Genomic DNA, 288,358 nt, shown 5'->3' with positions numbered 1-288,358 from the left:
AATGTGGCCTGACTCTGTAGGCATTGTTATCCGACTCGAAATGAACGCCGTTACTGAGAGTTTCTGATATTATCATCATTCCGTGAGATGAAATTGTCCTGAGAGACTGAGCGCAAGCTCATGAAGCTCCGCCCCCTGGGTCGTCCAGCAGCAGCTCATTTGCATTTAAAGGGCACACACTAAAACAGCTAGTTTTTCTGAGCCCCAAAAAATTTCAATTTAAACATGCTGTAAAAAATGATCTGTTGGGTATTTTGAGCTGAAACTTCACATACACACTCTGGGGACATCAGAGACTTATTTTACATCTTGTGAAAAGGGGCATATTACGGGACCTTTAAACATTGTGGTTATCGCCAATACCGGTATATTGTCACACTCTAAATTAACACGATGTCGATATTTCATGCTTTGAATATCACGATTATTGTCAATACCGGTATATTGCGACACCCCTACGGGGAATGTAACTTTGCTTTTCATTTATTATTTAAAGCTCACTTGAAGTTCTTCGACACCACATGAAAACATTATTTGCCTAACTGAAAAAGTTCAAACATTATTAAAACCAAGTGAACAGTCCATAATAAAATAAGAATATACACAAAAATACACAAATTACAAGCAAAGATAATAAACAAAGCTACAAAGTCTAACGGTAGTATTCAGGTACAGAAATTAAGTATAGTTTTATCTTTGTTAAAGCTGTATTTTGTTGTTTTATTAATATTAATAACACAGACAACAGTAGGAATAGGTGTCTGCTGTCACTTTAAGACAGAATGCACGGACCAAAAAAAAAACCGACAAACATCCGTTTTCTTTCTCACCTGTCCACTTATGACATAAGAGAGAGAATATTTGCTGAGACGGGCATTTAGATGAGTTTTTTAACATAATTTTGTGTGCATATGTCCGTTCAAGGGCAAGGAAATGCAAAAGAGGAATCAATTCGGTGTACAAGTGCTGTCTGAAACGCACCTCTCTATCTCTCTCCGTCTCTCTCTCTCTCTGCGTGCGCTTCGGGTGAAGATAACACACGAGTCCCAATTTTCGCCACTTCGTCTGCATTTAAAATTGTTTGCAAGTGTAAATTGGCAAGAAAAAACACATCCGAATTATAAACTTTCACTCAATGATGATTAAATTTAGCAGTTGATCCGCGAATGACATGCGTGCCGAACCGTGGGCCAGCTGGTCCGTACGGATCATGGATCAACTGCGATCCGTTGCACCCCTAATGTATAGGCATTTCATCACCCCAAATTACATAGTACAAATCTGACCCTGTCAAAAAAGACGTAGTGCTTTCTGCAATTTGGTCGGGTCATGTTCACACCTTAAACAACCGTACCTGAGTTTGTTTGGATCCGGACCGAGACTACCTCTTCAGCCGTGTCTCGGTACGGTTGTTCGGTCCGCACCCGAGTGCGATTGCTGTATTCACACCTCCCCAAAAGATCCGCACCAATGGGCAAAACGAACTTGAGTTCAATTCAATTGAACCAAACAAGACAGGTGTGAATACACCCTTATAAAAAGGCATAAATTATTGTAATATTTATAGCAGTTGTCTACTTTGTTACATCATGGTTGACATGTATGTCCTTTCACTTCATGGGCCCTATCTTGCACCCAGCGCAAGTGACTTTGAACACCGACGCATGTATCATTCCTATTTTGCACCCGCGCAAAGCGCGCTTTTCCCTCCACAGAAGCACGTCGGTAAGTTAGGAAATACACTTGCGCTCCCGGGGGCGGTTCAGCGCAAAGAGGAGGCGTGTTCCGGCGCAAACGTTCCTTCATGCTATTTTGCAGGTTTAGAAAACAATTGCGCCACTAACCAGGAAAAAATTGTTTAAAGTCAGTGGCGCGTTGCGCATGTTATTCAAATGCTATTTTAAGGGCGCATGCTTGGCCATAATCAATGTAGCGTGTGACCAACGCGCATACACTTTGATTCTCTCATCTACACAGAAGCAACAGTTTTCATTTTTGCAAATCATACATTATTACGATAGATAGATAGATAGATAGATCTGGACAAGCGGGCAGCATACTAGAGGCACGCAGCTCGCAAGTGGTTTTCTCTAGAATACACTGTTCTCCCGTTATTGCAGCGTTGTATTTTAGTCCAGGTAAGGCCATCTTCGATTCTCTTTTTATTTTTCTCATCTTAACTTAACATAATTCTGTATTTCAGTTAGACGCATTGGCACTTTAGAGAAATAGCCGCGAGTGAAACAAATTTAAATTTTTATAGCAATCTAATTTGCACGTAACTTAAGCCCTTGCTCCTAAGCACTTTCGATTTGACACATTCACGCGTTATTGACTTAATTGGCAGAACGAAACAGCATCTGTAAGAATTGTAAGAATTGATAGATATAAATAGAAGAGCTTCAGATCACTTCATTAGGACAAGCGGGCAGCATACTAGAGGCACGCAGCTCGCAAGTGGTTTTCTCTAGAATACACTGTTCTCCCGTTATTGCAGCGTTGTATTTTAGTCCAGGTAAGGCCATCTTCGATTCTCTTTTTATTTTTCTCATCTTAACTTAACATAATTCTGTATTTCAGTTAGACGCATTGGCACTTTAGAGAAATAGCCGCGAGTGAAACAAATTTAAATTTTTATAGCAATCTAATTTGCACGTAACTTAAGCCCTTGCTCCTAAGCACTTTCGATTTGACACATTCACGCGTTATTGACTTAATTGGCAGAACGAAACAGCTGTACTCACTCAAGCGGTGAGAGCATTATCTGTATATCTGTGTAATTTGCGCGCTGTCGCGGAAGCGTCAGCGGAAGCGTTCAGCCTCCTCGTGTGAAGACCGACTCGGGTAAAGACCAGCGACTCTACCTGCGCGACTCCACCGAGCAAGGACACCCGAAAGGCACTTGCGTATCTCCTCTTCCCCTTTTTCTTCCCTCTACTTATCTTATTGTTCACCTTCATCAACATGTGCTTTCAATACATTCCTGTTATCTCTCGGCAACGTCCTTTCATCACGCGCAATAGGCAGCGCAATACTGCCAATCTGCGTCCCATCCTTACATCCTCACTTACTCCTCTCTCTCTTTCCGTGGGTCTATGGAATTGTCAGTCAGCAGTCAATAAAGCTGACTTCATTCCAGCCTTTGCATCTCACTCTACTCTTAGCATCTTGGGCCTGACTGAGACCTGGATTCGTCCAGAAGACTCAGCAACCCCTGCTGCTCTCTCTAGCAATTTTTCCTTCTCCCACTCCCCTCGCCAGTCTGGGAGAGGTGGGGGTACAGGGCTTCTCGTTTCTAACAATTGCAAATACTCCGCGCTCTCTTCTCTATGCAACAACAACTCATTTGAATATCATGCTATTACACTTACAACTCCCATTAAGATCCATTTTGTAGTCATTTATCGCCCCCCAGGTCAGCTGGGTAACTTTGTAGATGAGCTGGATGTGCTGCTGTCCACTTTCCCTGAGGACGGCACCCCACTTCTAGTCTTCGGTGACTTCAACATTCATCTCGAAAAGCCACATGCAACAGACTTCACCTCTCTCCTAGCCTCTTTCGATCTCAAACGACTCATCACCGCAGGTACTCACAAATCAGGCAACCAACTGGACCTGGTTTACACACGCAGCTGCACCACAGACAACATCTTGGTGAGACCTCTCCACGTTTCAGATCATTTCCTCATTACTTTCAGTCTACAACTCTCTACCCCTGCACCACCACCCCCACCACCAGTCATTTTCAGACGAAACCTGCGCTCACTTTCCCCCTCCCATCTTTCCTCTGCCGTGTCATCCTCTCTTCCCCCACCCTCACAATTCTCATCTCTGGATGTGAATACCGCAACGGACACCTTATGCTCCACTCTAATCTCTTCTCTAGACATTATCTGCCCTCTCTCCTCCAGGCCAGCACGCGCTACTCCCTCTAACCCCTGGTTATCTGAGGTTCTTCGGGAACACCGGACCGAACTCAGGGCAGCGGAGAGGAAATGGCACAAATCAAAAGACGCATCTGACCTGAGTATGTTTCAATCTCTCCTCTCTTCCTTTTCTGTTGATGTTCATGCTGCAAAATCTTCATACTTCCACAACAAGATCAACAGCTCCTCCAACACACGATTACTCTTCAAGACATTCAACTCTCTCCTCTGTCCACCTCCACCACCACCCGCCTCCTCCTTAACTGCTGACGATTTTGCGAACTTCTTCACCACCAAAACGACAGCTATCAGCAGTCAGTTCTCAGCTCCACACACACAGGAACCCAGACCGACCCCTTCCATAGCCAATATCCCTCTGTCCTCCTTTTCTTCACTAACCGAGGAAGAAGTATCTACACTTCTCCTCTCCAGTCACCCTACCACCTGCCCTCTTGACCCCATCCCCTCACACCTTCTACAAGCCATCTCTCCCACACTTCTACCATCACTCACACACATCATCAACTCATCCCTCCATACTGGCACCTTCCCTACAGCATTCAAGCAGGCTCGGGTTACTCCACTGCTCAAAAAACCAACGCTAAACACATCATTTGTAGAGAATTACAGACCTATCTCTCTCCTACCATTCATTGCGAAGACACTTGAAAGAGCTGTCTTCAACCAACTAACATCCTTCTTGTCTCTAAACAACCAGCTGGATGTCAACCAATCTGGCTTCAAGAAAGGGCATTCAACTGAGACTGCATTACTGTCAGTCACAGAAGCCCTACGGATCGCAAAAGCTGCTTCCAAATCTTCAGTCCTCATTCTCCTGGATCTGTCTGCTGCCTTCGACACTGTGAATCATCAGATCCTTCTGTCCACCCTCTCATCACTGGGCATCACAGGAACTTCACTCCACTGGTTTGAGTCCTATCTCACAGGTAGGTCCTTCAAGGTCGCATGGAGAGGCGAGGTATCCAGAGCACATCAGCTGACCACAGGTGTTCCCCAGGGTTCAGTTCTTGGTCCCCTCCTCTTCTCCATCTACACCACATCACTGGGACACATCATACAGGCACACGGTTTTTCCTACCACTGCTATGCTGATGACACGCAGCTCTTCCTCTCATTTCAACCAGATGATCCCACAGTAGCTGCACGGGTCTCAAGCTGTCTGGCGGACATCTCCACATGGATGAAGGAACATCACCTGCAGCTCAACCTGGCAAAGACTGAGCTTCTCGTCCTCCCTGCCAATCCGTCTCTACAGCACGACTTCACCATCCAGCTAGAGTCATCATTAATCACCCCATCAAGATCGGTCAGAAATCTTGGAGTAACGTTTGATGACCAGCTGACCTTCACTGATCACATTTCAAAGACAGCTCGATCATGCAGGTTTGCACTGCACAACATCAGGAAGATCAGGCCTTTCCTAACTGAGCATGCAACGCAACTTATCGTCCAGGCCCTGGTCATCTCTAGGCTCGACTACTGCAATGCTCTTCTGGCTGGACTTCCAGCATGTGCGACCAAACCCCTACAGATGATCCAGAATGCTGCAGCTCGTCTTGTCTTCAACGAGCCCAAGAGGGCCCACGTCACTCCTCTGTTCACCTCTCTGCACTGGCTACCTCTCGCTGCTCGCATCAAGTTCAAGGCACTGACGCTTGCTTACAGATCCATCACAGGCTCAGCTCCCTCCTACTTTCACTCACTCCTACGAGTCTACATCCCTACCAGACACCTACGATCGGTCAACGAGCGACGTCTCGTGGTTCCATCACAGAAAGCCACAAAATCACTTTCCAGAACATTCTCATTCACAGTTCCATGCTGGTGGAACGCTCTCCCCACCCTCATCCGGAATGCAGAATCCCTGACAACATTCAAAAGACAGCTGAAAACCCATCTCTTCCGTGAGCACTTAACCTTATAAAAAAAAAAAAATAAAAAAAATAAAAAAAAAAATCCTTTCCCTTTGAAACATCACTTATCAGGCTTATGCTACTCTGAATAATACCTGAACTTCGTATTTTGAGCACTTCTTGCGTTGTTGTTGTTTTTGCCTCTTTATGATGACTCGCTGAATTTTTGTCCTAATTTGTAAGTCGCTTTGGAAAAAGGCGTCTGCTAAATGACTAAATGTAATGTAAATGTAAATGTAGATAGATAGATAGATAGATAGATAGACAATTTATTATAAAAGCATACATCTAGCTTACACATTTACCCAAATTATCATACGCCTGTTTAACCGAAGTCAATTTGGGTGGGTTTCAATGTAACTTCTCTCTTTTACGGCCGTGACGAGAGCGTTGCTCTCCTTGGCTGTGAACCGCTCCTGGCGCGCGCCTGGCAAATCCCCGCTATGGAAAAAGCGCCTCTGCTCTTAAAGGGAATGTGATATGACGCTCTGATTGGTTTATTTCACGTTACGCCCAAACCACACCTATGAAGAATGAAGCTACTTCAGACCAACCCATTTTAGATTTGCGCCTGGCGCAAGAGTCATTTATCCCGCCGGGAAAATAGCAACAGCGTCGAGACCCGCCCACAAAGTTACTTGCGCTTTGCGCTTGACAATTGCGTTTCAGATCGTTAAAATAGGGCCCCATATCTTTCTTGGATTTGTTTTGATGCACTGAAAATGAAATGTCTTTTTCTCTTTCATGTCAGACCTGATGGAAGAGAGCGAGGAGAGTGAAGAACTGAGTGAAGTGAAGGAGGAACATCATGTCAAACCTGGAGAAAAACATTTGAGTCGTTCAAAGACAAAAAACAGACAAGAAATCTTTCACCTGCACTCAGTGTGGAAAGAGTTTATCAAGCAAACAAAGTCTTGAGTGTCACATGAGGATCCACACTGGAGAGAAGCTGTTCACATGCGATCAGTGTGGGAAGAGTTTCACACGTGAAGACAGTTGTGCGATTCACATGAGAATTCAGACTGGAGAGTAGCCGTTCACATGTGATCAATGTGGTAAAGGATTCACACAATCAGGACACCTTAAAGAACACATGAGGATTCACACCGGAGTGAAGGCGTTCTCATGTGATCAATGCGGCAAAACATTTTCTAGTTCATCAGCCCTGAAGACACACCTGACAGTTCATATGAAGAAGAAGCCGCATTCATGTTCTGTGTGTGGAAAGAGTTTTTCACAGCTGCAATCTTTACATACACATGAGAAAACTCACACTGGTGTGAGAGAGTACATGTGCTTTGAGTGTGAGAAGACTTTTACTAGAGCTCAACATTTAAAACTGCACCAGATTATTCACACTGGAGAAAAACCTTACAAGTGTTCACACTGTGACAAGAGATTCAGTCAGTCAGCAAATCTGAAAACACATGAGAGGATCCACACTGGAGAGAAACTGGCCTAGACGCAAATGAGTTGTTTAGCCACTCACGGCTAGCTGGGTGACGTCAGGGGGCTACCGTAGCGGCAGAGGGACAAACTTCAACAGGACAGCGAATTCTCTGCCGGTTACACTGAGAAACAAAATTTTGAAATCTTGAAGTTAGTTTGGCTTGTGTGCTTTTCCTGCTGTAGCTCACCATTGTGAACTTTATTTTTCTTATGCATTTAGTCCATAGAAATTGGCACGATTGGTATATGTTTTCACACAGTGGCTCTCATTTACAAAACGAGCGTACAACCAAAAATTGGACGCACAGTTGTTTCCATGCAAAAAATTGGCATTTATCAATATGGATGTGAGCAGTGGCTATGTTTAAATCTCACATCAGGTCTCAGTTCCTTTTCAAGGTAACTCGTGATGCATCAATGCCGCTTTGGGAAGTCCCTGCGTGATTGTGTCTGAAGCACATGTGTCAATTAGTCCAGTGGCGAGGAGTGAACATCACGGGCAGGTGACGTCATGACCAGGGTCCTCATTTATAAAACTTTGCGTAAGATTTGCTTCAGAAGTGGCGTTACGGATAAAACATAGGATGTGCGTACGCACAGAAATATTCTGATTTATAAAACCGTGCGCACGCACATCCTACGCAGCTTTCCCTTAATAAATCACAATCAATTCTAAATGTAGCGCAGCTTTTGCGGCTTCATGGCACGCCCATAGTTGCCCATAAATAGTCTGTGAAACGCCCACAAGTTAATATTCATCGATTGCGAAATCATGGCAAACACAGAGAGGAAAACCAAGAAATGTAACTTCACTCAATGTGAAGTAGAAGTTATCGTTGGCAAGGTGGAAAAGAGGAGTAAAATGTTGTTTGGAGGGCACAGTGTGGGCATTACTAATGCCAAAAAGGCACTTGAATGGCAAAAGGTTGCAGATGCCGTTAATGCTGTAGCCTCACAACCTCGGGCCATGGCCGAAATAAAAAAGAAATGGTTGGACATCAAAGTTGAGGCAAAAAAGCGTCTAGCGCTCCATCGCCAGAGTGTGTCTGCCACGGGTGGGGGAAAGGGGACACCGGAGCTGACCCCTCTTGATGAGAGACTGGTGGCAATTATTGGAGAATCCCTATTAAGTGGAGTGGTGACTGAGGCGGAGGGGGACGGCACACGGCTCTCAACCCTCCAGCAGCGGACGTGTCCTCACCGATGCAGTCCTCGAAGTGCAGACAGAAGTCATTAATTCAATCAACGAGGTGGCCAAGGAGTTGGGCGAAATCAAGACTGTCCTAACTGAAATAAACTGCACAATGAGGGAATTCTTGAATAAATAATATGTTTTTTCCACACCTTTTGTTGTTCTTTAGAAGCGATGCATCACTTCCAAATGCTGGCGCACAGCAGCAGCATTTGGCTCAAATGCCTGGGGCTGGGGTTCAGGGTCGGGGCCAACACAGCAATCGGCGTCAGGGGGTAGAGGCACGTTTTTAAGCTGTGCCACATTATGTAGCACAGCACATGCCAGCACGATTTGGCACACCTTTTCAGGAGTGTACAATAACCTCCCTCCAGTGCAGTCGAGGCAGCGCCATCTTCCCTTAAACAGGCCGAAGGTGCGCTCCACTATAGTGCGAGCTTGGCTGTGGCCAACGCATTCTCATCCTTGGGCGTCATAATACTGACGCTTTTGACATTTCGTCTACATCGAACGCACATGGCACCCTTTAGCGTCAATATGAGACGCACAGAGCTTTGTTCGGTTATGGGTAGGTTTAGGTGTAGTGTAGGGATAGGGTTAGACCGCTAGGAGGCGCCTTCTGGCCCATTTCTATCTGCGTCTCATATTGACGCTAAAGGGTGCCATGTGCGTTCGATGTAGACGAAATGTCAAAAGCGTCAATATATGACGCCTTGGGATGAGAACGGGCTGCTGTGGCACATGTTGTAGTGCCTTTCCTCTGCACTATGTGGGTTGAGGAAAGGCGTAAGCAGCCCCTGTTTGAGGGGATATCCACTGTCCCCTGCAAGGATAGTGAAAGAGTTAAGACATTGAAGTACAGTAAAATGTGAAATGTCTATTAATCAAACATACCTAGAAGCCAGCCATCACGCACAGCACCAGCCTCGAGTCTGCATCCAACACTGCTGTGTCTTAAAATGAATGAGTCATGGGTTGACCCAGGCCACCGAGCTACTACATTAGTGAGCAACATGTCTGCATCACAAATAATTTGGACATTGATTGAATGGAAATGCTTTCGATTAATGAAAGCATTTTCATTTACATTCGGTGCCCTTATGGCAACATGAGTGCAGTCAATAGCACCGATTACATTTGGTAAACCGTACAGCTGCAAATTGAGCTTTCTTGTTTGCCTGTTCACCCGCCGTGTATGGAAACTTTATGGAATCATGGGACAAAGCTATTATGCCTTTTAACACGTCTGGCATTACCTGGCTAAGGGTCGGCAGAGATATGCCTGACCTGTCAGCCAATTCCCTCTGAAAAGTGCCAGTTGCCAGGAATCCTAGTGTTGCTAGGACTTGAAGTGGGAATGGCATGGCGTGATTCCTCCGATGCTCCTCTGTAACGCTGGGCCCAAAAGACCGCAGAGGTCCAACAGGACAGCTTGAGGAAGTCGGAACCGGCTCATAAGCCACTCGTCCTCGTTTGCCAGCAAGTCTTCTTGCTGTCTGAAGATGCGTTCACTCCGTATCCTTCCATTTGCCACATCTTCTAAGAGCGCAAGATCAGCCATTATGCGTCATTAAGCATTGTGATGGGCCATTTTATTTCCATCCATTTAATTGCATCTGACAAGCTACAGATGTCGATTATAATCTACGCGGAAATGGGAAATAGTTCAGCGCAAATGTAATTTCTTGCAGCTTTCTGAATGGTTGAGACATACATCATACGTTATTTTATCAAAAATAAAACAAACTAAAGGCATATGCATGAATACCATGATTCTGTAGCTGATGAAGACATTTTTACTATGAAAAAAACTTTCCCCAGTGGACAATTAATACATCTATCTATCTATATATCTCCCTAATTATCTATCTATCTGTCTATCTAATTGCTTCTATATCTGCTCCGCCAGACGGACACATTGACGAGAATATCAGTTTTGAACATTATTTCGTTCTGTTTACCATATTATTTATGAGGATTAATTGCATAACATGCCAATATTATTGCAGAACATATTTCACTTTTCATTTTTGCAAATATGTGTTAATTTGCATTTCTGTTGTAATTTTCGTTTGATTTTGTATGTTTTATACTGCAGATCGATCAAACGGGTGTTCATGTAGGCTGTTAATTGTAAGACTTGCTTTGTGAAGTCTTCATGTTATTAATGAGAGGCAGTATTGCCATTTCTTTTACACAACGGTCTACAGTTTCACACACCTTCACGTGTTTCTTCCATCTGCCAATGGTGTCAACATTTTTCATTTCTTTTGCATAGCTTAGAGGCCAATCAGCTTGTGTCGTGTAGGAAACGATGTGATTGCTTACGGATCACGTCAAGCATGCGTCATCTAGAGTTTCATGACCAAACTATAGTGACTTAAAACACAAATCATCTTTATGACATTAAAATAGATCATAATTGTGCACAGCAGTTGTTGACCAGATTTTATGGGATAAAAATGACTATTGAACTCATCAGTGATCTTGACTTTGAGCTTCACTTATCATTTCATGTTTGTTTCTCATTTGAAATCTCACTTGATTTAATGTTTCTTTTAGGCCTGATGGACGTGAACAAGAAAGGAAAAACAGAAGGCAATAAATCTGTCTACTCATTCTGAAGAAAGACCATTTAACTGTGATCAGTGCGCTAAACAGTTTCTTTGGGCATCAGTCCTGAAGAAACACTTGAAGATTCACACAAAGGAGAAGATTAATTCGTAATATTACACCAGAAAAGACACAACAGTGTGTGTTTCAGTGCTGACGTCCTTTACTACAGATGAACTTAAAGAGCACCAGAAAATACACACTGGAAAATAACCTTTGAAGTTCAGAAGCTGAAGAAGAGGCCATAACACTTTTAAGAGAGACATGAATACGATATTAACTTGAAGATTTAAATTTCACCATTTAATGTTGTTTTTAGTATTATTATAACTTTTTTTTATTAATATTCATAATCAGTAGTACTATGTATCTCTTTTATACTTTTTATATACATTCATAATCATTTGTACTCATTGTATTTTGTGAAGATGTGGGGGAGACTTTGGGGGACTTTGAGTGTGTGCTGTAGAGACTGTAATGCATATTCAGTGTTTATACAAGCATAGCATAAGGGGATATACATTCCTATGTTAATGGTAACCATATGTTCCTCTGCTGAATGCTCTTGCAAGTAAACCTTCACCCACACGGACCTTCAAGCAGCTCAACCGCTTCTGTTGAGGACTTCAGCATTCAACACCTGAGCTGCACGACTCTTGCCTTTGTAACCTCTAGCCTGCAAAGGATCCTGCGGATCGACCACCGCCTGACCTACAGTTCTCCGGATAACACAAGGACCAGTAGCGAACATCCAGCACTCAGTGCGGTTCTGCAACTGTTGGAAAGTGATCCAGTTTACTCCCACTGCAAACGGAAAGATACCAGTGGAAGACGTAGCCCATCACAGGGACTGATCAGCCGACCACGTGGAACGTAAATATAAGCTAACCGAACCTCTTCCCAAAGGCCTGGGCATTAGGTTGTTGCTATATGAGATTGCTATTTGAGTAGAGACTGTATCTAGGGTCATCATATGCAGATAGATACATTAGACACATTATCTGTATTCATAGTAAATGCTTCTCATACCAGCATCTAGAAAGACCACAACTGACTCCTCCATAGACTTCTAATCGCCCATTCATTGCTTCGTCCAATCCGTTGCTCATCTACTTGGCATTCATTGTTAACGTCCATTTGTGTAGTTGTTTGTAGTTTCTGTTTGATTATTGATTTAATTTTCTTAGTAGGTTAGTCATTTTCTGTTAGTAGTTTAGTCAATTTCCTTAGTAGTATTTAGTGAGTGTGATATTTTACTCTTGTGTATCTCTTTGTCAATAAATTAATCTTTATTTTTATTTATTTTTATCAAATAAATAAATTCGAGGTTTCTCTCGTCATTAAACCGCGGAGACGTTGCCTAATGCCTCAGAAAATCCGTTTACATGACAGTCGCATTGGCACATATCTGATTTATTTCCACATATGAATGAGGCCTGAAAATACGAATGCATTCGTTTTTTCCTGTTTACACGGTCATAGAACACATCCGATCTCTGTCACAAATGAGCAAAAAATCGGAATTGGGTCACATTTCACTGACAGTGTAAACGAGTTTGAGACTGCTATTAAATAGCTTAACCTTGTTAAGCGTTTATTTATCAGTATTAGTCATATTCTTTAGGCTATTCAAAACGTCATTCAATAATTTGTAATTAATAATCACCCATTAAGGGAATAATCGACAATTATGATTTTTGACATAATCGTGCAGCCCTAAAACATCTTACTTCCCAAATACAATTATGAGGAAAAAAAATATTACAACTTTATTTCTACTTCTGGTGATGCATTTAATGTTACACTAATGATGTTGCTGTCAATATAAAATTGAGCAGTGCTGTAAATATAGCTTTTATTGTGTGAAAATGTTTTATATAATAACGTAATCCTGAAATTCATGATTCTTTAGGGCTTCACAGGTAACACCATTGACATAAAAGTTTAATCATGTGATTATGAACTACAGAAAGTTGACATTATACTAATACAAAATCATGCCAAGTTACCTATATAGGCCTACAGAAAACTCACTGTTTGCACATGCTCAAAAACATTATGGTATGTCATTTGAAAAAATATCAACTGGGCATTTAACATAAGTAAATCAAGCATTTTTATTCGTAATGGCAAACACAAATATGGACTGGCGGCGGTGCTTCAGATATTAACGTTACTGGTCATTCTGTGTTTCTAACGATAATGAGATCCGATCAAGAACACACTAAAAAGTAACTTATATGTACACTTTTCTATCTATTTACCAACATTAACCTTTACTAGTCAAAGACGACTTCTTTCAAATCAGGGTATACTTACTATAAAAATCCATCTGTAGTCGTTCAAATAAGAGCTCATTCGTCTTCTTTTTTCTCGCATCAGCAACTCGTGTCGATCTGGTCTTCTCGTGCAGAAAATGGCGATGGCGCGTCTGGCTCAAATTTGTTAAAATAGTACGTCATCATGACGTAGAGTTTCTGGCACATGCGCATGAGGCAGAAAATTGAAATAACCTATGTTTTGTTGTTATATAAACACTTTATTTTAAGTTTTCCATTTCCCTTCAAGTTGAGGTTGTTATAACTCATCCTATTGTGTAGTGAGACACTGCAAGTTGACAGGACATGATTTTACTTGTCCACCTGACTAAAACTCAGAATCACTTTTTACAGTGTTGGCTGTTGGGTGCAATGCAGTACTAACTAATTAATGCATTATTGTAATTTAATTACTTTTTATTCTAAAAGTAAAATAAGGAATTACTCTTTTAAAATAGTACAGTAATCTTATTACACTGTTGAAGATGTAATTAGTAGCTTTTAGTAGAATAAAGTAAAAGTTACGAGAATACAGTCTGTAGAAGAATACAGTCTGTTACAGTACAGTTCTGTAGAAGTGTTTTTATTTCAGTGTTTTTTCTTTAGTAAGGAAATGTCGAACTGCCTCATGGATCTAAACATAATAGTAGTTTTCTACTTTTATCTGGGGTTTCAACAAAAGTAAATTCTACAGGTGCTAATTTACCAACATGCCTTTACTATTTGTCTTAGGACGCTACAGAATATACTGAGCCGGACTTTACAGGCCAAAACACTTTTCAGACTGGATGGAGGTGATCCTCCTCTGCTTATTCTGACTATTTTGTGCTTCACTTGAAAAAGTTCCCTTCACCTTTAGTAACTGGAGTCACTAAAGTACTAATATAATAATAATGTAAGGCTACTAGTAAAGCTGAATCTGCGTGGCCCTGATTGGCTGCGGGGGTGTCCCGTACGCGCGTGCGTTGGCGGCCGATGACGTCACCGCTCGCTCGCGCCGTCTCTCTTCCCTCATAGAGAGTTTTAGCGTCGTCGAGTCTTCTGAGGAGAGGTGAGCAGTTCACGGTATTTCTCCATCACACACACTTTATAGAGTTTGATTAAGCGACAGACTCATTTCTGTATTGTTTTCATCGATCACAGCGATACTTGCGCGTCTTTTCTGGCGTCTTCCTTCTGAAATAAACATTTAGTGCAGCAGCAGCGAGCATGAGGTAGGTATGTGGACAAAAAATTCAAACTCAACAAATAGACAAATGGATAGCATATGTGGAAAGACCTGGGAACCCCCTTCAAAAAAAAAAGAAAAAAAAAGTAAATATGTCAAGTATTAAGAAAGTTACAACATTTTATAGTTCAGTAATCAGCGCCTATTATTGTCTCATTTCTAAGGTTAAAACAAATTAGTGTGACCGAAAACGAGTCATTTTTTACAAAAATGCTCATAACTTTTTCAATATTCAAGATATCTTAATGAAATTTTCTGTGGAGATGGGTTTCATAGAGTGCTTTGGATCCAATGTGTTAAAACTTAATTTTAACACGCATAATGACTGATTTGGCCTATCTTATGGTATTTTTCTGATGAGCAGTTGTTGAAAATACAAATAATTGAATGGAAAACAATGATCCAAGGAAAATTATATCTTTTTTTTTTTTCAAAACTAAAATCATGAACATTATTGCTGACTGTAGAAACACATTTTTTTTTTTTTTATATATACATAACTTTTTTATTTTATATATTGCACACAAATAACCTACGATACATCAATTTTTTTTAAGAAACATGCGATTTTTTTTACTTTTTTTAAAACATACTACATGTTATTCATCATTTACATTTGTTTTCATGTGCTATGTGCCCCCGTTTTCTTAAATAAATAAGTGAAATAAATGATCCCTGTGTCACACTAACATTGTTTGGAGACGACGCTGGACCGTGGATAGCAGGTGAGTTGGAGATGAGGTTGGACCGTGGATTGCAGGTGAGTTGGAGATCGCGCTGGACTGTGGATTGCAGGTGAGTTGGAGATCGCGCTGGACTGTGGATTGCAGGTGAGTTGGAGATGAGGTTGGACCGTGGATTGCAGGTGAGTTGGAGATCGCGCTGGACTGTGGATTGCAGGTGAGTTGGAGATGACGCTGGACCTTGGATAGCAGGTGAGTTGGAGATCGCGCTGAAATGTGAATTGCAGGTGAGTTGGAGACGAGGTTGGACCGTGGATTGCAGGTGAGTTGGAGATCGCGCTGGACTGTGGATTGCAGGTGAGTTGGAGATCGCGCTGGACTGTGGATTGCAGGTGAGTTGGAGATGAGGTTGGACCGTGGATTGCAGGTGAGTTGGAGATCGCGCTGGACTGTGGATTGCAGGTGAGTTGGAGATGACGCTGGACCTTGGATAGCAGGTGAGTTGGAGATCGCGCTGAAATGTGAATTGCAGGTGAGTTGGAGACGAGGTTGGACCGTGGATTGCAGGTGAGTTGAGATGACGCTGGACCGTGGATAGCAGGTGATTTCCGAGCAGAGAAAGGCTGAGGCAAGAGGACACTGTAGCTGATTGGTGATCTGGCAGAGAAGTGGTGATCGATATATTGTCACACCCTTAACAGAGACTATATATATTCTGTTAGATGGTAAGATCATCGGCAATTAGATCGGCTGCCAGCGCAAACACAGACATGTCAAAATCAGTTGCATCTTCATAGGATTCGTCCTCCCCCCAGTACGCAACAACACACCTTTTTCCTTTCGCTTTCATTTTTACAATTCTTCCATTGTACACAATGCGTTTCCCTTCTTCACACCAAACATGGCACATGTTCCTTCCAACTGCTTTGCCAGACAACAGCTCTGTGATCTTTTCGAGTTTTGACTTTTCAAGCTCTGGAAATTTCTCTTCGAGATCTTTAATCTGGATATTCTTTAGTTTTCTTTCCAGCTTGTTTCTTGCGGTTGTCTCCTTTGCTTGTTCTTTCATAGCTTGCCTTTTACTCAGCTCCTCCCTCAGATCATTCTGCTTTACTCTCCTCCTCTGCCTCTGGACCTGTCCCAGCTTCACAGCTTTTTTCAAAATTGCATCTCTCTTTTCTGTATCCATGTCTTCAAGGAATCCAACAGTTTTGTTCTTTTGAGCCCTCATCTTACATGAGAGAAAACAAAGGGTGGCATTTGGGGATCTTTTTTTAGATGCACTAAACATTCCCATGATTTCCTCTGCATCAATGTTGTGTGTTCTGGCGGACTTGGTTTCCTCTTTAAGTTTTTCGGTCAGGTCTATCTCAAAATATTTTTTATATTGTCTTTCTAAGACCTCGACAATGACACCAAGACAAGCTTCCATCATGACCTTGAACAGGTCCTCATCTTTTGGAGGATCTCTCAACTTCTGTAGAGTTGCATCTGAGTCTTTAAGAGCATCTCCAAAAAAATCGTTGCTCTGTGTCAAGAGATCCAAGGGGCTCCTTTGCTCCTTCAGTCGGGTGACCACCTCCTTAACCACAGATATTGCTTCCACATGGTCAGTTTGGTTCACTGCTGCCCTGTAGAATTTCTTCATCCATGGACCGGTCAGCAGTTTTCCCAAAAGGCCCAAAACCTGCATCTGAACGTGGCCTGTGGTTGATCTGAAGTCGGAGAGCAAGCTTGCTCGCAAACCGCCACATGATGTTCCTTTCTCCAAAAACTTCATGAAAACAGTGTAATACTGAATGAAGACTCCACAGATGTGGAAAAGAATGTGAAGCCGATTTCCCCTATAACGAGGAAGTATGCCTCTGGGCAATTTCTGGTTGTCCAGGAATGTTACAAAGCCACGTGGATCTCCTTTTCCATCTTTGTATCTTAATTTATTCATTGCCATCACAATGTTTCCAGCAGAACAGTCGTTTCCCCATAGTTTTTTCAATGCCAGTGTATCCTCACATTCTTTTAAAGCGCAGCGGGTTTTGATTGCTATCGAATCTAAGGGATGCAAATGGCAGTTGAGCTCATTTAAAGTTTTATCCCATGATTCATTGACAAGCAGTATTGCAGCGTGGTTGGCCGCGCACCTGTCAGTTAGTGTGTTTGATATGTTGTCAATAATTTTACTTCGTGTGTCCTGATAATCTCCGTTGTAGAAATAGGAATGTACACTGGCCAGATGATCAATTGTTTCTATTATATGGGTACTGTAATCCTCAGCAGTCCCCCCAGGAAGTTCGTCAACAGCTGCAGCATAACACTTTGTTTCTGTTGTTATGTGCACACTATTTACATGGACCCCTTCTTGTGTGGTTGCGTCAAATTCAAGGGTGGTGTTTTTATTTTCGAGTATTTCCTCGGCTGTTTGAAGGTCAGCAATTGCACCAAGTTCACGGGTCATCGCTTCCACAGTGGACCTATGAGGCACATCAGTCAAGGCCACTCCAAAACGTGCAGAGAACTTTTTAATAAGCCTAGGGACATTGCTTGTTGGAACCTGGTCTGCTACAGCATCATACACCATCATACGCATATCTGCAGAATACGTTTTTTTGTCCAATTTGGTTTCTTTCTGTTCTGCTTCCAATTCCTTAATTTTCTCTTCAAGCATTAGCTTTTTGTTTTGAAGGTGTATGATTTCCTCTTCTTTCAGCTCCAACTTTGTCTCCAGCTCTTGGATTCTCACTTCACTAGATGACTCTCCCTGTGCATGTGTTTTCTTCTTATATTGTCTTTTCAGTCTTTTGTATTTATTTCTCAAACCTGAAAGGGCTTTAATGGTGTCACTTAAGTTTTGTGCATTGGCTGAAGTGTCTAGCTTTTCTTTTAGTGCAGTAATTTTAGTGTCCTTCCGTTTAATTTTTTGGTTAAGATTTTTCACAGCCTCCCTTTTTTTTGAAAATGAAAAACGTCTAATTGTTTGTAGCTTTTCCCTCTGCATGGCAAGCTGGCGCTGTCGCATAATTTGCAGACTTTTCTTGTATACTTTACAGGACTCGCATTTTGATGTCCTCCTTGTGTTTTTTACAGGAGAAATTACAGAAACCTTTGCAGGAGTAGGTGATGGCTCAGGCTCCATCTCACTTGCATGACTGAGTTGCTTGGTTTCAGATTGCTCCAGTAGGAAGGAAAACTTCTCACGACACATTGAGTCAAATTTTTCAAACACAATCGGCCTCGAAAGCCTTTGAAACCTTTCAATATTTCGCACTACCTTTATAACCGCAGCTTCCAGGAGTCTTACTGGTCCCTGCTCCTCAAATGAAGACAGGAACTTAACAGTCTTTGCCCGGTTACTCTCATATGAGCAAAGATAAAGGTAGACCACATGTCCATTCAAAAGGTCATTTAATGCACCAGGCAGGGAGGAAAAATTGTCCATAACATGTTGCTTGGCTTTTCCTGGTCTGGCGTTGCGATTTGCATTTTGGCCTTTTCTCTTCTGAGGCATCTTGACATCTAAAAGGTAATAGAAAATCATTAACATTTTGTATTAAATACAGGCAATGGATAAGCACGGAAGCACAAGCCAATTAGTTTAAATAAGATGCAAATAAATGGCCCAGAACCTCATTATCTACAGGAAAAGGCCAAATTTTTAATAATTCAAATGATAAATAATTATGTCTTGTATTTTGGGCATTTTAGACAGAACATTTTCAGCTGGTCCTTTAGCTGTTCTAAAAAAATTTATTTGTGCTTTTGGAGTATTTTTTAAGTGATAATTGGCTTATGCGTGTGATGTCATCACAAAATTGAGTGGCTACCCTGCAATGTTATTCTTTGATTTATCCCTCAATTAGACTTTCTAACTTATGTTTGATTTTGATTTGTCCATTCATTTGAGGATTCATTTCTATTCAGATTTGAATAGAAATAAAAATAGAATCTGCAAGTCTGCATAACCTCTATGCATATTTGATATTCTAATTTATTATTTTAGCACATTGTAATTTTGTATTTACACTTACCCAGATTTTTAAAACATTAGGCAATGGCCCATTGACTTTTTTTTTTAGCTGAGTCACAAATCAAATCCAAGTCTCTCCTGTTTCTCTGCTGCCTCATTCTCCTCCCGCTCTGCTTTCATTCATTCATATTTCATCAAAAAGGAGGTGGCTAAATCTTTTGTAAATTAGACACTCAGTTAATTAACCCCTATATTTCACATCAATACATTTCTGGCCCGATTAATACATCTTAAAAACTGACAGTGAACAAACGATTCCGGCCACCGGCACACATTCTCCGCTCCTGCCTGCAGTGCGACTCATCTTTTTTTTTTCTTGTGCGCACAGAGCACAGAGGACCGGCTGCTAAGCTCCCATCCTTAATTTAAAAGATGGATTTTGGTTGATTCATGCCATTTCCAGTTGTGTAAGTATATACAGAGTTATATATATATACAGAGTTAACTATTCTAACGCCAGTGGAGGAAAGAAAGTGGAGGAGACCACACAAAAAGTTAAGCGGACACGACGCGCAGCATTTTGACAGCTCTTCTACAGGTAACGTTCAGTGTCGGTAGTCATAAAAAAAGTGGGGGAGTTTAAATGGCTATGAAACTTTGTACAGCACACCACAAACATATGTTCTTTATGTCCACCTACCTCTGAGAAGTGTCCAAAATGGGTGAAAATAATTTCTTGACAGTTGAATTCTTCCGTCTTGTTTAAAATCGCCGTTCAGGAGGAAAATGCAGCCTGACTAGCAAAAATGTAAAACAAATGTTCAGCCGAAAACCCTAATGACATGATTGGCTAAAAATAATCAAGGATTCCCACAGTGAGCCAATGAAAACAACGCATTTGAGGAGACCCGCTCAGAGTGATGAGGGAAAATCCAGCACAGAGATTTGGGACAAAATGGCGGGCGCTATTTATTGATATGTCCACATACCTACATGAGGAGAATATGTTGAGTTCATTCAGACCTGAGCGAGTTTGTGTTCGTTTGTGTGATTGTCTCGATGTTTGTGTGAGAACTGTTACTGAGTGTCAAGTCAAAGTTTGAGATCTGTGAGGGGAATTTATGGGAATCGACCCCAAGTGTTGCTGTTGCCGTTTTCATGTTTACCTTTATATCTTTGTCGACATTTATCTTTGGCAGATTAGCCTACTGTATGAGTAACGGACGAGGGAAATCTCAAATCTATACATCCATGGGAATATAGATAAATATTAATAAAGTTTGACACCGGAAGCGTTATGTTTTATTTTATTTTTAAGAGTATTATGATCATTGTCAGTTTCTGTACACAAATCTGTTACATTATTCATGTGGGTAGTTGACGTGACGTGGCTTTTTCACCGTCACAGAAGATAAAAAATAATTTATTTCACATTTTCATCATTTAGAATACTATAAATGGTTAAACATTTTCTTGTTTTACATGAATTTGTTGTTTAAATACCCGAGTTATTATTTTTTATTTTTTACAACTTTGAGCCAAATCTCAAAATCGTCCTATGGTGTGATGGTAGACAACATTATTTCATAAATATGAACTTTTATAAATAAAGAAAATAATGTTTAAACATCTTAATGAACACTCCTGGCATAATTGTGCAAGTGTCTATTTCACTAAGTGGCCATCACGTTTCCTATACATACATTTCTAAAAGTGTAGGAATTTAATAAAGTTTGTCACAGAAAAAAATGTCCTTTGGTGTTATGCAATAACCTGATATTAAGTTGGGCAATATCATGGACAACTAAATTTAGTTGAAAGACCCCATTCAAGGTCATGTGACTGAAGACCCCTATGAAGCCCATGAGCAGTGCACATGGCAAGTATTTCTCTCAGAATTGTTCAAATATTTAACTATGTTTTCAGACCACTGAAGTTGTTAAGTTTTTTTGTCCTTTAGTGTGACACTCCTAAATTAAATTTTTTTATTAAAATTTGTATTTTTGACAGCAGGACTATGTAATATTATTCAAATGTATCATGCCAATTGCTAATAACAGTTCAGCTAGTATTAGCATGGTTATTAACTGCCACAAAAGCTCAAATGTCCTTTGGTGTGACAGAAAATGTCATAGGAAATGTCCTTTGGTGTGACGAGTTGGCCTGTCACACCATAGGACACAGATGTCACACCATAGGACAAGACCTCCTTAACAAGCTTTTAAAACGAATATATAAAGTTTCAACAAAAAAACAAATGTTCTCCTTTACATTTACATTTACATTTAGCAGACGCCCTTATCCAAAGCGACTTACAAATTAGGACTAAATTCAGCGAGTCATCATAAAGAGGCAAAAGCAACAACAACGCAGGAAGTGCTCAAAATACGAAGTTCAGGTATTATTCAGAGTAGCATAAGCCTGATAAGTGATGTTTCAAAGGGAAAGGAAAATTTTTTTTTTTTTCTTTTTTTTTTTTTTTTTTTTTCTATAAGGTTAAGTGCTCACGGAAGAGATTGGTTTTCAGCTGTTTTTTGAATGTTGTCAGGGATTCTGCATTCCGGATGAGGGTGGGGAGAGCGTTCCACCAGCATGGAACTGTAAATGAGAATGTTCTGGAAAGTGATTTTGTGGCTTTCTGTGATGGAACCACGAGACGTCGCTCGTTGACCGATCTTAGGTGTCTGGTAGGGATGTAGACTCGTAGGAGTGAGTGAAAGTAGGAGGGAGCTGAGCCTGTGATAGTTCTGTAAGCAAGCGTCAGTGCCTTGAACTTGATGCGAGCAGCTAGAGGTAGCCAGTGCAGAGAGATGAACAGAGGAGTGACGTGGGCCCTCTTGGGCTCGTTGAAGACAAGACGAGCTGCAGCATTCTGGATCATCTGTAGGGGTTTGGTCGCACATGCTGGGAGTCCAGACAGAAGGGCATTGCAGTAGTCAAGCCTAGAGATGACCAGGGCCTGGACGATAAGTTGTGTTGCATGCTCAGTTAGGAAAGGCCTGATCTTCCTGATGTTGTGCAGTGCAAACCTGCATGATCGAGCTGTCTTTGAAATGTGATCTGTGAAGGTCAGCTGGTCATCAAACGTTACTCCAAGATTTCTGACCGATCTTGATGGGGTGATTAATGATGACTCTAGCTGGATGGTGAAGTCGTGCTGTAGAGATGGATTGGCAGGGAGGACGAGAAGCTCAGTCTTTGCCAGGTTGAGCTGCAGGTGATGTTCCTTCATCCATGTGGAGATGTCCGCCAGACAGCTTGAGACCCGTGCAGCTACTGTGGGATCATCTGCTTGAAAGGAGAGGAAGAGCTGTGTGTCATCAGCATAGCAGTGGTAGGAAAAACCGTGTGCCTGTATGATGTGTCCCAGTGATGTGGTGTAGATGGAGAAGAGGAGGGGACCAAGAACTGAACCCTGGGGAACCCCTGTGGTCAGCTGATGTGCTCTGGATACCTCGCCTCTCCATGCGACCTTGAAGGACCTACCTGTGAGATAGGACTCAAACCAGTGGAGTGAAGTTCCTGTGATGCCCAGTGATGAGAGGGTGGACAGAAGGATCTGATGATTCACCGTGTCGAAGGCAGCAGACAGATCCAGGAGAATGAGGACTGAAGATTTGGAAGCAGCTTTTGCGATCCGTAGGGCTTCTGTGACTGACAGTAATGCAGTCTCAGTTGAATGTCCTTTCTTGAAGCCAGATTGGTTGACATCCAGCTGGTTGTTTAGAGACAAGAAGGATGTTAGTTGGTTGAAGACAGCTCTTTCAAGTGTCTTCGCAATGAATGGTAGGAGAGAGATAGGTCTGTAATTCTCTACCAATGATGTGTTTAGCGTTGTTTTTTTGAGCAGTGGAGTAACCCGAGCCTGCTTGAATGCTGTAGGGAAGGTGCCAGTGTGGAGGGATGAGTTGATGATGTGTGTGAGTGATGGTAGAAGTGTGGGAGAGATGGCTTGTAGAAGGTGTGAGGGGATGGGGTCAAGCGTGCAGGTGGTAGGGTGACTGGAGAGGAGAAGTGTAGATACTTCTTCCTCGGTTAGCGGAGAAAAGGAGGACAGAGGGGTATTGGCTGTGGAAGGGGTCGGTCTGGGTTCCTGTGTGTGTGGAGCTGAGAACTGACTGCTGATAGCTGTTGTTTTGTTGGTGAAGAAGGTCGCTAAATCGTCAGCAGTGTATCGTCATTGTTACAATAAACACTATATATTCTGACTCTTTTTATGCAATGACTATCTTTGTCCTTTAGTGTGACGCTTTTTCCTATGGTGTGACAAACATAAAACAACAGAAAAATATACTTATTTTAAAATATCTTTAAAAAAAAGAGTCAAGTTTGGCATTAGGGGAGTTACAATAATATCTCCTCTTAAATAGGTACAATTTCAAACAGTTTTGTAAGGTTGGCGAAAAAGTTTTATTGACATTTGTAGGGAAAAGTTTATCAGGTTCATCTATCCATGGTGAAAATGATTCTAATTAGTACTTTCATGTAAAATAAATATCACTTTAAGAAAATAATGTTTTAATAATGTGAACAATTCTATCTCAAGTATTTTTTATGTTATTTAATATAATTTCTTAGTACTTTTTAAATGTCACACCATAGGACACATTTACAGTACTGTTCAGTGAAAACGTGAAAAAAATATGTGAAGTCATTGACAAAATGAGTGACCACTACTATTTTCTGAAACTACAGTTTTCATACTTCATAAATATATGTATTTTTTCTTAAAAAGTTATGTTTTCCAAAAAAAGTACTTTTTCTTGGCCATTTGTCAACTACCCATATATCCTGACTCAAATAATGTTTTTCTAACAGCAAACACTCAGAATAAAGTGAGATGATCTGCTGATGATCCTGAATGGCTTGTTGAATGAGTGTTGATAGTCTGAGGCTCATCAATATTAACAGATCGGCTGAAAACACTCTTTATTTCATGACAATCCTGTTTTCACCTAATTTATTATGCTGATGTCTTCAGATCTCCTGTAAATTGACACTTAAAGCTCATTTCATTGGTGTCAACAGACTGATGTTGATGACTGATGTATATGCATTTTCTTATAGAAACTTAGAAAACATGATGGTAATAAAATGCACATGGATTGCATGTGAAGACTGAAAATTATTATATTCTGTAGTCCATAAGCATAAAACAAACTCGGTAACTTATATATTTTTGATTTTGGCAGATCAACTCCCCACACTACAATTCCTTATCAGTGAAGCCCCTCCCACAGCAGTTACATCATCAGTAAAGCTCCTCCCACAGCAGTTACATCATCAGTGGAGCTCCTCCCACAGCAGTCACATCATCAGTGAAGCTCCTCCCACAGCGGTCACATCATCAGTGAAGCTCCTCCCACATCAGTCACATCATCAGTTAAGCTCCTCCCACAGTAATTCTCAAATAAATGCTGTACATTCCCATCAGCTACAAGTGAAGACGAGCATCAGGAAGAGCTGAAATCTGCAAAGACTGAGTTTATTAAAGAGGACAGTGAGCACATGAGTGATCCAGAACCCTGCAAAATGAAACACACTGAAGATCCTGAAGAACAAAGAGGTTGGTGTTTATTCTTCATTCATTCATGATGCTGAAGAACATTCATGTTAGAAACATTCAAGCACTTCATCACATTTAGATATAAACAGTTCAACTGTGAAATAGCTGCAAAAGTTTCTGTTTTTTTAACAAATGGTCATTAAAAGGATGTTTCATATTGATTGTCAACATCAGGTCAAACTAAGTTTAAAGGGACTATGTGTAGCTTTTTAGGTATTTTATTATCTAAAATCAATATTTTTATTCATAAATATGCCCTCAATGGTGTACAAATACCTAATACCTAATGATCAGACTAATCCTCGTACACGAAGAATTTATTATCTTTATATACATGGGACGGGTAGGTCCACGGAGGCTTCCATGTAGTTCCGCCATCTTGAAAAACTATAATAGCAGAGAGGGACAAAAAGTACTAGGCCAACGCGTTTCCACAACGCGTTTTCGTTCAGAACCAGCGTCACGTGACTGAAGCCAGCAGAAGCGGAGGAGCAGAGCAGTGAGAGGCGCTTGTCACTGCCGCGGCAAGTTTAAAAGGATGCACACTGCACGATTATTTATACACCGTTCATTCATACATATGCTGAGTCACAGGATAAGGAGTCCTTGTCGTCGAAAAAGTCCAAAATAGACCGTAAAAGGAAACGTGACCGGAAATTACAAAAACAAGGGTTAATGTCGGGATAGCTATGCAGGAGAAAGCTTTCAAAAGAGACGCTGAAGTTGCCTGCTTTCTTCTCGACAGGTAAGTCAATGTTACGGTCTTAATTACAAGCTTTTTTTCATTGCTTGGTTGTGTACTTTATTATATAGACAGTCGAACATTTATAGTTAAAAGTTAAACAGGCTCTTTGATGAATAGCAGCTATTGAGTAAAGGAACGTTAGAGAAGGCTCTGATGATGATGATATCTAACAATACACGTACTTCAAAAAATATAACGACTAAAGGCGGCATTACTACTAATAACCATAGTTAATGTTTTTCACAGTCAGTAATTGATAACTGTAACATTCTTTTTTTCGTTGTTTCAAGTTTCAGTTTGTTTTAAATAACAAACCTGTTCACCCGATGAAAAACTCGAAGTGCTATTATAAGACATCCTGTCATAGCTTTTTGGTACATAACGGCAACCGTAGATGCAACGCGCATTTGAAAAAGTGAGGCGCTGGAGAGCATTATTCGTTTGAATGCAAAATACAATTTCACCACTAGATGGGAGAAATTCCTACACACAGTCCCTTTAAATATTTAAACAGTTTTATTTTACATTTATTTTATATATCAGGGTTTCCGCGGGGCATTAAAAAGCATTAAAAGTCCTTAAATGGATTTTACGAAAATGAAGGCCTTAAAAGGCAAAAAGCATTAAATTTGAGTCTGTAAATGTAAAAATTACTTTTTTTTATTGTTTTGAAGAGAATTTTATATCAATTTCTTTGAATATAGCCTTCATAATTAGTCATTTTATTTGGCTGTCGCAAAATGTACGTTAGTGTGATAAACACACAGAACCAGTTTGTAATTGGTTTCGGCCGGAGCAAAATTGCAGTGATACGGAGGTGACGCGGGCATTTTGTATAGCGGTGGACGACAGGTCTGAGGAAAAATGGGAAAGTGCAAATTCCAACTGAAGTGGCTGGAAAACGAAAATTTCAAGACATGGTTGCAGCCCGTTAGTGGTAAAAATGATGAAGGATTTTGCGGTGTTTGCAGAAAAGCATTTAAGTTGGGGACAATGGGAATTAGCACTGTAAAATCCCATATGCAGTGTGACGGCCACAAATCTGCGGTAAGAGTAAGACAGCAAACAACTGTGTCTAGTTACTTTGGCGTGACCGACAAATCTACAAGTAGTAACGTTACGACGACAACTGATGCTGTCACCAACGTTTGTGGAGCAGCTAACGTTACCGCTGCAAAATCGAGCGACATTCGATCAACGTTTTGCTCGAATGCGACTTTGCAGGCGGAGGTGCTCTGGGGCCTCATTTATAACCGCTGCGTACGCACAAAACAGGCCCTGAAAGAGGCGTACGTTACTTCCGACGCATGAGTTGTGATTTATAAAAATTTGACGGGAAAATTTTGCACCTGCACGGTTTGGCGACACCGATGGTGAGCTGGAATTAAATGTCTTTTTGGTCACTTTTAGACAGAAAATCTAAAGAAAATTAAACATATACAGAAAGATAATACAGATATAATTTCACTCACCAATCCTGTCACTTGAAGCAAATATCCATCTTAAATATCCGCGCCAGCGAGCGCATTGGGCCGTTTAGTGAAACTGACGCAAATGGTTTAAATAAAATAATGATTTAAACTATGTTTTACTTCTGGTATAAAAAATTTGATTAAATATTGTTTGGGGTGTTGAGGGAGGCCCACCTGAGAGTGGCACTTCCTTCACTTCATCTTCTCCTCCAACTCGACGTCAACGCAGAAAGGGTCATAATAAGAAATCTGTAACTAAGGATGCAGCCAACTAACTATCTTGGTTAATAAAGAATATAACCATCTAAAAGTGTTCTGCTGAATAAAGAGGTTGTTGTTCATCTCTCAAACCACATGAGAGAGCAGTGACAAGAGTCATTATCCACAAATACAAAGGAACTGTTGTATCTTCAGTTGCTGCTGGAGAACAAGCTGCTGGCTAGACATAGTCATGCTTGCACAGAAATAGCAGTCATACGCGTAATATTGAAACAGCAGTCATGCGCTTGATATTAACTATGATGAAGACGGCTGAATTCAGATATAAAAGAAGAGATCAGGACAGGACACTTCGCTCTTCCTTGCAATCTCCAGTCTGATACGCCAGCAGTTATCAGATGCAAGAAGCTTTAAGCCTAGCTAGTATCTCTCTGTTAGTTAGTACTCATCTTATAATCTGTAACAAGTATTCTTTTTTTATTTGATTATTTTAATAAATATTGTTAAACATTTATTATAATCATCTGACTAGACCATCTGACTAGAATCTGGATTTTTGGGAAAGTAGGGCTGGGTATCATTCAATTTCGATACCAATACTGATACCGGTACCTTGATTCCGATACCGGTTCCTGAACGATATTATCTTCATAATAGAATACGAATTTGTATAGACTGATCGCCTAACTCTTGAGGACACAATGTTTGATTTTAAAACTCATGATATCATGTTTTTATGTGTATAAATTATGTGTGAATATTCCCAAACTCTCTGACAGTGCGATCTCTATATGGGTTATGTGATGTAATTTTTATGAAAAAAATTATATATAAAAAATGTCTGTATTAAAGGTGCTCTAAGTGATGTCACGCGTTTTTTAGGCCAAAATATTTTTTGTCACATACAGCAAACATCTCCTCACCATCCGCTAGCTGCCTGTCCCCTGAACACACTGTAAAAAACGCGGTCTCTCTAGACACCACAGGCTCCACAAACAGCAACAAAAACAAACTGGGCTCACCCGCACCACGAAAACATAAAAAACTGTTCCAGCCAATAACTGACAAGAAGGATTTGAGGGTGGGTTTTGGGGGGTTAGTGCGCGGATGAGGAGGAGGGAGGGTCTAGCTAGCCTCCGTTTTGTTTGATAGTACTTCGAACGTCAACAAGAAGTGACATCACCCAACATCACTTAGAGCACCTTTAAAGAAAAAATTATTGATAAACACGTATTTGGATTGGTATTAAATAACAAGTAGGCTACTTTGGGTGTCTTGTTCATTATATTTATTTTCATATAAAAGCATCTATTAGCAACACCGTGCACAAGCGTCTATCAGTCTTTGATCTCACAGGTGTCAGATCCACTGCGAGAAGAGAGATCTGCCAGTCTTGCCTGCACGAGCACTTGCACTAACGTCTGACGAAGTTTGATAAATCCCCAAATTACATGGTAAAAATCTGATCCTGTCAAAAAAGACATAGTGCTTTCTGCAATTGGGTCAGGTCATGTTCACACCTTAAACAACCATACCAGAGTTCGTTTGAATCCGGTTGTTCGTTTTATAGTTGTTCGGTCCGCACCCGAGTGCGATTGCTGTATTCGCACCTGCCCAAAAGATCTGCACCAAGGGGTGAAACGAACTTGAGTTCAATTCAATTGAACCAAACAAGACAGGTGTGAAAACACCCTTATAAAAAGCATAGAAATGATTGTAATATTTATAACCATTTATCATGGTTGACATGTATGTCCTTTCTCTTCATATCTTTCTTGGAATTGTTTTGATGCACTGAAAATGAAATGCCTTTTTCTTTTTCATGTCAGACCTGATGGAAGAGAGCGAGGAGAGTGAAGAACTGAGTGAAGTGAAGGAGGAACATCATGTCAAACCTGGAGAAAAGCCTTTGAGTTTTTCAAAAAATAAAATTTTAAAGAAAAGAAAAGACAAGAAATCTTTCACCTGCACTCAGTGTGGAAAGAGTTACACAGCCAAAAAAAATCTTGAGATTCACATGAGATTTCATACTGGAGAAAAGACATCCTTCTGCACTCAGTGTGGAAAGAGTTTATTAAGCAAACAAAGACTTGAGTGTCACATGAGGATCCACACTGGAGAGAAGCCGTTCTCATGTGATCAATGCGGAACGAGTTTCACAAAAAAACATACTCTTAATGTTCACATGAGGATCCACACCGGAGTGAAGCCGTTCTCATGTGATCAATGCGGAAAAACATTTATGTGGGCATCAGCCCTGAAGACACACCTGGCAGTTCATATGAAGGAGAAGCCGCATTCATGTTCTGTGTGTGGAAAGAGTTTTTCACTGCTGCCATATTTACAAAAACATAAAAAAATCCATACTGGTGTGAGAGAGTACATGTGCTTTAAGTGTGAGAAGACTTTTACATCAGCGAACAGTTTAAAATTGCACGACAGAATTCACACTGGAGAAAAACCTTACAAGTGTTCACACTGTGACGAGAGATTCCATCAGTCTTCATCTCTAAAAACACATGAGAGGATCCACACTGGAGAGAAGCCTTACAAGTGTTCACACTGTGACAAGAGATTCAGTCGGTCAGCTAATCTAAAAACACATGAGAGGATCCACACTGGAGAAAAACCGCACATGTGTGATCAGTGTGGAAAGAGTTTCTCTGATAAAAGTCACCTGAAGCGACACATGAAGATCCATGCAGTGGAGAAACCACATCACCGCAGTCTGAGATCACGGTGAGTAGTTCATCTTTATGTGCTGAGAAACAAAAGCTGCTTTTCCACTTGAGCTTGGTACGGCACGGCACAATTACAAACCGTTCTCGGCCCTGAACTCTCAGCACAGTTGGCTGACCATGCCTAACCGTGATGGTTGAATGTGTGTAGTGACATCGGATTGGTCACTTGTCTGTTGCCTGGTTACCAGTGTCTCTGTAGCTGGCTAAGCGACGTAAAAGCAATTTGAGTGACGTAAACACAAACTTTGTGACTGACTCCATAATCTGTCCATAAACAATCAGTGTGCAGTTCTGAGAACATATTTCAACTTTCTAAGCATTTATTTTCTGTATAAAAAAAATAAAAATAGTTCATAGAATTTTATGCATGGCATCATGCGAAAAGATAGACGCAAGACTCGTTTAGGTAACTCGCATCACGCCCCTGTATCACCCACAGTGGCAGCTGGCACACCTAAAAATGGATGCTGAATTAAACTTGGGCTATTGTTGTTTACTTAGAATATATATATATATATATATATATATATATATATATATATATATATATAAAATCAACCCTTTTCACGCGTAAATTAAAGGGGGGGTGAAATACTAATTTTCACTCAATCTCCTGTTAATCCTTAGTACCTATAGAGTAGTATTGCATCCTTCATACCTCCAAAAAGTATTTAGTTTTATTATATTTATAAAAGAAAGATAGGCTGTACCGAGTTTTTCCGGAAAAATTCGAGTGGCTGGAGGCGGGCCGTGTGCTATACTGTCTATGGCCGTGTGTGGGCGAAGCTAAAGCTATGTGCTAACGTGCCACACTAACAACACAGAGACATTTGAAGCAGTTTTATCAGTTTTACTCACCTTTATTATTGCGACTGCTCGATCCTTAAGCATTAGACGATCTGCAAATCCGTCGATCTGGGCTTTGTTTATAAAACAATCAGCTCGAAATGCAGGGAACAAAGTCTTACACAGCTCCGTTGATGCTCTGAAAAAACAAACTCCATCCACTGGTCCGTTAACGCTGGGTTATTTGGGAATATGTGCAGGGTTTTCTTGCCCTGGCAACCAAAAACACACTTCTTTGGTGACATTGACTTCCAAAGCCGAGCAGAGTGTTTTGATGAGGTACTGCTTTCGCTCTCTTCTCTCTCTCTCTCTGGTCTACGAGTGTGCGCGCGCCCGCGGAGAAGTGCCCTTAGGACCCATACTGTATAAGGAAATTCCGCCCCATCTTACGTGAGACAGATCCATACTCGAAAAAAACTTTCCGAAACTTGTGTCAAACCGGAAGGACAATTTTTGGCACAGAAATACTCCTTCAAACGTACAATTTAATTTTTGAAACTTTGTCCATGTTTAGCATGGGAATCCAACTCTTTAACAGTGTAAAAAACTCAGTATGCATGAAATAGCTTTTCACCCCCCCTTTAAAAATATTTTAACTGACCCCTTGTTTCCATGGCGTCATGATTGTCACGTGACACAACGCAGCCACAATAACTAACAGATGTATCGCTATTCATTTTATTTCTTTTTTCCTTTTTTATTAAAAATATTCACAAACTTACAAAAAAACCCCCAAGATTTTTTAGAGTCTAGTGATGGGAAAAACTAAGCTTTTCAAAGGTTCAAATCAGTTGAATCAATTGCTTCATAAATAATTATTCACTATTTCGAAGTGTTCGAAACGCCACACGCTGGTCAGTACAGTGTAAATGCAACAGAAACTCAGACTAAACATGCATCATAACACCTTTTGCAAACGTGTTATTGAAGGAAATATGTTTTTTTTAGAGATTATTAGGGGCCAAGCACAGAATGTGCGTAGGCACCTATTGTATCTGTTGGCGTACCAAAAATAATTCTTCTTTTTCTTCCGCTCTGGGAGTCTATGGCAGCCCATAGAACCGATCGCGGGAAAGTTGTAATGGTTTGACATTCTGATAGAGGACAGTCCCAACATTAAATACACCAATTTTGGCCCTACTTTGACCTCTAGCGCCACCAACTGTCCAAAGTTTCACTCATGTTTATTCTAATAACTTTTGAACCACAAGGGCTAGAAACAAAATTCGTTTTTCCTCTGATTCCTGACATCATTTTCCGTCATGAAAAGTTTTCTGCCATTTTGAATTTTCCGAAAAAGCTACTTTTTCGAACTCCTCCTAGGCCGTTGCTCCAATTTCCATGAAAATTTAACCAGATCATCTACAGACCATGCCGACAAAAAGTTATGGAATTCAAGTTGATTCGCTTCGCAATTTTCGAAAAAACCCACAAACAAATTTTACGTAGCGCTTGCGAAAACAGACGTAAGGCTGTATCTCCGCAACGCTTTATTGGATTCAGACCAAAGTTGGCACATGTCATCACAAGCATGACCTGAGGCTACATGCTGCGTTTCGGTGCAGCACCACCTACTGGTCCGGAGATATGAAAAATGGCTATTTTTGCTTATAACTTCTGAACAGTTTGCCCAAAAATCATCAAATTGGTCTCGTTAGATTCAGGCCAACATGCTGAGTCGACTGATATCCAATTTTACCATATCGGCCATTTTGGCTGTCGGCCATTTTGAATTTTGTGCTAAAATGCTGTATTTTAAGAACGCATGAATGGATTGTTACGAAACATGGTATGGGTCATCAGCACGATGCCCTGAAGGAGCGTGAGAAGTTTCAAAACAGCGCCACATTGTGGTCAAAAGTTATAACAACATTTCCAAAAAGGCTAATAACCTTTGAATCAATCTGCCTATTAAAATGCCACTGGTCTTAATAGATTCCCTGGGTCACGCTGAGAACATGGATACCAAGTTTACCATATTTGGCCGAACTTCCTGTCCGCCATCTTGATTTTCAGTCAAAACCTACTTTTTCGAACTCCTCCTAGACCGTTTGTCCGATTTTCACCAAAATCGAATCGTATCATCTCCTGACCGTGCTGACTAAAAGTTATGGATTTCGTGTCGATAGACGAAACCGTTTTCGTATAGCGCAGCAGCAAAGTTGAGGCATGATGCCAAAAGCACTATTCAGGCATTATTTCTACAATGCCTTGACATATTGACACCAAACTTTGTATGTGTCATTGTCACTTCACTCTGACCACATCACATCAGTTTTGTAACTGCGCCACCTATTGGTCGAAAGTGATAATCCATTAAATCATATTTTGAATTACTTTTTATATGATTTTTCAGCCATTTCGCCTAAAATCCTCTTTATATGTCTTTAATTGCTAATTGTTGCAGTTGGTCTGACACCTTCAGCCATGTTGGCATATCCTGTCATCTGCTTGCGCTTAGCCCCGATAATTGCTGCTTGCAGCTATATTTAACTATTATTATTCTTTTTAATTATACATGTCTCATTAAAATGTCTGCAAATGTTTAAAACTGATAAATCTGGTAAAATCCATAGACACTTGTTCAATGGTTCACCGCATGATGGGTTCACAGAGATCATTGACATTTTGAAACGGTTATGAGGCAACGAAGCCTCATTTACTGAAATCACGTGAATTTCACAGTTTGATACACGCTCTGAACCACTGATTAAAGGCACACTATGCAAGAATTGTACCTTAATATAACAGCTTCAAAGTCATTTCGGTGGTAAACAAACTCCTAGTAGGGCGAATAATCCTGGTAGTAAAGCTTGTTGGGGGGGACGCCTCTGGAAAAACCAGCAATGCAAGTTTGAGAGAGGCGCCCCCGACAAATCTCGCGAGAACACGACTTGCTTTACGTCAACAATGTCACACACATCAACAACAACATGAAGCACGAAGACACTTGCGCGCATTTCAGACGTAATTCTTGGAAGACTCGACGATGGAAAAAAACAAAGAAAGCGCAGTCAAAGTGTGTAGGAAAAGAGAATCTGACCGTGTGAGGAACCGGACAAGAGTCCCATAGTCCCACTCGGTCAGGCTTTCACTCGTTGGCGCGAGCTAAAAAACAGCACTGGATGCAACAGCGATGCTGACCTGGCGATCTTGTTGATGGACTAGTAAGTAAATCTCTTTTTTGTAAACGACGCTGTTGACTTAGATTCCTGCGATTATCATGAGAACAGTTGTCAATATCTCACACAATTATCAGGACATAAATAAGCCTAGAGGTTGTAAATAGTGTAAACGAGCACAATTTACAAACTATTACAAACAGGACAAGCGGTCAGTTAGTGGACGCGGCGAGAGCGCGCGAGTGTTTTTTCTAAATACACCAGTTCTGCTGTTATTCAGTGTTCTATTTGACTCAAGGTAAGCCTATCTTCGATTCTCTGCTTATTTTAAATTTTTACCTTCTCACAAATCTGTATTTTATCTAGACGCGTTATAAATAACAGCCGCGAGTGAAAATTATTATTGTAGTTTAATTGCACTGAAATATTGCCTGCTAGCAGCTAGTTTTGATTTGGGCCATTTTCGCTGTATTTGCTTGCTCGTCGAGACAGCAACTGTTGAAAGATATAAATACCGAGGAGATTCAGATCACAACCAGGAAAAGCGGTCAGTTAGTGGACGCGGCGAGAGCACGCAAGTGGTTTTTCTAAATACACCAGTTCTGCTGTTATTCAGTGTTCTTTTTGACTCAAGGTAATTTTAGCCTCGTGGATTTTATGCTTATTTTTCATTCCTATGTAGCCTAATAAATGTGCCTTTCACCAGTGCGTTCACTAGCCTACTGCGAAGATCGCGAGTCAATAGCCTATCGTCAACTTCATCTTTGCAGCCGACACAGAAATTAATAAACAACTAAAATGACTTATTGCAATATTTTACATATTCATAATTATTACTTTTGCTGGTTCTCTGAGGCAGCTTTTTATGTTTATTGCGTTTTGGAAAAGAGCTCTTCACATACAAACACCGTTTCACCAAGGCACAGCGGCCCTTCAGCACATAAGAAAAAAAGCACGGACTTACTAATTACGAAACTTTGATGTGGTTGAACAGGTGAAACAGTCACAAATTCATCTGCAACTCAAACCTTCTCAGTACGAGTTATGAAGGAAGAGAACAGCATTACAGTTTTCAGCGCGTCCTCCTCTGATTGCTGTGTTGTGACCATCTATGGTTGTGACTGAATTTACGACAGTGCAAGTATTAGGCCTGTCACGATAACAAATTTTGCTGGACGATAAATTGTCCAAGAAATTATCGCGATAAACGATAATATTGTCGTTCTGAGACCATTTTCATCTAATATAATTATAATGGCATAATAATGCAGACCTGGGTTAGGGTTAGCTAACCTTTTCAACGATCTATAAACTTTTATTTCTAAAGAATATTAAACATTGAAAACGGAAAGCATTTTAAATATCCCCCAAAAAATGAACAAAACAACCAAAAACAATAAAAGCAATGGACTCTTAGTGTCTGTTAACAAAATAAATGTCTGTTAATAAATAGAATGGATTTAAACAAAATTGCACTTCAAAAGATATTAAACATTAGGCTTTAGACATTAGGCATAAATAGTGATCCATTCCATAACAGGCAAAACTGACAGTTAGGACCTTTGTAAACAAATAAAAAAAAAAGCCTCAACAGGCCATATCGCACCATTTTGCACTGTAACTCCTGTTACTTTGTCGAGCGATTGTGTACTCTCGGGAAGACGGAGACGCACTTTATTGCGTGTATGCTACGCACTGAAAATACTTGGTTAGGATCAGGGGTGAGGAGTGCGTGCGTATTACACGCCATAAAGAGTGTATCATATGCACGCAAAAACTATTTTTGGCGTATAAATGGCACGAGAAATAACATTCGTGGTATAGATACGCATTTTCATGTGATCGGGCTCGCTGTCGCAACTCACAACTAGCGTCTTCTCTCTCTCCCGGCAGTAGCCGCAAGCAGTCCCGCCGGCGCTTTCCCATACAAAGACCATGTGACTGACAAGCGCCGCGTGCCGCCTCCCCACACAAAGACCATGCAACTGACAAGAACCGAGAGTGGTTATCCAGTCTCTTTGGTCGAGAGAGAGAGACGAGGAAAACAAACAAGAATTATCGCGGCCGGAAAAATTGTCGAGCTCATTTTTTTTTATCGTGCGATTAATTGACTTATCGACTATCGCGACAGGCCTAGCAAGTATTCCACAGCGACTCTAGTGGTCGCTGTTTGACAAAAACAAATTTTTTTGCATAGTTTGCCTTTAAGTAGCCTGATATGATTGCTTTTAGAGCTTTTCATTTTCTCAAATAGAGCTTTTAAATGCCTAATAAATTATATTTCACTGCATTTTTTCAATGTTTCCACAGCGCCCCAAAATCATGTACTCCAAACTAATAACGAGAGTCTACGAAGCCCCTAAAGGGCTGTGTTGGTGGAAAAAAAATGGGATGGGAGAAATTTGTACAAAATATATTTTGCGTTCCCCCGAGAAATTTTGCATTCCCTTGCAAAACTTTTGCGTTCCCACCATAGACTGTAAAAAAATATGGACGTAGTGTCCGTGACGTCACCCGTAGGTTTCTGAAGAGCATTTTTGAAGCCTAAAGTAGGCGGAGGCGGCCGTCGCCATCTTGGCCTTGCGTCACTCCCGGATAACAGAAAATGGGCAAAGAGGCGGGGGTGTGACGGGCTTTGGTGGAGCTGAGGAACCTGGCCATAGATATGAGCCTGGCTATCTGAAATCACCTAGCTCGACGTGATCGAGTTAGCTGATGATGTAAAGCCAATTAAAAGTTCCTATTTTTGCCCTTCGAAATATTATAATAGTTAAAAGACATGGCTCTGCTAGTTGAAAATGTATTATGCACTAATATTACTTCGAGTGTGTGTGTGTGTGTGACAGTGATTTATGTGCATACATGTCAGTCACTCTTTCTTATAGTCCGTCAGCACGGCATCGCTCAAGTTCATAGAGAGCTTTTCAGTCCATTTTAAATTCAGATTTTGTCCGCTTCTCAAATGGGTTAAACCATAGATATACTGCATTTGAAGTGCAAGTAAATGCGCTAGAAAATCCGCGCTCATTCAAGTACATTTATAGCACAGACGGAGAAAGCGCCGACGCCTGCATGATTTCATCTGATATATATATATAAATATATTATAATTGATCTGTTCCGTGAGAGCAGAACGAACGAGCCTTTATTGGCGTTTTTAAATCTGAAAACTCCAAAAAGCAACGAAATTGTCAGACATCCATTAGTGCATGTTCACAGAGGAAAACAACTGAAATACAGCACTGGTTGTTCTCTCGAACGATACTCGACGACAACGACGGAATCCAAAGCCGTGGGCTTTGTACCCAAGTAATGGGTGTATTCAATTGTATGAAATAATCCGGAAATAAACCACAAACACTGCAGAGAAGGCAATTTCAGCAGCAACATTTACTGAGGTGAAGTGACGGCTAGTAACAGCAGACAAACGGCTAGCATTGACATCAGCGACAACCCACCTGTCACTCAAGTGGCCACAGCCACACCCTTAAATTTAAATATCAATCAACTAAACGGATGAGTTATAAAAAACTGCACTCCTCTCACAGTTGTTATGAAGGGCAAAATAAGCTGTATAGACCAAAGCCACATAGAGATCCAGGCTGTAAACATGTTTTTTTTCTGCTGTAAAGTTGGTAATTTTAACATGGGGGAGATACAGATTTGACTCACTTCTGCAGCCAGGCCAAGCGGCCAGTCAATGAATTGCAGTTTAACTCACTTCCGTGTTGGTTTCAAGAGAGAGACCAGGGGAGGTTGCCGCTTGGTTCCCACACTAAACCTGTTGTGAGCTCGGACACACACTTCATGTTTTAATGTCCCGCTGGCAGTGTTTCAGAGAGCCGTACGTTAAAGTCCCACTCCGATCATATTTTGAGCTATTTTTAAACATTCTCAGTGGTCTTTAAATGATGATTATGCAGTTTTTAGCCAAAATCACAAAACCTGTGCCGTTTTCTGGGACTTCGCTTCAGCAGAGCGGCAGTAGCTCATTAGCAATTCGCCTCTGCGTTGTGGGCGGAGCCGTTGGCTGACGCGAGATACATAGACAGCAACAGCCTCTTTCTGTCTTTCTTTCTTTCTGTCAACACAGAAAACATTTCATCACTGGATTGTTTTTTTTCGTTTAATTAAAGTGTTGTTTTATGTCAGCTGAATGTCCGGAACGCTTTTCAGAGAAGATAAGGCAACTTATTTAGCACAATTCACACCCAGCGGCAATTCAGGAAAAGAAAGAAAAAATCTCAGAATGCTCCACATGAAACTTTGGTCTTCCGACCTTTTACCGCCGTGTCGATTTATTTTGATTAATATGTGCGAGGGAGAGAGAGCAAGACAGCGCTTAGTTTGGAGACGGTGAGGTCTTGTTTACATTTTCGCCTGGCTCCGAAGACAGAGAGTGCGCGCGCGTTCATCTACATTACTCACCGATCAAATAAGACTTTGGCGGGACAAAAATTCACTTTGGCGGGCGCTAAAACAAGTTCAATGCAGGAAAATTCATGCGTGAATTTAACTGAGTAGTACATGACCATGCACTCGCACAAATGCGACCACATAAAATTTTAACTCGCACATTCGCAAAAAATGGTCGCAGTCTGGAACCCTGGAACGTAATCCATTCATCTCTCACAGCAACATGTTTTTGTAAAGCATGAAAGCTAATACCAATATCTCTCCTCTTAGCATTGCAACCCGCTACCGCACATAGGTATTGATCCGCCATCGTCTTCTCTACTCCTCAGAACCTGAGCGGGTGGGGCGGAGGGGAGTATGAGCTTGTGGCCCCGCCCAGTGGAGTTACTACGTCACAACTCCAGTCTATTTTAGCCGGCATTTTAGCGTCTGCTACTGATTCACAGCCATTTGAATGCAGAAATACTCAGAAATACAACTTTGAATTTATTTTTCTCTAGATATGTCCTCTAACATCAGAAAAATACCACAAGAACATGTTAACACCTAGAAAAACATGATTTTCATCGGAGTGGGTCTTTAACAATGCATGGTTCATAGTGTTTGAACTTGGACTCAAAAATAAAGAAATACGGTCAGTGCTTAACTCAAGGAGTTCAGTGAAGTTGGCAATTCACATGTTCGAACTTCCCGGATCAAGAACTCATGAGTTAAACGTTGTTAAAACACAAATTACAATTATTTACAATCACAGTAATGTAGACAACGAGCTACAACCTAAATTTCCTAAAAACAAGCTTTATAATATAAATTGATCTCTATGAGCAGGCGGTTAAGAGGGTCTGAAGGGATCGTCTGCAAAGTGCAATATAACCCCCCAAAAAACTTTTAATAGTCATTAGCCGCGTTTCCACTGTCGGGCCAGGGCCGGGCCATGCTAGTGCGAGCCAGGGCCAGTCCACTGTCACTCCACTGTCACTTCCGGGGCTTGATCGGGGCTTCCTCGGGGCCAACGGCCAGGATTTCTGTCCCGTCGAATACCTTGGGCCAAAGCGGGCCAGCTTGGGCTAGAGGAGTGGTTACCAACAGAGGAGGAGTTTACCGTTGGGAGATGGCAGCGCCGGATGATTCTGTCAGCATTAAAGACTTAAAAATAAAATAATTTAAATCGCGTTCATGTTTGAATGCCTTCTGTTTGTGATGCAAAAGACTATGCGCGCTAACCGTTACCATAGTAAACATAGTAAACGCTTGAAGATACGCATAGTAAAAAAAAAACATAACGTTAGCGAACGCTTGAAGAAATCAGACCAATCTTAAAGGCTATCACAGTCATGTTTTTATTTTATCTGTCATAGCCTACGTCTCGTCTCTTTAAACCGGACTATCATAAAATAAAGTAACTTTTTTTTTCGGGAGCTTCCTCTGTTTCTCTGACTGAAAATAACTCCATGGGAGTTGAGTGATTGCTAAAGCTCCTCAGGTCGTATGGCATATATTTGTAGAAATTATCATTTTTTCTAAATGTGATGTAAATATGTCCTGTAACTACCAGATAAAGAAACAGACGCGACTGAAAAAGTAAGTGTGTCTGTCCTCTTTCTTTTGTGAAATAGACCTAACGGTAATTTATTTCTGAGTGACTAATGTGCAATTTTCATCATTCATTCATTCAAATCATTCATTATGATCAATGTATCACTTTTTATTGTAAACCTGTGGTAAAACATGCTTGGGTTTTAAATATTCAAGTAAACAAACAAAAAAAAAGCTAGCAAACGGCCGCTTTTATCATGTTTGTTTTCAACGCTGTTTCCAGTGATTTCTGGTTAGTTTTCTGATAAAACTTCCATTTGTTGGTGAAATGATGGGTTATTGTGACGTTGTTCCAGAGAGGCGTGTTACGGGGCGTGTTTTAGTTAGGGCTGCAACGATTCATCGAGTTACTCGATTTACTCGATTACAAAAATTCCTCGAGGCAAAAACTCTGTCTCAAAGCCTCGTTAAATTCCTATGACGCGCACTATACGCGAAGGGATCTGATTGTTTCACACGGACCGTTGTTCAGTGTTCAGGAAGCACACCATAGCGCGTGATACATTTTGAATTTAGTTGGCGCAATGGCGGAGAGCAAAGATGTCCATAAAAGGCAGAGAATGTCTAAAGTTTGGGATCGCTTAGATCGCTTTAAAAAAAGAACCACTTCACACACACACACACACACACACACACGCACGCACCCTCGTCTCTCTCACGCGCCAGTCAGACCAATTGCGGCAATGCATCACATATGCTTAAACTTTTATGTAGCCACGCAACAATAATTTCAGCATGCATTCACTGTATACACCGGGACGTGATGGAGGAACAAATATTGTATTGCAGTCTTTGCGAGACCTTGTTTGTAGGCTGTGTCACGTCTGCCAAATAGTTACAGACAACAACAAAAAATGACTCCCCAGCCTGCTTTTCCAAATCCACTCGTACTTTTGGGGAAGACATAATCGGCTACCGCTCTTAGACGGGTCAGACTAAGAGCGGTTCAAAACCCCTTATGATGCCAAAGAAAAAGAGGACCGTGACGTCGCCCAGTATGGCGCAGCCGGGGCCCCACCCTGGAGCCAGGCCCGGGGTTGGGGCTCGTATGCGAGCGCCTGGTGGTCGGGCCTCCCCCCATGGGGTCCGGCCGGGCTCAGCCCGAAGGAGCGACGTGGGGCCACCCTCCCGTGGACCCACCACCTGCAGGAGGGACCGTAAGGGGCCGGTGCTAAGTGGATCGGGCGGCAGTCGAAGGCGGGGGCCTAGACAACCCGATCCCTGGACGCGGAATCTAGCTCTAGGGACATGGAATGTCACCTCTCTGGCGGGGAAGGAGCCTGAAGTTGTGCGTGAGGTTCAGAGATTCCGACTAGAGATAGTTGGGATCACCTCTACGCACGGCTTGGGCTCTGGAACCACACTCCTCGAGAGAGGATGGACTCTTCACCACTCTGGAGTTGCCCATGGTGAGAGGCGGCGGGCTGGTGTGGGTTTGCTTATAGCCCCCCAGCTCAGCCGCCATGTGTTGGAGTTCACCCCGGTGAACGAGAGGGTCGCTTCCTTGCGCCTTCGGGTCGGGGATAGGTCTCTCACTGTCGTTTGTGCTTACGGGCCGAACGGCAGTGCAGAGTACCCGGCCTTCTTGGAGTCTCTGCGAGGGGTGCTGGAAAGTGCTCCGACTGGGGACTCCATCGTTCTACTGGGGGACTTCAACGCCCACGTGGGCAGCGACAGTGACACCTGGAGGGGCGTGATTGGGAGGAACGGCCCCCCTGATCTGAACCCGAGTGGTGTTCTGTTATTGGACTTCTGTGCTAGTTACAGCTTGTCCATAACAAACACCATGTTCAAGCATAAGGGTGTCCATCAGTGCACATGGCACCAGGACACCCTAGGCCGGAGGTCGATGATCGACTTTGTAGTCGTTTCATCCGACCTCCGGCCCGTATGTCTTGGACACTAGGGTGAAGAGAGGGGCGGAGCTGTCAACTGATCACCACCTGGTGGTGAGTTGGATCCGATGGCGGGGGAGGAAGCTGGACAGACTCGGCAGACCCAAACGTACTGTGAGTGTCTGTTGGGAACGCTTGGCCGAATCCCCTGTCAGAGAGATCTTCAACTCCCACCTCCGACAGAGCTTCGACCAGATCCCGAGGGAGGCTGGAGATATATAGTCCGAGTGGACCATGTTCTCCACCTCCATTGTCAACGCGGCCACTCGGAGCTGTGGCCGTGAGGTCTCCGGTGTCTGTCGAGGCGGCAATCCCCGAACCCAGTGGTGGACACCGGAAATAAGGGATGCCGTCAAGCTGAAGAAGGAGTCCTATCGGGCCTGGCTGGCTTGTGGGACTCCTGAGGCAGCTGATGGGTACCGACGGGCCAAGCGGACTGCAGCCCGGGTGGTTGTGGAGGCAAAAACTCCGGCCTGGGAGGAGTTCGGTGAGGCCATGGAGAAGGACTATCGGTCGGCCTCGAAGAGATTCTGGCAAACCGTCCGGCGCCTCAGGAGGGGGAAGCAGTGCCCTACCAATGCTGTTTACAGTGGAGGTGGGCAGCTGTTGACCTCGACTGGGGATATCACCGGACGGTGGAAGGAATACTTCGAGGATCTCCTCAATCCCGCTGTCACGTCTTCCATTGAGGAAGCAGAGGCTGAGGGCTCGGAGGCGGACTCGTCCATCACCCAAGCTGAAGTCACCGAGGTAGTCAAGAAACTCTTCGGTGGCAAGGCACCGGGGGTGGATGAGATCCGCCCTGAGTACCTCAAGTCTCTGGATGTTGTGGGGCTGTCTTGGCTAACATCGCGTGGCGGTCGGGGACAGTACCTGTGGACTGGCAGACCGGGGTGGTGGTCCCTCTTTTCAAGAAGGGGGATCGGAGGGTGTGCTCCTCTACATACGTCATCTGTCGTGGTGAAGAAGGAGCTGAGCCGCAAGGCGAAACTCTCGATTTACCGGTCAATCTACGTTCCTACTCTCACCTATGGTCATGAGCTTTGGGTCATGACCGAAAGGACAAGATCCCGGATACAAGCGGCCGAAATGAGCTTTCTCCGCAGGGTGGCTGGGCGCTCCCTTAGAGATAGGGTGAGAAGCTCGGTTACTCGGGAGGAGCTCAGAGTAGAGCCGCTGCTCCTCCACATCGAGAGAGGTCAGTTGAGGTGGCTCGGGCATCTTTTCCGGATGCCTCCTGGACGCCTTCCTGGGAAGGCGTTCCGGGCATGTCCCACCGGGAGGAGACCCCGGGAAAGACCTAGGACACGCTGGAGAGACTATGTCTCCCGGCTGGCCTGGGAACGCCTCGGTGTCCCCCCGGAAGAGCTGGAGGAAGTGTCGAGGGAGAGGGAAGTCTGGGCATCCCTGCTTAGACTGCTGCCCCCGCGACCCGGCCCCGGATAAGCGGTAGAAGATGGATGGATGGATGGATAATCGGCTACCAAAGTAATTGAGAATAGAACATTTTCAATTAACAAAAAAAATATAATACTACAAAACGTGCTAATATACTTCAACTAGCCTAAGTGAGAAACAAAATGCTGTTCTTTTTCTATTTAACAAAATGCATAATTGCAATAAAACATTCCCCTTTTAAAAGCTACACTTTTTTTTTTTATATATAAATTGTATACATTGTGTGCCTGTTTGGCTTGATATTTTATATTCATTTAATTTATTTTTGTTCTCCGGTGGGTAATTTGCAGAAGGTACAATCCTTTTTTTGTAATGTTGTATTAAGAAGACAAAACTAAGGCCAAATGGCCTTTACTATTTAAGTTTGTATTCATAGTTTTACATGTTATACATGTTTTACAGTATAAAGTTGACTTAACTGTATTGTTATATTGTTGGCACTGGCACTTATAAACACTAAATGGGTTAAAGGGGACATATCATGCTAAATGCACTTTTTTAGCCCTTAAATGCATTTTGTTGTATATTTGGAGTGTTTAGAAGTACAGAAAAGATTAAATTATTCTCTTCAGGTGCTTCGTTGATATCTTTATATTCTGTTTTGGTCATATTTTTCAACCTGTTTCGATTCTTCTGTTATCTATGACGTTTTTTGAACTATTACGTCACAGTATTTGCAGCGGAACTGCCAAATAAGGACATTGACTTCGGCTCAACACTTCGAGCAATCCGCCATTATTATTTCTCGTTGCAATTTTGTAGTCCAAGCTAAAGGATGCAGAAGTTATGAGAGGGTAAGTTAAAATGTTTGGTTGTTGGATATAGTAACCCACATGCTTCATTACACCGTCTAATGTAGATGAACTGCCACGCTTGTGGCGCATGTTTAACTGAAAGAACGAGCAGAGAGAGAGACCCGGTCGCGCGCGCGCTCACTCTCTCTCTCGGAGCCCGGCGAAAGTGTAAACGACTTCACCGTCTCTAAACTAGACGCTGTCTTGCTCTCTCTCCCTCGCACATATTAATCAAAATAAATCGACACGGTGGTAAAAGGTCGGAAGACCAAAGTTTCATGTGTAAATACAGTAACACACCATTGCGATACATCCATATGAAGACGTTGTTCTGCAGGTTCGTCGTCTTCATTTTCATCTCGCTCCGGCTCCGACTCTGGCTCGAACATGTAAGGCTGGCTGGACAAGTCTTCCGTTGTTGACATTTTGTTAATAACATGTGAATAAAAAGTTTCTGTGCCGCTAGATAATCCTATCTCTGCTATCAGACTACAAAAATGGCCGAACGGGGTGGAGTTGAACTGAGTGTCACCGCTACAACCTGGAGAGGGGGCGGGGTATGAAGTGTCTCAATATTATTTAAAGAGACCGCACCAAAACGAGTTGCTCTCAGACGCACATCAGAAAAGGGGTAAAAAAAAGGGGCCTGTGGAGCTATAATAATGAGGAATTCAGACCCAAGCATTGCAGTTCCGCTTTATATAGACTACAAATGTATGATTTATATGTAAAAAGGAACAATTTAAAAGCATGATATGTCTCCTTTAAGTGTAAGTTTAACTTCACTGTAACACACCTAATTCAGTTCGCACATCACTGCTCTAATGCTGGTTATACAACACTTAGTTTGGCAAATAATGCCAAAATTCTTTACACAAATGATATTGGTACGCAGCTTACATTATAGTTACAACCATAGCTTTTGCATTATATTTAACGAATGTCTAAAAACTCGTCGCGACGACAAGGCGGTTGTGTCGGATTCTGCAGTTTCTCTCCACCGACTGCGCTGAGCAAAAGCATGATGGGAAACGACTTGCTGACGACACAGCTTAATCAATCAATCAATCAATCAACATTTATTTGTATAGCGCTTTACAACAACCGTCAGGTATCCAAAGTGCTTCACAACATAGAATAAAATAAACATATCACACAATAAAAACATATAAAAAAAAATTTTTTTACCGGAATTGTGTCACCACAAAGGTCCCAGCAAAGGTAAGCGGCGAGCCACACACACAGCGGCGCCATCATCCCATCATCATCCTTGATCCTTAATGCTCATTGGCTTAAACAACCGTGATGTATTGTTCTCTTTTAAAATGTCTGATTTTAAAACTCTGATATCATGTTTTTATGTGTGAATATTCCCAAACTCTCTGACAGTGCGATCTCTATATGGGTTATGTAATTTTTATGAAAACACACCTGTATTAAAGAAAAAATTATTGATAAACACGTATTTGGAATGGTATTAAATTAGCCTGGCTAACGTCAGACCAAGTCTCATTTGAGACTTGGTCTGGGAACTACATGTGCATTTTCTCGTATTTGAGGCGTGGTTTACGAATGCCCAGAGCCGTTTATTGGGTTGATAGAATGTCTATCAAAATGTCTATCAAATACGCCTGTACGTAGCTCATAGCCAATCGCTTCAATTGTACCAGATGACGTATGTAGAGTAACAGTAATTCGACGAGGAAAAAGACGATGGGTCAAAGATTTATTTGTACACGATGGCGTTTAGCGAATATTTACCGTTTGTGCAAGATAAACATGAGGGTAGAAGGTAACGTCGAGTCTGATGCCATGTTGGATCCAAAGATATAAACAAACTGCTTTGGTGTCGTCATCGTCTTGCTGCGCCCTCCCCGTTCTGTGATTGGTTCCCTTTTTCAGGGGAAAATCTTGTCCATGGTGTCCAGACTGCCTAGCAGCGTGAATAAAATCGCGCTGCGAGCAAGGCAGTATGGGGAAACCCAGGCTAGTATTAAATAACGAGTAGGCTACTTTTGGTGTCTTGTTCATTATATTTATTTTCATATAAAAGCAACAGAACTTAAATTACATCTATTAGCAACACCGTGCACGAGCGTCTATCAGTCTTTGATCTCACAGGTGTCAGATCCACTGCGAGGAGAGAGATCTGGTAGTCTTGTCTGCACTTGCACTAACGGCCGTGAGGAAGTGGTATCACTTCCTCTTTAAGCACTCGCGCTTAGTCTCACTGTGAAAGCAGACGGGAAGCACAGTATCTTCCACTCTCTCATACAAATGTCCTATTTACAGTCACTTTGTAACTTTATAACAGTGTACATTTTGTTAAAACTTTGTTGATCAGCATAATTAGCAAACTCCCTTTGAAAGTGGAGCTTTTAATCGTGATCTGTCTATCGCTTCATTCATACATGTGTTTTTCCATGCTGGAGTGAGAGAGTTGGACTTACGGTGTGTTTTTGCTCAATTTGCCTCTTTCTACTCTTCTTTAAAGGTATGTTTGCACACTTAATGGTTATTTAATTAGTTTTATGTTTCAATGTGATTGAATAGCAGTCTAAGATATAATATTTGTTTGACTAACATCGTCAGTTACCACATGGTTCAATGTTATTCAATGATACGGCATGATTGTACCAAAAAGACTTTATATCACACAATATTTACACACATTTTCTTGATGTGTTTACATGATGGAGCGTTGCAAGTATGCTTAGTATTTTTTTTTTTTTTTTTTTTGCATTAACTGTTATATTAGCCTACATAGTTGCATTTTGTGAAACACTATAATATTTTGTTGCCTACATGTATACGTGCAATTACCTACATTAATGCCTTTGAGCATTCACGCTTCCGGTGTGTTTTTGCTAATTTTGCCTCATACTACTACTATTAAGGGATAATGTACATTTAGCTGGTTGTTCTCTCAAAATAACCCCCGACACGGTGATGAGGACCCGACGCGAAGCGGAGATGTACATTATCCCGCTTATAACACGGCTACTTGCCACACGAAATATTGATCTGAGTTTAAATATTTTATATGGTCTTTAAACGCAAAGCTTCCGTGGAGAGAGCAGTTTCAGTGGCAAGTTCAAACTAGAAGGACATTTAAGAGATACAGTATACAGTCATACCACTTATTACACAGCATTTCGCTAGATAAATAACTATGGGGATAAGATACATTGATTTTTAGATTAAATAGTTTTAAAATCGTACCTGTTTGTATCTCATAATCCAACAGTGTACAAAACAATAGCCACAAAATGGCAGCATCAGCGTTTGTATGAAACAAGAGAGAGTGAGTCCGCGATACTGGATGGCTTAATTGCATAACTGTATACAAAATATTGATTCGACTGAGTTTTAATACTTAATTACACCACAGTGTTGAAAAATGCTAACTAAGTGAGTTGAGTTGGAGGAAGAGGAGAGACTGACAACAGCGACGGCTTCTGATTCAGACCGTTTGATCTCGCTCTCATTAAAAGTGTAAAAGCTTCACACAAATGCACGCTGCAGATTACTATTATAGACTTATTTTGCTGCGGTATACAGTGTTTCCCACAGGATTTTGTGAGACTGTGGTGGGTGCAGACATCCCAACCTGCAAAAAGTCATTTCAGGGAGGTATCCCTATTCACCACAGAACATGACTTTACTTGTATACCGAAATACAGCTGAATATAATAGAACAATTAATGAATAAAATAACTATTTACATACACGCCAAATGTAGCCTACATGTAGGCCTAGGCCTATTTCCTATGCCTTTTGCTTTTTCTGCGCTTTGTTGCTGCTTGCTTCGCAGATTTGAGCAACTTTCCAGAAACCTCAACCTCATAGCACTCTGTGTCAATGAATTTGTTTATCTTGCAAGACATCAGATTCACAAGTGTTTGGTGAGACATCTGACTCCTAAATTCTGTCTTGATGTGACGCACAATGCTGAATGCCCTTTCCACATCACAGTTAGAATTTGGCAGCACCAGTAGCACCTTCATCAGCTGACAGATCTCCCTGAATCTCAACTGCCCTGCGCTCACAGATCTTACTTTGGACAGCTTCCCCCAGAACTCATCGACTGGTAAATTCTTGTAATTTGGCACCAGTGCTTCCAGGTTAGTTGAGACATAATCCAGGATTTCTAAATGGAGTTGTTCTCTGGCATCTGCCTTCATCACATTTGGAAATCTCTCTGCCAAAGTCAAAATTTGCTCTGGTTCCACATCATCTTGGTTCTCTGGATTGACCACTGACAGATTTGTCAAGATTTGGTCTCTCATTGGGAACTTTTCTTTTACTTTTTGAAAGCTTCTGACATAGAATGCTCTGGCATCTTTGAAGAATTGCTTTGTCTTGTGAGTGGAGAGTGCTTCTTCACTTAGCAAATGCCTCCTCGCCAAGAACCCGACAAAAAGTTCCCTCTGTCCCTCTGTCTCCCTGTGTCATAGCGCTCCTGTGTCTAGATAGACTTAACTGATTAATTTGGTTCGAGAGAAGGGATAAACAGCCCGGCCACACTGACAATTGATTGGTTGATTTGCCGAAACAGGCCAATCAGGATGCTCTCTGTCTTACAAGCGCTTGATGAGGCGTACACACACACACACACACACACACACACACACACACACTCTCTGCCGTGCGCGCTACACGGTTTGGAGTCTCTGTCTCGCATGCACGCTCTTGCTTGCTAACTCTAGATTCCGGGAGATTTTAACTCATTTGCGGGAATCAGGGAGCCGCTATCAATATGTGGGAGACTCCCGGAACTTCCGGGAGACTTGGGATGTCTGTGGGTGGACATTGGTTCCTCTAAGACCATTTTGTACATTTGTACATTACATCATTGTACCATTGTACATTGTACATGATGTACATTACATCAATCTGGTGTTTTTTTGAGAGTTCAAAATGAAGAGCTCCAACCCATGTTCAGTGTGCAAAAGTCTGTATATTGACTTGTACCTGAACTTTAACGGGGGCTCTAAAGCTCATGCGCTAGACATGTGCAGATCAGCTCTAAGGCTGGTGACACACTGGCTGCGTGGCGTGAGCGTGGCGTTTCTGTTGCGTGTCAGCTGCGTGGCGTGTGCGTGGCGTTTTCCATGTCTTTGCACACCAGAAGCGTGTCTGACGCGGCGCTGCTGCTGCTAGATGACATATGATAAGCCTTGGTGATATATTCGACATATGGGGAGAGAGTTGTGGAAGGATACTTCATGTTAAACATAAATATATAGCAGCAAAGACAACGTCGGCAGTGTTGACGACAAAATAGGCTATAGAATATTTCGTTCTGTATTGACAGGTGCTGTATTTGAAAATCAATAATATTTTTTTTTCAATTGCATTTGTAGCAGGTTGATTGATTGCAGCTGTGTCAATCACACTCTCTGGACCAATCAGGACGTAACTGCATGCTATATGGGCAGAGGGTGAGCCCTCGTGTCACTCTATGTTGTTGTTGTCAGAGGCGCACTTTCGCTGTGGGTCCTCTCGCGTTCGTGGTGCAGTCGCGGTTATTGGACAGGTAATACAGCGTGGCTAACTTTCTCATTGCCTAGAGACCGTGTTAGTGTTGCAATTGGCATTGCAGTGTGTGATTGTCTTTTTGCAGTGTTTCTCCTGTCTCAAACCCGATCTTTCCTGTAACGGAACCGGGTTGCGTTGTGCTGCTGGTAGGTTGAATCTGCTTCCTTTTTTTTTTATATTTGCGTGACTGAGTGTAATGGGCCGTTTTATTGTAGGCTTCGTGTAGCTGTACTAACGACACGGTCGGTCTATAGATGTGAAGCTCCCTGACAGGTATGTTTGTATGCCTGTCGGTATTGCATGTATATGTTTGTTCATGTATCGTCATTGAATGTGATTTGTTTATATACGTCAGGACCGTGAAGCGCTTGCTGGCGCCGGTGTCTATATGAGTTTCTCCCTTCCTGCCATGCTGCTGTTTTGTCTCTACGGATTGCTGTTTCAACTGATTTCTGCTTAACTATGGACCATTGAAAGCTATACGAGCTCACTCTGGGTTCTGAACGCACCTATGCACTTTACAGCGAGGGATTCGTCGCGCACAACATTTTACTAGTATCTCAGTGACTGACACAGACGATAACTGTGCCATTCTGTGGCTCGCCTGTGTTTATTAGTGTGTGTGTGTGTGTGTGGCTTTTGTTGTTTGATAAATACTTTTGATTAGTTTATATATATTTCTTTGGTTTAAGTGTCTATAAAGATTTTCCTTTTTTTTGTGTGTTTTCATCGATTGATGGTTTGTTTTTTTCTGTCTTGACAAATACTTTCGATTAGTTTATATATTCTTTGGATTAAGTATTTATAAAGAAGATTTTCTTTTTGTTTTTTCATTGATTTACGGTTTATTGGTTATTTTTCTGTCTTTAACTGAATGTTCTTCTTTTAGTGCTGAGTGCCGGAAGTGGTGGTATCGGTGTCCTCGGTGGTGGTGTCTCCTCCTGTGTGCTGTGTTTTCCCTTTTTTGGTGTGTTTTGGAGTTTGGTTATTTTATTGTGTGTATATGTGTGATCAGGGAATCCTTAACCCCTGAGATCCCACAACTTTGACCCGGTTTCCTCCACTGGTAAGGCCTCAGCACTCCCATTTTCTTTATTTTTTTCTTTATTTCTTGTGAATGATACTTTATATTTGATTTTAATGGTACAAATAAAATTGTTTTACTGGAACTACGTCTCTGGCTTCGTGCATGAATCGAACCTGTGTGCTTTCTGGAAATATTATGTTTACTTGAGTCATCAAACTAGTCTAATTCTATTTCCCGGGGCGAAACTCCCCGGGTGGCGTAGTCGGTGTCTTCATTAAAATTTAAGACCTTGAATAGGTAGAAAAGTCGCACTCGCCACAATCTGGCGCAGTCGGCAGGATTTTCATGCATTTTTGGAAAGCCATTGACGTTTGTTCTTGTATTCCTGTTTGTGTAATTATTTGTACAGTGGATTATTGTGTTTAATCTTGTTTTCTTTTGGTGTTTAGAGACAAAACAGCAGCTGGCTTCACTCGTTTTGCGGCGTGTGACGAACTGTGGTTATCCTTTGCGGCTCCATTGTACCAGTGGGGTTTAAGTTATGGGTGAGGAGCTACAGGAGTTGAGGGAGCTAGTCATCCAGTTAAGATCGGATAATGAGAGGATGCGTCTGGAGCAGAATGTTAATGCTGCTGGCCCTAGCGCTGCGGCCCCTCCTATACCTACGGTTAATGTCCCTGTTACTGAGCGACTGATTGTTGTACCTCGAGATCGAAAGTGTCCCACGTTTCGGGGTAGGTCAGGTATAGGGCTTACAGAGTGGCTTGACGAGGTTCAGGCATGTATGAGGGCACGTTACCTGTCTGTTTCCGATCAGGCCTTTTTTTTGTTCGACCATTTGGAGGGCGAAGCGCGTGAAGAGATAAAGCATCGACCCAGTATAGAGCGAGGTGACCCGGCTAAAATTATAGCGGCATTGCAAGAATTGTATGGTTGTTATGAGTCCTATGTGGCCCTTCAGGAGGCATTCTTTTCTAGACGGCAGCAGGAAGGAGAAACACTGCAAGAGTTTTCGCTTGCCCTGATGAGTCTTATGGCATCCGTAAAGCAGAACGCCCCGAGTGGCGTGCCAAATTCCGAAGTACTTCTGCGCGATCAGTTTGTGGAACACGTACTTGAGGGTGCTCTTCGCCGTGAGTTAAAACAGTTGGTGCGGCGGAAGCCCACTGCGGCTCTGCTCGAGGTTAGGAGCGAGGCTATTCGTTGGGAGCGTGAGGGGTCGCCTGGACTTGCTCGCGGCCGAAGTAATTCTGTCCCCTCTGCCTTGGGCATGCAGTTCGGAGTCCAGGGTGGTCCTCAGGGCTTGGGTACCACCATTCAGGCGTCTGAGTTGAGTGAGATGAGAGAAATGTTGAAGTTACAGCAAGAGCAGTTAAACCAGCTTACTCAAAGTATTTCTCTCTTACAGAATTCCCAGCCACACAACCGGCCATTTTATAAAGGCCCTGTAATATGTCGGCGCTGTCAGCAACCGGGTCACTTTGCCAGGGAGTGCGAGGGGATACGTGCTCCACCTAACACTTCGTCTGTTTTGCCCGCCTCCCAACCGCCTGGTAGGCAGTTGCGTTATTTTCCGTCTTCGGAAAACTAGCGCCCGCTGAATTGCAGAGTCACAATTCGGGGGGGGCAGTCATTGGCTCGGAAGTTATTCCAAGTGTTTTGGAAAGAGGGCCTATGTTGATTTCCTCTTGTCCACATTTGAACGTGATGATGGGAGGGGTTGACGTCCCTTGCTTGGTGGACACTGGATCCATGGTGTCTACTGTTACAGAGAGCTTTTTCCTTCAGCATTTTGAGCCGTGGGGTGGAGAGAGACTTCAGTCGTGTCACTGGCTGCAGCTCCGAGCAGCCAATGGGTTGGCCATCCCTTATATCGGCTACCTGGAGTTGGATGTTAAACTTTGTAGTAAGTTAATGACAAGGTGCGGGGTGCTGGTGGTTAAAGACCCCGCCGGTGATATGCCACTCCATGTCCCTGGTGTGATGGGAATGAATATCATCCGCAGGTGCTACAGAGAGCTGTTCGGCCAGTATGGGTTGGCCTTGTTCAACTTACCCTCGGTATCTGGGGCTCCGGAGCCTGTGGTGAAGGCATTGCAGCGATGTCACCAGGCCAGTGAGCAGGCCCCTCGGGATGTTCCAGGTAGGGTGAAGGTTCGAGGTAGTAAGTCCTGCCGCATCCCTGGTGGCACAATGAAGATCATCGCTGCAACCTGTTCAGAGGAGTACTCTGGTCGTCCGGTACTGTTCGAACCCCTGGACTTCGGTTTACCGGCTGGACTGTTGGCCTCCCCAGCCCTGGTTCAGGTGGCTGGAGGTACTGCCTACATCCCTATTGTGAATGTTGGGGCCATCGATGTGATGCTGTACCCGCGCACTGTGGTGGGTACCCTGGATAAGGTTCGTGTGGTCAGCTTGCCTACTGGGGTCACCGAGGTGCCATCTGTGGTTGCCACAGTGAGGTCTCAAGCTGTTTCTTCCGGGGTACAAGACCAGATCGAGATCATGGACTTGTCCTCATTACCCGCGGAAGAGCAGGGCCGGGTGCGGTCCTTTTTACAGGAATATATCCCTGTCTTTGCTACTCATGATGGTGACTTGGGCTGTACAGATCTGATTGCTCATGACATCCCGCTTTTGGACGAAACTCCTGTTCGGCAACGCCATAGGCGTATCCCTCCTTCGGAGTATGAGTTGGTTAAAGATCACATCAACCAACTTTTGGAGACACAGGTAATTCGGGAGAGCAGTAGTCCCTATGCTAGTCCCATTGTGTTAGTGAAGAAAAAGGATGGAAGCATGCGTATGTGCGTTGATTACAGACAACTCAATAACAAAACGAGAAAGGATGCTTTTCCTCTTCCGCGCATCGATGAGTCCCTGGATGCTTTGACGGGTGCCCGCTGGTTTTCGACTTTGGATTTGGCCAGCGGCTATAATCAGGTCCCTGTGTCTGAGGCTGATCGACCCAAGACGGCATTCTGTACTCCATTTGGTCTTTTCGAATGGAATCGAATGCCGTTTGGGCTGTGCAATGCTCCAAGTACTTTCCAGAGGCTGATGCAACGTATATTTGGTGACCAACAGTGCCAATCGTTGCTCTTGTATCTTGACGACATTGTGGTTTTCTCGTCCACGGTTGAACAGCATCTGGAGAGGTTGGAGGTAGTGCTGGGAAGGCTTCAGCAACAGGGCCTGAAGGCCAAGCTCAGCAAATGTGCATTCTTCCAACAGAAAGTGCGCTACTTGGGCCATGTCATTTCGGACAAAGGCGTCTCCACAGACCCCAGTAAGGTGCAGGTGGTGGCAAATTGGCCACCCCCTACCACTATCCCAGAGTTGCGGTCGTTCCTCGGTTTTGCTAGTTATTACCGCCGTTTTGTAGAGGGATTCGCCAAGCTGGCGGCCCCTCTGCATAGGCTGGTAGCTCAACTAGGGGGCACCAAGTTGAAGAGAAGAGCAGAACTGTCTGTGGGAGGACATTGGACGGAGCAATGCCAGTGCAATTTTGAGGCCCTTAAGATCAAACTTGTAACGGCACCAGTGCTTGCTTACGCCGATTTCTCATTGCCATTTATTCTTGAGGTTGATGCAAGTTATGGGGGACTTGGGGCAGTGCTCTCCCAGGAGCAGTTGGGCAAGGTTAGACCGGTGGCTTATGCCAGCCGAGGTCTGAGGCCCACTGAGCGCAACATGCAAAACTACAGCTCCATGAAGCTGGAGTTTTTGGCGCTCAAGTGGGCCATGACCGATAAATTCAGGGAGTATCTGCTGGGTCATAAATGCGTTGTCTTTACGGACAACAATCCCCTTAGCCATTTGTCCTCTGCGAAGCTTGGGGCTACCGAGCAACGCTGGGCAGCGCAGCTGGCCTCCTTCGATTTTGAAATCAAATATCGATCGGGGAGGAGTAATAGAAATGCAGATGCCCTGTCCCGTCAACATCCTTTTGGTAGACAGGACCTAGAGACTATGGTTCCTGGTATGTTACTCCCAGACCCTTTACAGCATGTCCCAGTTGAAGCAGTTCAAGCTGCTGTTGTTTCCTTGCCAGAATACACTCTGTTAGATCTTAGTGGCCTACAACAGGCAGACCCAGTCATTAAAGAGGCCCTGGTCTTCTGGCAGAAAGGATGTCGTCCCAATGGTGAGGAGCGGAAGGCGGTTTCACAACCTGCCTTGGTATTGCTCCGCCAGTGGGACCGCTTGATGGAAAAGGACGGGGTCTTATATCGTCAGACCTTCCGCCCTGATGGCCTTGAGGTAGTGTTCCAGTTAATTCTGCCAGCTTCCTTAAGGGAAGAGGTTTTGACTAAAGTCCACCAAGACCATGGTCACCAGGGCGTGGAAAGAACACTGGAGCTTTTACGACGGCGGTGTTACTGGCCAGGTATGTCCTCTGCGGTCGCACAATGGTGCCGGGCCTGTGAGAGGTGCCAAGTGGCTAAGGACACCCAACCAGCCGCTCGTAGCTTTATGGGGCATCTATTGGCTTCAAGGCCAAATGAGATTGTGGCTATGGATTTCACAGTGTTGGAACCGACATATAACGGGTTGGAGAATGTCCTTGTCATGACTGATGTTTTTAGCAAGTACACGCTTGCGGTACCCACCCGTGACCAGAGAGCCTCTACCGTGGCTCAGGTTCTGGTGACGGAATGGTTCTCTAAGTTTGGTGTTCCTGCTCGTTTACATTCAGACCAGGGTCGCAACTTTGAGAGCGCTCTGATCCAGCAGCTCTGTGGGCTCTATGGTATTGAGAAGTCTCGGACCACTCCGTACCATCCATCTGGTAATGGTCAGTGCGAGCGCTTCAATCGCACTCTGCACAACTTATTGCGCACCTTTCCGGTGTCTCGTAAGCGGGATTGGAGTTCCTGTCTGCCACAGGTGCTGTACTCATATAACACCACCCCTCACCAGGCCACTGGGGAGTCTCCTTTTCTGTTGATGTTTGGGCAAGAGCCCAGGCTCCCGGTCGATTTCTTGTTAGGTCAAGTACAGGATCCTTGTAGTGGCAGTACCCATGAATGGATCCAGGAACATCAGACCCGCTTACGGATAGCCTTTGAAGGGGCTGGGGAAAGGTTAAGGTGTGCGGCTGAGCGTCGCAAGAGGAATTATGATCAGCATGTTCGAGATCATCCCTTGGAAGTAGGGCAGCTGGTGTGGTTGCGGAACCTCAGTACCCGGGGTCGTCATAAGATCCAAGATCTGTATGATCCTATGTCATACAGGGTCCTGAGGGCACCGGCCGAAGGTGGAGCTGTGTACACCATAGCGCCGGTGGATAATCCGACTAAGTTTAGGCATGTTAATCGTGCCCTGCTGAAGGCTGTGGTTAGGTCAGACCCTTCTGGTGGCCCCGTTGTCCCTCTGTCATCCCCCTTAGATCACTATGAGTCGGAAGAGGAGTGCTTTGGTGACAATGATGTACTAGTTCTCGGACCGGAGCCTCCTGTGGTAGAACCAACTCGAACCAACCCAGCATCCCCGGTTTTGGAGACCGTCAGGGCTCCTGGTACCGCGGACGCAGTTCCATTGGCCACCCTTCCTGATTCCGGCGAAGTGGCAGTTCGGCGGACAGCCCGATCAACAGCAGGCCACCATTCTAATATCAATCGCCTCCCGAGGGCCGTGGGGGGGGCCACAGATGGTGCAGTGGACCTTCCGGACTCCCTGGCTAATTCTGTATTGGCCTTCTCGAGACCATGGACGTAGCTGGGGTTAAAACCTGTGGTGTGCTTAATCGTCGGGGCGACGATTCAAAGGTTGGGGTAGATTGTAGCAGGTTGATTGATTGCAGCTGTGTCAATCACACTCTCTGGACCAATCAGGACGTAACTGCATGCTATATGGGCAGAGGGTGAGCCCTCGTGTCACTCTATGTTGTTGTTGTCAGAGGCGCACTTTCGCTGTGGGTCCTCTCGCGTTCGTGGTGCAGTCGCGGTTATTGGACAGGTAATACAGCGTGGCTAACTTTCTCATTGCCTAGAGACCGTGTTAGTGTTGCAATTGGCATTGCAGTGTGTGATTGTCTTTTTGCAGTGTTTCTCCTGTCTCAAACCCGATCTTTCCTGTAACGGAACCGGGTTGCGTTGTGCTGCTGGTAGGTTGAATCTGCTTCCTTTTTTTTTTATATTTGCGTGACTGAGTGTAATGGGCCGTTTTATTGTAGGCTTCGTGTAGCTGTACTAACGACACGGTCGGTCTATAGATGTGAAGCTCCCTGACAGGTATGTTTGTATGCCTGTCGGTATTGCATGTATATGTTTGTTCATGTATCGTCATTGAATGTGATTTGTTTATATACGTCAGGACCGTGAAGCGCTTGCTGGCGCCGGTGTCTATATGAGTTTCTCCCTTCCTGCCACGCTGCTGTTTTGTCTCTACGGATTGCTGTTTCAACTGATTTCTGCTTAACTATGGACCATTGAAAGCTATACGAGCTCACTCTGGGTTCTGAACGCACCTATGCACTTTACAGCGAGGGATTCGTCGCGCACAACATTTTACTAGTATCTCAGTGACTGACACAGACGATAACTGTGCCATTCTGTGGCTCGCCTGTGTTTATTAGTGTGTGTGTGTGTGTGTGGCTTTTGTTGTTTGATAAATACTTTTGATTAGTTTATATATATTTCTTTGGTTTAAGTGTCTATAAAGATTTTCCTTTTTTTTGTGTGTTTTCATCGATTGATGGTTTGTTTTTTTCTGTCTTGACAAATACTTTCGATTAGTTTATATATTCTTTGGATTAAGTATTTATAAAGAAGATTTTCTTTTTGTTTTTTCATTGATTTACGGTTTATTGGTTATTTTTCTGTCTTTAACTGAATGTTCTTCTTTTAGTGCTGAGTGCCGGAAGTGGTGGTATCGGTGTCCTCGGTGGTGGTGTCTCCTCCTGTGTGCTGTGTTTTCCCTTTTTTGGTGTGTTTTGGAGTTTGGTTATTTTATTGTGTGTATATGTGTGATCAGGGAATCCTTAACCCCTGAGATCCCACAACTTTGACCCGGTTTCCTCCACTGGTAAGGCCTCAGCACTCCCATTTTCTTTATTTTTTTCTTTATTTCTTGTGAATGATACTTTATATTTGATTTTAATGGTACAAATAAAATTGTTTTACTGGAACTACGTCTCTGGCTTCGTGCATGAATCGAACCTGTGTGCTTTCTGGAAATATTATGTTTACTTGAGTCATCAAACTAGTCTAATTCTATTTCCCGGGGCGAAACTCCCCGGGTGGCGTAGTCGGTGTCTTCATTAAAATTTAAGACCTTGAATAGGTAGAAAAGTCGCACTCGCCACACATTCATATTTGCATTTATGTCAAACCCTAGACTCTTTCAAACATCAAAATGACATTTATTAATATGTATTCGTGTCAAAATGTCATATAAACATCTTTTCCTATTCAATTTTGCTTGGAAACGCTTCTATACGTTACTGTATATGAAGCATGCAGGTTTTTATCATATGGGCAATGATAATATTATTAATCTTCCTCCTTTCATAATTTATACATATTTAAGTAGACTAAACATTTTAACTCAAACATTTGCGATTTGCATGTCGATTGCAATGCTCAAATCTGAACGAGAATGATAGCGATAGCATCCTAACCATCTAAAACTAGCATGTTAGTGTTTACTAGCTACCAGATTGATAATTCGCTCATCTACTAGCTGATTCATGAAGATAAATGGAGGACCAGATAGTTTCCGTAACGTAGCCAGGCAGACAACAGATTAGAAAAACTAAAGATAGTATGCAAGCAATTTACTTACTAGTTAAACAGCATGACGGCCAAGTCAGCATCGGTCTGGTGGTAACACTCCATAAGCTCACGTCAGCGAGCAAACGCTCGACCAATATTGATCCTCGTCCTGCCTTTCAGTTTATCACTCTCCCTTTTCCTCTTCCGACTCTACTCCGACAAAACCTTGGACTTCTTATATTTCGCTGCTGCTTCAGCCATGACAAAAACAGACGCACGAAAACAAACGCGCTGATTGGCCTGTCACGGCCGAATTTGAGGAAGTGGTGGGCGAAGTGACGTATGCCGTAAAGCAGTCGAATTTTGTAGTTCTTCTTGTGCTTTGGTTACTACCCGCACCGCGAAGTTACATAGTGCCAGTAAAAGCTATACAGACCCCGTCAGGCTCTGGCAGACATCTCATTCAACCTATTGTAAGTCGATGTACCATCACAAGGGTCTTGGAAATATATTATTTTCAATAAGGTTGAAAAACTACATGTTGTTACTTTAAGTGGCGTTAAAGGGGGGGTGAAATTCTCATTTTCACTCAAATCTCCTGTTAATCTTGAGTACCTATAGAGTAGTATTGCATCCTTAATATCTCCAAAAAGTATTTAGTTTAATTATATTTATAAAAGACAGATAGGCTGTACCGAATATTTCCGGAAAAAATCGAGCAGCTGGAGGCGGGCCGTGTGCTATACTGTCTATGGCCGTGTGGGCGAAGCTAACGCTGTGAGCTAACGCACCACACTAACAACACAGAGACTTTTGAAGCAGATACCAGTTTTACTCACCGGTTCCAATCACGACCGCGAACCTTTATCATTGCGACTGCTCGATCCATTAGATGCATTAGACAATCTGCAAATCCGTCGATCTGGGCTTTGTTTATAAAACAATCATCTCGACTCGAAATGCAGGGAACAAAGTCTTACACAGCTCCGTTGATGCTCTGAAAAAACAAACTCCATCCACTGGTCCGTTAACACTGGGTTCTTTGGGAATATGTGCATGGTTGTCTTGCCCTGGCATCCAAAAACACACTTCTTTGGTGACATTGCATGACTTCCAAAAGCCTCAGCCGAGCAGAGCGCTCTGATGGCGAACTGCTTTCACTGTCTGTCTGGTCTACGAGTGCGCGCGCGCCTGCGCAGAAGTGCCCTTAGGACCCATATAAGGAAATTCCGCCCTATCTTACGTGAGATAGAGCCATACTCGAAAAAAACTTTCCGAAACTTGTGACAAACCGGAAGGACAATTTTTGGCACAGAAATACTCCTTCAAACATACAATTTAATTTTTGAAACTTTGTCCATGTTTAGCATGGGAATCCAACTCTTTAACAGTGTAAAAAACTCAGTATGCATGAAATAGAATTTCACCCCCCCCCCCCTTTAAGTACTATGTACTTACATAAAAAAATAAGTACAATGTACTTATTGTGTTCATGTTGTATTGTAAAACACTTTTGCTGCTATTGAGGTGTGATACAGGTAAGGTTAAGACAGGTGTGGTAGATTGGGTAGGTTTAAGGGTGAGTTAAGGTGTAAGGGAAGGGTAAACTGTGTAATTAAAAATGTAATTACATAAATTAATTACAGCTGTAATACATGCAGGAATTTTTAAAATGTAATTACAATGTAAAAACATAGTTACACAATAAGTACATTGTATCAAATTATTAATTTCAAAGTAAGTACATAGTACTTAAAGTCACTTAATATAAAGTGGGACCAATTTAGCAGTTTATCCGCGAATCACATGCGTGCCGATCCGTGGGCCAGCTGGTCTGTATGGATCAACTGCGATACGTTGCACCCCTAATGTATAGGCAATTCATCTCCCCAAATTACACAGTAAAAATCTGACCCTGTCAAAAAAGGTGTAGTGCTTTCTGCATTTGGGTCGGGTCATGTTCACACCTTATGCCTAGTTCACACTACAGGATTTTAAGCCTGATTTAAAGGGATAGTTCACTTTGAAATTAATTTTTGATATGTTTTAGCTTACCTCAAGGGCATCCAAGATGTAGGTGTCTTTGTTTCCGCAGTAGTTTCAATTTTGATATTTTTAGGTCAAACCGTTCTTGTCTGTCAGTCATATAATGCAGGTCGATGGTCACTGTCTCAAAACACAAGCACAGAGTCCAAATTAAAACAATTCCCCATCATCCAAATGAAACAATTCCCCATCATAAGTACACATTGATGGCCTAAGACACGAAACGAGCGGTTTGTGTGAGAAAACGAACAGTATTTATATTGTTTTTACCTCTTGTAACCACAGCCACGTCCAAGTGATCTGAGGGCGCGGGCGCTTCGGTCTGCGCAAGCGCCGGAAGTGATCTCTCGCGCCTGTACGTCACTCATTGTTTACACAGAGATTTCGGAAGTGTTACCTTTCACTGTGAAGATCTAAACCTATTTAGATATAACGTTACAGGAAATCGCAATGGAAGACGATTTCGATATATCAACAGACAACGTTGAATTTTTTTGAACCAGAATACATAGAGCAAGAACTCAGAGCGATGGAGGAAGCATCCGCTGCAGCAGCACGTCTTCAAGCCTCAGAGAGACAGAGATCTCTTCAAAATTGGTGGTGTTCTTGTAGCAAGTGTTGTGAGATGCCAACAGAAGTGGAGAGCATATGTTGTCAGCTTTACAAATAGAAAGCACACATACAAAGACGTTGTTCACATACCTCCGTTGGATGCGAAAACATCATAGGCACAGCTGATGATGTCAGTACTAAGCGATCCACTCCTTGGTTTATAAAATCATCAGGGGAAAAATGATCGCTGCAGACCCTCCTCAACTTTAGTAAGTTTATGGGTGTGTTGATATCCAGCCGAAGAGCGATCAACCATAACTTCAAGAGAAAAGGCTCATAAATTGGGAATTCGTGAAAACACCACTCCCGGATGAGTTCGCGCGAGCATACGTAATTGTTTTCTTTTACGACGGTTGAAACATCCCGGATAAGCGCAAATTAGTACCATTTCTATTAGCCGTCTTACCTACAATCTCTGTTCTGTGTAAACAGTGAGTGACGTACAGGCGCGAGAGATCACTTCTGGCGCTTGCGCAGACCGAAGCGCCCGCGCCCTCAGATCACTTGGACGTGGCTGTGGTTACAAGAGGTAAAAACGATATAAATACTGTTCGTTTTCTCACACAAACCGCTCGTTTCGTGTCTTAGGCCATCAATGTGTACTTATGATGGGGAATTGTTTAATTTGGACGATGGGGAATTGTTTTAATTTGGACTCTGTGCTTGTGTTTTGAGACAGTGACCATCGACCTGCATTATATGACTGACAGACAAGAACGGTTTGACCTAAAAATATCAAAATTGAAACTACTGCGGAAACAAAGACACCTACATCTTGGATGCCCTTGAGGTAAGCTAAAACATATCAAAAATTAATTTCAAAGTGAACTATCCCTTTAAGCCCGATTTGCAAGTTAACGAGCTCACCGACAGGTCGGGCTGTAATTGCGCGCAAATATGCGGGTGATCCGCGCTCGCCAATCTTTATGTGTGAAATACTTAACGACGCATCAAAAACCCTCACTGACACATCGCCGACGCCAGAAAAATATCTAGCATGCCAAATATCTGGAATTGTCGGCCGACTCGATAGCCTGTGGTGTCACGTGTCGCGACGAGCAACAGCCAATGATCATCTTGTTATGACATTACAAAAGCCCTTTGTATTTGTAACCATCGTTGCCAAACCACAACAGGCAGCTGCTTTTTCATTATAATGTTTTACTCACTTCCAACTCTCTCTGACAGACAATCCCTGCTGCCCGCGCATGCTTATCAATCCTTTCACCCATTTTTTTTTTTCAGGGTTCTAAACAGATCATTGCACAAACAATATATATATATATATATATATATATATATATATATATATATGGGGTGTGCCGGTTTCAGAATTGGTGACGGTTATGACGTGAGTCAAATGACATAACTGATCGGTTATTATATTGCCTATTTGCTTTTTATTTTTTAAATACATGCAATTGGTTGATGAAACATTTATTAAAATTAAGATACAATTTGTACAAAACGAAATTCGCTTTAAATAAATGCTTTCTACAAAGCAAAGTGGTAAAAATCATGTCTCACGATTTACAAAACAAAACTTTATTAAGTGGTAAAAACCCAATATATTGCGCATCTTATGATCCTATCTTTTATTACAATTGTTTTTGAGCTAAAATGTAATACACATCATATATACACACTGTATATGTTTCTTTTATCAAACATGTTTGGGGCCAGTAATCAAGGGGTAATTAAACTGAACGATCAGTTATCAGTAATGATATTGTTTATTATTGCAAATGTGTATTGATAATGTTTATTATTGGAAATGTTTTTCATTTGTTTAATAAATCTCATAATGATGGCACATCACTATATCATAGTCATAGCTTTTATTTCTATCTCAAATGATTGGTGGTCAGTCAGGGGGTACTTTGCAAAGAATCAAATACAGTTGGAAACGTAGACCAATAATAACACAGACTGTCAACAATTGTTTTTAATTAGTATTTAAACATTCTCTATAATAGAAAAGATAGAAATTTGTAAAAAATATTTTAAGAACACATTTTTTTGCAGTTAATGACGGTGTCTATAAAACTATAAATATATAGGCCTATATATATACCGCCAATTTTATCCCGCCGTCCATTCGCCATTGGAATGCGCCAAGACTTGTTGTCAGCTCCTGTAGTGTGTAACCCCCTGTTGCAGAAGATTTACGTAGTGTCACATAGTGTGAACACCACAACGATTTCAACACTCCAGAGCAAGTCATGTAGTCTGAACAGCACAGCGCTCTGCCGACGTTTAAAGTTGTGTAGTGTGAACTAGGCATTAAACAACCATACCAGAGTTCGTTTGGATCCGGACCGAGACCACCTCTTCAGCCGGTACGGTTGTTTGGTCCGCAGTGAGATTGCTGTATTCACACCTGCCCAAAAGATCCGCACCAATGGGCGAAACAAACTTGAGTTCAATTCAATCGAACCAAACAAGACAGGTGTGAATACACCCTTATAAAAAGGCATAAAAATGATTGTAATATTTATAGCAGTTGTCTACTTTGTTACATCATGGTTGACATTTAAGTCCTTTCACTTCATATCTTTCTTGGAATTGTTTTGATGCATTGAAAATGAAATGTCTTTTTCTCTTTCATTTCAGACCTGATGGAAGAGAGCGAGGAGAGGAGGAACATCATGTCAAACCTGGAGAAAAACATTTGAGTCGCTCAAAGACAAGAAATACAATTTTAAAGAAAAGAAGAGACAATAAATCTTTCACCTGCACTCAGTGTGGAAAGAGTTTATCAAGCAAACAAAATCTTGAGTGTCACATGAGGATCCACACTGGAGAGAAGCCGTTCACATGCGATCAGTGTGGGAAGAGTTTCACATGTGAAAACAGTTGTGCGATTCACATGAGAATTCACACTGGAGAGAAGCCGTTCACATGCGATCAGTGTGGGAAGAGTTTCACACGTGAAGACAGTTGTGCGATTCACATGAGAATTCACACTGGAGAGAAGCCGTTCACATGTGATCAATGTGGGAAAGGTTTCACACAATCAGGCCAGCTTAAAGAACACATGAAAATCCACACTGGAGAAAAGCCGTTCACATGTGATCAATGCGGAACGAGTTTCATACTTAAACATACTCTTAATGTTCACATGAGGATCCACACCGGAGAGAAGCCGTTCTCATGTGATCAATGCGGAAAAACATTTTCTATTTCATCAGCCCTGAAGACACACCTGGCAGTTCATATGAAGAAGAAGCCGCATTCATGTTCTGTGTGTGGAAAGAGTTTTTCACTCCTGCTATATTTACAAAGACATCAGAAAAGACATACTGGTGTGAGAGAGTACATGTGCTTTGAGTGTGAGAAGACTTTTACTACAGCAAACTGTTTAAAACTGCACCAGAGAATTCACACTGGAGAAAATCCTTACAAGTGTTCACACTGTGACAAGAGATTCAGTCGATCAAGAAGTCTGAAAACACATGAGATGATCCACACTGGAGAGAAACCTTACAAGTGTTCACACTGTGACAAGAGATTCAGTGACTCATCACATCTGAAAATACATGAGAGGATCCACACTGGAGAGAAACCTTACAAGTGTTCACACTGTGACAAGAGATTCAGTGTGTCATCTTCTCTGAAAACACATGAGATGATCCATTTGAAATCTTGAAGTTAGTTTGGCTTATGTGCTTTTCCTGCTGTAGCTCACCATTGTGAACTTTATTTTTCTTATGCATTTAGTCCATAGAAATTGGCACGATTGGTATATGTTTTCACACAGTGGCCCTCATTTACAAAACGAGCGTACAACCGAAAATTGGCATTTATCAATATGGATGTGAGCATTGGCTATGTTAAAATCTCACATCAGGTCTCAGTTCCCTTTCAAGGGAACTCGCGATGCATCGATGCCGCTTTGGGAAGTCCCTGCGTGATTGTGTATGAAGCACATGTGTCAATTAGTCCAGTGGCGAGAGTGAACGTCACAGGCGGGTGACGTCATGACCAGGAAAGGATAAAAGCACATCCGGTTGGAACCGCGTTAGCTTCTGTGCCTCAGCAAGCGCTCTGTGTCAAACTGGTTCTGTGTGAAAAGATGGTCTGTCAACAGATTCATACATTTTTGCATAGCTTAGAGGCCAATCAGCTTGTGTCGTGTAGGAAACTGTGATTGTTTACGGATCACGTCAAGCCTGCGTCATCTAGAGTTTCATGACCAAACCAGTGACTTATAACACAAATCATCTTCATGACATTAAAATAGATCATAATCGTGCTCAGCAGTTGTTGACCGGATTTTATGAGATAAAAATGATTATTGAACTCATCAGTGATCTTGACTTGGAGCTTCACTTATCATTTCATGTTTGTTTCTCATTTGAAATCTCACATGATTTAATGTTTCTTTTAGACCTGATGGACGTGAACAAGAAAGGAAAAACAGAAGCCAATAAATCTGTCTCCTGCCTTCAGTGTAAAAAACACTTCACATGTAAATAAAGTCTGAAGATTCACATGAGAGTTCACACTGGGAAGAAGCGGCTCAGGCTTTCGCTCTGAAATCACAGAACATCTAGTTTATCTTCCACTTCTACTCTTCCATGCAAATACAACATAAACGTTTATGGATCTTTGAAACTGGACGCTTTTCTTCTCTTCTTCTCTTGAGATGATTTGGCTCTTATTAGTCAGTAAAGAAAGAGATCGGTCTCATTCGCTTTCACTGTTACTGATTTGTTTTGTATTTGCTTCAAGTAATAATCGATTAAACTCATTACTCATTTTATCAGAAACTCATTGTTACCGTCCGTTTTTATTTTATGCTCATTCTGCTTGAATCAGGAATAAGTTTAGTTCTGACCTCTTCTCTTTGTCTCACTGTGATTAAGAAGATTATGTGATAGGATGTGAAAGACACTAAAGGACTATGGTAATCAGGACGGCCAGAGGTGACGACATCAACGACCCGTTGATCACAGGCTAATCTAATCAACGGTTGCCCATTGTTCACCTCAACCCTCCATTCATGAGACCAAGCTGTGAACGACCATGGACTGCCCAAGGCCACCAAACCAGAGAAAATGTGGCTAGAACACAGTAGGAACAAAGAACCCTAAGAAAAAGAAATGAAGTAATACATTGAAGAATATTAATTGCAATGTATAATATACAATGCCTCCAAACACCAACTTTTTCTTTATACACTTTGGCTTAGAACCACAAAAATGGACAGAAAACTGTAAGGAACATGTCCTACATATCTCCTTATTCACCCAGGGAACCGTTCACACACAGTGGAAACCGCACAGGGAATAACAGACAATGTAATCTCACACACTAACACAGAAATGGACATCTGGGTGATACCTCAACCAATTTACATCAAGTTTGGACTCTACGAGTTCAGAACACTGCCACAAGTACTTTGATAAAGGTTTGCAAAGGAAATAAAGCATAAAAAAGCACCCGCACAAGTAAACCTTCAAGCAGCCCAACCGCTTCAGTTGAGGACTTCAGCATTCAACACTGAGCTGATAAGCTAACCCTTGTCAAGGTGAAATTCCTTGGCTGGTGCCCCATAATATAGGAAGGAATCATCTGACACTCGCCTTAGGTGATACGTGACCAAAAACTCTCAATATTAATATTTAAGACCATAAACCACTACACTTATACATTATATTTCACTGCACACATGACTGACATTGAATGGGATTACAAAACAAACTGAAATGGTTTCTGTCTCTATCTCAGCACAGTTTTACACAACCAGTAGAAAGAGATTTTTTTATGAGATTATGTTGATGTTTATAGATGTTTTGTTGTTGTGAACAGTATTTTGCCAATTTTTTCATCTTCCATTGATGCACATCTATGAGCCACATGTCGTATGAAAATATGTTGTGCACCTGCTGCAGCAAAATACAGATTATTCCATTTACATACAATAATTGATAATAACAGTAAAATAAAATAATTTTAACAGTAAAAATATCAGATTTTTAATGCAGTTAATTATCTTTGTATTTATGTATTTAATGTTATTATTAATACTATCATAGACTATGTGTAGTGTTTTAAGGCTATGTAGCCTAAACTAGTTATTTTTAGTTGGAAAAAAAAAAACCTGTAGGAATAAATATCATAAGCGTGCAGACAAACATGCTGTTGCTCCGATTTAATAGCAATAGCAGGAGGTTCCTTCAACAAATAAACCAGAAGCATCGGTTATACCCAGGTCTACATTTAATTTAAACCGTAACTTACTGTCACTAATGGCAATAAAGTGAATGTAATGGCCAGAATAATCAACTCAACATCTTAGTTTGTCATTGACCTACATAATCATTGCTAAACTGAAAAGAAATGAAATGCTTAGCCAGTAATGTATTTACATTTATTAAGTAATTATTTGTCCCATTTTAACATTAGCATTTATGCATTTGACAGACATTAACATTCTTATCAGTTCTTCCTTTCCCTGGAAATCGAATCCATGACTGTAACGACAAACTGATAGGAAACAAGTGCGAGTGCACAATGTATTTATTGGGTAACAAATACTCAAGGTTAATGACAGACAACGTATTCTTCTTGATGCGATCGCCAGGAACACAGCAAACAGGAGAGCGTGACACAGGGGCTGAGACAGGCGATCCACCATGAGAATGCAGGTGAAGAATCCGTGGTGAGATCGGTGGTGAAGAATCCGTGGTGAGATCGGCGGTGAAGAATCCAGTCCAGTGCAGTGCAGTGCAGTGCAGTGCAGTGCAGTGCAGTGCAGTGCAGTGCAGTGCAGGCGAAACACGAGGGAATAAACAGGAGCAGGCACGCAGACAGGGATTCATCAAACAACGATCTGACAAACATAAGACGAAAGACAGGGCATTAAATAGGCTGTGATAATTACAATCAGCTGCCGCTGATCAGGATGATCAGTGACAACGCCCACATGAAACAATGAATGAACTGAGACACACCCACACACACACATGAACACACAGACTAGAATGAGACAGCGGATCTACCAACCGTGACAGTACCCTCCCCCCTAGGAACGCCTCCTGGCGTTCCCAGACGACCCTACCTGTCGATTGAAATCATCGATGAGGGAGTGATCCAGGATGTCTCGAGCAGGTACCCAACTCCTCTCCTCCGGACCGTAACCCTCCCAGTCCACCAAGTACTGGAACCCGCGTCCCCTCCGTCTCGAGTCCAGGATACGATGTACCGAATACGTAGGTTCCCCATCTACGAGTCGCGGCGGGGGAGGAACCGGGGCAGGCGGATTAAGATGAGAATGAAACACGGGTTTTATTTTGGACACATGAAAGGCGGGATGAATTCTCCTGTACGCTGGAGGAAGGTTGAGGCGGACTGTCACCGGACTAATAATCTTGGTGATAGTGAACGGGCCGATGAATTTAGGGGCAAGCTTATTAGACACGGAGCGGAGAGGAATGTTCTTAGTAGAAAGCCACACTTTTTGACCAGCGACGTATACGGGTGGCCTAGACCGGTGGCGATCGGCTTTAGCCTTGGTGCGCGCCCCCACTTGGAGCAGAGTCTCACGGGCTCTAGTCCATGTGCGGTGACACCTCTGGACGAAGGCGTGAGCGGAGGGGACCGCGACTTCGGGTTCCAGACTCGGAAAGATAGGTGGCTGGTATCCTAAGCTACACTTAAACGGAGAGAGGCCCGTGGATGACACTGGCAACGAGTTATGTGCGTACTCAACCATAGAGAGTTGATGACTCCAGGACGAAGGATTCTTATAGACCAAACATCGCAACATTCTCTCCAGGTCTTGGTTGGCTCGCTCAGATTGACCATTGCTCTGGGGATGATAACCCGAAGACAGACTGACTGTGGCCCCTAATAATCTACAAAACTCTTTCCAGAATTTGGACACAAACTGGGAACCTCTGTCAGAAACCACGTCCATCGGGAGGCCATGTAACCGAAAGACGTGATCAATGACAGTGACCGCTGTCTCCTTGGCTGAGGGTAGTTTGGGCAAGGGGATGAAATGTGCCGCCTTCGAGAACCGGTCCACTACGGTTAAAACAACCGTCATGCCATTAGAGGGCGGGAGGGCGGTGACAAAATCTAGCGCTATATGGGACCAGGGTCTTGAAGGGACAGACAGCGGTCGAAGTAACCCATCAGGAGGTCGGTTAGACGTCTTAGCGGTGGCACAAACTGAGCAAGCCAAAACAAAATCGTGAATGTCGCGAGCCATTAATGGCCACCAGAATCGTTGCTTAATTAAGTAGCTAGTGCGACTTACTCCTGGATGACAAGCCACGTTGGAGCAATGACCCCATCGAATAACGTCGGACCGTGACCCCTCCGGCACAAACAAACGATTCGGTGGGCAACCGGGCGGAGGCGTTACCCCTTCTAAGGCCGTCTTGACCTTCGACTCGACCTCCCATACGAGTGTGGAGATAACTACTTTCTCGGGTAAAATACACTCGGGAGTAACCGGGCGTTCGGATGGATCAAAAATACGAGATAATGAATCGGGTTTGATGTTCTTGGAACCCGGGCGGTACGAGAGAGTAAAGTCAAAACGTCCGAAAAAAAGTGCCCACCGAGCCTGTCTGGAGTTGAGTCTTTTGGCAGATCTAATATATTCAAGGTTCTTGTGATCGGTCCAAACGATAAAAGGTACCCCCGACCCTTCTAACCAATGACGCCACTCCTCCAACGCTAACTTGACGGCCAACAACTCTCTGTTACCAATGTCATAGTTTCGTTCGGCAGGTGATAAACGATGGGAGAAAAACGCGCAAGGATGCATCTTGTCATCTGAGGACGCGCGCTGAGATAGAACTGCTCCTACCCCCACCTCTGACGCGTCGACCTCCACCACGAACTGACGTGTGGAATCAGGGGCGACAAGGATGGGAGCCGAAACGAAGCGACTCTTGAGGTTGGAGAACACAGCCTCAGCTGTGTCCGACCACCTGAACGTCGTTCTGGGGGAGGTCAAGGCAGTCAGAGGTGCGGCTAGCTGGCTGAAATTGCGAATGAACCGCCGATAGAAATTGGCGAACCCCAGAAACCGCTGTAGGGCCTTACGGGAATCTGGACTTGGCCAATCCATCACAGCCTTAACCTTGTCAGGATCCATGCGCATTCCCTCAGAAGAGACGATGTATCCTAAAAAAGAGACAGACTGTGCGTGAAATTCGCATTTCTCCGCCTTGACAAAAAGCCCATTCTCTAGCAGCCTCTGAAGCACTCGTCTGACGTGCTGAACGTGTTCCTGGAGAGACGAAGAAAAAATCAATATGTCATCCAGGTAGACATATATGAACTGATCAACCATGTCTCTCAACACGTCATTGACGAGTGCCTGAAAAACCGCTGGGGAGTTGGAAAGCCCAAAAGGCATAACCAAATATTCAAAGTGCCCCCTGGGGGTATTGAAAGCGGTTTTCCATTCATCCCCCTTCCTGATGCGAACCAAATGATAGGCATTACGTAAATCCAGTTTTGTGAAAATGGATGCTCCCTGCAACCTCTCGAAAGCTGAAGACATCAACGGCAAAGGGTAGGTGTTCTTTACCGTGATGTTGTTCAGCTCCCGGTAATCAATACAAGGTCGCAGAGAACCATCCTTCTTACCCACAAAAAAGAATCCCGCCCCCGCGGGAGAAGAGGAAGGTCGGATGAATCCGGCTGCTAAAGAATCAGAAATATATTTCTCCATGGCCTCCCTCTCTGGTACAGAAAGAGAGTAAAGTTTGCCTTTAGACGGAGACTTACCTGGCACTAGATCTATTGCACAGTCATAGGGACGATGCGGAGGGAGAGAAGCAGCCCGAGACTTACTGAACACTTCCTTCAGGTCCAGATACTCCGCAGGCACGTTTGATACATCCGCCGCCTTCTCCTGTAACACAGAAACAGACACAGACGGACAGGCAGAAACAAGACAGGACTCGTGACAGGACATGGAAATAGTGTTGGAGCCCCAGTCCACACGAGGATTGTGTTTGACGAGCCAAGGGTGACCCAACACCACTGGGGCGACAGGGGAGTCCATAAGGAGGAAGGGGATAGTCTCAACGTGGTTGCCAGAGGTGATGAGGGTTATGGGACCAGTGGAGAGGGAGATGTTGGGGAGCTGTTGACCATTGAGAGCACTGACCGAGATCTGATGAGGAAGAGACGAGATGGGAAGGTGAAGCTTGTGTGCTAAGTGAATGTCCATGAAGTTTCCCTCGGCCCCGGAGTCCACAAGTGCCTGGCAGGTGTGCGTGCTGTTGGCCCATCTCAGCCTTACCGGAAGGAGAGTGGATGATGAGGACTTCCCGGCGGAGATCCCACCCGATAGTAGCCTCAACCTTACTATCGGGCTTGCTCTTTTACCGGGCACGAGTGTAGGAAGTGTCCACGGCCGCCGCAGTAAAGGCAGAGTCCTTGGGACCTCCGCCTTTCTCTCTCCTCCCGGGAAAGCCGGGCTCTCCCTACCTGCATGGGCTCGGGATCGTTGGTGGGTCCGACCGTGCTCTGCTCCAGGCTGTCCCTCGGCCCAACGCCGCCGTGGATGCGGATGGGATGAAGGTGTTGGTCCCGCTGGTTGATGCGAGCATCCACCCGCAGAGCCAGGTCGATGAGCCCGTTGAGCTGAGGAGGCAGGTCCAGCAGGTAGATCTCGCGTTGCACACGGTCGGACAGCCCATGCAGGAACATATCCCACTGTGCCTCCTCGTTCCACTTGCACTCCGCCGCCAGGGTCCGAAACTCAATCGAGTAATCCGCCACCGAGGAGCTTCCCTGCTTCAGGTCGGCTAGTTTTCTGGCCGCCTCCCGGCCGGCCACCGCACGGTCAAAGACCCTCTTCATCTCCGCGGAGAGTGCGTGGAACGAGGCGCAGCATTGGTCTTGGTTCTCCCACACCGCTGTTCCCCACAACGCCGCTCTCCCCTTCAGCAATGTGAGGACGAAGGCCACCTTGGACTTCTCGGTCTCGAACGTCTTTGGCTGTAGAGCAAAATGCATAGAACACTTTGTGAGAAATGCTCTGCAAAAGTTCGGCTCACCAGCATAGCTCTCAGGAACAGGTAGGCGTGGTTCTGGACGATCTCTGACGTCTGGCACGACGGGGGGAACAGGCGGTGTGGGCGGCACAGTGGGAGGGCTCAGCAGTTGGATTTGCTGAGTGAGCCCGGACACCTGTGTCACGAGCGCTTGAACCGCGCGTCCGGTGTTAGAGATACTCTCCTGCTGCTGATCCATCCTGGCGATACTGTGGTCCACAAAATCCTTGAAGGACTCCGCGCTCGCTGCTTCCATGTTGGGTCAGATCGTTCTGTAACGACAAACTGATAGGAAACAAGTGCGAGTGCACAATGTATTTATTGGGTAACAAATACTCAAGGTTAATGACAGACAACGTATTCTTCTTGATGCGATCGCCAGGAACACAGCAAACAGGAGAGCGTGACACAGGGGCTGAGACAGGCGATCCACCATGAGAATGCAGGTGAAGAATCCGTGGTGAGATCGGTGGTGAAGAATCCGTGGTGAGATCGGCGGTGAAGAATCCAGTCCAGTGCAGTGCAGTGCAGTGCAGTGCAGTGCAGTGCAGTGCAGTGCAGGCGAAACACGAGGGAATAAACAGGAGCAGGCACGCAGACAGGGATTCATCAAACAACGATCTGACAAACATAAGACGAAAGACAGGGCATTAAATAGGCTGTGATAATTACAATCAGCTGCCGCTGATCAGGATGATCAGTGACAACGCCCACATGAAACAATGAATGAACTGAGACACACCCACACACACACATGAACACACAGACTAGAATGAGACAGCGGATCTACCAACCGTGACAATGACCTGGCGTTGCAAGCGCCAATGCTCCAGTGTTTGAGCTACAGGAAAGGTGATTCTTTCAGCTAATATTATTATTATGAGTTCAGGGATTCAGGTCAAATGATGATTATGTCAAAACATAACCAACACCATCAGATCACCTTTTCTCTTTGTTCATCTGGCTGTTATAACTTAGTTACAACAGCCAAACAAAATCTAAAGTTAAAAATGTAAGGGTCAAGAGCCCAAATAAAGCATAAAACGATTTACATAATAGTGACTTAAAAATAGTGATTCTGCTTGTTAACATCAGGTGTCTTCAAAAATGGTCAATCATCACTCAAATAATCACTTAATTATCTCATTAACTTTAACACTGCTTCAGTGCTAATTTAAAAGTCTTGAGTGTGGAGCCAAATAAACTCCCAGGAGAGTTAATTTAACACATGAGTTTTTTGTTGTGTAGAAGTGCATTTGCGAGGTCAGGCACTGATGTTGGACGAGAAGGCCTGGCTCGCAATCTCTGCTCTAATTCATCCCAAAGGTTTTCTATCGGGTTGAAGTTAGAGACGTATGAGACATAAAACTGAGGTCCTGACTCTCTGTGGTAATTAAAAATCTATGGCACTTCTCGTAAAGAGTAGGGTTGTAACCCCGGTGCCCTGGCCACATTCCACCCATCGGCCCTTTCCAATCATGGCCTCCTTATAATCCCCATCCACTGAATTGGCTCTATCAGTTGCTCTCCTCTCCAGCTGTAGCTGGTGTGTGGTGAGCGCATTGGCGCTGTTGTACTGTGGCTGCCGTCGCATCTTCCAAGTGGATGCTGCACAGTGGTGAGAAATTCCTACCCCTCTCTTTCAAGTGTGGTCCTCCGCAAACTTCGTTTCAAGGGCTATGTAGCCCCTACGCCTTGGCCCTAGCCCTTAATGAAAATGAGAATTGGGACACCACTTCCCCTCACATGAATGCGCAAAACCGAGGGGAAGGGGTAAGAGTAAGGGGTAAGACAGAGAAATGAGACGCAGCCTTAGAGTGCCTCCAATCAAGTTCCCATTCCTCCCATCCCACCCTCTGTCTTTCATGGTTATGGTTCCCCTAAGCCGGCTCCTCCTTGGTCAGCCTTGAACTTTTTGCCCGGTTCAAGGAGTTCAGTGAAGTTGGCAATTCACATATTCAAACTTCCCGGATCAATGACTAATAAAACACAAATTACAATTATTTAAATGAGCTACAACCTAAATTTCCTAAAAATGGGCTTTATAATATAAATTGATCTCTATGAGCAGGTGGTTGAGAGACTCTGAAGGCACCGTCTGCAAAGTGCGATATATCCCCCAAAAAGTTAAATAGTCATTAATTTCAATATTACACACTAGAGTGTCTACATCACCTGGCTTCTTCAGTTGGCTGCTGTCGTGGTTTCAATGTTTTTGGGAAATCACTTTTCAGAAATCTTTGATATTTTGAGAAATATTGTGTACTATGTGAAATTACTGAAATAGAATTCTCTGTTGCATCAACATTCTGGCCGTTCAGGCTTCCAAAGTAAAACCCAAAGACAAACACAGAAAGGAAATAATAGTGTACAAATATATAGCTAAATTACTTATTTTCTACATAATAAAATCTTCAACAGTGCGCGCCCGTGATGCTTTGGAGTCCGATCGCGCCGTTTCTTCCCTCATTGAGTTTCAGCTTCAAGTCTTCTGAGGTGAGAAGAGCAGTTCACGGTATTTCTCTTTGTTTTCATCGATCACAGCGATACTTGTGCGTCTTTTCTGGCGTCTTCCTTCTGAAGCGATTTTGTGTTCGTTTGTGTGATTGTCTCGACGTTTGTGTGAGAACTGTTAGTGAATGTCAAGTCAAAGTTTGAGATCCCAAGTGTTGCTGTTACCGTTTTCATGTTTACCTTTATTTCTTTGTCGACATTTATCTTAGCAGATTACTGTATGAGTAACGAACGAGGGAAATCTCAAATCTATACTTCCATGGGAAGATAAATATTAATGAAGTTTGACACCGGAAATGTTACATTTTCTTTTATTTTTAAGAGTATTATGATCATTGTCAGTTTCTGTACATAAAAATCTGTAACATGTTAATGATTGAATTACTTATTGCAATTTATAGTTATTATAAAGTCAAACTAGTTTTAAATTCACATACTATTGTCTTGTAGTTATTTGCCTGTAGAGGTTCACAGATAAGTTATTTATTTAATTATTTTGTTCTATTATTGATGATTTATCCATGTTAGACTATATTGTGAGGAATAACAGTATTGTCTTTCACTAGGGCAGTTTAACAGGCTTTTATCAGATAATGTGTTTCTAACAGCAAACACTCAGAATAAAGTGAGAAGATCTGCTGATGATCCTGAATGGCTTGTTGAATGAGTGCTGATAGTCTGAGGCTCATCAATATTAACAGATCTGCTGAAAACACTCTTTATCATGACAATAGTTCCTGTTTTCACCTCATTTATTATGCTGATGTCTTCAGATCTCCTGTAAATTGACACCTAAAGCTCATTTCATTGGTGTCGGCAGACTGAGGGTATTTGATGATTACTATATACCTTTATTTCTGAGTTTTAACAGTTTTTCTTATCATTATTTTCTATTTGGAGGAATTTACATTAAGATATGAATGTTTTTCTTTATTTCTGCATATTGTAGAATATTTTTATTGATTATTAACTGGATTAAGTGAAATCAATGATAATATTATCAAAGACATTATACTATTATCTGGCTCAGGGCAGAAGCATAAGAAAAACACATGTATTGATCACCTTTGAGGTGTGTATATGTTTGATACTGGACTCTGGAGTTGCTTTTGCAAAAGCACTCGACTTTATTAGATAAAATAATTTCTTGGATAGTAAAGTTTATTTTCTGGCATCAAGACTTCAAGGTTGATTTTTAATGAAGTGACAGACTCCACAACAATATGCCTATATTCGAATGAAGAAGGAGAATCATTTCAGGGTTATGAATTGAATGAGCATCAGTTACTTTATGATAAGAAAGAAAGACATGATGTACAGATTGATGATGTACAGATTTTTTACAGATGTGTATTTAGTTTAAAAACACTCACTAACTGATATATTTTTGTATAATATTATTTTTATTTAATTATCATTTTATTTTTTATATTTTGACAGATAAGCTCCTCCCACAGCAATCACATCATCAGTGAAGCTCCTCCCACAAGAATTGCATCATCAGTGAAGACCCTCCCATAGCAATTCTCCAATAAATGCTGTAAATTCCCATCAGCTACAAGTGAAGACGAGCATCAGAGCATCAGGAAGAGCTGAAATCTGCAAAGACTGAGTTTATTAAAGAGGACAGTGAGAACATGAGTGATCCAGAACCCTGCAGAATGAAACACACTGAAGATCCTGAAGAACAAAGAGGTTGGTGTTTATTCTTCATTCATTCATGATGCTGAAGAACATTCATGTTAGAAACATTCAAGCACTTCATCACATTTAGATAAACAGTTCAACTATGAAATGGTACAGATTTTCAACAAATGGTCAGTAGAGGGAGGTTGGAGAAACTTTCATATAGATTGTCAACATCAGGTCAAATTATCTCCCTTATTACACTTATTTTATATCTGGTTTCTTTTTTTTTTTTGCTACTATTTTAGCAAAATGTCCTCTAATATAGTTTACAACATTGTGTTTAAATACAGTGTACATATTTTAGATTATTATTTAAATTATTTTTTAAGCAGCAAACAGCAAACTATCAAGTAAATGAACTTTCCAGAATGGATGACAGAATTGTAATTAAATTACTTTGTGCACCGATAAGACAGAGCATGCAGAAAACCTTCTACCACACCATTGGATTCAGACGTTGGGACAATTGTTTTACCTTGTTTAAAAATCCTAACAAATACTGAGAGATAATTGTATTTGCACATCACTAGGCACTATTGTATAAATGTTAATATTACATTAAATAGTACACAAAGTAATTGTGTCATTCATCAAATATATTTAATATTTCTCACTTTTGTGCCTATAATGTCTTGAAAATAATACGGTAATTGAAATATCAATGTTTTATATTTAACAACCATATAATTTATCATAATATTTTATAGCAATTGTCTACTAGTACTTTCTGCCATTACATCAAGGCTCACTTTCATATTTCTCTCTTTGAATTATTGATGTGCTGAAAATTAGATTAAACCCTTTTTCTTTCATGTCAGACCTGAGTGAAGTGAAGGAGGAGAGTGAAGAACTGAGTGAAGTGGAGGAGGAACATCATGTCAAACCTGGAGAAAAACCTTTGAGTCGCTCAAAGACTAAAAAGACCCTTTTAAACAAAAGAGGAGCCAAGAAATATTTCACCTGCACTCAGTGTGGAAAGAGTTTCACAACGAAACAAGGTCTTGAGATTCACTTGAGAGTTCACACTGGAGAGAAGCCGTTCACATGTGATCAGTGCGGGACGAGTTTCGCACAAAGATCACATCTGACCAAACACAAGAGGATCCACACTGGAGAAAAGCCACATATGTGTGTTCAGTGTGGAAACAGTTTCAGAACCAAACAACATCTTGTGATTCACATGAGGATCCACACCGGAGAGAAGCCGTTCACATGTGATCAATGCGGCAAAACTTTTCCTAGGGCATCACACCTGAAGTCACACCTGACAGTTCACACGAAGGAGAAGCCGCATTCATGTTCTGTGTGTGGAAAGAGTTTTTCACAGCGGGGTAATTTACATACACATGAGAAAATTCACACTGGTGTGAGAGAGTACATGTGCTTTGAGTGTGAGAAGACTTTTATTACAGCGGACTGTTTAAAACTGCACCAGAGAATTCACACTGGAGAAAAACCTTACATGTGTTCACACTGCGACAAGAGATTCAGTGATTTAAAAAGTCTGAAAACACATGAGAGGATCCACACTGGAGAAAAACCTTGCAAGTGTTCACACTGTGACACAAGATTTATTGATTTAAAAAGTCTGAAATCACATGAGAGGATCCACACCGGAGAAAAACCTTACAAGTGTTCACACTGTGACAAGAGATTCATTAACTTATCACATCTGAAAATACATGAGATGATCCACACTGGAGAAAAGCCGCACATGTGTGTTCACTGCAGAACTAGTTTCAGACACAAATCAACTCTTAAGCGTCACATGAGAGTTCACACTGGGTAGAAGCGGCTCAGGCTTTCGTTCTGAAATCACTTCTGCTTCTCATTATGAAGAAAGACCATTTAACTGTGATCAGTAAACACAGTATAGACCATATAACTGTGATCAGTGCGGTAAACAGTTTCATTGGGCGTCAGTCCTGAAGAAACACCTGAAGATTCACACAAAGGAGAAGATTCATTAGTAATATTACAGCAGAAAAGACACGGCGGTGTGTGTTTCAGTGCAGAAGTCCTTTACTACAGAAGATGAACTGAAAGAGTGCCAGAAAATTCACACTGGAGAAGAAGGCCATAACACTTTCAAGAGACATGAATCTGATGTAAATGTTTAACTCATTCTTCATTGTTTTTCATCAGAACATCTAGTTTCTCTTCCACTTCTAATCTTCAATACAAATACAAGAAAAATGTCCATGTATCTTTGAAATTGGACACTTTTCTTCGTCTTCTCCTTCACTTGACGTGCTTTGGCTCAGTCAGTAAAGAGAGAGATGTGTTTCATTCACTTTCACTTTTACTTAATGTTTATATTTGCTTCATGTAATTATTGATTAAACTCTTTACTCATTTTATCAAAATTGTATTGTCCATTTTTATTTTCTGCTGATTCTGTTTGAATCAAGAATTATTTTATTTCTGAAAGCCATGAAGCATTGTTTGCTTATTGCTCTTTCCATGTTTTAATTTTCTCCATAAAGCTTTGAAATGCCTAATAAATTATATTTCACTGCACATTTGACTGACACTGAGGGCCAGATGTACGTACATTTGCGAACGTAGCGTTATTAACGCCATGGACAAACTGCAGATAGCGAACGCTGTTTTGCCCAAGTGTACGTCGTATTTATCAATCTTTCACTTCCTCGAGTAATCTGCGCCTTTCTACGCCTTTCTCCGCCCCCTACCACAATTTATGAATGTCCACAACTGAACGGCCTACATACAAGCGCAGTTGAATGCATACTTGCCAACCTTGAGACCTCAGAATTAGGGAGATATAGAATTAGGGTGCATCCCTGATGATATTCATCAGGGATGCACGACTACTGATTTCTGCTAGTCGATTTCTTATCAAAACAATACTCGAGTTACTCGACTACTCGTGGTTCATGCTACTGTAAATGAAAAGACATGAAATAGCTAGATCTTATCAATAAACATTTATTAATTCATAGCCTAATGTAACAATTACATATGTAAACTCTCAAAACATTATAATTATGACATTTCATTTTTAAATTTTCATGTAACAGTCTAAAGCTAAATAAATAGCTGTTCTTGCCTTTCATTTCAGACGTCTGCTTCTAGGGGCCGTTCACATATCGCATCTTTTTCGCGCTCAAGGTCGTTATTTCAACCGTAGGCGCGCAGCCGCGGCTTTTTCCTTCTCATCTCCAGAAATATATCTAGTAGTAAAGCTAATGCGAGGGCTAGAAATCAATTAATCCTTTGCTGATACTTCTTCGTCATCATCATGGAGAGCGCAGTTTGGTTGCATAGCAACGACAGACGCCATGGGAGCGCAAGCGTTTGGTCTGAAACGGCCATAGAAACGGCGCCAGCGGCGCCCAGTGACGGATGGTGTAGCAATATTGTTGTCCGGGTGGAAATCGGGAGAAATTCGGGAGAAATTCGGGAGAAAGGTCGGTCCGGGAGATTTTCGGGAGGGGCTTTGAAATTCGGGAGTCTCCCGGAAAAATCGGAAGGGTTGGCATGTGTGGTTGAATGAAGTTAACTGATGACAACATTAAAAAGAATTAAACATTTAGCGATCATGAAATAATACAATAAATACATGATAAGATGTAAACAAGCAGGGAGATAATGAAGATCAGTAGTTCTACTCAAACTACTTGTGCACGTAGGCTTTGGAAGATTGGTAAAATCTAGCAAGTAGGAAAGTTTAAGTGGGTGACGTGAAAGTGAAAGTAAGACATTCGAAAGGCCAACGAAAGTTAAGGTTACTTTTGATATAGTACAGAGACGCAAAACTGGTGCTCTAAATTGCGATTATGTTGTCTTTGAAAGGTTTTCTTATTGACGCATTTAACACATGCTTTTAGAAGGCAGAAATATTTAGGCGCAAAATAGACATGCGCTTTCACTGGCAGTTTTTGTACATACCACGGAATACATAATTAGGCGCTCTTTACGCTTCCCCTCCCATCTCTTTACGCTAAACTCCCACTTTCCCCTTGACCCTCCCATGAATGCATATGCATGAAACGGAAAAGCGCAATTTGCTACTTTCAGCTCCCGCGACAGACAATCTGCGCTTTTAGCTCATTGCGGCCTGTTTGTACATACCTCGCCATGTTTTTACGTGCACGTTGCGACACAAATACGCCTAAAGTGGGCGCAAAAGCGTTAGTACATCTGGCCCTGAATGAGATTGCTGTCTGTCTACATTATTACCAGGTTCACCTAGGGGACATCTCACGGTTCGATTCTGGGTTAAAGAATAGAACAAAATAAACATCAACATCAAAGCACAATACACATACCAAGGGCAGAAAGTAGGCCAAATATTCAGAGGTCACTTACAAAGTTAGGTTAAAGACACAAGCAAAGAGGGATTCAAACAAATAGCATATCAATAACAATGTAGAATTTACAGACTGTGAGCTGAAGAGTAATATTCAGATAAAAAATGTGTTTTTGAAGGAGAGAAGGGTGGATGTTTGACGGATGTCTTGAGGAAGAGCATTCCACAACCTCTGAGCCATTATGCTAAAAACTCCCATGGTTACCAGACTATTGAAACCGACTGAATATGACACAGCCCCACCTAAGAGATTTTTCACCAGCCGCCACTGGAGATCTGTGAGGGGAATTGATGGGAATCGATCCCAAGTGTTGCTGTTGCCATTTTCATGTTTACCTTTATTTCTTTGTCGACATTTATCTTTGGCAGATTACTGCAACACAACTTCTCGTCCAGGCCCTGGTCATTACTAGGCTTGACTACTGCAATGCTCTTCTGGCTGGACTTCCATCATGTGCAACTAAACCTCTACAAATGATTCAGAATGCTGCAGCTCGTCTTGTCTTCAACGAGCCCAAGAGGGCCCACGTCACTCCTTTGTTCATCTCACTGCACTGGCTACCTCTCGCTGCTCGCATCAAGTTCAAGGCACTGACACTTGCTTACAGATCTGTCACAAGCTCAGCTCCGTCCTACTTTCACTCACTCCTACAAGTCTACATCCCTACCAGAAGCCTTCGATCGGTCACATTGAAAATCACTTTCCAGAACATTCTCATTCACAGTTCCATGCTGGTGGAATGATCTCCCCACCGGCATCCGGAATGCAGAATCCATAACAACATTCAAAAAAGAGCTGAAAACTCTTCTCTTCCGTGAGCACTTAACCTAAAAAATAAAAAAAAATAAAAAATTGTATACAGTATATATATATTCCTGTAAATTCTCGCTTATCGGGCTTATGCTACTCTGAATAATGCCTGAACTTCGTATTTTGAGCACTTCTTGCGTTGTTTTTTGCCTCTTCACGATGACTTGCTTAATTTAGTCCCAATTTGTAAGTCGCTTTGGACAAAAGCGTCTGGTAAATGACTAAATGTAAATGTAAATGTACTGTATGAGTAACGAACTTTTAACTTGAAGGTTATTTATTTAATTATTTTGTTCTATAATTGATGATTTATCCATGTTAGGCTATATTGTGAGGAATAACAGTATTGTCTTTCAGTAGAGCAGTTTATAGGCTTTTATCATGTATCCTGACTCAGATAATGTGTTTCTAACAGCAAACACTCAGAATAAAGTGAGATGATCTGCTGATGATCCTGAATGGCTTGTTGAATGAGTGTTGATAGTCTGAGGCTCATCAATATTAACAGATCTGCTGAAAACACTCTTTATTTCATGACAATAGTTCCTGTTTTCACCTCATTTATTATGCTGATGTCTCCAGATCTCCTGCAAATTGACACTTAAAGCTCATTTCATTGGTGTGAACAGACTGAGGGTATTTGATGATTACGATATGTTGCCTATGTTTATTTCTGTTGTGGTAGAAATTGTATATGTTCTATGTGTTTGCATTCTTTTATAGTCATAGAAACTTAGAAAACATGATGGTAATAAAATGCACAGGGATTGCATGTGAAGTCCCATGATTCTCTGCTACATGAATATAACAGTGAACTGTTATGAACCCTTATGATTGTATGTATGTGTATGACTTTTGTATACGTGCAAATAAATGTGTAAGTATGACAGAGACAGAGGGTCTCCACTCAAAGGTAGCATGTGATAAATTATGTTACAATGTGTAAGTTATAACTGAGACATATCTTCATTTAGCCTAGAGAAATAACCTTGGGGGAGTCAGGACAATAATGAAGGAAGGATGCCCTCCTCTCGCGGTCATTTGATACATGTTTGTCTCTCATTCAGTAATAGAAAATTGTTTGCCACCAAACTGTTTATGCTTTCAACTGTTTTTCTTACCATTATTTACATTTGGGAAAATTGACATTATTATATTCTGTAGGCCACGAACATAAAACAAACTCAGTAACTTAAATATTTTTGATTTTGGCAGATCAACTCCTCACACTACAATTCATCATCAGTGAAGCTCCTCCTACAGCAGTCACATCATCAGTGAAGCTCCTCCCACAGCAGTCACATCATCAGTGAAGCTCCTCCCACAGCAATTCTCCAATAAATGCTGTAAATTCCCATCAGCTACAAGTGAAGACGAGCATCAGAGCATCAGGAAGAGCTGAAATCTGCAAAGACTGAGTTTATTAAAGAGGACAGTGAGAACATGAGTGATCCAGAACCCTGCAGAATGAAACACACTGAAGATCCTGAAGAACAAAGAGGTTGGTGTTTATTCTTCATTCATTCATGATGCTGAAGAACATTCATGTTAGAAACATTCAAGCACTTCATCACATTTAGATAAACAGTTAAACTATGAAATGGCTGCAAAAGTTTCTGTTTTTTTAACAAATGGTCAGTAAAAGGAGGTTTCATATTGATTGTCAACGTCAGGTCAAACTAAATTTAAATATTTTAACAGTTGCATTTTACATTTATTTTATATATGGTTTACAATTTGTAACAATGTTACTAGAATTTTTACCTGAATTTTGTGCGTATTTTTACAAAACTTGTATACTGTGGTAGATGTTTTCCTATTTCGCACCTGACCTAAGTCTACCTGGGTCTCGTCTACAATCGACATCCCCAAACGTCTTCAGTCGACGTTAGTTTCTATGGGTCTCGACTACAGTCGACGTCCCCTATCTCTAACTTGTTCCCCTAACTAACTTTCTGCGCAGCAATAATAACCGACACACTGTCAGACAATGTCTTTTAAATGCTTTAGTCTCGGCCGGGAGCGTACTCGACTAGTTCTCAGAGAATCTCCCCCAAGAAGAAGCTTTAATCACGGCCGGAGAATCTCAGACAAATTTCAGAGAGAATCCCACCAGTAAACTTTAGAAAATTTGAAAATTAGAGTTTTTCTTTCATTTCAGACCTGATGGAAGAGAGCGAGGAGAATGAAGAACTGAGTGAAGTGGAGGAGGAACATCATGTCCAACCTGGAGATAAACCTTTGAGTCGCTCAAAGTTTAAAAAGACATTTTTAAAGAAAAGAAGAGCCAATAAATCTTTCACCTGCACTCAGTGTGGAAAGAGTTTTACAACCAATTTTTGTCTTCAGATTCACGTGAGAGTTCATACTGGAGAGAAGCCGTTCTCCTGCACTCAGTGTGGAAAGAGTTTCACTTCCAAACAATCTCTTAAGATTCACATGAGAGTTCATACAGGAGAGAAGCCACATGAATGCCATCAATGTGGGAATAGTTTCGGTCGATCATCATCCCTTAAGATTCACATGAGGATCCACACTGGAGAGAAGCCGTTCTCATGTGATCAGTGTGGAAAACCATTTCCTAAGGCATCAGACCTGAAGACACACCTGGCAGTTCATATGAAGGAGAAGCCACATTCATGTTCTGAGTGTGGAAAGAGTTTTTCACTGCTGCTATATTTACATTTACATCAGAAAATTCACACTGGTGTGAGAGAGTACATGTGCTTTGAGTGTGAGAAGACTTTTTTTACAGCGTACTGCTTAAAGCTGCACCAGAGAATTCACACTGGAGAAAAACCTTACATGTGTTCACACTGCGACAAGAGATTCAGTCAGTCATCAACTCTGAAAACACATGAGAGAATTCACACTCGAGAAAAACCTTACAAGTGTTCACACTGTGACAAGAGATTCAGTCGATCAGAACATCTGAAAACACATGAGATGATTCACACTGGAGAAAAACCGTACAAGTGTTCACACTGTGACAAGAGATTCAATCAGCCAGCAAATCTGAAAAGACATGAGAGGACCCACACTGGAGAAAAACCTTACAAGTGTTCACACTGTGACAAGAGATTCAGTCAGTCAAGAAGTCTGAAAATACATGAGATGAACCACACTGGAGAGAATCTGCACACGTGTGATCAGTGTGGAAAGAGTTTCTCTGTTAAAACTCACCTGAGGCGACACATGAATATCCATGCAGTGGAGAAACCACATCATCACAGTCTGAGATCATGGTAAGTAGTTCATCTTTATGTGCTTGGAAACAAGAGCTGCTTTTCCACCTTCAGAAAAGGTTCCAGTTGTGTTTCCACTTGAGCCTGGTACGGCACGGGACAATTACAAACCGTTCTCTGCCCTGAACTCTCAGCACACTTGGCTGACCATGCCGAACCGTGATGCACGGTTGATACACGCTCTGAACCACTGATTTGAAACAAAATATTCATAAAGGTGTCTGAGCTTCGTGAAGCAGTGCTTCGAAATTGCCCATCACTACTTTAACTACATGAGTAAGACATGATTAGCAATTTGTTTGCATAAAATAGTCCATTAAAACTCACTTGATTTAATGTTTCTTTTAGACGTGAACAAGAAAAGAAAAACAGAAGTAAAAAAATCTGTCTCCTGCCCTCTGTGTAAGAAACGCTTCACATCACATCTGCTTCTCATTCTGGAGAAAGTGTGGTAAACAGTTTCATTGAGCGTCAGTCCTGAAGAAACACCTGAAGATTCACACAAAGGAGAAGATTCATTATTATTTTACAGCAGAAAAGACACGGCGGTGTGTGTTTCAGTGCTGGAAGTCCTTTACTACAGAAGATGAACTGAAAGAGCACCAGAAAATTCACACTGGAAAAAAAAAAATTTGACGGCAAAGTTCAGGAGCTGAAGAAGAGGCCATATTACTTTTAAGAGAGACATGAATCTGATTTAAATGTTTAACTCGTTCTTCATAGTTTTTCATCAGAACATCTAGTTTATCTTCCACTTCTACTCTTCCATGTAAACACAAGATATACTTTCATGTATCTTTGAAACTGGACACTTTTCTTCTCTACTTCTCTTGAGATGCTTTGGCTCTTATAAGTCAGTAAAGAGAGAGATCTGTCTCATTCACTTTCAACTCTAATGTTTGTATTTGCTTAATTCGCTTGTATATGTAATTATTGATTAAACTCTTAACTCGTTCTATCAACATCTCTTTGTTATTGTCCTTTTTTAATTTTCTGCTGATTCTGCTTGAATCAGGAATAATTTCAGTTCTGAAAGTCATGAAGTAGCCTGATATGATTGCTTTTAGAGCTTTTCATTTTCTCAATAGAGTTTTTAAATGCCTAATAAATTATATTTCACTGCACACATGACTGACATTGAATGAGATTGCTTTCTGTCTACATTATTAACCGTTTCACCCTTGATATTCATTATATGAAGTTTTATGTAACAAAGTTCGGGAGGAGCATGTTCAGGTAATCATCTAATCAGCACAAGAAGAAGCTAGTATAAATAAAGCCTTCCCTTACCGCCAATCTCATGACTAATTTCTCAGAATCCCGCCACCACCCCCATCACCTCACATTCGGCTGGGTCTACTCATAGATACCTATGATCTATATTCATGTAGAGGGATGTTACGTCTCTGTTCCCTCCTCAGGCATAAGAGGTTTACATACGCAACCAAGATGTTCCCTTTCGTTCAGTCACTTCGAGTTACGTCAGTGGTCCCAATTCAATCACGCAACAACGGCTGTCTTCCAGTGCCCTGCGCAAGTCAGAGCTCCCTGTCATGAGACTAGCACGGATGAAGGAGGTGCTATGCTTAATGCTGGAATATCAAGGTACACTGGGTGGCATATCCAAGGTGGAATAGGGAGGACTTAGAAAACACATGTGACCCGAGAGCGGGATGCATATGGAAAACTTAGAGGTATCCAGCCCACAGGGTGGAATGTTTCAACCTCGAGATGGCAAGAAGGGTCTTGTCGAGGGAAAACATTCTCGGAGGAGACTTACCGTGGCAATACACATGTGAGGGTTGCCCAACAGGGGTAACCATGCACATGGAGCACCTAGCCAATCACGAGGGCTGACCGAGCAGGCATGCGCTCTGGTGATGGCATCAACAGTGCAGGAGGAACTCAGTCTTCTAATGAGGACTCATTTGAGTGAAATAATGCACGTATCCAGTCCATGGAGTAGAATGGCGCAGCAAGCAATGACACAGAGCAGGTTCTATTTACTGGCTAGTGGAAGTGAGTAGATGAGAGGACACTGGCTCTACCCAGAGATTATAGAATCTCGTGAAAAGTGATGTGTGTCGCCCAGCCTGCAGCTCTACAGATGTCTGTTAGCGAGGCACCATGCGCTAAAGCCCAGGAGGAAGCTACACTCCGGGTGGAGTCTGCCTTCACCCCTAGGGGGCATGGTCGACTTTGCGTCTGGTAAGCCAAGACAATGGCGTCCACTATCCAGTAGGCAAACCTTTGCTTGCAGAGAGTCTCTCCCTTCAGCTTCCCACTCTAACAGACAAAGAGCTGGTCTGAGGTCCTGAAACACTGTGTTCTGTCTACGTAAGCACAACATACTGGACAGAGCAGTGCCAAGGCTGGGTCTACCTTCTCCAAGGGCAGCACTTGCAGGTTCACCACCTGATCCCTGAAAGGAGTGATGGGAACCTTGGGCACGTATCCAGGGCGGGGGTCTCAAGATCACGTGAGAGTTCGCAACCCGAATTCCAGTCACGCTTCGTCATGAAGGTCATGCTGTCCCACCGTTTTTGACTGCAAAAGGTCGTGGTGCGCAGGGATGGCAGCCACGTAAACCTTCAGGGTGGAAGGAGACAGCCTTCGTTCCAACCCTCCTTGGAGGACGGAGAGCACGGACCCGATCAGGCATTTTCTGGGGTCTTCTCGGCGAGAAGAACATCAGGTGACGAAGAGGTTCCACTTCAACGCATAGTCGTGTCTTGTAGACAGGGCCCTCCCGGCTCCCGGCTCCGTAGACTCTAGCCCCTATAGGGACGTGGTGGTGAAAAAAAAAAAAAATGGGCTGGGAGAAATTTGTAAAAAATATATATTTTGCCTTCCCCCAAGAAATTTTGCATTCCTTCGCAAAACTTTTGTGTTCCCTCGCAAAGAAATGTTGCATTCCTTCGCAAAACTTTTGTGTTCCCTCGCAAAGATATTTGCGTTCCCACGCAAAACCTGTTGTGAGCTCGGACACACACTTCCTGTTTTATGTCCCGCTGACAGTGTTTCAGAGAGCCGTACGTTAACATGGTTCATATTGTTTGAATTTGGACTCAAATATAAAGAAATACGGTCAGTGCTTAACTCAAGGAGTTTAGTGAAGTTGGCAATTCACATATTCAAACTTCCCGGATCAATAACTCATGAGTTAAACGTTGTTAAAACACAAATTACAATTATTTACAATCACAGTAACGTAGACAACGAGCTACAACCTAAATTTCCTAAAAACGAGCTTTATAATATAAATTTATCTCTATGAGCAGATGGTTGAGAGAGTCTGAAGGGATCGTCTGCAAAGTGCAATATAACCCCCCAAAAACGTTAAATAGTCATTAACTTCAATGTTACACACTAGAGTGTCACCAAATTCAGCTTACACATCAATGGTCTCCCACTGGTCATACTACAACACTTAGTTTAAGTGTGCTTTTGCACATGTTATATTGTGAAAAATATTCAATAACTTCACTGTAACACACCTAATTCAGTTCACACATCACTGCTCTAATGCTGGTTATACAACACTTAGTTTGGCAAATAATGCCAAACTTCTTTACACAAATGATATTGGTACACAGCTTACATTATAGTTACAACCATAGCTTTTGCATTATATTTAACGAATGTCTAAAAACTCGTCGCGACGACAAGGCGGTTGTGTCGGATTCTGCAGTTTCTCTCCACCGACTGCGCTGAGCAAAAGCATGATGGGAAACGACTTGCTGACGACACAGCTTAATGCTCATTGGTTTAAACCAGTGGTTCTCAAACCTGTCCTGGAGGACCACTGACACTGCAGGTTTTCGTTGTCTCCCTAATCAAACACACCTGATTCAACTCATCAGCTCATTAACCCATGTGATAATGAGCTGATGAGTTGAATCAGGTGTGTTTGATTAGGGAGACAACGAAAACCTGCAGTGTCAGTGGTCCTCCAGGACAGGTTTGAGAACCACTGGTTTAAACAACCGTGATGTATTTTTCTCTTTTAAAATGTCTGATTTTAAAACTCTGATATCATGTTTTTACGTGTATAAATTATGTGTGAATATTCCCAAACTCTCTGACAGTGCGATCTCTATATGATATATATAAAAACACACCTGTATTAAAGAAAAAATGATTGATAAACACGTATTTGGATTGGTATTAAATAACAAGTAGGCTACTTTGGGTGTCTTGTTCATTATATTTATTTTCATATAAAAACAACAGAACTTAAATTACATCTATTAGCAACACCGTGCACGAGCGTCTATCAGTCTTTGATCTCACAGGTGTCAGATCCACTGCGAGGAGAGAGATCTGGTAGTCTTGTCTGCACTTGCACTAACGGCCGTGAGGAAGTGGTATCGCTTCCTCTTTAAGCACTCGCGCTTAGTCTCACTGTGAAAGCAGACGGGAAGCACAGTATCTTTCACTCTCTCATACCAATGTCCTATTTACGGTCACTTTGTAACTTTATAACAGTGTACATTTTGTTAAAACTTTGTTGATCAGCATAATTAGCAAACTCCCTTTGAAAGTGGAGCTTTTAATCGTGATCTGTCTATCGCTTCATTCATACATGTGTTTTTCCATGCTGGAGTGAGAGAGTTGGACTTATGGTGTGTTTTTGCTCAATTTGCCTCTTTCTACTCTTCTTTAAAGGTATGTTTGCATACTTAATGGTTATTTAATTAGTTTTATGTTTCAATGTGATTGAATAGCAGTCTAAGATATAATATTTGTTTGACTAACACCGTCAGATACCACATGGTTCAATGTTATTCAATGATACGGCATGATTGTACCAAAAAGACTTTATATCACACAATATTTACACACATTTTCTTGATGTGTTTACATAATGGAGCGTTGCAAGTATGCTTAGTATTTTATTTTGTTTTTTTGCATTAACTGTTATATTAGCCTACATAGTTGCATTTTGTGAAACACTATAATATTTTGTTGCCTACATGTATACGTGCAATTACCTAGTACATTAATGCCTTAATTAATGTGTTTTTGCTAATTTTGCCTCATACTACTACTATTAAGGGATAATGTACATTTAGCTTGTTGTTCTCTCAAAATAACCCCCGACAGGGTGATGAGGACCCGAAGCGGAGATGTACATTATCCCGCTTATAACACGGCTACTTGCCACATGAAATATTGATCTGAGTTTAAATATTTTATTTGGTCTTTAAACGCAAAGCTTCCGTGGAGAGAGCAGTTTCAGCGGCAAGTTCAAACTAGAAGGACATTTAAGAGATACAGTATACAGTCATACCACTTATTACACAGCATTTCGCTAGATAAATAACTATGGGGATAAGATACATTGATTTTTAGATTAAACAGTTTTAAAATCGTACCTGTTTGTATCTCATAATCCAACAGTTTACAAAACAATAGCCACAAAATGGCAGCATCAGCGTTTGAATGAAACAAGAGAGAGTGAGTCCATGATACTGGATGGCTTAATTGCATAACTGTACACAAAATATTGATTCGACTGAGTTTTAATACTTAATTACACCACAGTTTTGAAAAATGCTAACTAAGTGAGTTGACGTGGTTAAGCTGGAGGAAGAGGAGAGACTGACAACAGCGACGGCTTCTGATTCAGACCGTTTGATCTCGCTCTCATTAAAAGTGTAAAAGCTTCACACAAATGCACGCTGCAGATTACTATTATAGACTTATTTTGCTGCGGTATACAGTGTTTCCCACAGGATTTTGTGAGACTGTGGTGGGTGCAGACATCCCAACCTGCAAAAAGTCATTTCAGGGAGGTATCCCTATTCACCACAGAACATGACTTTACTTGTATACCGAAATACAGCTGAATATAATAGAACAATTAATGAATAAAATAACTATTTACATACACGCCAAATGTAGCCTACATGTAGGCCTAGGCCTATTTCCTATGCCTTTTGCTTTTTCTGCGCTTTGTTGCTGCTTGCTTCGCAGATTTGAGCAACTTTCCAGAAACCTCAACCTCATAGCACTCTGTGTCAATGAATTTGTTTATCTTGCAAGACATCAGATTCACAAGTGTTTGGTGAGACATCTGACTCCTAAATTCTGTCTTGATGTGACGCACAATGCTGAATGCCCTTTCCACATCACAGTTAGAATTTGGCAGCACCAGTAGCACCTTCATCAGCTGACAGATCTCCCTGAATCTCAACTGCCCTGAGCTCACAGATATTACTTTGGACAGCTTCCCCCAGAACTCATCGACTGGTAAATTCTTGTAATTTGGCACCAGTGCTTCCAGGTTAGTTGAGACATAATCCAGGATTTCTAAATGGAGTTGTTCTCTATGGAATGCCAACACTGCCAATATTAAAAATAAATAAATACATAAATAAATATACAAATAAATGTAAAAAAGAAAAAATAAATAAATATATATATAAATAAATATACATAGAAAAGCAAAAAAACGAAAATAAATAATTATTTATACATTTATTTCCTTATTTATGTATATATTTATTTTTTTCCATATTTATTTATTTATTCTTTTATTTATTTATACATTTATTCATTTATACATTTATTTATTTATACATTTATTTATTTTTACATTTATTTATTTATACATTTATGTATTTCTACATTTATTTATTTCTTCATTTATTTCTTCCTACATTTCTTCCACCGTAGGGTAATGAGGAGGGTGTGGTTTACCTCAGACATAGCAATCGAGCTCAGAGTAAGCGAAGGCGAAGGGTTGAGGCCACAGTGACACCCTGTGGCGAAATACAATAAGTATAGCTCACTGATATTGATGCGGTCTGTGACTGCGAGGTATATAAATCCTAAATCTTACTGTGTGACATGGATAGGCTACTCTTTATTCCGGACATGGCCGTAGAACATCGTTTGTCTGGATTTGTAAAATGTCCTGGCCTGGGCTAACAAACATGAAACAGGGACTCTGAAACGGAAGCGCTTGATATTTTCCATTTTTCGGTCAGAACTCACGGAAAGGAAGCAGGGCACAATAGGCTACAGCAGAGGTGGGCAAACTACGGCCCGCGGGCCACATACTGTTGGGCTGTTTAATCCGGCCCGTCGAGTGTTTAAAAAATTGTCTGAAGATCGCATTCATTTTGCCTCTTTCTTGCAATACTTTGCGTTTTATATATATTGCGTTGCAAATATTTGACAATCGGAATATCAGATATTTCATGCCATAGCTAACAAATGTAAAAAAGGAAAAATGACATAAAAGCAGATCATCATTCATTCAGCGCTGTTGTGGCTGCGGTGTGTCACGTAACAAGCTAGACGCGTCACCATGGAAACCAAACAGACAGCAACTTAAGCGCATAGATTTGGTGCACATTAATGTTTTTTTCTTTTTTTTGAAAACTCACAGAGAAAAAAATGTTTGGTAACCGCTTGCACACATGTTTAGTTTTTCCTTTGATTTGTCTGCTATTTATTTTTGCTACTCTGGATTTGTGGATGTATCCTCCTTTATCGCCCGGCTTTCTAACGTTACGCTCATCCCCTGTCTGCCATGTAAGTTACAGAACCCGGTTTTCTTCATTAAATGTTCTGATCTGCCTTTGCTTTTTATGTTTTATTCTACGGCCATGTCCGGAATAAAGAGTAGCCTATCCATGTCACACAGTAAGATTTAGAATTTATATACCTCGCAGTCACAGACCGCATCAATATCAGTGAGCTATACTTATTGTATTTCGCCACAGGGTGTCACTGTGGCCTCAACCCTTCGCCTTCGCTTACTCTGAGCTCGATTGCTATGTCTGAGGTAAACCACACCCTCCTCATTACCCTACGGTGGAAGAAATGTAGGAAGAAATAAATGAAGAAATAAATAAATGTAGAAATACATAAATGTATAAATAAATAAATGTAAAAATAAATAAATGTATAAATAAATAAATGTATAAATGAATAAATGTATAAATAAATAAAATAATAAATAAATAAATATGGAAAAAAATAAATATATACATAAATAAGGAAATAAATGTATAAATAATTATTTATTTTCGTTTTTTTGCTTTTCTATGTATATTTATTTATATATATATATTTATTTATTTTTTCTTTTTTACATTTATTTGTATATTTATTTATGTATTTATTTATTTTTAATATTGGCAGCTTTGGCATTCCATAGTTCTCTGGCATCTGCCTTCATCACATTTGGAAATCTCTCTGCCAAAGTCAAAATTTGCTCTGGTTCCACATCATCTTGGTTCTCTGGATTGACCACTGACAGATTTGTCAAGATTTGGTCTCTCATTGGGAACTTTTCTTTTACTTTTTGAAAGCTTCTGACATAGAATGCTCTGGCATCTTTGAAGAATTGCTTCGTCTTGTGAGTGGAGAGTGCTTCTTCACTTAGCAAATGCCTCCTCGCCAAGAACCCGACAAAAAGTTCCCTCTGTCCCTCTGTCTCCCTCTGTCATAGCGCTCCTGTGTCTAGATAGACTTAACTGATTAATTTGGTTCGGGAGAAGGGATAAAAAGGCCGGCCACACTGACAATTGATTGGTTGATTTGCCGAAACAGGCCAATCAGGATGCTCTCTGTCTTACAAGCGCTTGATGAGGCACACACGCACAAACACACACACACACACACACACACACACACACACACACACACACACACACACACACACACACACACACACACACACACACACACACACTCTCTGCCGTGCGCGCTACACGGTTTGGAACACAGTCTCTGTCTCGCATTCACGCTCTTGCTCGCTCACTCTAGATTCCGGATTTTAACTCATTTGCAGGCATCAATATGTGGGAGACTACCGGAACTTCCGGGAGACTTGGGATGTCTGTGGGTGGACATTGGTTCCTCTAAGACCATTTTGTACATTTGTACATTACATCATTGTACATTACATCAATCTGGTGTTTTTTGAGAGTTCAAAATGAAGAGCTCCAACCCATGTTCAGTGTGCAAAAGTCTGTATATTGACTTGTACCTGAACTTTAACGGGGGCTCTAAAGCTCATGCGCTAGACATGTGCAGATCAGCTCTAACTTCACCTGAATCTGTTGTTAAAAATAAATCCTAACAATAAAGCTCTAACCTATGATATTCTCTGATTTAGATATCTGATCATCACATTACAGTTATTACAATTCTCAGTGTTAAGCATTATGATATGGTAACAAATAAATAAATAAATATTTAAAATAAAAGCAAAATGACATTTCCTTAGCCTATAAACACAGGCTTTACTCCCTTCAAATTGCCTGCTGATTGCTGATTGACTGTGCTCATCAGCGACGTCAATGACAAAGCCTGCTGACTGTGTGTCACGATGACTGATTTTATGGAATACAAGCACACTTGATGTTTTGTTTAAGATTATAAAATGTAGATGTTTGAAAACCGCCGAACTGACCCCAAACCAGCCCAAACCCATTTTTACCTGCACAATCAAATTCAAAACCGCCTAATCTGGCAACACTGGCCCAGATGATGTCACTTCCTGGGTGTCGAGGATTAAGAAATTGTATTGAGGAAAATCATGTCAGATGTTTACAGTGAAATATGTAGGACACAGATAATGCTATTACAAATTGTTAATTTAAAACCAGTTAAAGCCGCGGTCAGTCTACACTTTGAGCATGTGAAATGTCTACACACACTGCAACGGTCGTGAAATGATGTCACACTCTGCAGTGTGTCTTTTATTACAAACACATATAACAAATAATTATCATTCCAAAAATATACAATCTACTATACTGCAAATATTTGTGTTTTTTCTCACAGCGAAATTCATTTGATCTTATGCTAGTTCACTTGTTCACTTGCTTTGGTCCGGACCAAATACTATGTTTATTTTTTTATTTTTTTGTGTGTGGTTCGCTGTGTTGCCAGTTGGATTTTAATGATGTGGCCCTCAAGGACATATTTAGGGTGCGTCTAAATGAGCGAGTGATGATGAGCTAAAAAATTCAAATGGTCCCTGGCCCAATACATTGACCAGGTCTTGTTGTTAAGTGGCTCATCGTTTACGGTGGGTTTTGCGGATGAGGAACCCCGCAACCCAACAGTGCCGTCTAAGCCTGAGTCTCTTCACGTCAAGCCTGAGTCACTTCACGTCACGCCTGCCGAGCCAGAGACTGTTCGGGTCACGTCTGCTGCCGCTGAGCCAGGGTCTGTCACGTTTTGGGTTTGTTCATGTCATGTTTCCATGTCTGTCATGTGATTCCCTGTTTGTCATGTGATCCTGCCATGTGTCTTGTCATTGGTTAATTGTCTGTTCATTGTTCACAGGTGTCTTGTCATTAGTCTGTGTATTTAAGCCCTCATGTTTGCCATGTGTCTTGGTCAAGTATTGTTTCCTGTATTCACTGTTTGTGAATCATTTTCATGTTCATGTTTTTGAGTTCATGCCACATGATGCTTTTGTTTTATGTTTTGATTTTCTTATTGAAATAAAGCTGCACTTGGGTTATCTTTACAACTTGCCTCCAGTGGATCACTTTACATATGGAGAAACTTTTGAGCACAATATGACCATATGGGGGAATGTAACTTTGTAGGCTAAAGTAACTTTGCTTTTCATTTGTTATTTAAAGCTCACTTGAAGTTCTTCAACACCACATGAAAACACTACTAGCCTAACTCGAAAAGTTTAAACATTATTAAAAACAAGTGAACAGTCTGTAATAAAATAAGAACAAATACACAAATTACAAGCAAATATAATAAAAAACCTACAAAGTCTAACAGTAATATTCAGGTATAGAAATTAAGTATAGTTTCATCTTTGTAAAAGCTGTATTTTGTTGTTTTATTAATATTAATAACACAGATAACAGTAGGAATATTAGGTGTCTGCTGTCACTTTAAGTCAGAATGCACGGACCGGAAAAAAATATGACATAACCGAGAGAATATTTGCCGAGACGGGCATTTACGTTTTTTAACATAATTTTGTATGCATGTGTCCGTTCAAGGGCAAGGAAACGCAAAAAAGGAATCAATTCTGTGTCCAAGTGCTGTCTGAAACACATCTCTCTCCGTCTCTCTCTCTCTCTCTCTGTGTGCGCTTCGGGGAGGGAAAGATAACATGTGAGTCCCAATTTTCGTCTTTACGTCTGCTTTTCAAATTGGGTGCCACTTTATATTAAAGCAACAACATGGAACTTTTCCTCTGCGGTCGCCCTACAGGTTGGAAGCGGAATTGTCCATTACCGCTGTCGTAAAATGATTTACGGTTACTGTATATGAAGCATGCAGGTTTTTTTTCATATGGGCAATGATAATATTATTAATCTTCCTCCTTTCATAATTTATACATATTTAGTAGACTAAACATTTTAACTCAAACATTTGCGATTTGCATGTCGATTGCAATGCTCAAATCTGAACGAGAATGATAGCGATAGCATCCTAACCATCTAAAACTAGCATGTTAGTGTCAGGCTCTGGCAGACGTCTCATTCAACCTATTGTAAGTCGATGTACCATCACAAGGGTCTTGGAAATATATTATGAAGGTTGAAAAACTACATGTTGTTACTTTAAGTGGCGTTAAGTACTATGTACTTACATCAAAAAATAAGTACAATGTACTTATTGTGTTCATGTTGTATTGTAAAACACTTTTGCTGCTATTGAGGTGTGATACAGGTAAGGTTAAGACAGGTGTGGTAGATTGGGTAGGTTTAAGGGTGAGTTAAGGTGTAAGGGAAGGGTAAACTGTGTAATTAGAAATGTAATTACATAAATTAATTACAACTGTAATTACATGCAGGAATTTTTTAAATGTAAGTACAATGTAAAAACATGTAGTTACACAATTAGTACATTGTATCAAATTATTAATTTCAAAGTAAGTACATAGTACTTAAAGTCACTTAATATAAAGTTGGACCAATTTAGCAGTTTATCCGCGAATCACATGCGTGCCGATCCGTGGGCCAGCTGGTCTGTATGGATCAACTGTGATCCGTTGCACCCCTAATGTATAGGCAATTCATCTCCCCAAATTACACAGTAAAAATCTGACCCTGTCAAAAAAGGTGTAGTACTTTCTGCAGTTGGGTCGGGTCATGTTCACACCTTAAACAACCATACCAGAGTTCGTTTGGATCCGGACCGAGACTACCTCTTCAGCCAGTACGGTTGTGCGGTCCGCACCCGAGTGAGATTGCTGTATTCACACCCGCCCAAAAGATCCGCACCAATGGGCGAAACAAAATTGAGTTCAATTCAATCGAACCAAACAAGACAGGTGTGAATACACCCTTATAAAAAGGCATAAAAATTATTGTAATATTTATAGCAGTTGTCTACTTTGTTACATCATAGTTGACATTTAAGTCCTTTCACTTCATATCTTACTTGGAATTGTTTTGATGCATTGAAAATTAAATGTCTTTTTCTCTTTCATTTCAGACCTGATGGAAGAGAGTGAGGAAAGTGAAGAACTGAGTGAAATAGAGGAGGAAAATCATGTCAAACCTGGAGAAAAACATTTGAGTCGCTCAAAGACAAGAAATACAATTGTAAAGTGTAGGGGTGGTGGTGGCGCAATGGATAAGACACATGCCTTTGGTGTGAGAGACCCGGGTTCGAATCCACTGTGAGACACCAATGTGTCCCTGAGCAAGACACTTAACCCCTAGTTGCTCCAGAGGCGTGCGACCTCTGACATATATAGCAATTGTAAGTCGCTTCGGATAAAAGCGTCAGCTAAATGAATAAATGTAAAAATGTAAATGTAAATGTAAAGAAAAGAAGAGACAATAAATCTTTCACCTGCACTCAGTGTGGAAAGAGTTTATCAAGCAAACAAAATCTTGTGTGTCACATGAGGATCCACACTGGAGAGAAGCCGTTCACATGCGTTCAGTGTGGGAAGAGTTTCACATGTGAAGACAGTTGTGCGATTCACATGAGAATTCACACTGGAGAGAAGCCGTTCACATGTGATCAATGTGGGAAGAGTTTCACACAATCAGGACACCTTAAAGAACACATGAAAATCCACACTGGAGAAAAGCCGTTCACATGTGATCAATGCGGAACGAGTTTCACACATAAACATACTCTTAATGTTCACATGAGGATCCACACCGGAGAGAAGCCGTTCTCATGTGATCAATGCGGCAAAACATTTTCTATTTCATCAGCCCTGAAGACACACCTGACAGTTCATATGAAGGAGAAGCCGCATTCATGTTCTGTGTGTGGAAAGAGTTTTTCACTCCTGCTATATTTACAAAGACATCAGAAAAGACATACTGGAGTGAGAGAGTACATGTGCTTTGAGTGTGAGAAGACTTTTACTACAGCGAACAGTTTGAAACTGCACCAGAGAATTCACACTGGAGAAAAACCTTACAAGTGTTCACACTGTGACGAGAGATTCAGTCGATCAAGAAGTCTGAAAACACATGAGATGATCCACACTGGAGAGAAACCTTACAAGTGTTCACACTGTGACAAGAGATTCAGTCAGTCAGAAAGTCAGAAAACACATGAGAGGATCCACACTGGAGAAAAACCTTACAAGTGTTCACACTGTGACAAGAGATTCAGTCGGTCAGGACATTTGAAAAGACATGAGATGATCCACACTGGAGAGAAACCTTACAAGTGTTCACACTGTGACAAGAGATTCAGTCGGTCAGGACATTTGAAAACACATGAGAGGATCCACACTGGAGAGAAGCCGCACACGTGTGATCAGTGCGGAAAGAGTTTCTCTTTTAAAAGTAACCTGAAGCGACACATGAAGATCCATGCAGTGGAGAAACCACATCAACACAGTCTGAGATCACGGTGAGTAGTTTATCTTTATGTGCTGAGAAACAAAATTTGAAATCTTGAAGTTAGTTTGGCTTGTGTGCTTTTCCTGTTGTAGCTCACCATTGTGAACTATATTTTTCTTATGCATTTAGTCCATAGATATTGGCACGATTGGTATATGTTTTCACACAGTGGCCCTTATTTACAATACGAGCGTACAACCGAAAATTTGGCACACTGTTGTTTCCATGCAAAAAATTGCCATTTATCAATATGGATGTGAGCAGTGGCTATGTTTAAATCTCACATCATGTCTCAGTTCCCTTTCAAGGGAACTCGCGATGCATCGATGCCGCTTTGGGAAGTCCCTGCGTGATTGTGTATGAAGCACATGTGTCAATTAGTCCAGTGGCGAGAGTGAACGTCACGGGCGGGTGACGTCATGACCAGGAAAGGATAAAAGCACATCCGGTTGGAACCGCGTTAGCTTCTGTGCCTCAGCAAGCGCTCTGTGTCAAACTGGTTCTGTGTGAAAAGATGGTCTGTCAACAGATTCATACATTTTTGCATAGCTTAGAGGCCAATCAGCTTGTGTCGTGTAGGAAACGATGTGATTGCTTACGGATCACATGTCAAGCCTGCGTCATCTAGAGTTTCATGACGAAACTAGTGACTTATAACACAAATCATCTTCATGACATTAAAATAGATCATAATCGTGCTCAGCAGTTGTTGACCGGATTTTATGAGATAAAAAATGACTGTTGAACTCATCAGTGATCTTGACTTTGAGCTTCACTTATCATTTCATGTTTGTTTCTCATTTGAAATCTCACTTGATTTAATGTTTCTTTTAGATGTGATGGACATGAACAAGAAAGGAAAAACAGAAGCCAAAAAATCTGTCTCCTGCCTTCAGTGTTAAAAAACACTTAATTCAAGTCTGAAGATTCACATGAGAGTTCACACTGGGAAGTCTAGTTTATCTTCCACTTCTACTCTTTCATGCAAATACAACATAAACTTTCATGGATCTTTTAAACTGGACGCTTCTCTTGAGATGATTTGGCTCTTATAAGTCAGTAAAGAGAGAGATTGGTCTCATTCGCTTTCACTTTTACTTATTTTTTTTTGTATTTGCTTCAAGTAATAATCGATTAAACTCATTACTCATTTTATCAGCAACTCATTGCTATCGTCCGTTTTTATTTTATGCTCATTCTGCTTGAATCAGGAATAATTTTAGTTCTGACCTCTTCTCTTTGTCTCACTGTGATTAAGAAGAGGATGTGATATGATGTGAAAGACACTAAAGGACTATGGTAATCAGGACGGCCAGAGGTGACGACATCAACGACCCGTTGATCACAGGCTAATCTAATCAACGTTTGCCCATTGTTCACCTCAACCCTCCATTCATGACACCAACTGCTAAACGACCATGGACTGGCCAAGGCCACCAAACCAGTTCTGGCTAGAACACAGTAGGAACAAAGAACCCTAAGAAACAGAAATGAAGTAATACATTGAAGAATATTAATTGCAATGTATAATATACAATGCCTCCAAACACCAACTTTTTCTTTATACACTTTGGCTTAGAACCACAAAAATGGACAGAAAACTGTAAGGAACATGTCCTACATATCTCCTTATTCACCCAGGGAACCGTTCACACACCGTGGAAACCACACAGGGAATAACAGCCAATGTAATTTCACCACTAACACAGAAATGGACATCTGGGTGATACCTCAACCAATTTACATCAAGTTTGGACTCTACGAGTTCAGAACACTGCCACAAGTACTTTGAGAAAGGTTTGGAAAGGAAATAAAGCATTTCCAAGGTTCTAAAGACACTGTTACATTTAGCTGTGTATTTTGGGACAATGTAACAAGCTCCACAGGGTGGAAAGGTGGGAAGTGATGGGAGGAATCATAATCGCCTCCCTAGTATTCGCCTCCTTAACTGGATGGAATAAAAGCGTTCCCAAGTGAAAACACCCTTGCTCCCAGTTTCTGACCTGACGAGGGAAGGAATAACTGTGCAACCAAGGTTTTACTCTTGCAAGTAAACCTTCACCGGACCTTCAAGCAGCTCAACCGCTTCTGCTGAGGACTTCAGCATTCAACGCTTGACCTGCACGACTCTTGGCTTTGTAACCTCTAGCCTGCAAAGGATCCTGCGGATCGACCACCACCTGACCTACAGTTCTCTGGATTACACAAGGACCAGTAGCGAACCTCCAGCACTCAGTGCGGTTCTGCAACTGTTGGAAAGCGATCCAGTTTACTCCCACTGTGAATGGAAAGATACCAGTGGAAGACGTAGCCCATCACAGGGACTGATCACCCGACCACGTGGAACGTAAATATAAGCTAACCAAACCTCTTCCCAAAGGCCTTGGCATTAGGTTGTTGCTATATGAGATTGCTATTTAAGTAGAGACTGTATCTAGGGTCATCATATGCAGATAGATACATTAGACACATTATCTGTATTCATAGTAAATGCTTCTCATTCCAGCATCTAGAAAGACCAAAACTGACTCCTCCATAGACTTCTAATTACCCATTCATTGATTCGCCCAATCTGTTGCTCATCTACTTAGCATTCATTGTCAAAGTCCATTTGTGTAGTTGTTTGTAGTTTCTGTTTGATTCCATTTTCTCAGTAGTTTAGTAATTTTTCATTAGTAGTTTAGTAATTTTGTATATCTTGTATCTCTTTGTCAATAAATTAATCTTTATTGCAAACTGTGTCATTCTTGTGTTGATAATCAGAGGCTCTACAAGCTTGCCAGAATCTCACTATATCCTTCAGATTGATCAGATGATGAACTTCCTATAATTTATATAATTCTATTCCTTTTAACAATCTTCCATGATTGTTTTTTATTGTCAAGGTGAAATTACTTTGCTGGTGCCCCGTAATATAGGAAGGAATCATCTGACACTCTCACATTCGCCTTAGGTGATACGTGACCAAAAACTCTCAATATTAATATTTAAGACCATAAACCACTACACTAATACATTATAGTTCTCTGCACACATGACTGACATTGAATGAGATTGCGGTCTGTCTACATTATTAACAGTTTCACCATTGATATCCAGTATCATATATGCATTTTAAAGAGTTTCTAGTCAGTTTGATGTTTCATTCACACCATGAGGCTTCATGAAGTTAGAACAATTACTATGAACTTTAAACAACATACAGTTTTTACAAAACAAACTGAAATGATTTCTGTCTCTATCTCAGCACAGTTTTACACATCCAGCAGAAAGAGAGCAGCTGGAATAAAGAGAAGTGGTGTGTAATCCTTGTTGGTTTTTGTGTGTGATTATGTTGATGTTTATAGATGTTTTTTCGTTGTGAACAGTATTTGGCCAATTTTTTTTCATCTACCGTTGATGCATATCTATCGGTTTTAGGCCTAATTCATATGTGGAAATAAATCAGATATAAATCAGATATGTGCCAATGCGACTGTCATGTTAACAGGCAGATCGGATTTTCTGAGGCATTAGGCAACATCTCCGCGGTTTAATGATGAGAGAAACCCTGAAGCGCGTCTGCAAAGGGACGGATAGCCCGACACATATCAAAGGTTGGCTTGCTCATCCTAAAATTTTGGACCCACTGCTTCTCGTTAAAGCCCGCCACAATACGCTCCTACCAGTCCTGAGATCTCTCTCCACACAATAACTGAAACATATGCACAGGCTGCAATGATGGCACTTTTCGTCCTCCTCCGCCTCATAATCATGGTGATGTTTGGCGAACTTCACATATATTGCAGAGCTGCTTCTCGTTAAAGCATCAATCAATTATGCGTTCATCCATCTGTGCAAGATAATGCCAGATGGCCTCGTTTACACTGCAGGTCTGGATGCTCAATTCTTATGTGTTGCATATATCTGATTTTTTTGACCATACTATCTGAAACATTACGCATCCTTAAAGCATACCTGTCAACACTCCCGTTTTTCCCGGGTTTCTCACGTTTTTTAGCCCTCTCTCCCGGACCCGTAATTTGCATGGCCCAAACTCCTCTATGAATAATCGTACCAATATGTTTCTCTAATGTTGACCAGTTGCCAGATTGTATTAAAGATGAACTAAGTAACTTTTTTACCTTAACCGAATAGCTTCGGAGTCATTGGAATGGTTATATTACTTATTTCGGGTTGAATGGTGGTCGTTTCGCACCCCCCTGGTGCCCGTGAGCGGAGAATCCGCACTTGCAACTTTGAGCCGGCGGGCCGGTGGCCGCCGCGTCAGGAAGTCTCGCGTGATATCAGGTCTCGCGATGTAAACAATTGCTTTACGGCCAAAAGAAATCTGCTAAAATGCTGTCATTATTGCGCTCCCTCATGCTGTTCGAACCCAAATGAAGAAGACGTTTTAAAGAATGTCCCATCTGCTTTGATGTCGTTGATCTACTAGCCTCTGGTGTCTGAGAATCGGCAACAATATTTTACAACAGTGTTGTCAAATATCTATTCCGAAGCTGTGGGGGGAGCTCTAGAGAAAAACCTGCGAGCAAAAATTGAGAATACAGCGAAGAAATCGCGAAACTACTGATCCCTGCTTTAAATGCATTATATTCACACAATCCACACATCATATACAATTTCACCCTGTTTTTCACCTCAACCTGGCAACCTATAACCCAGTTGCGCAGTCACGGAAAGTTTAAAGCCTTGTTTATACTTTCGCCTGGCTCCGCAGCGCGAGTCTCCGCACCTTCGCACTTGAGCTTCACCCGAAAGCGAGCCGATATAGACATGATGGCAGGTGAAGGCAGTTCCCCGCAAATAAACTGAAGTACAGTTGCAAATTTCAACAGTGTTGGATGCAACAATTTACGTGCATCTTACCCAGTCATATCGACAACCTCCACACTTTTTGTAAGGTGTGTCGCATTGATTTTAATGTAGGCCACGGTGGGAAAAATTATATTAGCCAGCACATTAAAACACAGCGGCACGATCGCGCAGAAGAGGCAAGTAAGGGCACACAGGTGATCTCATTCTTCATCACGAAAGGACAGGCAGAGTCAGAAAACGTGATGCAAGCCGAACTGAAGATGGCAATGTTGGTAGCGCAGAAAAATTTTCCATTTGCTTTTTGTGATGACTTCACTGCGAGTGTGGCAGGCATGTTCCCTGATTCTGCCATCGCCAGGAAATATTCCTCTGGAAAGACCAAAACAACTCAACTCATCAAGGGTAAGTTTATCTGATGATTAGTAGGTGAATGCTAGATTTACAGTGTGGCTGTGGTAATTGAGATTGGGCAACATAGTTTATATCCCTTATTACAAGTTATTACGTCCCAAACTGGACATTTGACCTCATCACATGCTTAAAGTCCCTGTAAAGGCAATTCTAAAAAAAAATTCTAAACACATTAGAAATGTTAGAAATGTTTTGCTAAAACATATTACAAAGACTGAATTGTGGAGTTAGACCGTTAAACAGTTTTTCACCATTGCTGTGTTCCGGATTTTTTGGGCGGGGCTAAAACGGGGGCTCGATGACGCACTGAAGCCCCTGAGCTCCTGGACACGCCCCTACTTGATGACGCACTGGAGCCCCTGACGCTGTCCCCTCCCCTAACAATATAAATAGAGCACATTCACATCGGTTTGCCGATCGCGAGTTTATATGATATCTATGGTTACTACAGCCTACAGTTTGCTAGCTAGCTATGCCTCATCACGGAAATGCATATAACCTGGATGCGATCACGTACAAAACAGATCAGTGTCCTTATTTAAATTTCCGAAAAACTAACGTATCACATCAACAAGAGGTGGATTAATTTTGTGAAGAGCCACCTTGATGGAGAGCTGAGGATCACCGCCAAAACCTGCCTCTGTAGTGATCATTTTACACGGGATAGTTTTATAAACTTTCGTCGGAGACAACTGGGATTCACTGATAGTCCGCTGTTACTGGTGAATGGGGCCGAGCCGACTATCTCCCGCCTCACCCTTTATCATCCCGTCGCGCCGACAACTGGTGCCATCGTTGGCAGTGCGTGCCCACCAATGAGTGTAAGTTGTTGCCTTGTGTGCTTATGTTATAATTATAGTAGGTAGTCCAGGCTCGAACATGTATGGCTTTGTAAAAACAATTAAGCTGCTAGGAGCATCCATTCCGGCTGTAGCGAGTGGGCGTGGTTTCAGCGCAGCCAGCGGACACGCCCCCAGCGTTTGAGAGCAGAGACTCCTGCTCATTTTTTCAAGATTTTGATAGCTTATTTTATGTACTTGCCGGCTTTTTTTTTCATTCAAATTTGGCTGGGTGGCTAATAACGCATTTTTCTGTGGTGTGACAAACTCAGAACACATTCTTAATTTTGACTTTACAGGGACTTTAAAAAAAACTAACTATCTATTTTTATGAACTATTATTATTTGGGTGCCATTGCTCCAGAGCTTGATGATGAGGTCACAAACATCTGCCGGTCTCAGCCATTTGAACTGTGATGAGTCAAACAACATGAAAAAAGAAAAAGAACTTGTCATACTTGCAAGAGTTTATGATGAGAATAATCTTGAGGTTGTCACCAAATTTATTGACATGCCAGTCTGCAATGTGGGCACAGCAGATAGTCTCTATGAGAAGCTGGCAACCTCATTGAGGTGAGTGTATTTACATAATGAGTACTGAGGACTTAAGGCTCAGTTGAATGTGTCAGTATGTATGTTTACAACAAATGATTTTGGCTGATTATCACAGTAATAGAGGAATCCCATGGGATAACCTGTTGGCCTTCAACTCTGACAACTGCAGTGTAATGAAAGGAAAGCACCATTCAGTCATCACAAAACTAAAAGCTAGTCAACCTTATGTCCAGGATGTGGGTTGCATATGCCACCTTGCCCAAGTTGCCACAGGCTGTGGCATCAAGGCCCCAGTCGAGGCCCCAGTCGAGGATTTACTTGTTGGTGTATATGGCCACTTTGACAAAAGGTGAGTATAAAAGAGGAAAGGTTTGACTGCCCTGTCTTGGTCATTTTAGTTAGAGTATGATGGATAAGTTTATCTTTTATTACAATGTTCTGAATAAATTCTACATTTCCCTTAATTCTGTTATCCCTATTTATTGTCATTGTTTGTGTTTCCTTGTACAGTGCAAAAAGATGTGAGCTGTATAAAGAGTTTGCTGAGTTTACAAACACACCCATACACAAAAGAAATGTATTTTAAGTATATTTTCAGAATACATTTTTGGTATATATGCAAATATTTGATATTGGCCCAATAAATATATTTTAGTTAAATATATGTAAATATATGTTTTTTTTTCACAAACAAACAGCTCATTTTCAATTTCTTTTTTAGATAGACCACTTCAGCCGTGGATGTACAGGTAGGAGAGCAGTGCTCTACTTCAACCACCCACATTATTCCTACCGGTCGGGGATCGAACCAGCAACCTTTCGGTTACAAGCCCAAAGCCCTAACCAGTAGGCCAATAAAAATAGGGAAAAACTCTGCATTCTGTATTGTTTCCTATAGGAAACAATACAGAATGCAGAGTTTTTCCCTATTTTTACAGAATTGAATACAGATATTTAATAGTGTGTGTATGCAGTGTTAGACACTGAGTTCTATCTATTGTTTAAGTGCACTTCACTGTTGGAGTGTCACTGCTATACTTGCATCATCAATATTGTGCATATTTTCAATATTTAAATGACTTCAGGAAAGATGTCAATAAAACAACAATAAATCTAATAATTGCACTTAGTGTTAGGTACATGCCACCTAATATGGCCTAATAGTCCTAGGAAAGCAACTATCTATTATTTTACATTGCAGTCATTTAAATGTAAGTACAGTATTTATAATAGCTGTGTGTCATAAAACAGTAGTGAAATATGGTAGCCTACTGTTGTGTACAGGGGAAAAGGTAGAGGAATTACTATGATCAAAATACATTTTCGACCCTTCTTTAGCAAGCTAAACATTTTCTGACCATATATGTTGTCATATATTTTACATTACATGTTATAAATGTAAATATATTTCACACTTATGTATATTTCACACATATATTTTTGTTATATTTCAGAATATATTTCAAAATGATAAATATAAGTGGACAACGTCTATGTATTTGGAATATGTGCCACATATATTTTGGACACTATAAAATATATTTATATATATTTCTTTTGTGTATGGGCAGACACACTGTAGCTGCTCAGATACTGCAGTACACGATGGCTCAGCCTCCACACCTGCATTGAAAGAGTGCTGAATCAATGGGCTGCTCTGCAGGCTTACTTCAACAGTCATGAGGATGAGAGGAGTGTTAAAATCAGGAACATGGCGGGCTACCTTGATGATCCGGAGATAAAATTCTATTTTCTCTTTCTGAGTGCCGCTCTTAAGCCATTGGTTGCATTCAACACTGCCTTCCCGGTAGGTAGGATGAAAGGTGGAGCCATTACAAAAAGTGTACATGTCTTTTTTATTTACATTTAATTTTTACCCATGTTTTAGGCAGAGGGAGTGATGATCCATAAGCTACACAGTGAGATGACAAGACTGGTCAAGAGATACTTGGGCTACATTGTTCCAGCTAGATTGATTGTGGATACTCCTGTCAGTGAGGTATTCTACAGACAAGAGCACCAGCTGACAAACGAGGATCTCTTCATTGGAGCTGAGGCCAGAGCATTCCTTGAAAATGAAGAATTCTCCTCCATGTCAGTGACAAGGATATATCAGTAAGTTGTAGCTTGTATAATAATCATACCTACATGCTTCATTTGTCTACCTTCATAGTTCCTGGTTAATATATTATGTGATTATGTGGCAATTATGTGGAAGTCATTGGGAAGATGCTGAAGGCCTTTCCCTTACAATCTCAGCTGCTTAAAGACCTGGAGCTACTGGACCCAGCATCTCGCCTGGATATCTCTCCTGAAACAGGTAAAAAGTATTGTAAGAATACTCATTCAGTACTTTCACGCGACCAAATTGAATATTTGTTGGAAATTTGTTCATACTACATAGTGGCAAGGCTAGGTCGCATGTTTCCCCAACTGAAGTTTGAGGATCCAGATAAATTGAGAGGGGAGTTCACAGACTACCAGGTCACAGACAGCAAAAAGTTGCCCCAGGAGCAGAGAGTTGACAGATTCTGGGGCCTTATAGGGAGTTAGGAAACGGCAAGGAATGAGACCAGGTTCAGTGAGCTGGCTAGACTGATGAAAGCATTGCTCTGCATTCCCCATAGCAATGCCTCCTCAGATAGGAGTTTCAGCATGGTGAAAAAGATAGTTACAGAAAATCGCATGAGCATGAATAACAGCACTCTTTGCTCTCTCCTATCCTGAAAAATAAACCACACCGGTTTGGTTTCAAAATACACTCCGTCCAAGAGGGCACTGAGAGCAGCTAAATCTGCCAATTACAATTACAACACTTAAAAAAAAAAAGTGAGCACATATACTCATGTTTACAAAACATACTGTACTTATGTTTACAAAAGATAGATACAGTTATTGATGCTCAAGGAATGAACTGTAAATAAATGTGTTAAATGAGTCTGTACCACAGTGTTATATGTGTTTGTACCAGTGTTAAAAACTGTGTTTTGTTGTAATAAAATTACAAATAAAAAATTGAAATAAATATGAATAAATTAAGTTATGTATTCATTTATGGGTATTGCAATGTAAATAATACACTTAACACGTGCAGTTGCTATTCTCCTAACATTTCTGCTTTTCCATGAGCGCCACCTACTGTCAGCGACTGAATTAGCATTTTCATTCAGCCTGTCTGCCATTGTTTTTTTGTTTTTTTTGTTTTTTCATTGTTCTGAATCATAGACTGTAAAACAAAGATGGATGATGAATGTCCATCCAATTCCTGTAGAAAACTGTATGCAAACTATACCAAAAACGGCCGCTGACATCTCTCTCTCTGAAGAAACATGATTCTGTGCAGTTATGATGCAGTAATGAGATTGATCCACAGCATAATCGTCCGCCCAAACTCTCAATCACATAAAGCACATAAAGATGAACTACTTAATGTGTTTTATAATCAACAACATTAACAATTAACATCAAAACCATGTTGAATTTCAGTCCATAAAAATGCAAGCTCTAAAAATACAATGCATATTTTTTTAAAGTTGTGCAATTCAACAAGCTTTTTTGTTTAAAAAACTTTTGGCATTACTTTACTTCCATAGAAAATGTACAAACCTATTGAGAACAACTGTTCTAAGGACCTGTGAAAGTTGTTTTCAGTGAAGGCAAGGTTCACACCAACAAATCTGTTTCAATCTATGTTTCAAATTATTGTATTATTATTAGGCTATATTATAATATATTATACTATTACTTCATTTAAGCACACAGAGATTTGCAGACTGGTGAAATCTGCACATCTCTGTGTGTGACAAAGATATTTGATATGTAAAATGCCTAGCATAACTGTTCTGTTCAAAAAGGAAATGTGGTATCACAGAAAACACTTTGTCCGATGTCATGTGACTTCCTGAAACAGTTGTTTGTGCATATAAAAGGGTCTACAGCGAACTTTCAGGCATTTGTGGACCTTGAAGTTGGACAGATGACACACACACACAAAGCCATCAAAACTCAGGTTTGAATTTTTTAATTTTGATTAATTTAGTTATTATCAGTTTGTTTTCAATTATCTTCTTAAAAACAACATTTATGTACATAAAACAGTATATTTGAGTAAGGCAGCAGAAATAAAGACTATAAAAACACTATTGTAGTACTGCTGAAGAAATTGGGCATTTTGAGGATTAGTCAATATTTAGATAGCAAGTTAATTATATAGTGGCTTAATATTATCATTAAACCATTTTCTAGACCAGTGGTTCCCAACCCTGGTCCTCTAGCCCCCCAAAACTGCATGTTTTAGAGTAGGTGTCTCCCTACTCAAACATACCTGATTCAACTCATCAGCTTTTTAAAAGAAACTCGAAGACCTGAAATGGGTGTGTCCGATAATAGAGACACCTAAAATGTGCAGTTCTGGGGGCTCCAGGACCAGGGTTGAGGAACACTGTTCTAGCCTAAACTTTCATTTCGTCTCACATGTTGAAAACAAAAGGATCAATAGCACAGCGGCTTTGTCATTAATTATTAATGATTTGGAGAGATTGCTTGGAAATATTAAATATAACCCTCCTTCTTGATCAAATAGGCCTGCCTCATATCAGAATTTAGTTTTCTCGATACTGCGCATGGCTCGTCCATCCCTTCTCATTTTACAATGGAATTCACTGCAAAATAAAGCAACATGACTTGTGTATACGTACTGAAAAATGTATTTGGACTTATTGCATTGTTGTTACCAAACTTGATGGTAACAAAGATGTCAAATTAAGCTGCACACTGAATTGCATAACATACTTGTAAAAAGTAAACTCTCTGCTTCAACCAAACTTATGTTATGTTATGGATGTAGACTGCATGAAGAATCAGTTTGCACTGTGGTTTCCTGGGTATCATGTGATTTACTTGAATAAGAGAGCAAACTTCCGTTCTCTCTGCAAACTCAAACTCTGTTGAACTGATTGTCTGTCAACACCAGTGGTCTCCCATCCCCCAACACTCATTAGTAGAGACTCAGAGACCTGAAATGTGTGTGTCAGATGAGGGAAACATAAAAAAATGTACGATGTTGGAGGGCTCCGGGACCAGGACTGGGAACCACTAGTCTACACTATGAGCTAAAAATGAATTCACCCCTTTCAACACTTCAAGTTTTGTTTGGTTCTGTTTTTTTTTCTGGTGTTTTACTCTGCAAAATTTAGAGTAGGATGTCATTATCTCTCATCAAATAATGTTTATAGAAGTCCATCTTTTTGTGAATATTATATTAATATACAGTATATTAATATTTATTCCATCGACACCAGATTTCTAAATACTATCAATGTTAAGTGGTGCAAGACCTGGGGCCTCATTTATAAACATTGCATATGCACAAAAGAAGGCGTACGCCACTCTCTACTCCATAATTGGTATTTATAAAAAGCAAACTTGACGGGAAAATGTGCGGTCCTTCACGCAAGCTCTGACCCAGGCGTACGCACAAAAACGGGTGAAATGAGAAATGGCGACACCGTCGGCAGAGGGAAGAAACACGTGAAAGTGTGTGAAACTGTAGACCATTGTGTAAAAGAAATGGCAATACTGCCTCTCATAAATAACATGAAGACTTCACAAAGCAAGTCTTACAATTAACAGCCTACACGAACACCCGTTTGATCGATCTGCAGTGTAAAACAAACAAAATCAAACGAAGATTACAACAGAAATGCAAATTAACACATATTTGCAAAAAGAAAAGTGAAATATGTTCTGCAATAATATTGGCATGTTATGCAATTCATCCTCATAACACATATGTAGCTTGGCTGCAGATGCACAATGGCTGATCTTGCGTTTTTTTGCATCGACTTTGATGTCCGACCATTTCTTTTTTATTTCGGCCACGGTCCGAGGTTGTGAGGCTACAGCATTAACGGCATCTGCAACCTTTTGCCACTCAAGTGCCTTTTTGGTATTAGTAATGCCCACACTGTGCCCTCCAAACAACATTTTACTCCTCTTTTCCACCTTACCAACGATCATTTCTACTTCACATTGAGTGAAGTTACGTTTCTTGATTTTCCTCTCTGTGTTTGCCATGATTTCGCAATCGATGAATATTAACTTGTGGGCGTTTCACAGACTATTTATGGGCAACTATGGGGCCGTGACATGAAGCCGCAAAAGCTGCACTACATTTAGAATTGATTGTGATTTATTAAGGGAAATCTGCGTAGGATGTGCGTGCGCACGGTTTTATAAATCCGAATATTTCTGTGCGTACGCACATCCTATGTTTTATCCGTACGCCACTTCTGACGCTAATCCTAGATAACAATCGTTGACAGTAAAGTTTTATAAATGATGCCACTGACCTGTATATAATTTCCTTTTCTCTCCAGTGAAATAATGACAGATAAAAATCCAGGTGATGCCCTGATCAGGCTCCCTGGTGAAGACAAAGAGACCAGCACCAAGGTAAGCACAGACCGCAGTTCTAGTAACTCAGTGCATAATAAGATGCATATATGGTCAGACGGTTCAGCTGTTGTTCAAAACAAGCGTCAGAATGAGGAAGAAATGTGACCTTAGTCTCCTCGCTCTGCACATTTTTATGTCTCTTATTGGAGATAAGTTGATCAAATCAGTGTGAATGGTTCATTCGCGAATAGAACTGATTTGGTTCTCAAATTCAATCCAACGTTGTCATGGTGGGGATGAGTGCAAAAAGGTGCGAGGACTCAAGTGCAGGAATAATTCATATTTATTACAAAAGAAACACTAAACACAAAACAAAACCCACAAGGGGGAAAACATAACTTAATAAATATAAAGCCAAAACAGAACATAAACTTTCAAGAGGATCACGGGGAACAGGAACATAAGACAACGTACCGACACAGACTGCAAACAAGAGGGGACTTATAAAGGGAAGCTAATCAGGAGGGAACAGGTGGAAGAACTCAAACAATAATCAGATAACAAGTGGGAGGGATCAGACAATGACATGAGCACATGGCCCAAAATAACAAAACACCCATGTGCAGCACAAGACAGGACAGGCATGTGACAAACGTCCTGAATCAATCGTGTCACTGTTGTTGCTCATTTAAATTTTTCCTTCTGGTGCTGCTGATGTGTAAAACTTATTCACTCATAGTAAAAAAAAAAAACTTCTATTATCATTGTTATTACTATGTAACCTTGCCCACTTAATGAGCTCACAGGTATATATTGTAAAATGAACCAGCAGTCAAGATGAGTTTGATACTAAATCAGTTTTTATTTAGAAAATCAAAATACATTTCAGTACGATGGACACATAAAAACACCTAATAAACAAAATAACAAAATAATAATTAATAAATAGGAGAATTCACCAACTATGTGAAAACCTTCACACTAAACCACTGCATTGGCCAGAAAAAGTGAAAAAAATAATAATATAATGCCGGTAAATACATAAATAACAGTTACAGTTTACACATTTTTCCTGTCTTATGATACATCATATTAATACAATTAACACATTAATTACAGTACTTTATATCATTTATTACATCATTGCCAATATACACTAATTCAAATATTTATATAATATATTATTACATACCATAATAAACAGGGGTGCACATACTGTAACTGGTTTTGGCCTGAGTCTCAAAGGAGCACCTGGAGATGCTTGGTACTCACACTGTACACGACACACTTCTCCTATAAGCTGTCGTCATCACTTTCCTCCTGACTGTTCTCCTCACTATCTTCCTTTCTCTCGAACATGGTAGATGATGATGTAGGCCTGCTTCTTTCTCCCTGGTTAAGCCTGTGATTTGCTGTTTGGCTTAATTTTTCTGCATGTTATCAAGTGTTGTGTTGCCAGATCTGCGCAAGTATTGCATTTTCTGTGGCCAAGTTGAAGGATCAAAAACTAAAAAGGTATCACATGACTTGAGATTCATAACTGCTTTCGAACTCCTAAATAAGACCTCTCGAAACATCAGTCTTATCCTTGTCTCTGTTCTGCACTTGCCTTCATTGTCAAGCAGAATTGTCAGCTGTCCAATAGCATCCATGAGCTCCTCTTTGCATTCACCAATAGTCAAATTATTTAGCTTGAACCTGAGGGAGGTGAATTGCAAAATGTTTCCAGTGTCCAGCATGTTGGCCAAGAAACACTGGAAACGCTCTGCACAGATGTGTTTCAGGTCACTGTCAGCACTTGCAGCCACTTGAATCTGAATAAAAGCCTTTATTTTTACCACGCATGCGCATCTGCGAACCAGTTATGTGCACTCCTGATAATAAAGCATAAATAAACTAAATATAAACCATTCACATATACAGTATAGTTCCATATTTCCATGCATAACATACCCAAATGAAATTAAACAATGAATGCACTTAGCACCATGTTGTGTAGGCCGCACCACACAGCACAAAGCATTAAAACTAAATATTTCTCTCTATGATATTCTACCTACAATACACATTCTATTAACAATCAACTAGATCTATTTTGTGCTTAACAAAACTAATTTAACAACATACCTGTAAACAAGGAGAAATCATCAGTGCATCAATGGGGTGACAGCAAAAGTTAAAAAAAGTCCAAAACAAATCAATGAACTCACAATAGTTAAAATAGCATTTAAATGAATAGTTAACTGCAAAATATGTCGTCATTTACTCACCCTCATGTCGTTGCAAACCAGTATGACTTATTTTCTTCTGTGGAACACAAAAGGAGATACAATGAAAGTCTATGGGGTCCAATGTTGTTTGGACATGTTTCCAACCTTTTTTTAAACAATTATTTTTTTTTTTTTAATTCCACAGAAGTAAGTAAGTCATTCAGTATTCGGGGAGAGTGAATGATGAACATGTCCATCCCTTTATGGCCACAGTCCACACCCATCTTTGCTGTCTCCAGATCCCCAGAAACTTTTTTGTATCTACACCACAAAGAATCTGTGCCGTTCTGAGGGCTTAAAGGGTTTGCCTAATGAAGTAGCCACTGAGTGTATAGCCACTTAGATCATGATACAATCATTAATCAAGTAGATATCAATATTTTTTTTAATCTTTCTGAACAGCCAATAGAAGAGAAGAACAACTCCAAACCTGTTGGCCATGCAGACATGATCAAGACTCATGTACCATCTCACTCATCACACAGTGACATAGGTAGGAAAACACAATATTCACTGCACCCAAACATTAATGAGAAGAATCATTAAATGATCAGTTTTGTTCTTATATTCTATGAATTCAGTTTGAATTCTGGTGATTTTGAGAAAAAGTTCTTTGGTGTTTATTCTAGATCCCAATTTGTCTATTGTGTTATTTGGAAACTCTTCATCAGTCCAGTTTGGACATGGAAACATTGTACTAGGAGAACAAAAAACAAATATTGAAAATGCTGAAATATCCAAGATTGTTGCTGTACAGCAGAAGATATCAGAACGTCACGTCTCTGTGATCAACATGATTGACTTACATGAGGCTGAAATTTACCTGGATTCTGTGGATCATCACATTGATCAACTAGTGCATGAAAATGAAATCAGCGCCTTCATCTTTGTTGTGCGACTGGGCCAGTTAACAGATGCTGATAAGATGGGTCTGGAATGGCTTCAGAGAGTGTTTGGTGACAGAGTTCTTCAGTTTGTGATGATTCTCTTCACCTATGAGAGAGAAGAAGAGTGTGACTCTATAATTGATGATCTGAAGAAAAACCCTGTTCTGGAGCAGCTGCTGGAGAAATGTGGAGGAAGATATCACATCTGCAACAAGATGATGAACAACCAATCAGAGATGAGAGACCTGATGAAGAAGATTGAGCATCTGTTTAATGAGAACAACCAGCAGCGCTACACTGGAGAAAGACGAGAGACAGAAGAGCCACAAAAGAGTGAATGTGAAGGTGGTAAGAAAAACAGATTCCTCATTCTTATTTCCCATGATTAGTCCAAACTGTAATCAAACATTCTGGTCTAAGATTGACTAATTATGATATTATAGACACATGTGGGTAAAAAGGCTTTTATAATATATCAGTGAGAAATGTTATATGGTTAAATACCCTGTTTAGAAACTACTAACTACGATTCTGATGTAAGTGACTAAATCGGTTGGTAAAGCTTGTTGATAGAGACCATGATGATAAATTGATTCAATAAATCTTAATTGCGTGAATATCCTCAGTTTAGATTAGAATTAACAAAAGATCATAATTATTATAGGTAAACAAAACCAAGAGTAAGTAACAGATACTTGCCTCTAGTGGTGAAAATGACAAAAAAAAATAAAAATAAAATAATAATAATTCAAAAAGCCCTCCAGACTCCAAAGAGCAGTAATCACATTCTTTGAGATTAAGACAAACACCCATTGTACATACAATTACAACAACTTCAATTATTTTATTATTATAATATACTGAAGCAGTTATAAATGAGCAATATTACACAAGCTGTGTGATATTGCTGTAAATAACAAAAACAAACAAACAGCTACAACCAACAGGTCAAATTTTCAAATAAAAATATATCTTTAAAATTATTATTATTATTATTATTATTATTTAAATATGCCTATTTGAAGTTTAACTACATTCTTGCCTAAAAAAACCTCTTAAAACTACATTGCGTCACATAACACCAGTAGTATTGTAATATAATAGTGGGTTTCATCAAGCAAAATCCCCAGTGTTAAATGAACACTGCTCAGTGTTTATATAATCTCAGAGTGTTATAAGTAACACTGAAACAGTGTTAAAGTTAATGAGATAATTAAGTGATTAATTGAGTGATAATTGAGCATTATTGATGACAACTGATGTTAACAAGCAGAATAACTGAAGAACAAAAAACTAAAAAACTAAAAAACTAAAAAACATTCAGTGATCAGTGTTTGGTTTAGTTGGGCTCTTGACACTTACATTTTTAACTTTAGATTTTGTCCAGCTGCTGTAACTGAGTTTTAATTGGTTAATTTAACACTGGGGATTTTACTGTGTACAATGATGCTAACTGTGAGAAGTGCTGCAAAGTGGTGTGATACAAATGATGAAACCGTTCCTGTGGCGATACTGGGAGAATATCACATGGCTGGAAAGAATTCTCAGATTCGAGAACCAGAATGAACTGTTGTGTAAATAAACATATTATTGTGAGCGATGTCAAAATAAACTCCACTCACTTTATAACACAAACTCTTAATAAAAGCTTAAGAATAAATATAGTAAACCTAGGTAAGTAGAACTAGATGTTGTACTGCACCTAGCTACATCTAATGAATGTAATAACTGCTATAAAATAGAATAAATATAATCTAAATGGCTAGAAAAATATTCTTGTCAATTATGTATTTCTCATGTTTCAAAAGATGAAGCTCCAATCATCAGAGGAAGCAGTGAGTCCACCACACCAACAGAGACAGAAGAACAACACATGGTAAGTGTCGCTTAATGTGGTATAATAGTAAATCACACGACAAGGAATAATACTAGGAGATAGGTTTTAATAGCGAATACTCAGAAACAGGATAATCTCAGGAGACATACACAGTTACATTACCGAGAATGTACGAAGACTGAGGGAGAACATGGGGATTAAATAATCAGGAGAATTAACAAAGTGTTTGACAGAACAGTTGAACATGATGACTAATTAGTCACAGTAGGACAATTAGGTCACGGGGAGAACCAAAAACAAAGAAACACAGGATACACGTTACAGTAAGAGGTGTGCACATTTTTTATTAGGATTTGTTTCTTGATATCACATTAAGTTGATTCATTTGTTTTCAAGGTGTAACCAAGTGATACCCAAAGGTCACACTTGATATCAGATATGCCACCAGGGTTTTATACCCACGGAAATAACTTAACCCAGGCTGGGTTACCCAGCGAAATACTGTACAGTAAGTTCAATATCCCGTGCATGAACAAAGAACAGAGACGTGACCTTCATGTTCAACACTTTGTTAATGACGAGTAATGAAACCTCTGAATAGACAATACACTTTAATTTGTGAATTTAATTGACCATAAACTTAAGGCTAATATAGCAAAAATAAATCATAAGCAAAACAGCAGGGCCTAGACTCCAGAGGTCATAGAACTCCACAACAAAAACCCTGCCAAGTAAAAAAAAACAAAAAAAAAACACAAAGATAAAGACCCAGGCCAGAACCAGACATGATGAATGAAGACCCGGAGTCAGAATTATAATAAATTGAAGAAACGTTTTACTGAAGGTAGTTTACAGTTTCATCAGCAGAAGTCAGCTTCAAGACTCACACAGGAGTTCGTAGGCCGTCCCTTCAGAATCAGAATCAAAATCAGAAATACTTTATTGATCCCCGAGGGGAAATTCTTTGTCACAATTGCCCACCTGTCAAGGCATAGGGAAAATAAATAGTAATAAAAATAGATAAATAAAGAGTATAAAATATATAAAAGTATAAATATAAAAATATATAAAGAAAAATATGAGGAATATGGGTATGTTCAATATTTACATTATTAGAGAATTGTTATGGTGAACATTTACATTATTTAGAATTATAATGGTGAACCAAAAAGGACTAGAGGAGTAAATAGCAGCAAAGAATATTGCACATTAATTATTAAAAAGATAATGTTGTACAGAAACAGAGATATTGTCAGTTTAAAAACTAACTAAGTGTCCGTGTATCAGGCACTTAGAGGGAGGAGTTTTAAAGCTTGATGGCCACAGGCAGAAATGACTTCCTGTGACGCTCTGTGGTGCATTTTGGAAGAATAAGTCTTGTACTGAAAGTGCCCCTGTGTTTGAGCAGTACATCATGGAGTGGGTGGGAGATATTGTCCAAGATGACATGTAGTTTGGACAGCATCCTCCTCTCTGACACCACAGACAAGAGTCGAGCTCAACCCCCACAACATTACTAGCCTTTTGGGTCAGTTTGTTGATTCTGTTAGCATCTGCTACCCTCAGCCAGCTGCCCCAGTATGCAATAGCAAACAGGATAGCACTGACCACCACAGACTCATAAAACATCCTCAGCATCGTCCTTCCAATGTTGAAGGATCTCAGCCTCCTCAGAAAATAGAGAGGGCTTCCAGTAGAGGGCTTGAGTGTTCTTGGCCCAGTCCAGTTTATTGTCCATGTGCACTCCCAGGTATTTGTAATCCTCCACAATGTCCACAGGAAACAGGGGTCACTGGTGTCTTTGCTCTTCTTAGATCCACAACCAGCTCCTTAGTCTTTGTCACGTTGAGCTGCAGATGGTTCTGCTCGCACCATGTGACAAAGTCCCTCATCACAGCTCTGTACTCAGTCTCGTCAATCTTGCTGATACATCCAACCACAAGAGTCATCAGAAAACTTCTGAAGATGTTAGGACTGTGTTACTGGTATTTGAAGTCTGTGGTGTAGATAGTGAAGAGGAAGGGAGAGAGGACAGTCCCCTCTGGGGCCCCGGTGTTGCTGACCATTCTGTCTGATACACAGTGTTGCAGGCACACATACTGTGGTCTGCCAGTCAGGTAGTCAATAATCCAGGCCGGATGGTGTTGAAAGCAATGGAGAAGTAAAAAAAAATGACCCTCACCGTGCTTACCAGCTTGTCCAGGTGGGGGTAGAAGAGGTTGAGCAGGAAGATGATGGCATCCTCAATTCCCAGTCGGGGCTGGTAGGCGAACTGGAGTGGGTCCAGGATAGGTCTGACCATGGGCCGCAGCTGATCCAGGACCAGTCTCTCCAGGGTATTCATAATGTGGGAGGTCCGTGCCATGGGTCTGTAGTCCTTGGAGTTACTGGGACGTGGTGTCTTTGGCACAGGAACGAGGCAAGACGTCTTCCACAGCACAGGGACCCTTTGGAGACTCAGAATCAGGTTGAAGACATGATGAAGGACTCCACACAGCTGGGAGGCACAGGCTTTGGGCACTCCAGGACGGACACCATCAGGACCTGCAGCCTTATTAGAGTGGAGTCTCCTCAGCTGTCTTCTCACCTGGTCAGCAGTGAGGTACACAGAGATCAGAGGTGGAGGAAGGGGAGAGAAGGAGTCATCAGGCTGGAGAGAGCTATTAACCTGAGGGCCGGAGAATGGGGGAGTAAGGATCTCCCAGGAGGAGGGAGGAGGAGGAGGGGGGAGTAGTTGGATTGGAGGTAAAACAGCAGCTGAGTTAGTTGGGGGATGGGCAGGAGACATAGTATAAAATCTGTTAAAGAACAGATTAAGTTCATTGGTTCATCTCCTGTCCAAGCTGCCTTCAACTCCTCTGCTGCCAGTCGGTCTGAAGCCAGTGATGCTCCTCATGCCGCTCCAGACCTCCCTCATGTTGTTCTGCTGGAGTTTATGCTCCAGCTTCCTCCTGTACTTCTCCTTAGCCTCCCTGATCTTCACCTTCAGGTCCCCCTGAATGGCCTTCATCTCCTCCATATTCCCATCTCTAAAAGCCCTCCTTCTTGGCATTCAGAATGTCCTTGATGTCCCTTGTTACCCACGGTTTGTTGTTTGGGTAACACAGAAATTTATATAGTCTGAGATACACTCAGTAAGCCCATCTATATCCTCTCTATGTGGCTCACAGAGTACACCCCAGTCTGTCACCTTGAAATATCCCTTAAGTGTCTCATAGGCCTCCTCTGACCATCTACTCACTGTCCTTGTGGACACAGGCTGCCTTTTCACCAGAGGCAAATAGCAGGGATTGATATAAACCAGGCTGTGGTTTGACCTGCCCAGTGGGGGAGGGAGGAAGAGCTGCATCCTTAACGTTAGTATACAGCAGGTCAAGGGTTCTCTCCTCTCTAGAATGACATCTCACATACTGGGTAAAGTTGGTTAGTGTGTTGTTCATAGTGACGTGGTTGAAGTCACCCGAGATCACTATGAGGGCACTCGGGTGTTGAGTCTGAAGTTCAACAATGGCGGAGTGAATAACGTTACACGGCGACGTTGGGTTACCAGAGGGCGGAATGTAAACAGCAACGGCGATGGCATGTGAAATTTCCTGTGGCAGATAATATGGCCGGAGTCCCACAGCAAAGCAGTTCAGTTCAAGCCCCCCGCCTTTACGCTTACCGCTCTTGGTCAATCCCTGTCAGCCCCAACAATCTGAAAGCCGTCGATGGAAACGTTGTGGTCAGGGATATCCGAGTATAGCCAAGTCTCCGTGAAGCACATTAAACTACACTCCCGGAATTCCCTCTGACTCCGGGCTAACGCTGTTAGCTCGTTCATCTTATTAGCCAGTGACCTCATGTTGCCCATGATGAGAGAGGGGAGACACGGCTTAAATCTCCTTCTCCTAAGTCTCTGTTGTCTGGCCCCTCTCTCTTCCCTCGCCGTTTCGTTCCTCCTCTGCAACCTCTATGTGTCCTCCTCCAGATCTCAGTGGGGATGTCTGTGGGCCTGTGCGCCCCGGTCGGCTTTAGCGCGATCAGCTGGTCCCGGGTGTAAACAAAGTGGCCATGAAGTTGCTGCGCAACAGTTCCGTGGCTTACCAGAACTCTCTCAAATTGCATGATTAGAGAGAGTCTAGTTTAAATTATGTATAGACCAAAATCACACATGTGAAATATAAACGAAAGTTTAAAAGTTCAAAATAAGGTGACGAATGTCGGGGCAACTGCAACAGGCTGCATGCACGCTGGCGCATGCGCACTCAAACGAAGGCCTAAGGCCTTCACAACATAAACATAAATATTCAAAATACACAATCCTTTAGATAACCCAATGATTAAACAATGATGTTATCACTGTGACAAACCTAACATTTTAACACACACACCTCTGCTGTAATCCAGGAGTGGGATAGAAACGCTGTGTGATACAGCTTGTTGCTATAGGCTAAACACAACGTCGACAATAACCACAGTAACAGCCCATGCACTCACATTCTTGGATTGGAGGTTACATCCCTGTGATCAACACAGAATTAACAATGTAAAGAAACAAAGCATCCTTGTCCAAACTCTTACGGCATCTAAACAAATGACACGTACATGGCGCTTCAGGGTCACAACACCAGAAGGAGTTGGAAAAGGTCAAAATGCAGGAAGTTATGCAATCCACCAACCTTTGAGCTATTTATAGGGCAAAATAAATGCATATGCATGGTATAATTGCCTGGAGTCAATAGTTCTGCTAATGCCATCTCAGATGTTTCAGTTTTGGGGTGTACTAACCATTTTGTTATTGTACAACATCTAGAGTCTTCAGAAAAGAAAAGTCCCAAAACATTTGCACATAAATATTATGGTATAGATATATTTTACCAAAAATGTGAAACACTGAAAAATTTAATTGTGGTGGAAATACTGATTGTTACTAAACCATACATCCCATAAAACTCTATCATTCAAAAAATAATGCAAAATGCTTTTAGCCTAAAAATCTATAATGCATTAACAATTTGGTGAGTGTTCACCATAGGGATCAAAAGTTACAGCTGTTTAAATTGAGGAACAATAGTGATGAACTCACACAAAAATGATGTCTATTTTTTTCCACAGGGAACTACAGAAAAGCTTAGAACAGACAGAGCAAAACCAGATCAACATAAAGAAAAAGAAATGCTTACAGGCTTAAAAACACTCTTTGACAGACTTCATCTTGAAGGCAGGCATGATCATAATCTGAGAGCTGCAGATGTTCTTCGGATAACTGCACATTCATTACTGTCACATGAGTCTTGTGCTGAAGAGGAGCTGATTCAAACTTTCATTCAAAAACTACTGATGTTGAACTACAGAGCAAGATATATTAAAACTAAACAGACTAATGAACAGGATGACACACAACAAAAAGACAAAGACTCATCTGAAGATGAGTTTGATATTTTTGATGAAATGTCTATGTCAAACAAAGGAAACAGTCAATCTGAGCGAATTCACCCGATGGATGTTCAGATGGCCGTATTTCACTGTGCTGACGGTTTCCTGAAGCAGCTGATTGTCACTAAACTGTCCCAGTGTCAGTACGCTCTGCCTCTGCTTGTTCCTGATCCATTCACACAACAGATTGAGTTTCATCTCTGGACATTCAGACAAATCAACAAGAGCTGGAAGAAGAGAGACACCAACCATAAAATCACCAGTCAAACCAAGCCGATCTACAAGGCAGAAACTCCAATGGTGTTTTTCTTCAGGTTTGGCTCTGTGTCTTCATCCAAGTCTCAGCTGATGAACAGTCTGACCAATGAGAGACACAACACGTTCTTCCACAGGAACTGCCCAGGCAGCAGCAGATCCAGAGTCCTGATGGATGGAGTGGTGGAGATCGCCTGGTTCTGCCCCTCTGGGAAAGACACAGATACATTCACTGAATGTGTTGCGTTCTGTAATCTACACGGTGATGCAGGAGACCATGAGAAACAGCTGCAGATCCTCTTTGAAATGGCTTCAGTCAATGTTGTTGTTCTTCCACAACTGGACAGGAATGACAAACATGCTGCAAAGATACAAATCTTGTCCAGGAACAGAAAGCCACTCATTTGTCTTCTTACTGAGGATGTGTCAATCATCACTGAGATGCGGAGAGGAAAATACAAGATTGGTTTGAAAGACAGAAATCAGTCAGATGTATCTGAAGAACTCAGAAGAGCGATAAATGATTGTCTCTCAGAATCATCTTCCACTTTCAGACTTGAAGATGTGTCGAAACACTCAGACATCAGAGTAGATGAGGAAGATGATGATGACTGCAGGAGAGGAAGAGAAGCAGCACAGCAGATGTTGAATTTACTGAAGGAGAAAGATCTGACAGAAATCAAAGAATCATTTCTGCCTCATCAGGGGAAACTGTGGCATCAGTGGAGTAAGAAGAACAAAGAACTACATCGACCTCAAGGAGAAAATATAGAAATGGACATCAGAAGGAAACAAACAGAGATGAAGGAAATCCGTGAACAGCAGCATAAATCTGGCATCAGTGAGTTTATGAAGCTCTTCATAAGACAAATGAACTCACATGATAAACATAAGATGTTTTTCATTAAATGGCTCGGAATCCTTCTGGGTGAATATACATCAGTTGACCTTTCTCTTCTACATCACAAATATGATGAAAAGTGGTCAACAGTCTTACAAATGAAAAAGAAACATGAAAAATCTGAACAACTCAAAGCTAAACAAACAGAACTTGAGAGAATATCTGAGGATCTTCAGGCTGCAGCCTTTGGTTTGGAGCACATCATGAGGGAGATCGGTCAGATATATGAATCATGTTCATCTGTGAAGAAGCAAAAGAAAGGCCTGCAGGTTCACTTCTCTTCTCTCCCGAGTCTTGCAGCAGAGATGATGATCTCTGGATTTCCACTGGAACTGATGGATGGAGATGCTGGTCATGTTCCTGTGATCTGGATCTCTGCTGTTCTAGATAAACTCATCCAGAAACTGGGAGACCAGAGAGTCTTTGTGCTGTCAGTTTTAGGGGTTCAGAGCTCTGGGAAATCCACCATGCTGAACGCCATGTTTGGGCTCCAGTTTGCCGTCAGTGCTGGAAGATGCACCAGAGGAGCTTTCATGCAGCTGGTCAGAGTCTCAGATGAGATGAAACCACAGATGAACTTTGACTATATTCTGGTCGTTGATACTGAGGGTCTATGTGCTCTAGAACTGGCTGGAAGATCAACAAGAGATCATGATAATGAATTGGCCACATTTGTTGTTGGTCTTGGAAATCTGACACTGATCAACGTCTTTGGAGAAAACCCATCTGAGATGCAGGACGTTCTTCAGATTGTTGTTCAGGCCTTCATGAGGATGAAGAAGGTAAATCTGTCTCCCAGCTGTGTGTTTGTGCATCAAAACGTTTCAGACGTCACAGCTGGAGAGAAAAACATGGAGGGAAGGAGACGACTGCAGGAGAAACTGGATGAGATGACAAAACTCGCTGCTAAAGAGGAAGTCTGTGATGAAGAATGTTTCAGTGATGTCATTGGATTTGATGTTCAGTATGATGTGAAGTATTTTGCTCAGTTCTGGGAGGGAAGCCCACCAATGGCACCACCAAACCCAAACTACTGTGACAACATTCAAGAACTAAAGAAGACTATTATGTCTCATGCCTCAAACTCACATGGAATGATGCTGATAGACCTAAAATATCGTGTTAAAGATCTCTGGGAAGCTTTACTGAATGAACGATTCATCTTCAGCTTCAGAAATTCTCTGGAGATTTCAGCATACAGGAAACTGGAGACCGAATACAGCAAGTGGTCCTGGAGTCTTCGCAGTGCCATGATGGAAACTGAAAATAAACTACATAACAAAATAGAAAATGAGGCAATTCATGAGGTTGAGGAAACTGATCTTCAAAGAGAAATGAAGACGACGAGTGAAGAAGTGAAAAAATCAATGTCAGAATTCTTTGAGAAAGACAAAGATAAAGATATATTGATTCAGTGGAAAACGTCATTTGAAAACAAAATCAAAGAGCTTCAGGAAAACATTGTGAGAGAAACAAAGAGGAAATTAAACGAGATTCTTCAGCAGCGAGACCTGAAGAAAAAGATTGATGCTCAGAGGACACATCATGAAAACACTCTCTATGAAAAGAGCAAAGATCTTGCCATAAAACTCAAAGATAAAGCAGATGATAAAGAAACGCTGAAGAAAGAGTTTAATTTGTTTTGGGAACAGTGGATGAAAACAATCATCACAGACAATCCTCCGATCAGAGACATTGACATAATGAGAGATGTGAGAAAGATCCTCAGTGACATCTATAAAAGTGCTCCTGTAGATCACCTGGGGGAGAGCAGGGATATTTTCTCTTTGCAGAGTTATTCAGATTATGTTCAGTTAAAAAAATCCTGTGTATTTAAAAAAACTTTGGGAAGAGCCTACAAATCAGCTAAAAAGACACTTGGTAACATTTTATCTCAAGAGGATGAATCCCAAATAAGATCATTAATCACAGATGTTGATCTGCAGACAGACAGAATGATTCAGTCATTTAACATTTCAAAGATGGGCTACAACATCAGTTACATCCAACAGCTCACACGTTACATCAAGGCAAGAGTAAAAGAACACCAGAAAGGACCAGTGAAATATGTGTTCAAGAATGAATTCTTCATGGATTTGGTTATTTCCATCGGTAAGAGAGCAAATGAGATGATCACTGATCAACACAGAAAGTTCAGAGAAGCGAATGATCCTCAAATATATATTGAAAAGAAGAGAGAAGAGTACTATAGTATTTTCCAGAAATACTGTCATGAATCAAGATCAGCTGCCATTTTTGGTGAGATCATCTGTCAGAAAATTAAAGAGCCTATTGAGCAGAGCATCTACAAGAAGACTGCTAGAGATCTGGCAGATGAAATGAGATCAAACTGTCCGTCACTGAAAGGAAACAGATCAAATATGGAAAAACACATCCTAAAGAAACTGGCTGAAAAAGAAAATTATCACAAATACATGACCTACATTCATAAACCCAGAGATCACTTCAAGAGATTCATCAGACATGAAGTCAGACGGTACATCACTGATAAGTTCAGTGTCAGTGTTTTACCTGAGATGAAGGAGAACATTAAACTCCTGCAGCAGAAGATCATGAAAGCTGCACATGAATCTACTGAACATGTTCAAGAGAACAGAGGAGATGTTAGTCTGTGGTTGAAGAGTTTTACACAGAAGCTCTCAGATGTGCTGATCTTCTCTGAAAAAGACCTCAGTGGAGTCAAACATGATGATGTTGATGATTTCAACCTCCTAGAAGATGTGATAAAAAAAGAACTTACTGCTATAATATCTGACATCAGTAAAGATTTTAACTCAAATGCATTTGATGAAAAACTGGACCTCAAGTTCAGAACAGATGAGCTTCTGATTTATCACTTACGTCAGTGCTGTTGGGTTCAGTGTCCGTTCTGTAAAGCCATCTGCACCAACACCATAGAAGACCATGATGAAGATCACAGTGTTCCTTTCCACAGAGTGAATGGAATTAATGGATGGTTTTACACAACATCACAGAAACTCTGTGCTAATATTTGCACAAATTTAGTGACAAGTGATCAACGTTTTCGTGCATTAGATAAGTGGTTTACATACAAATATTACAGAAGTGCAGGAGGAGTTTATGCAAAGTGGAGCATCAGCCCTGATCTCTCTGAATTGAACTACTGGAAGTGGTTTGTGTGCAGATTCCAGAAAGATCTGGAAAAACGCTACAGTAAAACATTTAAGTGTGAGATTCCAGACGAATGGAAAAAGCTCACAAAAGAGGACGCTATTGAGAGTTTGGATAAATACCTTTAAAATATATGAACTAATAGAGCAAAATAGCACATTTTAAGACACTTATTTACAAAACAAAATATAAACATGCAGTTCCAAGGAAAAATATGAATATATGAAGTACAAATTGATTTAGTTCCCCCACTCAATATTTATGCAACAAATTATAGTAAGGAAAGTTGTATTTCTAATAAAACAGATTTTTATTTAATTAACTTTACTAAACAAACTTTAACACTCAACATTAACATCTTTTGTGAAGTAATGTAAAGAGACTGAGCTGTAGTAGATTTCACTTGTACACGTTTAATCGCACTGGAATTAAAAGATATTTCTAAAATTATAATTAACATTTTAATGATTTAACTATAAAACATTTTAATATTGACTGCACCATATCTAATAATCGTTTAATAATTTCCTGCTAAACGTGATTGATCTGAAGTGTTTCCATATTACAATTGAATGGAATGTTTGAAGGACATGGCCTGTTGTTGATTGTTGCTTGATTGTATGACCAACAATTGCATTTACATTTTCTTAATAAAGGCTTCTCCAACATTCAGCCAGAATCCAAAGTTATTTTCCAATCAATAACAATACATTTTAATTTATTCATTGAAAACATATATTTTAATTACATTTACATTTACATTTAGTCATTTAGCAGACGCCCTTATCCAAAGCGACTTACAAATTAGGACTAAGTTCAGCGAGTCATCATAAAGAGGCAAAAGCAACAACAACGCAGGAAGTGCTCAAAATACGAAGTTCAGGTATTATTCAGAGTAGCATAAGCCTGATAAGTGATGTTTCAAAGGGAAAGGAATTTTTTTTTTTTTTTTTTTTTTTTTTTTTTCTATAAGGTTAAGTGCTCACGGAAGAGATTGGTTTTCAGCTGTTTTTTGAATGTTGTCAGGGATTCTGCATTCCGGATGAGGGTGGGGAGAGCGTTCCACCAGCATGGAACTGTAAATGAGAATGTTCTGGAAAGTGATTTTGTGGCTTTCTGTGATGGAACCACGAGACGTCGCTCGTTGACCGATCGTAGGTGTCTGGTAGGGATGTAGACTCGTAGGAGTGAGTGAAAGTAGGAGGGAGCTGAGCCTGTGATAGTTCTGTAAGCAAGCGTCAGTGCCTTGAACTTGATGCGAGCAGCTAGAGGTAGCCAGTGCAGAGAGATGAACAGAGGAGTGACGTGGGCCCTCTTGGGCTCGTTGAAGACAAGACGAGCTGCAGCATTCTGGATCATCTGTAGGGGTTTGGTCGCACATGCTGGGAGTCCAGCCAGAAGGGCATTGCAGTAGTCAAGCCTAGAGATGACCAGGGCCTGGACGATAAGTTGTGTTGCATGCTCAGTTAGGAAAGGCCTGATCTTCCTGATGTTGTGCAGTGCAAACCTGCATGATCGAGCTGTCTTTGAAATGTGATCTGTGAAGGTCAGCTGGTCATCAAACGTTACTCCAAGATTTCTGACCGATCTTGATGGGGTGATTAATGATGACTCTAGCTGGATGGTGAAGTCGTGCTGTAGAGACGGATTGGCAGGGAGGACGAGAAGCTCAGTCTTTGCCAGGTTGAGCTGCAGGTGGTGTTCCTTCATCCATGTGGAGATGTCCGCCAGACAGCTTGAGACCCGTGCAGCTACTGTGGGATCATCTGGTTGAAAGGAGAGGAAGAGCTGTGTGTCATCAGCATAGCAGTGGTAGGAAAAACCGTGTGCCTGTATGATGTGTCCCAGTGATGTGGTGTAGATGGAGAAGAGGAGGGGACCAAGAACTGAACCCTGGGGAACCCCTGTGGTCAGCTGATGTGCTCTGGATACCTCACCTCTCCATGCGACCTTGAAGGACCTACCTGTGAGATAGGACTCAAGCCAGTGGAGTGAAGTTCCTGTGATGCCCAGTGATGAGAGGGTGGACAGAAGGATCTGATGATTCACCGTGTCGAAGGCAGCAGACAGATCCAGGAGAATGAGGACTGAAGATTTGGAAGCAGCTTTTGCGATCCGTAGGGCTTCTGTGACTGACAGTAATGCAGTCTCAGTTGAATGTCCTTTCTTGAAGCCAGATTGGTTGACATCCAGCTGGTTGTTTAGAGACAAGAAGGATGTTAGTTGGTTGAAGACAGCTCTTTCAAGTGTCTTCGCAATGAATGGTAGGAGAGAGATAGGTCTGTAATTCTCTACCAATGATGTGTTTAGCGTTGGTTTTTTGAGCAGTGGAGTAACCCGAGCCTGCTTGAATGCTGTAGGGAAGGTGCCAGTGTGGAGGGATGAGTTGATGATGTGTGTGAGTGATGGTAGAAGTGTGGGAGAGATGGCTTGTAGAAGGTGTGAGGGGATGGGGTCAAGCGTGCAGGTGGTAGGGTGACTGGAGAGGAGAAGTGTAGATACTTCTTCCTCGGTTAGCGAAGAAAAGGAGGACAGAGGGGTATTGGCTGTGGAAGGGGTCGGTCTGGGTTCCTGTGTGTGTGGAGCTGAGAACTGACTGCTGATAGCTGTTGTTTTGTTGGTGAAGAAGGTCGCAAAATCGTCAGCAGTTAAGGAGGAGGCGGGAGGTGGTGGAGGTGGACAGAGGAGAGAGTTGAATGTCTTGAAGAGTAATCGTGTGTTGGAGGAGCTGTTGATCTTGTTGTGGAAGTATGAAGATTTTGCAGCATGAACATCAACAGAAAAGAAGGAGAGGAGAGATTGATACATACTCAGGTCAGATGCGTCTTTTGATTTGTGCCATTTCCTCTCCGCTGCCCTGAGTTTGGTCCGGTGTTCCCGAAGAACCTCAGATAACCAGGGGTTAGAGGGAGTAGTGCGTGCTGGCCTGGAGGAGAGAGGGCAGATAATGTCTAGAGAAGAGATTAGAGTGGAGCATAAGGTGTCCGTTGCGGTATTCACATCCAGAGATGAGAATTGTGAGGGTGGGGGAAGAGAGGATGACACGGCAGAGGAGAGATGGGAGGGGGAAAGTGAGCGCAGGTTTCGTCTGAAAGTGACTGGTGGTGGGGGTGGGGGTGCAGGGGTAGAGAGTTGTAGACTGAAAGTAATGAGGAAATGATCTGAAACGTGGAGAGGTGTCACCAGGATGTTTTCTGTGGTGCAGTTGCGTGTGTAAACCAGGTCCAGTTGGTTGCCTGATTTGTGAGTAGCTGTGGTGATGAGTCGTTTGAGATCGAAAGAGGCTAGGAGAGAGGTGAAGTCTGTTGCATGTGGCTTTTCGAGATGAATGTTGAAGTCACCGAAGACTAGAAGTGGGGTGCCGTCCTCAGGGAAAGTGGACAGCAGCACATCCAGCTCATCTACAAAGTTACCCAGCTGACCTGGGGGGCGATAAATGACTACAATATGGATTTTAATGGGGGTTGTAAGTGTAATAGCATGATATTCAAATGAGTTGTTGTTGCATAGAGAAGAGAGCGTGGAGTATTTGCAATTGTTAGAAACGAGAAGCCCTGTACCCCCACCTCTCCCAGACTGGCGAGGGGAGTGGGAGAAGGAGAAATTGCTAGAGAGAGCAGCAGGGGTTGCTGAGTCTTCTGGACGAATCCAGGTCTCAGTCAGCCCCAAGATACTAAGAGTAGAATGAGATGCAAAGGCTGGAATGAAGTCAGCTTTATTGACTGCTGACTGACAATTCCATAGACCCACGGAAAGAGAGAGAGGAGTATGTGAGGATGTGAGGATGGGACGCAGATTGGCAGTATTGCGCTGCCTATTGCGCGTGATGAAAGGACGGTGCCGAGAGATAACAGGAATGTATTGAAAGCACATGTTGATTAAGGTGAACAATAAGGTAAGTAGAGGGAAGAGAAGGGGAAGAGGAGATACTTAAGTGCCTTTCTGGTGTCCTTGCTCGGTGGAGTCGCGCAGGTAGATTCGCTGGTCTTTTCCCGAGTCGGTCTTCACACGAGGAGGCTGAACGCTTCCGCTGACGCTTCCGCTGACGCAATAATTAACAATGTAATGGGTCTGCAAGAGAGAAAGAACCCAGATGCAGAATGAGCCGTGATGACGTTTTATTGGCAAGACAGTTGACAGGGCTCAACAAGGTGAAACAGTTCAAACAGTAAGGCAGGGCAGACGATACAGGCTTGAGGACTCTGGAGGAAGAGACAGCACCAGGCATGATGATGGTAGGGAAGACCAGGCAGGAACACAAGGAACCACAAGTCAAACTGGAATGCCATATTGTCAGAATCTTTCAATGAGGAGTGGCTAGCATGACTCGCTGTATAGCATAGTATGGCCACTCCGTCCAACAATGAATCTCAAAAACGGGTGTGAGAGGGGCTATTTGGATATGAAATTAAGCATTTTTCAGATCCAGTGAGAGAAACCAGTTCCATGGATGAATTTGCGCTAGGATTTGTTTCAACGTTAACATTCTGAACGGCGGTCTCAGGAGGTGGCAATTGACTCAATTGTCTCTCATTGGATGAGTGTCTCATAAAACGTATCCATATCGCAGAGGAGTTTGGCCAGGTAAACTTGGAGAACCGGCATTGTATGCAATGCAGATGCGGCTTGCCTGTCGGCAGAGAAGGTCCTGTACACGAGTGTTGACATGATTCTGCACAGTTTAGATCGGTGGAACCCATAATAAATGGATGAAACAGAATTTACTCAACTTGCTAATTTAAAATTTTGTTGAATTGTCTAATAACGACATTCATTGCAAAAAAATAAAATTAAAAAAAATAATAATCATTAACATGTTACAGTTTTGGATGTACAGAAAAAAACCCACCAGCAATATTTAATGTTTACAGTGTCAGACTGTATTCATATATTATTTATCTATATTTACATTTATGTATAGATTTAAAATCTTCACGGCTCAATGTAAAGTATTTAACAGTATCGGTTCCAGTGTATTTTAACAATGTAAGATAACGTTAGTTACGTATGTACCTGTGGTCATGTGAGTAGTGGATGACAGCCAGGGCGGTGCTTCATAGTGGATGTTCTCTTTGCAGTTGCTGCAGATTGTGTGTTTTATATAAAAAAAATTCACCTTGTGACACCTAACCATGTTATAATATGGCGTGTCACACAAGAGAGTTCCTCATAATTTTAATTGGCTCAATTGAATGAAAGCGATAGATATACAGTTGAGCTCCAAAGTGTTTAAGCACCTTGCAGTATCTACAAAATGTTAATAATCATAAAAATGTACATTTTGTCTTTTTATTTAGTACTGCCTTGATGAAGCAGTTTATTCTCCAAGGTGTACGTAAACCTTTGACCACATATTGTGAAAAAAAAAAAAAAACCTGTGAAAGGTTCCTTCACATTTTCCTCAAACACTAGGATTCCATTGACCACACCATCTTCATTAACACTGGGCTTTAAAAATAGATTTCATAAATTGTTTTTATTCCTCTTTTACAGGGAATTAAGCATAACTTTATCAATTACATATAGATAAATAACCAAAGATCCATGAAGGTAATTGTTGTGGCGCTGCCTGGACAAGGGGTATTAGGAATGATGATTAAGGTTAAATGATTTGAGAGAGACAAAGAGGATTTCTCATCTCCAACCCCAGCATTTCATCTTTTATTTTAGGAGGAAATAAAGAACAAACAAAAATAGTCATATAGTCTCAGGAGGGGGTTATGCCAACACAACAAACAAAAACCCAATTCTTTCTATGGATACATAAACTAACTTACCTGCTCAATAAAGGGAAATTAAATGAACAGGGAACTTCCCTTTCTCCCTCAAAAACAGGAGAAAACTAAACAAAAGCTGGCACCCACCTCCCTTTTTTTTTTTAATGAGTAATTTGGATCAATAGTACAAGTTTCTTAAAATGTAATGTTGGGTGGCACACAGCACACCACTCATATTAATCACATAAGTTCAATCTCCAAAGTCAATAACACTAACAACTTGGTCTGGGGCAGAATAAAGGAATCCTCTCCACACAATACACTCAATTCAGTCACTCTCACTCTCTCACTGAAGCTTTATTCCACTTAAGGATGTTCCTGTATTTACCACGGTTGACACAGCAATGCTGCAGCCCTCTTCCTTTGGTTTGTTACCAGTAAAATATATGATGACTATAGGGGGATCTGTAAATGCACAGGTGGGAATTTATTACTTGAAAATGGAAAAGATTCAAAGCATTTAAAAGCTATAAGGATAGTGACTTAGCTTGATCAGGGTGTGCTGGCTGGGCAACAATTCATGAGAAACCTTGTAACATCACCTCATCAATACGGGTCTATGATTCCACACAGCTTGCTCTGTATCTCCAATAACAAATATGAACTGATCCTGCTAAATGAATGTATAACTTTAGATAAGCACAAAAATATGACATAATACAAACACAAATAGTAACTGAACAGCTCACTCTTCAAATGCAATAAGAAAAGAAACAAATTCATAAGAAACATTATTTCTAGAGGTGGGTGATATATTGGATATTACTGGTGGCTTTAATACTGAATAAATGGATTAAATGTATATAAATATCTTCGAGTGTTACAAGATTGGATCTTTGAATTTCATTCAGGAAATGTAACTTTAAGTAATTTAGTTCGTTTAGTTTGAGTTCAATAGAAGGTATACACGCCACCATCGGCCGGAGTGACTGCAGTCACGCCCACTGAGTGGCAAAAAGACTAAACGGCAGTATTGGTTTTCAGCGTGAATGCCGTGAAAAACACACAAAACATACACTGTAAAAAAAAAAAAAATCCTAACTGTGTTCCTCGATGCTCCCGTCTCCAGCTCTGGTCTCTTCGGCCCGGCAGTGAATGGATTTTCAGAGAGGTACACTGAAGCGCAGAAGTTGTCCCAAACCATGCGACACTTCCTGCCCAAGCTCTCTGGCTCCGCATCGAGTAGGCCCAAAACTACGCCGCAGAACTACTTCTCCACAGCCAGCGAAGCAGGTCTCTCAGTCCCGCCCTGCGGCTGACACCCGCCGCCTCTCACCAGCTAAGCGCTACCCGTTGCCCCGGCGCCAGGACCCAGCATTGTGTTGGACCCTAATCCTCGGAAGACCTCCTAGTAATGGGGGTAAAGAGAGAGGGCTCGAGTCTCGCGCTAGCCGGACCACCCTCGAAGAAACCCACTATAATTCCCGCGGCTCCCTGTTCAGCTCAGGCAGCTGGGGAATTTTATATTGTAGAAACTGGGCCCGCTGCACTACGCGCTCCCCTACAAACAAACACTATTTTTACAGTGACCCAAATAAAGCACAGAAAGAGTATGTTTCAAGCACACAACACACGAGTTCACCCCTTCACTAGCTGGCCCCTTCCCAGTTGTCAATCTGACTTTGCCCGAGGTGAAAGCCTCTCCAGTCAGTCCAACACTAAGTATGTGCACAAATCACAATATAAGGGTATTAGGTCCCCCTGTGTTAGGCGGCCCATCCCCGAGTATGTGTCGAGTTGGGTTATATACACAATAAAACGAGGCTACTCACTTCAATTCGCTCGCAGACCCCCAAAGTTTCAGGCAGTAGTCGAGACTTTGGTGAGAAGCAGCGTGTGTCACGTGCTTCACTCCGAAATACAAAATCTGCTAGCAGAAGGGGCGATAGAATTAATCCCTCCTGCGCTAAAAAATTCGGGGTTTTACAGTCGCTATTTTCTAGTACCGAAAAAAGACGGTGGCATCAGACCCATGTTAGACCTAAGGCATCTGAACAGAGCCCTCATGAGACGGCCATTCACCTGCACATTACAGTGAATCACGGTTGTTTATGCGCCCTGATTCCCTAGCGGGCTCAGGACTGGTACCACGAGGGTGTGACCATGGGGGTGGCCTCCAGGAGGAAAGTGGTTTTCACAGACGCCTCCAACCTATGTTGGGGTGCGCTGCATGAAGGCAAGCCTGTCTCCGGCCTCTGGTCGAGCACGGAGAAGAGCTTACATGTCAACTGCCTGGAAATGAAAGCAGTTTGTTTGGCCCTGAAAGCATTTCTGTCAAACCTCAAGGGACACCATGTCTTAATCTGCACGGACAACATGTCGGTGGTGTCATATATAAATCGGCAAGGTGGCATCAGGTCGGGCAACCTGTTCACCATGGCGAGAGACCTCCTCCTTCTCTGGGCACAAGGCAACCTGAGCTCTCTGAGAGCAGCACATATCCCTGGCATTCAGAATCAGAATATGCTTTCTCGAGACAACACTCCCCTAGGCGAGTGGTCTCTAAACCATCAGACGGTCCGTCTGATATGAAGTGTTTTCAGCGAGGCCAAAGTTGACCTTTTCGCATCGAGAAACAACACTCACAGTCATCTTTTCGAAGAGCAGGGACGCGCTGGCCCATCCCTGGCCCAGTTGCCCCCTTTATGCGTTTTCCCCCCGTTTCCATGATTCCCCAGGTCATCAAACGGGTCAGGGAGAGCGGATGCCCAGTCCTCCTAGTGGCCCCCCTCTGGAAATCAAGGCCGTGGTTCCCAGAGCTAGTTCAGATGATGGACGAAGTTCCCTGGCCTGTCCCACAGAGGGAAGATCTCCTTGCGCAGGCGAACGGGACGATCTGGCAGCCTCACCCACATTTATGGGCTCTACATGTGTGGCCCCTCAACGGGTACCGAGAGACCTCCCTGAGAAGGTCTTGAACACAATCACTGAGGCTAGAGCCCCGTCTACCAGGCGTCTCTATGCCCTGAAGTGGTCAGTGTTTTCCGGCTGGTGCTCGGATAGACACTTTGAACCCCAGTCATGAGGTATCAGTGATACTCTCCTTCTTACAATCGCTGCTGGATGCGGGCCGTTCCCCATCCACACTCAAAGTGTATGTGGCAGCCATAACAGCTTATCATGCTCCGGTGGCTGGCCAATCACTTGGAAGAAATTACTTGGTCGTACGGTTTCTAAAGGGAGCCAGGAGGATGAACCCTTCCAGACCTACTTCTATACCGTCTTGGGACCTCTCCACAGTCATTGGGGCCCTGAAGGGTCCACCGTTTGAGCTGCTTCAGTCGGTTGATCTCAAACCACTTTCGCTAAAGACTGCTCTCCTGCTGGCATTGGCATCTATCAAGTGAGTGGGAGATCTGCAGGCGCTCTCTGTGAGCCTTTCCGGTCTGGAGTTTGGAATAGGTGACTCCAAAGCCACTCTCAAACCCAGACACGACTATGTACCTAAGGTGCTCACAACACCGTTTAGAGCACCGGTGATTATGTTATTAGCTCTTCCCCCTTCCGAAGAGTATGGGGGGGGCTAATCTGCTCTGCCCGGTTAGGGCGTTGAAAGTCTATTTGGAGCGTTCTGCGCCCTATAGGCAATCAGAACAGCTCTTTGTCTGCTTCGGTGGCCGATCCAAAGGGTCTCCAGTCACGAAGCAAAGACTGTCCAGATGGATAGTGGATGCCATCTCTCTGGCATACGCCTCAGTGGGTCAGGTTTGCCCTATAGGTACTAGAGCCCATTCGACTAGAGACATGGCCTCGTCATGGGCTTGGTCCTCTGGGTTTCCTATTCAGGACATTTGTGCAGCGGCCGGTTGGTCTTCGCCTTCCACATTTGTGAGGTTTTATAACATGGAGGTGCCTTCCCTGCAGGCTAAGGTCCTTTCTGTATGATCTAGACCCAACAATGTCCGGCCTTATCTATGTGTCATGTTACTGTTCATAAGCACTTCATCCCTTATTATGAAACCCGCCTCTGGCTTGGTTCTGATATCCCTTTATACATAATCAGATCCGACGGTGTACGGAGGTATAATATACATATATATATATATATATATATATATATATATATATATTGGGTATGAGCTTATTGACATCACTCTATATATGATCAAACCCGACGGTGTACGGTCTGTTCGTTATATACTTGTGTTCTGGCTTGTTTCTGTGGGCTCAGTGTCCTGGGCTCCAGTGTGCAACCAGTTACTTATAGTGCGGCGTTTTACATTGCGTCCCCACTGCGTATAGGTACGCTTTACAAAGTGAGCGTTCTCGAAAGGGAACGTACTCGGTTACTAACGAAACCTCGGTTCCCTGAGAGTAGGGAACAAGTATTGCGTAGCCTGCTGCACTATGGTAACATGGCAAATTTGTCGCTTCAGTCGATTTAAACCTGCTATAATGGCGAATTCGGGCTCTAATATAGGCTTGGCCACGCCCAATTTGACTCGCCATTGGATGTGCAGTTGCCGCAGCACAGCCAATGAGTGAGCCAGACACTCAATGTGCTAGCAGTGCAGCTGCAATGCGTTTTACATGGTTGACTTCAATAATCTGAGGAAAGGAGTTCCCCACTGCTTATAGCTACGCAATACTCGTTCCCTACTCTCAGGGAACCGAGGTTACGTTAGTAACCAAGTACATTTTCTTAAATTACATAAAAATGTATGTAAAATTAAAAATATATTTAAAATATTAAATTAAAGTAAAATATGCTAATTTCAATAAAGTACAAAAAACTTTAACAGAAATGTGATGTTATCATGATTGAGATCAGTGTTTGCTTTAGTTGGGCTCTTGGCCCTTGAATTTTTAACATTAGTTTTTATCTGGCTGCTTTAACTGTGTTTTTGATACACATTTGTTATGGCAATAAATGCAGTTGAAAATCTCATCAGATTATGTTGTTTACTTATTGGTGATTTTATAGTCATCAATCATCATGGTGGCCTGAATCACTGACATGACCTTGACCCAAATCTCTGAATATTATCTGGGTTTACATAATATACAGAGAGACTTTAGTTTTATACAAAGTGTATGATTAATGTCATCATTTTTTACATTACCATTGAAATATTGTGGCATTAGTTTTATAACAATCAAAAAAAAAAAAAAAGTGTATATTATACAGAAAATGTTTTGAGCTAGTTTATTTTTTTTTTAGGAGTATAGGGATCAACAATCAACATCAAGAATCAACATATGAATCTCAGCAATGGTGACAATCAACAAAGCTTTTTTGTGACTTTATAGTAGTTCAGCGTTGATCAGAATTATTTTTCATTGTCACCATTGTTGCGATTCATACGCTGATTCTTGATGTCTGTTTGAGTCTATATGATCATGTCAAAACATTTTCTGTATAATGATTTCATAAAATATATCTGAAAATCACAGATAAGTATCACAGCACTGGAGGATTTTCTGCACCAGTATTGGCATGCAGAATTAACAACTAATATTTAATGACTTAATCAGATATTACACTTCAGGTGGTATCAACAACCCAGGCCACTAAATGATGACTATCAATCCTGAAAGCGACCAAGATCATCTGATCTGAGTTTCTCTTGAACTCAGAGACACACGGTTAAAGCAGCCAGAGAAAAACTAATGTTAAAAACTGAAGAATCAAGAGCCCAACTAAAGCAAACACTGAACTTTATTATTTTCAATAAAACATCAACATCTAAACCTCTGTTAATTCTCAATAAGAACGTTACAATTAAATAAATAAAGTCTGGATTGTAATAAGTGGAGATGCTGAGATCTTGAGTGTCTCTTACTGTTTAACCCTGTTCTGTAGGGATGCAAAGTGTTTCTGTATGCTCTGTTTTGTGGGTCACTATTGTGCTGAAGAGTAGAGCCTGTGCTTCAGTTCAGGAGGAGCAGTGAAACACTGATTATATGTTTTATATGTTGCTTTATTTTACAGACAGTAACTGTGTAGTTGCTGATGAAGTGACAATAGTCACAATAAATCAAGTATGTAGTTCACTGTAAGAGATTCACTGTTTATATGTGTTTGTTAGTAAAAATTCAGGAAATATTTGTGAAATAACTGTTTCTGTTAAAAAGTTTAATGAAGATTTCTGTAAAAGTCTTTTTGCACTTTTATTTAAATTAGGATATTTTACATTCATTTTAAGGTTTTTGTATGGAAGCCATTGCTGACAGTCATTGAACTGTTTTTTTTTTACAGTAATAATAATAATAATAATAATACATTTTATTTCTAACGCGCTTTTCTTAGACTCAAAGCGCTACAGCATACAAAGAGAATAACAACAAGAAAATACAATAAAAAAAAGTCACATTCAGTTACAGTAAGCAGCTCTAAAAAGGTGTGTCTTTAAAGAGTTCTTAAAACAATCCAATGTTGGAGAGTCTCTAATTTCCGGTGGTAGAGCATGCCATAGACGTGGTGCTGAGACCGAGAATGCTCGACCACCCATAGACTTTAGTTTATATCGAGGCTGCTGGAGGATGCATGACCTGGAAGAGCGGAGAGAGCAAGCTGGAATATGAGCGGTGACTAAACTGCAGAGATATGAATGCCCCATGTCCCATGAATAGCTTTATACGTTAAAATCAATGTTTTGAATTCGATACGTGCCTGTATCGGCAGCCAATGCAAATCAAAGAGTACCGGGGAAATATGTTGACGAGTGGTTGTATGTGTCAATAACCGGGCAGCTGAATTTTGAATATATTGTAATTTTTTGATGGATTTATTTGGGAGACCAGAATAGAGCGCATTGCAGTAATCAAGCCTCGACGTAATAAAGGCGTGAATAAGCCTTTCTGCATCTGGCAGCGATAGAAATGGTCGTAGTCTAGCGATATTTCTAAGATGGAAAAATTCAGTTTTTGATACCTTTTTAATATGTGCATCGAACATAAGTTCAGGGGCGAAAATAAGATTGCGCACTTGAAGGGACGGAGTAACAAAGTAATTTACAGTAATGAGCTCTGAAATGTTAAGTTTAAAGGTATAGCGGAGGATGTTTTACTTCCTGGTGGGTAACCTATACTATTGGTCCCCCTAATTGTCAATCATTCTGGTGAATCAATCAAACTTTTCAAAAAGTGGAGAGGGCGGGTCTTATCTAAAATTTGGAAAGATCCTCCGCTATACCTTTAAGTAAAGATGTTGGTGTACTGACGAAAAGGAGTTCTGTTTTTGCCTGGTTGAGCTTAAGAAAATTGTCATGCATCCAGGCTTTTATCTCATCCAAGCAGGTGCTAAGGGCTGTAACTGCAAGATTTGGATTAGGGTGCATGCTGATATAGATCTGCGTATCGTCAGCATAACAATGAAAACCTAACCCAAACTTACGAATGATGTCACCCAGAGGCAGCATATAGATGCTGAATAAGATGGGACCAAACACAGACCCTTGTGGGACACCCTGCTGAACTAGTGTTGGTAAAGATTTGTTTTCCCCAAAGACACAAACTGGAAACAATTAGTGAGATAAGATGTAAACCATTCAAAAGCAGTACCAGAGATCCCTAGCCATACAGACAGTCTTTCAAGAAGGACAGCATGAGATACTGTATTGTATCAAAAGCAGCAGTGATGTCCAACAATACTAAAATACTACAGGCACCCATATCAGCAGAAATGAGAAGATCATTTGTGACCCGGACGAGAGCAGTCTCAGTACTATGGCCTGATCTAAACCCGGACTGAAATGGTTCTAGGAGATTGTTAATGGACAGGTATTGCTGTAGCTGGCCAACTACAACTCGTTCCAAGACCTTAGCTAGAAAAGGTAGATGGGCAATAGGCCTATAGTTAGACAAATCCTCCACATCACAACCAGTCTTTTTAGGGACTGGTTGTGATGGCAGCTAACTTAAGGGCCGAAGGGACCTGACCAGTTAATAAAGAGTGATTAATAATACCAGTGATAGAGGGGCACAATAGTGTTAGATACTTTTTAAAAATCTCAGTAGGTATGGGATCAAGAGAGCATGTAGATGAATTCATAGACATGACCAGTTTTGAAATATCATCTGTGGTAACAGTGACAAAATTGACGAAAGTAGAAGATAAATGTATAGTATGGGGCTTGTTAGATAGACGAGAGGGACCAGTAGCCATGGAACTATAGATATCTTGAACTTTCTCTGTAAAGTATTTATGAAATTTGTTACACATTTCAACAGAGGAACAAATGTTTTGGTTATGAGGTTTAAGAAGTTAATTGTTTTAAACATCAATCTTGGATTACCTGCACCTTCATTAATCATATGCGAGTAATATTCCTCTCTGGTGGATTTAAGGGCAAGATGATATTTCAATTGCTGTTCTTCAAACATTAATTTGTGGACAGTAAGACCAGTTTTTCTTTACAAGCGCTCAATCTTTCTTTGCTTGGTTTTAAGTGCCCGTAATTCATCAGTAAACAAGGGAGATGATCTAGTGAAAGAAACGACTCGTTGTTTCAGTGGTGCTACAATATCAAGAATAGACGATAGCGCAGAGTTGTAACTGTCCACAGAATCAGTCACAGGAAGCTCAGCAGTAGAGCTAAAAAGCAACTGAGCATCAATGTTCTTGATATTCCTAAATGTTATGACACACTCTTTAGAAGCTTTTAAAGAAGCAGAGGAGGTAAATTCACAGGTTAACAAATTGTGATCACTGAAGTGTAGCTCATCATTTCTAAACTGGTCTACATCTATACCAACTGTGCAGACCAAGTCCAATGTGTGTCCAGATTTATGAGTGGGGAAATCAACATGCTGATTAAAATTAAAACAGTCCAATATGTGCGTGAAATTTGCTGTTTGAGAACAGTCTGGGTTATCAACATGGATATTTATGTCCCCTATTAGCAAAATATCTGACCAATTCGAACTCAACAGAGTCAATAATTCAGCGAGTTCAGAAAAGAAGACTGAATTTACCTTAGGAGGACGGTAAATAAGTGTGATAATTACAGGTGAGTTGCCACTAATTTTCACAACCAGGCACTCAAACGAAGACATTTCAGGTGTAGAGATTAAAGCAACCATCAGTTCTGATTTGTATAAAATTGCAAGACCACCACCTTTACTGGTAAGTCTAGGTTTGTCAATGTATGTATATCCAGGTGGCAAGGCCAGGTTCAAGTTATAACAGTAATTTGGTTGATGCCATGTCTCGCTAAGACAAAGAAAGTAAAGTTTTCCATCCAGAATTATATCATAAAGCAATGCTGCTTTCTTATTTATAGAACGCACATTTAATTGCGCGAGTCTAATTTTAGAAATTGCATTCCTGTCGCGCTTATTCTCTGGAGACATACGTGGATAAGATAGATTGGACATACAAATGCCACGAGACTTGCGATGTCCAAATCTCCGGGAGTAGGAGCATAGGACATTTATACAACCCAAAGCCGGCGGCAGGCTATATAAGCCCATGCAAGAGCCACGATGTGCATATTTTGGCCGGCGCAACAATTTAGATGCTCTCAGGGCATTTTGAGCACAGACACTAAGAGGCAATTGAAGATCCAGTGATAGAAGTTCAGAGAATGAGTACCTTTTCATATTGGTGTCCCACAGTTTGAATTCCTGTATTTCAGTGAATCCGACTGTGTAGACCAGGATCATCACTATTGCAAGTGAGAACAGCATACCGCAATCCAATCCAGTAGAAATCCTGAACACGTCCCGAATTGCAGATACGATGCAGCGATTCACAAGAGAGAGACAGTAGCACCAGACGAGCCGAAAATCCACGTAATTTACTCACTCACTCAGCCTCAGGGAGGGTGCGGACAGGTGTAAACAGCAGGTGTCGGACCAGCCACAGCAAGGCAGTACGAAAGTCAGAAACAATGAGGACGCTGGAAAAGATTAAGCATCCAGCAGCCTATCTCTAAAAACTGCAACTTAACGTAGCATAAAATAACAGATATAAAATTAATTTAAAATTTATAAAATTAATAAACTAATAAACACACGGTAGAGAAGCGGCAGCCAACTGCGCCAGCGTCCTCTCTCACCGGAAGTGCGGAAATAGGATAATAGGACAGTGAAGGTGTTTGATCATAATAATTCAGGAAATAGCTGTAAAATAACAGTGTTTTTCTGTAAAACATTTGAGGAAAATGTCTGCAATTTTTTTTTACACTTTATTTAAATTAGGATATTTTACTTTATTTTTACGTTTTTTGTTTGGCAGCCGTAGCTGACAGTCATTGACCGTTTTTTTTAAAGATTACATTTTTTGACAGTGTAGGGTAACAGCATATAGTGTCTTATTATTCTAAATAATTTAATTTATTGATCAAATTTAGAACTAAAAATTAAAGATGAAGCATACATTTAATAAGACTAGACTAGGGGGTTCCCTGCAGATATTACAATATGCAGATTTAAATATATCATTGCCCCCCACCGTCGATTTGATTTGTGTGTGTGTGTGTGTGTGTGTGTGTGTGTGTGTGTGTGTGTGTGTGTGTGTAATAAAATTATTTAGTTCAGTTAAAGAACTGACACTACAATTAAAACCTGAATAAATCGTGAGCTGAACGAGAGTCAAAGCAAAGATCAGCAACAGGAGTCAAATTTCATTAATCACGAGAGTGAAGAGCTGACTGAAAAGATGATGGCAGAATATTTTGTGTAAAAGCGCATATTTAAGCGAATCTGTCATCGTACTGTTTTGTTGTTGTGTTTTTTATTAAGAATAATGGTAACACTTTATTTCGATAGTCCATTTTAGACATTCTACTAACTATAAGTAACTTTGCAACTACATGTCAACTAACTCTCATTAGAGTATTAGTAGACTCTCTGCTTAATATCTGCTAACACTTTATTTTGTTGGTCCCCCAACAGATATTCAACTAACTATAAGTAACTTGGCAACTACAAGTCAACTTATTCTACTAACCCAAACCCTAACACCTAACCATAACCTACTAGTCTACTGACAGTCAACTACAGTCTACTAATACTCTAATGAGAGTTAGTTGACATGTAGTTGAAAAGTTACTTATAGTTAGTAGAATGTCTAAAATGGACTATCGAAATAAAGTGTAACCAGAATGGTAGGCTATTGAACTCACAATTCAAGCAATCTCTCAATTGTTGGCGCTAATTTTCTGGGCCCTAATAAATAATAAAAATAACAAATAATCCTAAGGAAAACAATAGGGCTCTGCACCCTTTCAGGGTTTGGGCCCTAATAATAAACGGAGCAGATCCAATAGTCCTCTCACCATCGGTGCTCAGGCCCTAATAAACAAGCAAACAATTCAGTCAAACATACAAGCAGCACTCTAGTACAGGATTTAAGTGAAATATAGCCTAAATATAGAGTTAATAAACTTAATTTTCCCCTTTACCAAAATCGATATGCTCAGGAACAAGTAATAGATTAATAATACCAAAGATCGCCTCTTTGATATAACCCCAATTTAATTATCTCTCAAGTTGAACCACTATCCACATAAGAGGGAGGGATACTCGGGGTTCGGGCCAAATTCCGAGCCTGGAGCTCTCCCCCGGACAGTACGCCAAATACTCATAATCTTTACTCAATTTAATATGATGTAAGTGTGAACTTGTGAAACGGCCTGGAGCTCAAATCTGAGAAAGCGTAAAAACTCTTAACTACATTTCGTGACACAACAACAACTAACCCTATTTAAAAAAAATATATATATATGGATTTGCTCAACCACCATGACAGCCACAGTGATACAAATGGTGAAACGGTCAAGTCAAGTCACCTTTATTTATATAGCACTTTTTACAATACAGATTGTTTCAAAACAGCTTTACAGAGATAACAGGAAAATAATGCAACAAAGTTTGTTTCTAGAAGAAAATATCATCACAGTCCATCTTAATTAAGTTCAGTGATGGTAATTTTTTTTTTAGTAAAAAGATATTAATGTAGTTTATTTATATACTGTATATTGCCGCTCTGGAGAAAACCATGATGTCATCGTCCAGCTCAGTTCAGTTCTCATATAATGGTGTCAAAACAGGAGATCAATAATATTGTTGATTATTACATCTCCTCAACTTATCAACGGTGAGAGTGCTGTTACTGGGTGAATATCACATGGCTGCAAAAGGCTCTCAGCCAATCAGATTCGAGAACCAGAAAGAACTGTTGTAAAAAAAAATTTATGTATTGAATGTGTTTATATAGAAATTACTTTGTCTATAAAATAGCACTTTTGTTTAGGAAGAAAATGAGAGATATATTTGCAGGTTTTTACAATCACAATACAACAGATTAATTAATCAATTAACATATCATACAGTATATACTGAACATGGCAATCTCAAAAAACTCAATCCAATTCTCATCAAATCTTTTAGAGAACGGAATTAGAAATTAGTATATTAAGATTTGGCCTTTGTTGTTCAATCAGATTAACTATGGCCCTTATTTTCCTCTTGCTATTGCTAATGTTGCTCTTGCTACTGCTGCTATTGCTGCTATTGCTGATCTTGATATTGCTGCTATTGCTACTACTGCTGCTACTACTGCTGCTGCTGCTGCGGCTGCTGCTGCTGCCCCTAATCCATCCCATGCTACTACTGCTGCTGCTGCTACTGCTCCTGCCCCTGCTCCTTCTACTGCTGCTCTTACTACCACCCCTCTTATCACTGTTAGTGCTGTTTGCCCATAGTCTCTCAGTTTTTGTTTTAAAGCCTCTTGTTCAATCCTTCTCTGGGCTTCTTTAAATATGTCATTAGTGTAGTGCTGTCCTCCATTGATCCTCACCATTTCATCAATCTTCTTCAGCAGTTCTGTGACCTGAGAGCGATTACTCATGTCTTCGTTGTTGAATGAGTGAAATCTGCCACCGCACTCATCAACAAGAGCCTTGAGATCATTACTTTTACTGATATATTTATCTAATGAAAGCCCCTTCAGAAGATCAGTGTGAGTGAACAGAATGATGGTGTGATGAGAAGCTTTTTCTCCAAAGTTTTTCTGAATCCATTTCACTATTTCCTTCTCTTCTTCTGTAAATTTCACATCCAGTCTGATGACCAGCAGAAACACATGAGGACCAGGAGCAGACATGTAGAAGCACTTCACAATCTCTTTCTTCAGTTCTTCTTCACTCATTGATGTATCATATAGTCCTGGAGTGTCGATCACTGAGATGGTTTTATCCTCCTCCACTGCAGTCACACGACTTTCACACTGTCTAGTAGTAGAATTAGGGGAAATATATTGCTTAAACTCAGATTTGCCGATGATGGTGTTTCCTGTTGAACTCTTTCCTGATCCAGTTTTACCCAACAGCACAATCCTCCGATCTGTTAAAGAGAGAGGAATTTAAAATGTTATTTACACTTTAGAAATTATAATAACTTAGCATTTTGTCTTTGCTCAATAGGGGCCCTTTACTCAAGATTACATAAATGACTAAAGATAAGACAGAACTAGTATATCAAATAAGTGAATTAACATTATTTTAATTTACCCCTCAACAGTTATTTTCCCATCAAAGAACCAGGGTTGCTTGTTTTGAAAAACCTGGATATATTGTACGAGTTCAGCTAATTTTAAAAGTGTGATTTACGTCATAGTAATGGTACAACATTAGCATAATTCATGGCCAGGTGTTGGTGGTTCTTTGCCTCAATATCATGTTTTTTTTTTTTTTTTTTGCCCCTCCAATCAGTGCACACGAGCCATAGATTATCACTTACATATACATCAATAACATTTTTACATGAATATCTTTTAGAATTAAAAGAAATAAAACCACAAATGGCTAAATATTTACCAATCAATTTTGTGAGCGATCTTTCTCTAGCAATCTTCTGTATCAGTCCTTCCATCTCTTCCTGGCTCTTCACCTGTTTCCTGAGATCTCCCTGGTCTGCAGAATCCTTCTCTCTCAGATTCAGTTTAAATCCACTGCTCTCATCACTAACATCCTCTTGCTTTCTCTCATTGTCTCCTGTCATTCTGTCTTTTTTATATTTGTATTCAATTTCTCCTGCTAGATTTATCTCTCTCTTCTGCTCTTGTAACTCGCTCTTTTCCTGTTTTTTCTTCACTTCTTGTTTCATTTCCTCCTCCTTCAGGTAGATCTTATGGCTGTAGTTCTGTCCTCCATTGTTCTTCACCATTTCATCAATACTCTTTAAGAGCTTTTTGATCTGGTAGGGACCACATTCACTTCTGCTGTTTATCACGTGATATCTTCCCTCAAAGTAGTTCAGCAGCTCTTTAATATTTTCACTCTCAATGATTTGAATCCATTCTTTTCTGGATATGTTTTCTCTTCCAATAAACAGCACCATAGTGAACCTCATAGCTTGAGCCCCAAAGTTCTCCAGGATTTGCTCCACAACGCTCCTCTGCTCCTCTCTGCAAGTCTCCAGGTTTATGATGAGGAGGAACACGTGAGGAACAGGAGCGGAGAGATCCAGGCTCTTCATCATCTGCTTCTGCAGCTCTTCATCAGTCAGTTGAGGGTTGAAGAATCCAGGAGTGTCGATGATGGAGATGTTTCTGTCTTCTACTCTTCCTCTCTGTATCTCACTCTCTGTGGTTCTGCTTTCTTTAAATGCCTCTCGACCCAGAATTGCATTTGCTGTTGGACTCTTTCCAGCGCTAGAGACTCCCAGCAGCACAATCCTCAGATCATCAGGCTCTGTGAAAGAGAACGACACTTGAATTTTTTAAGAATCTTTTTGCTTTCATCAAATTATATAATTACCTTTAATCATATTGATAAAACCATACAGTCATTTTATACTGAATTACAATGCATAGTCTAGGTTTTCATATGAGTGTAGTGTGTTAGGCCGCGGTTGTAAGTGAAGCTGCTAATGCTGTTTGTGGAGTTGTTTAATCCTCCTCTGCTGAGATCTTTAGAGATTTAATGTCTTATTTTATCTTCAGTTCATCTAAAGCCTAGTTCACACTACAGGATTTTAAGCCAGATTTAAGCCCAATTTGCAAGTTAATGAGCTCACTGACAGGTCGGGCTGTAATCGCATGCAAATCTGCGGGTGATCCGCGCTTGCCAATCTTTATGTGTGAAATACTAAACAGAAACATCAGAAACGCTCGCCGACCTCGCCGTCGATAGCCTGTGGTGTCACGTGTCGCGACGAGCAACAGCCAATGAGAGAGCAAGGCATAGGCAAGGCAAACCTTCAAGAAAGGTTTGGACCCTAGAAATGGAGCAAAATTGAATTGAACTGTGGCAGGAGCATGAATGCCTGTATGATGTTTCCAACGAGATGTACCACTACCAAGCTGGCAGCTGCTTTTTCATTATAAAAATGTTTCACTCAGCTCCAACTCTCTCTGTAGCACAGACATGGGCGGCGCTATAGGAGGGGCTAGCAGATGCTTCAGCAGCCCCAAGAAAGACCACAGCACCCCCAAAAATTATTTCTGGAAGCAATTATATTCAGGCTGTATGCTATGGAAGCCCTGAAACGCATGGTAAAAAAAAAAAAAAAAAAAAAAAAAAACCTATCTTGTTATTTCGAGATATTAAGTCGTTATTTCGACATAATATCTCGTTATTTCCACAGAAGTCGTTATTTCGACATAATGTCTCGTTATTTCGACATAATATCTCATTATTTCGACATAATGTCTCGTTATTTCGACATAATATCTTGTTATTTCGACATAACTCACTATTCCGAAATAATAAGGGGACATTCTAATCTGCATTAAGCCACATTCAGCATTCTTATAATGGTTTTCTATGGGAGGAAAATGCTTAACGTGTAATTAAACCAGTTGTGTTCATATTCTGGGCTCATCTGATTTTTCCTACATAGTATAGCCTACTTTATTATGATTTTAGCATCATAATGATTAAATAAATGCACGCACAATTATCGGTGAACTTGATAAATGCTGCAGATATGCTTTACTATGCACAAACAAATGCCTTTCAACTTATGTGTGCAAAATTCAGAATGAAATGAATGTGCAGCAATTTGTACAAAATGAGTCTGTAGGCCTAATATACGTGTTGTAGCCATTTAAATACGCACATTTAGTTTCATATTTGTTAAAATATAATTTTATTTTTATTTTATTTTTTCATCTATGTTGATTATGTAAAGTGAACAGCACGAGTAAGATAGGATGCACAATATATCAAGAGACATGGAGTGGGTCAGACATGATTTTGACCACTTCATTAAGTTTTGTTTTGTAGAAAACCTTTCTTTAAAGTGAATTTCGTTTTGTATAAATTGCATCTTAATTTTAATAAATTTTTCATCAACCAATTGCCAAATTAGAAGCAAATATAGCAGACAATATAATCATGGAGGCGCCCGAGCGGTCACTTGCATTGCACGTGAACTGGAGCGCATCTCATCATAAATTCACCGAAACTCAGTGTATGCCCCACAGACATGAGAAATATATCTATAGAAAGCTTGAAATGTCTTTAAATGAAACAATTCAAAACGAAAAGAAATAGGCTACTCTCTGATTATGCAATCGCATTTCTCTCTATAGGCTTTTTTTTTTTTTTTAAACCACGCATAAATGTCATTATCTCAAAACTACAAACTTTTACATACATGCTGCTGATATATTATTGTAGCAGAGTTTGTGCTGAATACAGTGTAATCAGACTTTAGCCATGAAAATGACACAAGTAACAGGAATAAGCACAAATGTCAGAGCATGTCAGAACACCTCCTGGGCCCAGAAAACTCCTCAGACCCCAGAGGGTTCATTTCTTTCAGTGCTTGTTCACAGCAGGTGTTTGAATGATTCAAAGAATGTTTCAGGAACATCACACTAACCTTAAATAACATTCTAGTAACATGAAGGAAACTGGACATTTTTATGTTCTCGGAATGTTACAAATGAACGTTTCTAGAATGTTAAATTGTTAATCAAAATAAAGTTGAAAGAATGTTTGAGGAACATCACACCTTTTAAAACACGTTCCTCTAACGGCAGAATAAAAGTCCTCCGCTGCTGCAGTTGTGCGGATTCATTACGCGTTTATTGCAACTACTAGATTTCATATTTTTCTCATCAAACAACCAGACTAATGGCTCGACACGAACCGTACCGGAGAAGAGCCTAGACAGGCCTTTCTTCTGTGTAGACATAAATTCACGCTTTGCATCAGCTGGGTATGGCAGAGTAAATGACGGCTGTCATAGTCTATATGGTCGCCCTCTCCCAGTAAGTTTAAAAAAAGAATAATATTAATAAATTAAGATATAAATCAATATAATTAGTAGGGGTGTAACGATACACCAATGCCACGGTTCGGTTCATATCACGGTTTTGGAGCCACGGTTCGGTTCGGTTCGGTTCTGTTTGCTGTGGGGGCAGGGTTCATGGCAGGGCACCAGCAATAATAACGCTAGATTAACTTTAACTTTATTAACTGAACTTTATACAGTGGCTTCAGCCTTTCTTTAGAGCACTTAGCACACCTGAGTTAACTAAAATGAAATAAATGCCTCCACTGACTAGTCAGAAATAAACTGCACACCTGAGTAGGGTTGCCAACTTCAGAAAAGTAAAATGCGGGACAATCGTGGTTCTTTATAGGAAAACAAGGGACACTCAAAATATTTGTACTGCATCGCACAATGTACATCATTTCATTGTCTGCAGACAGTTAAGTATATGTTTAAAAGGTTATCAGACAAACACATTTGTATTGCTTAACCTATTTATGTACAATTTAATTCTAAAAATTATTGTAAAGTCATACAAACAAAATGTCACATTACAAACAAACCACCATTCAAAATAACAGCATTTATCTGAAATAGAAAGCTTTTTTAACATTATACATAGGCCTACAGTTCAAAAGTTTGAGGTTTGTAAGATCATTTTTTGGGGGAAAGAAATTAAAGAAAGTAATTGCCTACTTTTATTCAGCAAGGATGCATTACGTTAATCAAAAGTGACAGTAGCCTACATTTATAGTGTTACACAAGCTTTCTATTTCAAATAAATATCTTATGATCTTTACATTCTTCATAGAATCCTGGGGGGGAAAAAACAAACCAGTCTTAAACATTAATAATAATCAGAAATGTTTTGTGAGCATATTATTCCCTCAGGTAGATTACATGTTTTCTTGCGTGGCTGGATGTTGGACTCATGAACAATAATCACGTTGTTTGCATTCGCTAAAATTGATTTGCCGAAATCAAAACGTGGACAGTGAAAAGGAATTACCGTTAGCGCGAGACGAGTCCGGCTTGAAGCGGAAGCGACCAGACGGCAGAGGATTATGTTCGCAAAACAAACAATGATTTGTCTCAAAACGATGATTAAAAAATGCTGTGATATGTCATCATATTGGATGATGACAGGTGTCGGTGATTCGTGATCAGCACTGCTGCTGTTGCTGCTGTATCAGTCAGTGGTTGTGACCGGAGGGTCTTCAATCTCAATATGAGTTGCCATCCTGAAGTGCGTATGTAAACTCTCGAGCGTGATCGATCACCCAAATCACGTGACATGCACTTTATTTAGTAAATAATATTATAATAATATTTAGTAAAACTACAGCTCTTATTAGTTGTTAAAAGTGTACTCATTAATAATTATTTAATCAAATGTCAAGGAAGAAAAAAATAGTTTTGTGACAAAGTGATGTGAGAGTTGGGCCGGGGCAGCAGGGGGCGGGGCGCGTTCGGTTCGACATGAGAGTATCGCGGTTCGAACCGTGGCTGTTGTATCGCGGTTTGTCGGTTCGGTTTGAATATCGTTACACCCCTAATAATTAGTTGTAAATTAAATATTTTAAACACTAATTCAAAAAGGAAAAAATAATGCATTGACTTGGGTATATAATAGGCCTATTAACGTTTCACACATGAACTGTCATTCAGATGACTATCTGACAACCGGAGAACAGAGATATTATAATACATAGGCTACTCTTCTGAGTTTTATGATGTAGAAATTTTAAGATTAAAATGATGCCAGCTTTTCTCCCGCAGCTTTTCTACACAGATTTTGGTGGTAATGAACACAATATGTTTTTTGTTTTTTTCGCCCAAATGGTCTCCATCCTGTGCATTTTGTAATAATACAGAAACATTTTATAATTGACCATATTTGCCAGAAAATAAGTCGCATAGAGAACCTGAGTGTAAGTCACACTGGGTCACGCAGAGAGAGAAACACATGTGCGCGTGTCACATCATTATTAGCCTATTCAGCAATAGTGTAAAAGGCTGGTAAATTAAATAGAACATTAACATTATAAACACTATAAACATGTAGGATATGCGTATTTTACTTCACATTACTGTATGAAAAAATCCTTAAATGAATAGTATATTTAGAAAACAAGAATGAAAAATAAGTAGCCATGTAGGCTATAATACAAAATATACAAATAAGCTATTGTGCCCTTTATTACATTTAGCCTATTTTAAACACCAAGTCTAAACGAATTTGAATCGTTCCCACATCTCTCATTCAGTCCAAAGTTTCCATATTTTCAATGTAACATTTTTATGCATTTACTTTGTGTTTTGTCAAAATTAACATGGTGTAAAAAGAAAATACACAAACATTTCCAAGCAAAATTGAGTTTCTGCCTACTTGTAAATTATATCAAATTTAATAACAAATCTTTCAAATAAATAGAGACATGCAGTAAGTATTTCCTTTCAGGAACAGCTGGGAAACACTGAACTAGTGTACTAAAATAATTTCAAGTATATTTGTCCATTACACATCTTTGTATGATGTAATGTGCCTTCTGCTAGTCCTTCATCGTTCCAGTGAACATTTAAATTACCTTAAATAATCAGGTTAATAAACAGTAGGGGTAAAAGGTAATGTATGATATGAGATAAGTCGTTGCCAGACAGAATTCACACATACACATTCTGGTCTTTTTCAGCTGAGTTGAAGATGTGTGTTCGGAAGGGATCTAAGTTATAACTCAGCCTGGATGTAATATAGTATATTTGCTTCAAGATGTTGATCTGACAGGATCAGGTTGAAAAGTGTTTACAGTCAGCACGATATGGCTTACAGAAGTCTGCAGTCATGGGTTCAGTGGATGATAGTTGTATAAGAGGATATGAGTGTGGCTGATGCAGAACTTGCAGTGAACTTTAGCAGGACTTCCATCTACTGGACATAGTAAGTGACGCTTTCAAATGAACTATATACGTTTAACTTATTGAGGGCCTTTTGCACACTAGTGCATCACTAATAATAAGTTCATCCATTTTCTCCTTTACATGAATGTGACTGATGCACATTCTGTTAGTTTATCTCTATTTAGTGGTTTGTCTTTTAGATCATATTTGTTTTCATGTTGTTCTCTGTTGTGCTGAAGCTTAAAATGTTTTTGCATAATAAAATGTAGTTTATGATAAATATTAGAACTCATCCTGCATACTGTACAGCATTAAATACTTACTATATATAATCAATTACATTATCACATCATTTGGAGTATCAGTTAGGGCATTAAAACAATGGATTTTCCTCCCAATGTGGCCAGCAAATAAATAAGAAAATACATATTCTACAAAATATATCATACTTTTTGTTTAGACGGACTTACTTTTGAGCCGATCATCATCTGAATCTTTGCTCACTGCAAAACAACACAATAAAACACAGTTAGTGAATCTGCTGAATATTATGGCTTATACTACAGGGCCGTTGAATGCTTGAATCTGATTGGTTGACGAACGTTCTAAGGTGTGCATTATTTTCAGGGAAACGCACGGCTAAAGTAGTTCCAGGCAGGTCTCGACCGCATTACAGTTCCATATCACTTCGCGTAGTCAACTGTAATAACGGAAAATCGGATACAAATCATAACAAGAAAAAGCATTTCGCCCCATGCGCTTGATCTGCAATTTTCAATGTCTAGCTTCACAATCAATAGAAACATGCAGTTTAATTTTAATAAATAAAGTATATAGTCCTATCTATAATCAATAGAAAATTAAACTGAATATATAGGCTAAATAAATGGATAGTCCTGCAGCACGGATTTTTATTGCAGATAATATAACAAATAAATAATTATTGATAGGCCTACTTGTTAAAAGGGCTTTGTGTTTTTCATTTATACTAGATAGTTTTTAGTCTACTGTCATCTGTCAATAATGGAAAAAAAAAATGAACGAATTAATTGAAACGAATTGAATTAATAAATAAATAATAATATTGACGCACATGCTTTTCTGTCTCATTATTGCAACATCTCTCTCTAATAACTGCATTAATAACTGCATAATGAATGTAACTTGATACTTATGACTGATCATGTCCAAACGCGTGTTCAGCGCGTTCAGTCTGTGTTCAAAGTCGGTGTTTAAAATCTGCTGCAGTCGATGAAACCAGTCAGAGAATGTGTCAGCGAGTCGTGTGTCCCCAGCATTAGTCTGCTATCAGCGGCTCAAACCTCCGTTACTAACTCAAAAATGACGTTTTGGAATTAGCAACGGAGGCATGGGATTAGATGCGTAAGAAATTAGTCCTTCATACAAGAGCATTTTAATGACAAAAACTTTACAAACGTCTTGAAATACATAATCTGAACAATGTTTAGAGGTGTGGTAACTGTAGTATAAGCGGAATAATTGACTTCAGGCCAAGTGACGCTTTCAAATTAACAAATTAAATTTCAATTAATAATTGACGACAGGCCGTTGAATTATTAGAAAAATAATGCACACCCGAGGTGTAACGGCCACTCCGCTTCGCGTCGTGACCGCATTACCACCTCGGGTGTGCATTATTTTTCTAATAATTCAACGGCCTGTCGTCAATTATTCCTTACTTGCACTTCTATAGAAATAATATCAACAACCCTAAAGTTGAAGACAAGTGGAAGACCATGTGCATTTCATTCATTTTCTCTGCATTTTACTTCTGCTCTAGCATAATCATTTAGTTCTGTCCTCATATCACATACTAACATACAAGACAAACAGAAAACCAACCAAAAACACTGACCAACACTGAAATGCTCATTTAATATCCCAAAACATCAGTAAACTAACTGATAAATGTTTCACAATAAAGAGTCAAACCATTTAATGGACTTACTGTCAGGGCGTTCTGGACTTCTTCTGCCTACAATACACGCACGCACACACACACACACACACACACACACACACACACACACACACACACACACACACACACACACACACACACACGCACAATCTTGTAAACATTATGCACATCAGAAAACAAGATTTTTCACAGATGTTTTAAAATAGAACATGACAGAAAATAACACAAATATCCCAAAACCTGTTTACAGCTGCAGACCTCTTGATCTTCTGATATTCATATGTGCCTATTTGTGTTTGCATTCATTTATTAATGTTATTTAGTGTTATTTTTTTTATTTTTTTTAAGTGTCAGCGACATAACAACAACAATCAGTGCCAATGCATTATGTTTGCTTCCAATTTATGCCAAAAAATAAGTAAAGTTTAACTTTAATGAAACCTGCGTGTATATCAGTCCGTTGGACTCTCCGTTCATAAACGCCCCTTGAAATGCGTAATTCACTAATAAATCATTGCTTAAGCAGGAAGAGATTTCATTCTGATATATCATAGACGCGTTTAACATGTTAATATACAGATTGTGTTGTTAATCAAACCTTACCAGCACGCCTCGCCATTTTGTGTTCAACGCGGAAACGGACAGAACCGAAAGTGAAGCAGTGCCAGCTCGAAACTCACTCGCGCCCCCTTGCGGACGCTGTACAAGAACCGCAGAAACTAACGGTCATTCATGACAGTCTGAGGACATCAGCGCCACGATAACAGTCTCAAACACATTTATACCAGTACGCATGGATCCTTTTGGAGCGTTTCAAAGTTTAAAACCAGAATAATGTCAAGTATTTTATTTAAACAACCCAAATGAAATGATAGATGGATAGATAGAGAGATAGACCCTGACTTTTTGTTAATGACAGCTTAATCATATAAACACACACACACACACATACATACTATATCTATATGTGTGTGTGTGTGTGTGTGTGTGTGTGTGTGTGTGTGTGTGTGTGTGTGTGTGTGTTGTGTGTGTGTGTGTGTGTGTGTGTGTGTGTGTGTGTGTGTCAATATCAATATATAAATTGAACACAAAGCTTAAAACACTAAAAATGAATTTGACAAAGTTATATTTCTTTTTTACTCAACCATTTCAGAATGAAATTTTTTTTTTATTAAATACACATTACAAAATTCTACACTGGATTGCATGAATCAGCAAATTCAGATCCATCAAACCCAATAACAATACACAATTTTTCAATTAATTCCCAGACTCCTTTTGTCCAAATACTCATTAAGAAAAATGTCCATCTCGTCCTTCATTTGGAAGTGAAACACTAAAGGCTCTTTGGTCAGTTCTCTGTCATCATCCGTTTGAGCCTGTGGAAGTTGAAGAAGGGATTTGTCCTGGTCTTTCTCTTTCCATTTCAGAAAGCATGACTCTTCCACCAAACCTGTGAAGACGTTTGTTTGTGTCACGATTAACAGCTGGAGTGCCCTTGATAGCCACCAGAGGACACTCCACCCCAGACTATTCCCACACATCTCGGACTACATTACCCATAAGCCACTGCCCGGACTAATCAACAATGAGTGACATCAGCTGTTCCACAGAGCCTTGTTAACTCTGTGCATACAAGCCTGGTTCACTCTGAAGTTCACTTTTGAGCCAGGCAAAGACCCAAGCAATCCAGGGAACTACAGGCATATAGCGCTAACTTTACATTTAGAGAAATTAATGGAGAAAATGCCAGACTAAATTATTTTTTGGAGAAGAAATGTTTCCTTAAAGATTCCCAATAGGGATGGGGAAATGAAGCATCATGAATCACTGAGGCTTTCTCCTGACTGTTCCGGGAAAAGATTCAAAGCTTCGAGAGTGTCGAGAACTGGTCGAGAACAGCGCCATCTGGTGGTTATTTAAAATAAAGCAGCCAGAAGCCTGTGCTAGAAGCTCTGGCAGATGAAGCAACCACAACACACTCCATAGTTTCAATGTTATGTGTACAAATAAAAGCCTTACATGTTTGTCTCTCTCTCTCTCTCTCTCTCTCTCTCTCTCTCTCTCTCTCTCTCTCTCTCTCTCTCTCTCTCTCTCCACACACACACACACACAAAATAAATAAGGACATTGTCTGATAGGATCATCTGTTATTAAATGTGCTTATGACACTTGTTACTGATAGTGCTTAACTGTAGGAATGACAGAAAGGTGATACAGTTTTTAATTATATTTATTATTTTTGGCTGTTGCCATTGTTTTAAATACAAACCCTTCACCAAACACCAACACCCTATCCCCTCTCCCCTTAACCCACCCTAAACCCAAATACCAACACCAAATGACCTAAAATCACCAAAAAGTGCAAAGATTTTACAAAAACAAAAAGACACAAAAACAACGAAAAAATTATAGCCTAAGTAGTGAAAAATAAATGTTGGTTATTTAAATGTAATATATTGATTAACTTTTAAAGTACAGCACTCTCCTCACAAACACATCAACCAGACTGAGGCAACAATGACTCGTTATATAAGATCTGGAGTTCGAGCCTTCTGACACCCAAAGCGAAACGCGCACGTGATTGGACAGAAAGTGAGGCTTCGTTTGTCATCGATCACGTGACTCTAGTAAACCGATACACGCCCCGATACGGGGCTTCACTAGAAATTGTGTCGCTTGTGTGATACGCGCATCGAAGCTTCAGTGTCATACGTAACATCACTAATTCCCAAACTGGTTTCAGAAAAGGTAGATCTAAATGCTTTGGTAAAGTTATGTAATGAAGTGGAGAAAACATTGATTATGAATGAGGTAATGGCGGCTGTGTTTTTAGGTGTAGAAAAAGCATACAACACTATGTGGAGAGAAGGGCTATTGATCAAACTGGATAGAGTGAGAAGTGGTGGGAAAATGTAAAAATGTATACTGGACTTCCAGATGAATTTACAGAGAGTTTTTAGAGAGTGGAATTCCTCAAGGTAGTTCAATTTTATTTAATTTGATGATTCATTTGTAAAACTAGGACAAGAAAGTGAAGTAGCCTATTACTGTATGCAGATGATGCTGTAATATGGAAAAGAGGTAGAAATAGCCTAGTCCACAACAATCATGCAAAAGAGAATTAAGTCATTAGAACAATGAGGATAAAACCATTAAAATCACTAATATGTTCAGATTCAATGGCTGTATTACAGAGCTTAGAAAGTGGAGTTTCAGTCAGAGATGAGCTACTAGTAGAGATTAGAAATATACTGTTAAATATTCAAAGCCTAGGAATAATAGTTCAGTTCTGTTGGGTTCCAGCACACACTGGAATTACAGGTAATGAAAAGGCAGATGATTAAGCTAAGAAGGCACTAAAAAATTAAAAGAAAGGAAAGGAGAAACGAAAGCTAAAATAAAATTTGAAATAACAAAGACATGGCAACAAGAATAAGGCTAGACAATATAAGAATTAATATGAAAAATGGGAAGGAAGAAATAGTATACTCAAGATTAAGAATGGGACACACAGGATTGAATGACACACTGAAGCTGGTAGGAAAATGAAATGGTTTATGCACAGAATGTCAAACACAGGAAGATGTGAAACATGTTTTATTTAGATGTAGGAGATACAGTGAGCAGAGACAAAGATGGCAAGAAATGGACGATAACATTGAGGATATTCTTGGGGAACAAGGAATGCAAAGTGACATAATTATATATTTTTCTTAAAGACAGTGGATTTTTTTAATTTATTTTTATTTTATAGATTTAGTTTGGCCCTTTTCGATTGAATAGCCGAAAGATTACAGCAACACTCTACACACTCCTGTACAGTAGGTGGCGGTACGCAACAAATCAGTGCCGGCCCGAGCATTTTGGGGGCCCTAAGCAGAATTTGATTTGGGGGCCCCCTCCCACCACGCAGAGTCACATGTGCTTGATGATTATTGACACAATGTCACGCTATAATGATACATTATAAATGAATACAATGAGGTTATGTATTAATACAAAATAAATACATAATAAAAAATAGATACTTTAAAAGTTTTAACTTTTTCTTTACTCTTTTACTAACTCTTGGAAACTTCTGAAAACAAACTGTCACAAAACATATTAAAAAAAAATATTTGCGAAATATCCTCCAACGTATTGCAACACTTTGCAGTTTGAATGATGTCTTGTATGAACATGACGGAGTATGTTTTTATGTTTCCACTGTTCGATCGCGCCCGCGACTCACTCACACACACACACACACACACACACACACACACACACACACACACACACACACACACACACACACACACACACACACACACACACACAAACACACACACACAACATATTCCAGCTTTGTAATCTTCCACTGTGATGTTTCCAAGCACATTTTTGCGCGTGTGAAGAGGATGATTTTTTTTCGTCGATATTGGAACGTGAGTGAAGTACAAAGCCTATAATAAAGAATAGTTTACCATCCAAATGAGAGAGATACGTGAGCCCAACGCCGCTTACTTTCACTTTCCCTTTAAATTATTTCGTTTTGGCTTGTTTATAGTTATTTTTTTATTCTTGTTCTGTTCTGAATATCATTACATTTAAACGATAAATCATTGATAAAATAAAAAATTTGTGACATGGCTTAACATTACCGTGACTTTGCGCACAAATTGTCTATGCACGCGAGGTTATGCGCATGACTCATACACTGGCAGACACAGCAGCAGTTGTAGGCAGGTATATTGATCATGAAATCAGAATTTTCTTGTCTTGAATTATTAATCCTTTCATTCATTTATGTCACTTGTTTAAGTTAATTAATATGTAAAAAAAAAAAAAAAACTCGATTGGGGGCCCCCTGGTGGCGAGGGGGCCCCAAGCAGCCGCTTAGTTCGCTTATGCCTCGGGCCGGCCCTGCAACAAATGAACAATGCAATCTGCCAAGAAACTAGAAGAAGAAGAAGAAGAAGAAGGTGGTTCACTTTTGTTAGTGGTTTACACTGCATCTCTGAGCATTCAGATTCATCGTCAGCTCTTAAAAGTATTATTCCTACAAGAAGTGACAGAGAAGATTTAATGATGGAAATATACATAATATACATTATTGTACAAATTGAAAACACAGGGTATTATAGTGTACTTCTGTTGGATACCGGCACACATTGGGATAGTAGGAAATGAAACTGCTGATAAATTAGCAAAAAAAAAAGGCATGTACCACTGGGGAGAAGTGAGGTAATACCAGTGATGAAAAAGAAACTAGTAAATAAATGGCAACAAAAGTGGGAAAATAGCAGCACAGGGAGAGGGTATTATAATATTTGGAAGGTACAGAAAGGAAGAAGTAATGATCTCTAGATTAAGATTAGGACACACAGGATTAAATTCAACACTTGCAATAATGGGGAAGCATGAAAATGGTGTGTGTGATGAATGTGATGTTTTAGAAACAGTAAAGCATGTTTTTTTTAAATGTAATAAATATGACGACCAACAAAGTAGTTCAGTAATATAAAAGATAGACCAGTAAATGTCACGGACCTTTTGGGAAAGGGATTGAGAGATTCTCGGATATATGGGGCTGTTTTAACTTTTTAAAGAGTACAGGATTAGAGGATATATAATGTATGGGGATTGTGATGCTTCTGCCCACCTTGAAGGTTGAGGAGCCCAGGGCGGACACTGGAGGAGCTGAACACACAGCGCCAGCAGAAGGTGAGTGAGGCATTACATCCACAAATAAAAGGAGAGAAGAGAGAATGAATGTACTGTATATAAAATACAAGGAATATACAGATGCATCACTCATGGCTGTACAGTAGGTGGCGGTAATACTCCTAAGGAGTGAGCGGCCAGTAACAAGAAGAAGAAGAAGCCACTGCATCTCTGAGCATTCTCCCTGGTTTCATTGTCTCTTGCTTCTTTGATTTTTGCCTGTTTCTTGGATTTCATTTTTGCCTTTGACTCCTGCCTGTTTGTTTGTTTGTTTGTTTGTTTGTTTGTTTGTTTGTTTGATTGTTTGTTTGGACTGCCTTCCTGTGCTTGACCCTTTGCCTGTGTTTAGATTACGATTCTGGATTACTCAAATAAAGCTGCATTTGGATCTCAACCTTTGTGTCTCGGAGCAGTTCGTAACAATCTGTTTCGCAGCAATTATCCGTTATCCGTTGCTCCTTCATGAGAGAAGTGTACAAACAAATGATCAAATGTTACAGTACCTTGTGTTGTGTTGTAGTTAAGATGTAGCATTATAGCTTGGGCTGCACAATTAAGCACATTCTAATTGCAATAACGATATCTGACTCTCTCGATTATTTTAAATAATCATCTCGATATTTGCCCACTAGTTATTTATCCTGAAACCGTTTTTACATTTTTATATATATATATATATATATATATATATATATATATATATATATATATATATATATATATTTATTTATTTGCCTTATCTTGTATTGGTAACAAGTCCCTACTAGCAGAGATGGTCTTATATGAGGGAGACGAGAGGGTCTGTTTCTCTAACCATTGGAGAAAGCGTAACGGCTAACTTGATCATGTGACGCACCTCAGCCTATCGTGTAATGGCAGTGACGTCAGCGTTATTACAGTCAGTTACAGCTTACGTTAATCAGTTTCATGTGGATTATTAGCGTGTTGGTCTTGTGGATAAATGCTCTATATTTGGTGTTATATTGCTTGTAAAGGTACGATAGGACTGCATTGTTTGAGGAATGTGTTTTACTGCAGGAAAAAAGCGTGAATATCTCTATATGCTGCAAAGAACAAATCACTACAGGGCACAAAACTACATTTAAGATTACACTAAAAACTTAATTGTAATTTACTACATATTTAATTTAATTCATTAAAATTACATGTATGTTTACCATAATTAATTTAAAAGCGTTATATCACACTTTTTTTTTTTTTTTTCATTAGGTCACCTGATGGAGTTTTAGGACACCATTAGGTCACTTGATGGAGTTTTTTGGTTCCTTGCCACTGTTGCCTTTGGCTTGCTCAGTTGGGGATATTTTGGGGATATTTAATTTTATTTTATCAATCAATAAATTCCACTTGAAACAAACCTTGTTGTATTATTTTAATTTAATACTGTGAAGCTGCTTTGATACAATCTGTATTGTGAAAAGCGCTATACAAATATACTTGACTTGACTTGACTTGATATCATCATCATTACCCACACAGCAAAAGGACTCCGCGGAGGTATCGCGGCTTCCGGAACGGACCCGCAAAACGGACCCGTATCGGCGTCCACTTGCGCGCAGTGACGGATCCGCAACGAAGGCGGATCGTAGACCCGCCGTGGCTCCGTACTGCCTCCGCTCTGCATCCGCGATTATTGATACACATCCGCCGCGGACCCGCAACGGACTCAAAAAATAGTGGCTCATTTGGCCCGGGTCCATTTTGAACCCGTTTATCTCATTTTTACAATCCCTTCTGTTCTTGCTGTAGGCTAGGATAAAATAGGACTAACTAAACTATAGGATAAAACCAAAACTATCACTAGGCCTAAGTAACCTACTGTAGGTTACTACAGCAATATAGACCTTAAGCTTAAAATCTGCATTGTATTGCCTTGTATTTTTAACCTAACAATATTTATAGGCCTAACAGAAAAGTTCCAATACATAAATTTACTGTACAAAAGTAATCACTACTCAATGGAAATATAAAATTGACATTTACATTTATGAAAAGTTATAGGTTAAAGGCTATGCAGTTTTTGTTAAGTATATGTTGACTAGGCTAATCTACATTCATTTTGCGGTCAACCTAATTTAATGCTTTATAGGCCTAGGTCGGTGCAAACATAAAATATTTGATCTATTAGGCTACAACTTCAATGAAATTTAGCTGTGCACTATGCACAGCTAAACTATCAGAAAGTGAGTGAACAACAAGAGGTTCAATAAAAATGTTTTATTGTTTAATCACTTCTATCACTCAGTTTGTGTGGATGGAGGCGGGACACGTCTCCTCGTTGCCCGATCTGCCGCCAGGTTGAACCACCTGATGGCGTGCTTGCCCACACAGCAGGAGACTCCTATGCGGATCCGCGTTCAAGTCGCCAAACCCGCGTGGCTGTCAAATTCGTTTTGGCGCCGCCCAGAGGATCAGCTCCGCCTCCGGAATAGCTACTGTCAAACAGCGGGTCCTGAGCGGACCCATGTCGGATGCTCGGACGCGCCTTTACGGCAACGGTTGGACTGCAGCACGTCACCAAGAGCCGATATCAGTCGAGAATATTTTTGCTGTGACACGGTTGTGTTGAACCCTCTTTTGAGTAAGTATATTGATTTATTGATATATTGCGACATTCACAGTAAACATTGGTTTTTAAATCACTGTAATGATTGTAATGATGTTGTTTGATATTAGAACAACTTTAGAATGTTCACTTAATGGTTTAGCGCTAGCTTCTAGCTAGCTGTGCATTATTAAGTTTGCTTTTTGCCAATTTTGGTCTCATGTGTGTGTGTCTGCCATCCTCTTATATAATGAAAATTAAGTTTTGGCATTTTGATCACTGTTTGAGTCGGTTCAGACAACTAATGCCGCCTATTTGAACGTCAAACTCAAAAGTGCGGGCTTCTGCTGCTAATGTTAGTTATTTACCGTCTAAGTTACATTGAAACCATACCTTGTGAACATAAACATTTCTTGTGTCGTCTGGTGTCTGATAAACAGTAACGTTAAGTTAAATTAATCAAATTCAGTGTCCACAATGCTATGTGTTTTCCAATAAGCTGTACGTTAGCTTTCATATTTCACGGGACCCGTGAGTGCGGATTTCATGTCACGGCTTTCATCGCTGTTTGTCACTTTCCCTATAGGCAAATATATTATATATATTATAATATAATATACAATATACTGTTGTTATTTGGTTGCCATGACTTCGCGAGTGACGACGTCTTGTCACTGTTCTTGTTGCTCGAGGGAGCGGATGACATTTCGCTTGAGTTCAGTAACGTTAGAGCAGACAGCTCTGCAGAGTCGTGTAATTACGACTTTATGACTTTTCATAAACAGCTGAAGGAGCAGCGGTGCGACACCTAATGACTTTTATATTAATTACATTTATTCATATAGCAGACGCTTTTATTCAAAGCGACTTACAAATGAGAACAATAAAATCAGTTAAACTAACAGTAACAATATACAAGTGTTATGACCTTTCTCAATTAAATTTGTGTTCCGAGAGGTCTCGTATTACGGGAAAACTCCTTTTCTCAAGAATTTTGAAGCCAATTTTTTTGTGATGCAGTAAAGTTGCACAGCAGACACAGATGAGCGTCTAGAGCGGTCATTGGCTGTGCTTGCAGCAAATGCTGCACGAACCTATGGCGAGGCGGCTCAGACGCTTGAACCAATCAGGGCACTTTCCACCCTGACATGTCAGAGACCGCCTAAATAGAGAGCCTAAGTCCCTCCCCTTCCGGTCGACAGCCATGGGACCTTAACTCGGAAAAATATTGTATGGTAGTCAATGGCGAGAGACAACAAATATTTTGATCTCGTTTGAATTGTGCCCTGAATTACACATATGATGTTTGTCAATTTAAAAGATACATTTTAAAGTCAAGAAAGTCGCAGTTTGATGTAAAACTGTTGAGGTAAATACGTGAAAAAACTGTGAAAATACGTAATTACAAAGACTACAAACCCAAAAGGCGCACATGTGACGTCATACCCTTTCTCTCAATGAATGAAGCTAACTTTACTGAAGCTAACGTCTGTAATTTTTTTCTATAGTCTTACCTTATAATCGTAACGTTACGCCATCATGCCTGAGTGTTTTGTACCAGACTGCACACAAACTGTTGGTGACGTACATAGAGCGAGACGAGAGATGTAGTTCATTGCGCGATTTTCACATAAAACTAAATGTTACTCTTCTGTTTTATGACAAACTGCGACTTTTTTGACTTTCATAATTATCTTTTAAATTGACAAACATCATATGTGTAATTCAGGGCACAGTTCAGACGGAATAAAAAGATAAGTTGTCTCTCGCCATTGACTACCATTCATATTTTTTCCGAGTTAAGGTCCTGTCGGTACACGATCCGTTCCACCTGCGCGATCCGTTTCACGCATGCGCGTAATTACGTAGTAGAAAACGTCACGGTTTTCCTACACTATCGGAATCACGCATGCGATGGCACAACTTGCGGCATATTTGTGTAACGTTAGTTGTATTGTGTTTGTAAAATTGTAAAATTCTGGGTCCACTGGGTCCACTGGGAACAGCTTTGGTTGTAAAGTCTAACAGCAGCAGGGAGAAAAGACCTTCTGTACCGCTCCTTCAGACACTTAGGATGTATCAGTCTGTGACTGAAGGAGCTGCTCAGTGATGTAACGGTTACATACAGGGGGTGAGAGGCATTCTGCAGCAATGATGATAATTTTGCTACCATCCTCCTTTCTCCCACCTCCTGTACAGTGTCCAGGGGAATCCCCAGGACTGAGCTGGCCTTCCTGATCAGCTTGTCTAGTCTCTTCCTGTCTGCAGTAGAGATGCTGCTGCCCCAGCAGACCACTCCATAGAATATGGCTGAGGCCACTACAGAGTCAAAAAAAGTCTTCAGTAGCTCTCCTTGCACTCCAAAAGACCTTAATCTCCTCAGCAGAAAGAGTCTGCTCTGCCCTTTCTTAAAAATTGCCTCAGTGTTGTTTGTCCAGTCCAGTTTTTTGTTTAGGTGAACACCCAGGTATTTGTAAGAATCCACTCTCCCAATGTCCTTTCCCTGAATGTTCACTGGTGATAAAGTCTGTTTGTGCCTACGGAAATCCACCACCAGTTCTTTCGTTTTCCCCGCATTTATCTGGAGGCAGCTCCGTTGGCACCAGTCCACAAAGTTCTGAACAAGTCCTCTGTACTCCCTGTCATCATCATCCGTAATCAGACCGACGATGGCAGAGTCATCAGAGAACTTCTGTAGATGACAGGTTGCTGAGCTGAACATGAAGTCTGCCGTGTAGATGGTGAAGAGAAACGGGGCAAGAACCGTACCCTGCGGGGCTCCAGTGTTGCAGACAATCATGTCAGACTCACAGTCACGAGTCCTCACATACTGTGGTCGGTCTGTGAGGTAGTCCAGTATCCAGGCAGACAGATGATGGTCCAGATAAGGTTTTGCCTCCACAACCACCCGGGCTGCAGTTCGCTTGGCCTGCCGGTACCTGTCAGCTGCCTCAGGAGTCCGAAAAGCCAACCAGGCCCGATAGGACTCCTTCTTCAGCTTGACGGCATCCCTTACTTCCGGTGTCCACCACCGGGTTCGGGGATTGCCGCCTCGACAGGCACCGGAGACCTTACGGCCACAGCTCCGAGCGGCTGCTTCGACAATGGAGGTGGAGAACATGGTCCACTCTGACTCAATATCTCCAACCTCCCTCGGGATCCGGTCGAAGCTCCGCCGGAGGTGGGAGTTGAAGATCTCTCTGACAGGAGACTCTGCCAAACGTTCCCAGCAGACCCTCACAGTACGTTTGGGTCTGCCGAGTCTGTCCAGCTTCCTCCCCTGCCATCGGATCCAACTCACCACCAGGTGGTGATCAGTTGACAGCTCCGCCCCTCTCTTTACCCGAGTGTCCAAGACATACGGCCGCAGGTCAGATGAAACAACCACAAAGTCGATCATCGACCTACGGCCTAGGGTGTCCTGGTGCCACGTGCACTGATGGACACCCTTATGCTTGAACATGGTGTTCGTTATGGACAAACTGTAACTAGCACAGAAGTCCAATAACTGAACACCGCTCGGGTTCAGATCAGGGGGGCCGTTCCTCCCAATCACGCCCCTCCAGGTGTCACTGTCGCTGCCCACGTGGGCATTGAAGTCCCCCAGTAGAACGACGGAGTCCCCAGTCGGAGCACTTTCCAGCACCCCTCCCAGAGACTCCAAGAAGGCTGGGTACTCTGCACTGCCGTTTGGCCCGTAGGCACACACGACAGTGAGAGACCTATCCCCGACCTGTAGGCGCAGGGAAACGACCCTCTCGTTCACCGGGGTAAACTCCAACACATGGCGGCTGAGCTGGGGGGCTATAAGCAAACCCACACCAGCCCGCCGCCTCTCACCATGGGCAACTCCAGAGTGGTGAAGAGTCCATCCTCTCTCAAGGAGTGTGGTTCCAGAGCCCAAGCCGTGCGTAGAGGTGATCCCGACTATCTCTAGTCGGAACCTCTCAACCTCACGCACAATCTCAGGCTCCTTCCCCGCCAGCGAGGTGACGTTCCACGTCCCTAGAGCTAGTTTCCGTGTCCAGGGATCGGGTCGTCGAGGCCTCTGCCTTCGACTTAAACGCAGCTAGTGTGAACCTATTTCGATTCATATTTCAAGTTTGCTTGTTACTGACACATTATTATTCCACTGAATCATCACTATAATACCTTGCTCTCTTTTTTCCAAGATACTCAGCCCTAGCTTCTGCATCAGCGTTTATCCTGGCTCTGAACCGTCTCTGCCTCTCTTTATTAGACAGAGGCATCTGGAAGGACAGAATTGACCTTAAAACACCAGAAGCTATACTAAAGCTTTAAAATGGGTAACACTTTATAATAACTGCACGTTATTAATCATTAGTTAAGCATTAGTAAACAGTTAACTCATCATTTATAAAGCATTAATAAACATTAATAAGCAGTTTATAAATACAGCTATAAATGCTTTATTCTTGATTTAAAAGCATATCTATAATGTGTTTAATAATTATATTTTCATACTTTAATTTCATACTTATAGATATGCTTATAAATCAAGAATTAAGCATTTATAGCTGTATTTATTAAATTCTTATTAATGTTTAATAATGCTTTTTAAATGATGAGTTAACTGTTTACTAATGCTTAACTAATGATTAATAACGTGCAGTTATTATAAAGTGTTACCAAATGTGGATATATTAATACAAATTATTACATTATTCATGATTTGACCATTAACATTACAAAAGTTCAATTCAATGATAATTGAATGTGAATATGAAATCAAGATGAATTAAAGCTGCAAGCAGCGATGAAAGGGCCCTCGCACCCGTGCCATCGTCACTCGTTGGCTTTAGGAAGACAGAGCATGGTTGGGCAATGTGCATTTAAGGAGGTATACAGTATATAGTAGTTGCTAGCATGTTTAGTATGTTTTTAGCATGCTTAGTACACAATAGGTATGTGGTTAGTACTGCATTACTGTGTTAACCAGTTCAGTTTCTGTTGGCAGTAGGTGGGGTTATATATCTGAATATTGCTTTGTAGATGTGTTCAGTGCAGGACTTTTATGAAGTATGTGAAGTTTGGGGCAGATTGGATATTGTATGTTTGAGTTACAACAACTTCCTTTAGCATTTCTAACATGCTTTAGAACTTAGCTATGTGTTTCTAGCATGTTTCTTGCATGTTACATATTAAGTTTGGGGCAGATTGGACATTCCATGCCTGTGTTACAGCAAATTCCTATTTAATTGCAGCAATAGCATGCTTTAGCAATTAGCTAAGTGTTTGCTAGCATGTTTTAGCATGTTTCTAGAATGTTGTTAGCATGTTTAGCACTTGCTGGCACTTTTTTATATGTTATTAGGAGTCCACAACAGTGTTTAACATGTCACTTCCTGTTGCCAGCAGGTGGCGCTTTGACTGTAACTGAATATGAGCATTGTAATGTGTTCAAGACAGAACGCTTATCAAAAGTGTGAAGTTTGGCGCAGATTGGACATTGCCTTCTTGAGTAACAACAACATCCTGTTTCATTATATTAGCATGCTTTAGCACTTAGCTTAGTATTGCTAGCATGTTTTAACATGTTTCTAGCATGTTTAGAAGTCAATGGTATTTTTAACATGTTGCTAGAACGGCATCAACGTGTTAAACATGACACTTCCTGTTACCAGTAGGTGGCGCTATTACTATAACTGAATATTCTCATGTAGATGTGTTCAGGCCATGACTCTTATCAAACGTGTGAAGTTTGGGGCAGACTGGACATTCCGTGCCTGTGTTACAGCAAATTCCTATTTAATTGCAGTATTAGCATGCTTTAGCACTAAGCTAAGTGTTTGCTAGCATGTTTTAACATGTTTCTAGTATGTTGTTAGCATGTTTAGCACATGCTGGAACTTTTTTATATGTTATTAGGAGTCCACAACAGTGTTTAACATGTCACTTCCTGTTGCCAGCAGGTGGCGCTATGACTGTAACTGAATATGAGCATGGTCATGTGTTCAGGACAGAACGCTTATCAAACGTGTGAAGTTTGGCGCAGATTGGACATTGCCTTCTTGAGTAACAACAACATCCTGTTTCATTGAATTAACATGCTTTAGCACTTAGCTAAGTTTTGCTAGCATGTTTTAACATGTTTCTAGCATGTTTAGAAGTCAATGGCATTTTTAACATGTTGCTAGAACGGCATCAACGTGTTAAACATGACACTTCCTGTTACCAGTAGGTGGCGCTATTACTATAACTGAATATTCTCATGTAGATGTGTTCAGGCCATGACTCTTATCAAATGTGTGACGTTTGGGGCAGATTAGACATTCCGTGCCTGAGTTACAGCAAATTCCTATTTAATTGCAGTAATAGCATGCTTTAGCAATTAGCTAAGTGTTTGCTAGCATGTTTTAGCATGTGTCTAGTATGTTGTTAGCATGCTTAGCACTTGCTGGCACTTTTTTATATGTTATCAGGAGTTCACAACAATGTTAAACATGTCACTTCCTGTTGCCAGCAGGTGGCGCTATGACTGTAACTGAATATGAGCATGGTCATGTGTTCAGGACAGAACGCTTATCAAACGTGTGAAGTTTGGGGCAGATTGGACATTCCATGCCTGAGTTTCAGCAACTTCCTGTTTCATGGCGAAACATCGAAATTTGTCAGGCCGCCGAGGACCCGCCCTTCGACGAAAACTCAAGATCTTCGCAATTTAACGTCGCAAAGGCCTTAAGATTACACTCACCAAATTTGAAGATGATCAGATTAAAACTGTAGGAGGAGTTCGTTAAAGTACGAGGCATGAAAATGGCAAAAACTGCACAAAAATCTGAGAGGAAGTTGAAAATGGCTGACTTCCTGTTGTGTTTAGGGCTACGCTCCAAGAGACTTTTTTGTAGGTATTAGGTCCTTACATGTATGTACCGAATTTCGTAAACGTACGTGGAACATAGCGGGAGGCGCACTCCGTTGAACTTTTATAGGTGGCGCTATCGAGCCATTTTGCCCCGCCCAATTCTGAAACCTATATCAGATGTAAATTTTCGCCAGTTCTGACACGTGTGCAAAGTTTCGTGAGTTTTCGAGCATGTTTAGGCCCTCAAAAATGCGATTAAATGCGGAGAATAATAATAATAATAATAATAATAATAAACAGAGCAATTCCAAGAGGGTCCTCACACCATCGGTGCTCGGGCCCTAATGACAGCAAAAATACGGCAAAAAACATACAATTATGTAAATAATGTTAATGTTAATAATATAACTATAATAACTATGCCTAAAAGTTTTCAAATGTTAATTAAAAACTAGATTGTTATGCCTATGTCATTCTGGATAACGGATGACATGTCCTGGCTAACAGAGGTTTTTTGTTATTCAAGAATGACATGTTGTTATCCAGGAATGACAAAACAAATATTTTTCTTTATAATCAGGCACTAACTTAACCACCTATGGAAAATTACAACTTAGCTATCATCGCTTTAGGGTAATCTTTTAGATCAAATAGATAGTTTTTTTATATAAAAACATTATAAATGGTTTATCAGTGTTATCCAAAAGGACACATGATATTGCTACAAAGTGCATCAGTGACCGAAAAGGTCAAAATATCAACATTTTAAGAGACGCTTACTCACCTTTGCACATGTTCTGGTGCTCCTTCAGGGTCTTCTTTTTGATACAATATTATGTCACATGACATACCACAATGCATTATGGTCTAAAATGGTCATTGATGTCTGTTATCCAGGAATGACATTAGAGAAATCACAATTTGGGGACAAAAGTCTTTCTGTCATAAAAATGTAAATAAGCTTAGTATTATAACTATATTTGCAGGTATCGTTGAAAACATCAATACAATTATGCCCAAGTAGATTTTAAATACTTTTATTTATATTATTTACATTTTTATTGTATTTTTGTATTCAGATTTTAAGCCGGGACAGTTACCCGGAATGACATTTTGGGACTTTTGAGCTCAATAGTTCCTTAAAGATTAATTATTTATAATGAATTCTCACATGAGTAATTCAAGAGGGGGAAGTTGAGTCATTTAATGAAGTGCATTTAAAAATGTATACATTTTTAATATTATGAATATGCTTTGGACACCAGAATTGACACGCCACGTCATTGACCCACCTACTTTTTAGACAATTTTTTTTATTGTTAAATGAATACCAACTTAATATAATTATTTTCAAACAAACAAAGGAAATGTCAAAGCCAAGCAGATAGTCCACGAAGGCACGAATAAAACGTCCCACCTGGATTGAGATTTTTTTAAACATTAATTTTCAATGTAAATCTAGACCTATTCATGGGGCCAAATCAAGAAGTGCATCCCAAATTTTAATGTTGCTCTATTTCTCTGTTCTTGTCTAGTTTGTAGCAATGAAACAGAAAACACCACAATTCAACAATGTATTTATTTAAATACAACATTAGAAACAATGATCAATTTTACACACCTGATTGCAACCTGTCTTTCTTGAAAAAAAAAAACCTGCAACCTGTCTTTCTTGAAATTTCTTTTAGAACAAAAATGAATAGAAAGACTGTGCCTGTCTCCTTATCAACCGTAAGGCGAAGGACACGTGTAGACGTTCAAAAAAGGCTTAATCAAATTAGGACAGACATGACTGACATGACTGATATGGACATGACAGGAATAGGGGCAGATGACAGAGTTCTTTCTGAGAACACTGCCCCACCCTCTTCAGCTGCACATGCAATGCCAGAGGTGCAAGTGTTAACTGAAGAGGACATGGAATTGGAGGCAGATTTTGATGATGTGTATTGTGATGGGGATGGGACATCAGGTTCGAATTCTGAAAATGATGATGACCAAACATCACTTTCCGATAACATTGCCAACTGGGCAGTGAGTTTTGGCATTTCCCTCGTTGCCCTGACTGCACTGTTGAGTATACTCCATATAACCCATCCCAATCTGCCAAAGGATGGTAGGACCCTTCTCAAGACAAAAACACATTATGCTATTCAGGAGAAGGCTGGGGGGAACTACCATCACTTTGGCATCCTTTCCTCCTTGAAGGCCACTATAAGCAAATATGCCAAAACACTGACAGAGGGCATGACATTGTGGCTGCAGATTAATATAGATGGTCTACCTTTATTTAAAAGTTCCACTGTACAGCTGTGGCCCATCCTTGGCTTACTGGTTACCGTCCCCATGAAGGAACCTGTTGTCATTGGGGTCTACTATGGACCGAAAAAACCTAGTTCGGCCACAGAGTTCCTATCTGATTTTGTCAATGAACTACAGGAGCTAGAGGCTGGGTTTTGCATTGGAGATAAGAACCTTAAAATGAAGCTTCACACGGTAATCTGTGATACCCCTGCACGGGCCTTTGTAAAAAAAACAAAGGCCCATAATGCTTACCATGGGTGCGATAAGTGCCTACACCCAGGGCAATACCAGAACCGGCGTATGACGTTCCCTGGATTAGAGCACCCCCAGAGAACTGACATCTCATTCAATATGAAGGTTGATGAACTACACCACCACGAGGGGCCACATCCATTTAAAAATGTGAAGGTTGGCATGGTATCGCAGTTTCCCTTGGATTATATGCATCTAGTGTGTTTGGGCATTGTAAGGAAACTGCTCCAGACCTGGCTCCGGGGTCCGTTAACAGTAAGACTGCCGGCATTAATAGTAGACAATAGTAGAAAATATGTGATGGCTGTGGGAGTTTTTTCCAAAATCTTTGGCACAGAATGACCCTCTAGTATTTGTCAGTTATTGCTCACCAGAACAGGGAATGGTATCAGCCATGTGAGAGGAGGACATTTTTTATTAAATGGTAGTAATCTGTTAACCATGACTGAAAATACACATGGGGCCTTTCTATTCACTAATATTTCAGAAATCAGTCCCTACCTTGAGTAACTTTGCGCATGTTAAATGCGGGTCAGGTGTTGAGGTGGTGAAGGGTTTTGCTGTCCTGCCCCATAGTCAGGTGCTAAGGGAGAGAAATTGGTATTAAATGGCTGTGATCTGTTAACCATGGTAGGCTGCAAGGCTGCAAGCTACAGGGCCAAACAATGGCAAACAAAAAATCTCTGGTCATGCTGAACATGAATTTATGTTTCAACATTTTGGCATTCTACCTATTTCAACCCCATGAATGGATTGACATTGAAAATCTGAGATGGTAATGCAGATTTAATCTATTAATTTGAAACAGAGTGACCATTGCTGTGTTAATATTGATGGGGCCACTGTATTCAATATTATTTCGGAGAACAGTGTTTACCTAGACAGTTTTCTCCAGGTTGAGTATTTACTCTGCTGCCTCGCACTCGGCGAGATGGTGGAGCTGAAGGAATGGATACAAGGAGAGGGGAATATCTTTAGCACTAAGAATGTTAACCATATCTCTAATATTAATATTATGATATGTTATTTAGATGTTAAGAGATTATTCCTTACTCTGCCAGTGCCATTGGCTTGAGGCTTCAGCTGATACACCAGGCATCCTCAGAGATGCAAAGTCACCATTTTCTTCCTCACTCTCGTCCCCAAAACGATGGCTGTTAAAAAAATGGCCAAATATACATAGTACAAGCGTCTCTGGTCTATTTTTGAATGCTACGGGAAAGAACCTTCCTATTACTGTAGAAACATAACAAAAACAAAACAGAACAGAACACAGTTACACTGGCTTCCTGAATCTTTTTTCCGGCAGCTCCCCCTCCTGCTCTGCGTCAGACTGTAGCTCAGAGGTGTTGCAGCCGGTCTGATACTGATTCATTAGCCTAATGACGTCTTTGTAGTTGTCTAAAATTGAATATGTTAAAATGAACATGAGTTTCAAATTAGCTGTAGAGCTGCACAGAGTATTATTATTATTGATGATGATGATTATAATTATTATTATTATTATCGTCTTTATTTAACCAGGTTGGTCTCATTGAGAACACAAAATATCTCTTACAAAAGAGACCTGACCAAGAATAGCATCAGTAGATATAAATGGAATATTTTAAACAATGCAAGGCAAAGACAATGTCATGGGCATTTTCAGAACATAGAAATAATACGTTATTTCAAGCAGAAGGAGAAACAACCATGAAATTATTTTTTAACAAGAGTTTTATGAATTGGCTTACCACAAGTTCTGACAACCTTTACGTCATATTTTGGCCAGTTTGGCTCATGCTTCTCATTGTTAGCGGCTGCCCTTTTCACCCGTTCAGTGCTCTTAAAGCTGGGCCAGTACACCATCCCATCATCATACTGTACCAGTCAATTGGAACAACAGCAATGTCCTTGCTCGCTTGGAACTCAATTAGGTGAAAAGGCATCCTTAATGTAGAAAGAAAGAAAAGGGGTATTTATTAATCATCAAAAAGGAATAACATGACTAAAGCATGCACAAGTGTACAGTGTATACAAATAAGCAAGTAAGATAGCCTGAAAGTTAATTAGAATGGTGCCCCAGGGTGGGAAGAAGTATAAGGAAGGAAAATGTACAGGTCATAATAGTTAGGTAGAACTTCAGCACAACTGTAAAGCAGGGTACTATTGCAGTTTTTTGGCAGAATGTGTTGGGGGTGTTGTTTCATAATCTAAAAAAAAAATGGTTTACAAAAGATTTTAGCATTTGTCCAGCATAGTCAGCAAGGTTGAGATGTTCAGGGCTTATCAAAATAGATATAGCAGTTGACAGGAGCATGGAATTGTGGTACATGTTCCGGTCCAGGAATCCTGCCAGCACCACAGGGCCAGTGTACAGTAAGAACTGTCGGAATTCAGTCGCCTTCCAACGGTCCAACTCCCTAAGCGACCGTGGTCTCCTGGCAAACTCAATTGGCACGTAGGGCCTCATTGACTGGAGTTTGCCTGACATCCTGTCTACTATTAATGCCGGCAGTCTTACGGTTAACGGACCCCGGAGCCAGGTCTGGAGCAGTTTCCTTACAATGCCCAAACACACTAGATGCATATAATCCAAGGGAAACTGCGATACCATGCCAACCTTCACATTTTTAAATGGATGTGGCCCCTCGTGGTGGTGTAGTTCATCAACCTTCATATTGAATGAGATGTCAGTTCTCTGGGGGTGCTCTAATCCAGGGAACGTCATACGCCGGTTCTGGTATTGCCCTGGGTGTAGGCACTTATCGCACCCATGGTAAGCATTATGGGCCTTTGTTTTTTTTACAAAGGCCCGTGCAGGGGTATCACAGATTACCGTGTGAAGCTTCATTTTAAGGTTCTTATCTCCAATGCAAAACCCAGCCTCTAGCTCCTGTAGTTCATTGACAAAATCAGATAGGAACTCTGTGGCCGAACTAGGTTTTTTCGGTCCATAGTAGACCCCAATGACAACAGGTTCCTTCATGGGGACGGTAACCAGTAAGCCAAGGATGGGCCACAGCTGTACAGTGGAACTTTTAAATAAAGGTAGACCATCTATATTAATCTGCAGCCCCAATGTCATGCCCTCTGTCAGTGTTTTGGCATATTTGCTTATAGTGGCCTTCAAAGAGGGAAGGATGCCAAAGTGATGGTAGATCCGACCAGACTTCTCCTGAATAGCATAATGTGTTTTTGTCTTGAGAAGGGTCCTACCATCCTTTGGCAGATTGGGATGGGTTATATGGAGTATACTCAACAGTGCAGTCACGGCAATGAGGGAAATGCCAAAACTCACTGCCCAGTTGGCAATGTTATCGGAAAGTGATGTTAGGTCATCATCATTTTCAGAATTCGAACCTGATGTCCCATCCCCATCACAATACACATCATCAAAATCTGCCTCCAATTCCATGTCCTCTTCAGTTAACACTTGCACCTCTGGCATTGCATGTGCAGCTGAAGAGGGTGGGGCAGTGTTCTCAGAAAGAACTCTGTCATCTGCCCCTATTCCTGTCATGTCCATATCAGTCATGTCAGTCATGTCTGTCCTAATTTGATTAAGCCTTTTTTGAACGTCTACACGTGTCCTTCGCCTTACGGTTGATAAGGAGACAGGCACAGTCTTTCTATTCATTTTTGTTCTAAAAGAGAAATTTCAAGAAAGACAGGTTGCAGGTTTTTTTTTTTTTTAAGAAAGACAGGTTGCAATCAGGTGTGTAAAATTGATCATTGTTTCTAATGTTGTATTTAAATAAATACATTGTTGAATTGCGGTGTTTTCTGTTTCATTGCTACAAACTAGACAAGAACAGAGAAATAGAGCAACATTAAAATTTGGGATACACTTCTTGATTTGGCCCCATGAATAGGTCTAGATTTACATTGAAAATTAATGTTTAAAAAAATCTCAATCCAGGTGGGACGTTTTATTCGTGCCTTCGTGGACTATCTGCTTGGCTTTGACATTTCCTTTGTTTGTTTGAAAATAATTATATTAAGTTGGTATTCATTTAACAATAAAAAAAAAATCTAAAAAGTAGGTATTCATTTCATAGGAAGACCTAATATTTGTTTGATGTATAACAGGCCTTGTGATTTGAAACATTGGATTTGATTTGTAACAATATTATGTCATGAGAGGGGGTTCTGCGAAAAATCAGCAGCTGAGCCGACCATACCTGCCAATAAAACCGGACATCAGCTGCTGTTAATAACCAGAAGTCGGAGGTGGATTCCGCTTTTAGCCAGGCAAATAAGTTATTATATCAACTTATATAATTTGCTTTTACTTATTTAAATAAACAAGGCCTACTTCTATTAGTAATTATTTTATTAAAAAAAGGTTTATCAAATATAAATCAAGTAACGAAGATCATAGACATGATACAAAAAAAACAAACATTAAGCTACATTTGAAATTATAAATTTGTACCTGTATAAATATAATTTATGAATGAGTGTAAATGTTTGTTATATATATATATATATATATATATATATATATATATATATATATATACAGTGTTTCCCCTAGAAATGTTTCCAGCAGCGGTGCTGTTACGTTTTAATACTGTGACTTTCTTGACTTTAACCCTCTGAGGTCTGAGGGGTTTTTGGGGTCCTTGAGATGTTCTGACATGCCCTGACATTTGTGCTTTTTTCAGTTGCTTATAAACATATTAATGGCAAAGGTATAATTACACTCTATTTAGCACAAACAGGGCTACCATAATATGTGAGCAACATGCATGTACATGTTTGTATTTTTGAGAGAATAATGTTTATGCATGGTTATTGAAAAAACTAAAAACTAAAGTTTCTGAAATAAGGCCACAAAACACATACTAAATACGTGTCAATAAGACTTTTGACTAATTGATGTCTTTGCCTAGAGTTTTTTCTTCAAAATTATGTGAAAATCATCCTGCCCTTATCATTCACATAACACAATACATTGATTTAAATCTTGTAAAACACTTTTTGTTTGTAAAGGCAATATGCGCAAGGGGCGTCAACCATTCAACAGCATCATGCATATGTAGTGATTCACACCTTAGGAGACAATGGGGCCCGCATACTTAATGAGCCATTCATTCAGGTGTGTCACCTATAGCCACAAGAAAGAATGCAAGAGCAATATATATACAGTATATATATATATATATATATATATATATATATATATATATATTCTACCAAATTGGTTCACAGTTGGAAGCATGTCAATTTTTATTTATTTTTTCACAAATTTTGCTTGCAAATTGTATAATATCCAAGGAAAACATGTCTATTAATTGTGCAGTTAATTCTCATACTGTATTTTCAGTTTTGGAATATGTATCCTCTCCCCAAATTTGTCAATAATAAAACACAATAAAAATTATTTAAAGAAAATGCTTATATTTACCTTTTAAAATTTGTTTACATCTACCTTGTAAATATATATTTTTTTATTAAAAAGGTTACAATTACAACAACAATTGAAGTGTAATCTTTCTTTGTAAAAACTAAAGTATACATTTTATCATACATATTTCAAAGTTAAGGATTCATTACTTCGAATATAGCCTACATTGACAAAACATACTATATTTAACATATTAGCAAAAATTGGCAAACAAAAGCTTATTTGAGGTGGCAGATATTTTACAGTAAAAATGTATAATCTATCCAAAACTAATCAACGAAATGTTGTCTTTCATTTGTCTGTAAAATAGGTCTTTCGTTTTTATTATAAGGAATATAAATGTTAATTTGCAGTTTAATACGTTGCTTATACAAATACATTTTATTTCAACATATTTCAATCGATTTTACTCAGTATAGCAAAATAGTTTGCTAAAAGCAGATCATTCATTCACACAGAAACGCAATTCAAATTTAAACCGTCTTTTTGCGAGTTGTGGTAAACAGCGCATCTCTGCCGTTCATTCATTCACACAGAAACGCGATTTACTTGAGAATGAAAAAAAAAACTTACTACATTATTCCATCCGTTGCTCCTCGAAATACCAGCACTTCTGAGGTAAGTTTTCCATTATTATTATTCCTCACAGCGCTGCGAGACAGTGTAGACAAGTACACTTATCTGAATAAACTTGATGTGTTTTCTCGAGCTGATATGTGGGCGTTCACAGTTTGTATGGGATCGTCTCAGCCATTTGCGTTTGAATAGCGCGCGCTCTCCGTGGGCGGGGCCGATTAAAACGTAATTAGATGAGATGAGGTCGACTGGAATCGCTCTCTTTTAATACGAATTTCACAAGATGAGAATATTTGTTCTTTATATAAATTACTTCATTTAAAAGAAGAGAATTCAAGCTTCATGCCTGTGTGTCTGTATGCCTGTTTGACTGAGTATTCGCTCAGTTATTGTTCATTTTCGGACGCGTTTCAGAATGGACTTCACTGGCAGAGAGAAGGCAGAACTCGTTTCGTGTTTATTTTTCTTTATTTGGCAAAAAGCACAACACTTTGTTTTTATTGTGAGTATATACAAAAATAATACACATTTAACAGAATCGATTGATGTATGAAACTCCTATGGAAAATCAAAGTCAACAGAGTATTTATGAGTTTCTTTTACATTGATAAAAAAAAAAGCGAGCTGGTATCGCCGGCGATACCGTAGACCTCAGGGGGTTAAAATGTATATTTTAAATTGAAAAACATCATAGGTGTAATTTAGGGCACAATTCAAACGAAATCAAAATATTTGTTGTCTCTCGCCACTGAGGTCCCATGGCTGTCGACCGGAAGGGGAGGGACTTAGGCTCTCTATTTAGGCGGTCTCTGACGTGCCAGGGTGGAAAGTGCCCTGATTGGTTCAAGCGTCTGAGCCGCCTCGCCATAGTTTCGTGCAGCATTTGCTGCAGAACAGCCAATGACCGCTCTAGACGCTCATGTGTCTGCTGTGCAACTTTACTGCGTCACAAAAAAAATTGGCTTCAATACTCTCGAGAAAAGGAGTTTTCCCGTAATACGAGACCTCTCGGAACACAAATTTAATTGAGAAAGGTCATAATTCTTGTATATTGTTACTGTTAGTTTAAATGATTTTATTGTTCTCATTTGTAAGTCGCTTTGAATAAAAACGTCTGCTATATGAATAAATGTAATTAATATAAAAGTCATTAGGTGTCGCACCGCTGCTCCTTCAGCTGTTTATGAAAAGTCATAAAGTCGTAATTACACGACTCTGCAGAGCTGTCTGCTCTAACGTTACTGAACTCAAGCGAAATGTCATCCGCTCCCTCGAGCAACAAGAACAGTGACAAGACGTCGTCACTCGCGAAGTCATGGCAACCAAATAACAACAGTATATTGTATATAATATATTATAATATATATATTATATTTGCCTATAGGGAAAGTGACAAACAGCGATGAAAGCCGTGACATGAAATCCGCACTCACAGGTCCCGTGAAATATGACAGCTAACGTACAGCTTATTGGAAAATACATAGCATTGTGGACACTGAATTTGATCAATTTAACTTAACGTTACTGTTTATCAGACACCAGACGACACAAGAAATGGTTGTTCACAAGGTATGGTTTCAATGTAACTTAGACGGTATAACTAACATTAGCAGCAGAAGCCCGCACTTTTGAGTTTGACGTTCAAATAGGCGGCATTAGTTGTCTGAACCGACTCAAACAGTGATTAAAATGCCGAAACTTAATTTTCATTATATAAGAGGATGGCAGACACACACACATGAGACCAAAATTGGCAAAAAGCAAACTTAATGCACAGCTAGCTAGAAGCTAGCGCTAAACCATTAAGTGAACATTCTAAAGTTGTCCTAATATCAAACAACGTCATTACAATCATTAGTATACAGTGATTTAAAAAAACAATGTTTACTGTGAATGTCGCAATATATTAATAAATCAATATACTTACTCAAAAGAGGGTTCAACACAACCGTGTCACAGCAAAAATATTCTCGACTGATATCGGCTCTTGGTGACGTGCTGTAGTCCAACCGTTGCAGTAAAAGGCGCGTCCGCGTCAGAGCATCCGACATGGGTCCGCTCAGGACCCGCTGTTTGACAGTAGAATTTACGGAGCATCCCGGAGGCGGAGCTGATCCTCTGGGCGGCGCCAAAACGAATTTGACAGTCACGCGGGTTTGGCGACTTGAACGCGGATCCGCATAGGAGTCTCCTGCTGTGTGGGTAGGCACACAGTAGTTGACACACCATGTTTTATTTGAATTAAATAACATACAATATAACACAATATTTATAATTAAATTAATCATTTTGTCTTTATTCATTAAAGTGCATAATATCAGCGTCATATCATATGCATACATGCAGTTAAAATAGTCATTACAGTTCAAGTCTTATCATAACTGGTAAAACCTGAAAGCCAAAGAAAGAAAACATCTATTTTTACTTTCTTTAGACAATATACAATATCACTCAATATTACTATTAAATACCATGTACCGTAGTAATACAAATGCCGTAAATGAGTCCTGCCTGTTGTGACATTACCTACTCTGCTTTCCTTTATAACCTTATATCTTAGTCAAATCTACATATCGTTCCCAACACAAGTATTGTTTATGGTAAAACATGTTGAAGATTAGCGAACAGGCTGTCGATTACTTAAATGATCAGGTGTTTCCTCACAAAAGCGGTTTATTCAGTGAAGCCTCTTCTCCATTGACATCCATTCATAAAACACGGCCTCTGCTCTTCTTCACTGCGTACCAGCGTTAGCATTAGCCATTACGCTTTTTTTTTGGCTAAAGGTTGCAGGCTTGTCATCTAGTGGCTTAAGCCCCGTTCACACCGCCAGCGACTTTGTCGCTGTATGTCGCTAGTCTCTGTACTGTGAAGTCGCTTGTGGGCGTTCATAGTGCTGTCGCTCTAATGTGACTGGTAGACTGCACGTCTGGCCATATCTATACAAAATACCATCACAAGTGATATATACAACTATATCATTTTAATTTGACTAGGATTTAGGCTCAAAAGAAACAGTATGCTGTTGGGAGAGTGTTTTTATATTACCACAGCAGTGTTCAGTGGATTAAATCATTTAGCCTACTGGATTAACGATCGATCAATCAACAGATTAACTCATACTGTCATAAATTACTAAAACGTCATTCGAATTTGACAAATAATCAATTTTCTTATCCCTAATAGTCAACATAATGCAGGGGAAACTGTAAAATGATCTGCAGCAGTGCTAAACTTGCATCATAATTACAACACTCGAACTAAATGTGTGAATTAAACTCACTGAGACTGTCGACAGTTTCTTTTCTATGCATCATATTATTATATCCATGTATGTGGTTACAGTCAAATCATATAAAACAGTGAAATCGCCCTCGAACTCTTCTGTCTTGCCTGCACTCGAGACGGTGACGTGAGCTGAGCTCCTCTGAAAGTCTTCTTTCCTATTGGTTGTTGCTCGCGAAAATCGCTTCTCATTTGCATAAAGTTGAAATCTTGAACTTTTGTCGCGCATCTCGTGTCGCTTGACACGCCCACATTCTGTCGCCAACGGTCACTGTCGCTCGTGTCGCCGGAAGTCGCCAGCGCTCCATTGAAATGAATGGGATCATGTCGCTTTGTCGCTGCGTGTCGCTGGCAGTGTGAACGGGGCTTTAGGCAATAAGCACGTCCCAGCCGGGTTCGTCACTTATTGGGGTCCCCTGGAAACGTTTCCGTTGTGGTCTGTGCTATTTGATTTTCATAAAATTGATCACTCTCTTAAATTTTTAAAAGAAGAAAGCTTAGGCTCTTTTTGTGGGGATAGTCCCTTTAGTATAAGCAAGTGTAGTGGGTATTGAGAAGAGAATATTATTGTTATGATTGGTTATTTCATTGGTTCATGTAGTTTGTTATGGTGCAGTACCGAAAGACTCATGTACCGAGCATGGAGAGTTACTATCAGGCACACGGTTCTCTTCCCCCACTCATAATACAGAGATTTGAGGGAAACGCAACAAGTGTCTGTCAGTAATATTTCTATGTTCCCCTTTTCAGGGAGACTACACAAGCAAGTAAATATTTTTATCTGAAGTCGTGCTGAATGAATAAACACTGTTTTTGCACTCCTGACACTAGATCAGACCCTCAGTCACATAAATAAAAACAAGAAATAGTATAGATGTTCAGAATAGGAAAAACATATCTTAACTCAATACATTTCACTGTAACTTCCACTGGTCATCATCACCACATAACTCACATACAAATTACAAAAACAGAGCATAAATGAACCTAAACTTTTGTAAAATACTCAATAGCCTTGTCACTACACCAATTTTTTTATAATTTGAACAAGAACTGTGAGATTTTCATAATCCGCTAATAACTTCATAAATCTCCTGGTTTGATGTCGTGCAGTGGTGTATCAGCTGCCTTTCCTTGAGATACTTTCATCTAAACATAAATGTTAGATAGGAGAGAAGACATTTCTTTACAACAGGTCATGTTCACACAACTCAGTTGATGTGTCATGAGGTTGAAGGAGAGAACCCAAACGCAGACACTCAAGGTTTATTACGACACAAAACAGGACTGGAGGAGAGTACACCTTTGACTAAGGGCGTTTTTCCACTGGGTTCGTTTGCTGCGGTCCGAACCTGAGTGCGCTAGTTCCCGGCGCCCCCCGCAGCGTTGGTCTGGTTTCACACTCAATTAGTTGTATCGAACCCAGGTGCGTTTGCAGTGATCTTACGTCATCGCAAACGCACACGGAAAATGCATGGATAAAACAACTCGACTGAGCATAGCTGTAATTTGTCTGTTTTTTTGGTGCTATTATGCACAACATAGTGAGAGACATCACCTCTTCAGTGTCCCACAACGTTCCCCTGCCACTCATGGTTGTTGTGTGTGAGGAAACAATGATATCGACAGTGATACGCACGCGCGGGATACTATACTTCCTGAACAAGCGCGCACCCGAGTCCGTGTTGCTTGCACATTAACGCGAACCGCGCCACGGTTCGGGAGCAACCGAGCTCAGACCACCTCCTCCAGGTAGTCTCGGGTTCGGTAGTCTAGTGCGCACCCGGGTCCGATGACAGCGTTCACATTAGCGATTTTTCATGCGAACCGTGCCCCGGTCCGCACTAAACTGCCAGTGTGAAAGCGCCCTTAGACAAGATAATAAACGAAGACTAGATTCTGACTTGACAGGAAACTAACAGCAACACAAACTCACGATTCTCATTAAACAGTATTCAGACAAAGTACTCACAGGACTGTCACAGAGTTTAACACACAATGTTTGACAATGTACCGACACAGGACAGAAAACATGAGGGGATTAAATAGGGAGCAAACTAATCAGGAACACAGGTGTAAGCGATAATATAATAATTACAAGATGAGATAACAAGGGGGCGGGGTAAGGTGACAAGACAACGCAAGCACACAGCCCAAACAAATGGCCATGTGCTTACACATAAAACATGAGTCTGTCATGATCCTGCCTCAAGACAAGAGAATATCTGGGACACGAAGGCAGAATCATGACATGATGGCACTTGTTGTTTAACCCCTTCCATTCCCATACAGTAAATGCGGTCTTTCCAAACAATATAAAGCAAACTTATTTTTTCCCCCAAATAATTTTTCTTTATCATCCCCCCTTTTGATGCAGGGTCCAACCCGTGCATCAATTATCATAGTGGTTGAAGAAATGTTTGGGTAGACAAGGTTTTCTATCAACACTAAACCAAAGAACCAAGTCCGGTTGAGCCAATGAGGCGCAACCAAAAGGACCTGCTCCTCATCCTCCCTTATCTTGCACAGGACCTGTGCATGAAGGCTCACTGGGGGAAACACATACTTGCGGAGGCACCACGGCCAGCTGTGCGCTAGTGCATCCGTGCCGAGGGTCCCCTCGGTCAGGGAATAAAAAAAGCGGCAGTGGGAAGAGTCTAGGGAGGCAAACAGATCTACCTGTTCCCAAATCAGCTGAACTGTCTGGGGATGGAGTCTCCATTCCCCAGGAAGTGGATGAAACCGTGAAAGCTCGATGGCTGCACGGTTCAGTTCTCCCTGGATGTGAATGGCTCGAAGCGACCTCAGATGCTTCTGACTCCATTGGAGGAGGTGGCGGGCGAGTTGCGACATACGGCGGGAGCGTAGACCACCTTGCCGGTTGATGTATGTTACTGTCGCCGTGTTGTCTGAACGGACTAGTATGTGTTGGTCCTTGAGCAATGCACGCAAGCGATGCAGAGCCAAGCATACCGCCAGCAACTCGAGCCAATTGACATGCAAAAGGCGCTGGGGTCCTGTCCAGGAGCCCGCGGCAGCATATGAAGTCCGAGCGGTGTGGCTGCCGCTGCGGATGCCATATGCCCCAGGAGCCTCTGAAATAACTTCAGTGGAACCGCATTCTTGCCCTCGATTTGACTCAGACAATTCAGCAGTGACTGGTCACACTCTCTCAAAATTTTCAGATAACATGTTACACACAATCTCTTTTGTTTGTGTGACAGCAGTTTTTCAGCTGCGTCTGCCCTGGCATTTCCTACAGAAACAAAATCGTTTTTTGTTAGTATGCGCTGTGCATTTACAAATAGAAATTAGCATCCATGCATGAAGCAATTCAGCATGAAGAAAAGGTTGACCATCTGACTTAACATTTTTTCAATGTTTCCACAGCGCCTCAAAATCATGTACTCCAAACTAATAACGAGAGTCTACGGAGCCCGTGGTGGTGGAAAAAAAATGGGATGTGAGAAATTGTGAAAAAAACATTCCCTTGCAAAAATGTTGTGTTCCCTCGCAAATATATTTGCGTTCCCACGCTAAACCTGTTGTGAGCTCGGACACACACTTCCTGTTTAATGTCCCGCTGGCAGTGTTTCAGAGATCCGTATGTTAACAATGCATGGTTCATAGTGTTTGAACTTGGACTCAAATATAAAGAAATGCGGTCAGTGCTTAACTCGAGTTCAGTGAAGTTGGCAATTGTCACAGGTGTCAGATCCACTGCGAGAAGAGAGATCTGTCAGTCTTGTCTGCACTTGCACTTGCACTAACGGCCGTTAGGAAGTGGTATCGCTTCCTCTTTAAGCACTCGCGCTTAGTCTCACTGTGAAAGCAGACGGGAAGCACAGTATCTTCCACTCTCTCGTACAAATATCCTATTTACGGTCTCTTTATAACTTTATAACAGTGTACACTGCAGGCACGTCGTGTTTTTTTTATAGCCCCGGATCTCAAAAAATTTAATTTAGGCCTATTGATAATTATTATTAGGCAAAGTGGCAAGCAGCACGAGTCCACGAGCCGTGAGAGCAGGGCGTGGACAGTAGCGCGAGTGTTAATGAGTCACCTGAATTCAAGTTCAAGCACCGGTTTCAAGTTTCTCACGGATTAACTTCGGGGGCGCGCGCACCGCACCGGTTTCAAAAAAATAACGCAGTCAGCACCGCCGCACAGTCTTCAGTCACACCAGATGTTGTCAGGCTATATGTCAGTAAAACTCAGAAAAACTAACTTACTTACGTCGTGTCAGCCGTTTGCTCGCGGCGCGCACTCTTCAATCACGCAAATGCGGCGTGCCCTGTATCACGCAAAATAAACTAGCATGTAACGTTCTGTCGTCAATTAAGTATTGAAATAACCAAAAGGGAGATTAAAGCTGCGTCAAAACTCTATGTCGGGGCTAGGGCTGGGCATCGTTCAGAATTTTTCGATCCGGTGCCAATTTCGATACCTCAGTTTCGATACCGATTCCTAACGATACTTTTTTCGATACCATATGTTTTAAAATTAATTTCAACATCAACAAAAATACATTAAACACAAAGCTTTTATTTTCCACCTTAATTGTGAATCAAAACAGTTATCAAAATAAAATAAAAAATCTGGTAAAACTACTCACTTAGCATGTCCACAAAACGTATATTTTTCTCTCCGTTTTGGCCTTCCGTCCACACGGAGACGGCGTTTTTATTAATGAAAATGAAGCTTTTTTGAAAACGCACTCCATAGTGGATACATTTGAAAACGCGGCAATACATGAGAGCAGTTGCGTTTTAGACCAAACATACGGTGACTGCGTGCGACCTGGACCGCATCAGTGAATGGTGAGATATTTTACTAAATAAAATTATCCTGTCAGACGAATTGCGCGATAACTTCATTATTTATTTTTCCATCTGAATCATATCAGTGATCTTTGGTGGGGATTAACACATGCGCAGTAAGGTGTATTAAGCGTTTTCAGGCGTTTCTCAAAAGTTTCTCATCCACACTGAAACGTCCGAAAACGCCTGAAAACGCTAGTGTGGACGGAGAGCGTTTATAAACGAAAACGCCGTTTTCAAATGTATCCGGATTAATGTAGACATAGCCTAACATTAATAAAATGACTGCCTGTCAGTCAGTCATCAGGGGAGAGAAAACACCATTGTGGCTGCTTGTTTAGTAAGAGGAAGTGTAACGTCAACAGCACCGCGACCGCTTTCTGCTCGCCATTAAATTCATATCATATCGCAGCAAACGCTGTCTGCGTGAAGTTTTAAAAAACTGTTACCACACTTGAGACCAACCGTGACTCTCTGTGACTTCAGCAAAACTGCAAACAGTTTAATCCGTCCGCACCTCTCCGTGTGTGTGTGGGTCGGAGCTCCGCTCTTTGTCAATATGCAGAGAGGACAGATAAGCTTGCGCTTACGCGCTCAGATGGAACCGAAATTTGGCACCGAAAGATAAAGAATTTTTCGATACTCATAGAATTGGAGTATTTTTTTCGATACCATAAAAGTATCGAAGTTCGGTACCCAGCCCTAGTCGGGGCTTTTGGATTCCTTTGTAGGCTACATAAATGTTACACATTTTGGCGTAGCCCTACTCAATTTTCATTATTAATATTCTAATATTTTATCAATATTGCAAAGTCATCAAAACTGACTAAATATTTTGTGACCAAAAATTTGAAAAATAGGCCTACATCTAGCCTAAATGATCGTTCATGACATTCTTTTAACTATAAGCAACCCAATTTGTCTAGATCTGTATTATTTCCTTATATAATATGCTTAAATATTGCTGCGCAGTCGTGTGATTTAGTCTGCTTGATTAACATTATTACAATGTATTCCTATTTAACTCTGATATGTAGCCTATATATAAGGTCCTCGAATGTGTTCGAATATTTCACCAGCATCAGCCTTTTCACAGTTTCTATCAATCCGCTTGTCTGTGTTTGCACAATTTGCATCATTAGGCCAGTAATGGTGACAAGTGACTGTCTTTATGAGTGAACAATTTAAATTTAATTGAACTGATTTAATAGTGCCAAAAACATTGATTAACTCAAGAAAGAAACAAGTTGCTGAAACCAATCTTTAATGCTAAAAAGTTTACATCTATGCAAAATAATCCTTGAAAGATTTCTCATTTAAGGCCATTCCTGTTTGGAATATGTGGTTGTGTATTGTCAACAATAAGCAGAAACATTCTGCATTTCCATTTTATAGTGTGTATCATTCATTTCAACATTTATCCTCATTCTCATGTTTAAGAATCTGTTTTCTGCTTGACAAATAATTTATGCTACTGCCCACTGACATGCTTTTAAAGCTATTGTTATCAAAAAATGTTGGCCGTCAAACACCTTAAAATGCACATATGTAGGTCTGAGAAATCAAAATTTTCTCGGGGGAGCATGCACCCGAACCCCCCTAACTACCTCACATTTGAATGTGTGTGTCTGTGTGGTAGTATGACCTGGTGTGGCTACAGTGCCAGGACTGAATTTTTTAACCAGTCTGCCTGCATATAGGCATAAAATATACATTATTCTCTGTATCGAATCATGTTATCTTGTTACCCACCCTAGCCCCTGACGTTTCGGGCTCAGCCCCTGATGTTTTTAAAACCTAGAAACGCCCCTGGTACACTGTGTTAAACCTTTGTTGATAAGCGTAATTAGCAAACTCTCTTTATAAGTGGCGCTTTTAATCGTGAATATCTGTCTATCGCTTCATTCGTGTTTTTCCATGCTGGAGTGAGAGAGTAGGACTTACGGTGTGTTTTTGCTCATTTCGCCTCTTACTACTCTTCTTTAAAGGTATGTTTTCACACTTAATGGTTATTTAATTTGTTTTAAGTTTCGATGTGATTGAATAGCAGTCTAAGATAGTAATATTTGTTTGACTAACATCGTCAGTTACCAAATGGTTCAATCTTATTCAATGATACGGCATTGTACCAAAAATACTTTATATCACACAATATTTACACAAATTTTCTTGATGTGTTTACATGATGGGGTGTTGCAAGTATGCTTAGTATTTTTTTATTTGCATTAACTGTTATAAACATTTTGTGAAATATATTTTGTTGCCTACATGTATACGTACATTCATGCCTTTGAGCATTCCAGTGTGTTTTTGCTAATTTTGCCTCATACTACTCAGTAAGGGATAATGTATATCCAGCCGGTTGTTCTCACCCGACAGGGTGATGAGGACCCGACGCGAAGCAGAGATGTACAGTACATTATCCCGCTTATAACACGGCTACTTGCCACACGAAATATTGATCTGAGTTGAAATATTTTATTCAGCTTTTAAACACAAAGCTTCCGTGGAGAGAGCAGTTTCAGTTCAAGTTCAAACTAGAAGGACATTTAAGAGATACGGTATACAGTCATAAGACTTATTAAAATCGTACCTGTTTATATCTCATAATCCAATAGTGTACAAAACGATAGCCACAAAATGGCAGCAGCAGCGTTTGTATGAAACGAGAGAGCGAGTCCACGATACTGGATGGCATAATAACAGAACTGTACACAAAATATTGATTCGACTGAGTTTTAATACTTTATTAACTCACCAAATGCAAAACTTCCACGAAGAAAAAAACGTTCCTAGCGCTGCTGACTTCAGTAACCCAGATCTGTTCTGTTCATCACAAAATGTGTGGGTTTATGTGTTAATTAGCATATTTCGCAGATGCAGACTAGTCTATTTGATGTGCAGGTTAACCTAGACATACAGTACAGAAAACACCTTTTAAGAATGACTTATTAAAATGTATACAAAACTGCTTTAAAATATAGCAGATGTTTACACAGCTTTCCAGTTGAAGCGTTCTTTAAAGGGTCATGAATCCCCGTTTCAGCAGCAGTCAGTTCTCACCGCAGTTTTGAAAAATGCTACAGAAGTGGACGTGGTTAAGCTGAAGGAAGAGGAGAGACTGACAACAGCGACGGCTTCTGATTCAGACCGTTTTATTTCGCTCTCATTAAAAGTGTAAAAGCTTCACACAAATGCACACTGCAGATTACTATTATAGACTTATTTTGCTGCGGTAGACAGTGTTTCCCACAGGATTTTGTGAGACTGTGGTGGGTGGACGTTGGTTCCTCTAGGACCATTTTGTGCATTTTAAATTTAAATGCATCAATCTTGTGCATTTTGATAGTAAAAGTAAGTGACTAGATCAATGAAGAAATTAGTTCTCTTGTAAACAATTTTGTGCTCTATTAAATAATATCCTGGATCTTCCAAGCTTTGTAATGGGAGTGAATAGAGGACATGATTATAAAGATGATTATGATAATAAAAAATATCCACACGGCTCTGGGGGTTTAATAAAGGCCTTCTGAAGCGAAGCGATACGTTTGTGTAAGAAAAATATCCATATTTAAAATGTCATACTACTACTATATAACTCTGATTGTGTTCATCTGAAAGTAGAAGGGCATATACACTGGCGTGCTCCCCCAGAAGAAAGTTTTGTACATTTTAAAGACACATTTATTAATCTGGTGTTTTTTGAGAGTTCAAAATGAAGAGCTCCAACCCATGTTCAGTGTCCAAAAGTCTGTATATTGACTTGTACCTGAACTTTAACGGGGGTCTAAAGCTCATGCGCTAGACATGTGCAGATCAGCTCTAACTTCACCGGAATCTGCTGTTAAACATAAATCATCCACACGCCAAGCGCTCTAACCTATGATATTCTCTGATTTAGATATCTGATCATCACATTACAATTATTACAATTCTCAGTGTTAAGCATGATGATGTGGTAACATATCGCACTTAAGTAGGCTGCTTTTAAATTAATATTTAACATAAAAGCAAAATTACATTTCCTTAGCCTAAAGTTTCAAAACATCAGTTTCATGAAAAAACACTTATCAGAATCATTTCTGTTAAGCTTGTGTATATTTTTAGTTAAAGGTCCCCTGAAAACAAAATGTAAGTTTTTTTTAGTTTTTAGTATGAATATGTTAGGCTTAAGGTTATGAATTCAAAACTTTCTCACTTCCGCTAAAATGGATCAGGAAATTTTATGACATCACCGCTGACTTCAGCTTCTCATCACATCTTCTGTCCAATCAAATCCAAGAGCGCCACCTGGTGATGATGAACGCACCACTCTCCAGCAGGGATAGAATAGAATAGAATAGAATAGAATAGAATAGAATAGAATAGAAAAAAGCCTTCAAATAAAAACAAAAAATGTGCAATGCCATAAAACACAAATAATGAAATGTCACTGGCTACAGAAACCCCAAATTACACAAACTTGTAATTATAAAACATATAGTTACTATATACCAGGGGTCTCCAACCTTTTTGTGTGCGAGGGCTACCTCAAGGGATACAATAATCTAGAAGGGATTTTGTTTGTTATACTCAAAAATATTTATTATGCATATAATATGGTGGTGATTTTTTACTTTTTAACATCATATGCAAAATAATAAAATATCTTGATATTCTGGTTCAGACTTACAAGCATTAGAAGAAAAAAAATCAACAATTCCTGAAAAATTATGAAAATATTTATTGACTTTTTTATATTTGTATATTATTTTCTATAAACCTATTGTATGTGTAATGAAAAACAGTAGCCCAAACATTTAGTTCAATATAAATGCAAAAATAAATAAATAAACTGCCATAACTTCTAAACAAACACATTACTGCATTACATTTAATACATTTATACATGACTATATTAATATAACAGCATTTTTAATATAATATATTCAGGCACAATGTTTCGCCTGTTTTGTGCGTCAATATGTTGAGAATATCAGCGCTGTTTCATCTGGCTTTTAACAAGCTTAAATCATATAGTCATCTGTGGGTTTATAAGAGAGATGAATTGAACTGCTTCTCAGTGGATCGCGCAGCTCTGTGTAATAATGTCCGCGTGATCGAGATGAGCCTGCACAGCTGCTTTGGCCGCGATCGCTGTTTTTGCTCTGCGCTGCTCAGATCAAACAAGATTTGTTCCGCTTTTTGAGCATTTTCCATTTGATGTTTCTCATACGCAACGCAAATTACAGCGTATAATCAAAGAGAGTTGGGTAATTTTGTATCATATATTGCTGCCACAATAACCATTTCAAATGTTTACGTGCTATCATCTCTTTCCCATTTTTGTTCGCTGAGGTGGAGCTGCGATGAAATATTGCTCTTGTAAATACTTTCCAGCATTTCAGTATTAAAAGTGTACATCTAACGTATGGTGCTCGGCAGTGATCAAAAAGGATTTGAACAGTGAATTTTGAATCTCTTCTTGTAAACTCAGAGATGTGGATTCAGACGGCAATTAAATCACCACACAACCTGTTTGTCAAAAAACAGTAGGTACTAATTTGGCCAGGGATTTTTACGCGGGTTGGGTGAGAAAAAACACTGATATTATGGATTCGGACGGCACTAAAATCACAGAATTACCCCTGTAAATGTTTAAAATACCGGACAAGCCCATGAGAGACAATTAGCGTCCGAATAGGACTTAACTGACAGTAGTCTATGCTTTCACTGGCCTTTAAAAGTGCTCTTTTATTAAATTAATAATATATATAATAATATAATTAAAATTCTAACAACAATTAGTGTAATGACAATTTTATTCTTTGCATGAAAACACTTGAATTAGCCTAATTGAACACTGTCTGTGTGTATTAAAAATTCTGAATTATATTTGTATAGACGGTGATAAGGTGATAAGGTAAAGCTAAGAGCGGTCCAGACCAACCTTCCGAACATATGACTTACAGAAGGTATACTGAACTAAGAACGTTTCGGGAAACACGTATTAACGATAAGGTACAGCTTAAGGTGTAACTTAAGAACGACGTAGCGTTAAGAAGGTTTCGGGAAACCCAGCCCAGATTGACAGTCCGTCCCTGCTCTCCAGTGTTTCCCAATAGAGCAAAAAACAGCTGTTTTCCGTGCTTTGTTGGTTTCGGAGGGCGTGACCAAGAGAGTGAGTGCTCACACAGGATTGCACTATCCCCTGTTTGTAGGCACGCTGAAAGGGCGTTCATGGATGACTCATGTTCCCATTGCGGGAACATGACCATCGCGGTGTTACGGTCGTGACTCCGATACCTCCAAAGAAGTGGAGCCCCTTTACTTATTCCCCAATCTAGCGCTCCTTCTGCCCAGCAGAAGAAGCCTACTTCGGTTATTAGCCTTGGTGACCTGAGGATCACAGTGAGATGTAACCCGCAAAGTCAACCTCCTCGGGCCCCTCACTCCTCTTTAACGCCGCATACTTATTATTTCTTCTTCATTCGTGGGTCTATGTTCTTACAGAGCCTGCCAGCCTCTTCAAATGTGATAAACCACGTTTCGACGAAATCCTCATTTTGGAGTATCATCATTGGCAGCTGCCAAGCCACTTCATAGCAACTATTTAGAGCACCATAGCAACAAATGGTAAATCATGCTAGAAACATGGTAAATCATAGTAAATAATACTAGAACGTGGCGTATCATGGTAAATCATGCTAGAATGAGGTAAATCATAGTGAACCTTGCTAGCAATTTGGTAAACCACGGTAAATCAGACTAGAGTGTGGTAAATCGTGGTAAACCATGCTAGAATAGTGTAAAGCATGGTAAACGTTGGTAAATCAAGATAAACATTTGTCTTATATTGCAATAGCATTTGTTATGAAAATAGCAACATACACATATAGAAACAATAGCTACAACATGCCACTAATATAAATCTATAGCGAAAAATATATTCCCTTAATAGATAATAAATTATTATAAAATTCAGGTTACCATAATAAATACAATAAATTTGTATAATTGTATAATTGACAGAGCAACATTAAATTACTTGACTAATTAATCAAACCATTTAAGTTGCTAATAGTGTATCCATTACAGAATTTAAAGGTTTACCCATTTCTTTCTTTCTTTCTTTCTTTCTTTCTTTCTTTCTTTCTTTCTTTCTTTCTTTCTTTCTTTCTTTCTTTCTTTCTTTCTTTCTTTCTTTCTTTCTTCTTCCTTCTTTTTTTTTGAAGGCTTTTATATGAAATTATGAAATTTCATTTTATTTTACAATAGAAAAACGTAGGCAACTTTGGTTATGTTTCATAATTAGGTCCTTTGATTATTAAACCATGTTAATTTTACTTATTTCTAGGCTACAGAATAAAAATGGACAAAGACATAATGAAAGATCTCTTAAATCTGGTCTTGCTGGGAGGAACAGGAGTTGGAAAGAGTTCATCAGGAAACACAATATTGGGACGAGATGCTTTCATCTCAGAGAGCAGCTCCACTTCTGTCACACAAAATGTGGCTGTCGAAATCGGTCAAATTTGTGCATTACCGATCAGAGTTTATGACACACCAGGATTTTCTGATACAGTGTTGAGTAAGGTAGATCTTTGGAAATATGAAATAATTCTTCAGGAATGTGAATCAGGCCTGTGTGCGTTTCTGCTGGTTCTCCCAGCAGACAGATTTACTAAAGAAGATCAGGAAGCTCTGGAGAAGATTGAGGAGCTTTTGGGAGCAAAGCGTATACAAAACACCTGGATTCTCTTCACAAGAGGAGATGAACTGGAAGAAGAAAATAAGACCATAAATAAAGTCATCAAAGAAACTGAATACTTGAAGAGCCTTGTTCAGAAATATGAGGGCAGATACCACGTGCTCAACAACAAGCAAAACATAAGACGTGATGATCAATCGAAAGCTCTGATATCTAAAGTTTTTTACAGGAACATAGAAAATCGTAAGTGTATTTTTGTCTTTTCACGTTTAGCATGATGGAAGTAAGCCGGGTGCACACTGTATGATATGTAATACTGTACGACAATCAAGACGCCTTAAAAACAGAAGCATGCAAGAAAACTTGTCCAAAGTTTTACATCATCAACCCATACACGTTGGGTGTCTGTGAGCTGCATTACATGCAGGACTGAAATTGTGGCTAACAAAGAAATCTCTAGCATTATTTGTGATCATGGCTTGTCTTGAAAAATTTGACGATCATCATAGAAGTTGTCACATTGCAGGACTGTGCGCCAAACATTTTATCACAAATGGTTATTTATCGGCTATCTGTGAATATGTCAAACTAACAATCAAAGACTACAGATTTAAACCTAGGATCAGAGGAATCTTGTAGGATTTGCTAAATTTGTCTCAGGTGGCCTAATCGTGGCCAGAATCGTACAGTGTGCACCTGGCTTTAGGCTTCCTTGCCAATTAATTATGTTCATTCATTCTTTCCTGTCACAAAATCTGAAGGTTTTCCAGGAAACATTACTTTACTTTACTTTACTTTACTTTACTTTACTTTACTTTACTTTACTTTACTTTACTTTACTTTACTTTACTTTGCTCAGGGTACACCTTTAGCATTATTCCACTGCTTTCAGTGAGAACCCTTTGGCATCATACACAAAAGCGATGCGCGTAAGAATATTGCCATGTGAAATTACATATAAATTACATATAAGCAAATATAAATATTTTTATATAAATATACTTCATTTGTTATATAAATATATATATTATATATTATATGTATACTTTTTAAAATGTTATAATTATATATGCAAAGAATTACATGCATCTTGTTCTGATGCACAAGGCAAACAACTGAAAGCAAAAAAATAATAATAAAAAAATGCTAAAGTGATAGCTATGGAAGCTTGTTTCCGCCACAGAATAAAACATTTTAAAAGATAATTGCGACTTTTTATCTCACAATTGCGAGTTTACATCTCGCAATTCTGACTTTATTTCACGCAATTCTGACTTTATATCTCGCAATTATGAGAAATAAAGTCAGAATTGCGAGATGTAAACTCGCAATTGTGAGATAAAAAGTCGCAATTATCTTTTAAAATGTTTTATTCTGTGGTGGAAACAAGCTTCCATAGGTAGCCTGTGCTTTAAAAAAAAAAAAAAAAAAAAGTGATGCCCAGGGATCCTTACCAATTGTCAATATGTGGCGAGTTCGGAGTTAGAATGTATTAGGAAGATTAACAGTAAAGGAAAACCTTTCATTTTTGACAACAATAAAAAGTGGTTAAAATATTTATAAACTTGTAAAAATGTAACAAACAAAAACAGGCTATGGCCGAGGTGCCAAATCCTGTTCCTGGAGATCTACCTTTCTGCAGATTACAGCTTCAACCCTGATCAAACAACTGAACCAGAGAGATGGTCTTATATTAGGGAGATGAGAGGGTCTGTATCTCTAACCATTGGATAAATCGTAACGGCTAACTTGATCATGTGACGCACCTCAGCCTTTCGTGTAATGGCAGTGACGTCAGTGCCCGCAGTTCAAAGTTTTATGACAGTCAGTTACAGTTTCTGTTAATCAGCTTTGTGTGGATTATTAGCGCGTTGGTATTGTGAATAAATGTTCTCTATTTTGTGTTATATCGCTAGTTAAGATACAGTAGGTCTGCATTGTTTGTGGAATGTGCTTTAAAAGCGTGAATATCTCTATAGTCTGCAAAGTACTATTCACTGCAGGGTGCAAAAAAAAAAACTACCTTTAAGATTACACTAAAACTTATTTGTAATTGAATACATATTTAATTCATTAAAAGTATATGTATTTTTTTTGTATTTTTTTTTTTTGCCATCATTCATTAAAAATCATTATATCATCATTAGGCACACAGCAGTTGACACAACACTTCATGTTTATTTGAATTAAACATACAATTTAATCCTTAAAGACCTAGAACATTTTTGGGGCGCCTGACTCACCTGTACTTTTCTTTGTTTTTCTAACCCATTCTAGCAGCAATCATCAAGTTCCATATCGTCGCTGTCGGGCGGAAACCTCGTATGTCCAAATTTGGTCAATTTCATATTTTTTCACAAATCGATGCTATTGGTCAGTCCCCACGTGGTTCTGTTATTTTTACAAATTATTAACCAATCTAAACTGTTGAAAATAGCTTGAGAGCAAATCTCGTAACTCCATTGGACACTTCAACTGTCTGAGAATCCTCGTAACTCCACCTCTTCTTCAGTCCGCGGCGGGCGGGAGCCTCGCGGCATTTTGTCTCCTCAGGATTGAAACTCGCAACGATTAAGAAACCCTCGTCGAGCAACACGTAAAGCAAGCCTTAACTCTGATTTTATCTGTGTCAAACTATGATATCAGTTATTGATGCATTTTAAATGTCTACGTATTACTAGGCTTATTATTAGGCTTATTATACTTGTGCATTGACGTTTTAAAATGTATCTAATATTATACTTGAATTGAATTAAAAGTTTTGGATACCAGCTTTAAATGATTGTTTTTATTATTATTTTACTGACTCGAAGTTGGCACTGTGCATGTAAAATACCCCAAGTAGCAGGTTTTATTTATGGGAGAAAAAGGGTCTGTCTACTGGCGCCAGTAAGTTAAGCCTATTTTTGCATAACTCTGTCTGTTTTTTAGACAATAACGAGTGAAAATAGTTAGGTTAGATACATTTTAGTTGGCTTGTTTTGTTAAAAATCGATAGCTGTAATGCTTCGGTGCAGAAGGAAGCCCGTGAGCCACGGAGGTAAATTTGCGTGCAGATTAGGCAAATTTCCACCTATTAGACAACGTTAGTCAGCTCATCATTTTTTGTTCTGCTTCACTTATAGCTCTTAAACCTTTAAAATGGAGTTTAGGAAGATGTATGTAACCACGGTCGTTAGCTTTGATTAACTATTGAAGCCTTTTCTCTTGTCAAAAGGCTCAACGCGACCGCCGATTTTGTTTGCGTGCAGATTAATTTCCGCCTATTTTAGACAGCCTAATATTTTGGTATTGCATCACTCATATCTCTTAAACGTTTAAAATGGAGTTTAGGAAGATGTATGTAACCACAATCATTAGATTTGAATAGCTCTTAAAGCCTTATCTCTTATCAAAAGGCTGAACGCGACCGCAGACTGTGATGAACACTGTTGGCAGCAGCGACGTCTATGTCCGTTCCATTCTAATCAATGACAGCGTAAACTCGTATCTCCCCGCTCCCAAGTCATAAATCTCGTATCTCCGATTAAACATTATTTTAGGGAAATGTTGTGTTAATGTTGGTATACAACAGTATATGATAGCAATATAAGGTATATTACCAACTTTAACGATACAATGTTTAATAACTCAAAAAATATGCAGTTTTTTTAATTTCCTGAAAAATAATGGTTTTGGAGATACGAGGATTCCGCCCGACAGCGACGATATATCATTTTAAACAGGAGAACCTAAAGTTTCCAGCTAGCTCATTTAAAGTCCCAGTTTTACATTTCTTTTGTCAGAGAATTTATGAAATTAACAGGATTTTAAGAAAAACGGCAGCAAAAAATGTGGTGTTTTCAGTGTGAACTCAAACAGAACTTCCTGAAGTTTTGTTTTTTTCCTTTAGAAAGTTCGACTTGGTTGTTTTAGACTTCCAGATGAAATTTTGTCTACATGTAACAATCCCTCAGCAAGTTATAGCCATTTATTATAATATTATTCTAGGCGTTTTTGAGTAAAAACAGGTGTATTACATTTACTGACAATGTAGATGTGTCCAAATAAGTTCAGGAAGTAAAGTAAATAGAAAAGTTGTTATATTACAACAGAACACTGAAGCAAACATTTTTCTTCAGACAATTATATTATAATTTGAACATGAACAACAAATGCAAACAATATAACAAGTAGTGACAACTGTGCAATATAAATACTAACAATACAATATACAGAGTGTAAATGAACAAATGGTTCAAATAATCTTCACAAACTAAATACCAAAAGAAATAAACAGTGCAAATGAAGAAATGGTTCATTGAGGGTAATATACTGAGTGCTAATGAACAAATAGTGCAAATAATCTTCACAAACTAAATATAAATAAACAGTGCAAATGATTCAAACAATCTTCTGAATCGGAAGGTTCCACCAGGTCTAACGACTCGTTTAAAAAAATCAATTCTAACTCATCCTCCGATTTGTACTGCTGTTTTTTTTACATACTCATGCTCTTTCGTGTTTTATGCTCTTTCATGTTTTGCGCTCTTTCGTGTTTTGCGCTATGGTCAACAACTTTGCATCCGTTAGTTCCCTTTCGTCAGCAGGGAACTCCGACGCCTCGTCGGGGGAGTTCCCCTGACGAATTGGGATCACGCTAGGGAGACCAATTGCCTTCGAGTGAATTAAAACGAGCCAATGATCATTGGCATGCAAGGTTTGCATTCCGCGGCCCGCCTACCAGTGCGGGTATAAGGCGGAATCAAGCGCATACACAAACGCTTTCTGCTTCGGAGCCGACCGGTTGTGTCCTCTCTGAGTGAATGAGTTTTAAGATTGTATTTATCTTACGCTCTACGAGTCTGCTGTTTCGGGAAGGGACCTCTCTGTGTTGGTGAGACGGCGTTTCAGCGACCGCGCGATTTCCTCTCTGCCGGCTGCGTCTACACACTTGTTAATTCAAAAGCTGTTTTTACAGCTGGTAAACGGTTGAGTGCGCACAGCGGGCTTGCAGTTTCCCCGCTGTGTCGCCGCGTTGGGTCCCTGTGTGCTTCAGCACAATAAAGAGAGTAATTTCTTCCTGAAAGAGCAACACGAGTGAAGATCGCGTCCTTTTCAGGATGACGTTTCACTCGTGTGTTTCTGGATGCGATCGTTCCTGTCCTTATTTGACGGCCACGTTCATTGTTTCACGTGCCTAATCAGTGTGTGAAACTGCGTTCGTGGGTGGTTCATGTTCTCTCATGAGTGCATGACCACGTCGGCACGTTGTTCGTCTCCCCTTTTTAAAGGCTCGAGCCGCTCAGCGTGCCGTGTGCCGTCGAGCGCCGGTTGACAGCGTGGGTTGTCACGGCAACCCAACGCGCGTCGTTCGGCGCTCAAGATGCGTGGTCAAGATCAAGACTCGCGTGCCTCTATGAGGTGAGTCCCTTTGCTTGTTTCCCGATCTAGTTTCTCTTCTGGTGCACCAGGAGAGGGCTACTTTGGCAAATAACATTGGTGATCTGAGGGTTACAGTGCGGAATGTCTCGCCAGGTGAAAGACCCTCACGAGCTTCCCACTCCTCTAGCGCATCACAAACATGCTGAGACTGTGTTCGTGGGTGGTTTGTGCTCTCTACATGAGAGCATGACCACGTCGGCATGTTGTTCGTCTTGCCTGAGGGCTTGAACGCTCAGCGTGCCGTGTGCCAGCGATGGCCACGTTCACTGTCTTGCATGCCTGGTTGACGGCCATGATCGCTGTTTCACATGCCTAATCAGTGTGTTGAGACGGCGTTCATGGGTGGTTCATGTTCTCTCAGGAGTACATGACCACGTCGGCACGTTGTTCGCCTCCCCTTTCTCGTAAAGGCTTGAGCCGCTCAGCGTGCCGTGTGCCGTCGAGGCTTTGAGTGGGATTTTGGTCCTTATCATGAGGGACCAAGCATTTCATTCGGGGCCCCAGGGGAGGACAGATGTCGATTGCTACATCGGAGAGAGGGCTGTTATACTCTGAAAATGATGCTGAGTTCCTACTGTAATGGTGTGTTCTCATGCTGAAGGTTCAGACTTGACAGCCACACTTCCTGGGTCTAAAGTACCTAGATGTGTGTGAAATTTTTTGGCAGTATGGAAGTATTTTGGTGCCAATATGGCAAGCCAAACATGCCTAAATCTGCAGAAGTTTTTCCTCTCTCACTACCCCTGCACATTCAGTGCACGTGGGTAGTTCTGACTCGGAGTAGAGCTGCGCTTTATGACTGGCCGTGATTAGTCACAGCGCTGGCCTTCGGTCAGACGATGTCCACACTGTGGTCCAGAAGCGCCTTAAAACCAGCCCGCTCGGAGTTCGTTTCCCCCCCAGCAAAAGGAGGGGAAATGACCCTGAGAGGAGCGACCCAGAGAGTGTGACGAAAACTGCTCTTTGGGAGTGTGTGTCATCACCACTCCTTCCCCCGGAGGAGGGCCGGGTGGAGAATCCTTTGTTACATTTTTCTAGTTTCTGTTCCTCCGCCGACCAGCTGGTCGGTGGTACCCAAAACCTAAAAAAGAGCAGTTTCTTCCTCCTCTGGGTCATTCACGGTTGGGACTGCCGAACATGCAGTCTCTCCCGCTCAAGAGTAGGACGTCAGTGTGCGCCACCCTCGGGTCTCGCCACTCTCAGTCCTCTCTCCCCAGCTCTCAGATAGCAGTGGCGCCACCTCGGTCACGCCACTCCTGTCTGTCGCTGGGCGGGAAGGCGAGACCAGCAGCCGTCCTCGGGCCTTGCTCCTTGTCTCCTCCCCTTCCCTCGCCAGGCGACAGACCGCAGCAGAACGCTCACGGGTCTTCCCTGCCGTCTGTCCCCCGGTGGAGGCAGGTAGGTGTTGTTCAAATACACACCCAGACCCCGCTCTCGGCCGCCACAATGCCACCAGAGCCGTGTCCCTGCCCTCCACCTCGCTGCCCCTCCGCGGGTACGCCGGTCGTGCGGGTGGGCTCGTTGCGGCGGTTTCTCAGAGCCTGGTTAGAGCTCCTGAGTCCGTCGTGCTGGCTCATCCAAACCAACCGGCTCGGCTATGCAATTCAATTTGCACGCCGGCCTCCCAAGTTCAGGGGCGTCCACTTCACCCATGTGCGTCCAGTGGATGCCCCGGTCTTGCGGAAAGAGATCGACGTCCTACTGGCGAAGGACGCGATCGAGCCGGTCCCTCCAGCCGATATGAGGTCAGGGTTTTACAGCCCTTACTTCATTTTACCCAAGAAAGGCGGTGGGTTACGGCCAATCCTGGATCTGCGAGTATTGAATCGAGCCTTGCACAAGCTCCCGTTCAAGATGCTCACGCAGAAACGCATTTTCGAGTGCATCCGTCCCCAGGATTGGTTTGCAGCGATCGACCTGAAGGACGCGTACTTTCATGTCTCGATTCTTCCTCGACACAGACCGTTCCTTCGGTTTGCTTTCGAGAGTCGAGCATATCAGTACAAGGTCCTACCCTTCGGGCTGGCCCTGTCGCTCCGTGTCTTCACGAAAGTCGCGGAGGCGCCATTGTTCCCATGAGAGAACAAGGCGTTCGCATTCTCAACTACCTCGACGACTGGCTCATTCTGGCACACTCGTGAGATGTGTTGTGCGATCACAGGGACATGGTGCTCCGGCACCTCAGTCAGTTGGGGCTTCAGGTCAACTGGGACAAGAGCAAACTCTCCCCTGTGCAGAGGATCTCTTATCTCGGTATGGAGCTGGACTCGGTCGCCCAGACTGCGCGCCTCACGGAGGAACGCGTCCAGTCAGTGCTCAACTGCCTCAAGTCTTTTCGAGGCAAGTCAGCGGTTCCACTGAAACAATTTCAGAGGCTCCTGGGGCATATGGCAGCCGCAGCCACAGTAACGCCGCTCGGTCTGTTGCATATGAGACCGCTCCAGCACTGGCTTTGCGATCGAGTCTCGAGGTGGGCGTGGCAGAGCGGCAAGTTCCGGGTCAGAGTCACCCCGAGCTGTCACCAAACCTTCTCCCCTTGGTTGGATCCTGGGTTTCTACGGGCTGGAGTGCCCCTAGTCCAGGTTTCCAGGCATGCTGTGGTTTTCACAGATGCTTCTGCCAAGGGCTGGGGGGCCACGTACAAAGGGCATGCAGTCTCGGGTCTGTGGACGGGGCCCCAGCTGCATTGGCACATCAATTGCCTAGAGTTGCAAGCAGTACGCTTGGCCTTGTGTCGCCTCAAGGGGTTTCTCAGACACAAGCATGTACTGGTCCGTACGGACAGCACTGCGACCGTTGCGTACATCAACCAACAAGGTGGTCTGTGCTCCCGTCGTATGTCGCGACTCGCCTCCCACCTCCTCCTATGGAGTCAGAAGCATCTGAGGTCGCTTCGTGCCATTCATGTCCCAGGGGAGTTCAATTATGTGGCCGACGAGCTTTCACGTCAGCCTCCCCTTCCGGGAGAGTGGCGACTCCATCCCCAGGCGGTCCAGCTGATTTGGCGAATCTTCGGAGCCGCACAGGTAGACCTGTTTGTCTCTCCGGACACGACCCATTGCCAGTGGTATTACTCCCTGACCGAGGGAACTCTCGGCACGGATGCCCTGGCACACAGCTGGCCCCGGGACTTACGCAAATATGCGTTCCCCCCAGTGAGCCTTCTTGCACAGACACTGTGCAAGGTCAGGGAGGACGAGGAGCAGGTCCTTTTGGTGGCCCCGTATTGGCCAACCCGGACTTGGTTCCCAGAACTCATGCTCCTTGCGACAGCCCCTCCCTGGCCGGTTCCTCTGAGGAAAGACCTTCTCTCTCAGAGACGGGGCACTCTATGGCACCCGCGTCCAGACCTCTGGAAACTCCATGTCTGGTCCCTGGACGGGACGCGGAGGTTCTAGATGGCCTGCCACAGGCAGTGGTAGATACCATCTCTTCAGCTAGAGCCCCCTCTACGAGGCGCCTCTATGCGCTGAAGTGGAACCTGTTCGTCGGCTGGTGTTCTTCCCACGGGGAGAACCCACGAACTTGCCCGATCAGAGTCGTGCTCTCCTTCCTACAACAAGGGTTGGAGCGAAGGCTGTCTCCCTCCACCCTTAAAGTGTATGTGGCCGCAATAGCCGCACATCACGATGTAGTTGAAGGTAAGTCCGTGGGGAAGCACGACCTGGTCATCAGATTCCTCAAGGGTGCTAGGAGGCTAAATCCACCTCGCAACTTGCACCCTGTACCCTCTTGGGACTTAACTTTAGTGCTTAGAGCACTTCAAAGTCCTCCTTTTGAGCCTTTGCTGTCAGTCGAGCTTAATATTCTGTCCATTAAGACAGCGCTCCTGTTAGCATTGGCTTCCTTCAAGAGGGTAGGGGATCTGCAGGCTTTTTCGGTCGACGAATCGTGCCTAGAGTTCGGGCCTGGCCTTTCTCAGGTCATATTGAGACCCAGGCTCGGATATGTGCCCAAGGTTCCTACCACTCCCTTCGCGGACCAGGTAGTGAACCTGCAAGCGCTGCCCCAGGAGGAGGCAGACCCAGCCCTAGCTTTTCTCTGTCCTGTCCGGGCCCTCCGGGTTTATATAGACAGAACGCAAAGCTTTAGGACCTCAGATCAGCTCTTTGTTTGTTACGGAGGCCAGCAGAAGGGGAAGGCTGTCTCCAAGCAGAGGTTAGCCCACTGGCTAGTGGATGCTATCACCAGGGCTTATGAGTCCCAGGGTGAGCCCTGCCCACCTAGGTTGCGGGCTCACTCCACTAGGAGTGTTGCCGCTTCCTGGGCTCTGGCACAAGGCGCCTCGCTAACAGACATTTGTAGAGCTGCGGGCTGGGCGACACCGAACACGTTCGCTAGGTTTTATGGCCTACGTGTGGAACCGGTTTCCTCCCGAGTACTCGCTACGGCCAGTAATTAGAGGGAATAGGTGTGTCGGCTTGCGACGCCATTCCGTGAGCGGATACGTGCGTCTTTTTGCTCCGTTGGTTACCCAACAAACAGCTAACCTCGTGAGTTCCTCCATCACCCCCTCCGGTGCCAGGCGTTGCGGACCGCCCGGCACCAGGTCTGCTACCTTCAGTAAGGAGTTGCTAGTAGACTGGGTATTTTTCCAGTGGTCCCTGCGGCGACCCATGATTGCCACGTGCAGTTCAGCCGTGTCTTCCCCTTGACAGACTCATTCTGTCGTCCTTGTTGAGTATGCTCCTCACTCCTCCGGACTGGGACTACCTTCAAGGACTGCCATATGTTTCACTACCCTACGTGGTTAGTACATATGTGTATTGAGGGCCTTCCTCTAGGCTGCCTCAGCTTCCGCAGCGTTCCCCCCCATTATATCCTTGGGGTCGGACACGCTTTCCCAGTGTTATCCAATATCCACTGATTGGGTCTTGTGGAACAGCAGTGTGATTCCCTAGCTAGCTCCCGCAAAATTTCTGGAAACTGCTGCAGGGCTGTAGCTTAGCTGGGCGCTGGAAGGGGCCAGCACCATGGCGTTTTGGTAGGGATCCCAATTCGTCAGGGGAACTCCCCCGACGAGGCGTCGGAGTTCCCTGCTGACGAAAGGGAACGTCTCGGTTACGTATGGTAACCCTCGTTCCCTGAGTCCAGGGAACGGAGACGCCTCGTCCCGTCGCCATGCTGCTGTACCTTCGCGGAGAACTGGACACCGTTCGGCTCCTCAGCGAAAAGCGTTTGTGTATGCGCTTGATTCCGCCTTATACCCGCACTGGTAGGCGGGCCGCGGAATGCAAACCTTGCATGCCAATGATCATTGGCTCGTTTTAATTCACTCGAAGGCAATTGGTCTCCCTAGCGTGATCCCAATTCGTCAGGGGAACTCCCCCGACGAGGCGTCTCCGTTCCCTGGACTCAGGGAACGAGGGTTACCATACGTAACCGAGACGTTTTCATGCGTAGTTTTCAATGCATTGCGTTTGTTAAAAATGTATAAAGAAACGTGATTGGTTGTTAAAATCACCAATCACTCTGTTTGTTGGTTGAGTTGATGACCGTTTGGACGAATCTGGGCATGGGGGTGGGACTAAGCATCAACAATCGTTCCTGTTTGGCTCAGAGAAAGAAACCACATGTGTTTCCTTGACGAATCACTGCTGCAGATTTTGATGACGCAATCACCGGCACTACGGAGCCACTGAATGACCTATAGAGACACCCGTGATAACACAGGAAAGCTGAGAATCTCATCTTTACGGTGCATTTTAAAGCATACAGATTGGATTAGCGACTCAAAAGTTATTAAACATTTTAGAACGATAGTTATTTTATGCCGCGGGCGGCCGTATAACACAAAATGTATAATTAAATGATTAATTTTGTGTTTAATCATTACAATGCATAATATCAGCGTCATATGTATACATGCAGTTATAATAGTCATTACAATTCAAGTCTTATCATAAGTTAATGATATGCATTTTACCATGGTAAAACCCGCAAGCCAAAGAAAGAAAACATTATTTCTTTTAACATTATTTTTTACTTTCTTTAGTCAATATAGGCTACTCTATCACTCAATATTACTGTTAAATACTATGGTAATGCAGTAAATGTCATACCTGTCACAACATTCCCTTCTCTGCCTTTTCTTATAAAATAATCTTTTAATCATAGTTAGATCTACATATCGTTCCCAACAAAAGTATTGTTCTTTACAATACAGTAAAAGTATTGTTAAAGCGTGGTTGATTAACAAAAAGACTGTCAATTCATTAACGGTGTTTCCTCACGAAAGTGGTTTATTCTGTGTAGTGAAACCTCCTCTCCATTGACATACATTCATAAAACACGGCCTCTGCTCTCCTTTCCTGTGTACCAGCGTTAGCATTAGCTGTTGTGCTTTTTTGGTTAAAGGTTGCAGGCTGGTCATCTAGTGGCTTTGACTGAACCAGCTAATTAAGATCTTCAAGAGAAATTGATAATTACAGACAGGTGTGTTTGATCAGGGCTGGATCTGAACTCTGCAATGATTTTAAGCAGCAGTGATATTGTCTCCATAATTATTATTTAAATATGAAGGTACATACAACCTTAGAAGAACAACAACACATGACATATTACACTGTGTCATTATTTATTTAACAAAAATAAAGCAAAAAAATTTAGATATGTGAAAAAAAAACAAAGTTTATTTCAAGATATCGCTGCTAAAGGAAAGCTATTGAAGAAGTAGTTAAGTGACGTGATGGTCAACCAGGCGCAGGTCCTTCATCGTGGAGATTGCAATATATTGTAAAGTTGTTTACTAGAGGTGTGTTGTTTTGCTGTTATTAAATCAATTAAAGCCATTGTAAACGAATGTAAACTCCTGCTCTGCTCATCCAGCATGGGTTGCAGTCGCGTGTCGCACACAGTGCAATAGAAATCACAGTTCACTGTTCGCGTGATGATGGCGGATGATTCGTTGTGCAACAGAGCCTAGACGTATGATAAATGTCTTATCTTGTAGAATGCGCGCTCAGCACCGCCGCTCCCTATACAGAGAGTACGTGCGATCGCGAATCTGAAAGTGAAACGCAAGCTCCCTGATGCGTAGAGAATTTACAACATTCTGTTACAATCATGTTCTCATTATGTATTTGACAGATTGTCGCTGTACTTAAAGGAACCGTATGTAAGATTGTGGCCAAGACTGGTACTGCAATCACTTTCAAATTACTGTAGAGCGGTGTATCTCCTCCCCCTCCCCCTGACTCGAGGTTGCCAGATAGGCTGCAGGATCCAGCAGGAACGTAGGCTGCTACGTAGCTGTGGTAACTAGAGCAGAGCTGGCAACCCGGACGCCGAAACACTACTGACTTTGTGATTGGTAGATAGGTGGAGGGTGGAGCATCAGGCCAAAACACAAGATGACAACATCAACATCAGTTGAGGGCTGCAGCTTCACTTTTTAAATGACAATATCCTGGCCGGACTACTGTTGTCAGTGATATAAGTATTTGAAATGAACATGATTTCTTAATGTCTAGTGACATATCAGGGCCATTTTATGATCAATTGAAATACATTTCTTACATACGGTTCCTTTAACTGTATTTCATAATCAAAGTGAATCCAGGCATTACTGTGGCCTTTCAAATCCAGTTTCAATTGATTTTCGCAGTCTGGAAGGCATGCTGTCTAATGTCAAATCAGACCTCAGATACTGCCCAAAATTCTGCAACAACCAATCAGAGAAAAAAGATAAATTATTTGTCATATAAAGTGAGGTGATCATCGTTTTTATGATCGTCACTGTCACAAACGAGTACTTGAGTTCTTGTTCCCATCCCTAGTTTGTACTAATGTGCTGTATTTAGTTTTCACCAAACATCTCCGCTTTGGCAACCCTTTCAAGCTTAATTTCTATGCTAGCAGTAAGGGTAACCTTCACACTTGACTTCTCTAATGTGGTCTATAGTTTCTGTTAAATAAAATAAATAATGACAGGATGTAATGTCATGTGTTGTTGTTCATCTGAGATTGTATTTACCTAATGTTAAGACCTAAGGACTAGATTATTTTTATGTTCTCATACATAAAACCATAGAATTCAAAGAGGGTGTACTTTCTTTTTCACATGCATAATATCCATGTACAAAGTAGGTGGTATAAGTTGAGGTATAATTGTGATCTGCTTTTTTCCCCTCCATATAGTGCCGAAAAGACAAAGAACTTCAGTCAACATTCCTGTCAAACGTCCTTTATCCAGAAGAATCGTGCTGTTGGGTAAAACTGGTGTTGGGAAGAGTGCAGCTGCAAACACAATACTGGGACAGACAGTGTTTGAATCTACAGTTGGCTCAATTTCAGTGACCCGTGAATCTTCAGTGAAACACGCCACTGTTTCAGGCAGGGAAGTGTCTGTAGTTGATACTCCTGGATTCTTTGATACACACATGAGCTCTGAGCAGTTAATGATTGAGATAGCGAGAAGTGTTTACATATCGAGTCCTGGGCCTCATGCTTTTCTCATTGTGTTTCCTGTGAATAGATTCACTCAGCAGGAGGAAGAGATTCCTCAAATCATTGAGATGTTGTTTGGTGAAGAAGTGTTAAAATACTCCATCATTCTTTTCACTCATGGAGATCAGCTAGAAGGAAGGTCCATAAAAGAAATCATTGAGGAGAATGCAGCATTAAGACATCTAGTTGATAAGTGTGGAGGCAGATTTCATGTCTTCAATAATATAGATGAGAATAACAGAGAGCAGGTGAATGATCTACTGCAGAAGATTGACACAATGATAGAGCAGAATGGTGGAGGACACTACAGTAATCAGATGTATGAAGATGCTCAGAAATTCAGACAAGAGGAAGAGACTGAGAGATTAAGAAAGGAGGTAGAGCAGAGAGTCAGAGCAGAGATACAGCATGAGAGCAATGTGAGAAAACAACAAGAAGAGAAACAAAGACAAGATGAGATTGAGAGAGTGAGAAGGCAGACAGAGAGGAGAGTCAGAGCTGAGTGTGAAACTCAAATTATGTCTAAAATGGAAAGACTTAAAGTAGAAAGACAGAGAGAGGAAGATGAGAGAAAACAACAAGAGGAGATTCAAAGACAAGATGAGATTGAGAGAGTGAGAAGGCAGACAGAGAGGAGAATCAGAGCTGAGTGTGAAGCTCAAATGATTTCTAAAATGGAAAGACTTAAAGTTGAAAGACAGAGAGAGGAAGAGGAGAGAAAACAACAAAGACAAGAAGAGATTGAGGGAGTGATAAGGGAGAGAGTCAGAGCAGAGATACAGCGTGAGAAAAATGAGAGACAACAAGAGGACAAAAATACACCAAAGTGTGAAGAAAGAAGTGGATTTAAGAAGTTTTTTTTCAAGTATTGGAAATACTTTTTGATGGGCATTGCAGCTAATGCTATAATTGTTGGTGGAGTTGTTGGTGGAGTTGTTGGTGGAGTTGTTGGTGGAGTTGTTGGTGGAATTGTTGGTGGAGTTGTAGCCTTAATTGTTGATAAAATGCAGAAGCGTAACTAATGGGTGGAAAGAATGTTGTAATCTCATGAAAGGTCATTTTAATGCCAAATACAACGTAGGTTGAATGTGATGAATGTAAATTGGCGATTTTTGATGATTAGTTGAGTTAATTTCCTATATATTGTGTTATGTTGCCAGAAGGCCTAAATATGAAATCTTCTGTTAAATCCCTCAAATTGGAACCTCTTCTAAATGATTCACGTCTCAAAGGTAACTGATAAAATTGAAATATTTATGGATGATCTTTTAGTTGAACGACTCTAGAAAGACCACGCCAGAGAACTTCATAAAGCTAAGAAAACGGAGAAGAGGAAGAGGACAGGCAAGGACCCATCTCCCCCGGGACGAGCTGATCTGGCGAGGCAAGCAGATGATGAGGATTATCAGGCAGAGGGAAACATTGCTTAAAAGATTACTTAGTATTGTGAGGGGATTTATGTTGTCAGAGAGTCAATTTAAATGTCCTAATTGTGAAATATCATGCTTGCAAGAGAGGCTTGAATCGCTTGATACAAGTCTGCCTTGCAACTAAGGTGTTTGTAGTTTAAATGTCAAACTTATGCAAAAGAAGCTTGAATCGCTAGAAGCGTGACACAAGCTTGCGTTGTAACTTAAGTGTTTGTGGTTTCCTTTGATCTCTCCGAATAGACTCAGGTGTTGAGGACATGCCTGCTTATTTGACCTTTAGCATAATTTAAGAAGAAAGAAAGAGGTCTCTTCACAGCCCGTGAGGAGGAGAGAGGCAGGATGCAGTTTTAACAACTGCAGGTGAAGGAATGGTCAAATGTATATTAAGCTTTCTAGCATAGGTGGCAAAATATGAGATATGTATTTTTATTGCATAATAGCTTTAATGGTGGAATGTTCCAGGTAGGGTTGGGTACCGAAACCCGGTTCCAATAGGGAACCGGTTCCGACGTAAACGGTCGTAACCAGACCGAATAAGAACGAAACTTTCGGTTTTGATTTTGATTCTGATTTTGGTGCCTGACTTTTTTTCACCGCCCCCTATAAAACATCTCGCGGCACGAATGATCCAATAACAAAACATCTCCAGTTAACCAGCAGAGCATTCATTTAGTTCGTTTGTTAAATAAGAGACGATCTAGCGCTGAACTGTGTTTTTTAAATCAAGTGATCAAAGTGCTCGTTGCCGCTGCGATCAGTGGCGCGCATACAGTGTTTTCTCTTGTGGCTCGCGCACACCGCACTTTCTTCGCCCTAGTTCCAGGCCAGTTATTTTACCTTGTAAGGGATTGCTGCATTGTTTCTTAAGCGAAGATTCTTCAGCATTAGCAGCACTGGCATTTATTCATGCATTTAGTCATGCAGCAATGCATGATGGGAGCCATGAATGAGTTTTGATTTGTGTTACCCAGAATGCACTGCAACATGCTTTATTATTGTCACCATTGTTGAGATTCACAGGCTGATTCTTGATGTCTGTGTGTCTACATGAAAAAAAAAAAAAAAAACCTTTTGGTTTCAGAACAGCTTTAAGAAATCCATTGGATTGAAAATGCTAAAAAATATATTAGGCTATGCAAGAACAGTGCTGTTATAATCAATAAAGTAAACCTAACTCAGAGATTTGTCTCTAAATGAGTTCAGTGTTTCAGGTCAAAAAATATTATTACAACACAACCAACACCATCAGATCACTTTTTCTCTTTGTTCATCTGTCTGTTATAACTAAATTACAGCAGCTAAACTAAATCTAAAGTTTAAAAAGTAAGGGTCAAGAGCCCAACCAAAGCAAACACTGACTTTAAATTTGTGATGTTCTCCTTCAGTGATTCCGCTTGTTAACATCAGGTGTCTTCAATGACGCTCAATCATCACTTAAATAATCACTTAATTATCTCATTAACTTCAACACTGGGGATTTTGCTGTGTAGTGTGCTTTAATACCTTTAAAAACTTCCACATTATGACAAACCATTTGATGTTCCCTGAATAAGTAACTTTAATAACTGTATATTTATAACAAACAAGCCACTCCTGTAAGAAGCCCTGAATGTAAATTAATTTATCCTGTGCTACACTAGAGCCTTTGGAGAAACAGAAATGAGTGAAAACAGCACTGATATTCAATTAAAGCATAAGTTACCACTTAGTTTGACTTTCTCCAGAGCGACAGTCACACTGATGTCTGCTGATTCACCAGCACACTCTCGTCCTATTGGAGAAAAAGTTAAAGGTCAAAGTGCATTTCCAGGACTGTAGTATGAATCTACTTGGAAATTTACCCTGTAAATGACAAAGCAACAGCTCAAATATACCATCAGATTCGTTCTTAAATGAAGATTCTTCAGCATTAAATGAATTTGTCTTTTTTGAATTTATTGTCTTTGTATTATTCTGAAACTTCTTTAAGTAAAACGAAACCATTTTTTGGTGATTCGAAAAACTTTTAAAACAAGTCTAAGAGTGATTTTTTCCCCTAGAAGTATTTTTACTTTGTTGTAGTTTAGATATGAATACTAAGCAAACACCCAGTGAAACGGACCCAGGACTGAACTGGATTGGACACCGCCGAGGACCCTCAAACAACTTCTAGCATCTTTAACCTGCAGGTAAGGACAGTGTATGATTGTAATAGGTTATGTGAATGTTGTAAAAGGATTTAGATGTTACAGCGGTATAGAAACACAATAACTGACAAATGAACAAAAAACAATAAATCAGAAATACTTCCAGAAGAAAAGTAAACACAATCTGTTATAAAATACAAGTAAATAACCTAAGAACAGAAAACCTACACTTTACTATTTAAATCAAATCAGATTATATATGTGCATTATACAGCATATACTTCATGAATATAAATAGATTTCTTAAAAAAAAAAAAATAAATAAATAAAAAAAAAACCTTCTAGGGTTCTGCAATAGAGCCAATATCTGTACCTGTTCCAATCTCATAGTTATTTGAATCTGTTCATTAGAGGCATGTTTAAATGTCATTCAGTTCTCTTGATATTTTCATTTAACAAATATACCTTGTTTAACTTATAAAACTATTTGTTTAATAATAATAATTAAGAAATTTGTGTTGCTAGAGAAGCCTGTCAAAACAATCACATATATACCACTCTACAGCTGATAAGAGAACATGGAAGCTGAAAGAAAATATTCAGTGCACTGTAAAAAAATTCGAACCCTCCCAAATCAAAAATTTCAAGTGACCGATAACATCTAAATTTTTCAATTGGCCCAAGTGAAATTCTTGTTGCAATAGTCTGTTAACATTGGCTCAATGAGAAATAATACGTCAGACTAATTGAAAAATGTAGATGTTATTGGTCACTTGAAATTTTTCACTTGGGGATGTAATTTTTTTTTACAGTGTGGTTGACTAACGACTGTGTAACAAGTGCCCTCAACATAGGTTGGTGTAATGGACCCGTTTCAATGTTAGTTGCGAACAGAATCAATACTGGCAGTAAATAAATCACAGAATCATGTAAGGAAAATACTCCAAAATATATCGTAATTCAGCAGCATAAACAGCACGAACCATAATAAAAATAAAAATAAAAAAAATGATACACAAAATATGAAATCCGTATTGTCTTTTCCCCCTTTTATGCTATTATTTTTCTTTTTGAAAAAATGCAATGTGTTGTATCTCTGTTAACATAGACTGTAGGAATTTTGAAGACTTACAAAATCATTTTGTTTATTTTGGACAGCTATTTAGTTTCACTGTCGTCTGAATTTAGAGTTTAAGGGCCACATTTACTAAAAAGGTCAAATTAGCATGGGAGCGCAATGTGTGCTGCTTTGTGCTACCTAGTCCTTCTCTTGTAGTAGTCAAGAGTCTGTAGAGATTTATTGCTGAAGTTACGTGTAGTTCTAATCTGCTTTTTGTAGTTGTGTACTGTTCTGTCCTTAGTGCCAGAGTGTCCTTGCTGTTTAGTATTTTCCTTTGGTTATCTCCACTATTTCTGAGTGTCAGTGTTGTTTTTAGTTTACTTAAAGGGATAGTTCACCCAAAAATGAAAATTCTGTCAGTAATCACTCACCCTCATGTTGTTCCAACCCCGTAAGGCTTTCGTTCATCTTAGGAACACAAATTAAGATATTTTTGATGAAATCTGAGAGCTGGGTCACTTCTCCGTAGGCTTCTGAGGGGTTGAAACTTGCCGGCCCAGAAAAGTTAGTAATTGTTAAAATAGTCCAAGTGACTACAGTGGCTCAACCTTAAGCTTATCAAGTGACGAGAATACTTTTTGTGCACAAAAAACAATGAATAGTTGAATAAAGTTGTTTTTTTTGTTTTGTTTTTTTTTTGCACAGAAAGTATTCTCGTCGCTTGATAAGCCTAAGGTTGAGCCACTGTAGTCACTTGGACTATTTTATCAATGTCTTTAGTAACTTTTCTGGGCCGGCACGTTTCGATACCTTAGAAGCCTATGGAGGAGTGATCAAGCTCTCAGATTTCATCAAAAATATATTTTTTATAATTTTAATAATATAATTTAAGTAAGTCTTACGGGGTTGTAACAACAAGAGGGTGAGTAATTACTGACAGAATTTTCATTTTTGGGTGAAATAACCCTTTAAAGGGGTGGTATAAACCCCCTTTTAACAAGATGTAAAATAAGTCTCTGATGTCCCCAGAGTGTGTATGTGAAGTTTAAGCTGAAAATACCCCACAGATATTTTATATAGCATGTTAAAATTATACATTTTTGAGGGTGAGCAAAAAAAGCATAGTTTTGTTTGTCCCTTTAAATGCAAATGAGCTGCTGCTCCCGGCACAGAGGGCGGCGCTACAAGAGCTTGTGTGTGTGTGTGTTAGCAGCTTGTGTAACTGGTGTGAATTATTCTTTGATTTGTTTTTTTACATTGTATTATTTTCTTTAATTTACTGTTTATACTAAGTTTTTTTCTACTTTTGTATTTAGAATGGATTAATGAACCTCACGAAATTTTGTTCAGATTATTGTTCATGAGTAAGAGAACATAGCGTTAAAGTAGAGGAACTTTTCTTCGGGTCTTTGTTTGGGGTGGGAGCGTCATCGGTGGAACATCTCCGGGGTTTCCCCTTGGACATGCAACATGCAATTGCATCAGTCTATTTGCGCAAGGCTGATGAGCGCATGCACTTCGCTTCTCCCGTGAACATTCTTCTGGTATGCTGATGTTTATCGTCCAAATGCATATTTTTTTTGCTCAACAAGTGTGATAGCAGCATTTGATTGTGTGGAGTGTGGGAAGTCTTTTATTTCAGTGGCCTTTTTAAAACTGCACCAGAGAATTCACACTGGAGAAAAACCTTACAAGTGTTCACACTGTGACAAGAGATTCAATCAGCCAACACATCTGAAAACACACAAGAGGATCCACACTGGAGAGAAGCCGCACACGTGTGATCAGTGCGGGATGAGTTTCGCTATTAAACGCAACCTGGAGCAGCACATTAAGATCCACACTTTAAATTTTAAAAGACTAGTAAACAGTCAGTATTAAAATAAGAACAAAATCAAATTACAAGCACAAGTACAAATAAATACAATACAACAAAGATACAAATTAAATAAAGGGGTGGTATAATGCCCCTTTCACAAGATGTAAAATAAGTCTCCGATGTCCCGAGAGTGTGTATGTGAAGTTTTAGCTCAAAATACCCCATAGATATTTTTATGCAGCATGTTCAAATATTAAATTTTTTAGGGTGTCTGTCCCTTTAAATGCAAATGAGCTGCTGCTCCCGGCACAGGGGGCGGAGCTTCAACAGCTTGTGTCCTTTTACCTCACACAGACATGCACTGAACATTTTTAAAACTTTTAGCCTTTTATGTTTAAACCAGATTCAGACAATGATGGAGAGACTCAAGAAGAAGTGACAACATGTAGAATGCAACAGGATGTTTCTGAATGGTTAGTTGATGAATTTATGTAGCTTATGTGGAGTTATCTTCAAGTCATTGATTAGCATATTTTGTCTTGATAATCTATAAATCGTGTCCAGGGGGCGGGGTTTATGTAAATTCTAGGGTTGGTGATGTCACTAACCGGGAGGAACTAACGGGAGGAATGTGGTGTAGTCTCTACCAGCCGTTTGTTGTAGTCCTTAAAAAGCAATTTCTTTAAAAGCAAATATCTCACTTTGCTTTTAACTTGTTTATGCTCAAACAGCAACATTACACACTAACTAAAGTTTAAAAAGTGAAATCATAATCAACCACCCCTTTAAATAAATAGTGCTCTTTGGGGGCAGGTCTTATAGTTTTCAGGTACCGAAGTGTAACTAAGCTAATCTAATAAATATCACTGCATAAACTTCATATCCTTTTTAAAGATTAAGAGCAGTGCGTGATTTTTTTTTTCTTTGCCCTTTGATGTTTGATTTATACAATAAAATCAGACAGTGGCAGAATTATAATGATTCTGCCACTTTAAGACCGAAGGCATACATGATCATGCCTTTTGTGTTTGTGTTCACTTATGCATACTATGACTTAGGCTATGTTCACTATGCTTACTAGGACACTTGCCAAGACTGTTTTGTCAAATTGTTTTGTGAATTTGTACATTCAAGCACAGGAAGGCATGAAAGAGAGCTCAACTTTGCGCATTGTCTGAGAGACGGCTTTCAGGTCACGCACTTCGACTTAAACTATGTTAAACTTCCCACACAGCGTGTGAGTAACAAATTCCCTTTCGTGTTCCAGCCCTTGAATGTTTACATTGGAAAGGCTGAAACTTTCGTGATGATGCAGCACTGGCACATCAGCTGTACAGAGCATTGTTCACGTTCATGTTGTCACAACATTGCACTTTAAAAAATTGTTACTGGCCAACTGGCGACTGACACAGTTTTGTATACTCGCCAACTCTGGTTTTTACTCACATGTGGTGCTTGGCGAGTGTTCATTTCAGGCCTTGGGTTCAAGTCACTATAATGAGAAAACTATTCTCATTATTATGGGTCCCCCTCCCCAGCTCAGGTGGAGCTCGACCTATTGAAATGTGCCGGAGTGTAGCAGTGAAACTGTTGAATGGAAATGGGGAAAGATCTCTAGGAAGGCCAGAGACAACAGTCTATCACAGCTTTTACTCCTTGTACTTTGCCATTCCCAAGAGAGGGAGAGGTCTCCATTCCGGTCTGGATCTCTGAAAGTACATATTCAAAATGCCTTCGCTTATAAGTCTTTGTCATTTTTGTTCGTCCCAAAGACTGGAGTATGTAAGTCGATCTGAAAGATAAATATTTTCACATAAGCATCTACCCAGCACACAGAAAATTCCTCAGGTTTGCCTGTTAGGATGCAGCCTACGAGTTTTTGACGGTTCCTTTTGGGCTCTCATTAGACATGAAAGTGTTCAGCAAATGTGTCGAACTAGAATAGGGTCTCAGAGAGTCAGCTTATTTGGAGGAGCGACTCCTCTGTGCTCCATCACAGCAGCAGGCAGATATAGATGCAGAAGTGTGCATGTCTCATCTGCAGAGCTTAGGCTTCAGGATAAATGAGACAAAAAGCTTTGTGGTCTCAGACTGTCCTGTATCAAGTGTTTCTGGCAGAGGAGCGTATCGGGTCCATTCACGGCTGTCTGTCCCTTTTTCAGAAAGGGAACAGAGTCCCAATCAGTCTGTTTATGTATTCTAGAGCTGATGGCCTGGACAGTTTCTGTCCAGCACTGGGTAGCGGCACATCGCTGGTGCCATCACTCTGCATGTGCGCTCTCCGTCACTGGGAGATTGTTCTTTCCTCGAGTCAGAAACTCTGTGGAGGGCACCGGTCTTGAACCGTAACTGATTGTGTGGGGCATGACTCATTTCCAGTCATTAAAGGGCAACGCATGTCTCGGGAATAATGAATGTGGGGGCGGATCTCCTATCCAGAGGAAATCCTCTCTATGGAGAATGGGCTCTCCACCCTCAGGTAGTGAGCCAGCTGTGGGAGAGGTTCGGCTGAGCTGCTGTAGATCTCTTCACCTTGAACAAAATCATTCATTTACCCTTTTCTTCTCTCTGGGGAGAGAAGGTGTGCCTTTGCTCTGGAGCTGCCCACTCTAAGAAAGTTAGAGAGTACGGACACTCAGTAATACTATTCGCTGGCTGATGGAGATAATAATACAACACCTGTGCAACCAGCCTTGGCCTCAACTGTTGTGCTGCTGTGACCTCTCTCAAGTGCACAGGGATGTTTTTCATCCAGCCCTGGACAAAGTGGCTCTCTGGGGATGTGCCCATGAAAGGTTAAACTTAAAGGGATAGTTCACTTTGAAATAAAATGTTGGTATGTTTTAGCTTACCTCAAGGGCATCCAAGATGTAGGTGTCTTTTTTTCCGCAGTAGTTTCAATTTTGATATTTTTAGGTCAAAGCGTTCTTGTCTGTCAGTCATATAATGCAGGTCGATGGTCACCACCTCAAAGAGCATGCACAGAGTCCAAATTAAAACAATTCCCCATCGTTCAAATTAAACAATTCCCCATCGTAAGTACACATTGATGGCCCAAGACACGAAACGAGCGGTTTGTGTGAGAAAACGAACAGTATTTATATCGTTGTTATCTCTTGAACACAGCCGCGCATATACACATATACACTAGATGTCGCCTTGGCTACTGCAGTTCATTGGAACGAATGTCTTTAAGGCGACATCTAGTGTATATATCTATGCACCAGTCTGCGTACACGTCAGATCAGATCACTTCGACATGGCTGTGTATAAGTGGTAAAAAACTATATAAATACTGTTCGTTTTCTCACACAAACTGCTCGTTTCGTGTCTTAGGCCATCAATGTGTACTTACGATGGGGAATTGTTTAATTTGGACGACGGGGAATTGTTTTAATTTGGACTCTGTGCATGCTCTTTGAGACAGTGACCATAGACCTGCATTATATGACTGACAGACAAGAACGGTTTGACCTAAAAATATCAAAATTGAAACTACTGCGGAAAAAAAGACACCTACATCTTGGATGCCCTTGAGGTAAGCTAAAACATACCAAAAATTTATTTCAAAGTGAACTATCCCTTTAAACAGTTTTTTCTGACCACCTGCCTCTTGTATAAAAAAATTTTTAAAAAAGGAGAAAATGTGTTTACGTACCTGTTACTTACCTGTTACCTCGGAAACACTGTGAAATCAGTTTGACTGCCTGTCTTGCCTTTTCACAACTAGTTCACTTACAAGTTACTTGAATCCTACAAGAAATTATGTTTTATAAACAAAGTTCAAGAAGGAGCATGTTCAAATAATCAATCCAATCTACTTGTCATCAAACAATTACTATGTCTACCCTATCAGCATGAGAAGAAGCATGCATATATATATATATATATATATATATATATATATATATATATATATATATATATATATATATATATATATATATATTCACTCTGTCAACTCACCTAACATTCCTTGACAGTTTTTCAGCATCCCTCCACCACCCCGACTCCTCACTCTTGGCTTATTCTTTCACAGCCAGGAATACGGGGGGAGTACTCTGGGTTTGGGCCGAATACCGAGCCCGGAGCCCTCTCCTTGGACAGCACGCCAAATACGCTTTTATTCTACCTGACTTATTTGTAAGTATGAACTTGTGTATGAAGTATGAACAGATGGCAAAATAAACATCCAGTTCAGAATGTCCGGTGTGTGTTCCAGTTATTATATATAAGCTAGTTTAGCCAGTGAGCAAACAAGCAAACATTACAGTGCATTTGCAGATGCTGACTGTGTGTGACTGAACTACACACACACACACACAAGCATAAACCCATACCAGACCACAAATTCCCGTTATTGACTCAGATACACCCCCCTGTCGCCCGAGAAGAACCTGTTTGCAGATTGAAGATAAGGTGCAGATGCACAGATGCAGATGCTGACTGTGTGTGAGTGAGCTACACACACACACACACACACACACACACACACACACACACACACACACACACACACACACACACACACACACACACACACATTTGACTGTAAAGCATCAGCAGAAACACTGCTGAATCTCGCTCATGACCTCAATGCTTCCCTTAAAAACAATGTGCATTTACTTTTATACTGTTTTATTTAGTGCAGGACGATGATGATGATGATGATGATGATGATGCGTCAGCCAATGTGTTATTATAGGAAATCAAATAAATAGAAACATTTGCTAATTTAATTGTTATAACACAAAATGTCAAATTATTCAAAGAGGCCATCTTACTATAGCATGCACTGTTAGACCTTACCAGGCTTTTTTACAGTAAAATTGTTTATTGTACAGTTCTTTCCTGTAATCTACAGTATGTTACTGTAAAAATGCACGAAATTAAAACTCGAGTTAACTAATTTCACTTGCAGAAACCGACTGCCTTAAATTGACCAACTGTCATTTAAATGTATTAACTCAAGTTTATAATACATTAATAACGTGAGCAGCAGTGAAGCGGGGGTTTCGGCGGCGAGTCTATTTTTGCTGCGCTGATTACGCTGCTGCAGCGTCCAACGTCATTCCATTCGGCCTGCTGCACATGAGGACCCTGCAGTGGTGGCTGAAAACCAAAGGGTTTTCCCCGAGGGGGAACCCATTCTGCATGATCAGGGTTACGTGCAGATGCCTTCGTTCCCTATCTATGTGGAAAAAAGCTTGGTTTCTGTCCCAAGGCCCCATGGTGGGAGCGTCATGTCGCCGGAAAGCCGCTTCGACAGACGCCTCCCTCACGGGCTGTGGCGTGGTCATGGATGGCAGGGCTCTGAGGAGCTTCCTCCCAGACCTCAGGGGTCACCACGCAGAAAATGTGTCGGTGGTCTCCTACTTGATTCATCATGGGGTTCTGAGATTGCACCCTCTATCCAGATTGGCGCATCAGATCCACCTGTGGTCCCAGAGGAAACTGTTATCTCTCAGAGCAATGCACGTCCCAGGGGACCAGAATCAGAGAACAGACATCCTGTCGAGGCAGGGGCTGAGACCCAGGGAATGAAGACTTCACACCGAGGTGGTGAAGTCAATATGCGAGAGGTTCGTCCCACTGTCCACTGTGGTCTTCTCTCACCCATCCAGCCCCATTGGGTTTGGATGCCATGGTACAGACGTGGCCGAGGCTACGCCTCTACGCTTTTCCCCCGATCGCTCTGCTCTGGGGAGTTCTGGAGAGGGTCCGTCGAGATGGGATCAGCCTACTTCTTGTACTTCTAGGCCGGCCCGGGTATGGATTTCAGACATCATAGCACTCCTGGCAGGCCACCCTTGGCAAATCCCTCTGAGGAGGGACCTACTTTTACAGGCCGGGGACTCAATATTCACCCTTGAACAGACCTGTGGAAACTTTGGGCCTGGCCCCTGAGGGGGCTCAGTACCTAGAGGTTGGCCTGTTGGCTGGAGTGGTTGAGACCATACTCAGTTCCAGAGCTCCTTCCACGAGGAGATTGTACGGCCTAAAGTGAAATGTTTTTCCACTTGGTGTAAAGAGCGTGAGGTGGACCCAGTTAACTGCCCAGTTGGCTTCAGTGCTGGAGCTCCTCGAAAATAGCTTCTCGGTTGGTCTTACCCCGTCCACACTTAAGGTGTACGTGGCTGCCATTGCGGCTTTCCACGCTCCTCTGGGTGATGGGCCTCTGGGGAGACATCAGCTGGTTGTAGGTTTCCTCTTTCTTCATCACTGTAGGTACTTTCTTCATCGCTGAAGCTAACTTCGGTTGTGTATCGGCGTCCCTTTGTAGCTTCTGTGTATGCCGTCACATGTTACGTCATGAGGCAGCACCAATCAGGATTGGATTAGTTTCATTCATACTTCAGATGTGTTACGCTAAGGGCGTTCCCCAAAGTGTTGTATCGACGCAGTATCTCGTTCCCTTCTCAGGGAAAAAGGGTCAGAGTCGTAACCCAAGACGTTTTTATTTAAACAAAACCCATTGTGCTCTTGGAGTAATGTTTGCAGGACAGCAGCAACAGTAGACTATTACTATTAGTAGTATTACTGTTGTAAGAAAAAATGAAGTGGACGTCGAAGATCTCAAAAAATGAAGTTTATTACAGCATAGTAGTGGCAAGGTACACGAAGCACCTTGGGTTCACCGGCGTCAGAATGAACCCCGAACATACCCCATCCTAAACCTTTTATCCTGGTCTTAATGTAAATGAAGTTGCTCTTCTTGCAACAGCTGTGGTCTGTATGTTAATGAAATTGAGACACCCCATGGTCCCTAGTGTCCCACAGAAGGTTCTCTGTTATTCTTTCAAATAAGAACAGCCAAAGGTTAAAGTGATAAGATTGTTTGAAGTCCCTTTAATCAAGATGGTTCTCGATTGCCCTCAGTCACTCCCAAGCTATAGGTGACACCTGTGCCTCTGTGATAGTATTTTCATATTACTGAGATTGGATGTAATCGTCTCTATATGATAATTAAGCTCTTTTAAGTGAAGGAACATTTTGATATATATATATATATATTGGAGTTGAAGTGGTTTGGAACAGACCATAATTTCTTATACTGTGATGAACACACAGGTCTTTGGACATGATTTTGTAGTTTTTCTCTCTCTATAATGTGTCTTTAGGTCCTGTGAATTTTGTCCGGATGGATCCTTGTTTCACACTAATCAATTTTCATAAGAACAGATTTTTGACAGATTTGATATGTACAACACACTCTAGTGAGCTTTTGAAGAAGCTGAACTACTACTGTGAATGATTACTCAATGTCTTCAATACATTTAAAAGTAAAGGTGACAATCTGTAAAAAAGAGAATGAAGGTTTCCACTTATTTCTATCACATATACCACAAATATTTTAGTACAAAATGTACAAATACAAACACTTTTTTTTTTCTGCTTTGTCATGTGATTTCAAGGAACTGCTCTAGTGTGATTTCAAATGCATCTTGTGTCATGTGATTTCAAGGTAACCTGTCGGTAGACTGAAAGAAGCCTGATTCTGGTACTCAACAAGCCTGATACCAGCAGAGAGCTTTCACATACTGTTTAGACCTCGGGGGTGGACAGAAGACACACACAGAAATCAACACTCAGGTTTGTCTTTATTTCCTTTACATGATCAATTTTATCAATTTCATTTCAACTGTTATATATAACAATTTTACTAATCATAATTATTTACATTTTTAGTAATTTGATTATATTATTTATTTTATGTTTGATTAAGTCACTCTTGGTGCAATATATATATATTGACAGGCTACCAAATCAAATCAATGTACTATATTTAAGTTTATAAATTTAGATTATTTTGAGCACTTGTGTTGTTGTTGTTTTTTTGCCTCTTTATGATGACTCGCTTAAATTAGTCCTAATTTGTAAGTCGCTTTGGATAAAAGCGTCTGCTAAATGACTAAATGTAAATGTAAATGTAGATGTTTTTGTTTACTTTTTATTTTTAAGTGGTTGAAAATTTTGTTTATTTGAGCAACAAACGTAAATGTTGGTCGAATAGTGATGTCACTATATGCTTATCTCCACTGACTATCTGCACTATGTGTCCGCACCGGGTGCGTTTGTTGTCGTGCCGCTAATATACAGGACGCGTTCTGTGGAATACATCCAATTCAATTTGCATAGCAGCAGTTGCAGTAAATTTGCATTGAGGAATAGACCAAATCTAAATATACCAAGGCTAATTAGCCTTGTGCATATTGATTATATAATATGATATATCCATACTTTATGTTACATAACTACTTTTTCAAAATGTAATTTACATGAATCTTATATAAAAAAGTTTAGAATAGCTTAATTAGTCCAGTGTTATTTTAGTATTATTTATTAATACTTGTGTTATATATTTTAGTAATGACATTGCTATTTATATTTATGTATGTTTTTTTTGATAATGTTTTTGGATGGCATGATGTTTTGTCACTAACTTCTGTGAATACTTTCTACATAGAAAGCATATATTACACACTAAATTTAATTCGAGACTCATTTCGTTCACTTTGCTTGACACAAAATTCAAGAAATTAGCCAGATTGTACCACACAACATCGCAAAACTACAAGATATTTGAAGAAAAACAGTCTATTTTATGTAAGATAAATCAACATCAAATATCTTCATAATCTCTAAATATTTAGAAAAATTATCCACTAGAGACATTTACATACCTATTCCGGCGGTCATGTTTGCGGCGGTCATGTTCGGGTTGCAAATTGTGCATACACAAAAATTATTTTTATGAATATGGTCCATTTCGAAGTGTTTAAATCCTAACAAACAATATTCGTAGATTCTCCTCCACTTTTTTTTTTTTTTTTTTTTTTTTTTACAAAACAATACAACATACATTTTGGAGCCAGAGGAGCAAAGAAAACACATAAATAATAATAATAGTAATAATAATAAATAATAGTAGTAGTAATAATAATAATAATAAAACATTCACAAAAATACAAGACCTTTGAATCAATCAAAAATTTTGAAGACAGTACACAAATGAACAGTCTTAATAGCTTTTCCATTAGTACTAGACTAAATAGTAGAAAAGTAATTTTCAAATTCTTTAAGGAACTGGATGACTTTGTTGTTATTAGACTGGACCTGTGCATGAGCAAGAGAGATAATAGTCACTGGGAAGCACTGCCTCTGGCGGTCAGTAAGAACGAAATTCCTCTGGTGAATGCGTCCTCTGGTGGTGTGAAAGAGAAATTACATGAATAAAAAAATATGAATACATCTCCCTTTTCCCTCATTTAAACCCCCCCCCCCCCCCCCCCCCCCCAAAAAAAAAACACTACTCCACTCCTCTTTTTTTAATAATTTGTTTTGAATTTCAATTTTGACAAAAATGCCATGGTGACATAATTAATTGGTGATGAAATATGCAGTAAACTCACTTTTGAAGCGCTTAAACGTTCTTAACATACAAGCATACCAATACTAAAATTACTGATCTTTCTCCTTGTTCTTGTTTACAAATGCTAAAATACCAGGAGGAATAAAACACACTTAACGTTTTGTCCATTTAATAACAAGATATGACAGAATTAAGATTCATAAGCAGATCTCACAGTTGCACTATATTATGAACACTAAAAGCTCCCGGTCAGTAATATTTGAAATGTAAATATCATAGATACTTCATTAATATTCAGTATGTTTCCCCCTAAATATGGATGAGTATCACAGACTCTCAGACGCCAGTGCTGTCAGCAGTTCCTCAGATCACAGCATGAACGTTTCTCCTGGCGTGACGAGTGAGTACAAATATCACACACAGTATGAGCATATGCAGAATAATCATCAAATCGTTCTTAGAAACCACAATCTGATGGCAATGGTAGACCAGAGTCAGGCGAGGACTGATAACTGCGTCTAATTTTTTTCATTTTTGAAAATTGGACTATATTTCCACAAATTTCTGATAACTTACAGGTATGACAACCTATACTTTTGTGTGTCTCATTAGACATTCAGTCCAGTGTAGTGCTACACAAATACACAATCTTTGTTCAGTGTAACGCAATGCCAATGCCATAGAAACCAATTCCAGAAATGAAAAAGTTCCACGGGACACACTAAACGTTACTAATTCACACAGTGTGGAAGGTCAGTCGTGTAGATCACATGTGTAACGGGGTTCAATGTTGTATTGCAAGGAAGGAAGAAGACAGGGGTCGGCGTGACTGAAACACTCACTTTAATTGCAAAATAAAAAGAAACAAATAAACAAAAGAGGCGCACGTAGCGCATTCACCGTGCCACGCACAGTAATAACAAAGAGGACAAATAACAATCACAACTTTCATTCAAACACAGCGTACAGGTGAGGTTCCAGTCCAACTCTCTCTCCCATCTCCTCCCGCATGCTGGCTTATAACCGGTCTCTCCATGCCAATCACTGCAATCAGACACAGGTGTTCCTCATTTTGCACTTGACCTACTTACTCACCGATCAGCCCCCTCCTTTCTCTCCTGCTACAGACTTCGCAAAACCACGCCCCCCTCGCCACATACCCCCACCGCCCGACTCAGGCCGGGGAGCCATCCGGCCTGCAGCCTCCCCCCCCCTCCTCCTGGAGAGGAAGTCAGCCACAGCCATCTGTACACCCGGCCTGTGGATCACCTGGAACTTAAACGGCTGTAAAGCGAGATACCAACGAGTGATCCGCGCGTTGGTATCCTTCATGCGGTGGAGCCACTGCAGGGGAGCGTGGTCCGAACAGAGGGTGAACTCCCGTCCCAGGAGGTAATAGCGGAGGGTGAGAACGGCCCATCTGATGGCCAAACACTCCTTCTCTATGGTGCTGTACACCGTCTCTCTCTTAGAGAGCTTTCGACTGATGTACAGCACCGGCCGCTCCTCACCCTCCACCTCCTGGGACAGGACCGCGCCCATCCCCCTGTCCGACGCGTCGGTCTGTAGGATGAAAGGGAGAGAAAAGTCAGGGGCATGTAAGAGCGGTCCACCACATAAAGCAGCCTTTATCTGGGTAAAAGCCCGCTGACACTGCTCCGTCCATTGAACCGTATCTGGTACCTCCTTTTTAGTTAGATCAGTCAGCGGGCTGGCGAGGTCCGAATAATTAGGCACAAACCTTCTGTAATAACCCGCCAGCCCCAGGAACTGTCTAACCTCCTTTTTGGTCTTAGGTCTCGGACAAGTCGCAACCGCTGCCGTCTTATCAATTTGGGGACGCACTTGTCCATGACCCAAGTGGAAGCCCAGATACCTTACTTCCACCCGCCCAATTGCACACTTCTTCGGGTTGGCCGTGAGCCCCGCCCGTCTCAACGTCTTCAGGACAGCCCGCACCTGCTGCATATGACGCTGCCAGTCACCACTATAGATGATGATATCATCCAAGTAGGCAGCGGCATATGCAGCGTGCGGTCGGAGAATCCTGTCCATCAGACGCTGAAACGTTGCCGGAGCCCCGAACAACCCGAAAGGAAGAGTGACAAATTGGTGTAACCCGAACGGCGTGGTGAAAGCTGTTTTTTCTTTGGATAAGGGAGATAAGGGGATCTGCCAATATCCCTTGGTTAAGTCCAATGTCGAATAAAAACGAGCAGTACCCAGCCGATCAAGCAATTCGTCAACCCTTGGCATTGGATAAGCGTCGAACTTCGACACAGCATTCACCTTCCTGTAATCTACACAGAACCGGATCGAGCCGTCCGTTTTAGGAACTAAAACTATCGGGCTCGCCCAGTCACTGCTAGATTCTTCTATTACTCCCAACTCTAGCATCGCCTCTAATTCGCTTTGCACAACTTTCTTTTTGTGCTCTGGCAGTCGATACGGCCGGCTGCGAACCACCACGCCCGGCTCTGTCTCAACGTGGTGTTGAATGAGGTCCGTCCGACCAGGCAGGGGCGAGAACACATCAGCAAAATCTGCTTGTAAATTACGCACATCAGTGAGTTGGGATGGTGAGAGGTGGTCTCCCCCAGCGGCCAGGGCGAGAGATTTTGTTTTGACATTCGCCTCTGGACCGAGATCCTCCTCTCCACTCACTACCATCGCCAGCATCACTGATTCCACCTCAGACCATTTTTTAAGCAGGTTGAGGTGGTAAATTTGATGTGCCCCGCCCCTATCTGTTCGTATTACCTCATAGTCAAGATCTCCAATTCGCCGTGTAACCTCAAAAGGTCCTTGCCACTTTGCGAGTAATTTTGAGCTAGAGGTAGGAAGTAATACAAGCCCTTTCTCTCCCGGTGTAAATTGACGCAGTCTAGCCCCCCTGTTGTACAGCCGACTTTGCTTGTCCTGAGCCTGTAACAAATTCTCCCGTGACAGCCGCCCCAAAGTGTGGAGTTTTGTTCTCAGGTCCAGGACATACTGAATTTCATTTTTACTAGCTGAAGGTCCGTCCTCCCAAGTTTCCCTAAGGACATCTAACACCCCGCGGGGCTGACGCCCATAGAGAAGCTCGAAGGGGGAAAACCCCGTGGAGGCTTGAGGGACCTCCCGTACAGCGAACAAGAGGGGTTCTAACCACCGATCCCAATTTTTGGCGTCTTCTTGTACAAACTTTCGAATCATGGATTTCAAAGTGCGGTTAAATCGTTCGACCAGCCCGTCTGTTTGTGGGTGATAGACACTGGTCCGGATCGATTTAATGCCCAATAATTCGTAAAGTTCGCGTATCGTTCGTGACATAAACGCCGTGCCTTGATCGGTGAGAATCTCTTTCGGGATTCCCACCCGGGAGATTAGTTGAAACAGAGCGCTCGCCACGCTATTTGCGGAAATATTGCGAAGCGGGACTGCTTCAGGATATCGCGTTGCGTAGTCCACCAGGACTAAAGCAAAGCGATGTCCCCGTGCTGACCGTTCTAATGGCCCGATGAGGTCCATACCAATTCGTTCGAAGGGGACCTGCATCAACGGAATAGGGCACAATGGTGCTTTTGGGTTGGCCGGTGGATTCACCAGCTGACATTCCCGACAAGACGCACACCACTTGCGTACATTCTCGTGAATGCCCGGCCAAAAGAATCGGGCCATGAGACGGTTTAGTGTCGTTGTTTGTCCTAAATGCCCGGCCATTGGATTAGAATGAGCCGCCTGGAAAAGCATTTCCCGACGGCTTTTGGGTACCAACAACTGAGTTGTATCCTGCTTTGATTGGGCATCTTGGGTCACCCGATACAACTTATCTTTTATAATTGTAAAATACGGATAGGTGAGCGGTTGGTCTGGGTGGAGAAGCTGGCCGTCGATAGAGCGAACCTGATCAAAGGCATGTTTCAGCGTGTCATCCTGGGACTGTTCCAGGGGAAAATCATCGCGCTCTGAGAGAATGGTTCTCTCCAGTGCGCTCTGTTCCCCTGAACCAGTACCCAGAGGTTCCGGATCAGCTTCTCCCAACTGAGCAGTCGCCACCTTCCTTTTATCTTTTTCTACCCAAGAAGCATCCGCACATAAATGACCCAATAATTCATTAAACGCTGGCCAATCCGTCCCCAAAATCAGCGGATGCCGGAGATGCGGGTTAATCGCCACCTCCACACTATGCTTTTGTCCCCTAAATTGAATATCCACAGGCATTAACGGATAATTCACCACTTCCCCGTGCACACACCGTACCTTAACCATGCGGCCATTATCCAATGCCTTAGGTTGAATCAGGCTTTGGTGTATAGAGGTTTGGTTACAGCCTGAATCCACCAGAGCCTGAAAAGTACCCCCCTTTATACTCACGGGTATTTGGTACAGGCCAGCTTGATCGGGGGCAGCTTGCGGCGCATCGGGGACCCGGATCAGCGTCCCCACCTCCATCACCGGACACCGATCGATAAAATGACTCGGGTCCCCGCAGCGCCAACAAGCCGGCCCGGACCTCCCCGCCGCTCCAGTGGCAGGAAGCGGGTCAAGGGATTGGCGTGGAGAGAGAGGTAGCGCAGCCTGGGGAGAGAATCCCCCCCTCGATGGGCCCCCTCCCCGGGGAAGAGGCCTGGGGGCAGATACCGGCTCCGCAGCACCCCCTGTCCTCCACCTTGGAGCCGGCCGCGGCGGCAGATTCACCCGGTACCTGGGAAGGGGAGAGGGCTTAGGGGGGGGGGTAGAGAGAGAAAGAGAGAGAGAAGCAGATGGCAGGGGTTCGCCGACCCCCGGGCACGCCACCATTTGGTCCTCCGCCAGCTGGATGGCCTGGTTCAGCGACGTCGGGCGGTGGCACTGGACCCACTGCGCGGTCTTTGTTGGCAACCGCGCCACGAACTGCTCCAGCACCACACGATCGATGACTTCCTCGACGTCGCTTCCGTCGGCCATCAGCCACTTGCGGCACGAGTCCCGGAGCTGTTGGGCCATGATGAAGGGTCGGCCAGACTCCTCGAGGTTCAACGTCCTGAACCTCTGGCGGTGTTGTTCCGGAGTCCGGCCAACCCGCTGGAGAATGGCCCGCTTTAAATCCTGATAGACCAGGAGATTCTGGACTGGCAGTTGGTGTGCGGCCACCTGCGCCTCTCCGGACAGCAGGGGTATCAGCCGCATTGGCCAGTCCGTCGAGGGCCATCCCCGGTCCTCAGCCGACCTCTCAAACAGTTCCAGAAATGCCTCCGGATCATCCTCGGGGCCCATCTTGTTGAGAGGTATCGGCGAGGACGAGTCTTTGTCCGATGGGGGGACGGCCCTAACCTCCCGGTCTATCCAGCTCCGGAACAGCTCGCGGTCTTCATGCTGGCCTCGGAGGAGCGCCTCGAACCGTTTGTCCTGCTCCTCCTTTATGGCCAGCAGATGTTGATGTTGTTCCTGGTGAAGACCAGCGAGCGATTGGATGATGTCCGCAAATGGTGTACCTGGCGGAGTCTGCATGGCGGCGATCTTCTTCCTTCCCGGGTTTCGGCACCAGTGTAACGGGGTTCAATGTTGTATTGCAAGGAAGGAAGAAGACAGGGGTCGGCGTGACTGAAACACTCACTTTAATTGCAAAATAAAAAGAAACAAATAAACAAAAGAGGCGCACGTAGCGCATTCACCGTGCCACGCACAGTAATAACAAAGAGGACAAATAACAATCACAACTTTCATTCAAACACAGCGTACAGGTGAGGTTCCAGTCCAACTCTCTCTCCCATCTCCTCCCGCATGCTGGCTTATAACCGGTCTCTCCATGCCAATCACTGCAATCAGACACAGGTGTTCCTCATTTTGCACTTGACCTACTTACTCACCGATCAGCCCCCTCCTTTCTCTCCTGCTACAGACTTCGCAAAACCACGCCCCCCTCGCCACAACATGCAAATTGAATACACAAATACCGTATTTTCCGGACTATAAGTCACACTTTTTTTCATAGTTTGGCTGGTCCTGCGACTTATATTCAGGTGCGACTTATATATAAAAATTAATTCAGACTGAGATGAACCAAGAGCAAACATTACCGTCTACAGCCGCGAGAGGGCGCTCTAGTTGGCGGAGTTGTTCAAAAGCGACACCAAGGATGAAGAAAATGATGTGGAATGAGATCGCGGGAGCTTGGTGAACTTGTTTACTGGTAACTTGCTTGTTGGACTCGCTGGCTTATGTTAATTTAGCCTATTCAGCCTCCTAGGTATATGTTCTTTATGCTATTGTGTAGCTGAAGAACTGTTAATGTGTTGCGTTAACATACCGGACACCTATTCAGCCTGTTGTTCTGTGTAGTTGAATAACTTGCCTTTCCAGATTAAATGTCTGTTCTTGGTCTTGGATTTTGTGAAATAAATTTCTAAATAAATGCGACTTATAGTCCAGTGTGACTTATATATGTTTTTTTCCTCTTCATGACGCATTTTTTGACTGATGCGATTTATACTCCGAAGCGACTTATAGTCCGGAAAATACGGTAATCAGATTTGGAGTGACAGTGTGAACGAATAGTTAATTGTCTCTTATTAGTAAACTAGGCTCCATAAACACAAGAAACAAACCACACAAATACATGAACTAGATAATTATACAGGAAAATATAATAGTAATAGTATTTCATGTAGATTACATTTAAAGGGTTAGTTCACCTAAAAATTAAAGTTTTGTCATTAATTACTCTTCCTCGTGTCGTTCCCACACCTTCGTTTATCTTCTGAACACAAATGAAGATATTTTTAATGAAATCTGAGAGTTTCTGTCCCTCCATTGACAGTTTGCGCAACTACCACTTTCAATATCCAGAACGCGAGGAGACATCATTAAAGTATTTTTTTTGTAATTGTGAGTGCTTTGTTTGCACAAAAAAATTATAATTTACCACTTTATTTATAAAATAATATTATCCAAAGTGTGTTCACAGTGTCATCTCTCTCGTGAACACTCACGCATGTGCATGAGCAGATCACTATTTTCTTAAATAAAGTGGTAAATTATGATTTTTTTTTTGCATACAAGGCACTAGCGTCGCTTCATAAAGTAGAGGTTAAAGCATTGGAGTCCCATGGACTACTTTAATGATGTCTATCATATGTGGTAGTTGCGTAATATGTCAATGGAGGGACAGAAACTCTCAGATTTCACTAAAAATATCTTACGGATGTGGAACGACACGAGGGAGAGGAATTAATGACAGAAACTGCATTCTTGGGTGATCTAACCCTTTAATAGATTATACATTCAAGAAAATATCTGCAATCATTTTGTAAAAGGTGTTTTTTGCATGTTTGGACTGAGTTTTCATTGCATTCACACAGTTCTGAGAGTCAGTTTGTGGTGTTTTGAGCACTTCACAGAAAAAAGGGTCATGTTGCGGAGCAAATGGTTCAGCTGATTCAACGTTTGTAAAAGCTTTGTTTCTCGTATCTCTAGTGCTTACAGTATTTTGTAGAAATGATTGTAAATCTGGATTATAGAAGTGCTACAAGAACATGGATACACCATAGAGAAACAGCTTGGAGGAGGGATTTCAGGAATAGCGTTTCTGGTGAAAGACGCAGATGGAGATCTTTATGTGGTCAAACAGATGAACTCCAGAGATGTAAGATCTTACTTGAATATTGACCACATAACTCACAACTTTTTTCCTTCAATAACAGTGTCGCTTCAATGGAAGGTTTTTCTTCTTCTTCTTTCTTTCAGGGGAAGGAACTGGATTCTGTCAAAAATGAAGTTGAGATCCTGAAAACGCTGCAGTTTGGATTTATCGTTTCTTATTTGGATTCATTTGAAGGTTTTTTTTCTTTCTACACTAATGCTCCTTTGTTGCAAATTCAAAATTTGGTCGTTTTTTATCGTGTTTCTGAAAAATTAAATAAAACTACTAACCATGATAGAGAGTTAGAGACGGAAGAAGAATAACGCAGTTAACTGAACAAAAACAAATATTAGCTCTCAGAAAATGAAGCTATTTTAATACAGTCAGAGTTAAATCATTCTCCTGACTGGATGTTCATTTATGTAGATAAAGAAGCGGGACGCATTTATATTGTGATGGAGTATTGTGAAGGAGGAGACCTTTCAAAAATCATGGAAAAACAGAAAAATGAAAGTTTTTTTGAAGAAAAACAGGTGAGTTTCTATTCTATTTTCTTAACTTTAAACCACTCTCACATAAAACATGATTTAGTATGTTATGACCCAAAAAATACAATCCTTGTGAGGACATTATACACACATACAGTACACACACACACACACACACATATTGAGTTTTCATGTTTTATGAGGAGATAGACGTAATGGTTTTTTATACTGTACAAACCCCCTACACTAACCCGACCCCTAAACCCACCCATCACACATAACTTTACGCATTTTTACAAAAATGCATTTTTTTATCAAAAAAACGTTATGGAGAAAAATGTCACCACAAAAAAGGACCACACACACACACACTCAGTGACTCACACATTGGGATTTCTCCATGTGTGTAGATCCTCGACTGGCTGGTTCAGATTTGTCTGGCTCTGCAGCATCTACACGAGAAGAACATTCTTCATAGAGATATTAAACCTCAGGTATGGACTGATAAAGCTCAATAAATCACATCACAAAGTCAGAGACTTATGAGATTTCTGTTGTCATTGTAGAATGTCTTCCTGACTGAAGATGGTTACATCAGTCTAGGAGATTTTGGAAACTCAAAAGCATTGGAAAGGTAAACAACCAAAAAAACTAAAACAAAAAAAAAACAGCAATGGGAACTAGTGATGGATCAAAATGAAAATTCTTGCCAAAACCAAAAGTCCTGGAGAGGTATAGGTTTGACATTGTTTTTCCTTTGCAGAGCTGATGAATATGCTAATTCACTTGTGGGAGCAAAGCCCTACATCAGCCCAGAAGTTTATCAGAGGAGATATAATTCCAAGAGGTATGAGTAACTGAATCTATATAAAGTATTGATATGTGCATGGTAATCAAAATATACATTTCCTTGATGGTTGATCCTTGATCAATGCTTGCAAAAGTATCAACATTTCTTTATTTGATGCAACGTTTTGTTCCCATGACCTTCATCAGGCATTTTTATCCATTCTTCTACGCAATTATCCATTACCTGCAGGTGTGCGAGGATAATTACTAATATAAAATATAAAAGCAAATTTCACTGAAAATATTAAATTCATTGTGTTATAGACTAAATTATTCAGGTAGATTCCATTAAAAGCACTCTTCGGACGGTAATTGTTTCTCATGGGGTCGTGAGGTATTTTCAACATTTACATGGTTAGTCTGTGATTTTATTGCTGTCAGAATCCAGAATGTCAGTGTTTCTCTCTCACCGACTGTGTAAAACTCCCCGGCTGAATTACCTACTGTTTATTGACAAATGTTAAGGTCGTGTGGGGATTTAATTGCCGTTAAATCCACATCTCTGAGTTTAGATTAAGAGACCACTGCAAAATTCACTGTTTAAATCATTTCTGATCACTGCCGAACACTTCACTGTAATTTGCATGCATTTAAAAAATATACAGTTTTATTACTGAAATGCTGGAAAGTATTTACAAGAAAAAAACTGTATCACCGCTACGTGTCAGCGAACAAAAAGGAGAAAGAGGAAAAAAGCACGTTAACGTTTGAAATGGGCCGTTATTGTGGCAGCAATAACATTTTCTAATATGTAGACTATTATACTCAACATTAAAAATACAAAACAAGCAGTTTTATTATTATCTTATGTAAATAAGAGGCTGCATTAACTTGTTTCCGCTAATTTCCATATTTTTTAAATTACATCCCTTTGAGATAAAATGCAAGACAGAAAACCATTTCAAATATAAAAATAGATTTAAATAATTAAATAATAAATAGAACATTATTATACTATTATTAAATTAAATATGAATTTATTCATATTATTCCAAGGATATGACATTTTATTTACAGCAGGCAATCATGCGACTGACCACGTGAGAAGCGCGTTTGTGGGTTCATAGGATCATAAAACTCGCTCCTTCTCTGTCAATAAATCGCCATCCGAATGCATACGTTTTATCACTGAGGTGTTTTTACAGACATCCACATGAGAAACAATTATCGTCTGAATAGGGCTCAAGCCTTAAAAAACACTCAAAAATATTATGTGTCGTATTGTTATCATTATTTAAATAGATAGCACATAACATGTTTTACAGTGTACACATACTTCTTGATTTTCATTGTCATGCATCGGCTGTTTTAGTGACATATGGTCATTGGGATGGTTGCTCCATGATCTCTGCATGCTTGATGTGTGGGTGAGTATTTATTAATTTTTTCCAAACAGCACCATATTACTGTCGCGCTTTTAGTCCGATGATGATGAAATGCCAAAAGGATTAAATAATAAAACATGTATTAAATAACTCAAAACGGGAAAAGACTTGACTTGACAATCAGCAAACTCCACAAAACAGTGTGTTGTGCCAAAGCATTCTCATCCTAGGGCGTCATATACTGACGCTTTTGACATTTCGTCTACATCGAACGCACATGGCACCCTTTAGCATCAATATGAGACGCACAGAGCTTTGTTCGGTTATGGGTAGGTTTAGGTCTGGGGTAGGGTTAGGGTTAGACCGATAGGAGGCGCCTTCTGGCCCATATCTATCTGCGTCTCATATTGACGCTAAAGGGTGCCATGTGCGTTCGATGTAGACGAAATGTCAAAAGCGTCAGTATATGACGCCTTGGGATGAGAACGGGCTGGTTGTGCACAAATACAGGACCCTCAACAGATCAAACTGAGGAACAAAACTCACAGAGATAACGAACTACAGGACTAGCAGGTGTGATAATGATCAGTGTCCATGACAACAGATTGTGGCGAGATCTTAAAACAAATGAGACGTGACTGAAGAGACACAAAGTCAGTGAAAATGAAACTAAAGAGCATAACTGTGACAGAACGGAGGTGGTTCTGGAGGTGGACGAAGGACTGGTGAAGAAGGAAGCGCTGTTGGAGGGGACCAGGGGGGCAATGATGGTTGGTAAGTGCCAGGAAGGTGATAATGGGAGGAGTCGACAGGTGGTACACCAGAGCACAGATGCAAGCCCATGGCGGAGTCGACGGAGGGAGGAGGCATGATGGAGTCTTGACTGATGACATCCAGGGGATGACAGTTGGAGAAGAAGCCATTGACAGAAGAGCCCTAGGCGCAGACAGAGAGCCAATAGGACAGAGCGTCATACGGTTCAGGCAACCAAGGCGTAGCCGCAGCGAAGAATGTCCGAGGTTGTAAAATGTGGAAGGTTCTTGAGTGTGTGGCGCAGGCAGGGTGATAGTTGACCACGGTGGAGCCTGAGGGAGGGAGGAGCCAACGTGGAGCCGACAGGTTGAAGGGCCGAGGTGGAGTGATAGGACCAGCAGCCGGAGGATCGACTTGGCGAAGCTGGCAAATGCAAGACCAGAGGCTCATCCACAAAGGACTAGTATAATAATTGAATAATTGTCCATAAAAACAGATTGTAGAGGGAACTTAAAACAAAGCAGACATGTGACTGAAGAGACACTAACTAAAAGTCCATGGAAATGAAACTAAAGAACATAACAGTGACAAATACATTTTACAAATGCTAACTACAAAAATATAACCTAGTGGGTTTGTTTCAGTTATATTTATAATCTATAAACCCAGAGCTCAGTGCTTTTTCATGGTACTCAGCAAAACCCCTAGTGTTAAATGAATTAGGGATATGTAGTTTGACACATGTCTAGAGTTTTCGACACACTAGTGTATCGAAACTAGTGTATCAAAACAACTTCACTGACACGTCACGCCAGGCTCAAATACCAAGCATATCGATTGTGCTGTCCCATACCTGCTATCCATATTATAATTATATCGGTCATGTCTATATGTATAGACTTTATGTCTACATGCTGCTTTTTTAACGTATTTCTGTGAATTATTCTTGAATAAAAATATGTATTTGTATTTGTGCATTTGTGTTTTTTCAACAATGTTCATGTTTGTGTTGCAAAAATAAAATAAAAAAAATGCTGCAATGTAAAATCACATAGGCCTAATTAGTTGGACTATTAAACATCATATTTAGAAGGTGAAAAGACGCAAGTTTGAATGGAGTAAAAATGAAGAACAAAAAGTCTTTATTGTCATTGTATTGTGCAAAATACATTGAAATTTGGAAACTCTATCGCTGCACACACACTCGCCGCCATCTTGCTAATGACATATATGTTTATTACATATACAAATAAACCTTACAGTGACATACCAATGAACAAAACATCTGAATGACACAGTTGGTGTTGGAATTATCATTGACCACCAGATGGCGAAGTAGAGCACTGTGTCAAAAGCTTTGAAGCACCAACGCAGTTTGGTGTAAAAGCCTCACTGCTTCAGAAGCCTCGTTCGGCACATCCCTAAAATTAACACACTCTTGTCCTCTTTCACAGACTTGTCCTCTTTCACAGACTTGTCCAAAACTCACCCCTGAGTTTTAAGTTGTGTTTGTACTGTTGCCAGTTAAGTTTACTTGTCTTCATTAATTTGCTTCCATCGTTTTTCATTTGCCCTCATGTGTCACACCAGTGTCTAGATCAGGATTGTCCACATTCAGTCCTGGAGGGTTTAGTCAAAGCTAGATGACAAGCCTGCAACCTTTAGCCATAAAAGCGCAACGGCTGAGTCATTCTATGAAAACGTGCCATTTTGAAAGTATTGTTTTTGTTGGGTTTAGGGACTAAGTAGACCCTTACCTGTCAGAAAAATATGTAGTGCCATCTCAGGCTATCTTATTTATTTATTTATTTTCCTAAAATAATCAACTCTACTCTAGTGTTTACTCCTTTCAACCATTGGAGAGGATTTAAATAAACTATTTAAAATATTAAAGCTATGCGCAATACTTCTGGCAAGATAATTTTATTTAGCAAAATATCTCATTCACTGAAGCATCCAGGCATCCATGTTTTTGGCAGGACAGTAAATCCGAGTGAATTTTCTGTCATCTTTGCAGGACTGTGATATGAAGAGTGTGCAATGAAACATATCTTTACCAACTGTGTGAAAGTGAATTGCACATAACAGGCACAATACCGGTATAAACATGAATATCTAGTGGTACAATATGAGTACCAAACAAGTTAATGCAGCCTCTTTTTTACAAAAGATAATAACACGGTTAAAATCAGTCAAATCAATATTTTGTGTACAGATATTTAATTATGCCATCCAGTATCTTGGACTCGTTGTCTCTTGTTTCATAGAAACGCAGTGGTTGCCATTTTGTGTCTATTGTTTTGTACACTGTTGGATTATAAGAGACAAACAGGTACGATTTTAAAACAGTTTAATCTGAAATCAATATCTCTTTATCTCCATAATTATTTATGTGTTGAAATGCTGTGTAATAAGTGTGTAACGCAGTTCAGATATTAGGCCGGGGGGTACCCACGAGCCTGCGCTCTACACCCGGCCCACGGCGAACAGTGGCGACTCCTCCGCTCCCTCACGGACGGCAGCCACCCCTCCAGCACCCAGGCGGCCGGCAGCGAGCTCGACCGCCCCCCCGGCTACTCACTCCAGCTACTCTACTACTCACTCCTTGAGTGTCCATGGCGACGGACTCTGCTCACCATGCTCGATGGCACCGCGGATTCCCCACAGCGGCGAGGGCTCTTTGACAGCGCATTCCCCCTTCTTCCCGGGTTTCGGCACCAGCGTAACACAGTTCAGAAGTTATGGAAAGAAGGAAGCAGGAACCGGCGATCATTCAACAATTTCAATAACAAAATAAAACAAATACAAAACGAAAGTAAAAGACAGCAGCCCCTCACGGACGACTGTTGTCACATATAATAAAACAAACAAAACACAAGTCCAGGCCTGTCCTCTCTCGATCTTCACTGTCTTCGTTCCTCCTTTTATGCTTCTGCTCCTCCGTGAGAGATACGAGACCGGTGCGTCGCGTAATCACGTCACCGGCCTCGCGCCGCTCTCTCACGGCCTTCAGCCTCGCCCTGCTCGCCACATAGTGGTATAACTGTGTACCATATCTCCTGAATGTCCATCTAGTTTGAACTTGCCTCTGAAACTACTCTCTCTGCGGAAGCATTGCTTTTAAAGAGCTAATAAAATGTTTCAAATCAATGTTTTGTGTCTAATTATTTACTTACATGGCAAGTTGTGTAATAAGTGGTATAATTTACATCCAGCCGGTTGTTATCTCAGAATAAACCCCCTTCAGCCTGATCAAGACCTCATCACCCTTTTGGAGGTTTATTCTGAGATAACAACCGGCTAGATGTACATTATCCTTTACATCTAGCATATTTGTTCCTTTCTTTGTCAGATCTCATTATTGTTACAGTGGTTGTTCTGTTTGTCGTGATATTCAGTTTTTTTTTATAGTTTTTTTATAAATTGCTTGCAATTATATCCAACTCTTTTATATTTCTTTTTTTTTTTTTCTTCAACCCCTACTGACACAAACCAGATTCTTAATTATTTGTATTTATTATTTTTCTCCACAGGCAGATAGCATGCAGCGTAACATACTTCACGCTGTCAGCATGGCAGGAAACCTCCCTCACATCTCAGAGAGATACTCAGAGGAACTACGGGAATTAATCAGACAAATGCTTAGCCGTGACCCTAAAGACAGACCTTCAGCTGAAGAGATTCTAGCGAAACCATTCCTGACAGATGCAGTAGACCGAAACAGCAGAATGCCAGAGGCACTGCTACAGAGTTTCATGAAGTCCATCAGCGCCTTCGATAAGGCTTACAACAAGCACTATAACGACATTGAGGTCTTAGTTAGTGAGTGGGGCAGAATAACGGATTCGATGGAGTCTGCGCATTACAGCGCCACAGCGGGGAGTCTGTCAGGGTCAGTGATCGGAGCAGCTGGAGGAATCACTGCATTAGTTGGTTTAATTTTGGCTCCATTCACTCTTGGGGCGTCTCTGATTGTTACCGGTGTTGGTGTTGGAGTAGGAGTTGCAGGTGGAGTAACAGGTGCTGCATCCACCATTACTAATACTGTACAGCAAAAATCATTCAGAGAGAGCCTTGAACAAATTCAGCAGAAGTATAAATCTGTAAGCGAACCAATTCTCACACCACTGAACACACTGAGAATGGTTCTGAGAAAAATCACAAAGTTCAGGGTTTTTTTCGGGAACTCAACTTTTGACAATGTACAAATATCATGCAATTTAGACAGGAGAAATGTTTTGTGTGCCACACAACTCATGAATTTAGGTCTGTTGGCAAACGTTAGCAGAATTGCTACTCAGACTGCAAGAGTAGGACGAGTTGTGGCAGAAACAGTCTCAGGAGTGTTAAGTGGACTACTAGTCCTCCTTGATGTCGCCTTCATAGTGATGGATTCTGTAGACATTCACCAGATGAGACAGGGAAAAGTAGATGATCCCGAAAAGGTCAAATCCAGTGTCCTCAAATCCATTGCAGAGATGAGGAGAACACATAAAGAGCTTTGCAATGTCCAGAAGGAAATACAAAAAACAAGAGAGGAACTAAAAGACTATATAGAATTGTCCAGGGTTGACAGAGAAATAAACAATGATTTAAACAGTTTAAAAATAAACATATAGATAGGATTCCAGTCAGAGAATCGGGCAACATCCTACTGAGTCAAGGGGGATTTTTTTTTTTTTTTTGAAATCAATCTAAATATCTAATATGTTGCTCAGGAACAACAAGAATTCATGAGTTTGAGTTCTTGTGATTATATCAAATCAAGTCACCTTTATATACACAGCGTTTTTTTTTTTTTACAATACAGATTTTCAGAGTTTCAAAGCAGCTTTACAGTGATAGCAGTAAAATTATGCAACAAAGTTTGTTTTCGGCTGTACAACAGCTCTAGAAGAAAATAGTGTCATTTTTCAGCTTAAGTCAGTTGATTCATTTCTGTAGTAAAAATAATTTGTTTATCAATCATTTAGTTCATTTATCTATATATATATATAGCCACTCTGGAGAAAACAGTGATGTCATCGTCCAGCTCATTTCAGTTCTGATAATGTATGCAGATCAATAATATAGTTGAAAAGATGTCCCCAAATAAGCAAGCCAAAGGCGACAGTGGCAAGTAACCAAAACTCCATCAGGTGACAGAATAAAAAAAAAAAAAAATAAAAAAAAAAATAGGTATATATATATATATATATATATATATATATATATATATATATATTGTTAAGTAAACATGCAATTTATTCTCTTATAAGGCCTCATATATAGGCTGATATTATATTAACCACAATTGTAACCTTGTAAGTGGAATATATGTGATTTGTTATGTGATAACTAATGCCTCATATGTATAGGCTCATATGTGATATAACCCCAATTGTAACTTTGTAAAAAAGAGTGTTGTATTAAGAAAAACACTGCAGCTTGTTTTTGTAAAAGTTTTTATTATGAATCTGGTTTATTAAGAAAGACACAATTTGTATTTGTAAAAGTTTTTATTATGATAATGCATGAAAGAAATAACTGTACTATATTCAATGTTAAGCATAAATGAAAGAATAAACTACAGTAGGTAGTAATAACAATAAGTAGTAGAAAAACATGTATTGTAGCAATGTAGAAATGGAAAAGTATTACCTGTTCCCTTACAGACTAAGCGTATAGGAGACAACAAAGGATCCGGGCCAGGAAGAGAAGAACAAATGAATGGAAGGCTTTTTATAAGAAGTTCTTGAAAGAACTGAAAAAGATAACAGTAGATCAAGATCTTGGATTGGATAAGTTGACTATATGTGATTGAATATGTGATAAGGGGGTGTGATATGAAGTATAAAATGTACAGTGTAATATGTCAACGTCAGACGCTGTAATACCCTAGCAGCCTCTCCTTAGTTCAGTTGTCCTTGCCTGCCACCTGCAGTTGAAACTTGTGAACTGTTTATTTTATGCTTTTCTTTATTTTAGTTTGTAGTATGTAAACATATTAATTTTTGAAACAATAAAAATAATTATAATCATTACAAAAAAAAGAACCAGCCTGCTTCAAGTCTATACTATATAAAAGATTGAGCTGAACTACTGTAACCACGGAGAAGTCTTCTGTGATCTAAATATTGTAAGTATGGAAATTCTAATACTTGTTTGTTTAGCAACAGATTTGACTTACTTAACCTAACCTGAGAATAATCAAAATAAGGTTAAAGGTGTTTAGAGTTATGCACCATCAAACAATATATATACACACACAAGTGTTTTCTATTAAATAAAGGTGTAGGTTTGATTACGAGTTAGCATTAATGGATTACTATTTGTTTTATATGTAGCCACTTATTGTGGTGTTTTATAATTGTTGTCTTTTGTGGGTAAATCAATTTAATTCAAACCTGTATCTAAATAATTCCAAATGTAATCTTCTTATTTACACAGAATATGAAAATATTCTCATAAGCAAGTGTATTTGAGTTTAAAGAAAAATAAATGTCAAGTCCAAATGGACACCGAATATGAGTATACACTGTATATATTATACAATAAACACATTTAAAATATATTAACATTTATTGGACACTCTTAAGTTGGAACTGAATCCTTCACATGTGCTTTAGCATATTAGTCAATACATCAAAAATGTACTTCTTTAAACCACTACTAAATTATTTAAAGGGGTGGTTGATTATAATTTCACTTTTCTAACTTTAGTTAGTGTGTAATGTTGCTGTTTGAGCATAAACAACATCTGCAAAGTTACAACGCTCAAAGTTCAAAGCAAAGGGAGATATTTGCTTTTACAGAAATCGCTTTTTAAGGACTACAACAAATGGCTGGTAGAGACTACACCACATTCCTCCCGGGTTAGTGACATCACCAACCCTAGAATTTACATAAACTCCGCCCTCGGAACATGATTTATAGATTATCAAGACAGAATATGCTAATCAATGACTAGAAGATAATTACACATAAGCTACATAAGTTCATCAACTAACCATTCAGAAATGATGTCTACATGTTGTCACTTCTTCTTGAGTCTCTCCATCTTTGTCTGACTCCGGTTCGAAAATAAAAGGCTGAAAGTTTTTGAAATTTTCAGTGCATGTCTGTGTGAGGTAATCAAAGTTGCTAAGGACAAGAGCTGTTGAAGCTCCGCCCCCTGTGCCGGGAGCAGCATCTCATTTGCATTTAAAGGGACAGACACAAAACGAGGCGTTTTTGCTCACCCTCAAAACTTTAACATACTATATACAAATATCTGTGGGGTATTTTGATCTAAAACTTCACATACACACTCTGGGGACAACAGAGATTTATTTTACATCTTGTGAAAAGGGCATTATACCACCCCTTTAACAATGCTCATTTAAGTTAAACTTTTTTATCAGATACCATTACAAAGTGCCTTTTTAAAAACGTCTTGGTCACGTATGTAAACCTTGTTCCCTGAAGGACGGAATGGAGACGTCACAATGGAACATCTTGCATGTTTACCATCTGATCCCGGAAGGGAGTGGTGGGAACCCTGGGGACATATCTGCGGTCTCAGGATGACGTAAGAATTAGCCAAAATTAAGAAATATAAATTAAGACAAATTATAAGACAAACGTAAAACAAAGTGCTGCTGTCTCAACCATATGCTTGGGCAAGTAAATGCACCCTCAGACAAACTGCACAATGTACATTTTTGGCTCTGTCTATATTTTAATAAACATGCATGTAATAATATAAAGTAATGACAACAGTATGTATAAATCTATATTTAGTAAGCTATTGTGCTGCAATGCCAACTCAGTAGGTTACATATTTACGAAGAGCTTGTGTGCAAATCAGCAGTGTGATAACATGAGCAATGCTGTGAGAGAGGTAATGATTGGCCTCCCTGAATCGTTATATATGTATGTTAAAAGAAATGACACATCATGCTTTTTTATTTATTTAACTAGAACAACACAGCTTTCCTGTAGCTCAAACAGTAGAGCGTTGGCTCTTGCAATGCCAAGGTCATGGGTTCGATTCCCAGGGAAAGCAAGAACTGATAGGAATGTAAATGTCTACCTTGAAAATGCAGCGCAAGTTGCTTTGGAGTGGAGTGGAGAGCGCGAGGATCTTGGACAGAGCGCAGAGCAGCCTTTTTAAAAGGATGGAGCGTCGCCTTATTTCCCGCTCCAATTTCGCTCCGCTCACACCACGAGTCTGAAGCATGAGCTCAGTCAAGCCTGACCCAGAAGAATCCATCTGTCTTGCACGGTCATCAACAGTAGACTATTTTCAGTCAAAACTCGGCTCAATAATGGAGTTCAAAAAGTACTTCAAAAGTACTTCAAAATGAGAAGTCATACAGGTGTACTGCTAATATAAAACTAACTAACAATGATAATGTGGTAGCCTACAAGAAAACGAATGTGGAGACATCGTTTCAGTCAGTAAAGATTAATTTTGGACACATTTCTCGAAAACATGAAAGTGTGCTACGTGAACACGCTGGGAAGAAAGCAAAAGGTTAGCAAATTGAATACAGTAACTTGTAACTAAGTGTAAACTGAATATAGCGTAATATTCAAACAAGTTTGTTTTGTCATTCAAGTAGGCCTAATGGTTCATTTTATTTAATTTTTGTCGTCCGTAATAATATTTATATTATTAGGCCCATTTATTTGTTTAATTTTACAGCAGTTTGTGTGTACAATGGATACAAGCCAATTTAAATTTTAATCGTGCGCGTTGCACAGAAGTTCACTTATCAACATTCTGGCCTAACAGTTAATTTACTTTTTTGGAGCGAGCGGGAAGGCGAAGCACTGCTACTTGGGCGGAGTGATTTGCTCGCAGCAGCTGAGAAGCCCCATGGTGAGGAGCAGAGAGTTCGCTCAGAGTTGGAGTAAATCACTCTGCAGAAGTAGCAGTGCTTCGCCCTCTGAGAATATAGTTCCCAGTATGTATACAGAAGATGGTTGTGTCTCATGTGACCTTGTTATTTGTACACGCTGTGACTATAAATCACAACATGTAAATAGGAAAATGTTGGTGTTATTTTGTCACTTATTGGGAGCAGTATGCTGGAGATGAAAAGGGTGTGTATGGACTTATCTAACTCTGGGGGATACTGTGAATCATAGGCGTAATTTGCGGGTGGGACATGTCCCCACCACTATTTTCTAAGGTCGATATTGGCCCCACCACTTTTTAAACATCTCGCGGCACGAATGTACCAATACAAATAAACAAAACATCTCCAGTTAACTAGCAGAACATTCATTTCGTTTGTTTTTTAAATAAGAGGCGATCTAGCGCTGAAATGTGTTGTTTTTTAAATCAACTGATCAAAGTGCTCGTTGCCGCTGCGATCAGTGGCGCGGATACTATGTTTGTTTCTGGCTCGCACACAGCCTTCACTCGGACGCGCGCTTCAATCCGTTGTGGAGAAACTCTCTATTCGTTCCGGTGAAATTACAAAACAAAATGCACACAAACGTGTCCCTGCCTGATATACAACCACTGAAAAACATAATCGGCTTTGATGAAAACAATTATAAAAAAAAAACCTATACGAGTGCAGATTAGAACCCAGAACCTCGGACACGCTTGGCAAAAGTTCTACCCCTGGACCACTTAAATACACGCTTAAACTAGTCGGATCAACATACAATAGCCCTCATTGAATGACCACTTAAACCCAATCAATGTACTATTTAAATCGATTGCTGGACATCGTAATGTTATTGTACATCTGGTTTATGAATTAGCATTGTGTTACAGACTCTGTACAGGCCAGTCAAGTTCCTCCACACCAAACTCCTCATCCATGTCTTTATGGACCTTGCTTTGTGCACTGATGCGCAGTCATGCTGGTACAGTAACATCCCCAAACTGTTCCCACAAAGTTGGGAGCATGAAATTGTCCAACAAGTCATGGAAAAAGTCACCACTGCATCCGCCGCTTTGCATTGCACTTGGTCTGTAGCAATTGACTCTGGAGAAAGTTGGCAGCTTCTGCTCACTGTGAGCCTCAGCATGCGCTGGTCCTGCTCTGTGATTTTACGGGGCCTACCACTTCAAGGCTGAGTTGCTGTGGTTCCCAATTGCTTCCACTTTGTTATAATACCACTAACAGTTGACCGTGGAATATTTAGTAGTGAGGATATTTGAATTGCCATGAATTGCCATGGACCATGAATTGCACAGGTGGAAACCTATCACTGTACCACGCTTGAATTCACTGAGCTCCTGAGAGCGACCCATTCTTTCACTAATGTTACAAACTACACAAACTACAACTGGACCTTATCTGAGCCACAAAATCTGTGTATATTAAATATGGAGTCATATCAGCCTTAATAGGCCTGTTAACAAGCAGAATCACTGAAGAAAAGAAGAGAACACAAAAAGAGACGAGCAGAAACACAAGAACTACAACTGACTTCAGACAGTCTTAGATGAAATCAACTGAAGATAAAGACATTAAATCTGTGAAGATCTCAGCAGAGGAGGATTAAACAACTCCACAAACAGCATTACCAGCTTCACTTATTACTAACCAGACTGACTGTATTTCTGTCAGACGTCTACAGAAGTTTTTATTGAGAATTAACAGAGGTTTAACTTTCATTTGAAGTCACCATAACAGTGTGTAATCCCTTATGGAAATAATATGGGAATATACTGCAAAATATAATGCGATATATTAAGTCAAGTTTATTTGTATAGCGCTTTTCACAATACAGATTGCATCAAAGCAGCTTCACAGTATTAAATTAAAATAATACAACAAAGTTTGTTTCAAGAGGAATTTATTGATTGATAAAATTAAATTAAATATCCCCAAAATATCCCCAACTGAGCAAGCCAAAGGCAACAGTGGCAAGGAACCGAAAAACTCCATCAAGTGACCTAATGGTGTCCTAAAACTCCATCAGGTGCCTTAATGGAGAAAAAAAAAACCTTGGGAGAACCCAGGCTCAGTCGGGGGCCAGTTCTCCTCTGGCATTGGATAGAGGCCGGATTGTAGTTTGAACTGTAGGATTATATGAATGCCTGGCTGAAGAGATGCGACTTTAATCTAGTTTTAAACTGGGAGAGCGAGTCTGAGCAACGAACAGTATCAGGAAGACTATTCCAGAGTTTTGGAGCCAAATGTGAAAATGCTCTCCCTCCTTTGGTGGTTCTGGATATCCTAGGTATGACCAAAAGCCTTGAATTTAGTGATCTCAAAGAGCGCGATGGATTATAGGGCGATAGAAGATCCGTTAAATAGACTGGAGCTAAGCCGTTTAGGGCTTTATAAGTCAGTAGCAATACCTTGTAATTAATACGGAACTTTATAGGTAACCAATGCAGTGATGATAAAATCGGTGTTATATGATCATATTTTCTTGATCTCGTAAGAACTCTAGCGGCGGCATTTTGGACTAACTGTAGCTTGTTTATTGAGGATGCAGGACAACCAGCTAATAAAGCATTACAGTAATCCAGTCTCGAGGTCATGAATGCATGAACTAACTTTTCTGCATCAGAAACTGATAGCATATTACGTAGCTTAGCAATGTTTCTAAGGTGGAAAAAGGCTGTTTTTGTAACATAAGAAATATGATTTTCAAAAGACAGGTTGCAATCGAGTATAACACCCAGGTCTTTTACTGTAGAGGATAAAGTAACAGGACATCCTATGATGTTAAAGTTGTATTGTGCGAGGTTTTGTGGGCGGTTTTTTGAACCGATAAGTATTACCTCTGTCTTGTCTGGATTTAATAAAAGAAAATTACGCGTCATCCAATCTTTTATATCTTTAACACACTCTGTCAATTTGGAAAATGTAGCGTTTTCATCCGGCCGTGATGAAATATATATTTGAGTGTCATCAGCATAACAATGGAAACTAATTCCATGTTTCCTTATAATATTTCCAAGTGGCATCATATATATTGAAAATAACAGGGGGCCTAATACAGATCCCTGCGGCACTCCATAGTTTACTGGAGTTATGATCGATTTTTCTCCATTTAAATAGACAAAATGGTAGCGGTCAGATAGGTATGATTTGAACCAGCTTAGTGCTTGTCCTTGAACACCAGTATAATTTTGTAGTCGATCTAAGAGTATTGTGTGATCTATAGTATCGAACGCAGCACTAAGATCAAGTAAAACTAGTATTGAGATACAGCCTTGGTCAGAAGCTAAAAGTAAATCATTTGTGATTTTAACGAGCGCAGTTTCAGTGCTATGATGCGGTCTGAATCCAGACTGAAACTTTTCATAGATATCATTTTGTTGCAAGAAAGAGCCCAGTTGAGCGGACACCACTTTTTCTAATATTTTAGACATAAATGGAAGATTTGAAATGGGTCTATAATTTGCTAGATTATTATGATCTAATTGTGGTTTCTTAATGAGAGGTTTTATAACTGCCAGTTTAAATGTTCTTGGAACATGACCTAAAGATAAAGACGAGTTAATAATATTGAGGAGAGGCTCTTCCACTACAGATAACACTTCTTTCAGTAGTTTAGTTGGTATAGGATCTAATAAACATGTTGTTGTTTTAGATGAAGTGATAAGTTTATTTAACTCTTTTTGTTCTATAGTTGTAAAGCACTGTAATTGTTCTTTCGGGGTGATAATTGAAGCTGAATTGTAAGGCGCGATTGAAGATTGAACGTTTATAATTGTGGTTCTGATGCTTTCTATTTTCTCAGTGAAGTAGTTCATGAAATCATTACTACTGAACTGTAACGGGATATTTTGTACGGGTGACGTCTGTTTATTTGTTAGTCTAGCCACGGTGTTAAATAGAAACCTTGGATTGTTTTGGTTGTTTTCTATTAGTTTGCGGAGGTGCTCAGCCCTGGCAGCTTTTAGGGCCTTTTTATAACGTGACATACTGTCTTTCCACGCGATTCTAAAGACCTCTAAATTAGTTTGTTTCCATTTACGCTCTAAAATACGGGTTTCTCTCTTTAAAACATGCGTAGTATTGTTATACCATGGTGCTTTATTTTTCTCTCTGACCTTTTTAATTTAATAGGTGCAACCACATCCAATGTTCTAGAGAGAATGGTGCTCATAGTGCTAGTTAGTTCTTCTAGTTCATCTGTTTGTTTGGGTTCAGGCAGCAGCTGAGACAGATTAGATAAGCAATTTGAGAAATTATCTATGGTGGATGGGAGGATTGTTCTGCCTGGTTGATAACGCGACGCCGCATGACATATTACAGCAGTACGTAATATGCAAGTTACCATGTAGTGATCAGTGACTTCATCACTTTGTGGAATGATATCTATATCGGTTGGATCGGTTCCGTGTGATATAATTAAATCGAGTGTATGATTAAGACGATGAGTTGGTCCGGTGACGTTTTGCTTGACCCCAAATGAATTTAATAAATCTGTAAACGCAGCTCCTAACGCATCATTTGGATTATCTACGTGTATGTTAAAATCTCCAACAATTAATGCTTTATCGACATTGACTAATAGGTCTGAGAGAAAATCTGCAAACTCTTTTAGGAAATCAGCGTAAGGCCCTGGCGGTCTATATACGGTAGCCAAGGCTAGAGATAATAGGGATGTTTTTCTAACATCTAAGAGCGTAACATTTAGTACAAGTACTTCAAATGAAATAAACTTATAACCCGTTTTCTGAGTAACATTTAGAATATCTTTATAAATGGTTGCAACACCTCCGCCACGGCCAATCAGACGGGGCTCATGCTTATAACAGTATCCAGGAGGAGTAGACTCATTAATACCGAAATAATCATTTGGTTTAAGCCAGGTTTCAGTAAGGCAAAGTACATCGAAGCTATTATCTGTGACTATTTCATTTACAATAACTGCCTTAGGTGTGAGTGATCTAATGTTTAGAAGACCTAGCTTTAGAAATAGTTTTTGTTTACTAATAGCAACATTTTCTGTTTTAATAACAATTAGATTTTTCCTAGATCCTGCATTAGATTTATTATTTGATCTCACTAAACGAGGAATAGACACGGTTTCTATGCAATGTTCTACACTAGTATTTATATCAGTTGAATTGGTGCAGCAGAGACTATGATTTGGACTTTTGGTTACTAGTCAAAGGGTATTTAACATTTTGGAGATGTTATCTGACAGAAGATCCGCTCCGAATCTGCTTGGGTGTAAGCCATCAGCACGGAAAAGCCTAGGACGCTCCCAAAACAGATTCCAATTATTTACAAAGAGCAGTTTCTGCTCATTGCACCATGACATTAACCATTCATTTAGCGCAAATAATCTGCTGAATTTTTCATGCCCTAGTCGGTACGTGGGAAGCGGTCCTGACACAATGATCGTTGTTTCAGGCGATGTGCTGCGTACCGTATCGATTAGATTCCTGAAGTCTTTCTTCAGAATCTCCGTCTGGCGCTATTACATACTATTACATAATACATTTCCACATATGGGAAACCAGTGCTTATATTCTTCAATAACACTGCAATATATGCATTGACCATGTATGGCTATATATTAAAACATAAAATATTTATAAATGAAGACAAAAATAGCATTACATATAATATTTACAAAATTGTATCCTTTATTGTGTACATATATTGCACATACATGTTCTATAAATGTGAATGTATGTTCACACACACATATATATATATATATATATATATATATATATATATATATATATATATATATATATATATATATATATACACACACACACACACACACACATATTCACAGAATGAGTTACAACAGATTTCTTATTCCCAGCATGCTTTGCTTCTGACTGTTAAAGAAGAGCAAATGTTAAAATTAAGTGTAATTTAATGTGTTTTGCCCAATATTAATATAGGGGAGATCTGTTAGTGTTTAACGTTCTATTATTTTGGAACTTAAAATGTTTTCTGGTATGTCTGAGTTTGTGGGGTCATTGTGCTGAAGAGTAGAGCCTGTGGTTCGGTTGATGATTGGCTGAACACCATTAAGACTGTAAATACTATGTTTTATAAGTAATGGCTGTGCACTCCACAGCACAGTTATAGTCTCTTGGCTTAATACTTAAGTACATGCAGTTGTGCTTTTGTTAACTATCTTAAATATTTAACATTTATAATGTAAATATACAATATAAGAATTATATATTTCTCCATATATGTGTGTTTATGATACATGAGTAAATATGTTTGAAATATATTACACATGCAGTGCCATATCTGATCACATATGTGACCCTGGACCACAAAATCAGTCTTATGTGTATTTTTTTTTAAATTGAGATTTATACATCATCTGAAAGCTAAATACATAATCTTTCCATTGATATTAGGTTTGTTAGGATATGACAATATTTGGCCAAGATACAACTATTTGAAAATCTGGAAACTGAGGGTGCAGAAAAATCGAAATATTGAGAAAATCGCCTTTAAAGTTGTCCATTTCTATAGGCGATTGTGCTGCATCCACTCACAAAAATAATTTTTTAATATATTTAAGGTGGGAAATTGACTAAATATCTTCATGGATCATGATCTTTACTTAATATCCTGATGATTTTTGGCATAAAAGAAAAATCGATAATTTTTACCCATACAATGTTTTGTTGGCTATTGCCACAAATATACCCGTGCTACTTAAGACTGGTTTTGTTATCCAGGGTCACATATACATCTATAAATTGTAAAGTGTATTACTGATACAATTACATACATTATGATACATTAGTAAATATATTGTCACATATTTTTCAATATGAAAATATGCAATTCCTTATGGATTATTCAATATATTGTAATATATTAACACAATATATCATTCTGTATATTTTCAAATATACTGTGTGGTGAGATCTGGTATTTATCTCAGCTCCTGAAGAACCCCTAGTATCGAAGTAGCTAGGTGGTCTTTTGCTGTCAGGTCAGAATAGGATTAAATCCTCACTAGCTTGTTTAGCCTATACCAGTAAATCTAGGTGTGTCCCTACACCTTCATGAAACAATAACAAACATTGACAACTAGGCCTATTGATCAAATTCATGCTTACCCTCCAGCAGAATCTTCACTGGATCCTTTGTTGTCCTTGGCCTTTCAAGATGTACTATAATGCTCTGTCTATTACTTATAGAACTGTCTTTGTAAGCTGAAGTCGCTTTGGACAAAAGCGTCTGCTAAATGACTAAATGTAAACATAAATGTAAGTAAAACTGAACAGTATTTGTCTTCATAAAATAAACATTTATTTGAACAAAAGATAAAAATACTCAGTAGCACCTCACTGCAGTACACGAGATCCAGGGGGATCCAGATCTAAGGGGTGGAGATTGGTAGGTTTAGGGGTGGGTTTAGGGATCAGGGGGTGGAGATGGGTAGGTTTAGGTATATGTAAGGTGGGAGGAGTTGGATCTGGATCCAACTCCTCCCCCTGGATTTCGTGTTCTGCAGTGAGGACCATATCAAAATACTGGTTACACAATGATTAATATTTGTAGCAAAATATCAAAAGGTTACAGGTTATAATACTTCAGCTTATCCAATCTCAACAGGGCAGTCCTGTATGAGTGGATATTACACAGGCCATTTATCTCGTAAGCAGTTCAAGCAATAGATATAAAAAATAACTTGTCCTCATCCAGAGCTATTCAAGTTAAGATAATACAGCAGAGCAATTTAAGCAAAAAGAGTTTCTGTTAATAAACTGAACTGGAAGAGAGCTGATTTCTCCCCAGGGATGCACACGACATCAAAATAAAAAATGCAACAACTAACAGTCAAAAAGCAGTCATATTTATACAGAACTGGGTTACATTGTTCCTATGCTGTTTCTTGTTTTTTTTCCCAGAGGAACTAAATCATGTGACATCAACCTTCTATTGCCTCAGTCAAGGAGGCTTCTGGTGTCGACATCGTTTCCCCATATATATTCTTCCGTCCTTTCCGTCTTCTGCGCTTCGGGCCTCTGTGTAAGTGTGTGCGTGTGTACGTATCTGGAAGTGTATTTGTAGGTTCATAATATCTTTCGAAATTCAAATAATTCCCTACAACTGTTATATCATTTAATATATTGATCATTCATATATTGGGAAATTCACGAGTTCCTTTGGCCATATAATCTTTAAGCTAATAAGGTTAATCGTATTTGGCTTGCTGCCCGCAGTGGAGGGGCTCGAGGATGCAGCTCCAACTTGGATACACCCCCCAGTGGGACTACTAATGCTCGGAGGATGAGTATAGTAGTAAGATGCCTAAATTATATTGATGGAGTTGGGGAGGTGGAGGGATGCCAAAACAGCTGATGCCAGAGCAAGGTGAGCGGCTGCTTATAAGAAAGATTAGATGGGTTCACTCCTCCCGAAATTACATTGTGAACTTCACTATATTTTCTTTTCATAAGGGTATGGCCCTTATTTTCCTTTTGCTATTGCTATTGCTGCTATTGCTGCTGCTCCTAAGCCTCCTCCTACTACCGCTCCTACTCCTACTACCCCTCCTCCTATTACTGTTAGTGCTGTTTGCCCATAGTCTATCAGTTTTTGTTTAAAAGCCTCTTGTTCAATCCTTCTTTGGGCCTCTTTAAATATGTCATTAGTGTAGTGCCGTCCTCCATTGATCCTCAACATTTCATCAATCTTCTTCAGCAGTTCTGTGACCTGAGAGCGATTACTCGTGTCTTCATTGTTGAATGAGTGAAATCTGCCACCGCACTCATCAACAAGAGCCTTGAGATCATTACTTTCACTGATATATTCATCTAATGAAAGCCCCTTCAGAAGATCAGTGTGAGTGAACAGAATGATGGTGTGATGAGAAGCTTTTTCTCCAAAGTTTTTCTGGATCCATTTCACTGTTTTCTTCTCTTCTTCTGTAAATCTCACATCCAGTCTGATGACCAGCAGAAACACATGAGGACCAGGAGCAGACATGTAGATGCACTTGAGAATCTCTTTCTTCAGTTCTTCTTCACTCATTGACGTATCATATAGTCCTGGAGTGTCGATCACTGAGATGGTTTTATCCTCCTCCACTGCAGTCACATGTCTTTCACAGTGTCTAGTCATAGACTTAGCAGAACAACCTTGTTTAAACACAAAGTCGCCGATGATGGTGTTTCCTGTTGAACTCTTTCCTGATCCAGTTTTACCCAACAACACAATTCTCTGATCTGATAAAGAGAGAGGAATTTAAAATGTTATTTACACTTTAAAAATGATGCTCAATAGGGGCCCTTTACTCGGTGGGCCTCAAAATTACATAAAATGGCTAATAAGACAGAATAAGTATATAAAATAAGTTAATTAGCATTATTTTAATTTACCCCCTCAACAATTTTCCCATCAAAGAACAAGGGTTGCAATTGTTTTGAAAAACCTGGATATATTGTATGAGGTCAGCTTATTAAAAAAGTGAAATCATAATCAACCACCCCTTTAGGATAATTCATGGCCAGGTGTTGGTGGTTCTTTGCCTCCATATCATGTTTTTTGTTTGCCTCCAATCAATGCACAACGAGCCATAGATTATCACGTACATATAATTAAACTTTTTACATGAAAATCTCTCAGGACTAAAATAAATAAAACCACAAATGGCTAAATATTTACTCAATTTTAAATGCAAACTTTCTCTAGCGATCTTCTGTATCAGTCCTTCCATCTCTTCCTGACTCTCCCCCTGTTTCCTGAGATCTCCCTGATCTGCAGAATCCTTCAGGTAGATCTTATGGCTGTAGTTCTGTCCTCCATTGTTCTTCACCATTTCATCAATACTCTTTAAGAGCATTGTGATCTGGTAGGGATCACATTCACTTTTGCTGTTTATCACGTGATATCTTCCCTCAAAGTAGTTCAGCAGCTCTTTAATATTTTCACTCTCAATGATTTGAATCCATTCTTTTCTGGATATTTTTTCTCTTCCAATAAACAGCACCATAGTGAACCTCATAGCTTGAGCCCCAAAGTTCTCCTGGATTTGCTCCACAACGTTCCTCTGCTCCTCTCTGCAAGTCTCCAGGTTTATGATGAGGAGGAACGCGTGAGGAACAGGATCGGAGAGATCCAGGCTCTTCATCATCTGCTTCTGCAGCTCTTCATCAGTCAGTTGAGGGTTGAAGAATCCTGGAGTGTCGATGATGGAGATGTTTCTGTCTTCTACTCTTCCTCTCTGTATCTCACTCTCTCTGGTTCTGCTTTCTTTAAATGCCTCTCGACCCAGTACTGCATTTGCTGTTGGACTCTTTCCAGCACCAGAGACTCCCAACAGCACAATCCTCAGATCGATTACATCATGTTGTTCATCAGGCTCTGTGAAAGAGAAAGTTTTTTGAAAGAATTAAGATAAAGTTTAAGAATAAGTTTGCTTTCATCTAATTATAAAATTACCTTTAATCATATTGACAAAACCATACAGTCCTTTTATATTTAATTACAATGCTTTTGTCTATGTTTTCTGATTGAGTGTTATCTGCTCATTTTAGTGGGAACATAAATGTTGATCTGTCCAAATTTAACAGTCATTTGAGCGTTAAAACAGCCATGCTGATCTGCTTTATCAATGCAGAAATGTATTCTGAAAACAACTGCAATTACTGAAAAAGAATCAACTTAAAGTCAATGATCAAGAGCCCAACTAAAGCAAACACTGATCGCCATAATGGTGACCTCAAACTAAACATTTTCAACTAAACATCAACATCTTGTCTTCTTTTATCTTCAGTTGATTTCATCTAAGACTGTGTCTGAAGAAAGTTGTAGTTTTTCTTCTTATTTCTCTTTTGAATGTTTGAAAGAATGTTTCAGGAACATCATACTAACCTTAAATAACATTGTAGTAACATGAAGGAAACTGGACATTTCTATGTTCTTGGAATGTTACAAATGAACGTTTCTAGAATGTTGAATTGTTAATCAAAATAAACGTCAAGAAAACTGGACTTTTTTTATGTTCCCAGAACCAACACTGAATATATTTGGAGAACGTTCTTATAACAAAAAATCTGTTAGCTGGGAATGATTAAACATTGTTTTTACAGGTTGTAACCAGACCAACACATACTTGGAGTACTTTTAAGAAACTTTACTGACTCCTTTACTGACTCCTTTACTGACTCCTTTACAAGGGGGGTGGGGGGGGTGGGGGGGTGCACCTGAGACCCACGTCTCTCTGTAGGCAAGGGCGTGGTGAGCTAGTGCCTGCTTACGTCACAGGGCACCACAACTTCCAATTGGAAAATTCAACTGCAGTAGCCACCGTTCAACCCGAAGAGGGCAGCACTCTGACGTTTTTTACGCTCGATGGTGTTTTAGGCCCCCAATGGCTCCTTAGAGGCAGCTAACCCTACCCTCAACCTTAAACCTACCCATCCCCTCGCTGCCTGGAAGGCGCCGTTGGGGGCTTAAAACACCAAGTGCCGTTTTTTACACCATATATTGTAGAATTAAAACACTTTATACCCAAATGTCAAAAAATGTACAGCATTAATAAAGCCACAGTCTTACAGATCATTAACTAAAAAAAAAATTGTTTTAGGGTTTAGTTACCCTTTAAAGCCACACTAAGTAGAAATTGTGTTTTTGTCAAACAGCGACCCCTAGAGTTGCTGTGGAATACTTGCACTGTCGTAAATTATATTATAACATTTTTACATGATTGCAGCTAAATCACAAGTAAATAGTCTATAGCTAGGCCTACTGTATAATTTAATTTGTGTTGTTTTTATTGGAATGTAAACATTACAAAATGCCAGATAACATCAATTAAGTTAAATGTACGTCGCATTATTTCATAACATTGGCCGTTATGATGTCATTAGACATGATTATTGCAATTTATCATAATAGTTTGCAAATTGTGCTCGTTTACACTATTTACAACCTCTACGTTAGGCTTATTTATGATAATTATGTGAGATATTGAAAGCTGTTCTCATGATAATCGCAGGAATCAACGTGATAAATACACCTCACAACACCTGAGTTCAGCTGGCAAACTAATTCGTGAGGCATAGCTATCTGATTTATCTGATTTATCAAAACGATTCCATTTACATCTGGTCACATAAATGTATTTTTGCGAAACGGATTTAAATTCGATCTTCAATTCTCGCGCTATATGCAGATTTAATGGAGTGCACGTCACCGAGATATGAGCTGCATTTTATAGATCATCAGCTAAAATTTCAAAATCAAAGACCGCAATAAGAGAGAGCAGTAACAGCCCTGGTAAGATCATTTCGTTTCTTTACTTTTAATGATGAAGATTGTGTGTTAAGCGTCTGCGACTTACTTTCACTTTGATTTGCGATAGTTTGCACGTTGGCTTGATGCAGTTGCTCATCTGCGGTGATGCGTGTTCCAGCGCGTCGTCATATCTGGATATAACATATAGCCTATACAACGCTCTCACACGTTTTTTTTAGGTTTTTTTTAGCATTTTTGGGAGGAGTACAATTTACATATGTGGTTTCAACAACCATATACATTTACACTTGTCCAGTTTCGTCTGGAATGCGTCTCAGATCTCCTCCTGAAGTGGTTTGAGGGATCGGATTCAAATGCGTTTCGGAGGGCATTTAAACCTGGACTTTTCACGATCGGATAGCTATCCGATCTGAGAAAATGCATGAAGTGGCCAGGTGTAAACAACCCCCATGACAAAAACATACGCACGAAAGCCGAAAACAAACGCTGGTTGGCCTCTCACGTCCAAATTTGACGAAGTGGTGGGGGAAGTGACGTATGCCGTAAAGCAGTCGAATTTTGTAGTTCTTTTTGTGCTCTTGTTACTACCCGAACACCGAAGTTACATAGTGCCAGCAAAAGCGATACAGACCCTGTCAGGCTATGGCAGACGTGTCATTCAACCTATTGTAAGTCGATGTACCATCACAAGGATCTTGGAAATATATTATGAAGGTTGAAAAGTTACATAGTGTCACTTTAAAGGAAGATAAGTTCAGTTAGTTCCTCGTTCCTGTTTGTGATCGTCAAGCACACTTAATTTTATTATTTATTATTTTTCTTGAGAAATGCATACTAATTTTAAGCTTATTTAATGTTATTGCATCTACACAGTAGATATGTTATGCATTTACTTTGTGTTCTGGTGAAATTAACATGGTGTAGGCCTAAGAAGAAAATACACAAAAATGTTCAAGTAAAATTGAGTTTCTGCCTACTAATAAATAAAAATAATATTACATTTAATAACAAATCTTTCCAAAAAATGGAGACATACAGTATTTCATTCCTTTCAGGAACAGCTGGGAAACACTGAACTAGTGTAATCATATAATTTCAAGTATATTTGTAATGTGCCTTCTGCTAGTCCTTCATTGTGCAGTGAAAATTGTAATTACCTTAAATAAACAGGTTAATAAACAGTAGGGGTAAAAGGTAATGTGAATATGAGTTTGAGTATGATATGAGATAAGTCGTTGCCAGACAGAATTCACACATACACATTCTGGTCTTTTTCAGCTGAGTTGAAGATGTGTGTTTGGAAGGGATCTAAGTTATAACTCAGCCTGGATGTAATATACTATATTTGCTTCAAGATGTTGATCTGACAGTTTCAGGTTGAAAAGTGTTTACAGTCAGCACGATATGGCTTACTGAAGTCTGCAGTCATGGGTTCAGTGGATGATAGTTGTATAAGAGGATATGAGTGTGGCTGATGCAGAACTTGCAGTGAACTTTAGCAGGACTTCCATCTACTGGACATAGTAAGTAACGCTTTCAAATGAACTATATACTTATAGTTATAGTATAACTCAGTGTTTCCCAAACTTTTTTCAGTCAAGGCACCCTTTGAAAATGTAAAAATAATGTGTGGCACCCGACACTAGTGTTGTCACGATACTACTTTGATACTATACCTTGAAATGTATAAATGTTCAATACCATAGGGAAGAACTGCCGTATAGGCCTACTGTCATATAGATATTTTTAATATTATCAAATTTTTTTGTTCATCCATTTAAAGTCTAGAAAATCATTAATTTATTCTGAAGAGATCACTTTACATGATAACATATTTAATTAAGGCTTTTATTCATATATAAACATTGCTCAATTACCATTGCAAATCTCACATAAATGTTTGCTCACTCAGTGTATTTGTCAAATCATTTAATGGACTTACTGTTGAGGAGATGAAAATCTGGACTACTACTTCTGCCTACAACACACACACACACACACACACACACACACACACACACACACACACACTGTTAGAGTATCTGGTGAACATTATGCACACACACACACACACACACACACACACACACACACACACACACACTGTTAGAGTATCTGGTGAACATTATGCACACACACACACACACACACACACACACACACACACACACACACACACACACACACACTGTTAGAGTATCTGGTGAACATTATGCACACACACACACACACACACACACACACACACACACACACACACACACACACACACACACTGTTAGAGTATCTGGTGAACATTATGCACATCTGAAAACAAGCTTTTTCACTGATGGATTAAAATGGAACATGACAGAAAATAACACAAATATCCCAAAATCTGTTTACAGCTGCAGACCTCTTGATCTTCTATTATTCATATGTGCCTATTTGTGTTAGCATTTAGCCTATTTATTAGTGTTATTTAGTGCATGGTTTTGATCTCATTTTAAATGAATGTTTAAGAGGAAAAGAGCAACTTGATTGTCAGAATTATAATGAACATATTAGATGTTACTGGAAATTGAATCTATTTAATACAAGGCCTGATATATTTCTGTGCCCTTTTTTGAGGCAAACAATGATTTTAATATATATAGCCTATATATAATTTTTTTTTTTTTTTTTTTAAGTGGCAGCGATATTACAAAAACACTCAGTGCCAATGCATTATGTTTGCTTCCAATTTATGCTAAAAAGTCAGTCAATTTTAACTTTAATGAAACCAGCGTGTCTATCAATCTGTGGGACTCTCAGTTCTTAAACGCTCCCTGAAATGCATAATTCATAAATAAATGAAGAGATTTGATTCTGATATATCATACTAGACACGTTTAAAATGTTCATATTTTACATATGCACATATTTTGTTGTTAATCCACACCTTACCAGCACCATGTTGTCGTTCTGCGACACGGACACGGAAACCGAAAGTAAAAAGAAAAACGAGCACGAAACGAAACTCATCCTCGAAACTTCCGGTCATTCATGTCAGTCACGCGCCACGCGAACAGTCTCAAACACATTTATCCTTGTACGCACTGATTCATTTGGAGCGTTTCCAAGTTTAAAACCAGGTTAATGTCAAGTTTTTTATTAAAACGATCCAATTTAAATGATAGATGCATTTGATAGTAACCTCTTATCCTGATTATAACCTAATATAATAAAACACACTACGACGTTAGTTACTTAACACCTTTCAGTCAAAATGGCTAAACATGGTTTGCTATAATTTTGAACTAAATTAGCTCACCTTGTCTCAAATCCAAAGAGGAGGATGAAGGGTCTGTTACTCCTCCACTCCCTGATGGGACAGTTTCTGAAACTGTTTCACAGTGTTAAGATCTGACAAAATACAATGTTAACATGATATGTAGCTACCGAAGAGCTACCAGCCTATGACACTGATAGCTTATTATTGCTAATGTTAGATATTATAGCCTATTCATTTAAAAATAAACATGTTTCAAATTAGGCTATTAATGGTGTTGTATGCAAACAACAGCATTGTAGTGTACAGTGTATATATTTAGCCTTTACCTCAGATTACATGTATAACCAAACGGTCATCTGAAAGTGTATGTTCTGCTCTTTCAATGGGTTGTCTCAGTTCATTTATAGCACTACGATCGCGGAGATATTCAAGCAGTTTAGCACTATAGATTTCGTGTTCTAGTTTATGCTCACCTTTCTTTGAAAATAAGTCCGTTGGCAATTGTTTCTCCTGATTTTGTTTTCTTTCCATCTCCTGCCTTTCCTTTCTTTCCTTCTCCTGTCTTTCCTTCTCCTGCCTTTCCTTTCTTTCCTTCTCCTGTTTTTCCTTTCTTTCCTTCTCCTGTCTTTCCTTTCTTTTTTGGTGGCCTGATTTGGCTGTTTTTGATAAAGACATTTCTACAGCAGAAGTTCGCGCTCCACCAGATGTTCAACTAACTAACAAAACAAACTGCGTGCAGATGGACTAAACCATTCGGCGCATTAGCAAGGGGTGCATGGGACCGTGAGACCTTAGATAGTCTTTACTTTTTTTGTATACAAATTTTTGTCAGTCAATCAACCAAGTTATTCCGCCAATACACTAACTTTACATTTCATCTGACATTCATTATGAAATTTAATTAGGAAATGAAAATATCCAGGTAAAATAAAATATATTGCAGGCCCTCTCTCCCCTTGGGGCCCTGGTAATCAGTACTGGTTTTACCATGCCTCTGGATAGAAAGATAGATAGACCCTGACTTTTTGTTAATATGAAAGCTTAATCTTAAACATATAAGCACATTTGAATCGCAATAACGATATCTGCCTCTCTCGATTAATTTTAAATAATCGTTGTGATATTTGCCCGTTAGTTATTTATCCTGAAACGGCTTTTTTTATTTGATATTTGCGTTATCTTGCATTGGGAACAAGTCCCTACTAGCAGAGATGGTCTTATATGAGGGAGAGAGGGTCTGTGTATCTCTAACCATTGGAGAAAGCGTAATGGCTAACTTGATCATGTGACACAGCTCAGCCTATCGTGTAATGACAGTGACGTCAGCGTTATTACAGTCAGTTACAGCTTACGTTAATCAGTTTCATATGGATTATTAGCGTGTAAATGTTCTATATTTGGTGTGCTATCGCTAGCTAAGGTACAGTAGGACTGCATTGTTTGAGGAATGTGCATATTGTGCAAGCATGAATATCTTTATATGCTGCAAAGTAGGCTACTAGTCACTGCAGGGTGCAAAAAACTGCATTTAAGATTACACTAAATGTGTAATTGTAATTTACTACATATTTTATTCATTAAAATTAAATGTTTACCATCATTCATTAAAAAAGCGTTATATCATCATCATTAGGCACACTGTAGTTGACACAATACTTAATGTTTTATTTGAATTGAACAACATATAATATAACACAATATTTATAATTAAATTAATAATTTTGTCTTTATTCATTAAAGTGCATAATATCAGCGTCATATCATATGCATACATGCAGTTAAAATAGACATTACAGTTCAAGTCTTATCATAACTGGTAAAACCTGAAAGCCAAAGAAAGAAAACATCTGTATTTTTTACTTTCTTTAGACAATATACAATATCACTCAATATTACTATTAACTACTATGTACCGTAGTAATACAAATGCCGTAAATGAGTCCTGCCTGTCGTGACACCTACTCTGCTTTCCTTTATAACCTTTTTATCTTAGTAAAATCTACATATCGTTCCCAACACAAGTATTGTTTATGGTAAAACATGTTGAAGATTAGCGAACAGGCTGTCGATTACTTAAATGATCAGGTGTTTCCTCACAAAAGCGGTTTATTCAGTGAAGCCTCTTCTCCACTGACCTCCATTCATAAAACACGGCCTCTGCTCTCCTTCACTGCTTACCAGCGTTAGCATTAGCCATTACGCTTTTTTAGCATGGAGAGTTATTATCAGGCACACGGTTCTCTTCCCCCACTCATAATACAGAGATCTGAGGGAAACGCAACAAGTGTCTGTTGGTAATATTTCTATATTCGCCCCTTAAATATCCGAATATTTGATGTTAATATGAGATTGTGTAAATAGGATGTTCGAATAATTGTTATATACCCGTATTGTGGAAAAAGAGATGAGATTGTCCGCACGTCTCAATGCACTGTATTGTTAGTACATTAAGTTTTATGGGTTTCTAACAATTCGTATAATGAAAATACAGTGTTATTATGCAGTTAAGATGAGTTTGGCAGTAATATTATTATCGTCTAACACTGTTTTATGTTTATTTGAGTTTGTATCGTACACGAGTGAGTGTTAATGGGTCACGTGCTGAACTGTCCATGTTCAAGTGTGAAGGCCTGCAGTTATCACATAAAATGGATGACGTGTAAAGTGGTATTATATTGTGACAACTAAAATGTTTTGAGATTAATATGCACTACATATAGAGTTCAGAGTATAATACAGTATTACATTAATTCTGATTTATAAGTTATATCAGTTGCAATATCTTTATTATATATTTTATTCATTTTCTTTAATATATTATTTTGTCACACATACAGATGCAAGCTATCTTGTTTACTGTGTGTAACAGGACACACAACTCGTTGTTTAACCCCTTCCATTCCCATACAATAAATGCGGTCTTTCCAAACAATATCCAAAGCAACCTTATTTTTTTCCCCTTTTTTTCTTTCCCCAAATATTTTTTCTTTATCATCCCCCCTTTTGATGCAACCCGTGCATCAATTATCATAGTGGTTGAAGAAATGTTTGGGTAGACAAGGTTTATTTCACAGTTATCCAGTGTTGTTTCTACAGGTCAGGTCAACAACAGTGATGTTCCCATCGTCCTCCTTTGTTCACCCACTAACCTTTCACAAATACGAGGGGGCTATGTGTCACTTTTTCTATGCCGTCAAGTCTGTTATTTTTACTTTTATCATTCTGATCACACATAGTTGACTATTTACATTTACACCCTGAATTTAGATGAGGGTTTTTAACCCATAATGGACGGCAATCTTCAACTTCACAATTCCAATTTACATAATTACACTAATCCAGAGAGTATTTCAGAATTTAAAATCAACATCATTAATGACAAAAGTAGTCATAATTACCAGACAGAGCTGGACATTCAATCCAATTAAAGCTCGTCCCATGTTCTACATCATCTTTTCCTCAGATTGACAGAGCTTCTGTAAAGTTTGTCGTTTCACTTAACCCATCTGTGATGATAAAACACTCATTCCAGAGGTTAGTGACACAATACAACTAACAAATACAGAGGCGGATTCAATCACAATAGCCAAATCATGATCTTCATCATTCTAATTGGCAGCACATTTATTTTAGCTCATTAAAGCTGCACGGAAACACTCAACATATTCTGAGGGGTTTTCACAAAGTTTGGTTCCCGACCCAGAATTTCCTTTACTTGCTTTCTGTAAAGCACAGTTATTCATAAATAGTTCCATAAATTCTATTAGAAATTTTATTTTCACAACATTATTTTTTGCTGCTATATTTTTTTTCATCTATCAAATGGTTAGTCTGCAGATACAACAAGTATTGTCATTATTGTCTCAGTCCCACTTCCCTCTTATTTGCATCTTAAATTTATTGCCAATAATAATGACAGGTTTGCGAAAGTGTAGAACTCATCTTCAGCACAGCGACTCATTTAAACGCCTCTGATTGGCCGATGCGTTCAACAGACATGTCTGTGATTGGCTACAATGCTCAACGCTGCAGAAGCACGTTGCAAGTACCTGCAAAGGGAAAAATATAAATAAAACTGTAATATGCTCTTCATGATTAGGTAATCACGGCAGCTGTAATCTTATTCACATTTGTTTTTCTGATTAATTGTTTTACTCTATGAGAAAGACAGGTAACAAAATATTCGGGGCTTTACTAAAAACATTCGGGGCTTAAGCCCCATTAGCCCAGCCCTAGTGCCGCCGCCTAATGCTTGCTGCGCAGCATTAACTCTAGAAAATGCCTTTGAATATGCTTTAATCACGGCTGGAGGAAAAAAACTACTAGTCATATTTAAAACCTATTTAAAAAAAACCTCCTTGTCAGGGTTTTTATATATGATGGTTTTGCATTTATATTGCTACTGCACTACTGTTTATGTTGCATTTTACTTCTGAATGTGTTCAAGGTTGTTATAGTTAAACTACTTTATATACTGTTGGTAGTTTAATGTACAATAATGCATCATATTGTAAAATACCATGAAAGACTGTTCTTGCTGCAACTGTGACAGTTGGCGAAGATGAGCGCGAGAAACGTTTATTTTACTGTATTTATTTATTATTTTTCATTTTTATGCTTCAACTGCCTAAAAACAAAACAGGGTTGAAAACGTGTTTAAATATGTTCACCATGGTCAAGAGAATAAACTATATAAAAATCGCATCTTGGTAAGGTATAAGCCAACATTTGAACCGCTTTATGTTTATTTTGTATTTTCATGTCTCATTATATTATTCAAGTATGTTGAAACCCAATCGTTATCTACATTGTATTTTAATGCAATGCTAATTGAGATAGCCTTTCTCACTGTATAGAATACTATCAAATAATTTATTCCTCATTCTGTGATAAGAGCCACATCTCCAGGTAGCGTTTCAAAGCAAAACTCTTTCCACACTGATCACACATGCGGCTTCTCTCCAGTGTGGATCCTCTCATGTCTTTTCAGTTCTGTTGACTGACTGACTCTCTTGTCACAGTGTGAACACTTGTAAGGTTTTTCTCCAGTGTGGATCCTCTCATGTGTTTTCAGATGTCCTGACTGACTGAATCTCTTGTCACAGTGTGAACACATGTAAGGTTTTTCTCCAGTGTGAATTCTCTGGTGCTGTTTTAAACTGCCCGCTGTAATAAAAGTCTTCTCACACTCAAAGCACATGTACTCTCTCACACCAGTGTGTCTTTTCTGATGTGCATGTAAATATGACAGCAGTGAAAAACTCTTCCCACACACAGAACATGAATGCGGCTTCTCCTTCATATGAACTCTCAGGTGTGACTTCAGGTCTGATGCCCTAAGAAATGTTTTTCCACATTGATCACATGTGAACGGCTTCTCTCCGGTGTGGATCCTCATGTGAACATTAAGATGTTCTTTTTGTGTGAAACTCTTTCCACATTGATCACATGTGAACGGCTTCTCTCCAGTATGAACTCTCATGTGACGCTCAAGTCTTTGTTTGCTTAATAAACTCTTTCCACACTGAGTGCAGGTGAAAGATTTCTTGGCTCTTCTTTTCTTTAAAAATGTCTTTTTAGTCTTTGAGCGACTCAAAGGTTTTCCTCCAGGTTTGACATGATGTTCCTCCTTCACTTCACTCAGTTCTTCACTCTCCTCCTTCACTTCACCCAGTTCTTCACTCTCCTCCTTCACTTCACTCAGTTCTTCACTCTCCTCCTTCACTTCACTCTCCTCCTTCACTTCACTCTCCTCCTTCACTTCACTCTCCTCCTTCACTTCTCTCAGTTCTTCACTCTCCTCCTTCACTTCACTCAGTTCTTCTCTCTCCTCACTCTCTTCAATCGGGTCTGACATGAAAGAAATTAATTTTTATTTTCAGTACATCAAAAATAAGTAATAGACACTTGATATTAAATATGATGATCATGTTGATGCATTTTTATAAATTTTTGTCCCTGAAACCTTCCATGAAAGATGTACATTGATCTTCCAATTATTACTTTTAAAACGTAAATATATTTCATGCGTCTGTGTTTATTTTACTAAAGACTTTTTTAATGTGAATGTGGGACACCAGAAACTCAAGATCAAGTGAATTTCTCTGTTATAGTTCAAGTTTAAAGTGTCCATAGAAACTTCACATACTGAAAGTCTAGACTGACTTTAACTAGTGTTGAATTGAAATGTTTTATTAGAATTATCGGGTTTTAGATTCTAAAAAGTTGTAAAATACTTACAGTATAAATAATTTATCAAATCTCCTGGTTGTTCCCCCTTTATTCCCAAAACGTTACATATTGTTTGCTTATACTTACAAGTAAGGACTTTATAGGTACTCTATAATTACAGAATTCATTTGTAAATTTGTCATAAATGCGTGTACTTTGCGGGCTGTAATCTAAAGCGTTACCAAATTAAACTTTTTGTGCAACATTTTGGCCAGGACTCCCTGGAAGAGATTTAATATCTCAATGGGACTATCCTGGTGAAATAAAGGATAAATAAAAAATTAATAAAAAAAATGATTAAAAACAGAGTATTTCTTAAAACTGTGACACTCAGGAAGTGACATCATCCGGACTCTTTCTGCTGCATGATGACACGACAAGAAAATAGACAAGAAAAAAATCTCAATCCATTGTCTCAGTTTTGACAGAAAATATAGCGTGTTTACCACATTCATCAACCCTGTTACCAAAGTTATTATTAAGAAATATAATTAGTCTCAAAGATTTCTGGATACAAGGTCAATTGGTCCAAGTCAGAGGCTTTACCCCTGACTGCTTATTGTCCAAAGTCATTGTTTCAGACCTGTGCATTTAAATGGCCTGACAAGGGCATTCTATATTTAGGAATTACTTTCCCCCATCAGTTGAAGGATATTGCTAAAGTCAATCTTGACCCCCTTGTAGAAAAAATTTCAGCTGACACAGCGCGATGGGCACCACTTTTTCTTTCCCTTTGGGGCAAGGTCAATGTACTAAAAATGAACTCCATACCTAAAATTAATTATGTTTTAAGCTCACTGCCCATCTGTGTCCATTCAAAATATTTTAGTATATTTGATAGGATATGCAAACAGTTTTTGTGGAATGGGAAGAAGCCTCGAATGCGGCTAGAGAAATTGCAGCTACCAGTTGAGAGAGGAGGACTAGGTCTCCCCAAGGTATCATTTTGCATTTGGTTTGAGGCACCTGGGACAATGGATGTTACCTCCAGAGCGAGCTCCCCCATGGCTAGCCATGGAAAAATCTGTTTGTCCACATTTACCATTTGAGTCCTTGTTGATAACAAAACTACCACTATCAGTGCGCAATCATCCAATTATTTCCCATCTACAAACAGTCTGGAAGAAAACTTCTTGTATTTTAGGGGTTGAACCCTTTCTAAGCCCTTCATCTGCTATTTGGGCCAATCCAAAGTTGTTAATAAGTGGAACACCTGTGTTTTGGAAGGAATGGGTAGATAAAAATATCAATGTTCTGGAAGATCTTTTTGAGGATGATGCATTGATGTCTTTTGGAAGACTTAAACAAAAATTCATCTTGTCTAATGATCAATTCTGGAGATATCTTCAGATGAGACATATTCTCCAAAGCATTTTTGCCTCCCCCTCTTATGTTCCCAGGGATAAAAACATTCTCAAGATGATCCGGAATATTGTGGGCACTGGTCACGAGGCATCTAAATATTATTCCTTACTTATTAGTCAGATGGGCCAAAATATTAGCTCTGCGGTTAAGATAAATTGGGAAAAAGACTTGGGATGCTCATTTGAAGATGAGGAATGGGGGAGGATCATTGGTAATTTAAAATTGATGTCTAGAGATATTAGAACGCGTCTCATACAATTCAAAATTTTACACAGATTCTACTGGACACCCAGAAGGTTGTTTATAGCAGGTTTTAAGGATGATCCTGAATGTTGGCGATGCCAGAGAGAGGAAGGCAACCTATTTCAGGTCTTATGGCAATGCTCAGAAGTCCAGTATTTCTGGAGAGAGATACATGACTATATTTTAAAGATATCACAGACTCAGTATGATTTCTGTCCTAGTTTATACATTCTTGGTGACCCTAGGCCTTTAAGTCATGTTAAAAAATTAATCACAGTGGATACAGAGCTGCATTATGCTGGGCAGACGTGTTATTGTAAAAAACTGGAAATCTTCCGGAAAGGCCTCCGATTTTTGAGTGGCTTTCAGATTTAGGGCAGGTCGCAGCATTTGAAAAACTCTCCTATAGTGTGCACGGGAGGATTGATGTATATTTTGATAAATGGGGGAAGTTTTTGCATTTCTGTAACCCACAGTAGTAGCAACATGTGGCAGGACAAAAATAAAAAAATAACGGTCATGGTAAATATGTTTTAGATTATAGTGGGAACTTATTATGTTGGCAACACCCCTTTCTCTTTCTCTTTTTTTTTTTGTTTGTTTTGTTTTTGTTTTCAAACTGTTCTAATTATTATTATTTATTTATTTATTATTTATGTTGTTGCTATTATATTGTTACCATTTATTGGTTAACTGTGTTGTTTTATGCATATATCAGATTTTTTGTTTGTTTGTTTATATGTCAAGTACATGCAGGTTTATATAATTTCTTGTTTGCAAATGAGAAAATCAATAAAGTACAAATCATAAAAAAAAGAAATATAATTAGAATAACGTCTATATGTAAAATACAACTTTATCAGTAACTATGAATCATATCTTGCTTAAGTTACACTTACAACCCTGTCAGCCATGGAAAGTTAATTTACTTGATACAGTTTACTCTCACTATACTGAGAAATATCCAACATTTTGGTAATTCATTTGGTTTTTGGAATTCATAATAACATTTGGTATATTCCAACATGGTTGCAAGAAAAAAAAAAATGTGAACCATAAACCAGAGCTAAAATTATACTTGGTTTGATGTTGACAATCAATATGAAAGTTTCTCAAACCTCCCTTTACTGAACATTTGTTGAAAATTCAGTACCTATTTCATAGCTAAACTGCATGATGAAGTGCTTGAATGTTTCTAACATGAATGTTCTTCAGCATCATGAATGAATGAAGAATAAACACCAACCTCTTTGTTCTTCAGGATCTTCAGTGTGTTTCATTCTGCAGGGTTCTGGATCACTCATGTTCTCACTGTCCTCTTTAATAAACTCAGTCTTTGCAGATTTCAGCTCTTCCTGACGCTCTGATGCTCTGATGCTCGTCTTCACTTGTAGCTGATGGGAATTTACAGCATTTATTGGGGAATTACAGTGGGAGGAGCTTCATTGATGATGTAATTGCTGTGGGAGGAGCTTCACTGTCCATATGACTGTTCTGGGTGGAGCTTCACTGACTGAACTGCAGATTGGTTGGAGGAGATGATCTGCCAAAATAAAAAATATATCAGTAACTAAAGCCCTATTCGGACGCGACTAGTTTCACAGGGAGATGTTAGAGAAATTTCTGTTTTACAGATTTTAATCCTGTCCGAATCTGCCATGTCTGTCTTTTTCTCACACGACCTCTGTAAAAATTCCAGAGAAAATTACCTACTGTTTTTCGTCAAACTCGGCGGTCCTCAGAGAAATCTAATCCCGTCTGAATGCGAATGTCTGTGATTTTTCTTGTGTGTTTTGGTCAACATGAACTACCGTACAATCTCTCGCTATCGCGCCGGTATTCAATTTTCTGCTTTTTGCGCACCGATAATGATTGTAGATGTGTTCGGTACACTGCGAAGAAATAAAAAAATTAATCAACAAGAAGAGCCAAATCACGTAAACTGTTAAGACTGGCTACTGTGATATCAGTTTCAGGTAAGATTACTTTCATTTCTGCACTTAATTACATAACGTGTAAATTATATAAGTTAAAACTTTTTATTCCAGTGGGTTTATTATAAGAACCCAGTTCTATAAAATCATGATGATAAATGTATGTATAGTTTTTTATACTACAATTTTTTAAAATGTTTACAAAACACTAAATATGTTAGGACACATAGGAAAACACATTAAATACAAGTAAACTGTTCATTTAAAATATCTTTTGTAAAAAAAGTCAAAACATAGGTTAAATATTGTTAGCGTAACAGATATACTTAAGTAAAAATCAAGCAACATATTTATTCTGACCTGTGCTTATATAAAATATATATATATACAAGATTAAGAGTTCATACTAAAATAATTTAAATGATTAAAAACGTCTAGCTGACAAGTGGGTAAAACCTAGTGTTTTGAAGGATAGTGAGAAAGTATAAAGATTTAAAACGACAATGAGTATTTTGGGGTCTGCACTATGATCCTTAAATACAATGTTTGAATATGTCATCAAATGATTTTTGTTCTAAATATTCCTATTTTTTTATTTTTCTATTTCTAACATTATTATGTTTCTTTATTTAAATAAGGGCAAATATATAGAAAGTAGTAAAGAACTGTAAGAAAAGCATTTGAACAAATAAATAAAAGTAATATTTGTAACCAACAATTACCCTCAGTCTGTTGACACCAATGAAATGAGCTTTAAGCGTCAATTCACAGGAGATCTGAAGACATCAGCATAATAATGAGGTGAAAACAGTAACTATTGTCATGAAATAAAGAGTGTTTTCAGCAGATCTGTTAATATTGATGAGCCTCAGACTTTCAACACTCATTCAACAAGCCATTCAGGATCATCAGCAGATCATCTCACTTTATTCTGAGTGTTTGCTGTTAGAAACACATTATTTGAGTCAGGATACATGATAAAAGCCTGTGAAACTGCTCTAGTGAAAGACAATACTGTAATTTCTTGTAAAAAACCCGTCAAAAACACACTAATAACACTCATCTTCATCATCCACTACAGCTAAATAACTACAGCAGCATATTATCACCTCTGTCAAATTCTGACCATAAGTTCACTTGATCCCTATTTCCAAGACCGCCCTAAAGAGCCGCAAACCTCTGGTTAAATCTATCAATGTATGGTCAGAAGACAGCGTAGAAGCACTGAAAGACTGTTTTTTATGCACAGACTGGGACATTTCTCTAGTGAGCGAAGCCTGGACCTTTCCTCAGAAGTTTCCACATGTTACATACAATTCTGTTCTGACGCAGTGATCCCAAAACGGAATATAAAAGTCTTCCCAATAATAAGCCTTATATTACAAAGGAGGTAAAGGGTTGTATTAAGAGCAAAAAAACAATCAGGCATTTAGGATTATTGACCACTTAAAACTTAAAGGGACACTTCACCCATTTGCATTATGCTTTGTATCGTTAGAAACCCAGTCATATTTTTGAATGGTCGTGCATTATTCCTTCATTTTTCCCTGAGACGGGAGAAATACGGATTTCAGTGTTGCAGTTCCTGCTTACAATGATGTAAAAATCCCATATCTTTGTAGAGGAACATACACTCATTCCTCATTTTTCCAGGGCGTGGGACCCGTCTGCAGCAAAGAATTTCAACAATGCCAATTTCTCCTGGAGGAAATCTCTGAATCAGACGAGGACACGGACGTTTGTGTTGTGAACCATCCTAGTTTCACACCGCATATGGACAGCGGCGTCGTGGAGACATATTTTAGAATCCGGTGTTCTGGATTAGTGGGAGTGGCTTGCGGAGCTGTGCAATGTGGTGCATTGTGGGAGTTGTTGTCTTCCATACAAATGCACCCTAAAGTTACTTTCTGTCTTTCTTCTGTCAAGAAGGCACCAAATTCAAAATTTATGTTACATTTCAACTACATATATGACCCACTTTCAATAAAGATTAATGTTCCCACGGGTGAAATGCTCCTTTAAAACTGTACAAAAGGAGTTGACCCAAAAGCTCAAAGAAGCAAAGGAACATCATAGGGAGTTGATAGAGAAAAACTTCAAAACTATGAACTCTAAAAAACTTTGGGACTCAATGAGGATAGCAACACATATGAAACTGACAGGGAAACCCTTGCATGTCATAGGTGAACTGACAAAAGCAAATGAGTTGAATTATTTTTACAAGAGGTTTGACAATCATGATTTCTTGGTTGAATGTGATATGGTGCTTGACAGTATTGTTACTGATGATGCTGATAGGTTTGAGATAAACCCCAAATCCATCAACAAGGTCTTCAAGCAAATCAATGTAAACAAGGCCACAGGTCCAGACGGCATCTCTGCTTTTCTACTAAAAACATGTGCAGATGAACTGATGCCCCATTATCCAGAGGTCCCTACAGTCTCACACTGTACCAACACAATGGAGAAAGGCCATTATTATACCTGTCCCTAAGAATCCCTGCCCACAGGAGAATAATGATCTTAGGCCTATTGCCTTCACTTCTGTTGGGATGAGTGCATAGAAAAGCTCATTATGAGCAAAGTAAATCTAGATGTAGGGCCACAGTTAGATCCTTATCAGTTCGCATACAAACATCAGAGACTCATTACTCATTTTATCAACTGCGTATTGTTATTATTCAGTTTTATTTTCTGCTGATTCTACTTGAATCAGGAATAATTTTTGTTCTGAAAGCCGTGAAGTAGCCTGATATGATTGCTTTTTGAGCTTTCCATGTTTTTCCATTAATTTTCTCAAAATAGCTTTTGCCTAATAAATAATATTTCACCCACACCTGTTGCTTCTTCATGTTGTCACTTCTTCTTGAGTCTCTCCATCTTTGTCTGACTGCGGTTTGAACATATAAGGCTGAAAGTTTTTTACATTTTCAGTGCTTGTCTGTGTGAGGTACAAGGACACAAGCTGTTGAAGCTCCGCCCCCTGTGCCGGGAGCAGCAGCTCATTTGCATTTAAAGGGACAGACACCAAAACTCTGTGTTTTTGCTCACCCTCAAAAAGTGACAATTTTAACATGTTATATAAAAACATGCAGCCCTTCACAGCTGGATCTGAACACTATCTTCTGGCCTCTGCCCAAACTTTTCAACTCTGAGTGTCTTTTACAAAGAACTGCTGACTTTCTCCTAACAGAAGCAAACAGCCACACTGGATTTTCTTCATGTTCGGCAGCAGCGTCAACTAATAGCAAAACTATAATTATCTTCACCTCGCTAGTGAGAAACGTCATGGCTTTTTAAGTTGCTAAAATAGTTTACTGATAAAATCATCAGAGCAGCGCTGACAACATGCGAGTGTATCTCAACTGTATGTTTATGCGTTTGAGTGGAAGCGAGCACACGAGAATAAGATATTCTTTTCCATAATAACTAATACATGCATAATACATAATACAATTTAATTTTGTGGCAACAAACTTGGAAATAATTGGTCGTTTTGTGTCAAAGGCTTTATAATCAATAAATTGACTTCTATTTTTATAACAAAATCAGACCACAGAGAAATGTTCTGTCCAACTGTCCAACAGAGAAGCTTAGATACACATGGCTAGAATCAAAAGAGTGTTCTAACTTTACCAAAGATACAATTATGAATGAACAATTATAATTATGAAGAAATATATTGTTTATTGCATGTCAATATTTCAACTAATGTTAACAAATAAAACCTTGTTGCAAATTTTGTGAATTAAATATAATGAATAAAAAAAAAAAGATATGGTCAAAACATCTGATCTGTGCATTAAGACTTGCAGTGTAAACGCAGCCTAAGTGGTTTCTCCACTGCATGGATCTTCATGTGTTTCTCCAGGTAGTGTTTTAAAGCAAAACTCTTTCCACACTGACCACACGTGTGTGGCTTCTCTCCAGTGTGGATCCTCTCATGTATTTTCAGATCTGCTGATCGACTGAATCTCTTGTCACAGCGTGAACACTTGTAAGGTTTTTCTCCAGTGTGGATCCTCTTGTGCAGTTTTATACTGTCCGCTGTAATAAAAGTCTTCTCACACACAAAGCACACGTACTCTCTCACACCAGTGTGGATTTTCTGATGTGCATGTAAATTACCCAGCTGTGAAAAACTCTTCCCACACACAGAGCATGAATGCGGCTTCTCCTTCGTATGAACTCTCAGGTGTTTCTTCAGGTTTGATGCATGTAATGTGCGCATGCGCCACCGTGCATGCAGCCGGTCGCAGTTGCTCAGTTGTTTGTTGCCTTATTTATTCATTTTAAACTTTATTTTAAATGCATATGTGTGATTTGCGGTCTACAAGTAATTTTAACTTGACTTTCTCTCATCATGGAATGTGAGAGAGTTTTGGAAAACCATGGAATTGTTGTGCAGCAACTTCATGGCCGCCTTGTTTACAATCGGATACAGCTGATCGCGCTGAAGTCAACAGCGCCTATGCCTACAGATATCCCCAGAGAGATCTGGAAGAAGACTCACAGAGGTTGCAGAGGAGGAATGAAATTGCGAGGGAAGAGAGAGGGATTCAGACAACAGAGACTGAGGAGAATGAGATTTAAACCGTGTCTCCCCTCTCTCATCATGGGCAATGTGAGATCACTGGCGAATAAGATGAACGAGCTAACAGCGTTAGCCCGGAGTCAGAGGGAGTTTCGGGAGTGTAGTTTAATGTGCTTCACAGAGACTTGGCTGCACTCGGATATTCCTGATCACAACGTCTCCATCGACGGTTTTCAGATTGTTCGAGCGGACAGGGACCGCATCGTGAGCGGTAAGTGCAAGGGTGGGGGTCTGGCTGTTCTTGTTAACAACAGATGGTGTAACCCCGGTCACATCACGGTAAAACAACGTATATGTAGCCCGGACACTGAACTACTTTCTGTGGGACTTCGGCCATACTATTTGCCACGAGAAATTTCACATGCCATCGCCGTTGTTGTTTACATTCCGCCATCTGCAAACCCGACATCGGCGTGTAACGTTATCTACTCCGCCATAGCTGAACTACAGACTCAACACCCAAGTGCTCTTATAGTGATCTCGGGTGATTTCAATCATGTCAATATGAACACCACACTAACAAATTTTACCCAGTATGTAAGATGCCATACTAGAGAGGAGAGAACTTTGGACTTGCTGTATGCCAATGTTAAGGAGGCTTACTGCTCTTCCTCCCTCCCCCCTCTGGGTAGGTCTGACCATAACCTGGTTTATATTAATCCTTGTTATGTGCCTCTGGTGAAAAGGCAGCCGGTGACTACAAGGATGGTGAGTAGATGGTCAGAGGAGGATTATGAGACACTTCGGGGATGTTTTGAGGTGACAGACTGGAGTGCACTCTGTGAGCCACATGGAGAGGATATAGATGGGCTTACTGAGTGTATCACGGACTACATAAATTTTTGCGTAGACTGTGTTGTACCAGCGAAAACTGTACATTGTTACCCAAACAACAAACCATGGGTAACAAGGGACATCAAGGAAATCCTGAATGCCAAGAGGAGGGCGTTTAGAGACGGGAAAAAGGAGGAGATGAAGGTCATTCAGGGGGATCTGAGGGTGAAGATTAGGGAGGCTAAGGAGAAGTATAGGAGGAAGCTGGAGTATAAACTCCAGCAGAACAACATGAAGGAGGTCTGGAACGGCTTCAGACCGACTAGCAGTAGAGGTGTTGAGGGTAGTGTGGACAGGGCCAATGAACTTAATCTGTTTTTCAACAGATTTGATAATGTGTCTCCACTCCATCCACCTATTAACTCAGCAGCAGGCTCACCTTCAATCCAATTACTCTCCCATCCTCCTCCTCCACCTCAGTGTCCTCGTCTTTTCCCTGGGGAGATTCTTACTCCCCCATCATCCGGCCCTCAAAGAAATAGCCCTCTTCAACATAACGACTCTAGCTCTCCCTCTTCTCCACCTCTGACTTCTGGGGGTCTAACATTGGACCAGGTGAGAAGACAACTGAGGAGATTACACTCTAATAAGGCGGCTGGCCCTGATGGTGTGCGTCCTGGAGTGCTCAAAGCCTGTGCCTCCCAACTATGTGGAGTGCTTTGTCGTGTCTTCAACCTGAGCCTGAGTCTCCAAAGGGTCCCTGTGCTATGGAAAACATCTTGCCTTATTCCTGTGCCAAAGACGCCACGTCCAAGTAACTCCAGGGACTACAGACCCGTGGCACTGACTTCCCACATGATGAAGACCCTGGAGAGACTGGTCATGGACCAGCTGCGGCCCATAGTTAAATCTGTACTGGACCCACTCCAGTTTGCCTACCAGCCTCGACTGGGAGTAGAGGATGCCATCATCTTCATGCTCAATCGCATCTACGCCCACCTGGACAAGCCGGATAGCACTGTGAGGGTCATGTTTTTTTACTTCTCCAGTGCCTTCAACACCATTCGGCCGGCCTTGTTGGGTGAGAAGCTGACAGCAATGCAGGTGGATGCCCCCCTCGTGTCCTGGATTGTTGACTACCTGACTGGTAGACCACAGTATGTACGCCTTGGACACTGTGTATCAGACATCATGATCAGCAATACCGGGGCCCCGCAAGGGACGGTACTCTCTCCCTTCCTCTTCACAATTTACACTACCGACTTTAACTATCGCACAGACTCTTGCCATCTTCAGAAGTTTTCTGACGATTCTGTTGTGGTTGGCTGTATCAGTAAGGGTGATGAGACTGAGTATAGAGATATGGTGAGGGACTTTGTTACATGGTGTGATCAGAACCATCTGCAGCTCAACGTGACAAAGACCAAAGAACTTGTTGTGGATCTAAGGAGAAAAAATATACCAGTGACCCCTGTATCAATCCGGGGGGTCCCTGTCGACATTGTGGAGGATTATAAATACCTGGGAGTGCACATAGACAATAAACTGAACTGGGCCAAGAACACTCAAGCACTTTACAAGAAGGGCCAAAGCCGTCTCTATTTTTTGAGGAGGCTAAGGTCCTTTAACATTGACAGGATGATGCTGCGGATGTTTTACGAATCGGTGGTAGCTAGTGCTATCCTATATGCGGTTGCATGCTGGGGTAGCAGACTGAGGGTGGCAGATGCAAATAAACTGAATAAATTGATCCGTAAAGCTGGTAATGTGGTGGGGGTTGAGCTTGACTCCTTAACAGTGGTGTCAGAGAGGAGGATGCTGTCCAAACTGAATGTCATCTTGGATAATGTCTCCCATCCACTCTATGATCTGCTACTTAAATACAGGAGCACTTTTAGTGCAAGACTTATTCTTCCAAAATGTACCACTGAGCGCCACAGGAAGTCATTTCTTCCAGTGGCCATTAAGCTTTATAATTCTTCCCTCTGAGTGTCTGGCACAGGAACCATTAGTTAGTTTTAATTTTTAAATATTTTGGTTGCTGTGCAACATTATTTGTTTAATCTGACCGGTTTTAAAATTAATGTGTAATACTTTCGTTATTATGTGTTCCCTTGTTCATTGGAACATTAGATTGAATGAATATGTTCATTATTACATATCCAAATAATGTAAATGTTTTTCCAATATTTATTGTTGTTTATTATACATGTGGGCAACTGTGCAACTGTGCAATTTGTGACAAAGAATTTCCCCTTGGGGATTAATAAAGTATTACTGAACTGAACTGAACTGAACTAAGAAATGTTTTGCTGCACTGATCACATGCGAACGGCTTCTCTCCGGTGTGGATCCTCATGTGAACATTAAGATGTTCTTTTTGTGTGAAACTCTTCCCGCACTGATCACATGTGAACGGCTTCTCTCCAGTGTGAACTCTCATGTGAACATCAAGACTACGGTTGCTTGATAAACTCTTTCCACACTGAGTGCAGGTGAAAGATTTCTTGGCTCTTCTTTTCTTTAAAAATGTCTTTTTAGTCTTTGAGCGACTCAAAGGTTTTTCTCCAGGTTTGATATGATGTTCCTCCTCCACTTCACTCAGTTCTTCACTCTCCGACCTCTCTTCCATCAGGTCTGACATGAAATAAATTTTTAAAAAATTTCAGTACATCAAAAATAATTCACTAATAGACAACTGCTATTAAATATTATGATCATTTTGATGCATTTTTATAAATTATTTTCCCTGAAACCTTCCATGAATGAGCTACATTGATCTTCCAATTATTACTTTTAAAACATAAATATATTTCATTCTTCTGTATTTATTTAACTGAAGACTTTTTTAATGTGAATGTGGGACACCAGAAACTCAAGATCAAGTGAACTTCCCTGTGTTATAGTTCAAGTTTAAAGTGTCCGTAGAAACTTCACAACTGAAAGTCTGGACTGACTTTAACTAGTGTTGAATTTAAATGTTTTATTAGAATTATCGGGAGCGTTTTAGGTTCTGAAATGTTCTAATATACTTATATAATTTATCAAATCTCCTGGTTGTTCCCCCTTTATTACCAAAACTTTACATATTGTTCGCTTACTTACAAGTAAGGACTTTATAGGTACTCTATAATTACAGAATTCATTTGTAAATTTGTCATAAATACACTGTAAAAAATTTGCTGTAGTTTTGCAGTTGCTTGCCAGTAACTTACTGTAGATTTAAATTTATGTTATTTACTGGCAACAGTTTGTTCAAAGTTAAATGAACATTAAACATTAACAAGTCTTTGCCTTTACAGAATAAAATTATAAAATAACAATCTAATGCAAAGCATTCTGGGAACCAGAAATCTTCATCAACCTTTTTCTGTTTTTTTCCTTCAGGTTTTGGTTCCCAGAATGCTTTGCATGAGGCTGTTATTTTAGTTTTATTATGTAAAGATAAAGACTTAATTTTGAACAAATTGTTGCCAGTAAATAACATAAATTTAAATCTACAGTAAGTTACTGGCAAGTAGCTGCCAGTAATACTGTAATTTCTACAGTTTTTTCTAACAGTGTACGTGTACTTTGCGGGCTGTAATCTAAAGCGTTACCAATTTAAACTTTTTGTACAACATTTTGGCCAGGACTCCCTGGAAGAGATTTAATATCTCATGGGACTATCCTGGTGAAATAAAGTTTTTTTTTTTTTATGTTTTTTTTTTTTATAATTCTATAGTATTTCTTAAACCTGTGACACACTCAGGAAGTGATAACATCTGGGCTCTTTCTAGAGCATGATGAGATGACAAGAAAATAATTTCAGTCCATTGTCTCAGTTTTAAGAGAAAATGTAGTGTGTTTACCACATTCATCAACGTTGTTACCAAAGATATTTTTAAGAAATTAAGAGTTCAGATGCAAAAGCCTCTAAGTGCCATCTGAAATTTTCTTCTAGAATGATCATTTTTATCAAGCTCGTATATTTAAGTAATTTCACTTAAATGACAATTAATAGGTAATTTGCATTGCCGTTTAAGTGAAATTATTGAACTTAAATATACGAGCTTGATAAAAATTATCATTCTAGAACAAAATTTCAGATGGCACACGATTTTGCATCTGAACTCTTCATATATAATTAGAATAACGTCTATGATTTATGGGACATAGAACTTTATCAGTAACTATGAATCATATTTTGCTTAAGTTACACTTACAACCCTGTCAGCCATTCTGGAAAGTTCATTTACTTGAAAAAAGTTTACCGTTTATTGCTAAAAAAAAAAAAAAAAAAAAAAAAAAAAGGTAAACTTTACTGAGAAATATCCAACATTTGGGTAATACATTTGGTTTTTGGAATTCATAAAACATTTGGTATATTCCAAAATGGTTGCAAAAAAAAAAAAAGTGAACCATTAACCAGAGCTAAAATTATACTTAGTTTGACCTCATGTTGACAACCAATATGAACGTTTTTCAAACCTCCCTTTACTGAACATTTCTTGAAAATTCAGTACATATTCGATACTTGAACGGTTTATCTAAATGTGATGAAGTGCTTGAATGTTTCTAACATGAATGTTCTTCAGCATCATGAATGAATGAAGAATAAACACCAACCTCTTTGTTCTTCGGGATCTTCAGTGTGTTTCATTCTGCAGGGTTCTGGATCACTCATGTGCTCACTGTCCTCTTTAATAAACTCAGTCTTTGCAGATTTCAGCTCTTCCTGATGCTCTGATGCTCATCTTCACTTGTAGCTGATGGGAATTTACAGCATTTATTGGGGAATTACAGTGGGAGGAGCTTCATTGATGATGTGATTGCTGTGGGTGGAGCTTCTCTGACTGAACAGCAGATTGGTTGGAGGAGATGATCTGCCAAAATCAAAAAATATATCAGTAACTAAGTTTATTTTTATAGTGTCAAAGACCAGATGTCAAATGTTAGTCTGCATCAAATACAGTTTAAAAGTGATTTTATATACATAGAAAACACATTAAATGCAAGTAAACTGTCCATTTAATGCAAGAGGCAATTGCCACCTTAGATACAGAATGTTTAGCAAATGCTCCCAACTAGAGGGTTTCCAAATAAATGGAAAGAACAAGCAGAGATGTGTACAATCTTTATTTGACACTCAATGAGATGTAAAAATATAATTATACAAAAATTATTCTAGAAAAAAAAACGAACAAGTTACAAATACAATAACTTTCACACAAAAAGAAAATAATACTGATGTCATAAAGTGGCCACCTGTAAAATCAGATCTTGAACAGTCAATATCAATATTCCATGGGATAAGTCACATTTGGGAAAGAGAAAGAAAAAAGAAAAGAAAAACAAAGATCCAAATAAATTAAATTCAAACAACCTCATTTCACACCTTCATGCAAATGTATAACCAAAAATCACAATCCAAACAAAAGTATAAATGGATTAAATAAATCCTCCCAATCCCAGCAGTTTATAGCCCATGGTGGTTGTAAAGGAATTGACAGTAGATAAGAGCGGTGCCAATAACCACCCACAGTACTCAAGAACACGATTAATAGCCTCAAAAAAAAAAAAAAAAAAAAAATTTAAATCAACCAATATAACAAATAAATAACTCAATACCCAATCATGATCAGCACACACTTCCATACACACAAACACCACCACAAACACGCGTTCACACCGACACGCGCTCGCCTCAACACACACTCATATAAAGACTCGTTTCCATAAAACGTGCTCACACAAACACGCGCTCGCATCAACACACACACTCGCCTAAAGCCCCGCTCACACTACCGTGCGCGTCTAAATCACGGTAGTCCGTGGGACTTGAGAGCGCGCACCCTCTCCAGTCTCCACAGCACAGCACCACGGGTCGCAGTAACGAGCCGCCACACAGCAGCAAAACAACAGCGGGCAGATGTCTGTAAAATAACTACTCAATTTGGTCATTAACCACGCATTCACACTATCTAAAATTAAATCTCTGGTTTGCAAACAACTTACAAAATAGCATATAAACTTACCTGCAGCACAATTGACTGGCCCTCGGTGAGAACAGTGAACAAACCACCAATACTGCCTTGATCACACTATGTAAACGAGTCATCATTAAAAAACGGCACTATTAAAGAATGATTGCAGCAACATATCAATCACATACCTTGAAATATGTTAATGCAGTTGAACATCCACAGAACCACCGCCCACGGCAAAAGTTAAAAGGGATTTCCAACTTATGCAGGTCTACGACACTTCATACGCGCTCAATGCTTGATGCATAATATATTGCTCTTGCGACACACAAGAATGCAGTCTCTGCATACCATGCCGGAGGGAAAACGGAAGTAAAAGGAAATCTCCGCGTTTTTAAAGGGGCCGTGAGCTTAACTTCCGCCCAGCTCCATCAACTCACACAGAATGGTAAAACTCTAAGAAAGAGTCACCCCATTATACGAGGCGCCACGTAGGATTTAAATCAAACTTCGCTTATCAATACATACATAACACACGTGCATATACACCTATAAATTACTCGCATATACATGTATACTATTGGATGTTCAAAATACATATATGAAATACACGTGCACACTAATATGAAATCCATACCAATACATAATGTTAGTCATGAATGCATATACACTTGTGAATAACTTGCATATACATATAAACTTGACGCACGCATACACCTATAAACACTCGCATATACATATAAACTTCCATGCATTGCATATACACCTATAAACACTCGCATATACATATAAACTTCCATGCATATACATATAAACACTCGCATATACATATATACTTCCATGCACCTATAAACACTCGCACATACAAACTCGATGCGCGCATACACATCCATAAAACACTCGCGCATACATACAAAATAAAACGTGGATGCACGCTTTAGTTGTGTGTATATAATCAGGGTATCTTCCGTCCATTTCATTTCCTATTTGAAATGAAATAAGCAGAAACGAGAAACGGCGCCTTTATTTGTTTTTTCGTTTTTTCCAAAAAACGAAAAAACGAGATTTCGGCTTGATTTTTCGTTTTTTAGTTCACGGGCAAAAAACGAATAAATGACTTCAAAATTCGTTTTGCACATGTGGACGGTCATGAGGCGCCCCTGTCAGCCGATTGGTCAAGAAAATCTGAGCATGTGACGTCATCGGTAGTTCCCCAGGTTTATTCAACAAAATAATAGTCCTATGGCTCTGCGTACCGCATATTAAACTGTTCAGGGCAGGTCCTGGGCTTACTTGTGTGCAACTTAACGCGTTTCAGAGAAATATTTATATATCAGAAATATTAAATATTAATCTGCACCCAGACGGTTTTATTAGCTGTGCGGAGTTAAATCTGTGTGGTGAAGCACATACGCAGCAGTCATAACTCTTCTTTTAGACAATACGCTCAGTTTTGGACAAGGGGTGGTTATTGCAAATACTGTAATGCAAAACTGCTGATGGTGGTGGGTACCGCGATGATGGTAAATAAAATTGCACTGTAACTGTAGCTAATCATAGCCTGTTCTTTGGCAGTTGGGTCTGTTCGAGGTCGGATCACGTTCTCACCACAAACGAACCGCTCCAGAGTTCGTTTGAAAGCGTACCGCTTTTGGTGCGCACCCGAGTGCGATTGCTGCATTCACACCTGCCCAAGCGAACCGCACCAAGGGGGGAAACGAACTCTAGTGCGATTCAACAGAACTAAATGAGGCAGGTGTGAAAGAAGTAAGAACCCTTAGATTTTCTAGTTGTTGGAAATACTGTTAACCCTATGGTTTTTTTCTTGATATTTTGTGACTTTCTCATTTATCATGACGAACATGCAAAGTTTCAACATGCTGATGTGTTTTGACATAGCCTATACAAACAAAATTACTATAGTAGCCTAGGCTACGTTCCTGATGTTCACGGGCCAATTTGACCCAAACATTTTAACACTCTAATGCAACTGTAGGCTACTGACCCAAAATAATAAAATTGCTTGGTTATATTTTGTTATTTTGTTTGTTTTTTTACAACCTTATGAAGCTAAAATGAGCTTTTCCACACTTATTTTAATACAGAAAAATATTTTGTCAGCCACAGATGGTAAAAATGAGCCATCATTTATTTTTTCAATCTACCTGAAATAATATTAAACCTTTGTTTGTTGGTATTTTGTGACTTTTTTTTCATTTATCATCATGATCATGCATGCAAAGTTTCTACATGCTGATGTGTGTTGACATACAAACAAAATTACTATTACATTTGTGATGTTCCCGCCCGGGTCAATTTGTCCCTCAGCTATTAAAATGCAACTGTACGGACACATGTGTTTGTATGACAGGGCACTTCAACTCCAGTTCTAAAGTGCAAGTGTCTTAAAGTGATCTAACCCTATGAAAAAGCTAAATCACGTTGTTCAGAATTAATTGCAAATTACAGATGAAAATCAAATAAGCTCTCATTTCTATATTCAAAATATCTGAAATACCTAGCTTTTAACCTTTTATGATTTTCAAAGGCAGCTTTACAGAGCCAATTAATGAATAAAAAACATTTATTTGATGTATGTTTTTGTTATGTTTTGTTTCTCACTCCCATGTGAGTGAATAATGAGCTTTCCCACAATTTTGCTCAGTGTGGCACAAGACTTTGACATAGACAGCAGGAAAAATGAGCTCCCAAAAATTGACATTTAAATAAGTAATTTCACAGGTTTTTGATGATACTGATACAGATGAAGATGTTTCCGAGTTAGAGGATGCTTCAGAGATTGAGGAAAATGTTGTTTAAGATACAGAAAATGAATGAAACTAGGGAAACTAGGGAACTATGTCTATAGGAAACTAAAGGGAAAGTTAACTTAGGAAAAGTCAACATTATTTCCATACAGCTACATTGAATTGTTCAGTTATGATGTTATAAGCATAAAATGTATAAGAAAAAATGAAAACGTAAAAAAAAAAAAAATATGCAAAAAAAAGTCAGTAGGCCTACACTGTTTATAAAAAGAAAACGGTTTTAAAAAATGGTTAAAAAAACAATTTGACCAAATTTGTCAATTGGACCCGCTCCGTAAGTAGCCTACACGGAAATCGAACAGTGCACGAGGGTAGGCTACGTTCAGCATATAGCGCTTATTTTAGATTTTTTTAATGTTTGACAACATCTTCCTCCACTCTTTGAACAATTTTAATTAACATTAGCCTATTCGTTATTAACAAAGAGAATAAGACGGATGAGATACAAGTAAATGAAAGACCTATGGATTAACCTTTCAAACGAATGCGGATCATTGTTATTTTTTAATGAAAACACAACAACAATAAAATAGTAGGCTACAATAATAAAAAATAAAAAAACTCCTGCATAGTATTAAACTTGAATTAACAAAACGATTAAGACAGAATAACAACAGCATAGGCTAACAAATAAATAAAATATATTTGGAAATGTCCCTTTAAAATGAACACTGTTATTAAAACTTTTTGTTGTTGTTGTTGTTTTCAAAGACAAACTCACTTCTTTACTAACAAAATCTTGCGCATTTTCCTCCGCTATCGTCCTGTCAATCATCTCGCTCTCGCAGCTATGATTAGCTACAGTTACAGTACAATTTTATTTACCATCATCGCGGTACCCACCACCATCAGCAGTTTTGCATTACAGTATTTGCAATAACCACCCCTTGTCCAAAACTGAGCGTATTGTCTAAAAGAAGAGTTATGACTGCGGCGTATGTGCTTCACCACACAGATTTAACTCCGCACAGCTAATTAAACCGTCTGGGTGCAGATTAATATTTAATATTTCTGATATATAAATATTTCTCTGAAACGCGTTAAGTTGCACATAATTACGCCCAGGACCTGCCCTGAACAGTTTAATATGCGGTACGCAGAGCCATAGGACTATTATTTTGTTGAATAAACCTGGGGAACTACCGATGACGTCACATGCTCAAATTTTCTTGACCAATCGGCTGACAGGGGCGCCTCTGACCGTCCACATGTGCAAAACGAATTTTTAAGTCATTTATTCGTTTTTTGCCCGTGAACTAAAAAACGAAAAATCAAGCCGAAATCTCGTTTTTTCGTTTTTGGGAAAAAACGAAAAAACGAATAAAGGCGCCGTTTCTCGTTTCTGCTTATTTCATTTCAAATAGGAAATGAAATGGACGGAAGATACCCTGATTGTATATGCGAGTGATTTCATACGTGGATGTGCGTGAACTTTTCAGTGCAAACGGAAGGCATTTCAGTGTAAAAGGAAGTCATTTGTGCGTACACGGAATTAACCTGCCTTTTTGATAGTTTGTTTTCCAATTTGAAATGAAATAAGCATAAACGAGAAAACGGCCCCTTTATTCGTTTTTTTCGTAAAAAAAAAAAAAAAAAGTCTAAAGCCTCTTACGTTGTTGATTTATATTTCAAACAAGAATTCGACATTTGCTCGCAATGTTTTTCTTACAAAAAACCTCATCATTCTGCAGGACAATTGTCTATTACAGTATACAACACAGATAGAAGGGTGCCAATAAATCTGTGGTGATATACAACACGCTTTAAGAAAAGTTTATTTCCATCACACTGTAAAGTGTTTTTAGATATTACATATAGATTACATATACCAAAGATTTTACATATAAACTGGGTCAGCATACTGTTAATTACAGTTAGTAGGCCTACCATGGGAAGTAGGGGTGCTGAGCGTGACCCCTGGAGTGGAGCCCATGAAGAAATATGGTTGGGGATAAAAGTTCACACAAACAAAACCAAAAAACTGTGGTGTTTAGCCTATAGGCATACATATTACGTGTGTTTGTTTTTATTTATGCAGTATTATAAAATACCCATATTATAACAAATAAATAAAATATATTTGGAAATTGCCCTTTAAAACGAAGGCTCAGTTTGTGGTTCACAATTATTTGATTAAAAACAACAAAAACAATAAAACAAAGACAAAGTCACTTATATTAAACACCTTTTTATTGATTTTTTTGTTAACAGAAGTTATATCTAGCACCTTTAATTGCCTTCGCTATCGTCCTGTCAATCATCTGTCTCATTCTCGCGGGTCGCGGATATGATTACAGTTTCAGTAAAACTGTATTTCACCATCATCGGTACCCACCCTCAGCCGATTGGCATTACAGTATTCAATCACCATCCCGTGGCAAAACGGAGCGTCTAAAAGAAAAGTTCTGACTGCTGACTGAACACTGGTCAGTGAGCCTCTCCCGCTCGGCGCTGTCAAGCGCAGCTTCACCACACAGATTTAACTCCGCACAGCTAAATAAAACAGGCTGGTGGCAGACTAATAATTAATATTTCTGATGTAAAGATTTCTGTGAAACGCGTAAAGTTGCACAGAAGAAAGCCCAATAGGACCTGCCCTGTACAGTTTAAGAATCTGTAGCCATAGTAGAGGACTCTTATTTTGTTGAATAGACCCGAGCGACAACTGATGACGTCACATGCTCAGACTTGCTTGACCAATCGGCGGAAGGGGGCGTGTCAGGCCGCCCAAATGTGGAAAACGAATTTTGAAGTAATTCGTTTTTTTGCCTGTGAACTAAAAAACGAAAAATCAAGCCGAAATCTCGTTTTTTCGTTTTTTTTTTTTTTTACGAAAAAATGAATAACGGGGCCGTTTTCTCGTTTATGCTTATTTCATTTCAAATTGGAAAACAAACTATCAAAATGACACAAATGACTTTTACACTGAAATGCCTTCCGGTTACACTGAAATGCCTTCCTTTTACACTGAAATGCCTTCCTTTTACACTGAAATGCCTTCCGGTTACACTGAAATGCCTTCCTTTTACACTGAAATGCCTTCCGGTTACACTGAAATGCCTTCCGTTTGCACTGAAATCACTCGCATATACATATACACAACTAAAGCACACATCCACGTTTTATTTTGTATGTATGTGCGAGTGTTTTATGGATGTGTATGCGCGCATCGAGTTTATTTGTATGTGCGAGTGTTTATAGGTGTATATGCATGTAAGTTTATATGTATGTGCGAGTGTTTATAGGTGTATGTGCGAGTGTTTATAGATGTATGTGCGAGTGTTTATAGATGTATGTGCGAGTGTTTATAGATGTATGTGCGAGTGTTTATAGGTGTATATGCATGGAAGTTTATATGTATGTGCGAGTGTTTATAGGTGTATATGCATGGAAGTTTATATGTATATGTGAGTATTTATAGGTGTATGCGTGCGTCAAGTTTATATGTATATGCAAGTTATTCACAAGTGTATATCCATTCATGACTAACATTATATGTATTGGTATGGATTTCATATTAGTGTGCACGTGTATTTCATATATGTATTTTGAACATCCAATAGTATACATGTATATGCGAGTAATTTATAGGTGTATATGCACGTGTGTTATGTATGTATTGATAAGCGAAGTTTGATTTAAATCCTACGTGGCGCCTCATACCATTACATTCGCATAACAGATATACTTGTGTAAATATCAAGCAACATATTTATTCTGACCTGTGTTTATATAACATATATATATATACAAGATTAAGAGTTCATACTAAAATGATTTAAATTATTAAAAGCTTCTAGCTGACAAGTGGGTAAAACCTATAGTGTTTTGAAGGATAGTGGGAAAGTATAAAGATTTAAAACGACAATGAGTATTTTGGGGTCTGCACTATGATCCTTAAATACAATGTTTGAATATTTCATCAAATGGCAATGGCAAACATCTAGAAAGTAGTAAATAACTGCAAGAAAAGCATTTAAACAAATAAATAAAAGTAATATTTGTAGCCAACAAATCCCCTCAGTCTGCTGACACCAATGAAATGAGCTTTAAGTGTCAATTTACAGGAGATCTGAAGACATCAGCATAATAAATGAGGTGAAAACAGGAACTATTGTCATGAAATAAAGAGTGTTTTCAGCAGATCTGTTAATATTGATGAGCCTCAGACTATCAACACTCATTCAACAAGCCATTCAGGATCATCAGCAGATCATCTCACTTTATTCTGAGTGTTAGCTGTTAGAAACACATTATTTGAGTCAGGATACATGATAAAAGCCTGTAAAACTGCTATATTGAAAGACAATAGTGTAATTTCTCACAAAATGACATAATATTATCACCTGTTAATACTGTTCACTTGATCCCTATTTTGAAGACCGCCCTAAAGAGCTGCAAACCTCTGGTTAAATCTATCAATGTATGGTCAGAAGACCGTGTAGAAACTGAAAGACTGTTTTGTATGCACAGACATTTCTTTAGTTTTTCCTCAGAAGTTTCCACAGATTACATACAATTCTGTTCTGACGCTGTGATCCCAAAACGGAATCTAAAAGTCTTCCCAATAATAAGCCTTATATTACAAAGGAGGTAAAGGGTTGTATTAAGAGCAAAAAAACAATCAGGCATTTAGGATTATTGACCACTTAAAACTTAAAGGGACACTTCACTCATTTGCATTAAGCCTTGTATCGTTAGAAACCCAGTCATATTTTTGAATGGTCGTGCATTATTCCCTCATTTTACCCTGAGACGGGAGAAATACGGATTTCAGTGTTGCAGTTCCTGCTTATAATGTTCTTCCATATCATATTGAGTACCCTCCGCCATTGTCGTAACTTCACATCTGGCTCCATAGCGCCTGTTAGCTTAGCTTCCAAACAAGATGGCGGATATTGCTTTTATGGAGCCAGATGTGAAGTTAAGACAATGGCGAAGGGTACTCAATATGATATGGAAGAAGAGGATTTCGAAAGTCTGATTCTCGAATCAGATGTTTGTGGCTACTTTAACGAGCCGCGATATAGCGAAGAGCAGCGGATGCTGATGGAGGAACAGGAGGCAGAAGACCTGTCGCGGATGAGGAGCCCGGACTGGCTCGAGCTGGGGCGGACTGGTGGTGCCTGTGCTCTCACAGAGATAGAGTCCGTCTGCTACAAAGAGTTTCAACGATGCCTATTTCTCCTGGACGAAATCTCTGAATCAGACGAGGACACGGACGTTTGTGTTGGGAACCATCCTAGTTTCGCACCGCACATGGACACCTGGAGACATATTCTGGATTAGTGGGAGTGGCTTGCGGAGATGTGCAATGTGGTGCATTGTGGGAGTTGTTGTCTTCCATACAAATGCACCCTAAAGTTACTTTTTGTCTTTCCTCGGTCAAGAAGGCACCAAATTCAAAATTTATGTTACATTTCAACTACAAATATGACCCACTTACCATTTTTTGATGAAGTGCATGGAAAAGCTCATTATGAGCAAAGTAAAGCTAGATGTAGGCCCACAGTTAGATCCTTATCAGTTCGCATACAAACATCGGAGAGGCACTGATGATGCAATCAACAGTTTAGTTCACCTAGCTACTAAACATCTTGAGAATTCGAGGGTCTATGCTAGACTGTTGTATATTTTAGTTGGGCCTTTATCACTCTGCAGCCTCACATTCATTTGGAAACGCTGCACCAGATGAATGTCAACCCCATTGTTATTAAGAGATTCATTCACTCATTTCTGACCAGTCTTTAGTCAGCCGGTTAGGGTGAACAGAACGTTGTCTGAACCTTTAAC

General features: G+C 40.3%; 11 protein-coding genes and 3 long non-coding RNA genes across 30 annotated transcripts in view; 11 read left to right on the top strand and 3 right to left on the bottom strand.

Annotated features, from left to right (window-relative positions):
* The window catches only part of LOC309498809 (uncharacterized protein), a 266,922-nt gene extending 201,029 nt beyond the window's left edge, over positions 1-65,893 (top strand). For 4 of the 8 annotated variants that reach the window (XM_082169722.1, XM_082169720.1, XM_082169725.1 and 1 more), the window contains 3 exons: positions 24,615-24,873; positions 29,139-30,048; positions 63,735-65,893. In XM_082169722.1, the coding sequence (XP_082025848.1) occupies positions 24,816-24,873; positions 29,139-30,048; positions 63,735-64,770 (2,004 nt within the window). In that variant the 5' untranslated portion in view covers positions 24,615-24,815 and the 3' untranslated portion in view covers positions 64,771-65,893. Of the gene's footprint in view, positions 1-14,456; positions 14,484-23,515; positions 24,874-29,138; positions 30,049-63,734 lie in introns of those variants that run through there. The other 4 variants (XM_082169718.1, XM_082169721.1, XM_082169719.1 and 1 more) reach the window with 3 other exon arrangements.
* The window catches only part of LOC309501807 (uncharacterized protein), a 116,617-nt gene extending 37,519 nt beyond the window's left edge, over positions 1-79,098 (top strand). The window contains exons 2-3 of the mRNA XM_082174084.1: positions 76,109-76,363; positions 77,176-79,098. Of these exons, the coding sequence (XP_082030210.1) occupies positions 76,306-76,363; positions 77,176-78,146 (1,029 nt within the window). The 5' untranslated portion in view covers positions 76,109-76,305 and the 3' untranslated portion in view covers positions 78,147-79,098. The remainder of the gene's footprint in view (positions 1-76,108; positions 76,364-77,175) is intronic.
* LOC309501372 (uncharacterized protein) overlaps positions 1-85,211 on the top strand; it is a 137,629-nt gene extending 52,418 nt beyond the window's left edge. The window contains exon 3 of one of the 2 annotated variants that reach the window (XM_082173416.1): positions 85,095-85,211. Coding sequence is in view for 1 of the 2 variants with exons in the window: in XM_082173417.1 (XP_082029543.1) it covers position 6,612 (1 nt within the window). In the remaining variant the exon portion in view is untranslated. Of the gene's footprint in view, positions 1-6,611; positions 6,628-85,094 lie in introns of those variants that run through there. The other variant, XM_082173417.1, reaches the window with a different exon arrangement.
* Positions 14,462-102,360, top strand: LOC309500972 (uncharacterized protein). 2 transcript variants are annotated; one of them, XM_082172818.1, is made up of 5 exons: positions 14,462-14,497; positions 82,717-83,002; positions 97,191-97,306; positions 97,528-98,579; positions 99,404-102,360. In XM_082172818.1, the coding sequence occupies exons 2-5, from the start codon at positions 82,945-82,947 to the stop codon at positions 99,480-99,482; spliced, it is 1,305 nt and encodes a 434-aa protein (XP_082028944.1). In that variant the 5' UTR covers positions 14,462-14,497; positions 82,717-82,944; the 3' UTR covers positions 99,483-102,360. The 2 variants fall into 2 exon arrangements, with proteins under 2 accessions (XP_082028944.1, XP_082028945.1); XM_082172819.1 differs by lacking the exons at positions 14,462-14,497; positions 82,717-83,002 and having other exon boundaries at positions 97,296-97,316; positions 97,533-98,579.
* On the top strand, positions 45,671-84,750 carry LOC309508460 (uncharacterized protein; the record flags this gene model as incomplete). Its single annotated transcript, XM_082183104.1, has 2 exons — positions 45,671-46,671; positions 83,663-84,750. The coding sequence occupies exon 2, from the start codon at positions 83,668-83,670 to the stop codon at positions 84,748-84,750; it is 1,083 nt and encodes a 360-aa protein (XP_082039230.1). The 5' UTR covers positions 45,671-46,671; positions 83,663-83,667.
* Positions 49,661-50,140, top strand: LOC309477182. The gene is made up of 3 exons (XR_014198563.1): positions 49,661-49,716; positions 49,804-49,864; positions 49,934-50,140. It is a non-coding gene; the product is annotated as an uncharacterized lncRNA (long non-coding RNA).
* On the top strand, positions 56,651-57,329 carry LOC309508908. The gene is made up of 3 exons (XR_014209739.1): positions 56,651-56,706; positions 56,794-56,854; positions 56,924-57,329. It is a non-coding gene; the product is annotated as an uncharacterized lncRNA (long non-coding RNA).
* Positions 102,361-109,135: 6,775 nt separating the features above from the next.
* Positions 109,136-126,981, top strand: LOC309497872 (interferon-induced very large GTPase 1-like). 2 transcript variants are annotated; one of them, XM_082168253.1, is made up of 6 exons: positions 109,136-109,201; positions 111,570-111,645; positions 114,261-114,351; positions 114,488-115,090; positions 116,554-116,621; positions 121,680-126,981. In XM_082168253.1, the coding sequence occupies exons 2-6, from the start codon at positions 111,577-111,579 to the stop codon at positions 126,435-126,437; spliced, it is 5,589 nt and encodes a 1,862-aa protein (XP_082024379.1). In that variant the 5' UTR covers positions 109,136-109,201; positions 111,570-111,576; the 3' UTR covers positions 126,438-126,981. The 2 variants fall into 2 exon arrangements, with proteins under 2 accessions (XP_082024379.1, XP_082024378.1); XM_082168252.1 differs by having other exon boundaries at positions 114,488-115,093.
* Positions 126,982-143,807: 16,826 nt separating this feature from the next.
* LOC309499160 (GTPase IMAP family member 8-like) lies at positions 143,808-172,290 on the bottom strand. 4 transcript variants are annotated; one of them, XM_082170295.1, is made up of 5 exons: positions 172,257-172,290; positions 154,126-154,152; positions 152,627-152,659; positions 145,850-146,725; positions 143,808-145,376 (listed from the first exon to the last, which is right to left on the bottom strand). In XM_082170295.1, exons 1-5 carry the CDS (start codon positions 172,273-172,275, stop codon positions 144,490-144,492), a joined length of 1,842 nt encoding a protein of 613 aa, XP_082026421.1. In that variant the 5' UTR covers positions 172,276-172,290; the 3' UTR covers positions 143,808-144,489. The 4 variants fall into 4 exon arrangements, with proteins under 4 accessions (XP_082026421.1, XP_082026422.1, XP_082026423.1 ...); XM_082170296.1 differs by lacking the exon at positions 172,257-172,290 and adding an exon at positions 154,702-154,779; XM_082170297.1 differs by lacking the exon at positions 172,257-172,290 and adding an exon at positions 154,339-154,753.
* Positions 172,277-180,479, bottom strand: LOC309492252 (uncharacterized protein; the record flags this gene model as incomplete). Its single annotated transcript, XM_082161150.1, has 6 exons — positions 179,651-180,479; positions 173,489-173,684; positions 173,036-173,156; positions 172,809-172,909; positions 172,633-172,695; positions 172,277-172,338 (listed from the first exon to the last, which is right to left on the bottom strand). The coding sequence occupies exons 2-6, from the start codon at positions 173,601-173,603 to the stop codon at positions 172,277-172,279; spliced, it is 462 nt and encodes a 153-aa protein (XP_082017276.1). The 5' UTR covers positions 173,604-173,684; positions 179,651-180,479.
* A 56-nt stretch (positions 180,480-180,535) lies between these two features.
* On the top strand, positions 180,536-256,992 carry LOC309503310. Its single transcript, XR_014207607.1, has 2 exons — positions 180,536-181,380; positions 254,503-256,992. It is a non-coding gene; the product is annotated as an uncharacterized lncRNA (long non-coding RNA).
* Positions 187,283-210,837, top strand: LOC309498968 (GTPase IMAP family member 8-like). Of its 2 annotated transcripts, XM_082169966.1 has the most exons (4): positions 187,283-187,819; positions 193,168-193,764; positions 207,085-207,770; positions 207,873-210,837. In XM_082169966.1, exons 2-4 carry the CDS (start codon positions 193,182-193,184, stop codon positions 208,413-208,415), a joined length of 1,812 nt encoding a protein of 603 aa, XP_082026092.1. In that variant the 5' UTR covers positions 187,283-187,819; positions 193,168-193,181; the 3' UTR covers positions 208,416-210,837. The 2 variants fall into 2 exon arrangements, with proteins under 2 accessions (XP_082026092.1, XP_082026091.1); XM_082169965.1 differs by having other exon boundaries at positions 187,286-187,819; positions 207,085-210,837.
* LOC309499253 (serine/threonine-protein kinase Nek1-like) lies at positions 223,449-238,897 on the top strand. Of its 3 annotated transcripts, none has more exons than XM_082170422.1 (9): positions 223,449-223,601; positions 230,683-230,807; positions 230,909-230,999; positions 231,231-231,337; positions 231,703-231,786; positions 231,859-231,926; positions 232,056-232,139; positions 233,454-233,508; positions 237,753-238,897. In XM_082170422.1, exons 1-9 carry the CDS (start codon positions 223,517-223,519, stop codon positions 238,836-238,838), a joined length of 1,785 nt encoding a protein of 594 aa, XP_082026548.1. In that variant the 5' UTR covers positions 223,449-223,516; the 3' UTR covers positions 238,839-238,897. The 3 variants fall into 3 exon arrangements, with proteins under 3 accessions (XP_082026548.1, XP_082026549.1, XP_082026550.1); XM_082170423.1 differs by lacking the exon at positions 237,753-238,897 and adding an exon at positions 234,158-237,045; XM_082170424.1 differs by lacking the exon at positions 233,454-233,508 and having other exon boundaries at positions 237,753-237,940.
* On the bottom strand, positions 250,399-259,424 carry LOC309499312 (GTPase IMAP family member 8-like). Its single transcript, XM_082170542.1, has 5 exons — positions 259,104-259,424; positions 258,670-258,741; positions 257,320-257,355; positions 252,783-253,481; positions 250,399-252,343 (listed from the first exon to the last, which is right to left on the bottom strand). The coding sequence occupies exons 1-5, from the start codon at positions 259,303-259,305 to the stop codon at positions 251,586-251,588; spliced, it is 1,767 nt and encodes a 588-aa protein (XP_082026668.1). The 5' UTR covers positions 259,306-259,424; the 3' UTR covers positions 250,399-251,585.
* Between the last annotated feature and the right edge of the window lie 28,934 nt (positions 259,425-288,358).

This window comes from Leuciscus leuciscus (assembly GCF_965113295.1).
Source record: "Leuciscus leuciscus genome assembly, chromosome: 1".
Classification (NCBI taxonomy): Eukaryota; Metazoa; Chordata; class Actinopteri; order Cypriniformes; family Leuciscidae; genus Leuciscus; species Leuciscus leuciscus.
This window is presented reverse-complemented; position numbering and strand designations above follow the sequence as displayed.

Coding starts and splice junctions, on each gene's coding strand:
- LOC309499160 (XM_082170295.1), bottom strand. Junction 146,726..152,626: donor AGATGATGATCGGCTCAAAA/GTAAGTCCGTCT, acceptor TCTCTTTCACAG/AGCCTGATGATCTGAGGATT. Junction 145,377..145,849: donor ATCGCTCACAAAATTGATTG/GTAAATATTTAG, acceptor TCTCTTTAACAG/ATCGGAGGATTGTGCTGTTG.
- LOC309498968 (XM_082169965.1), top strand. CDS start 193,182: ATGGACAAAGACATAATGAAAGATCTCTTAAATCTGGTCTTGCTGGGA. Junction 193,765..207,084: donor TTACAGGAACATAGAAAATC/GTAAGTGTATTT, acceptor CCCTCCATATAG/TGCCGAAAAGACAAAGAACT.
- LOC309500972 (XM_082172818.1), top strand. CDS start 82,945: ATGAGTGATCCAGAACCCTGCAGAATGAAACACACTGAAGATCCTGAA. Junction 83,003..97,190: donor AGATCCTGAAGAACAAAGAG/GTTGGTGTTTAT, acceptor CTTTCATTTCAG/ACCTGATGGAAGAGAGTGAG. Junction 98,580..99,403: donor CAACACAGTCTGAGATCACG/GTGAGTAGTTTA, acceptor TGTTTCTTTTAG/ATGTGATGGACATGAACAAG.
- LOC309497872 (XM_082168252.1), top strand. CDS start 111,577: ATGACAGATAAAAATCCAGGTGATGCCCTGATCAGGCTCCCTGGTGAA. Junction 111,646..114,260: donor ACAAAGAGACCAGCACCAAG/GTAAGCACAGAC, acceptor CTTTCTGAACAG/CCAATAGAAGAGAAGAACAA. Junction 116,622..121,679: donor AGACAGAAGAACAACACATG/GTAAGTGTCGCT, acceptor TTTTTTCCACAG/GGAACTACAGAAAAGCTTAG.
- LOC309499312 (XM_082170542.1), bottom strand. CDS start 259,305: ATGTCTTTATCAAAAACAGCCAAATCAGGCCACCAAAAAAGAAAGGAA. Junction 258,742..259,103: donor GGACTTATTTTCAAAGAAAG/GTGAGCATAAAC, acceptor ACTGTGAAACAG/TTTCAGAAACTGTCCCATCA. Junction 252,344..252,782: donor AAGTTTGCATTTAAAATTGA/GTAAATATTTAG, acceptor TCTCTTTATCAG/ATCAGAGAATTGTGTTGTTG.
- LOC309499253 (XM_082170422.1), top strand. CDS start 223,517: ATGGATGAGTATCACAGACTCTCAGACGCCAGTGCTGTCAGCAGTTCC. Junction 223,602..230,682: donor CGTTTCTCCTGGCGTGACGA/GTGAGTACAAAT, acceptor TCTGGATTATAG/AAGTGCTACAAGAACATGGA. Junction 231,000..231,230: donor TTATTTGGATTCATTTGAAG/GTTTTTTTTCTT, acceptor TCATTTATGTAG/ATAAAGAAGCGGGACGCATT.